The 288,358-nt window shown below is 43.7% G+C and overlaps 1 protein-coding gene across 5 annotated transcripts; it reads left to right on the top strand.

The window, feature by feature from the left end:
* The first annotated feature begins 51,490 nt into the window (after nt 1–51,490).
* Nucleotides 51,491–278,792, top strand: RIN2 (Ras and Rab interactor 2). Of its 5 annotated transcripts, none has more exons than XM_068232215.1 (12): nt 51,491–51,649; nt 123,707–123,790; nt 156,415–156,515; nt 194,029–194,215; nt 210,961–211,072; nt 217,955–218,027; nt 233,337–233,428; nt 244,115–245,212; nt 261,290–261,595; nt 265,961–266,092; nt 271,745–271,908; nt 273,195–278,792. In XM_068232215.1, the coding sequence occupies exons 1-12, from the start codon at nt 51,521–51,523 to the stop codon at nt 273,528–273,530; spliced, it is 2,814 nt and encodes a 937-aa protein (XP_068088316.1). In that variant the 5' UTR covers nt 51,491–51,520; the 3' UTR covers nt 273,531–278,792. The 5 variants fall into 5 exon arrangements, with proteins under 5 accessions (XP_068088316.1, XP_068088315.1, XP_068088317.1 ...); XM_068232214.1 differs by having other exon boundaries at nt 123,704–123,790; XM_068232216.1 differs by lacking the exon at nt 51,491–51,649 and adding an exon at nt 101,792–101,855 and having other exon boundaries at nt 123,704–123,790.
* Nucleotides 278,793–288,358: the final 9,566 nt, after the last annotated feature.

The raw sequence follows: 288,358 nt of genomic DNA, 5'->3' as shown, positions 1-288,358 counted from the left end.
TCTAGAAGAGTTAATAAAGACAGGAGATAAGCTTAGTGAATTGAGGCCAATGTCTAGCACAGCCATCAACTCACAACTTGCAGAAACGGGTAGAACCCAGATATCCTCATCTACTGTCTGAAGAAGTTGAATGTCATGTTTTTCTGTCAAAGCAAAGTGCCTTTGCGATTGGCGAAGCTATCCAAAAATCAGGAAAAAACGTGGGCAGTGGAAAAGTTACCGAAGACCTATCTTTGCTGGAGAGAACAACAAGGAGTTTCAGAATTAATGGTATGACCAGCACAGAGCACCTATTTCAACATCTCCAAATAAAGAGACCGAAGGATTTGAGGCAGCTTACGTTCACAGAAGACTTCAGTTAGTTGTCTGAGATGTTTGGAATGGAACACATACATGTAAAAGGGCGTCCGGTTAGTTGCTAGAACAATATCAGCAATAATGCCGATATAAGACAAAAAAAAGTTCAAGTGCAATACAAAAAGGAGCATCAGCAAAGTGATAGCGTGTGATATGCATGAGGCTGACGGGGGGGGGGGGGGGCAGGCTCCATTCACACATTAGCTGTACACGTTTGGTCTCCCATTCAATACTTATTCCATAAAATAGCGTGTCAGTTTTCAACAAGACTGTACACCTCAGAACTGTGCCCTATGCTTGTTTCTTAAAGGGAGTGTAAATCCCCCAAAAAGTTAGATACTTACCTATGACCAGGAAAGGCTCTGGATCCTCTAGAGCTTTCCCTGTTTTCTCTTGTACCCCAAGTTCTATCGTTGTCACCCCCGCAGTACACATGGGGACATGACTGCCTCCCGAGGGCTTGTATATACAGGTGTGTATTCGGCACGTATTCAACCAATTGGTCAAATACACACAACAAGGGTAATGGGCAGTCCTGGAAAGAGGGGAGCAAGAGCAGACAGGATAGGCTCTATAGGATCCAGAGCCTTTCCTGTCCCTAAGTAGGTATCTGACTTTTTTTCTACCTTTACACACACTTTAAATATCCATGAGTTTTGATGACTATGTAGAAGATGTTTGCCCTCCTCCAACAGTAAACTTACAAGTGTAAAATTTGTAGATAGACATAAAATGAATAGTCAGCCATGTGGTCACCCAGCCTTCTGTTGCTATGAGTTCTCTTTCATTTCCTCTTTCCTCTCCAGTTCATTGAGGGCGAAGTCTATGGCGCCAGCACATCTGTGCCTATAGGCTTCTGTGATGTAAATACGGGCCTGATTGTGGATTTCAGGGAATTTACACAGTTTTTTTATCACCTCTAGCATGTTATTTTACCATTGGGGAGAAACAGTAAGGGAGAGGATGGAAGATACGTGAACATAGAGAGAGCTTTATACAGCTGGTCCAAATTTCCTGACATTTAAATTGCTGGACACTAACATTATAGGATTTGGAGTAAGAGATCAATGAGGACTATACCTTTAAAATGTGCATGCCATGGGATAATATGGCCATGGGCACAGCGATGAGGAGGGTTTCCTGTCCCCGCTCCCCCTCCAGCTGTTTGCGCAAATATAATGGTTAAAATGCAGTGAGCGGGGAAGCAATTACCTTCCTTCCTTGCGTTCCAACGCTCGCTGTGTGACTTCCACCGCCGCCTCTATACTTCAGTGGGCGGCATTGCAGGCGCTCACGCGGAGGAAGGAAGGAAGGTAATTGCTTCCCCACTCGCTGCATTACAATTACATTTGCGCAAATAGCTGGAGGGGGAGCGGGGATGGAGGGACCCAGGTGAGGAGGGGACCCAGGTGAGGGGGGGACCGACCCCCCCCTCCCCCCCGTTGCACCCGCTGCCCGCCTTCCTGGCTGTTACCCCCTCCAGGCTACCTGGGGACACCTATGGGGGGGTGACGTAGAGGGGAGGAGCAGGCAGTAGGCATTACGGATCTCCCTCCATTTTTGTCTGCAAAGTAGCCAGTGTAGAGGGAGATCAGTTTTCCATTGCCTTTCATTAGCTGTCTGTGTATCTGCAGTCCGTGAAGTCAAGACAAATCCGGACTCTCCGTTCAGTTATTCAACACGGAGTCTGGCAGTCCGTTTTTTAAAATGAGTGACGAGAGCAGCTATTTCATAACATTGCTACCCGTGGCTTCGTTTTTGGTACAGGCTAAAAAACGGAGCCACGGATACGGTTTCTAAACAAGTGTGAACCGACTCTTACTCGCTGCATGCAGGCTTTGTATTAAAGTCTACAGTATGTCCAGTCTTCATTGCAGTTCGCACCCATAACGCATTATAACGTGTGCGTTATGCAATTGACCACTGTGAACCTAGCCTTATTGACATTATTGTAAGCGCATCATGTGACACTGTAGTTGTTGTGACGCTATGGCTTCCAATCATGAAAGTTTAAGTCTAGATTCACAGTGGTCAGTTGTATAATTCATTATTATTTATTTATTTATATAGCGCCAACATATTCCGCAGCGCTTTATAAAGCACAATAAGACGACAAAGGGAACATACGGTACAACCAAAAAAATGTACAGCAGAGTCTCAAGCAGCACAAATATTGCAACAAAGACAGTAAACATTAGGAAGATGACCCTGCCTTTGCGAGCTTACAATCTAACTCACACGTTATGAATGTGAACTACAATGAAGACTGGCCATAGACTTTAATACAAAGCCTGCATGCAGCGAGTTAGAAAAAGGTGAACAGGTACAATGCAGTACTGTGAACAGGCCCCTAGAATTATATGGGAAGTGAGTTAGCATGCAGAATTATTCTGCAAAGCAACTAAACAGGGGTGCTCGGATACCCCTTTTCAAAATCCAAATTGATCCGGATCCGGATACCCAGATATCCGGATCCGAATCTGAACTTTTTTGTATCTGAGTAAACTCAGATATCCGAACCCAATATCCGGCCGGTTTCGGATATCCGGATAGAAAACCGTAAGTGACTTGAAAATGTCTTAAAATGCTGCCAAAAGTCTCTTCAAGTGGCTAAAATCCCTTTCGGAGGTCTCTCTCTCTCTCTCTCTCTCTCTATCTGAACTAACTATCCGCCCGGATTTCGGATTTCAGATGGGAAATCAGAGTTTGCTCGTATAGTCTATTCGGATTTAAAAAAAATATCCGAACTGCTATTTAAAGTTTGGATAGTGGAAAAAGTTTGGATTATCTGGCTAGTTCGGATATCCGAAATCTTGCTGAACACCACTGCAACTAAACATTGTGAACGTAGCCTAAACACAGTTAATCAAATGCAGTTAATAGAACGTTTTGTAAAAACATTGAAGTTTTTCCCCCAAAAACCCTACCACATAAATTCATATCTCCTCAGCATCAACTAGCTGCCTTCTCAACCCCCCTCCTGCTACCATCAGTTGGTAATGAACCCATGCCTAGGCCTCCCTGCAGTGCTATTGTCTGAAGGGCTTTAGCCGCTGTGTCATGTGACTAAAAGGAGGATTTTTTCAGACTCAAGGGACTGCCTTTTTTATTCTGAGAAAAAAAAACTTTTTTTTGCATAATTCATTTGGAATAATTTTCTAGTAAATACATATTAACAATGACTGAATTGAAACTCAAACACCAGCTGATTATCTGTTTAGACAGCAGAATATCGGATGTACTGCACTAACCACAACTGTGAGTCCTGCTAAAGACTAATCAGCAAGTGGAAAATCCTTTTCTGCAGTTTCAGATTGCAAAATTAACCGCATATTGAATCCTGTAAGTCAGAGTCTGCTTACTAGAAAACGGATACACATCATACAGCTACTTAATGAATTCCAGTGAACCTGGATGGGTGGAACACAAACAAGAACTAACTCAATTAAAACTCCACCAATACTGATCCATGGCTTAGTGTCTCCTGCAATCAGTGCAGCCCAGATTCTGTCAGTGCTAAAGTACAGCAGAGTATGGTTCCCATTAGGGTCCAGAATAAGGCCCCGCTTACACTTAATCAGTTACTCTCAGTTATGACTGAAAGGACAACTGATTTTTAAAATTAATGCCCATGTTTTCCAATGGCACAGTTCACACTTGACGAGTTTTAACTGAAATCTTTTTCACAATGCACTGCTATGGAGAACAAAAAAAAAACGCATACCAACTGATTAAGTGTAAACAGGGCCTAAGTCTGCATGCCAACTCTGCCCATACTATTCTATGGGGCTGTTCACACAGTACTGCCTTGTAACGGATTGCATTATTCTAACTCACAGTATGCAGGCTTTGAATCAATGTCTATGGCCAGTCTCCACTGCAATTCACACACATATTGCATGCATCCATTGCGTAGTGGTAATCCTTAACAAACTGTTTCCTTACTCTGATTCCACCTCTCTGACATTGCAGCTGTCCTTGGTAGGTTTTGAGGCTTTATATCAATAGCGTGCTTGGGGCCCCATGTAAAACTCGCACGGGGGCCCCAAGCTCTTTAGTTATGCCACTGGTGTAGCCATAGCCTGTCCCCCAGTTTCTATCAGTGTCACAGTGTAGCCACAGCCTGTCCTCAGATTCTGTCAGTGTCAGACTGCAGCCGTAGCCTGTTTCCAGTTTCTATCAGTGTGACACTGTAGCCACAGCCTATCCTCAGATTCTGTCAGTATCACTGTGTAGCCACAGCCTGTTCCCAGTTTCTATCAGTGTCAGTGTGTAGCCATAGTCTGATCCCAGTCTCTATCAGTGTCAGTGTGTAGCCATAGTCTGTTCCCAGTTTGTGTCAGTGTGTAGCCATAGTCTGATCCCAGTTTCTATCAGTGTTGGTGTGTAGCCATAGTCTGATCCCAGTTTCTATCAGTGTCAGTGTGTAGCCATAGTCTGTTCCCAGTTTCTATCAGTGTTAGTGTGTAGCCATAGTCTGATCCCAGTTTCTATCAGTGTCAGTGTGTAGCCATAGTCTGTTCCCAGTTTCTATCAGTGTCAGTGTGTAGCCATAGTCTGATCCCAGTTTCTATCAGTGTTGGTGTGTAGCCATAGTCTGATCCCAGTTTCTATCAGTGTCAGTATGTAGCCATAGTCTGTTCCCAGTTTCTATCAGTGTCAGATTGCAGCCATAGCCTGGTCAAAGTCTTTGTCAAAGTTAGTAATAGACCTTCAAACATGGGTCAGTGCTACCAAACCAGCCCATTTTCTTCTGAAACAATTGGCAATCTAAGGCCATAACTGTAAGGATCCGCTCAGCTGGCTGCACAGGCAGACAGCTGTTTGACCATTCCTCTAGTCTGTGGGCTGCAGGTCTGTGGAAGAGAGACCTGTCTTTCCTTTGCAAGTTTCTGATCTGCTCTGCTGCTGAGGAATTTGCATACATTGGTTATGCAAATCATCTAGCTGTCTCATTTGTAGGCTGGCAGTATAAGAAGCTATGTTTCCCAGAGTCCTTTTGCTGGTCATTCCTTCAGGGTTTGTTGAAACACTCCTAGAGTGTCAGCCATGCTATTTCTTGTCAAAGTTATCTTAGAGTAATTCCTGGGACTGCACTAGGCAGCTTCCCTAGTGCAGTTAGGCTTATCTGTTTTGTCTGTATTGCCTCTCTGCTGCGATTGTCCTGTCGCCAACGGTGGGCGTCAGGAAATCCTTCTGTCTGTCTGGGGGTGTTAACCAGAACAGCGGTTGTTACTGGTAGCCCCTTCTGTTTATCTTGCTTGGATTGCACTAGCCTCTAGCGGTAGTGGCTGTGGATCCTTCTGATCTTTGTTCTTGGAGTGTAAGCTGGAGCAGCGGTTGCTCCCGGCTATCTCATCTGTCTGTCGTGCTTGGATCGCACTAGCCCCTAGCGGTAGCGGCTGTGGATCCTTCTGATCTTCTTTCTTGTTCCTGAGCTTGGATCGCACTCGCTCTGACGGAAAGAGCAGTGGATCTTTCCTCTCGTGTTCCTGTTTTCTGTTTGTCTGTCTTGCCTGATATGAACGCTTGCTGTAGGCTCGGTGAGGTAACCGCTAAGCAAGCGCTCGCGTTCTTTGTTTCGTGTTTGTCTGTCGGTGGTTAGTTAGGCATGCTTGTCTCTGTTGTGCTTAACACGCGGAGACCGCGCTGTAAACGCGTTCGCTGTTACGAATGAGTGCGGTGTTTGCATTTAGTTAGCGTTTGTTATTTTCCTTATCTTCTCATTGTATGATTTGCTGTGCCTTTGCTACTCTCGTGCCCTGTCTTGCTTAAGCCTTGTGTCACCTCTGGCAATCGCCTCTCTCGCGATCGCGTTCCTACTTTTGTTTCTGCTGATGTGTGTTCACTGTCGCAGGGTCGCGACTAGATTGGTGAACACACATTCATCCTGTACCTGTGCTCTTTCTCTTTAAGGGCTGTTCAGCCCCGCATTGTCTTGATCTGTACAATCCCCATCTGGTATCTGTGGCCGTGCAGCGGTTGTACTCGTTTGCACTCCACAGCGCCATTTGCCGGTGGGAATTGCCCTCTACTGGTGCTTGCACCAAAGCTGGGTTCCCCCCTTCATACGCTTGTGGAGGATTTCCGCCGTGTCTGCGCACGCCTTGTGCACTGATCACGGAGATTAGTCTGCAATTGTTACAATAACATATATGAATATGCAATTCACTTTTTCACATGAATTTTCTTCTAGGTGATTTTCACAACTAAAATAAAAAATTTTCCATTGTTTTGTGCTAAAAGGTTTTTTTAAATCGAAGATGAATAATTATCTCCTAGGAGAAAACTCTGAAAAAAAGTGAATAGCATATGGCCCCTAATGTCTGTAAGCTTGCTGTGGGGACCACCAGCTACATGTTGTTAGAAACTGTCTGTCTGCTATTGTGTATAAATGTGAATTCAGATTGGATGCACAAAATTGGCTGTAATTTGCACACTAGTTTTTTTTGTTATTTCACAAGGCTGTCATGAGAGGAAATTCAGTAAGCAGCAATTTTAATGCTCGAGTCAAAGACGCGTTCTGTTGGTAAAAAACACAGCATGAGAATGTATTAGTAAGAAATACCCCATGCTGAGTTTTTCCTGAATGTTCTCCAAATGTGTCCGAGCGTTACGTTCCCTTTATAGTACGCAGGAACCTGGGAGCAACAGAAGTGTTGGAATTCAAGCTGTCCAAGGCAGACTCAAAGGAGGCTTGAAACAGTCAATCTAGAATGGTTGCTTTTCCTCTGTACTTTGCACCATGCTGGCTTTGTGTTTGTAGATCTGGTTGGGTAATGGTAATTTGACAGATATAAGAAATAGCATGTTTGTATGTGTGCAAGTGTCTGCATGAAAAATTAACTGTGTGTCTGTGTATGAACAGTGCATGTGTCGGTGAGAGACTACCATACGTGTACCGCACATCACTGTATGTGTGTATAGTTTGTGTGTATGTGAAAACATTTTAAGCAAGTACACAATTCCTGTTGATCAGTAATTCACAGTATGTTGCTTGTTATTCCAGCACAGACGCCCCACTGTGGATATGCCATTGGAATATTATGCCTCACATCATATTGTCCATAACGCTGCAATGCAATGGACGTAGTGTGAAAGGATCCTGGAGCATGTTCACACTATGGGCTTGATTCACTAAACCGTGATAACTCAAATATCACACCTTATCAAAGATATCACACCTTATCAAAGACAGTTACCACACCTTATCAAAGAAGCATAGCGAGTGCTACGAACTTATGCCTGCTAATTGGCAATGGCACTCGTCCTGCCCTGAGCCCCCCTGCGGGTTTGTAGTGCTCACTATGCTACTCTGATAAGGCGTGTTAACTTTGATAAGGTGTGATATCTTTGATGAGGTGTGATATTTGAGTTATCACAGTTTAGTCAAACAAGCCCAATGTGTGTTGAGTAATGTGTGTGCTATAATAACTCAGGCACAGCTCACCATAACTCAGCAGTGAACGACAGATTGGCTTTCCACGGGTGGGTAAACAGTGAGAGCAATGCGATTGGGCCTGCTCGGGTATCAGGGGCTGTTAAAGAGAACCCGAGGTGGGTTTGAAGAATATTATCTGCATACAGAGGCTGGATCTGCCTATACAGCCCAGCCTCTGTTGCTATCCCAAACCCTCCTAAGGTCCCCCTGCACTCTGCAATCCCCCATAAATCACAGCCACGCTGCTGACAAACAGCTTGTCAGAGCTGGCAGTGTTTATCTCTATAGTGTCAGTCTGCTGCTCTCCCCGCCTCCTGCAGAACCCCAGTCCCCGCCTGCATCCCTTCCCTCCCTGCTGATTGGAGGGAAGGGATGGGGGCAGGGACCGGAGCTATGCAGGAGGCGGAGGAGCAGCTAAGACTGACACTACAGATGTAAACACAGCCTCACAGCATGGCTGTGATTTATGGGGGATTGCAGAGTGCAGGGGGACCTTAGGGGGGTTTGGGATAGCAACAGAGGCTGGGCTGTATAGGCAGATCCAGCCTCTGTATGCAGATAACATTCTTTAAACACACCTCGGGTTCTCTTTAAGGATCAGGTGTGAAGTATACACACTAGGTGAACAATCCAACATTTATCTAGTGTGTGTACACAGTTTTAGCATTGTGCTTTTAGCTGCATTTAGCTGCTGAGGAATAATAGGGTCAGCAAAGCATCACAATATCCAGTGGCGTAGCTAAGGAGCTGTGGGCCCCGATGCAAGTTTTACATGGGCCCCCCCCAAGCACTCTATACATAACAATGGATACGGCGCACCAAAACCTGCCAATGGCAACCACAGTGTCTGAGGTGCAAGAAAAGGATGGGGAACAGTGTGTTATTGATTACCACTATTCAATGTATCTATAGAAATGATTATTATGAGCACAGGACCAATAGAAAGCTAATACTGCAGTTGAGGGAGGGCCCTTCGGGGCCCCTCTGGCCCAAGGGCCCCGATGCGGTCGCTACCGCTGCATCCCCTATTGCTACGCCCCTGACAATATCTGTTACTGTTTATTCTTAAAGGAAGTAAATTCTGAGGAAAGAGTCCACTTATGCTGGATAGAGTACTGCTTAAATAGACTCTGAAGCGAGTCTAAATTCTCTTTTTTAAAGAGACTCTGTAACATCAAATAGATCCCCTGGGGGGTACTCACCTCGGGTGGGGGAAGCCTCGGGATCCTAATGAGACTTCCCACGCCGTCCTCTGTCCCACGGGGGTCTCGCTGCAGCCCTCCGAACAGCCAGCGACAGAGCCGACTGTCAGTTCAATATTTAACTTTGCAGGCTCCAGCGGGGGCGCTGTGGCTGCTTTCGGCTCGGAACTAGACGGAAATACCCGATCTCAGTCGGGTCCGCTCTACTGCGCAGGCGCCGGAGACTTGCGCCTGCGCAGTAGAGTGGACCCGACGGCGATCGGGTATTTCCGCCTACCTCGGAGCCGACAGCCGTCAGAGCGCCTGCGCTGGAGCCAGGAAGGTAAATATTTACGTTGCCGCTGTACGGAGGGCTGCAGCGAGACCCCCGAGGGACGGAGTACGGCGTGGGAAGCCTCATTACGATCCTGAGACTTCCCCCACCCGAGGTGAGTACCCCCCAGGGGACATTTTGATGTTACAGTTCCTCTTTAACTTGTATTCATTTAAGCACCATAAGCCCTGCTAAACCGCCGCTATCCCACGGCAAAATGAGGGGTTAATACCCCCCAAATCCCCTCTGCAAAATCCACGACTTTCTTGGTTGTGGATTTTGCTGCTCATGGAGGCAGAGCTTTGAGCTGCAGCTCTGCCTCCATGTGCATCAATCTGTCGGCGAATCCCAGCCTCTCCCCCGCCCCTCTCTGTGAAGGCAGATTGAGAGGGGCGGGGAGAGGCGTCGATCAGCGGGGATTGACGCACGAAGAGACAGAGCTACAGCCCTAAGCTCTGCCTCAAGCAGGGAGCGCTCCCCGGACACAGGAGAGGGGATTTGGGGGTGATAAACCCCTCGTTTTACCATGGGATAGCGGCGGTTTAGCAGGGCTTATGGTGCTTAAAATGAATACAAGTTAAAAAAGAGAATTTAGACCTGCTTCAGAGTCTCTTTAAGGGCTCTGCATCTGACACAGGTGACCTGGATTCAAATTTTGGCTCTTCCTGTTCAGTAAGCCAGCACCTATTATGTAAGGAGTCCTTGGGCTAGACTTATGCTGGGCATACACGAGTCGATCCAGCGGCTGATCAGCCGCCGGATCGACCCCCGCCGCGTGCCGCCGGATCGACCCCCGCCGATTGCCGCTCGTCCCCGCCAACGCTTCCTTATCACCGTTTGATTCCCTGCAATTGTCCGCCGGCGGAATCAAGCGGGCGGGGGTCGAGCGGCATGATCGGGCCAGCTGAATATTATCAGCTGGCCGGATCAGCTGGTCGATACACGGTACAGAAACGTACCGTGTATCCCCAGCATAACACTGCTACTGCATACTGAGCACATATTGAGCACATCCTAGTGACTATAGTTCAAGCGCTTTGAGTCTGCCAGGAGAAAAGCGCAATATAGATGTTATCTATCTTGTCTTATTTATATTGCAATGTCCCTAACAAACAGCTAATGCTAAAGTAATTGCATGTCTCACCAGCACCTGATCTCTTTTCTTACTACATCGTGTTCCAACGAATCTAAATGCTGCCTCAGCTTTCCTTTTATCTCACTTCCTTAATCTTAGCATGAAAAAGAATTTCTCATTTTCTGTCTTTTTAATCTGCTTCCCTGCCTGAAATCAAAATGATTGCTGAGAACTGAGAACATGCAAATAACTTGGAATAGGAACAATTCCTTTGCTTTCTGGTAAAATATCTGTATGATCCCTGCCTTGCACTGCTTGTCATCCTTAGCTTGATGCCAGGCAGGCAGTGTTAGGCACAATTCACACTGAAATTTCAATTGCGTTTTGCACTTTTCCAAAATTGCAATGGCCATACATTTAATCTATTCCTTTTGGTATCAGAAATTTTTGGGTGTATGTGTAAGCCAATGGCAACTTAAAAAAAAAAAAAAGAGCTTTTCCATGAAAGATCTTGAACAATTTTTAAAGGGGAACTGAAGTAAGAGATATACGGAGGCTGCCATATTTATTTCCTTTTAATCAATACCAGTTGCCTGGCAGCCCTGCTGGTCTATTTCTCTGCAGTAGTATCTGAATAACACCAGAAACAAACATGCAGCTAGTCTTGTCAGATCTGACTTTAAAGTCTGAATCACCTGATCTTCTGCATGCTTGTTCAGGGACTATGGCTAATAGTATTAGAGGCAGAGGATCAGCAGGGCTGCCAGGCAACTGGTATTGCTTAAAAGGAAATAAACATGGCAGCCTCCATATACCTCTCTCTTCAGTTCCCCTTTAAATCAGTTGTACTTGTACAGAAACACTGCTCAGAAATCATTACTGGGTGCATTTTTACAATAGAAACACAACAGTTATGAATACAATGCACCAGCAGCTTTCAAAGTAAATTAACTGAACTTTGGGAACGTATAATTTATAAATTAATAATAATATTTGTACACAAAAGCAAATGTGATAATTGTATGTGTTATAAAAAGTAGGAAAACACATTTTTATTGAATATTTTGTCAGAGTTTAAAGAGGAACTCCAGTGAAAATAATGTTGTAAAAAAGTGCTTCATTTTTACAATAATTATGTATAAATGATTTAGTCAGTGTTTGCCCATTGTAAAATCTTTTAAATCCCTTATTTACATTCTGACATTTATTACATGGTGACATTTTTACTGTTGGCAGGCGATGTAGCTGCTGCATGCTTTTTTGGCAGTTGGAAACAGCTGTAAACAGCTATTTCCCACAATGCAACAAGGTTCACAGACAGGAAACTGCAAGTAGTTCCACGGTCCTCAGAGTTTCTTGTGGGAGGGGTTTCACAACAATATCAGTCATACAGCGCCCCATGATGGTCTGTTTCTGAAAAGGAAAAGATTTCTCATGTAAAGGGGGTATCAGCCACTGATTGGGATAAAGTTCAATTCTTGGTCGGAGTTTGTCTTTAAAATCGGTTTAAAACGCTTATCGTAATCACTTTGCAGTTGCTAGCACTAAAATAAAATAGCTATAAAAATGCCAGGAATTGCTGCTGCAATCAGCGATCTGTAGTGGGTACCAGGCCTTTGAGTTTTATCAGCTCTAATTAGTTATCAGTGACTGTTAAGCTACATCCCAAGGGAGGCCAGGGAGGGTAAGCCTTTAATTATTAACCCTTATAGTGAGAAAAAAGGAACATATCCTAGTTCTTAATAGGCTACAGACTGTATATACACATGTTTGTCTCAGGGACTTTTAAAGTAGCTGGTTAGGAGTCCTTCTGCCAGGCTTTTCTTGCTGGTTGAGGTGTTCTTAGACAGCTGTGTTTGTGCCTCACCACACTGTAGTCTAAAGAACAATAAGGTAGATTTGCCACCACTAAAGGTACAGAAGTGGAGCAGTTGGTTAGACCGACTCATTAGACCTCTTGATCTGGGCATCTGGACAATTTTTGCACCAGTTTTACGCCAATGTTCTGCACTCTGGTTTTGATAAATCTGCCCCACTGATTCTGGAACCAGATGCAGCTCTGCACACGGAACCTGCTGATAACACCTCAGGTTGAGCTGTTCAGATCACGACATTATCTTTTCTTTTTGATCTGTTTTTATTGAGTTTTAACAGATAGAAAAGTTACAAACAAGCAAGCAAAAACCTTGCAAAAAAAGTCCAGTTTAGGAAAATGTAAATACCTGATCAGACAGTGGAATAGTGTGTAGCCTTAACAATGTAAAATATGAATAAACTAAGAGTTACACAGTTCAGATCTACATCGCAGTAACAACAAAGGGCGTGAAGAAGTCAAAGCACGGGGAAGAGGAGGAGACCTTGTTGAGATCTCTTGTGATTAGCTCTCATTTCTTCAGTCAATCTGAGGTTGTAGGTTGTGTAATAGAGAAGGGTTTCCCAATCAGACACTGGTCTGTGTGGGACATTTATCAAGAGTGTCTGAGACAAAATATTAGTAGGTTTTTAGAAATCCGTGCAGAACTGTCTCAGACAGCCTACGAAATCACTAAATAGTGCCGATTCCTTCTAAAACTGTTGTAAATTAGGAGGAGCTAGGAGGAGTCTCTCAGACAGTGCAGTGTGTGAGGGGAATTGCTGTTGCTGAGGTAACCAACACACCTGCTGTATTGATAGCAGAAGGCTCTGAGGAGGAATTCAGCAGGGGGGAGGAGCACCACACAAATCATGTCTAGCCTGCACTCTGCAATCATTTCTAGCCTGCAATTCTACATCTGTAGAACTGCTATCAAGCACTTCCTAATCTGCAGACAAAAAGGAAAAAAGCGGGAGCCCCAATAGTGTATTACAGTTATTTCAACCACTTTGCTTAAATGAAAAAATGTTACTCACAAGTGTGGGTTGCCGGGTCTAGGCAACCACTATTCTTGCTTGCGGGGAATTTAGGCCTGTCCCCACTCAGGCTAAGGGGGGAGAGTGGGAAAGGAATAAAGATGGGGAGGATAGGGATAAAAAACATATGGGCAAGTGTGGGCCATTGCAATCAAAAATTGAAAAAGGATTGGCTCAAAACAATTATAAAATTCAACACTTATTTGTTTAAAAGAGAGCTACTGTGAGTATACCACTTAACATTACAGTTGAATAACTGGATAGGGAATGATGCAGAGGATCATTTTTGGTTTTTAATATGGTTTCTCCAACTGTTCATTAAGACCGTTGGGCACCAGGGTCTTAAGTGTTTGGATCCAGAAAATTTCTCTATTTCTTAAAACATTAAATGCATTATGTGCCATGAGATTGATTGATTCCAGGCCCTTGAAGGACACTAATGTCGGATTGCTGTTGTGAACATGTAAGAAGTGCCTAGAGAGGCTATGAGTGAGGAGGCCCTTGTTTATATTGCGCTTATGCTGGCCGATTCTTTCATGTAGCGTCTGCATCGTGCGTCCGACCTATTGTTTTCCACAGGGGCAAGATGCTACATAAATCACAAACTTGGATTCACAACTTATGTGCCTTGTTATGGGATACTTTATGTTATTTGTATGTGACAGGACATGATCAGTTTCAGTCACGAAATTGCAGGCTAGACAGCGTTTTTTTGTGGCATGCATAAGAGCCTGCTGGTAGTTTCAGTTGGTTTTGTGGACTGGTGATTTTCAGTTTACTGGGAGGTAAGAGGTTTTTAAGATTTGGTGCCCCCCGAAAAGTAATCATGGGTTTTTTGGGGATGTTATCCTTAAGTTATGGGTCCTGCTTTAAGATGTCCCATCTATTGTTTAGAATGCTCCTAAAGTTCTTGTGTTGGACACTGAATTTTGAGATGAATCTTACAGTGGATTCAGAGTCTGTCTGCAGTCCTTCAGTGCTGTTCGGTTTGGCTATGGGGGCTCTGGCTCTAGATCCTGCGTCCTCTATTAGTGTTTTCGGGTATTCACGTTTCCTAAATTTGTTTGTCAGAATTTTAGACCGGTCATCATAGTCTTTAATATTCGTACAGTTTTTATATATCCATCTGAATTTATTGTAAGGTGTGTTGACTGTCCAGGGTTTGTGGTGGAAGCTTTTGAAGTGTATGTATCCATTAGCATCCACCGATTTGAAGTGTGTCTTTGTTTTTACATGTCCCTCTTCATGAAATAATACCAGGTCCAGAAACTCAATTGAGTTTCTGTCATGTTTAGACGTGAATGGTAGCCCTGCTTTATTTGCATTTAGATGTCCCATAAATTCAGGAATTAACTCTTGATCAACCCTCCATATAAAAATGAGATCGTCTATATAACGTTGATACATGACTATGTGTTTCTTATATGGGTTATTCTGGTAAATGTGCAGAGATTCTAGTAGGCCCGTTGCCAGGTTGGCATAACTGGGGGCAAAGCTACTGCCCATCGCTGTGCCCCCCACTTGTTGATAAAAGACATCTAGAAAAGAGAAGTAATTATGTGTTAATATAAATTCTATACATTCTGTTAGAACTTCTTTTGTCCAGCTGGCATGAGGTCATCAGTTTGTAAATAATGAGACACTGCTTGAATCCCAAATGTGCGCGTTATGTTGGTATATAACGCTGAGACGTCACAGGACAACCAAACAAAATCAGGGTCCCAATTTTTGTCTTTCAGTAGGCTGATTAGATGTTGTGAGTCTCGGGTGTAGGATTCCAGCTTGTGAACATGTTTTTGGAGGTGTTGATCTACATATTTGGATAATTGGCTGGTTACTGAATCTATTCCTGAAATTATCGGTCTCCCCGGTGGATTCTCTAGCGTCTTGTGGATTTTTGGGAGGTGGTAGAATGGGGTACTGGGGTTCTCAGTGATAATATAATGTTTTTCATGTTTAGTAATGAACACCTCTAAAAATGCATTATGTATAAATTGTTTGAGTTCTTTGTTGTATTCAACTGTAGGGTCGCTTGGTATAATCTGGTAATGTATTGGATTGCAGAGTAGGCGAATTGCCTCCTTGATATAATCACTTTTTCAGCAGGATTTTAGCAAAACACAATTACAAATCCTATAGTCAGGGCACAACTTAACAGATCACTCAGTCAAGCGAGTATCGGAGCACAACACAATCCTGAAATCCAAAACACTCCCAAACCACGGTCCGAACCCACAACACAATCCCCCAAGGTTCAAGAGGAGTACAAATTTTCTTTCTCTATTACTGGCCATTACTCTATTACTCAATTACTGGCTACAACCAGTAATTTAGACACCAAAGGCTCCCAATGTCAATAGTGACTAGAGTGACGACACCCGGCATTATTAGCAGTGATGTAGTTCTTCTACTATGTAGCGGAACTCGTTAGCCCGGGTGAATTTCTGCTATGGACAGCGGTAGTGCTATGGGACCAGGGGTAACAGCAGCCACAGACTACATACAGCAGGGGACACTTGGTTCTAAAATATTTTTATTAGGCCCCGGAGGTGGGGATTCAGCTAGGATTACAGCAGTGATTTTGACTGCTCTATTTGTAATGAAACAATGGTTAGTGGCGGTGTTAGTGTTATGCTCCAAGGGGAATGCTTCCAGGTTTATTTGTTACACCAGATCACATACAGGGAGACATGCAAAGGGAGTATAGGGTGGTCTAACAGCTGTTTTGCGGGGTAAACACCTGCTTCCTCAGAGCTTCTAATGGCTGTTAGACCACCCTATACTCTCTTTGCATGTCTCCCTGTATGTGATCTTGTGTAACAAATAAACCTGGAAGCATTCACCTTGGTGCACATCGCTTTTCCTCTATCTGCATTATTGGAATAGTTTCTACTGGAGCACACTGCGGCTTCCAGGACCAGGTCACAGCACCTACAGCCAACACTGAGTGCCAGCCTATCTGCATTCTTCTACTAGAGGCGTTACTTAGTGTTAGGTGGGAGGCTGGTTAGTGTTAGGCATAGATGGAGGGAAGGATAGTGTAAGAATAGGATAAGATATGCGATAGCAGAATATTGGCAAGGCGTTCCGAAGGGTAGGGACAGCATGACAGGAGGCTCTGACTACAAGGATTTGAGTTTAACTCTGGGGGTGGTCAAGTTATAAGATCCCGTTGATCTGAAGTATCTGGGCCTAGGTCATGTAGAGATTTGACTATTAACATGCCCATTTTTAAGAGGTTTCTCCATTTGATGGGACATGACTCTCTTCTCTTGTATCTTGCTATTGCAATTTACGTTTTTCAAAACAGCTATATGTATCATTCAATAAAATAATTTATACATTACTATTACCTGCTTTACTCACTCCATGTTGCTATACTTTTTTACAGCTATAAACACACAAAGCCAAGTTCTACATCCATTGAGTTTCATAATTGTGCTGACTGATAGTGATTGGGTCTGGATCACTTCTCTGTTTTGCAGAAATCATGCCGGCAGAAAGTAACCTAGACATACAAAGCTGCTGACATCTCACACATAAAAAAAGGAAGGAAGGGCAGTAACTATGGCACACTTATATGTTTGTACAATCCACACATCCCAGCTTGGCACTGTTTACCAGATGCTTCAATCTCCGTACATTTGTAATGTTTTGTAGGAGGTTTCCATGTCCTCTAACATTTCCTTCTGCTTATTATATTACTGTTTCTGATTACATACGATTATATGTAAAACCTATTTAAAGTCAAAAATGAAAAATCAGGGTCCACATCCAGTGCTTTAGAGTCAATTTAGTCAATATATAGCACTTTAGTTATTTAACTGGTTCTTTAATTTCCTGCCGACCGTGTCACGCAGAGGGCGTGGTTTGCAGGAGATTGCGCGCGCAGATGCGTGTGCATCCCGCTTGGATGGCGGAGTTCCGCTCCGCCTTCAGTCTCCCTACTCAACGGCTCTGCCATTCATAAATCCCGTGCATATAGTGCTACCGTTTCCGTACTAATAGTACGGAGCTGAAGTCACCACTGAAGTCACCAATTCTTGTGGCCAAATTGTGATATTACATCCCCTTTTTTTCAGTGAATCATCCCTAGTTACTTTTTTTTATTTTTATTAACCCCTGACCTCCCACACTCCCCTAAAGTTACCATTACTTTATTTATTTATTATTTTTAAAAATTACAAATAAAAAAAATACATAAAGAGTTACCTTAGGGACTGAACTTTTTTCATTACTTTATAAATTATGGGCTTGTAATTAGGGATAGACGCAAAACTGAAAAAAAAGGCACCTTTATTTCCAAATAAAATATTGGCGCCATACATTGTACTAGGGAAAAATTTTAAACATTGCAATAACTGATACAAATGGGCAAATAAAATGTGTGGGTTTTAATTACAGTAGCATGTTTTATTTTGAAACTATAATGGCCGAAAACTGAGAAATAATGATTTTTTTACTTATTATTCCCATTAAAACTGAGTTAGAATAAAATAATTCTTAGCAAAAAGTACCCCCAAAAGAAAACCTAATCAGTGGTGAAGAAAACAAGATATAGATTGTTTCGTTGTGATAAGTAGTAATAAAGTTATAGGTGAATGAATGGAAGGAGTGCTGACGGGTGAAAATTGCTCTGTTTTGTTTTTTTAAGAGGAAAAACCCTTCGAGGTGAAGAGGTTAAAAGATTTTACAACAGGCAAACACTAACTAAATCATTTATACATAATTATTGTAAAAATGTAGCACTTTTTTATTACATTATTTTCACTGGAATTCCTCTTTAAGTGAAAACCAGCATGAGCCTCATAGTTGCATGCACCTGCTAAACCAGCATGATCCCTAAAACTTGCAAGCACCTGTTGAAGTCACATCAAATATATCAATATTATGCCAGTAATCATGCATATCTTAGTTTAGTTTCAATTATTGGAACTGTAGTTCAACTATATAGTGGTGTGGAAGTTTTTGAACTCTTTAAAATGTTCTATATTTCTATATGAATACAATGAAAACAATAGGAGCACCTGGCGCTGAAAAACAAGGATTGCTAATGTAGCTAACGATCAGTGTGATCTGTTAAATCAGTCCAGGAATGCTGTCTGATACAAAGGCGTATAGCTGAATCAGTGTTCCGGGGAAAAAAAAATCCTGAAAAAATGTTATGTAAATCAGTACCTCTAGGGGGTATATGCAATACCTCCCTACATGTATGTGCTGTCCTCCGTGCTGTGGGATGAATGGTCCGGGGTCCGCAGTGGTGGTGGAGCTCTATGTGCTCAGGAGATCGCACAGAGACGCCAAAACCGTCTCCTTTGCTTCCGCCAGTAGTGACGTCGCCGCCTGTCATCCGCATGCATTCCAGGGCTCTGCTGGCTGTTTCCTGGTTACGGGGGGACAGAGGGGACAAACCACAATAGTGCAGACTGCGCCCAAGGTTGACAGAACCCACATAAAGTCACACTTATGGACAAATTCTTGAGTTTATTGCATATCTAAAAACATATCCCCGATCCGGATTTTGGCCATTTGCCTTCGTCAGGGGATTACATAATACATATTGCACAGGTATATATAGGGTATACAACTCCTCCCACTTCCCATGCAATTAGCAGCCAGCATTACAGGAAGCACGGAGGTAATGCTGGCTGCTAATTGCATGGGAAGTAGGAGGAGTTGTATCCCCTATATATACCTGTGCAATATGTATTATGTAATCCCCTGACAAATAAAACGGCCCCCCAATTTTTACAGTTAAAATATATATATATATATACAGTATATATATAGTTTTTGGATATACTCGCCGTATAGGACTACCCATCTTCCAACACACACCATCCTCCGTCCCTTGGGGGTCTCGCTGCAGCCCTCCGTACAGCGTTGACGTCATTATTTACCTTCCCGGCTCCAGCGCAGGCGCTCTGACGGCTGTAGGCTCCGAGGTAGGCGGAAATACCCGATCGCCGTCGGGTCCACTCTACTGCGCAGGCGCAAGTCTCCGGCGCCTGCGCAGTAGAGCGGACCCGACTGAGATCGGGTATTTCCGTCTACTTCGGAGCCGACAGCAGCTATAGCGCCCCCGCTGGAGCCTGCAAAGGTAAATATTGAAGTCACAGTCGGGTCTGTCGCCGGCTGTTCGGAGGACTGCAGCGAGACCCCCGTGGGACAGAGGACGGCGTGGGAAGCCTCATTAGGATCCCGAGGCTTCCCCCACCCGAGGTGAGTACACCCAGGGGCGTTTTTTAATGTTACAGAGTCTCTTTAATAACAGTATACAGGTGATTGACTGGTTGGATTGGTCAACTCTCCCTCTCCCTAAGCGGATTGGCCAGCTCAACCTGTCTCCAATCGGATTGTTCAGTTCTTCCTGTCTCCGTGTTTATCAGAGCGGTATGGAAGAATAGATTGTGCTGTGCCCATAAAACACACCTCTTTACCCTTCTGGACCACCCTTTTATCCTATTTACCTCCTTCTCCACCTCTCAGATCTTGCGGGCCAGATGGGTGGAAGAAGCGTGTTGTATGGGCACAGGGCGATAGCCTTCTTGCATACACTGGCCGTCCCAGACCTTGTAGCGAGCGATGAGGTCGCCCCGCCATATGCGGCGACTGACGAATCTCCAGCACCTGGTAATTAAACATCAGCATGTTGCGTACTTGCATCGGGTATCAGCATCGTGTATCACCCAGCATCAATGACACCCAACGTATAAGATGACCCCAACTTTTCAGAAGATTTTCAAGGGTTAAAAAGTAGTCTTATACGCAAGAATATACAGTTGGTAATTTGGTCATGCACATGATGCTGGGTGAAGTACAGCATTTATCACAACTATACATACGCACAGCTATACATTTTTTTGTGCATTTTGAAGTTTTTTTCATGCACTTCAGAACGATTTTTGTGCAATTGGCTGTTTTTACAGTGCGATTGTGTTTGTGTTTTTTCAATAATTTGTTTCGGGAAAAAAATCTGCATCCGGTGTGCATTTATCACTGTGCTCCCATTAAATTTAACACATGCCTAAACACTGAAAAATGCAGCAGACATTATGTTTGAATTTGGGGTAAAATCAGATTGCACTATGGAAATTATCCGAAAAACATGGAAACGTGTGTGTAGTGGAAAACTAGCCTTAGTATTGTCTGCTCTCATTGTGCTGCTGTTTCATACAGTATCACACCTACACATTTTAAAGTCATTTTCACAGTACAATAAATAAATTCTGCCTGCTATTAAATGCTGAAACTGTGACTCCATACTCCAGAGGACAGCCAGGAAAGGTTGTGTTGACATTTTTTTTCCTTGCCACAGTCATGTTCTGTTCTATAAACGTAAAATACCAGAATTTTGGCTCGTCCCATGTCCAAAAAATGGATTTTAGTGAACTCTGATAAGTTACAAAGATCATTAATCATTTTAATGATTTTCTTACATTTATACCAAGTTTCCTAAGATCCTGCATATGTGATTAGGTCCCAGAGCAGAATTGACTAATCCCAGAGGCTCTCTAGACATTTTGCACAACGTTTGTTTTCCTAACCGTCTGACCAATGCTTGAACTGTGTCCAACTTGTTTCATTTTTTTAAAGCAGACCTATTCTCTGTTGGGAAACAAATCTCTCCTATGTCAGCACTGTGTCAGAATCTGATGTCACATTACCCCTGCCCCTACTTAAAACTATAGAAACTCAATTAAAGATTTGGTATTCCCAAAACAGTGTAATCTATTTTGGGACAGTTAAAGGAGACGAACACAAGATCTACACGTCTGTTAAATAAAACTTTATTTGTTTCCGCAAATTTGGTTCCGCAACAAAATCAATCAATAATATATACAAGTAGCAGTAGAGCATTGTACCATGTTAGCCATCAGTAAAAGCAGGACGTTTTAATCAGCATGATACCATTTATTGGCTAACTTAAAGTGAACCAGAGATGAAAATAAATTAATGAGATAAATCATTGGATTTGTCCCTCTACTCCTAAAAATCACTCTTTTAGATATCTCAAGACTTTATTTTATATATAAACAGCTACAAAGCAGATTCCATGTTTCATAGTCTCTATTTATTTAAGTATTTATATAGCGCTGACATATTACGCAGCACTGTACAGAGTATATTGTCTTGTCACTAACTGTCCCTCTGAGGAGCTCACAATCTATTTCCTACCATAGTCATCTATGTGTGTATCATGTAGTATATGTATCATAGTCTAGGGCCAATTTAGTGGGAAGCCAATTAACTTATCTGTATGTTTTTAGAATGTGGGCGGAAACCTACACAGACACAGGGAGAACATACAAACTCCTTGCAGATGTTGACCTGGCTGGGATTCGAGTCGGGGACCCAGTGCTGCAAGGCGAGAGCGCTATCCACTACGCCACCGTTCTGTCTCTGCTCATTTGCAGTGTGTCAAGAGTCCCAGAGTGAAAACACATCAACTATTGAACTATTTATATTTTCCTCTCACAGTAAAAAACACAGGTATCTGCTTAGGAAAGTGTTTTTATAGCTGTAATTTGTTATCAGTGAGCCGACTGAGTCCTGACTGGAGAAAAACTGTCAGTTCCATAGCTAATTATAAATTCTTTCAGGCAGGGAGAAAAGAAAAGGAGCACACCATAAGTGTCTGTATGCTTGCTACTGTATATGCACATGTCTATCTCACCATATCACATGTCATCTCTGGTACACTTTAACCACTTCAGGACTCAGCCTTTACCCCCCCTTAAGGACCAGCGCTGATTTCGCTGATCTGTGCTGGGTGGGCTCTACAGCCCCCAGCACAGATCAAATACCAGGCAGAGCGACCAGATCGCCCCCCTTTTTTCCCCACTAGGGGGATGATGTGCTGGGGGGGTCTGATCGCTCCTGCCTGCGTGTGGCTGGAGGGGGGGGGGGCACCTCAAAGCCCCCTCCACCGCAGGATTCCCCCTTTCCCTCTCCTCCTTTCCTGCCCTTGAGATCGGAGGCTGCACAGGAACGGATCTGTCCTGTGCAGCCTCTAACAGGCTCCTGCCTGTCATGTGACAGCGATCCCCGGCCGCTGATTGGCTGGGGATCGCTGATCTAGTACAACGCTGCTACTGTTAGCAGTGTTGTAAAAATGTAAACAAAGCGGATTATTATTATCCGCTTGTGTTTACATTTAGCCTGCGAGCCGCGATCGGCAGCCCGCAGGCTATTCACGGAGCCCCCCGCCGTGAATTGACAGGAAGCAGCCGCTCGCGCGAGCGACTGTTTCCTGATGAATTAGCCTGCAGCCGGCGACGCAGATCTGCGTCGCTGGTCCTGCAGCTACCACTTTGCCGACGCGCGTTATGAGTGCGCGGTCGGCAAGTGGTTAAAGAGGAGCTGTCAGCCATACTATCTCAGAAAAAAATACATACAGTATATAAGTAGATAAATACTTGCTCTACTTACATGACATGTGTCTCAGCATGAGAATTATTGGCCAATCAAAGAGGAGCAGTGGTGTGGAAGGGGAAAACGGGAGGGAACAAGACTTCAGCCAATCAGGCTGCATTAGTTATATCTAAGGGGAAAGTAAAGAAGTAAAAAAGAAAACCCAGCATGCCCTGCAACTTCCTTTGTGTGGCAGATGTACCACATAAGAGCCAAGGAAACTGGGGAATGATCTTTTATGGAGAAGAAAAATAAGAGTGATTTTAAAATTTTGCATTGCCTTGTTAGCATCCTTATTACTAGTTTACAGGGCCAGGCAGTGGAACGGAGGGACGGACTATAGATTAAGGCTCTATGGGCTTCAGAGCTTTCTCTCTAGTTTCTAATTCCTTTTTTCAACTTGCTTCAGTATTATTTTAACTACCCAAAATTGATAGAAAGGTGACAGATCAGTTATACAGCGGGCAGCAGATACCCATCAACTCTGAACAAAAATGATCAGATCTACAGGAAAAATTGATATGTATAGGTTTATGACTTACATTGCCCTCCAATGCTATTAGAAGGCAGGCCCCTGAATTTTATAAGTTATACAATGGAAGTTTCAAGAGGCTTTTTACTAATAAAACGTAATATTCCTGCTTAGAGTATAGTATTTAATGTATAATAAAAGCAGTTTGTACATGCAGGCCTGGAATGCAGCCAACGGATCTGCTTTCAGTCTCGATACTCGCAGGCGGTTGAAGCAACCTCTTATTAAACAAAAGAAGCTGTTCCAGATTTTTTGTTAAGTGGTTGCCAAAACATGAAGAGAGCAGTGTGGTAATTCAACCATCTGCACAGCAATAGTTTTACATCTATAGTATCAACACTTCTGCAAAACTTTAAAAAGAACATTGAACAAGCCATGTCCCTAAGTGTCCCTCACAACTGAATATCCTCACATGAATCTTGAGTTCATTTCATAGTCAGCGGCTGCCTCTGACATAGGAAACCTGGGTTCAAATCCATGATCTTATTCAGTAAGGAGTTCTTGGACAAGACTCCCTAACATCGCTACTGCCTACTTAATGTGCGCTATTGGCAGCCTCGCAAACCGACAGGAGAAAAGTGCTAACAAATATTAGAATTATAGCTGCTTGCTGTTTGCAGAAGCTCTTTTACTCAGTTAAAGGGACATTAAAACTTCCTTATGATTTTTGGTGTGGAACCTGTATGCTATTAGTGCAAGTGTATATTATTATCACTTACTTCTGTCATTTACCTCAGGTTATTATTTGTAATTTGCAAGAATTATTGTGAACATAGCATTATTATTTGTAACATGGATATCCTTTTTTATATGTTTTTTGGATTACCCCAAGGATTTTTGGTTACCCCAATTTACAGTATGTATGAGTACTGCCCTATCTACCTTTATTGAGCTATAACATACAATGTAGTATACACACCAGTGCCATGCACTCTGTGCAGCCCGTGTTCTGTGCAGCTAGCCCTCAGGTGTGCAGCAGATGAAGGCTAGGATGTTACAGGTCCTATAATATTCATTGCTTCTCACTGGCACGCAAGCTAGAAAATGCTGTGCTGTAGGCCTCAGCTTTACGATTGTTTGATAGAAGAACTGTATTAATTTTATCCAACAAACCAAATAATAAAATAAGCTAACAGCTTTCAATTATCTGAACCCAGCAAACTGATAACTGATTGGTTGGTGTGAGTTAAGGCAGCTATGGACTTTTAAGTTAAAGTGAAACAAGCACCATTTTTAGCACCCAGGGAACATTAAAAATGCAAGCTAACAATGTGGCTCATTGCTATAAAATATTTCCTTTTACCCCTCTTTTTTTTGTAGCAATGAGCAAATAAAAGCTGTCATCAGTGGGGGGTTGGGGAGATTGGGAACACTGTACTTCAAACAGAGAGTCACCCTTGGTTACATTCACACCTTCCCCTGGATAAATAAGGACAGAGAGAAGGAGGGGGGGGGGGGGTGATTGCAGCTCCTACAGCTTATTGAAACCAGGACAAACTGCATGAAAATAAGCAGCTTTTAAAGCCACCGTTCGCATGGTTTACATAATATTTGTGCTATTTGCACAATGTCCATTTCATAGCTTGCATAAACGCCTGTAAATGAATGTGCGCTGTGTGTATGTATATTTTACTGGATTCGCATGAATCAGACAGAATATTCTGTCATCTATTATTCCTACTGCTTTGAGTGTTATATGGTTATATTAGACTGACCTGCCCAGGCCACATGAGCACCTCCCCTTTTCTTGTGGCAAAGGCAAACCCATTTCTGGGGATATCCATAAAGTTTAGAAATGTTGATATAGTGGTTATTTGCACATCTGTCCTGATTTTTCTACCAATACACCATTTGTACTTTGTAAATGTTTCCCTTTCCTTCCACCCTGATCATTTTTAAGGTAATTTCATTGTTGATTCTAAAAAAAATGTACACTAAGGATGGTCAGCAATGTCTGGAGTATTCTTGTAGTATTTTCATGCTGGTAAATTCTGTTGTGTCTCAGTCCCTGTTTACACAGCAGATATGGGCTATAATCTGAGTCCCCAGGGAGAAAAGCGCTATATAAATATTATTGTTTGTTATTCTTATAATTGTTATGTAATATCTTTTGCAGCGTAATCTCAGAAACAGAATCCATCAGTATGTTAGGAAATTACTGTTATTACAGATATTGTACAGACAAGGTAAATAGTACTTAATGTAGACACCATCTCTGTTCCTGTTTTCATCTACTCTATCTCCTTGTATTCCCCACCTCCCTCTATCTGCCACCCCTTTCTCTCTTTGTCTCTCTTTGCACCAACTTTCTCCCTTTTGACCAACTCTCTCACCAGGGATGCATTAAAGTGGAAGGAAACCCAGCATTTCTTCTTTGCTCTAAAACATTATTTACAGCATATTATATGCAACCAGCATATTTTTTTTACTAGACCAGCATTGGAAGGGTTACACACAGGGCTTGAAAGTTCACTGCAGAGAAATATGGACGCATCTGAAGTGTAGATAATGTAATCTTGTGTTTACTTAATTGTATCAAGTGAGGAATGTGACACATTCTCTGACTGTGCAGAAGCTCCTGGACACAGACAGAGACTCAAAACATTTCTGCCTTCAATACATAATGCATAAAACCAGTTATGAATAAAATGCAAAGCCAGCTCTCAAAGCAAAAAACTGTACTTTTGGGAACTTGTAATTTCCAAATAAATAATAATACTACGTATGCACAAATGCAAATATGATAACCGTATGGCATATAAAAAGTAGGAGAACATGTTTTTATTGAATATTATGTCCGGGTTTTACACTGCTTTAAGTTGTAATGAGGCCCTAGGCAAGGTGGTTGATTTAGCACCCCCTTGTGGTCATTTTTGGTAATCTGAAATAAAGAGAGGCCAGAGAAGGTGGCAGGTGGGCCCCTTGACTGCCACTAGGCCCTAGGCACCTGCCTAGGTTGCCTGGTGGATGATCCCGCTCACTATTTGCCAACCTTCACTTTCTCTCTGTTTGTCACCTCTCTCCCTGTTTGCCATCTCCCCCCCTCTCACTTTTTTATATTTCCTGCCTCTCTCTCTCTGTTTGCCACACTCCCTCACGCTTCTCTCTTTGTTGGCCCGTGGCCACCTCTCTCTATATGACACATCTCTCTCTGCTACCTCAGTCTATCATAATGCCAATTCCAATATACTTTGATTGAAGATTGTGTTGTTTGCATACAGCTCACAAACAATCCCAGAATTGTTAAGGCTCAAAGAGCATCTTCTGAATTCAAATGGTTTTTGAAAGTAAGGTTATTAGATTACACATCTCATAAGAGAAATATAAGCTCTGTTTGCAAGTGAGTCGATATGCCTGCTTGCTTACAAAAGTGCCTCCAATCACAGAGGCACCATTCTTCACTGAGTATAATTTGCACATTCTGGAGCAGATTAAACCAATGCAAGGAAAAATAGAGCAAAACTGGTACAAACTAGTGCAAATTTGGAGCAGTTGCTCAAAGCTACCAGTTTTTTAACTCGTTTTGACAGCTATTCTTGTCTTTAGCAAAGAAAACATTTTTCCAGTATAAAAATTAAAAAGGTGATAAAAAAACACCAGGTTTTTAGGGCCTCTCTCCACTCATCAGTTTTTCTGTGCGTCAGTTTTACTGCATGAGTTGTCTGACAGTTTTGCATTGCTGTCAGTTTTTCTGCATGTGAACTGGCCCATTGATTAACATTGGTTCTCAGTTTTCCTGTGCAGAAAATGCACAGAAAAACTGATGAGTGGAGTAGGCCCTCATTTATTTGCAAAGGAAAGTAGACATGACCAGGGGTGCCAAAAACATGATACTTTCCTTTTAAGCCTTCTTTCTGGTGCTGAGGGAATGTACTGTATCTTCCGTCACAGTATCATGATGTTTATTGGAGATAAGCAACTTCTTAAAATCTTCTGTAGCAGCCACCATACCACTTCTACATCCAGCTGCTTGGACTCACGCCGTCACATGACTGCTACCTCCAACAAAATACAGAGGTATCATTATCTCTTCTCAATTCACTAAGCATTACCGCATTCGGTAATGCAGAAAACAGCTGATTTTACCAATCACCTTACCAAATGCCAATTCACTACACCTATTACCACACTGAAAAGTAAAATTACCAACCAGTGAGGTAAATTACTGTCTTGTGCAGTAAATACCTCAAGAAATGTCAAGAAATTGCAATTCACAAAGATTAATGCATTCTGTAAATCAAGCAAAAGTGTTCGGTATTTACCTCCAGCTCTGACCAGCTGGTAACTCGCACTCTCCATGCAGTAACATTGAGAGATGTAGCAGGGAGACAATAGGGAGAGCCACACAGTCCTGCTTCTCACCCCATTTGGTCCAATACTCTGGAGGGCGGGACTTCAGAATGCAGAGCAGGTAAAGGAGACATTTTAAAAGGCTTTTCTGTATCCCTTTAGATGTGCATCTATATATATACTGATATACAGGAGAGCTCCCTCTGGTGACTGCAGCACATCTAAAGGGATGCCGGGAATGCATTGGACAGAAAAACCCAACTTATGCACCACAGTTGTGGGAAGACTCACAGCTTCATGTCTTACCTGCTCCACAGATGGTGAGACTTACTAAGCAGGGCTTAGTTAATTGAGGCATGTTTGTTCGGTAAATTGCAGGAAATCTTAGTGAATTTGGAAAAAAAGTGCAAAATACCGAATGCGGTATTTTACCAACCTAAATTATTTTACCAAACCTCCCTTAGTGATTTGAGGCCATAGTGTTCTTGGACTGTGCCAGAGGTGTGGACTCCAGGCACCAGTGATTAGACCGGGGGGAAAGGATTATGTATTTGTTTCCATTGGAGAGGTGATTCACAAAGTTTCCCTCTGTTTTCATGCACAGCAGCCAATTTGATCCAGTTTGACTTTATAGGGTTTATTTTGGTGCAAAGAGTCTATTTGGATAGATGCTCAGCTACAGTATCTCACGCAACATACGGAGCAGAGCGGAGTGACCTGTTAAACCGGGAGGATGGATGTTTATGAGTACAGTTTATGCTTTACACACAGAGCCCCGCTGTGTCCTTCACATCACCAGCTGTAAAGCAATCCCACCAGCTCATATAGGATTTTATTATCCAGATCTTTCACACATATTAGTTCCCCGCTGTCCTGTCTGGCTGAGAAAATGTTAAATACTGCATTGGGAATGTAACTGTGTTTTAGTGGTTTTACCTATTCGTTAAAAATGTGACCCCCGAGAGCAAGTTGCTGAAACCTGCGGTGATCTACCTCGGTAAGAATGTCATCATCAGCACAGACATAACATCTAGGCCATGTATGTCTTTAGTCATTTGTGTTTTCTCTGTCTGTATTCCCCTATATAATAACACAGACCTTCCGAGAAACACTCCACACTGACCTCTGCAGAAACATGGCCAAAAACATGGTCATCATCAATTTGTCAATTAGAAAACTCGAAATAGTTTCCTGAGAAGATCTTACACATTCAACAATCATTCATGACATTGCAGCCGGGGTGCTTTTCAAATTGTGGGCACCTTTGATTTTCCAGTATTTGGGGCAGGAACTCTGGAAAGGCCACCCAGGCCCGGGCCTTGGGCAGCTGCAGCCCAAGGGGGTACCTGGACATGGGATAGTTGCTACAATGAAAGAAAAGCCTGGAAATGGAGAGTGACATATGAAAAGGAAAGCTCATGTCCAAGAGGGCTGTTCATTAAAGAAAGGGGTTGCTGTACATGGAGGATACACATGGAAGAGGGGGCGGCACGTGAAATGGGAGGGGGCGTTGCTGCACTTGGAAGGGGAGCCCCAATATACTTGGCCTAGGGGCAAAAAAAAGTGTAAATCCTGTCTTGCCAGTATTACTACATAAGTATTAGCTAATGTGTAACCTACATAAATACATAAATGTGTGGACTCTGGAGGCACCCAAGGATAAAATATATATATATATTTTTATCCAAGGATAAAATAAATTTAATTCTAAAAAGGAGCATTAGCATGAACACTTACCTCCCGAGGAAGGACAACTAGTAAAGATAAGATATATTAACTGGGCACATGAAACAATGCATTTCGTGGGTTGAACCTACTTCATCAGGTATCAGTGCCTAAGCAGTTATACCAGTAACATGGAAGTGCCTCTGAGAGGTGTTGTTTTACATACCAAATAAATATCTCTACCAAAAACTGGCTGTCCTTCCTCAGGAGGAAAGTATTTATGCTCATGCTCCGTTTAGTGGTGTGATGAAGGAGTGACGGGAGGTGTGATGAAGGAGTGGCTGGAAGTATGATAAAGTTAGACCTTCATATCATACCTGATCACCCCTCCAGCCCACAGAATAGCATGAACTTGAATTACTGGGACGACTATTCCAGTGTATGATCTAGAATTGTGTGTTTTACTGCGTATTACCTGTATTGAAGGTGAACTGTAGTGAAAATAATATAATTGTAACAATCGGTGTAACACAGAGAGGGTCTGATTACCGGTGAACTGCAGAATCACCGAGAATACAGAATATACCCGATTATTGATGATCTGCAGTACCACCGATAATCAGATATATCTACTAACCTCTGGACACCTGAGATAACAAGTGAGTGTTAGGTGCAACAGTAATACTTTGAGTACTGCACAGAAGTATGTTCCTTCCGTTGGCCTAGACTCTCCTGGGGGAGGAGCTAGGCTGAGAGTAGGAAGGACAGTGTGTGAGTGATACCAGAGAGAGGGTGTCACTAACAGGTCTGGGAACTGCCTCTAACAGTAAGGTCAGTTCTCGAGGTCGGGCAAGCCAGGTCGTTAACACACAGACAGATAAGGTACAGATTCAGGAGACAGATACGGAATCCAATGAACAGGCAGGGATTGGCAACGGAGTATCAGAATAGCAAGGTACAGAATCAGGAGGAAAATACAGAGTCCAGGAACGAGCAGAGTTTGGCAACAGGATATCAGAAATAGCAAGGTACAGAATCAGTGTTCAGAGGAATAGTGAGGCAGGCAGAAGGTCATAACAAATAATACAGTTCAATATTCCTGACGCTAAGGTGTGAGTTCCTTGATCGTCAACACCTTTGGAAACTATGCTAGAACACAGATACAGACAAGGTCTGAGTGCTACCACGTAGTGATCGCAACGCCAGACACCAGAGAAATGACCAGCACCCAGTATATATACCACAGTGCTCTCCAGCGCCACCCCTAAGTGCTGGACCAATGGAGGATGGTAAAAATGTCAGCTGACCAGCTTGGTCAGCTGACTCTTCTCTGGCTGTCATATAAGCTCTGTCTATCAGCGCGCGCATCCTTCTGAACCTGTGTGGACTAGCAGTCCCAGCCACACCAGACATGTTTTGCAAAGTATCAGCTGATTCGGGCGCGGAGGCCGCAGCACCGCTCTCCAAGCAAGCGACGGACTCCCCGCGTCCAACCACCATGTCAGAGGCATCGCTATGCGTACAAACCGCCGCATCCAACGTGGACTCCACCACTCTGCCTATGCGGCATGCGGCGGTTTCTTCGCGTTGTGCCGCCATGTTGGACGCGGAAACAGCCGCCTCACCCTGAACACTTGCGGCGGCTTTTCCGCGTTTCTTCACAATAATTAATGGAATTGCTTATTTTTTTTTTTTTACAATTTTAATTCATAGATTATTTAGTCAGTGTTTGACTATTGTAAAATCTTTTCTCTCTTTGATTTACATTTTGAGATTTATCACTGGTAACAAAATCTTTAGACCTGTCAGGTGATCTGTGCGGAATGGTCATTACTGAGAGTGCTATGCACAGAGCGAGATATTGCTTGCTTGGCACTTGGAAAAAGACGTTATTTCCCACAATGCAACAAGGTTCACAGACAGCAAACTGTCAGGACCATGGTAATGACATCACACCGTGGGAGGGTTTTCACCACAATATCACCCATACAGACCTCCTAGTGATCTATTAGAGAAATGGTAGAGATTTCTATTGGGAAAGGGGGTATCAGATACAGATTGGGATGCAGTTCAGTCTTGGGTTAAAATTCCTCTTTAAGTTGTCTATCACCCCTATTATCGTTGTCTGTAACAATATTTACTGTCCAGCGCTGCGTAATATGTTGCCGCTCTATAAATCCAATAAATAATAATAATCACCAATTACCCACACAAGAGATCAGAGTTAAAGGAGTTATTTCGCGAAAAAAGTAGGCAGTTAAAAAACGTGACAGATGACAGGTTTTGGGCCAGTCCATCTTTTTAATAGTGGCCACTAATGATCCAATCTTTTTCATCCAATCTTACCATTTCTATTTAATATAAGGGACTGCTTTAATTATCCATTCAATATATTTACTCAATTTACCCTTATACTACATAGATTTGGTAAAATTGGATGAAAAAGATTGGATCGTTAGTGGCCACCTTAAAGAGAAACTCCAGCCAAGAATTGAACTTTATCCCAATCAGTAGCTGATACCCCCTTTTACATGAGAAATAGAATGATTTTCACAAACAGACCATCAGGGGGCGCTGTGTGACTAATTTTGTGCTGAAACCCCTCCCACAAGAGGCTCTGAATACCGCGGTACTCTGGGCAAACTGCCACAATGTAACAATGTTCACAGACAGGAAATGGCTGTTTAAAGCTGTCTGTAACAGCCAGAGCAGCTAGAAACAGCTACATAACTTGCCCACAGTAACAATGTCACCATGTAATACATGTCAGAATGTGAATCTGGGAGAGGAAAGATTTTACAATGAGCAAACACTGACTAAATCATTTATACATAATTATTGTAAAAATGAAGCATTTTTTTTATTAAATTATTTTCACTGGAGTTCCTCTTTAAGGGGGATTCTCAGGGCTTTCTTTGTTTTCAACAGCATTTCCTGAACAACAGTTGCAAAATTTAACTCACATAATAGTGTGCAAGTGATTCGGGAGGTTGGCTGGTATCTTGCTATTTTGGCAGTTAAACTGTTGTTCAGGAAATGCTGTTGAAAACAAAGAAAGCCCTGAGCATCCCCCTTAAAAAGATGGACTGGCCCGAAACCTGTCATCTGTCACATTTTTTAACTGCCTACTTTTTTCGCGAAAGCACCCCTTTAAGGGGCCCATACACTGGTCGATTTCAGCGATTGATCGATTAGATCAAATCGATCGGCCGCAAATCAATGCACGACCGATCGGCCGATTTGCAGCCAATTTCGATTTTGATCTATCTGACAGGATGAAAAATCTAGGTCGATCTGCTGCTGGCAGCAGATCGATGGCAGACAGAGTTGCATTGGATCTAATGGTGCAACAATGCATTTAGATTGATTTTCAATAGATTTCCAATAGATTTCATTCTGAAATCTATTGTAAATCTGTTACTAGTGTGTGGCACAAATCAGATAGATTCCTGTCAGATTCGACTTGACAGGCATCTGACAGAAATCTATCTGCTGGTCGAATCTGCTGCAAATCTATCAGTGTATGGCCACCTTTATACCGTAATGCAGAATTGAACATGCAGTCAGCGAGTATTCAGCCTTTGTGCACAGGCAGATGGTCGCTCCACCTAATGCTAACGATGCAGCAACTCCTTCATTCCTAGTGATGGATGGACAGAGTACTGTACAAGCTACTCGGTGGCTTCACAAGCAAGGGACTAATGCTGGGAATACACCATGAGTTCTTTTGGCAGATAGATGGCTCGATAGGTAATTTCCGACAGGTTCTATCTGATTTTGATTGTTTTTCTGATCGATCTTGTCATAAAAGTGAATGGAAATTAATCGGAAAATCGATTGGCCAGTAAATCTGCCCCCCAAAAAAATCTTCATCGTATATTCCCAGCATAAATGGTCACATGGCTTCTTATTACGGTACTTTAGAAGGCTGGGACAGTAATCATCTATAACCAAAGATGGCCCAAGGGGCTCCAATTTCTCTGGTAATGCTTATACATTGCAAAATACTGGAAATTACTCAACAGGAAAGTTACAGTTCTTAATACAAGCCACAGTCATCAACAATAAAGAGAAACATGTCTGTAGTCATAGACAAGGCAGCCTTTTTGAAGAGTTTGTGACAAAAATAGATGCAATACTTTTCCTGAGAAACTCAAGCATTACAACATGAAAAAAGAGTAAACATCTGAAGGTAATCCAATGTGTACCCCACCATTACAATAACAGGTACCTGGGGGTGCCAACCTAGTGTACCAGACAGATGCAGAGTGAGGTGGGCACACGGCTCAGCTAAGCAAAGGGACCTTAACTAAACTAGGCGCTTTGTTCATTCAATATCACCAGGCCCATAAATGAGAAGGAAAAGAACAAAGCTGAGGCCAAGGTACTGACCATGAGCCATTGTTTCTAATGAGAAAAAATGTAGTCCCTATACATACCTTTATTTCTTCACGCATGAAGGTGCAAGAATGGGATGGGGAACCGTTTGTTAATGATCACTAGTATTCAAAGCATCTATAGAAGCGATTATTACTAACACAGGACCCATAAAGAGCTAATACAGGGGTTAAGGGAGGGCCCCTCTATTGCTATGCCACTGTACGTGTGTATGAGACTTTAGAGTAAGGATATAAAACAGGTTTAATTAGACATTTATACTACAGCTTACTGCTGAAGAACATAGACCCCACTGTCTGTGTCGGATTCAGCTCCATTAGCATAGAAGCTAGGAATGCACTGTGCTTTTTTTTTAATGGTTAGATTTAGGACCACTGAATGATATAAACCGTTCAAGCAGAGGCATAGCTAGAGATTATGGTGCCCTATAGCAGAATTTAGTTGGGGCAATCAGACCTAGGTAGTCTTGAGAGATGCCACCTGCCCCTACCTTATGGGATGTAGGAGTTCATTAGGAAATGTTCATTCCTGAAGGGATATACGAGTTGATTAGGCAATGTTCATTCCTATGCAATGTACACTGTAAACAGTCTATAGGCACTGAAATAAAGTCAGAGGGTGGAAAACACTGGAAAAGTAATAGTTAATACATCATTTACCACTTGGGCCACCTATGCACCAGGGTCCCATAGCAGTTGCTATGGCTATCGCTACGCCCCTGCATTTAAGACAAAAAAAAAACCATTGAAACATAAGTACATGTCAATCAATGTTTATGAATGGAATATATATCAATCATGTTCACTCCTGATGAAATCAATGCTGGCTGGGGCACAGCGGTATGCAATGCCAATGTCGGTTCCCACAGCGTTGTACTGCATCAGGCCTGGCTGCTATTATGTGGTGTAAAGTGCAAAAATGATCAATATGTCCATTGGGGAGCTAGCGTTCATACTTAATGTTGGGCATGTGTTGTGTATTCTGTGTCCAAGCTAAGGCTGGATAGTGTACTGGTCAAGAGCTCTGCCTCTGACACAGGAGACCAGGGTTCAAATCTCAGCTCTTTCTGTTCAGTAAGCCAGCACCTATTCAGTAGGAGAACTTGGGCAAGACTCCCTAACAATCCAACTGCCTACTGAGCATGCCCTAGTGGCTGCAGCTCTGGCGCTTTGAGTCTGCCAGGAGAAAAGCGTGATATAAATGGTTTGTGTGTCTGTGTCCAGCTTTACTGTTGCTGTGAGAAATGCAGGTTTGCATTAGGTACCATGACTATACAGTAGCTACACAAAGACACTAGATTTTCCTTGATCAGATGATTGTTCATGATTGCATTGGGTATATTATTTAGTTTAGGTGTCCTATAATATTATTTAGTGATTCCTTGTACTGGATTACTAAGCGCTGACACAAAGGACCGCAATCGTTTGCCTCCGGCTCATCTGGCACTTGTCACCCCCATCCTCTCTCCAAGGAACTCTGCGCTCCCCCCACTTTCAGCCCCTCCATTATGTTCCTAATGGTGCCCATACACGATACAATAAAAATGTTCAATTGTCCCGTTTATTCGACCAAAATGATCAAATCAAATGAAAGTCAAAAAGAATCCTGTTTTTTCAATAAAAATCAGATTCGGACATGTTGGAAAATTCTTTATATTCAATGTAACAGAATAATCAAACGAAATGATCTAATCAAAAAAAATGTAGCATGTATAGGCAGCATAAGTGGCAAGGCCAAGTAGCTATATGCTAGGCCATAGGCATAGTCTTCCTGCTCCGGCTGCTCCAGCATAGTGTCACCTGACCCTGAGTGTACTTTATAAATAAACATCAGATTATAAGAATGAAAGCAGGATCCTCGGGGAGAGCACAGGATACTCGCAAGTGACATGATATTCAGTGAGTGAGAACAAGTGAGCAGCAGCTGCAGCAGCAGGGCCTGACAGGTGTGTGCACACGACACAACACACTGATTGTGCTGCTCTCACTGTCCACCATAAGCCCTGCTCAGCATGTGTGTCCTTCTCCACAGAGATCCCTGACAGGCTCTTCACACCACATGCCTGTGTAACGCAATACTGATAAGTGGCAACACTTCACTGCGATATTGTGTTACAGGGTGATGGAAAAATGACTAAACTGTCCTATTCAGTTCTGTAAATGAACTGTACTACTTTAGGGCTCATTTCCACTACATGCGGTGCAATCATCTCATCGCACCGCAGCTAAACCACCGTTAATGTCCATGGACGCAAATCACCTGACGCGATGCAACGCAATCCGACACAGGGGAAATTATGGATTGCATGCTGCAGATTTCCGCAGCACGCATCCGAGTCCCCTTTACCGCTAATAGGAAGTCGCATGATGTCGCATCCGGTTGTTCGGACACTAACCGCAAGTACCTGCGGGGGGATGCGAGGCGATGCGGCGATCGCCTCCCATCCACAACGCCAGTGGCCCTTACACTGTAGGGGAGAGTAGGCAAGGCCTACTATGGTGCTAATATACTGTAGATAAATATATTTGCTACTTTCTCATGGCAATTTTAGCAGTATGTATGCAACTGATGTAGCATTTATTGTTATTACTATTAATACAACACCGACATCTTCCGCAGTGCTTCCGAGTCACTTAACTGTCCCTCAGAGGGGCTCACAACAATCTAATATATATAATTATATGTCTATATACTGTATGTATTGTAGTCTAGGGCTAATTTAAGAAGAACTCCAGTGAAAATAATGTAATAAAAAAGTGCTTCATTTTTACAATAATTATGTATAAATGATTTAGTCAGTGTTTGCCCATTGTAAAATATTTCCTCTCCCTGATTTACAGAGAGACATTTATCACATGGCGACATCTTTACTGCTGGCAGGGGATGTCACAGGAAGGAGATGCTGCTAGCTTTTTTGGCAGTTGGAACCAGCTGTACACAGTAAAACAGCTGTTATTTCCCACAATGCAACGAGTTTCACGGACAGGAAACTACCAGGACCATGGTCCTCACATTTTCCTGTGGAAGGGGTTTCACCACAATATCAGCCATACAGAGCTCCCTGATTATCTGTTTGTGAAAAGGAATAGATTTATCATGTAAAAGAGGGTATTAGCTACTAATTGGGATGAAGTTCACTTCTTGGTCACGGTTTCTCTTTAAGGGGTAACCAGTTATATCAAGTGTGTTTTTGTGATATGGGAGGAAACCAGAGTGCCCAGAGGAAACCCATGCAGAGTTGGAGAGAACATACAAACTCCTTGCAGATAGTGCCCTGGCTGGTATTTGAATTTGGGACCGAGTGCTGCAAGGTGAGGTGCTAACCACTATGTCACTGTGCTGCCCAGGTTGCACACATAGGGCAACTCATGTTACCCAAGTAATGTGCACATTGCTGCTATAAAGCTCATTACACAAGTGGCTTACTATGCAATACACTAGCAACACATGTGTTACCTAGGTAACAGGAGTTGCGCTATGCGCACGACATGCGCTATCTCACTTGCGTAAACACTGTAAATTGCTGTGCATGGTAATTTTACCAGCATTTAGTGAATATATGACACACAGTGACACTAACAGCCATGACAGCTCAAGATGGGTTCTGAACCTATACCACTTTATCCATAGGTTAAAAGGGGCACGACAGCGAAAAACTGTAAAATTTAAAATATTTGCAAACATATACAAATAAGAAGTATATTTTTTCCCAGAGTAAAATGAACCATAAATTACTTTTCTCCTATGTTGCTGTCACTTACAGTAGGTAGTAGAAATCTGACAGAAGTGACAAGTTTTGGACTAGTCCATCTCTTTATAGGGGATTCTCAGGGATATATTTATTTTCAAAAGCACTTAGTGAATGGCAGTTGCTCTGTCCATCTGCCAAAAAACTGTATAGGGAGCAGGGAGGCTGGCCAGCATCATTGTTTAAATCCTTTTTAGGAAATATCTTTAGAAAGAATAAAAGCCTTGCTGAGAATCCCCTATGAAGAGATGGACTAATCCAAAACCTGTCGCTTCTGTCAGATTTCACCTACCTACTGTGAGTGACAGCATTATAGGAGAAAAGTAATTTATGGTTCATTTTACTCTGGAAAAAATGTACTTCCTATTTGTATATGTTTGCACATATTTTAAATTTTACAGTTTTTTGCTGTAGTGCCCCTTTAAGTGTTTTTCTTTCTAGTCTTTGGTGTTAATTTGACAGTTAGGTTCACAGGTAGGATTAGCCAAGCCCACTAAAAGTCTATTGAACGTAGTCTAGAGGCAGATGGAGTCTTAAGCACCTTCCCCACTTGAGGACATCAGGATGCGGAAAAGCTGGCACTGCGCACCGCATTTCTGTTTTGATGCAATTTCCAGCAATGCAATTGTGCCTCAATTCATCACAATGCATGGAAATTGTCATGTGTTTGCAGTAATTCGTCGCCAACCATGCATTGCGATTCCGCTGTGAATGGCCATGTATGGATGGGGACATTAAACAGTGCAGTCTATGCCCTTCTAATATCCTCACAGATCTTGTCACATCGCGTTGCTGAAAATTACAGCTGTAAAATGCAACTGTGGGTAAGAGGCCTAATATATAGCCGTCTGGACAAATGACTCCTAAGACGTGAGGCTTTTTGTTGATGTTGAAATGTTCACACATATATAATGTAATATTAGATGAGGGCAACTATTTAGCATTCTATGGAATCTGTTGAATATAGACACAAGCTGAAGTGATAAACACAAGATACACAAAGAAAGAATGTATAGTTCAAAACTCGGGCGTAACTACAAATCATGGGGAGCCCTCCAGCAAAACATAGAACGCCCCCCAATGGTCACACCTTTCACTTGCCAACCCTTGGTGACCCTCACAGCCTGGAGGCCCATCTTACAAGGGTCATAAACCAAGTGCGGGCATCATAATCTTCACACCTATAACAAGTATAGCCACAAAAACACCTGATCTGGAGGATGGACCTGTGTATTGGTGGGAGTGAAGATTAGTAGTTGGGAGCCCCTCACTGCTCTGACCCCCAAACCCCGTAGTTACAGAGGCTGCTCTCCTGTAGTTATGCCCTGGAAAGTTACATTAATAAAACATTTTAAAATGATGCATACAATTCACATAGTGCCGACAGTGTAGCTGTGGTGATTTGGGCTCATTCTCTGAACCATTACACCACCTTTCCCTGGGGTGATAATATAATGTATATACTGTATTTCCACTTGTACATGATATCTTTCTGTGCTAAGAATTCTTTTACACAGTTAGACAATCCTTTATCATCTGCAATCCACTTGGCAAGCAAATACCTCTTACTTTATACTGTAGAGTGCATTCCAGCTGTGTAATGTGGATTGCTCTTGTGCTCTTGTGACAGCACTTTACTGTCTTCTTATTCCCCAGTTCATGCTCCTGAAGTAATAACTGAGACATAGTGCTACACCCATGCTCCCAGGCAGATCAGCAGGCCCAAACGTTTTCTTAGGCTTACCTGCCACATGTGGGAGAAAAGGGAAACGGCTATAGAACCGATTCTCACTGCAAGCAGTGCAACACATCTCCCATCCCTCTGAATCTCTGAGTCCAAAATAATCAAGCAAAGAACCCACCCTGTGTGACACCTCCAGTTATGTGGAACTCCTAGCAAGAGCCAGTTTTCATTCCTCTGCAGATATCTGCAGCTGTGACAAAGAGAATACTAGAAAAAAAGCATTCAACTTTAAATATGCAATTTAACAGTTTAACATGTAAAGTCTACATACTTGTGAAAAAATAAATTTATTAATATAGACCTATATAGAAAACCTGAAAGAGGGCCAATTGAGGAGCAATGCAGGCTAGATAGAAGGCTGGTGCACACCATGAGCGCTTCTGAGTGCTTTTAGAAATGCCAACGCTTTGAAAAGCGCTTGGCTAATGTAATTGAATGGGATGGATCACATAGTGATGTGATTTTCTCCCAAACACAAACACAGGTCCTGCATCATTTTTGTTGATTTCTGAGGCGATTCAGCCTCAATGTTAAGTATAGGAAAGTGGAAAATCGCTCTGAAAAGCGCTAGATGAGAGCGATTTTCCAAGCATTTTTGTTACAGAAGCTGTTCAGTTCCAGCTCTACTGTAACAAAAAATAAAAAACGCTACACCAAACGCTCAGAAAATCGCTAGGCATTATTAGAAAATCGCTAGGCACATGCCTAGAACCGCCTAGCGAAATCACTTTGCAACTACGCTAGTGCTTTTTGGTGTGCACTGGCCCTGACTTGTTTTAAAAATAGCAACTGACCCTCCAGTTGGGACATATGGAGTAAGCAGCATCTAATCCTGATTCACAAAGCCAGTACTAAAAATGATAAGCCTATCTATATTATTATTATTGATTTATAAAGCGCCAACATATTCTGTGGCGCTGTACAAGTAATAAAACAAACAAGGGGTATGTAATGATGCAGACAATGATAAACATCAAATATGGACACTGGTACAAAATACAGATGTAACATAATAAATAAAATGTATAACACACTGTAAGCCAAAGACTGAATAACACATTCCAAGACTCAAAAAGGTGAGAGAGCCCAGCCCTTGTGGGCTTATAATCTAAAGGAATGGGGGGGGGGGGAGGGGGGGAAAAGGTGGGGGAGGATGAAGTATACATAAATGTAGTGTGTGTTTAGGATTATCTGTTAAAAAATACAGCTTGGTGAGAGGTCGAAGGGGGAAACCGCCTAAGTTAGTGCAAATGCTTGTCAGAAAAATTGTTTTGCTGCCATGGAGGGTCCTCTTCATCAGAAAGTGCAGACATTGCCTGTCTGTATGTCCTCACTTTCTGATGAAGTGGACCCCCTGCAACCCTGAAACAATTGTCAATTCTTGTATTGACGCATGCCATAAAGAATAAACACGACTGCAATTTATCTCTGGTGTTCCAACCAACCTTGGACTTTGCTGTCTTCAGCTTGAAGCTGGAGTTATGGAAGCACAGAGTGTGCAGCTGCTGGGAAGAACAGAAGAGACCCGATGCATCGCTGGAGCAGGTAAAGATTGCCGCCTGGAGGACTAACATTTATGTCCTGGAGATGTCAACTAGTAAAAACAAAAATATGCTCACCTGACATCAAAACTAAAGGTGCCCCCCCCCCCCCCCAGTGGCGTAGCTAAGGGGCTGTGGGCCCCGATGCAAGTTTTATAATGGGGCCCCCTTAGCACTCTATACATAACAATTGATACGGCGCACCAAAACCTGCCAATAGCAACTACAGCATTAGAGGTGAAAGAAGTGGATGGGGAGCAGCTTGTTAATGATTACCACTATTCAAAGAATCTATAGAAGTGATTATTATGAGCACAGGACCAATAGAGAGCTAATATTGTAGTTGAGGGAGGGCCCTTCGGGGCCCCTCTGGCCCAAGGGCCCCGATGCGGCTGCTACCTCTGCAACCCCTATTGCTACGCCCCTGCCCCCCCCCCCCCCCCCCATCCAGGTGTTAGGCCCCTTGAAACAACTTTTCCATCACTTTTGTGGCCAGAAACAGTCTTTGTAGGTTTTAAAATTCATTTGCATAACTTGCACTAACATTGCCTTTGGTGGATCTTTCTGCACAGCCATCACTCCGCACACAATGATGGACAGGTTGTATAATCCAGGGCACACCGTGCCTTGTATAGCCATTAGGCAACTCTGTGTTATATGGTTCGCTGTACCTCGTATGTCACTGTCTGTTATTTTTCTCCTACCTATTGTCAAGATGGCAGTGAAATACACAGTTAAGTACGGCTGTAAAACTTTATGAACAAACTAGAAACATAAGAAGCTTCATAAATGATTACACTAATAAAGAGTTTTCCTACCATAAAAATGATGGATATTGGTTATATTTCCATAACTCATTTCAGTAACATCCATATAGATAATAGAGTAAGGGCCCTTTTACACTTAATCAGTTGCTCTCAGTTAAAACGGACAGAAAACTGATTTTCAAAGTAATGCCCATGTTTTCCTATGGCCTCTTTCACACTGACCGTGTTTTAAATGAAATCTTTTTCACAATGCACTGCTATGGAAAACGTGTACCAACGCATACTAACGCGTACTAACGCACACCAACTGATTAAAGGGGTTCTTTCGCGAAAAAAGTAGGCAGTTAAAAAATGTGACAGATGACAGTTTTTGAGCCAGTCCATCTTTTTAAGGGGGCTTTCTTTGTTTTCAACAGCATTTCCTGAACAGCAGTTTAACTGCCAAAATAGCAAGATACCAGCCGGCCTCCCTAATCACTTGCACACTATTATGTCAGTTAGATTTTGCAACTGTTGTTCAGGAAATTCTGTTGAAAACAAAGAAAGCCCTGAGAATCCCCCTTAAAAAGATGGACTGGCCCAAAACCTGTCATCTGTCACATTTTTTAACTGCCTACTTTTTTCACGAAAAAACCCTTTAAGTGTAAATGGGCCCTTAGTGCCTCAACCTTCAAGCAAGAAGAAGTAGTGCCCCGCCCCCAGGGCCGGTCTAAGCAAGAAGAAGGGGCCAGTCCAAGCAAGAAGAAGTAGCGCACTACCCCCAGGGGCGGTCCTAGATTGCCGCCGAGCTGGATCGGGTAGCGGGCAGGAAGGGGGTATTGGGCACAGTGGCGGGAAGGGGGATCGGACCCCCCCTCCCTCACCTGAGTAACCCATCTGTGCTCCCCCTTTAGCTTAAGTTCAGCACCAGCCACCGCTATTAGTAAGAGGCAGCGGGCGGGGATGACTCACCTCTTCTGTGTTCCAGCGTGCGTTCCAATGTCGTCACTTCCTGCAATGCCGTCCACTTACAATACAGTGGGCGGCATTGAAGTGACCACAGTGGAACGCACACTGGAACGCGGAAGAGGTGAGTCATCCCCGCCCGCTGCCTCTTACTAATAGCGGCGGCGGCTGCTGCTGAGCTTAAGCTGGAGGGGGAGCGCACATGGGGGACCCAGGTGAGGGAGGGGGGGTCCTGCTGAGCTTAATCTGGAGGGGGAGCGCAGATGTGGGACCCATGTGAGGGATGGGGGGTCCGACCCCCCTCCCTGCCGATGTGCCGAAGAGGTGAGTCATCCCCGCCCGCTTCCTTTTACTAATAGCGGCGGCGGCTGCTGCTGAGCTTAAGTTGAAGGGGGAGCGCACATGGGGGACGCAGGTGAGGGAGGGGGGTCCTGCTGGGCTTAAGCTGGAGGGGGAGTGCATATGGTGGACCCAGGTGAGGGAGGGGGGGGGGGCGACCCACCTCCCTGCCACTGTGCCCAATACCCCCTTCCTGCCCACTACCCCCTTATGCAGTGTATGCTACGCCGCAGGTCGGCTTGTGTATTATATTATACAATTCTAAGTGCTTCTGACTACTTAAAGCGGACCTAAACTCAGAACTTCCTCTCTGCTCTAAAAGAAAAGCAACAGCATTTAAAGAAAAGCATGTCTTTATTACAGCTGATACAAATCCTACAATAAATCTGCAGTGTGTCTACTTCCTGCTTTCATGGAAGCAGACATATTAACAACATCCTGTGCTTTCAAATGAGCTTATCTGCCATGGCAGTCAGTTGACACAGGGGATAGATCGGATTACAACTTGTGATTAGTTACAGATGAGGGGGAATTAGTCAGGCTAAACTCTCTTAATACATACAGTGTGCATTTCTCTCGGTTTTCCTTCTGTCCTGTGCAAGAGTTCAGGTCCACTCTTACAGCATAGAGTTGTGGGTCTTTAGTGATTGTTCTGTATTGAGAAAGTTAGTCACTATATCCAGTGATTGTAGTAGTAGTGGTTCCAGAGCTGGGACAAGGTCCTCCAGCACCCAAAGCTGATCCAGTGATTGTAGTAGTAGTGGTTCCAGAGCTGGGACAAGGTCCTCCAGCACCCAAAGCTGATCCAGTGATTGTAGTAGTAGTGGTTCCAGAGCTGGGACAAGGTCCTCCAGCACCCAAAGCTGATCCAGTGATTGTAGTAGTAGTGGTTCCAGAGCTGGGACAAGGTCCTCCAGCACCCAAAGCTGATCCAGTGATTGTAGTAGTAGTGGTTCCAGAGCTGGGACAAGGTCCTCCAGCACCCAAAGCTGATCCAGTGATTGTAGTAGGAGTGGTTCCAGAGCTGGGACAAGGTCCTCCAGCATCCAAAGCTGATCCAGTGATTGTAGTAGGAGTGGTTCCAGAGCTGGGACAAGGTCCTCCAGCATCCAAAGCTGATCCAGTGATTGTAGTAGGAGTGGTTCCAGAGCTGGGACAAGGTCCTCCAGCATCCAAAGCTGATCCAGTGATTGTAGTAGGAGTGGTTCCAGAGCTGGGACAAGGTCCTCCAGCATCCAAAGCTGAGGCACCAAAGTGCGCCCCTACATCCCTCCCACCCCAGCCGTCACACACTGATTGCTATTAGACATAAGGTGGCCATACACTTATAGATTTGCAGCAGATTCAACCATCAGATTTCTGTCAGATGTCTGTCAAGTCGAATCTGACAGAAATCTGATGTGTGCCACACACTAGGAACAGATTTCCAATAGATTTCAGAATGAAATCTATTGGAAAGCGATCTAAATGCCTTATTTGGCCATTAGATCCAATGCAACGCTATGGGCTTTCAATCTGCTGCAAATCGATCGATTTGGGAATTTGATAGAATCGATTTCTGATCGATCGATCGATCGATCCATGGCTGAAATTGAACAGTGTATGGGCCCCTTTAGAGGCGTCCCAGCCCCTGAAACACCTTAAAAGAGGAACTTCAGCCTAAACAAACATACTGTCATTAGTTACATTAGTTATGTTAATTAAAATAGATAGATAATATAATCTTTTACCCACTCTGTTTTAAAAGAACAGGCAAATGTTCGATTTCATGAGAGCAGCCATCTTTTTGGTTGAAAGGAAGTGACAAGGAACATGAGACCCAGTTCCAACTGTCTTGTGTCCTGATCACCCCTCCCAGTTGCTAGGCAACGAGAATAACAACATAGGAAATCCCATCATGCTTTGCACAGCATCAGGGGAAAAATGCCTAGGCAGTTTTCTTTCATGGGGCGGATCTTAGCTTTTGTGCAGCTAAAAATGAGACTTAAAGAGGAACTGTCGCTAAAATCTTAAAATTTAAAACACATACAAATAAGAAGTACGCTTCTTCCTGAGTAAAATGAGCCATAAATTACTTCTCTCCTATGTTGCTGGCATTTACAGTAAGTAGTAGAAATCTGATATTACCGACAAGTTTTGGGCTAGTCCATCTCTCCAAAGGGGATTCTTAGCATGGCCTTTATTCTATATAAAGACACTCCCTGAAAAAGATTTATACAAAGATGCTGTCCAGCCTCCCTGCTCACCATACACTTTTTTGGCAGTTGGATGGAGCAACTGCCATTCACGAAGTGCATTTTGAAAATAAAGAAATCCCTGTGAACCCCCCATAAGGAGATGGGCTAGTCCAAAACCTGTCGGTTCTGTCAGATTTCTACTACTTACTGTAAGTGACAGCAACATAGGAGAAAAGTAATTTATGGCTCATTTTACTCTGGAAGAAACATACTTCTTATATGTATATGTTTACATATATTTAACATTTTAAGATTTTTGCAACAGAGGTCATTTAAGTAAGAAAAACAAAGTTCTGATACTGTGAAACTGTTAAAGAAACACCAAGCCTTTACAGTGCTGCTGAGTAGATTTTTAGTCTGGAGGTTACATTAATCTCTAGTTATCTGGCTTGCAGTCACTGCCATGTATCCCCTTTTCTTATTTCTCTATGCTTCAAACACAATAGGGGAATGATGGCTGAGTGAGTTGTGCGTCCCCACCTACACTGCACCCTGAGGCTGCAGCCTCTCCAGCCTATGCCTCGGCCCGGCCCTGAGTGGTGCTATTGCAGTCACTAGTGATGATCGCAATCAGCTTCTTACGATTACGCAAAATCTTGCGTACATTTTCGCAATTACGCCTTTATATAATTACAATTTGTAAATTCAATTGATTTCGTATAGTCATTTCTAATTTTGCATAAAATTTGGCGTAATTTTGTGCCAACTTTAGCAGTAAAGAGTAAAGCCCCCATACATGCTATTGACACCAAAATTGCTACATATATTAACCTCTTAAGGACCACGGGCTTACACCCCCCTAAAGACAAGGCCATTTTTCCCAAATTGGGTCACTGCAGCTTTAAGGCCTCGCTGCAGGGCCGCACAGCTCAGCACACAAGTGATTTCCCCCCCCCCCCTTTCTCCCCACCAACAGAACTTTCTGTTGGTGGGGTCAGATCGCTCCCCCAATGTTTGTTTATTTTTTTACAAATATTTTTCTCCTTTTAAATAAAAATGCTTATTTTTTTATTATTTTTGCACCCTCCCTCCTTCCGTCAGCCAATTACAGTGATCGGCTGTGATAGGCTTCAGCCTATCACAGCGGATCGCTCCTGTGTCCCCCAGGGGACAGCCGTGTCACATGGCTGTCCCCAGTACAGTGCTGCCTTAGATCACAGTGCCGTACTGTGATAATAGATGGCGATTTCGCCATGGCCGCTGGGAGACTGATGGCGGAGCGGAGCTCCATCATTCATGCGGAGATGCGGGCGCGATCTCCGCAGCCACCCACGGCAATCGGCGTGGAGTGGTCCTGGGGCTGCTGCACTGCTTACGCCAGTGGGTGTGGGACAGTCATTAGGAGGTGGTTAAGGAGAATGGTGGGTACCAGTTAAAAATCATTTTCCAAAAAGACCTTGTAGTTTTTGAGAAAATCGATTTTAAAATGCAAAGAAAAATGCTTTTAAACTGCAAGGTCTTTATGAAAAATTATTTTTTGACTTGCACCCACTATTCTCCCTCCTTGGCGTTCAATTTCCCCAGGATTTCTGTGCAAAAAGTGATCCATTTAGTTTTCATAACCTTTTTTTCCTGTAACTTGCCAAAAGGTGTCAAACAAGGGTCTAGTATACATTGCAGGAGAGTATTAACGTGTATTCATGTCAATACTGTTCAGAAGCGTGTTTTGCTTTGACGTGTATAACTGTCAATACCGCCAGGGAGGTTTTCTAACATATGTAGCAATTGGTAGCAAGGCTTTGCCATAAACCACTAACGTCCGCACAAAATTACGCAAAATTATGTGAAAATTACATGAAAAATCACCCAAAATTATGAAATATTACAATTGCATACTAAATTAATTATGATTTTTCCTGAAATTTTGCATTAAGATAACGATGCATAATTACATAGTTATTTTGGTTGAAAAAAGACATACGTCCATCGAGTTCAACCAGTACAAAGTACAACACCAGCCTGCTCCCTCACATATCCCTGTTGATCCAGAGGAAGGCGAAAAAACCCCTACAAGGCATGGTCCAATTAGCCCCAAAAGGGAAAAATTCCCTCCCGACTCCAGACGGCAATCAGACAAAATCCCCGGATCAACATCATTAGGCATTACCTAGTAATTGTAGCCATGGATGTCTTTCAACGCAAGGAAAGCATCTAAGCCCCCTTTAAATGCAGGTATAGAGTTTGCCATAACGACTTCCTGTGGCAATGCATTCCACATCTTAATCACTCTTACTGTAAAGAACCCTTTCCTAAATAAATGGCTAAAACGTTTTTCCTCCTTGCGCAGATCATGTCCTCTAGTTCTTTGAGAAGGCCTAGGGACAAAAAGCTCATCCGCCAAGCTATTATATTGCCCTCTGATGTATTTATACATGTTAATTAGATCTCCTCTAAGGCGTCTTTTCTCTAGACTGAATAAACCCAGTTTATCTAACCTTTCTTGGTAAGCGAGACCTTCCATCCCACGTATCAATTTTGTTGCTCGTCTCTGCACCTGCTCTAAAACTGCAATATCTTTTTTGTAATGTGGTGCCCAGAACTGAATTCCATATTCCAGATGTGGCCTTAATAGAGAGTTAAACAGGGGCAATATTATGCTAGCATCTCGAGTTTTTATTTCCCTTTTAATGCATCCCAAAATGTTGTTAACTTTAGCTGCAGCGTCCTTGGCATTGAGTACGATTATTTAACTTGTTGTCGATGAGTACTCCTAAGTCCTTCTCCAAGTTTGATGTCCCCAACTGTATCCCATTTATTTTGTATGGTGCTAAACCATTGGTATGACCAAAATGCATGACTTTACATTTTTCAACATTGAATTTCATCTCCCATTTATGTGCCCATATAGCCATCCTATCCAGATCCTGTTGCAATATGACACTATCTTCCTGAGAGTTGATGATTCTGCACAATTTTGTATCATCTGCAAAAATAGCAACATTGCTCACTACTGCATCTACTAGGTCATTAATAAATAAATTGAAGAGCACTGGACCCAGTACAGACCCCTGTGGGGGGTAATCGCGAATTATGATGTACAATTACACATAAACGTAATTTCTGCTCATCACTAGCAGTCACTTCTTTTACTACATCCAGCCCTGTCACTATGGTAATGCCCTACTGAATACACTCCTTTATTAGGTGATGTAAAATAATATTTTTTTTCTAGCCTGATCCACCTGTTTCCTAATAAAGACTTCTAGAATGTTAGGCTATGATCTTCTCATAGCTCAGTCCTGCCTACTTTCTTTCCGAACATCCCAATGACAGAAGAATCCTTCACAGTTGGTCAAGCTTGACGTTGGGTACACACATAGCAGAAACGCTAGCGTTGTGTAAAACGCCGCATTTTTGCCGCTAATGGAAGTCTATGGGCCGCAGAAAAAAACGCATATGCGTTTTATATATATTTTCAAACCTGCATTTTTAAAAACGCTGGTTTTGTTGCATTATATTCATAGACGCATCAAAAACACACATAATGAAAGTCAATGGGAATGCAATGATATGCGTTTTTCATGCGTTTTCCCCAAAAATATATTTTTTGCTGTCTTCCCGCTTACTGTTGTCTTCCTAGTGATTTGCATAAATGGAAATATTAAAATGCATGGAAAACGCATACAAAACGTATATGCGTTTTATATATGCGAACGGCAAACGCATTAAACCGCTCGCAAAATGCTTAAAAAAAGCATCGCCAATGCACCAAAAAAAAAAAATCATTAACATAAAACATGACATAAAACGCAGCCTTTCACGTTATGTAATGTGTGCACCCAGCCTGACTCATCGTTCTCTTGTGAAGTACAGGGGTGATCTACTACCCTGAATGACTCCCTCGCCATATATGTTCTTTCACTCCAGCCAGCAGAAATGTGTTTTTTTATGTATTTGGTCAGTACTGTAGTTGGTGGAACCAGCTTATGCTTTATTTACAGCCTTGAGTCTGTTGGAAGACTTCTTTACCAACTTTGCAGATCTTGACTGTGCAACACTTGTCTACTTTCCTTTACAGAACTGTTCAGGCTGAGCTATAGTGCATGATGGACTGCAATCTTCAAGTCATTCTACAGTTTTTCTACAGGGTTTAAGTTTGGGCTCTGACTAGATAATTTGCCTTTTTCTGTTTCAGTTGGGGCATGGTCAATTTTGCTTTGTGCAGTGGGTCATTGCCATGTTGTAAAGTGAATCTCCTACTATTGACAATTGGCATAGGGCATCAGGTTTTCATGAAGAATTTGACAATATTCTGCCCAAACAATTTTAGCTTCTTTCTATTAAGTGCCCCTGTCCCTGCTGCAAGGAAACAACCAACAACAGGATGCTACCACCACCATGTTTTATTGTAAGTATGTTCTTTGGATGATGTATTGTTTTGTGGGTGGTTCTTTTGGTTGCTGTATTGGTTTTTCATCATCAGCTATGCTGTTGGTGTTGAGGCCAAATAGTTTGATTTTGGTCTTCCAGGTCCCTTTCACTGTTCTGCTGTCAGCCTCATTAAAGCGGATGGGTCGCATGCTACTGTGCATGCATGGTTTCAGCTGCACGCCTCCTTGATTGCGATTACCTATCCTGGAGCATTCTGCGCATGCACAGTTAGTTATACTTGGGGATGAGGGACTTAACAGACTACAAGGAGAAGCCCCAGGTAAGTAAAAGGCAACTTTGTCTTTTGTCTAATACGGCCTTTATTTTATTGCTCATACAAGTCTAGTCATGTGCACACAATGACCTCCCTGCCATAAATTCCTGTAACTGCTATAAATGCTATAGGCCTGTTGGTAGCTTCTCTCTTCCATCCAGTTTGGAGGGAGGGCTTGATCCAGGATGGGTCCTAGTAATACCAAATATTTTCCTTTCTTACTTTACTGTGCTCCTGGGGATTGATAAGCCTTTCATTTTTTATTTTATTTTTTTGTATCCAATTCCTGACTTGTGCCTGACCTCAGCTTTTAACTGAAATCTTTTGACAGTGCCTTTACAAATCCATAAATGATGAATTACTTGGCCTATGCTACCTAAAATTGTAATTTGGGCATTTACTGAGTAAATCTGTTCTTTTGAGGGTACATGCTGCTTAAACTTTTGTCGGACCTTTTATGTGGAGACCATGCAGACTTCTGCCGAAATGTTGGTCAAATGTTTTTTTTTCCAAGCGTGCAGAAAAGCATTTGACATTTTCTGCCGCCTTCCGGCAGTTTTCACCCCGTGGGGGGCACAGATTTTGACCCAGCATTCCCTGAATGAAATATCTCTGAGAATGCTGCAGGCTGCGCTATCGTGATTTTGGCAAATTACAATCGTTCCTGTGGAACAGGCTTGCATTAGCCTAGTGCTTTTGCAAGCGCCAGCAATTCGTTTCAATGGGACCCAGAGCCTAAGGCTTGGTTCACACGGACAGTTTAGCGATGGTAAATGATGGCCGCGGTTGTCTGCCCGGGGTTTAGCCGATCTTACCGTAGAAACAACAGCCAACAGGTTGCTTCCACAATCGAATCCTACCACAGTCATTTGTCTATGTATATATCGTGTAGTGTATGTATAATTTGCAACTAAATGCTGGGCTGCTTTGGGTGGCTAGTTCAGTTGTGAAGCAGGTTGTTTTGGCGCATGGCGCTCAGCGCTGAAACTAGGCACCCCATAGCAGTAATATAATACTGCGCGGGGCACATAAGAGTAATAAGGGCGTCCAGCGGTTGCCGGACTCCGAATTACATCTCCCTCAGAGTTGCGACAACTCGGGGGGGGGGGGGGGGGGGTAGGTAGTATTTAACGCGTCGGGGAGTTTTGCGGCAGTGGGGAGAGCCATCATTCAGCTCGTCCTGCGCCCAACTCCCCGGCGCTGTGTACACACGTACGCTTCAGGTGTCCGTCTGTACTTTACCAGGCATTAGGCTGATGCAAATCGCACTAAAAAGCAACATGGAGTGCATTCATGTACCGTATTCGTGAGGTCAGGTTCAGGTACTGCTAGCGGTAACAATATACTGTGATTTACATTTATACATTGTACAGCGCCACGGAATATGTTGGCGCTTTATAAATAAATAATAGTAATAATAATACACAGGCATCCTTGCAATTGGGAAAACGCATGATCAGGACACTTGTGTGGAATCATAAAAATAGCTTTCAGTGCACCTAGTGGAAATTTGCTTTTATATTTGCCTGTGAAAATAGGCATTGCTATAATTTGGAATCTGTACATAACCTATTGAGGGGGGAATAAATAAATAGTAGAGTTATTGATACACTATTATATACAGTTTTGTACATCAGACCTAAAAGAGAGACAGCACAGAAAGAAGGAGACACAGAAGGATTTGGTACCAAACAGGAATGTCGCTCTAGAGACAGCTGGCAGCTATGCCAAATACAAAGTCAAGCTGTAACTGCAGAAATATTAATATCTCTATACAGAATATTAATAACTCTGCACAGATCAATGCAAGATCCTTCCACCACGTGACAGGAAAAGTAAAGCAGGGCAAAGTTTGCTTCATCCCAGCAAGTCTGCACTGCCTCCTCCTTGTCATTGTCTTGCCCGGGGTGAGAGCAGGCAGTGAGCGGCGGGGGGAGGGAGGACAGGCAATGCACATGCGCCTCTTGCTGTCTTATGAATGTCTCAGGGGGGAGAGGGGCTGTATATTGTGCTCTCGGCACACAGTGGGCACCGGACACGGGCACTGTACACAAAGGCACCGCTGGCTGCACTGAGGACGGTGGAGCAGGAGGCGCACTGGCAGCAGGTAGGACTGGGGGGATGCACCTTATGGAGCATGGCTGGGATTCCTGTCACCTTATATTACGTACCGTCTCTCCCATCTCATTCATTATACCCCTTCCTGACAAACAGGGATTGAGGACTGGAATGTCTTTTTTTCCTCTCATGCATTTTCCTCTCTGTTATTACTATTGCTTACTACACTGAGTTGTATGTGTGATCTGTCAGTAGTGCTGGGTTTGCTCAGTGTTTAGCCATGTGAGTTGAGCTTTTGTGAGAGTATTGATCCCTGTCTGCCTGTGGATGAGTCAGCGAAGCGCTGCAGGGGTCTGGGCACTTTCACACCACTCTGTGGCACTGATTACATAGTCTTAGCACACTGCTTATATAGCACACTGGCTTCTACAACAAGCAAAACAGTGAGTGTGCATAGATAGAGGACTAACAGTGAGGCATAGAGGACTAACAGTGAGGCACGGAGGACTGGCAGCTAGCCACACTGAGGACTAGCAGTTATGCACAGAAGAACAGCAGGCAGGCACTGAGGACTAGCAGCCAGGCACTGAGGACTAGCAGCCAAGCACTGAGGACTAGCAGTCAGGCACAGAAGAACAGCAACCAGGCACTGAGGACTAGTAGCCAGGCACTGTGGACTAGCAGTCAGGTACAGAGGACTAGCAGTCAGGCACTGAGGACTAGCAGCCAGGCACTGAGGACTAGCAGCCAGGCACTGAGGACTAGCAGCCAAGCACTGAGGACTAGCAGTCAGGCACAGAAGAACAGCAACCAGGCACTGAGGACTAGTAGCCAGGCACTGTGGACTAGCAGTCAGGTACAGAGGACTAGCAGTCAGGTACAGAGGACTAGCAGTCAGGCACAGAGGACTAGCAGTCAGGCACAGAGGACTAGCAGTCAGGTACAGAGGACTAGCAGTCAGGCACTGAGGACAAGCAGTCAGGCACTGAGGGCTAGCAGCCAGGCACTGAGGGCTAGCAGCCAGGCACTGAGGACTAGCAGCCAGGCACTGAGGACTAGCAGTCAGGTACAGAGGACTAGCAGCCAGGGATAGAAAACTAGCAGCCAGGCACTGAGGACTAGCAGTCAGGTACAGAGGACTAGCAGCCAGGCACTGAGGACTAGCAGTCAGGCACTGAGGACTAGCAGCCAGGCAATGAGGACTAGCAGCCAGGCACTGAGGACTAGCAGCCAGGCACTGAGGACTAGCAGCCAGGCACTGAGGACTAGCAGCCAGGCACTGAGGACTAGCAGCCAGGCACTGAGGACTAGCAGTCAGGCACTGAGGACAAGCAGTCAAGCACAGAAGAACAGCAGGCAGGCACTGAGGACAAGCAGTCAGGCACCGAAGAACAGCAGCCAGGCACTGAGGACTAGCAGCCAGGCACTGAGGACTAGCAGCCAGGCACAAAGGACTAGCAGCCAGGCACTGAGGACTAGCAGCCAGGGATAGAAGACTAGCAGTTATGCACAGACAATTAGCAGTCAGGCAATGAGGACTAGCAGCCAGAGACAGAAGAGTAGCAGTGAGGCACAGAGGACTAGCTGTCAGGCATCCATCATATCCTAACTGATATATCTGCACTCACAAATTTGATCTGCAGCCATGCACCGAGGACTAGTAGTCAGGCACTGAGGATGACTGGCAGCCAGGCACTTAGGACTAGCAGCCAGGCACAGAAGACAGGCAGTCAGACACTGAGGATATGCAGTCCTGCACTGAGGACTAGCAGCCAGACAGTGAGGACTAGCAGTAAGGCACTGATGACTAGCAGCCATACACTGAGGACTAGCAGTTAGTCACCGGGGACTAACAGACATGCATCATATCCTAACTGATATGCCTGCTCTCACAAATATGATGTTGGTTTGGCTGCTGCACTTATGATTATTGTTAGTATTATTGCTATTCTTTCTTGACACATTTTCCGCAACAGTAACCTGTTTACCAGAGGAGATGACAATCTAATATTCCTCCTACAGTCTTGTTGTGGTGCCCAATCTACAGCTATGGGGTGGTATGTGGCCTATTCTGCGACCTCTAGACTGTTAAACACACATGAAAATATCCAGTATCAACCTGTCACAGCATCATTTTTAGGAACATGCAACTCAATCTTATGTGCAGTTCTTCTGTACAGACAATGACCTGGCCCATAATTGAACCTAGAAGTGCTGCAAGATGAGACTGTTTAGCCATTTTCCAGATTGCTGTTTCCATGACTAAAAAATATGTTTATCAAGGCAGGTTGCACTGGCTCAAGTTGATCTACTACATACAGTATGTATACATGAGTTTTTCTTGGTTTTGCACAGCATGGGGTTCATCTCGAGTCACAACAACATTTTAGACAGAAACAGGTGCGAATATAAGAAGCACTTCTTCTTATTTTAGTTTGTGGCAAAGCTGAAAGATTATGGCAGCTTTTGATAGAGAACAGCCTGCTTGCATTGCAGTTCTTTCTTTACAATGGCACTTTTTAAAGGGAACCTTAACTGAACGGGGGGTAAAGAGTTTTACTTACCTGGGGCTATTACCAGCCCCCTGCAGCAGTCCTGTGCCCTCGGCGCCGCTCTGGAATCCTCTGGTCCCCCCGCTGTCACTTAGTTTCGTTTTTGACGACTCACCAGTCGCCGGCCGCCATGCGTATTATTGGACGCTTTCACCAATGCAATTAGCGGTATTGCGGACCGCAACGCGTACAAAAAATACGCGTTGCCGCATATCTACACGTGCGGAATGCGGCAACGCGTATTTTTGTACGCATTGCGGACCGCAATAGCGCTAATTGCATTGGTGAATGCGTCCAATAATACGCATGGCGGCCGGCGACTGGTGAGTCGTCAAAAACGAAACTAAGTGACAGCGGGGGGACCAGAGGATTCCAGAGCGGCGCCGAGGGCACAGGACTGCTGCAGGGGGCTGGTAATAGCCCCAGGTAAGTAAAACTCTTTACCCCCCGTTCAGTTAAGGTTCCCTTTAAGTCGCCAGATCCATAGAAGTTTGCTATTTTCCTGCGATTGTCACTTTGACGTTATTTAATGGTAGCTTAATGACACCATATTTAGAGAGTACCAGTAAGGCTGACAGCCAATGCATGGCTCTTCAAATAGCGTCTGACTCCTTCAAAAGTGGAGAAAGCCATAGGCTATAATGCGGAGCAGTTGTTTTCGGCGCAGCAGATTTGGGCGCAGCTTTTAAAACTCTGTTGGAAGCCGAATTACATCATTTCCCAATATCCACGGCGACCTGGAGGGGGAATAGTAATTAACCCCGGCGGGGAACTTGTGCAGGAGCAGGATAAGCCATATACCGGCTGTATCCTGCGCCCAAGTCTCCCGCGCCGATTACATACGTATGCCCTTTAATGGCAGATCACAGTTTTTTTTTTCTAAGAGCTCCCTATTTACCAGTGTAATGCAAATTACCACTTTAAGGCAAATGTTTGTTTGGATCCCACACACTAACCAAGCAGCTTGGGGTGACCCAAAAACACAAGGAGAGTATAGGGGGCTAAAAGAGACCAAAAAGTCATCCTACTAAAAAGCAATGCTTAGTTTGGTTTGCCTTCTTAAAGCAGAAGGAATTTACAATAATTCAGCTTTAAGTGAACATCTGTGGTTACCCACAATGCACCGCAGCTGAATATGCAAGTTATCTCTTTATGCCCTTTTGGATCCCACAGAATCTGTCCGGTCCCCTCTTGGTCACCTCATTCCATCGTTGCCCACCAGTGAAGTTACTTACCTTCGTGTTTCCTTGGCGAGGACCTGTGACCACAGTATTCCCTGGTATAGGCGCATCCATACTGTGCATGCATGAGCAAAGACTTGCGCATGTGCAGTATGGATCCACTCATCTTCAGAAGTATTCTGGGATGCAATTACTTCTGGAGACCGCCTGAGGAGGGCTGATGATGGACACAGAACTTCACCGAGGCATGGAACTACGGGATACGGGATGGAGAGAGGACTGGGAAGGGTCTAGACCAGGCATGGGCAAACTCGGCCCTCCAGCTGTTATGGAACTACAAGTCTCACAATGCATTTGCCTTTATGAGTCATGACTGTGGCTGTCAGACTCCTTCAATGCATTGTGGGACTTGTAGTTCCTTAACAGCTGGAGGGCCAAGTTTGCCCATGCCTGGTCTAGACTCTTCCCTTTTCTTAGGTAGGTATCAAACTAATGTTTTTTGCGCCACTTCACATTTAGTTCAAAACGTAGTACATGGTGGCAATGCAAGCCAGTGCATACTGCTGCTCTGTTTGATGGCAAGTAATTACAGCTGGTAATACTCTTATGCCATTCAAGTGAATGGATCCGAAGGTCATTACTATACAGTAATTACAATCAAAGCACTGATTGCCAGGGAACAAAAACTGATTGCCCTTTTATACATTTTTTGTCCTCCAGCTAAATATAATTTTGCCTTCCTCTATATTTAGCATAGCTGTTTTTAGTAAGAAGGCTGTTTGGTCTTTTGCGCTCCTTATACTTTCCTAGTGGTTCTGGGTCATCATGAGCTATATGGGTATTTTAAGTCCTCCAACTATTATTTCTCCTGTGGGAAATTCACAGGAAGTTCCTGCTGCATGGTGTTGCTTGTGTGACCTTCCCTTCCATCTCCATCGAGCAAAACATGGTGCTTGGCCACAAAACCAGCAGCGTGTGTGAACAGTGCTCATGCACAAAATCCCTAAGTATCATTCTTGCTGACGGTTATTGAAAGTGAATATGTAGGATGAGTGTGCCTCCTAATTTTAAAGCGGTATCGTCACCATAAAAATCAAATTTCAACAGCAACTGGTCTGAGTGTATTAAGTGATAAAGATGCTAATCCTGCATTCAAAACTTTCACAACTTTGTCTGCTGTTATGATTTGGAGTTATCACATACTTAAGGAGCACTGGCCCTTTAGTAGTCATGCCAAAGAATTGCATGCTGGGGGTTCTTTTTATCTATAATCTATTCCTCCTCTTCCCTTTATTTCCCTGCCAGCTGCTTATCTGAAACCTAATCCCCTACTCACTTGTGTTTACAAGCAAGGCTGAGGCGACTCAGCGATTGGAGGAGACAAGAAAAAAAGTAAAGGGCAGAAATGACATCACAAGTTAGCCTTAACTGTGGGCAAAAGACATGGCCCCCACCAGGAACAGAATTCTCGTCATTTACTATATAACATTCACTGAAATCAAAACGTGGACAGTATAATACATGTGTTATGTAAGTAGATCATGTATTTATCTACTTATATATGTGTTTTTTTCCCTGGCATAGTATGGCTGATCCTACTGCTTTAAAGTGTTTAGACTTGTCTACCGATAGAATATAAGATGTGACATTTACTATGTACTTTATAAAGTCAAAATAGCAGAGTACTATAGCTTGCTGTACTCTCATCATATAAAAATCTGTTATCCCAGCTCTTTGTTCCTCCCTATCCCTTTATATTGCAACCTGGATTCGCCATTAAAAGCAGAAAGCAAAAAGCTATCGGGTCTTGGAAAAGTTGCTAAAGTGACCAGTGCTGAGCAAAAGGTTATTTAGGGGTTAATGTGACTTTGTGGCTGGAATCCTGTGCGGTAATCCAAGGGCTCTTTGGAGTGTAATCCGGTTTCCGTGCAGCATGTATGATACAGGTGGAATTGTTATGATTCTTGGAGATGAAAGCTGTGATTTCATTCCACAGTTCCTGCCAAGTGCAGTTACACATCAGCAAAAGAGAGATCTGGCCTGATCTGCAAACGTCACACAGTGCTGGCGCTACCTGCAAAATAATGGCCTGTGATTCATTCTTCATCACCTATGATCATGTATAGATCAGTTCAGGAGAGGGAGCATTGAGTAAAGGAAGAGACTGGTCCGCACATCCTGTTTCTGGTGGCAGTTAGGTGTTACGTCAAACTATATGATGGCATTGCTGACACGATGCAATTATATTGTAATGGTACGTTCACATTGATGTGTTAGCAGTGCGTTGTGACAGAATATATTGCCATAATGCAATGCATGCAGTGTGGTACGGTATCACGTGCGCCTTGACAGCTGCAGTGAAGCATGCTTTATACAGGGAGTGCAGAATTATTAGGCAAATGAGTATTTTGACCACATCATCCTCTTTATGCATGTTGTCTTTCTCCAAGCTGTATAGGCTTGAAAGCCTACTACCAATTAAGCATATTAGGTGATATGCATCTCTGTAATGAGAAGGGGTGTGGTCTAATGACATCAACACCCTATATCAGGTGTGCATAATTATTAGGCAACTTCCTTTCATTTCGCAAAATGGGTCAAAAGAAGGACTTGACAGGCTCAGAAAAGTCAAAAATAGTGAGATATCTTGCAAAGGGATGCAGCACTCTTAAAATTGCAAAGCTTCTGAAGCGTGATCATCGAACAATCAAGCGTTTCATTCAAAATAGTCAACAGGGTCGCAAGAAGCGTGTTGAAAAACCAAGGCGCAAAATAACTGCCCATGAACTGAGAAAAGTCAAGCGTGCAGCTGCCAAGGTGCCACTTGCCACCAGTTTGTCCATATTTCAGAGCTGCAACATCACTGGAGTGCCCAAAAGCACAAGGTGTGCAATACTCAGAGACATGGCCAAGGTAAGAAAGGCTGAAAGGCGACCACCACTGAACAAGACACACAAGCTGAAACGTCAAGACTGGGCCAAGAAATATCTCAAGACTAATTTTTCTAAGGTTTTATGGACTGATGAAATGAGAGTGAATCTTGATGGGCCAGATGGATGGGCCCGTGGCTGGATTGGTAAAGGGCAGAGAGCAAGGTGGAGGTGGAGTACTGGTTGGGGCTGGTATCATCAAAGATGAGCTTGTGGGGCCTTTTCGGGTTGAGGATGGAGTCAAGCTCAACTCCCAGTCCTACTGCCAGTTTCTGGAAGACACCTTCTTCAAGCAGTGATACAGGAAGAAGTCTGCATCCTTCAAGAAAAACATGATTTTCATGCAGGACAATGCTCCATCACACGCGTCCAAGTACTCCACAGCGTGGCTGGCAAGAAAGTGTATAAAAGAAGAAAAACTAATGACATGGCCTCCTTGTTCACCTGATCTGAACCCCATTGAGAACCTGTGGTCCATCATAAAATGTGAGATTTACAAGGAGGGAAAACAGTACACCTCTCTGAACAGTGTCTGGGAGGCTGTGGTTGCTGCTGCACGCAATGTTGATGGTGAACAGATCAAAACACTGACAGAATCCATGGATGGCAGGCTTTTGAGTGTCCTTGCAAAGAAAGGTGGCTATATTGGTCACTGATTTGTTTTAGTTTTGTTTTTGAATGTCAGAAATGTATATTTGTGAATGTTGAGATGTTATATTGGTTTCACTGATAAAAATGAATAATTGAAATGGGTATATATTTGTTTTTTGTTAAGTTGTCTAATAATTATGCACAATAATAGTCACCTTACACACAGATATCCCCTTAAAATAGCTAAAACTAAAAACAAACTAAAAACTACTTTCAAAAATATTCAGCTTTGATATTAATGCGTTTTTTGGGTTCATTGAGAACATGGTTCTTGTTCAATAATAAAATTATTCCTCAAAAATACCACTTGCCTAATAATTCTGCACTCCCTGTATATACTTTACGCAACTCACATTTAATGAATGATGCGACGTATCCCCTGCGTTTCAATTCAAATTCCAATTTGCAGGACGTGCAACACAACTCTTCACTGTAAATGTAGCCTAATGTTTGGTTTTTAGAGGGATACAACCCAGCTACTCACTTCAGTGTAGGTAAAAGGGAAAGTATTTCCTGCTGACTAAGGGCCCGTTCAGACTGCAAAACGCGGACGGCCACGCATGCAGAACGCAACGCGTACGAACGCACGCCATCCGCGTTCGTATGCGTTGCGTGGCTGATCCCATCACTGAAAAGTGAATGGGACAGCCGCGCGTTTTTGTAAAATCTGCGTGCAGCATGCGTTCCCGGACCGCACAGGTCCGGAACGCATGCTGTGTGAACATCAGACATTGCACTCTATGCAATTTCTGATGTCGTGCGTGTCGGCCACCTGCACGCGTTTCCAAAACGCGGCTGGAAACGCGTGCAGTGTGAACGGGCCCTAAGTGTGAGCAGGCAGGATTAATTTGCTCAGGATCTATGATCTAGAGCAACAGCTATTTTCTTTTCTTTTTCTTAGCTTGCAACTACGGCAAAGTTCCAAAGTTCTGCCCCCCCCCCCCCCCCCCCCCCCACTTTTTATTATTTTATGCAGAATTCATGTATAATAAAACTTTTTAAATCACATATGATAAACAGTGTAAGAAGTGGGTCTTTGGTATGTTTTATTTTCCACAGTGACTATCTTAGGTACTAGTCTAGTTTAGGGGGCCCAGCAGGAAACCTCATAGGGAACAGTTCTCCAATCACAGCACCCTCTACAGCACAGAGCGTTGTGACTGGCTGAATAGTGTGGGCATAGTTTACTACAACCTATCTGAAACTTAGCAGTTCGAGAGGGTGTTGTCCACCCAATTAGATTAGCGGAATTTCCCTATGAGGTTTCCTGCTCGGTCTCCTAAAGTAGACTAAAACCCTATTTTATTGGCTGGCTGCTCAAAATGGGGGGAAAAAAAGATCAGCTAAACATGAACTATTTCAGCATGCAGATCTGTGGGATAACAGCCAGGAGAGTGTAATAATAAACCTAGCTATGTGTCCTGCTGTGATGACGCTTCCTCACCTCTCCTATGGAAATTGTCCTGCTTCCACCACCTCAGGCACATCTCTACTATTGCAGCTAGTTGTCTCTTGTTACTCCTGTATTTTCTCATTACAGCCAGTCTGCTTCTCTCCAGCTATTTCCTGCAGAGTATGTCAGCCAACAGCGTCATTCGTAGCTACTCCCAGGCTGCCAGTTGCTGCTGGTGTTAAAGCACTGCTAAAGTTTATAACAGAATCATATAGCTTGGCCCTTTCTGATTAGTTCAGAATCTGTAATTTCAATATGGAAAAAGCAAACCTGAAGTGAAAATAAACTGATGAGACACACATCTGTATCTATCGTCATAATCCGAAAATTGACTTTCCTGGAATCCTTGTAACCATGGCAACCGATCAGGTGGTAAATGGTTTGCACACTGCCATCTTGAGCCTGTTGGCTGAAGCAGAATCAGTAGGCGAGCGTGCAGGTGGTTGGCTGAAGTAGAATCAGTAGGCGAGCGTGCAGGTGGTTGGCTGAAGTAGAATCAGTAGGCTAGTGTGCAGGTGGTTGGCTGAAGCAAAATCAGTAGGCTAGTGTGCAGGTGGTTGGCTGAAGCAGAATCAGTAGGCTAGTGTGCAGGTGGTTGGCTGAAGCTGAATCAGTAGGCTAGTGTGCAGGTGGTTGGCTGAAGCAGAATCAGTGGGCTAGTGTGCAGGTGGTTGGTTGAAGCAGAATCAGTGGGCTGGTGTGCAGGTGGTTGGCTGAAGCAGAATTAGTAGGCTAGCGTGCAGGTGGTTGACTGAAGCAGAATCAGTAGGCTAGCGTGCAGGTAGTTGGCTGAAGTAGAATCAGTAGGCTAGTGTGCAGGTGGTTGGCTGAAGCAGAATTAGTAGGCTAGTGTGCAGGTGGTTGGCTGAAGCAGAATCAGTAGGCTAGTGTGCAGGTGGTTGGCTGAAGCAGAATCAGTAGGCTAGTGTGCAGGTGTTTGGCTGAAGCTGAATCAGTAGGCTAGTGTGCAGGTGGTTGGCTGAAGCAGAATCAGTGGGCTAGTGTGCAGGTGGTTGGTTGAAGCAGAATCAGTGGGCTAGTGTGCAGGTGGTTGGCTGAAGCAGAATCAGTGGGCTAGTGTGCAGGTGGTTGGTTGAAGCAGAATCAGTGGGCTGGTGTGCAGGTGGTTGGCTGAAGTAGAATCAGTAGGCTAGCGTGCAGGTGGTTAGCTAAAGCAGAATCAGTAGGCTAGTGGCGCTGGTGGTTGGCTGAAGCAGAATCAGTAGGCTAGTGTGCAGGTGGTTGGCTGAAGCAGAATCAGTAGGCTAGTGGTGCAGGTGGTTGGCTGAAGCTGAATCAGTAGGGTAGTGTGCAGGTGGTTAGCTGAAGCAGAATCAGTAGGCTAGTGTGCAGGTGGTTGGCTGAAGCAGAATCAGTGGGCTAGTGTGCAGGTGGTTGGCTGAAGCAGAATCAGTAGGCGAGCGTACAGGTGATTGGCTGAAGCAGAATCAGTGGGCTAGTGTGCAGGTGGTTGGCATAGCAGAATCAGTAGGCTATTGTGCAGGTGGTTGGCTGAAGCAGAATCAGTAGGCTAGTGAGCAGGTGGTTAGCTGAAGCAGAATCAGTAGGCGAGCGTGCAGGTGTTTGGCTGAAGCAGAATCAGTAGGCGAGCGTGCAGGTGGTTGGCTGAAGCAGAATCAGTAGGCTAGTGAGCAGGTGGTTAGCTGAAGCAGAATCAGTAGGCGAGCGTGCAGGAGGTTAGCTGAAGTAAAATCAGTAGGCTAGTGTGCAGGTGGTTGGCTGAAGTAGAATCAGTAGGCTAGTGTGCAGGTGCTTGGCTGAAGTAGAATCAGTAGGCTAGTGTGCAGGTGGTTGGCTGAAGCAGAATCAGTAGGCTAGTGTGCAGGTGGTTGGCTGAAGTAAAATCAGTAGGTTAGTGTGCAGGTGGTTGGCTAAAGTAAAATCAGTAGGGTAGTGAGCAGGTGGTTAGCTGAAGCTGAATTAGTAGGCTAGTGAGCAGGTGGTTAGCTGAAGCAGAATCAGTAGGCTAGTGAGCAGGTGGTTAGCTGAAGCTGAATTAGTAGGCTAGTGAGCAGGTGGTTAGCTGACGCAGCATAAGTAGGCTAGTGTGCAGGTGTTTGTCTGAAGCAAAATCAGTGGGCTAGTGTGCGGGTGGTTGGCTGAAGTAGAATCAGTAGGCTAGTGTGCAGGTGGTTAGCCGAAGCAGAATTAGTAGGCTAGTGTGCAGGTGGTTGGCTGAAGCAGAATCAGTAGGCGAGCATGCAGGTGGTTGGCTGAAGCAGAATCAGTAGGCGAGCGTGCAGGTGGTTGGCTGAAGCAGAATCAGTAGGCTAGTGAGCAGGTGGTTAGCTGAAGCAGAATCAGTAGGCGAGCGTGCAGGTGGTTTGCTGAAGCAGAATCAGTAGGCGAGCATGCAGGTGGTTGGCTGAAGCAGAATCAGTAGGCTAGTGAGCAGGTGGTTAGCTGAAGCAGAGTCAGTAGGCGAGTGTGCAGGTGGTTGGCTGAAGTAAAATCAGTAGGCTAGTGTGCAGGTGGTTGGCTGAAGCTGAATCAGTAGGCTAGTGTGCAGGTGGTTGGCGGAAGCTGAATCAGTGGGCTAGTGTGCAGTTGATTGGCTGAAGCAGAATTAGTAAGCTAGTGTGCAGGTGGTTGGCTGAAGCAGAATTAGTAGGCTAGTGTGCAGGTGGTTGGCTGAAGCAGAATCAGTAGGCGAGCGTGCAGGTGGTTGGCTGAAGCAGAATCAGTAGGCTAGTGAGCAGGTGGTTAGCTGAAGCAGAATCAGTAGGCGAGCGTGCAGGTGGTTGGCTGAAGCAGAATCAGTAGGCGAGCGTGCAGGTGGTTGGCTGAAGCAGAATCAGTAGGCTAGTGAGCAGGTGGTTAGCTGAAGCAGAATCAGTAGGCGAGCGTGCAGGAGGTTAGCTGAAGTAAAATCAGTAGGCTAGTGTGCAGGTGGTTGGCTGAAGTAGAATCAGTAGGCTAGTGTGCAGGTGCTTGGCTGAAGTAGAATCAGTAGGCTAGTGTGCAGGTGGTTGGCTGAAGCAGAATCAGTAGGCTAGTGTCCAGGTGGTTGGCTGAAGCAGAATCAGTAGGCTAGTGTGCAGGTGGTTGGCTGAAGCAGAATCAGTAGGCTAGTGTGCAGGTGGTTGGCTGAAGTAGAATCAGTTTTTTTATATTCATATTTTGCAGAACTTTTCATAATTTACAACTCGCAACGTTTTGTGCCCACTGCGTCAAGTATTTTAGCATTATTCATTTTGTACTACCTGGCTGTCTGGGTTTGCGAAATCCAGTGGCAATGCCAGATGCTGCTTATCTAGACTGAATAGAACTAGGAATAGTATTAAGTCCAAGGTCCTTATCACAAACATGAATTAAGGGGCCCATACACTGGTCGATTTCAGCCATCGATCAATCGATTTGCAGTCGATTTCAATCGATTTGATTTACCTGACTGGTTGGAAAATCTAGGTCAATCTGCTGCTGGCAGCAGATTGATAGCCCCTAGAGTTGCGTTGGATCTAATTGTCCAGTAATGGATTTAGATCGATTTCCAATAGATTTAATTCTAAAATCTGTTCTTAAGGTGGCCATACACTTATAGATTTGCAGCAAATTCGACCATCAGATAGATTTCTGTCAGATGCCTGTCAAGTCGAATCTGACAGGAATCTATTTGATGTGTACCACACACTAGGAACAGATTTCTAATACATTTCAGAATGAAATATATTGAAAATCGATCTAAATGCATTATTGCGCATTAGATCCAATGCAACTCTATGGGCCATTGATCTGCTGCAAGTCGATCGACTTGTAACCCACACACTACAAACGATATCCTATGCAATTCGCCTTCACATTCGATTTGACCAATGTTGTATCTCCATGCTCTGAATGCAAAAATCAATTCAGAGTCGATTGAATGACATGTGAACAGTAGCAGATTCCTGTGCGATCGACCGATATCTTGCATCCTACTCAATCGGCTAAGCTGGTCGTTCGACATGAAATCAGCCACTTTTCATCTTTTGGGAATTCTGGAACACTCGATTCCCTCTCAATTCCCTCAAATGATCAATTCGAATAGTCGATCGCACAGCCAAATCGTTGGATGTATGGCTACCTTTAAAGTCCAGTCACAGTGAATCAGTCGCTGTCAGTTATAACTGAACTGACAATTGATGTGCAGCCCAATGCCCATGTTTTCCAATGGGTCAGTGCACATTATATGTGTTTTAACTGAAAGCCTTTCACAATGCACTTCTATGGGAACAACTGATCAGTTAAAACGCATCCGTTTTGCAGCGTTCACTGTAAATGAGGCTGTAGACAGAGGGTAAGTGGAATGTGGCCTTAGTTAGCCTTTCCCTCTGAGCACAGAGCTGACCCTGCCCACCTCTCTGAGTTTCTGCTGTACAGTGTATACATTGCATACTTGGCTTTACTGTAGGTCTGCTTTGAGTTATTAGTAGCGGTGACAAGAGATGGCCCAAAGTTTACACTTCAGCTGCACTCTCATAGAATTTGTTTCAAAGTTAAATGAAATGTGAATAGTGTTTATTGTTGTGCTTTCATGCGACTGCATGCAAAGTACAGGAGCTCAGAGAAGTCATAATTATTTTTCACTGACCAACCCTGAGGGAGCTGAATGCTGACTGGTTGTATTGGATTAGCACGTTTTATATATTATCGCTGTTGTTTTTTACTCTTTTACTAAATAATTGCATCCTAGATGTTGCCAGGCTGGGGTCATAAAGCCAGCGCTGTGTACAGAGCATTCCATCATGTATTTGTGCACCTGACCAAGCACAGATAAAGCCAATGGAACAGTGATGTTTGTGTAATGGATCCCTCTCTGCTGTGGCTCTCCAGTTATACAGTTATACAGGATACAAGCTTGTATCTGCATAAACAGATGTACATTTTGTATCTGCTTTAGCAGCAGTATTACTTGTTAGCTCATGTCATACATATTATTACTCTGATACATATACTACATAGAAATACTCTCTGTATCTGTATATAGCAATGCATCTGTCTTATCAGAATTATGATCATTTACTCTCCCCAATAATGGATCAGATTGAGCCACCCTCAGTTACAAGTATAGCCTCACCCACTGCTCAAATAACAGCATAGCCAGTTCCCTCTTTCCCATAACACCATAATAAGTTTGGCTAGTTCTTTTAACGTATAACAAGTAAAGCCATCCCCCTCCACACAACAAGGAAAGTCATCCCCTCCCCATAACAAATAAAGGAATTCCCCTTCCTTATTACAAGTGCAGCCATTTCTCCCTTCCCCCCTTCCTCATAACCAATGCAGCCATTTCCATCTGCCCCATAACAAATGCAGCCATTCCCCTCCCCATAACAAATGCAGCCATTCCCCCTCCCCATAACAAATGCAGCCATTCCCCCTCCCCATAACAAATGCAGCCATTGCCCTCCCCATAACAAATGCAGCCATCCCCCTCCCCATAACAAATGCAGCCATTCCCCTCCCCGTTATGAATGTAACCATCTTCTTTCCCGCATTTCCTTTCCTATAAGTTACAGGTCGCAAGGGCAACCATTCCCCCTTTCTCATAACAAGTGGAGCCATTTCCTGCCCCATAACAAGTACTCATGCGTTTGCAGTGAAATGGACATTAATCTTAAACCCTGCCTCTGTCGACAAAACCACCATGGCAGTTTATCCTAAAAGCTCATTGAGAGGTCTGGAGCTCTATCCCCAACTAAGCTGGAGCCTGATAGGCAGCCTCCAAGCTGTGGGCGGGCCATGGCAACAGGTGGGGGTAACCACAGAGCTCCGGACAGTGGGTGGGGTTTAAGATTAATGTCTGTCTCATGGCAAACAGGTGAGTGTTAAAGAGGAACTCCAGTGAAAATAATGTAATAAAAAAGTGCTTCATTTTTATGTATAAATGATTTAGTCAGTGTTTGCCCATTGTAAAATCTTTTAAATCCCTGATTTACACTCTGACATTTATTAAATGGTGAAATTTTTACTGTTGGCAGGTGATGTAGCTGCTGCATGGTTTGTTGGCAGTTGGAAACAGCTGTAAACAGCTACAGTATTTCCCACAATGCAGCAAGGTTCCCAGACAGGAAACTGCCAGGAGTACATACTCAAGAGTTTGTTGTGGGAGGGGTTTCACCACAATATCAGTCATACAGCGCCCCCTGATGGTCTATTTGTGAAAAGGAATAGATTTCTCATGTAAAAGGGGTTATCAGCTAGTGATTGGGATAAAGTTCAATTCTTGGTCAGAGTTTCTCTTTAAGGTACTATGGGCTACAATGAGGATTACATTAACTATAATGTATATTTCACTGTAGGTACTTTTTAATTCTTATTTAATATATCTACCTGTTGGCCATTTCTAGGCCTGGGAATTTTTGCACGGATATCACAATGGAGAAACATCCTCTAATAGGAACACTTGTTACTCTTTGGCTATTTGTATGCATGGGGCAGCCATGATAGCAGTCTGTAATGTGGCTGAGGTTTTGCTGTATTTTTGTATCTGGGCAGACAGAAGACTTGAGTCTGGTATGCTTTGTGATTAATGGCATTTTCTGAGAAATGGAGGCTTGTGCCATATGCCAGTGCCTTGTGCCTACTGTTAGCAGGCATAGACTTGGTAGCCTTTGATTGACTATGGATTTAGCTATGTATTTTCAGTAAGGACATTAATGAAAACTATTGTTTGCCAAATGCTTTAGAGTAATTCTTCTTCAGATTCAGCCTGCAAGGTGTGCTTTTGTTACAGTGGATATGTATTTGCAGCCGGTTTCAGTCAGCAGTGAGGATTGCTAAGCTGAGATATGCTTCGCAAGTACACTAGAAGGAAGGAACAAAGGCTTCTTGCATGCATTTAAGAACATGGTCTCGAATTTGCATAGAAAGTGCCCGAAACATTTTCTTTTAATACAGTTTGCTGCACCAGTTCATAGATTCCCGTTCTCTTCACAGCAAACTACAACTGCCTGTTCACTCCCAGTCTGTTTGAAACCATTTACAAAGGTATGTACAGTAACAGTAAAAATCGCCTAAATCTAGATACTCATCTCAATGAAGGGAATACGGAGGCCTCCCTGATCTCCTTATATTCCTCCATTGCAGCGCTGGATCCCGCTGGTGTGCAGGCACCACTATTGCTTGCGCCTGTGCAGTAGCAATAAGATATGGCTTTGTGTTACTGGCAACTGTGCTGTATAGCTGCGCCTGTACTGAGACAGGAACGCAGCCACTGAGGTGAAGGGGCTTCCCACTACTTAGATGAGTATAGAGCCATTTCCACTAGCGGCGTTGCCGTGGAGCGGCCCAATGCTATCCCTATGGGAATCAGCTGCATGCTGCGGGAAACTGCAGCATGCTATCCATATCATTGTATCGCATCGCAAACAAAAATTGGCGTCAATAAAAACAGTTGTATTGACTAACATTAGCGGCAGTTTGGACGCGGTGTGATGCGATGATCGCACTGCACCGTGTGTAGGTTATTTTTCCTTCAAGTTTACTTTAAATAAAGGAGTTGATTATGTGAAGAAATAATCAGAAAATACAGTGGCCCTTATTCAGTTCCCTTTTATCTCCTAGGTGATATTACCACACCTTATCAATAATGCCTGTTCAGCTACCAGCAGGCAAGAAAGCAGAATGATTCGGATGCCTGATACATACGGTACGATTTGCCGTGCGATAGATGGATTTGATTGATAAAATCTGTCATGTCCGATATTGCTCCCAATCGTTTCCGTGCTCGATTTCTCATATCGGTGAATGGAAAAAGATAAGAAAAAACGAATGAAGATAAGAGAAACGAGCGCAGAATCGCGTGGAAAAAACGATCGGGTAGCAAAATCGCATGGAAAATCTTACCGTGTGTACCCAGCATGACAGTAGTTTTTCACCTACTTTTTCAGTTGCAGGTTGCTAAAAAGTTATTTTAGTTTCAAGGGTGTTTATTGAAAGAAAATCCAATTATGACAATCAAGGTTACAAGTTACGGTAAAGTACGGAAGATGGAAAAGGATCTCCTAGTAGAAATCCTAGGAGGAAAGTGAATTGCATATGGACCAGTTTGCCTAATTAAAATAAGTACAATGTTTCCTTAAATGATTAATAAAAAAAAATAGCTGTTACTTTCTAGGCAACTCTCATATAATGGAATTAAAATCACTATTGCAGGTACAAAACTTGTTCCAAAACTGACACCAAAAATTATCAGAGCAATCATTTCCTACTAAAAAGTTTACATTGTATGCTTCACTTCTATTGAGCTGTATTCATTGCTATACAGTTGAGCACAGGTGTCAAAATCAAGGCCCATGGGCTGAATGTGGCCCTCTTTGCCATTTTATGTGGCGCTCGAGAGCTTCAAATGTCCATCATTGTAAGCTGGAAAAGAAAGACAGCACAGTGTTTTCCCAGCCGGAGGAGCAGTTTCTGGTTGAAACTGTGTCACTTTTAGCTGGGGTGCAGCAGTAACCCAGGGCACCCCCCCCCCCTTCCCCATCTCCATGAAATTATCATGAGGGCCACTCCTGGGATGCAGATCGCCAACCTCCCTGGTGGCTGGTAAACCTCACACACACCAAGCCCCCCTCCCCCAACAAAATTTCCCCACATAGCAGAATAGCCCAGCAGAGCAGTGTAATATTTACCTGCTCCCGGGATGAGTTGTGCCACTTCCTGGCAGACGCACGCTTTGTACTTCCATACCTCCTTCTCTCTATCACGTGACATGCCTCAGGTGCCAGAGATGTGCAGCATAGAGCATGGGGCTGTCAGGAAGATCAGAGGAGACCCGAAGTAGCAATGGAGCAGGTAAATATTAAACTCCTCTACCCAGAAGAGAGAGGAGCGAGTCCTCCATGGTCACTATAGTTACGCCAGTTCGTTTGAGAATGTTCAATAAATTTTGAATCTTCATAAAAATCTGACCCTTAACTACATTTTAGATTTTGGCCCCTACGTGATTGAGTTTGACACCCCTGCAGTAGAGGGAGGGCAGCAATGGGACTGACTCAAATAGACAAGCAGCCCCAGACACAACAGCCCCAATGCAAATCTCTCATGATTTTTCTCACAGAAGGTGATTTCTCATGTTATCTACAGACAAGTTAAAAGTCCCGCCGCGTGGAAAATCAAGCGTTAGGCTTTGGCCGCGGATCCCCACTCCCCCTCCCTGCATTGCACAGCTGTGATGCGTGCATGCACAGCTGCAATGTGTGCGCTCGAAAGCACAAGCCTACCCCCCTGCACCCGTCCTCCTTGCTGTCTGAAGTCTGTCCGCATGCCACACACGTGGGCCAGGCACAATGCACGGACACAGGAGGACGCAGCGACAGGGCTATTATTAAATAGTATTATTTTTTCGGTCCTTGGTAAGCTTTTCTGCCCTTTCACAGCCAGTTTTTACAAACAGGCCTGTTAGTTTATACACCACTATGTTTGAGTTTTGCAATCCACTAGCATCAGGCACAGGCAAGACTACATTTTGATGTGGAATTGTAGTTTAATTACAGTGATAAGTGAAGGTAAAATTGCAGCTATAAATTAGCTCAGTGTTGGGTGTCATGCAGAACAAGAAATAAATAAGAAGTTAGAAATGAAGTGGAAGGAATGGAGAATTTCTTGTTTTTTTGGCTGTTTGCTGAGAGACCCCAAGGCTAAAACTAATGATAGCGTCTGGAAGCAAATGAATCCTTGTTTAGTTCCCTGACTTTACTCACTTCAAAGCTCTCTATTACTATTATTATATGGGCAGCACGGTGGTGTATTATTTAGCACTCTTACATTGCAGCTCTGGTGTCCCAGGTTTAGGACTAATTCACAGTGGGACGTTACGTTGTAATGCGACATTAAAGTCACAACACAGCATTACAACGCAATGCAAAGAAAGTGGTAACGCACATTAACGCCGCGTTACCATCGCATACAGTAGGTATAGTAAAGCATAGAGGCAATGAAAAGTATGCTTTTCCTGTACCTGTTAATGTGTGCGTTTAGAGGTAACGCACCGCAGCAGTGCGTTACCATAACGCTACACGTTGCAGTGCTAACTTCGCACTGTGAACGACCTATAGGATTATAGGATTAGCATTGCAGAGCGGTAAGCTGCGTTATAAGCGTTTATAACGCAGCTCAGCAACGTCCCACTGTGAATAAGCCCATACAGTGTGATGCGAAAGTTTGGGCAACCTTGTTAAATGACATGATTTTCCTGTATAAATCGGTGGTTGTTACGATAAAAAATGTCAGTTAAATATATCATATAGAAGGCACACACAGTGATATTTGAGAAGGGAAATTAAGTTTATTGGATATACAGAAAGTGCGCAATAATTGTTTAAATAAAATTAGGCGGGTGCATAAATTTGGGAACTGTTGTCATTTTATTAATTCCAAAACCTTTAGAACTAATTATTGGAACTCAAATTGGTTTGATAAGCTCAGTGACCCCTGACCTACATATACAGATGGATCCAATTATGAGAAAGAGTATTTAAGGGGATCAGTTATAAGTTTCCCTCTTTTAATTTTCTCTAAAGAGTGGCAACATGGGGGTCTCAAAACAACTCTCAAATGACCTGAAGACAAATTGTTCACCATCATGGTTTAGTGGAAGGATACAGAAAGCTGTCTCAGAGATTTCAGCTGTCTGTTTCCACAGTTAGAAACATATTGAGGAAATGGAAGACCACAGGCTCAGTTCAAGTTAAGGCTCGAAGTGGCAGACCAAGAAAAATCTCGGATAAACAGAAGCGACGAATGGTGAGAACAGTCAGAGCCAACCCACACTCCAGCACCAAAGACCTACAACATCATCTTGCTGCAGATGGAGTCACTGTGCATCGTTCAACCATTTGGCACACTTTACACAAGGAGATGCTGTATGCGAGAGTGATGCAGAGGAAACCTTTTCTCCACCCACAGCACAAACAGACCTGTGGACTGATGTAACTAAAATTGAGTTATTTGGGCCTAACAAGGGGCGTTATGCATGAAGGAAAAACAACATAGCATTCCAAGAAAAACACCTGCTACCTACAGTAAAATATGGTGGCGGTTCCATCATGCTGTGGGGCTGTGTGGCCAGTGCAGGGACTGGGAATCTTGTCAAAGTTGAGGGATGCATGGATCCCACTCAGTATCAGCAGATTCTGGAGACCAATGTCCAGGAATCAGTGGAAAAGCTGAAGCTGCGCCGGGGCTGGATCTTTCAACGAGGCAACGTCCCTAAACACTGCTCAAAATCCACTAAGGCATTTATGCAGAGGAACAAGTACAACATTCTGGAATGGCCATTTCACTTCTCAAATATCACTGTGTGTGTCTCCTATATGATATATTTAACTGACAGTTTTTATCATAACAACCAACGATTTATACAGGAAAATCATGATGATTTACAAGGTTGCCCAAACTTTCACTTCTCACTGTATTTAGTATTTTTTATACATTAGACATTATGCGTTTTTTATACATTAGACCAGTGATGGCTAACCTTGACACTCCAGCTGTGACAAAACTACAAATCCCACCATGCCTCTGCCTCCCCGAGTTATGCTTAGAGCTGTCAGAGTATTGCAATGCCTCATTAAACATAAAAATGTCAAATCTAAAAAAGGACTATAAAAACTGAAGGCCCTCTGCATCCATTTTCAAATACTTCATGGATGAAGCAATAATCAGAAAAGGCCACTCATTACAAATGGGCCCACGAAGGGTGAGAGTGTAGTGCAATAGAGACCTGCATAGCTTTGTACAGAGGTGCTGGTACTAGTGGTACCATTGCTGCAATCACTTATGATATTAGGTGGTGTAAAATGGTAGACCTGAGAAATGATTGGTATCATGAACCATCAATTTGGGTTTGCAAATTTGACTCTGAAAATCTAGTATATGTATGTACTGTAGTTTTACAAACTTTTCTATAGATACCCAGAAACAGATGAAAATGCCCAGATCTGGTGTCGATCCACTGTGTGATTGCTGTAGAAACGGATTGATCACACCTAATGATAATGTTTAGAACAATTTTACCAGTTACTATTGTTTCTTGTTGAGATATGTTACTCCAGCATGGCCACATTACACCTCACTCCATAGGCAGACACCCAAGAGCTTGGCAACGTCAGTCTGTGTTGCTCATAGAATGTGCTTGTGCCTGTATGATTGTAGCTTTTGAGAATTATGAAGAGCCTAGATCTTCTGTTAAGTTTATTGCACTTGACATGAACAAGCAAACCTTAGCAAACAGGACAACTTAACTGTCAGCAAGAATAATAGTTATGCCAATCCCATTAGAGATGAAAGGAGAGGAGGTGAGGAGAGCTGTCTTCTCAAAGTACTTTATGGTCGTTCTGAGCAGGACCTGTTCATACAGCACTGTCCGCCATGCAGGCAAGGGTGGGAGGTGAGGAACTGTAAAATAAAAATGCTTGTATATGGACACAATAACAAGAATTTGTAGAGCAGGGATGTCAAACTTAATCATGCAAGGGACCAAAATCTAAAACCTAGCTTAAGTCGCGGGCCAAATTGTTTATTAAGATTAACAATTATTGAAGAGTCTCAAACTAAGTGGCATAACTAGCGAACATGGAGGGCCAGCTCCTCCCCCTTCTGCAGAGTTGGTATAGTCTTCAATAGTGACTGCACCAGTGGAGTTTGGCGTGCAATGATGAACCCTGGAGTGCACAGAGTACCTTGTCAGATAAGATATCAGGCTCTGCACCGTCTAAAAGCAATTTTATTTAAAGCTCTTTAAAATCCATAACAAGCATCAGTAAGTGTGAGCCGGGTCACCATGACGCACGGTGTTTCAGAGATATAACCCCTTCCTCAGATAGTACTGGCACACACTTTTAGACGGTGCAGATCCTGATATCTTACCTTCTGCAGAGTTGTGCAGAAAAACTCCAAGATGATGATACTAGCCACATGAGGACGTTTAGCAACCCAGAGGGGGCCCTATGGTAATTTTGCTGAGAGGTCCCATGGATTGTTGCTGCACCTCTCCTCACACTGTCAATGTTTCAACCAGAAACTGCCAGCCTGCTCAACCAGCCTGCTCCTCTGAATGGGAGGGCAGTGTGCTGCTTACAATGATGTTCATTTGAAACTCTGGAGGGCTGTGGGCCTTGTGTTTGACACCAGTGTTGTAGAGCATTCTTACAATAACTGCAGTACACTCTGCTCTAGATACAATGGGAGGGGAAATCCCTGACATGATTTACCTGTGTCTCTGTTGGAAAGATTTCTGCTTCCTGTAGTCACTGTCACTAAGAGGGGAGGTACAGCGCCATGAAAATCTCTTCAGTAGAGAAACTTGTATGCAGCTTGGCATTGGGCCAATAGAAATTGACAGGAAGTGCATTTGGCTGGCCCAATTACAGGCTGCAAAGTATTATTATTATTTATTTATAAAGCACCAACATATACGGTGGCGCTGTACAATGTAAGAAAACAAACAAGGGATACATAATGATACAGACAATGATATACATCAAATATGAACACTGATACAAAATACAGAACTGCAGATTACAATAGCAAAATTAACATGATGACTAAAATGTATAAATGTCTGACAGAGTGCAAGCAATTAAATTAATAACATTCTATGACACAAAAGGGTGAGAGCCCTGCCATTTTGAGCTTACAATCTAAAGGAATGGGGTGGAAACAAGAGGTGGGGGAAGTATACAGTATATATATATATATAGGCAGTGCGTAATTAGGTTATTTAGTGGCTGCATGGCCTAAGCTAGAGAATATGCTTGTCGGAAAAGGTGGGTTTTGAGGGAGCTTTTAAAGATTTCAAAGGTGGGAGAGTGGCGGATGTGCTGTGAAAGAGCATTCCAGAGGAGGGGTGAGGCACGTGAGAAGTCTTGTATACGTGAATGTGAGGAGGTAATTGTAGAAGGGGATAAAAGAAGCTCGTGTGCAGATCTGAGATTGCGGTTGGGTTGGTATCTGGAGACTAGTGAGGAGATGTACAGGGGAGAGAGATAGTGGAGAGCTTTGTAGGTTAGGATTAAGAGTTTGAACTGAATCCTCTGGTTAATTGGTAGCCAGTGAAAAGCCTGACAGAGAGGAGCAGCAGAGGAAGAGCGAGAGGAGAGATGAATGAGTCTAGCAGCAGAGTTTAGTACAGAATTGAGCGGTAAGTCGGTTAGTTGGAAGTCCACCAAGCAATATATTGCAATAGTCCAATCGAGATATAATAAGAGTAAGTATTAACATTTTGGTTGTGTCCTGAGAGAGAAAAGGTCGGATACGTGAAATGTATTTGAGTTGGAGATGACAGGAGCTGGTTAGGGAGTTAATGTGAGGAATAAATGAGAGAGAAGAATCAAATATTAACCCTAAGCACCGTGCTTTGGGAACTGAAGTTATAGTTGTGTTGTTGACATTTATTGTAATATCAGGCAAAGAGGTGGACAGGGATGGCGGAAAGACTATTAGTTCACTTTTATTCATATTAAGTTTTAGGAAGCGAGAGGACATGAAAGAGGATATAGCGGACAGGCAGTCGGGAACCCGTGTGAGGAGGGAGTTAAGGTCTGAGGCCGAGAGGTACAGTTGTGTATCATCTGCATATAGGTGATATTGAAAGCCAAATGAGTTGATTACGTTACCAAGACCGTGCATGTAGATGGAAAAGAGAAGGGGACCGAGGACAGAGCCTTGAGGTACCCCTACAGACAGAGGATGTGAAGAGGAGGCCTGATCTGAATAAGTAACAGTGAAAGACCTTCCGGAGAGGTAGGAAGATATCCAGGAGAGAGCGAGGTCCTTTATTCCTATAGATGAAAGGATCTGTAGGAGTAGAGTGTGGTCGACAGTGTTGAATGCTGATGACAGATCTAGGAGGATGAGTATGGAATAATAGCCTTTGGATTTAGCTGTGAGGAGATCATTGGCCACTTTGGTGAGGGCTGTTTCTGTGGAGTGGTTTGCCCGCAAGCCAGACTGGAACAGATCAAGCAAGGAATTTGCAGATAAATACTGACTTAGTTCAGCATGAATGTGGTGTTCAAGTAATTTAGATGCAAATGGGAGAAGTGACACTGGGCGGTAGTTAGCAAGTTCGGTGAGGTCTAGAGAGTAGTGGTGTTACAACAGCCTTCATGAGTGAGGATGGAAAAATTACAGTGGAGAGGGATAGGTTAAACAGCGATGTTAGGGCAGGGATGAGGGATGTGGATAGCTGTGGAATGAGATGTGATGGGATAGGATCCAAAGAACAGGTAGTTAGATGGGATTTGGAGATAAGAGAGGAGAGAGAATGTTAGGAGAGTGGAGAGAAACTGGAAAGAGAGCAGTAAACAAGAGGAGTGGAGATGGAGTTTGATGTCTGCATGGAAAACACACTACGGATTTTGGCAATTTTATTTGTAAAGTATGTTGCAAATTCTTCAGCTGATAAGCATGAAGACGGAGGAGGAGGATGTGGACAGAGAAGGGAGTTGAAAGTGCTGAACAGGAGCTTTGGATTGTGTGAGTTGGAGGATATGGGGGGGGGGGGGGAAGTATGATTGTTTTGCAGAAGAGAGAGCGGTTTTAAACTTGTTCAATGCTGTTTTGTAAGAAATGAAATCCTCATTATTGGTTTTTCTCCAACGCCGTTCAGCTACCCTAGACTAGAGCACCCCTTTAGCTGTTTAGTAGCTTTGGTCAGCCAGGGTTGGCGACTGACACGGTGCGGGCGGACATTGGTGAGGGGTGCGATTGCATCCATGACTTGCGTGATTAAGCTGTGTTAGTGTGCAGCTGCTGAGTCAGGGTCAGTGAATGGTTGTGTGAGGAGAGGTGCCAGGGCATCAAAGACAGATTGCATGTCTATGTTGCGGTAGTTCCTGCGTATGTGTGAGCGTGCTTGAGGCAGGGTGGTAGGAAGAGATGGGGAGAGAGAGAAGTTTAGTAAGTTATGATCAGAGAGCGGGAGAGGAGTATTAGTGAAATCAGTGATAGAACAGAGACGAGTGAATATGAGGTCAAGTGTATTACCATTAGAGTGAGTCGGAGCAGTGGACCACTGAGACAGGCCGTAGGAGGAAGTAAGTGACAGACGTTTAGTGGCAACATGAATGTTAAAGTCACCTATAATGATGGTAGGGATTTCGGAGGACAGGAACTGGAGGAGCCAAGCAGAGAAGTGATCGAGGAAGAAAGAAGTATTAACAATATAGCTGCATGCAAGCTGGAATTATTAGCATGTCATTTACCAACTGTACACTTCAGTCACGGCTAAGAGGCAAAACATAACCATTAGCGTTGTTTCCATGAAGCAACCTTTCAGGCATTTTGCTGTGTTTATGTAGTGTGGACATATTGTTATGTGCGACTCTAGCGCCAGGTACATTCTGTTTTTTAACATATTTCTTCTGAACCGAGGAATGCAAAGAGTTAAAGCCAGCAGGTCAGAGATCTTAATTGTTCATCATTCTAGTGGAGTGGAGTAGTATATGCCTAGCTTTTATCTGCTTTTAAAGGACACCAGAAGTAAGAGGGATGTTGTGGCTGCATATTTATTTCCCTTTAAATAATACCAGTTGCCTGGCGGTCCTGCTAATCTTTCTGGTCTCAGCAGTGTCTGATTCAGGCATGAAAAAAGCATGCGTCCAGTTTATTCGGACTTCAGTCAGAGCACCTGGTCTGCATGCTTGTTCAGAGTCTATGGCTATACAAGGCAGAGTATCAGCAAGACAGCCAGGCAAACCTGGCATCAGGGGGAGGGAGGGGGCAGAACCAACTCCTATGAAGCCCCCTTACATATACGCTCCTGTGTGTTGTACTTTGTGATCCACATAGGGTGACATCATGCTGGACCAAATCTGGCAGTGGCACCCCTATAACAAGCTCAAATGTATGCATGTCATTTACATTGCGTGGCGCAGAGATGAAGGATGGGTCAGCGGCGATCACACACTTTGATCTCAAGGGAGTGACACTATGTCCCGAATTTTATCTGGCAACATCGCCACCTAGCAGCAGCCATTTTTACTGTGTTGGACTATGGCCAACATTGGAGCCATGCAATAAAATGCCAATGTCGGGCATAGTCCAACATAGGAGCGGAAAGGATTAATAGCTCTGGAGGAGGGACTGTGTTAGGCAGCAATGCTTGTAGTGTAGAAAGTGTATAGTAGGATGGGACAATATCAGCTCACTCAGGCAACCCTTTGGTAAAACACTCAGCATTCACTCTTCGGGGGCAGTTATCCCAAATGCTGACACACTGCAGTACATTTTCCAATTATTACATGTAAACAGAGAAGCTGATCATGGAAAGACGTTAAGCTGTTTGCCTTCCATGGATGCTTGAATTTATACTCTTTGTTTCTCACCTTTAGCTGTGATTTTCACTCTGTGAAGCTAAGCAGGCCTTAGGAGAGATTACTAACACCAGTTGCTTTTTTTTTTTTACACTTTTCATTTTTACACTTCCACTCTTTTCACCTCATCTACTTGAAAATAGAGCACTTCATTGTGTATTTATAGCATGATTTGCAAGCGTGCCTGAGCTCTATGCAAAGAGCTTTAAGATTTTTTTTCCAGCATCAAGTATATTTTACTTACCATTTAATGTAAATAATGACATCCTTTTAGTTCCTGAAAGCCACTTGAATGGGTGAATAAATGGCCATTATTGTAACACCCCACCCCCATTACAAAGCTGAAGTCCGGAGGTCTATTGACACCCCTACCTGTGTTACCGTGGCTTGTCCCCAGCTCGGTGGGGGCCTATCAGGCCATGGCAGCCAGGCTAAGTGTGGGCCATTGCCATGGCAGTTTTTTTCAATGGAAGGCAGGGCTTAATACAAATTGCCATTTACTGGCGAACAGGTGAATTTTCCTAATGAGGCTTCCCATGACATCCTCCGGTCCCCTGTTGCCGCTCACAGACCCTCCAAACCTTATAGATTAGGTAATCTGATTAGGGCCACGTGCCTCTTCAAGCATGAGCCGTACTGCACCTGCGTGTGTAGGGTTGTGCCTGGGCAGTAAGCCGGATCTTCTCGTGCATGAGCAACCAAATGCTACTGCACAGGTGCGGCCGTGCCCGAGCAGCTGCAACGTGGCCGCACTCAGAGCAGAAGAGGCCCGATCAGCTGGAGGGTCCATGAGCGGCAGCGTGGGACCAAAGGTTGTCATGGGAAGCCTCATTAGGATCCAGAGACTTCCCTCACTCTTCTTAAAGGGGTTCTTTCGCGAAAAAAGTAGGCAGTTAAAAAAATGTGACAGATGACAGGTTTTGGGCCAGTCCATCTTTTTAAGGGGGATTCTCAGGGCTTTCTTTGTTTTCAACAGCATTTCCTGAACAACAGTTGCAAAATCTAACTGACATAATAGTGTGCAAGTGATTAGTGAGGCTGGCTGGTATCTTGCTATTTTGGCAGTTAAACTGCTGTTCAGGAAATGCTGTTGAAAACAAAGAAAGCCCTGAGAATCCCCCTTAAAAAGATGGACTGGCCCAAAACCTGTCATCTGTCACATTTTTTAACTGCCTACTTTTTTCGCGAAAGAACCCCTTTAAGTAAGTATGTGTTTCTGAACCCAAGCTTCAGCTTGTGTTCTCCTTAGTTACCAATGACGTACTTCCTGTGCAGCAGGAAGTATGTGATTAAAGCGCTACTGCAACCAAAGAGATCAGCAGGACTGCCAGGCAACTAGTGTTGTTTAAATAAGGCAGTTTCCATATCAGTCTCACTTAAAGAGAACCTGTACAAAAAAAAAGTTCCCCTGGGGGGTACTCACCTCTGGAGGGGGAAGCCTCAGGGTCCCAATGAGGCTTCCCCCTCCCCTGTAGCTGCAGGCAGTCCAGCGCTGGCTCCCCCGAAGTGTCCCGGAATCCTCCCTCGACAAGCGCTGATAAGCACTGATAAGCGCTGATTTATTTACCTTTCCCGGCTCCAGCGGGGGCGCTGTTGCGGGTTTCCGCACGGAGATAATGAAAATAGCCGATCTCCGTTGGGCCCGCTCTACTACGCAGGCACAGGAGACTTGCACCTGCGCAGTAGAGCGGCCCGACAGCTATCGGCTATTTCCGCCTATCTCCGAGGCGAAGAGCCGATACTGCGCCTGCGCTGGAGCCGGGAAGGTAAATTTTTACATCCTCACTGTTCGGGGAGCTTATCTCCGCTGCCGTGGGACCGAGGAGGACGGGGGAAGCCTCAATAGGATTCAGAGGCTTTCCCCACCCCAGGTGAGTATCCCCCAGGGGAGGTTTTTCTTAATACAGATTTTCTTTCAGGTGTCCTTTAAGTACATACATAAGAGTACTGGCAGTGTATTGAAGCCAGGTCAGAAGTAGCTTGCTGTGATGCAATGTTAAGAGGCTTTCACTGTGGAATGCAGTAAGTTTGGATAATGCAAATGGCTGGAGCATTCCATTCGGTCTATTTTGAGCATTTTTTTATTGGCAGATTTCATGTGTTTGTCTGTGTTTACATGGGCTGATGAAGACCAGGGATATGTTGCACAATGCAATCATTATCTCCAGTAGCAATGTCAATCACTCTCTGTAATGACTACAATTTTTCGGATTAAGGAAGTTTTTGCTTCTGTACAAAATGTTTGTTTATGGAACACACTTCAGTGTAGATAGACGTAAGGACTGTCTGTACCAAAAATGAATGGGTCTCCAAATAGTTGTATTTGTTTATCTGGCTCTGGTTGGGAAATATCCCCTCACTTGTCATTCTGGGGACATCCAGGCATCTTCTGGGAGCTGAACTCCTGTATCTCCTCTCTGAAGTGCTTCCTCCATCTGGTGGTGGATCCACAACAAGCTTCTGCCCATTTCATCCAAATAGACATTTCCTGACTACTGCTTCACTTCAAAGGTTCAGAATATAAACGTGTTCCTGATCTTGTTAGAGTGTTTGAAGTGAACACATGATGGTGCCGGTGGGCAGGGCCTGGAGAAGGTCCTCAAGCACTCAAAACAAAGATGACAAGGTGTGCTCCCTCCCTTATATGTATATAGTATGTATCATTTGTCTGTAGGAGGTAGTGCTGTAAAGGTGCATACACAGCTTTAACTTGTGTCGCCCATCGGGGATCAGGACCTGATTCCCTTGGCCGCCACCACTGGGCCAGCCAGTACAGACATATGTCAGCTGTGTAGCTGACGATGCGTACTGTTGCTATGGGGGGGGAGGGGCGGAGGGACGGCAGGCGTGATGTCACACGGCGGGCAGGTGAGTTGATCCGCCGGGCGGATCGCTCGTGTGTTGGTGATTGGGGCTCCCGTACAAACAATGGCTGGAAAGTGTAATGGTTAAGGGCACCACCACTGACATTGGAGAAGTGTATTTAAATATCAGCTTTTCCTATTCAGTAGGCCAATGCCTGTTCGGTAAAGTGTTCCTGGGCAAGACTCAAATACAGGGAGAGAGTGCAAATCCTTACATACGTATGAGGCGTGTTGTACGAGGCTGACAGATGCATCATTAGCCTAAAGACTAATGATGTGCTGCTATGCCAGGGGTTGGAGCGGTGCAGGTGTGATGCGGGTGGAGTAAGTGAGGAGAACAATGCTCTCAGCCGTCAATCGGCTGAATTTATCTGCCAAATGGATCGCTGGCTGAGTGGCTGTGAGGGACTGTCTGAGTGGCTGAGAGGGGTCAGGCGCTGCTTTGGCCAAGTTCCATCTAGTGTGTGTAAGGGCCTAATATTTAAAGACAGACCTTATAAGTTCTTATCTAAATAGCTAATAGCTAAAACAAATAGTCACTAAAAGTAGTCTGGGATGCAGCTTCCAGACATAAACAAGTAATTGAATGACCTATACACCTGTCCTTCAGATCTATATTTACATCATATTGTATACCTTCTACTGTACTGCACTTACATACTGTAAATAGGACATAGACACATGACAATATAAGACACTAATAGAAGACAGTACAGCAGAAGACCTGCAAATATCATAGCAAAGACAATTACCTATATTACAAAGCCCAGGAGTTTTGATTGGAGTCAATTCATAATTCCATCCTCACAAATGGTATGCTAGTGGACAGTCTGTAGAGATGTAAGACGCAACTTGTTATGCCAGGGAGTGAGTGGGATGGAAGCCTCCTGGCATATTGTTATTATGATTGATTTATAAAGTACCAACATATTCAGTGGTGTGGAATATATGTATCATATGGTCAGGTGATGTGTCACATGATGCTGATGTTAGGAAGACTCCATCTGACATAGTCTCTGACAGCGGTGGTGTAGTCCTGCTGTGGGGTGGAACATCACAATTTAGGTTATTCGGGGCAGCAGGGGGTTCACCCAAGCATGCAGTCTAAATACAGAATAATCATTATATACACTGCACTTTATTGAGAGTTTTAAGTAAACATGGTGAATTTTGCCTGTCACAAATTCCCCTAGGTGTTATTATTAACAATAGTAATGTAAATCCTTTTCCTCACTGAATAAACCCCACTGTTACTTGAAGAGACCCTACCATAAATCTGAGCATCATAAACTAAGCAGGTTAGTTTTTTATGAAAACTGTGTGACAAAATGATTTTTCAGATGCGTACGGGGTATGGGCATGTAAAGGTGTCTAGAGGAAGCTTCTGTTTTCTGACCTTTCTAACCTGCCTTTTGGTACTTTAAAAGACAACTTAAAGAGACCCTGTAACAAAAGTTTCAGCCTTATTTATTCTATCCTATAAGTTCCTATACCTGTTCAAATGTGGTTTGTCTTACTGCAGCCTTTCCTAGTTGCACAGTGGCTGTATTATCTCTGTTATCTAATCTAATCTTCTTTCCTTTGCCGGCTTTGTCGGCTCAGGCAGGAATGTGCTGCTCTGCTGTGATAGGATAGAAGTTATGCACACCCTCTCCACGCCCCCTGCAGGCTCTGTATGAGTCACAGACTGAGCTTCTCTGAGCCTGTCACATGCTTGTTAGCAGCAGTGTTGCCAACTCATCCCTTTATTTACTGACACATATGAATTATACAGGTTTCGTGGCTAGGTAGATGCAGGTAAGGCACTGATTATGTGTAAGTAGCCCCAGAACCTGTATAACTTAGATGTGTCAGTAATTAAAGGGATGAGTTGGCAACACTGGTTAGCAGCCATGTTTTTTGTTTGTAAACACTGCCTAAAACTGGCAATTACAAGCCAGGATCTCAGCAGAGAGTGGCAGAAACAGCACAGAGGGGCCCAGGAGAACATAATGAATAGAATGGAATGATTTTTATTGTAAGAATTTTGGAGTACAGATTCTCTGTAAGTGAGAAGAATATGGAGGCTTCCATATTTATTTCCTTTTAAACAATACCAATTACCTGGCAGCCCTGCTGATCTATTTGGCTGCAGTAAATTCCAAATAACAATAGAAACAAGCATGCAGCTAATCTGTCAGACCTGACAATAATGTCAGAAACACCTGATCTGCTGCATGCTTTTTTAGGGTCTATGGCTAAAAGTATTAGAGGCAGAGGATCAGCAGGGTAGCCAGGCAACTGGGACTGCTTAAAAGGAAATAAATATGGCAGCATCCATACCCCTCTCCCTTCAGTTGTCCTTTAATATTATGAAAGGGAGAAAGCTCAGGAGTTTGTCTCTAAGTTCCACGTTGCTCTGTTACATTTGCTCCACAACGCAAGCGATTTCACATCAGGTGAATTAGAACTAGCGCTGCTGATATACATTGAAGCAAAACTTCCTGCTGCCATGCCGTGCATCGTAACGCATGCACGAAATTGGGATCATGCACTCGTTAGCTAGTGGGAAAGGGCCCTAAGCAAGACAAGCAGTTTAGCTGTAGCTAGCCTTTTGCGCTTTTCGGTTGCTTTCATTTCTTCTGTTCTACCATTGTTTTGAGTATCTTCTAAATAAGTAATTTGACATTTTTTCACCAAGGTCTCACATTCATGCTACAAATGACTTACATGAAGTACCTCCTCATGCTTTCCTTGCATCGAAGGGCATCCATGGCTATAATTATTAGGTAATTCCCAGGAAAGTTGATCCAGGGATTTATCTGACTGCCATCTTGAGTGGGGAAGGATTTTTTCCCTTTTAAAGCTAATTGGCCCAGGCCATGTAAGGTTTTCGCTTTCCCCTGGATCAACTGCTATGAGTGCAGGTTCAGGAAGCTTTTTTTTTTTTTTCTGGTTGGACTTGATGGACGGATGTCTTTTTTCAACCAAACTAACTATGTAACTATGTAACTTAGCAGAGACCAAGCCTCTTCCCTGTCTGGCTGATTGTACAGTATAGATAAGCATCTAACGTATGAGATTAATGCCTAGCTTTATATTGGCAACACTACAGCAAATCTTGGTTGGCACACAGTGCTGCTGTCCTTTTTCCATTAGTTGGCTCACAATGCTGTTTTACCAATTCCATTGGTTGGCTCATAGTGCTGATTTCCCCATCCTATTGATTGGCTTAGTGTAGTGGATTGCAGAGAGACAGGTAGTCATGCTGGCTGCATATAAAAATACATGCGACTATTCTGTATTGAGTGCAATGCAGGATCTTGCTTTTCTTATTTGCTGGGAATTCTGCTTTAGTAGCCTCTGGTGCTGTGACACCAGACAGCACAGTGTGAGAAGTCCTCCACACTGATTGAACATACATATATGCAGGAATACATTTGTTCTGAGCTCAGTGGGTGTATTTACATTGGCTTCCCATGAAAGAAAGGACCCATTTATCATGCAGTCATCTGTGTTTTCATGGAGAACATTTTATTCTGCTAGTCAGGGCAGTTCATTAAGTCCTCGCTAAATGTGGAAATATTTACAACTCTTATTCATTATAAATATTTATATTTCCAGCCATTACATTTAAGATGGATTTTGAATACCAGTTGAAGTACCCCGGGAACATCTGCCAAGATTGAGTTACATTTAAAGGAGAATTCGGTTCTCAATGTATCCCATCAGACATCATACAAATGTCATTTCAGGGAAAAACAATATGAGAAAAATAAAACATCTCTCTTATTTAAGTATTTATATAGCGCCGACATATTATGCAGCAGAGTATATTGTCTTGTCACTAACTTTCCCTCAGAGGGGCTCCCAATCTAGTCCCTACCATAGTCATGTGTCTATGTATATATTGTGTCTAGGGCCAATTTAGGGGAAGCCAATTAACTTATCTGTATATTTTTAGGATGTGAGAGGAAACCAGTGCAGACACGGGGAGGGCATACAAACTCCTTGCAGATGTTGACCTGGCTGGGATTCAAACCAGAGACCCAGCGCTGCAAGGCGAGAGTGCTAACCACTACGCCACCGTGCTGCCCAATACTTTGTCTCAAATACTAATACTTCATGTGAAATAAAACTAAAAGTAAGGGTTCTTATTTGGCCACTTCCTCTAAAGTTATTAGTGTTGGGGGTGTGGCATACCTCAGATTCAATCCCAAGTAACCCTGGGGCTCTAGTCATGACCAGGGAACTCTCTGCATCCCCTTTGTATTACGGTATCTCACTATTTTTTGCATAGGTTAGCTCCAGTGAGTTTTTCCCCACAACCTAAAAACATACTAATAACCTAACAACTGCCCCCCAAAGGTGCCCATTAAGGGTACAGTACTTACTTCAGATGCGATCATTCCGATTTTTATGAACAAATTGTAAAGAAAACCACGCAGTAAGTGGGTAAAATTGACTTGAATGGTTCCATGGTTAATTGGAGAGTTTTATCGACCAGATTGTGGAAATTTAAGATCATATCTGAAGAGAGAATGTTCCCCAATTGACCCGATCCTGGGGAAAAAAAGACAACTACCTTCCAATCATGTGCAATTGATGAACCGGCATTTGGGCTCTTGAAAAGCAGCATGGTAGCCGCTACACATGCTGGGTGGCCAGGTGGTCTGCATCTCCATGATTTCCAGCGCCAATAGTGATCCAAATAGCTCTGGACTTCACTAGCAGTACCTTATTCAGGCTAAGTATGCTGCAGTCTCCTATATTGTCAGTGCAATTGGCACACTTCTATGGGCTGACTCTTGTACACTTGCTGTTTCATCCTGGGACCTGCAGTCCCACCATCCTCACAGTTTAGCTTATAGTGATTTGCATCGTGGTATTTTAATACATTCTCTTTTTTTTTTGGCAAATGTTTGATACAATTTTTAGTGCCGCATCCAGGCAAATTTTTCACACTAATTTATGCTTTAGCAGCACTTTTCCAATGGCAGTATATGCACTTCTAATGATATCCTGTACATAAGGATGCACTTTATTTCACTCATTTCTGTACTAAGTAGGAAGACAGCCGGCACCATCCAGTTCAGTAATGCTCACATGGTAGGGCCCTTGTGTGCATATGGATCTTGATTATAGTGTTTGTCTATGGCTTATTGCTGCATACATATTATGCATTGTATTTTACAACATGTTTGTTTACATATGCTAATACGCTGTGCACGCCATGCACACGTATTTCATGACGCATTGAACTTTGAGCGCTCCCATTGGTCGACACCGCTGCCCCGCCTTACACCGTGTGACGCGTGGCGGCTTTACGAGCCGCCTGCGTCACCATCTGCCCGTCTGGACGCATAGTGTCCGCGTATCTGCGCGGACGCACAGGCGTCTATCCCACCTAGTCCCCTGTCAGGTCCGCCATGGGCGGATGGATGGGAGGAGATGGTGGTGATTGACGGGCGGAAGGGGCAGCGGCGGTTTACCAAGGTGGGTGTCGGGGGATGGGAGGGACCACTTTTGAATGTACCTATGAGGCAGCAGCCTCTAAGTTCCCCATCAGGTCCAGCAATTTACGGACCATTATGATTGGGTATTGTGATAGGTGCATGTGATTGGCTGCTGCATTACCATGCTTAGTATATAAATGTGAGCTTGAACTGTTTAAAGGGGAACTTCAGCCTAAACAAACATACTGTCATTAAGTTACATTAGTTATGTTAATTAGAATAGATAGGTAATATCATTTTTTACCCACCCTGTTTTAAAAGAACAGGCAAATGTTTGTGATTCATGGAGGCTGCCATCTTTGTCATGGGGGCAGCCATCTTTTTGGTTGAAAGGAGGTGACAAGGAGCAGGAGACACAGTTCCAACTGTCCTTTGTCCTGATAACCCCTCCCAGCTGCATGTGCTAGGCTTCAAATGTCAAATTCAAAATGTAAAAAAAAAAAAGTTTGCACCAAAACAGCAGAACCAGAGCAACAACATCAGAAATCCCATCATGCTTTGCACAGCATCAGGGGAAAAAAGCCCGGGCAGTTTTCTTCCGTGCAGCTAAAAATGAGGCTTGTATAAGAGAAACAAAGTTCTGATGCTGTGAAACTGTTAAAGAAACACCAGGCTTTTTTAGGGCTGCTGAGTCGATTTTTAGTCCGGAGGTTCACTTTAAGTGTGACATATCTTCAGCATGAGCTTGATAAAGAGGTGATTTACTCGAAACGTCGCTGTGACCTGCTGAGATGTTTTTATTCAAATAAAAGAGCATTACTGAACTGGATGGTGCCGGCTGTCTTCCTACTTCATACAGTGTGATCCGGAGTGCTGCTGGATCTTGGCCTGGCACGTCAAATTACTTGAATATTAAGAGGAAGTGCTACACATTACCTTCAACTCATTTCTGTACTATGAATTGATGTTGGTTGCACTAATAATTTAATGTGTATACGAAAACCTGGGTTTCTTAGCCAGGCGTGGCCCCTTCTGGTAACTGTTTGTCTATATTTATCATACCTCTTTTATCAGGATCGCTGTGTTTAATGCATTTCAATGGTCATTTATTTTATTGATGTAGTATGTTAATGATTCAGGCCGGTGATTGCATACATGATTATTAAGTGTTTTTAATGGTTTATAGTTAAACTCTTGTAACATTACTATTTTTGTTTCTTTGCATATTGTCAGGTAAGGTCCTAACAGCCTATACAGTACAGGGAGTGCAGAATTATTAGGCAAGTTGTATTTTTGAGGAATAATTTTATTATTGAACAACAACCATGTTCTCAATGAACCCAAAAAAACTCATTAATATCAAAGCTGAATATTTTTGAAAGAAGTTTTAGTACTATTACTGTGCATAATTATTAGGCAACTTAACAAAAAATAAATATATACCCATTTCAATTATTTATTTTTTTACCAGTGAAACCAATATAACATCTCAACATTCACAAATATACATTTCTGACATTCAAAAACAATAACAAATCAGTGACCAATATAGCCACCTTTCTTTGCAAGGACACTCAAAAGCCTGCCCTCCGTGGATTCTGTCAGTGTTTTGATCTGTTCACCATCAACATTGCGTGCAGCAGCAACCACAGCCTCCCAGACACTGTTCAGAGAGGTGTACTGTTTTCCCTCCTTGTAAATCTCACATTTTATGATGGACCACAGGTTCTCAATGGGGTTCAGATCAGGTGAACAAGGAGGCCATGTCATTAGTTTTTCTTCTTTTATACCCTTTCTTGCCAGCCACGATGTGGAGTACTTGGACATGTGTGATGGAGCATTGTCCTGCATGAAAATCATGTTTTTCTTGAAGGATGCAGACTTCTTCCTGTACCACTGCTTGAAGAAGGTGTCTTCCAGAAACTGGCAGTAGGACTGGGAGTTGAGCTTGGCTCCATCCTCAACCCGAAAAGGCCCCACAAGCTCATCTTTGATGATACCAGCCCAAACCAGTACTCCACCTCCACCTTGCTGGTGTCTGAGTTGGACTGGAGCTCTCTGCCCATTACCAATCCAGCCACGGGCCCATCCATCTGGCCCATCAAGACTCACTCTCATTTCATCAGTCCATAAAACCTTAGAAAAATCAGTCTTGAGATATTTCTTGGCCCAGTCTTGACGTTTCAGCTTGTGTGTCTTGTTCAGTGGTGGTCATCTTTCAGCTTTTCTTACCTTGGCCATGTCTCTGAGTATTGCACACCTTGTGCTTTTGGGCACTCCAGTGATGTTGCAGCTCTGAAATATGGCAAAACTGTTGGCAAGTGGCATCTTGGCAGCTGCACGCTTGACTTTTCTCAGTTCATGGGCAGTTATTTTTCGCCCTATTTTCCACACGCTTCTTGCGACCCTGTTGACTATTTTGAATGAAACGCTTGATTGTTCGATGATCACGCTTCAGAAGCTTTGCAATTTTAAGAGTGCTGCATCCCTTTGCAAGATATCTCACTATTTTTGACTTTTCTGAGCCTGTCAAGTCCTTCTTTTGACCCATTTTGCGAAAGGAAAGGAAGTTGCCTAATAATTATGCACACCTGATATAGGGTGTTGATGTCATTAGACCACACCCCTTCTCATTACAGAGATGCACATCACCTAATATGCTTAATTGGTAGTAGGCTTGCGAGCCTATACAGCTTGGAGTAAGACAACATGCATAAAGAGGATGATGTGGTCAAAATACTCATTTGCCTAATAATTCTGCACTCCCTGTATAATGTGTGGTTAGTGCAGATCAACCCCTCTCTTTTTGTAAAACTACCAATTATCTACAATCCCGCAAATCTGATCTACTGATCACATCTGAGGAAAATATTGACTGTAGCTTACCTTCCCTGCAGGACCTTCATGCTACCAGGTGCAAAAAGAGAGCAGCTGAGATTGCTTCTGACCGCTCTCACCCTGCTCACTCAGTCTTCCAACTTAAGTCTTCAGAGTGAGATACTGGACAGTTGCAACAAACAACTTCCAGGCACAGGAACAGCTTCTTGCCTTAGGCGGTAGAAGCTATGCTTAATGCAGAACCCGCTAGAGCTGCTAGGACTGGAAAGCATTACAGCATAGAACTGAAAATGAACACTCTCTCTGTTTGCCACCACTTTAACGTATATACTGCCCTTCACTTGCAATGATCTACACTGTGTGCCCCTGTATTGTTTTTGTCTGTGTCTGTTAACTACTTCCGTACCAGCAGTCTCTGGCCCCTTAAGGACCAGACTGCTGGTACCGTAAAACAGCACTTACCGACGATTTGCCGCTCTGATCCGCTGCTCTCGCCGGTCACGCTGCTCTTCCATCGTTGCAGGTCCCTCTCTCTGCTGTCTCTATGACAGCAGAGCTGTGTGTGCCGGTCAGGAGCTGCTTTCATTGGCTCCTGACCTTGTCTATCAATGTAAGCCAACAGGATTGGCTTACAGTGATGACGGGGTCAGGAGCCAATGAAATCGGCTCCTGATTGGCTCACAGAGCTCTGCTGTCATACTGACAGCAGGGAGTTTTGGCGGGGACAGAACGGCACGATCAGCTGGAGCGGTGGTACCGCATGGAAATGATTGTTGAAATCTATAGCCTGTCAGAGCCACGCAGTCACAAGCAGGATGTAGATTTCAACCCGGCTGGTCCGGAAGCGGTTAAGCAACTGCCAAGTCTAATTCCTTGTAAGTGGAAACTTATTTGGCCAAAGAAAAATAAAATTGATTCTGATTGTACTGATAATGGGCACCTATAGAGTAGCTATAGACTATGGTAGGGACCTGGGACTAAAGTATAGAAATTGTGCGATCCTCCGAGGAACAGTCACGTGACTTGCTGTTTGTCCTCTTTAAAAAGCATCTGAAAATGTTACTGCTGTACAATCCTAATCAACATCATAATTACATGTTTTGGAGGGTGCTTTTACAGTATATAGTGCATCCTAGAGTTCTCCTGTAAAGCATGGTAGGTGCAGACAGGTTTAAATTATCTCATTACTGGCAGCACTCTGTAGCTCAGAAACCAAGACAAGTTGTAAATCAGTTAAATATAGAAATCTTAATAGAACTATCATTAGAGACTATAGCAGTGGATTTTTGTAGACCAGAACGATGCTGTATTACCACAGAGTCTGCAGCTTCCAAGCCAAAGAATTTCTGGTACGCTGTTTTTTGTGTTGACTACTGGAATGAACTTTAGCAGTCAAAGGAGTAATGTAACCCATTGGGAACCAATCAAAATTCGCTTACAGTAATAAATTATACCAGTTCAATATGCAGCGTTCTCCCCGGGCTCTTTTAGCCGGGGTGTTCCACCTGGCTAGTTTTGGTGAGCACCTGGCTGTCATCGGCTCACCTCCTCCCATGCTGTAAGCAGAGTTGCGCACAGAAGCACCAGCCCTGCATTCTCTCATCTCACCCCACCCGGCTACTTTTTCATGCCACCCGGCTGGAAAAAATTTCTGGAGAGAGCACAGAATATGGATTCTGATTGGTTGTCATTGTGTGAGCACACTGCGCCTGCATTTTACTCCTTCTGTTGTTTTATTTTTCAGAAATCCACGATTTATACAAAGTCATCCCTGTCCCTTGTGTATGATTTTTCTCCCCTGAGGATATGCCATAACCTTGCCTAGAAAGTGTTCTAAGGAGGGTGCTGTCATTCTTTCAAGGACATTTTACTAAATCCTGGTATAATGCCTCACCTACCCATAATCCCTTGAATGGAAGCATATCATTAATCTTTGAAACTGAGATAGACCAAGAGTAGCCTGTAATTGCAACTTCCTCAACATAGTGCATTTGTTTTTTGAGGTCATTTAACAGTGACATGTTATTGCATAAATATATTCTGGTAAAACAGGTTCAGCGCAAGAAGCAAGAGATTAATCCTTTAGATTCTGGAGGAATATTCACAAGATTATTTAAAGCTGAACCCCAGATACGAGTTAAAGTGTAACCAGACCTTCAAAATGAAATTGCTAACCAGATAAAATCACAGCAAACTGTAAAATACATTTCTGTTACAAAACGTGTTGAGTATAATTTTGCCTGCTTAGAATGGAAGGTATTTGCAATAATTCAGTTTTAAGTGAGCAAATGTGGTTTCCCACGATGCATCACTCTTGAATATGCAAATCATCTCATTATGCCCTCTGAAAGCCAGGCACATATCCAGAACTGCGGGTGCATAGGGAGCCTATAGCTTATATATTTTACAAAGCCAATCCAATCCAACATGCATGACTTTATGGACCTCAACAACATGTCTTTGTGGTCTTCATCAGTGCATGGCAGGGACTGATATGGCTCTATGGGGTAGGGCTTGGACCAGTACAACAGAGTACCCAGAACTCTAGGAAAGTATGAGGCTCAAAGAGACCAAAAAGCCGTCTTACTAAAAAAGCAATTTCTAAATGTAATTTTGCTTTTTTTTTAAAACAGAAGGTAGTTACTTATGTGAGCAAGTGTGATTTCCCATGATGCATCACTCCTGAATATGGAAATCATCTGTTTTATAGTGAACTTGAAGTGAGCTTAAAAAAAGAAAGAAAGCAGTTAATGTTGATTTCATGACAAAATATTTCCCCCAATATACCCAATTAATCAATTACCGTATTGTGCTGATTATTTGATGAACCAGCAGAAAAGTCATTGAGATTGTGTGAACAATGTGGTAAAAATCGACTTTGTCTACCTGATCAGTTTCTGGCTGGGGAGGAATCAGTCATTTGCCCCACTGGGCTGTTATTCACCTGTGCATGGCTAGTTAAATATGGTAGGCGTTATTCTCTCTCTTTTTTGGAATCCTGTCATTGCAGTTACTGGGAGTGCTGGTGCTGTAGCATTCCAGGTGAGTATTTTGCAGTGTTTCATTTAGTTTCTGTTGTACATTTGGCCTTGGTTTGAGAAGCGAATGTAGGAGTAGTATTAAAGTGGACCTGAACTCTTGCACAGGACACAAGGAAAACATAGAGAAATGCACCCTGTATGTATTTAGAGAATTTAGCCTGCCTAATCACCTCTGTAATTTGATCTCTCAGCTGTGTCAGCTCAGGAATCTCATCTGCCGTGGCAGAGCAGAGAATTGGTAAACACAGGATGTTAAAATATGTCTGCTTTCATGAAAGCAGCAAGAAGACACGCTGCAAATTTATTGCAGGATTTGTATCAGCTGTAACAAAGAATTTTTTTTCTTTAAAGGTTATTATGCTGTTGCTTCTCTTTTAGAGCAGAGAGGAAGTTATGAGTTCAGGTCCGGTTTAAGGTTTTTCTGGTACTTATCGCACTGATAGGTGACGGCAGCTCCGGCTCCCAATGCTAACAGGGCTGAACTGTCTGTGCTGAGTTTTAATTTACGCCCGCTCTGGCATCTAGCCACGCCTCAGCCTCTGTGCTGACTAGTAGCCACAGCACTGCTTGGCAATGAGCCCTGGTGAGCCTGAGCCCTAATGGAGCTGTGCAGAGATTGGTTACTATAAATAGCTTACAGACAGAGATTTCTCATGCAATTGGCATGGTAATTAGCAGTTCCCTTTGTGTTAGGCACCGTCATGTTTTCATGAATGAGTACCACTAGTCTGGATTCCATGCTGATGATCAGCCTGGCATGCTAGGGGAATATTGGCTATAGTAGATGGCATCAGGAATAGATGGCCAGTTTGTATAGGTCAGCCTGCTTATCTGGCTTTGGCAACACACTGACTGGAGCTTGTGGTATAAAAACAATGCTTAAAATGTGATTTTACATACGGCACTGGGGATATGGACAATTTATTCTGGAATGTGGAGGCCTTCTTATAGACTTCCAGTGATAAACAATTCCAGAGCCATATGAGAGCAGCCCTGGGGAGGCCTGTGATTCCCGGCTGCATGGTATTTCAGGTATTTCAAAGCTCTACAATAATAAATATGTCCCCCACAAAGCCTATTTCCAGTGGTGTAGCAATAGGGGATGCAGAGGTTGCATCCTGCTTAAAAAGCCGCCTGCTGTTATAGTGGGCGTAGGGGCCGTTCACTGCGCATACTGCGGCTAAAAATAGTGGGCGCTTCTATTATAGCGGTGCCCTTCTAAACAGGATGTTTTCAAAGGGGAGGCGGGTTAAGGTTAAGTGCCCATCGGGGAATGGGAAGGCTCCCTAGTTGCCTACTGGGCGGATTAAGGATTAGGCATCGGGGGAAGGGGGCGGGGGGGGCTTAGGAACCATCAAGGGGCAGGTTACGTGTTAGCCCAACCAGGGGAGGGTTCTGTGTAAGAGTAGGGAGAAGTAAGGTCATAGTAAAATGTTGGTAAATATTACCAATATTTTACTATTTAAGTGAAGTAGTAGAATATCAGTAAATTTACCAAAATTCCCCTACCGCTATCCTGCGCCTTGTTCAAATGTATGCTGTGGATGTCCTTAGCAGGTTTTCTTGTGCCATAGGAATGGTTAGGTATAGAATGCTTGGGAGGTGGTCAATATAAAGCTCCTTAGCTACCCCACTGGCTATTTCCATTCTAGTTCAGTCCCTTCCACTTATGTGGATTCCTATTGATGATGTGCTTGTTAGGTTCCTTGTGAATGTGTGTTCATATGTAACATGCAGTCGTATGGAGGTATTAAAAGGAACTCCTCCTCACAAGACTGGATGTTAAAAGTGAATATGGATTAATTACACTTCACTTCATGTTTAGTAAATCACCCCCAAGATGTATCCAAGTAGTGGAAAGATGACAAAGTGTGAGAAAGCTGCATTACTGGCTATCGCATACATGAAAAAAAGGAGCCTGGAAAAAAGGGTGCAGGGATTGGCCTCTAGTAGAATATTGCTAAACTTAGCAATATTCTACTATTGGATTCTGTTAGTAAAATATTGGTAATCTTTACCCATATTTCACTATGAATAAACATAACCCTACGCTTACACAGAACCCACCACTACCAATGCCTAACCATAAATCCCCTGGTGTCACCTAACCCTTACCCCCCTCCCCCCCCCCCCCCCCAGTGGCCTTTACAAAATTTGTAATTTGCAGCAAAGAAGATACATTTTGGTGCCTGATAGCGCCTCCTATGCCTTTTTTTTTCCACTGATTCCCTTGCGCTCTGTCTGATGTCACATTAACTGGTCTAAAAACTCAAATATAAAGTGTGGTTTCCAGCGGCTACTGCTCTATGCACATTTGCAATGCCTCATTGTGTCATGTCTGTGGCTGTCCTGTCCATGAGGAGAGCTGCGGCATAAACCTGCTGTTCCACCTGTTACACACATCACCATTTGTCTGTATCTCAGCCACATGACAGCAGAAACAGATGGCGTACCTCAGCCAGGCACTCATGTGTAAGGTCACTGTGTTTTTCCTAAGTGATACCAGCAGAGGAGTGTATCCCTTCATGCTCTAGCACTGGGCAGTGACACACAGTTGCTAGCATGACTGCACAGCCTGACTAGTGAATGGTCTGTAGTGCTTAAAGCAGACAATACACTGGTCTATTTTAGCCATTTTTCGACGGCCGATTCAACCATTTTGATCGAATCGGCTAGAAATCGATGCAGCAGAAAGCATGTTCGATCAGCAGATCGTTCGATTTCCGGCCGATATCGATCAATTTGATCGATCGGTCTGGACGGGAAATCTGGGTCAATCGGCTGCTGGCATCCGATCGATGGCCCATAGGGTTGCATTGGATCTAATGGTGCAACACTACATTTCGATCGAATTTCAATTGATTTCATTCTGAAATCTATTGAAATTCGATTCCTACTGTGTGACACACATCAGATACATTCCTGTCAGATTCGAACTGATAGGCATCTGACAGAAATCTATCTGATGGTCGAATCTGCTGCAAATCTATAAGTGTATGGCCACCTTAAGATCGCAGTGAAGTAGTGTCATATATCATTGCATCGCATTGCCAGCACTTCTGTCTTCGGTTCTGGCACAAGGGTGGTTCCAAAGACTGATAACATATTTTGGTCCTGGTAGCTACACAGACATTTCCCCTAAGGCCCCATTCACACTAGATCTCGATTTCGAAAAAAAACGCTCAAGAGCTAGTACTTTTGAAAGCGCTAGTGCTTTAATACCCGATGGCCCGTTCTTAGTTGGGCGATTTGCATTAATCGCCGGCGATTAACGCAAATCGCAAAACGAAAATGCATAGCCTGCACAATTTTCACGCGATTTCCCGGCGATCGCGTTTCAGTGCTATAGAAGCGCTAAACGCGATCGTGAGAAAATCGCTGCAGTGTCCAGTGATTGCTCCACGTAAAATCGTGGAAAAATGCCTCCCGCACCGGTGTTTTGCGCTTTAAAGTGTGAATGGGGCCTAACTTTATTTTTTAGATACATGATGATATTTAAAATGTTTGGAGAATCTCTTACTGTGGAATGAGATATTTTTCACTCTTAGGCCTAGTTCACACTACAAATCACAAGCGCTAAGCACTTTTGTGAGCGATTTTTTTTTTTTAAGCGAATACTGGCGTTTTTTGTGATTTGTTTTTTTTCCCGCAAGCGATTTTGTATGCTTTTTTGTTTTCCGGTTTGCCAATTTGTGTGTGTAGACAAACATGTAATGCACTTTGTGGCCTGGAAACTGAATGTCTTTTAAAGCAATTTTGCTTGAAAAGCACTCACAGAATAGCTCTTCAAAGTGCTTTTAAAGTGATTTGCGATTTTTCCTATGCCTTGCATTGAAGAGCAATCACCTAAAAAATGGTGCAGGACGTTTGCGATTGGAAAGAAAGCTCATCGTTCATGTGAGAACACTCACATAGGATTTCATTATACAAGTGCTTTAGCGATTAAAAAAAAAATCAAAACGCTCATGGTGTGAACCAGGTACATACACAGATAATCATTGTCACCCGTAGCAATTAGGACTTGGTCCCTAGGGTGATAGTTCCTCGCATAAGTGGCCTCAGGCCTGGAACTCCCTAAAGCATGTTTTTGAGCGTTTAGGGAGTACTTTCAATCGCTAGCAATTTCCCTAAATGCTCTGCCAATGTAAATGGTTGGGACAGATTCCACTACAGCGATTGCGATTAAGCAAATCGCAATCACAGGACATGCAGCATTTTGGCAGTGTTTCCATTACAATGTATTGTATAGTAGCAGGGAAATTGCTCCCAAAATCGCTTGCAAAACGCTATCACAAATTGCTAGCGATTACGATAGCGTTTTGCATTTTCTAGTGGGTTACAGGCCTTAGAAAAATATACCACTGACTGTTAGCACCTTTGCTGCTTGACACAGAGGTTACATTATCAGAGCTGCAGACATGGGACATGTAACTTGTGCTGCTGATCACTGACTGCTAGCACCATTGCTGTGTGACATGGAGGTGACATTAACAGAGCTGCAGACACCACTGACTGCTAGCACCATTGCTGTGTGACATGGAGGTGACATTACCAGAGCTGCAGACACCACAGACTGCTAGCACCATTGCTGTGTGACATGGAGGTGACATTACCAGAGCTGCAGACACCACAGACTGCTAGCACCATTGCTGTGTGACATGGAGGTGACATTACCAGAGCTGCAGACATGGGACATGTAACTTGTGCTGCTGATCACTGACTGCTAGCACCATTGTTGTGTGACATGGAGGTGACAGAGCTGCAGACACCACTGACTGCTAGCACCATTGCTGTGTGACATGGAGGTGATATTAACAGAGCTGCAGACACCACTGACTGCTAGCACCATTGCTGTGTGACATGGAGGTGACATTACCAGAGCTGCTGACACAACTGACTACTAGCACCATTGCTGTGTGACATGGAGGTGACATTACCAGAGCTGCAAACACCACTAACTGCTAGCACCATTGCTGTGTGACATGGAGGTGATATTACCAGAGCTGCAGACACAGGAGATATAACTTGTGCTGGCTGTACCATTGACTCCTAGCACCAATTTAAATTTCACAGATAAAGAAAATGTAATATAAAGACAAATTACTTGTAATAACAAACAGCACAGTTTAAAATAACTTCAGAAGTTCTTTATCTCTATGTTTATAAGTGCTGAATGGAAGTAGATTTGATTTAACTGTTATAAATTAGCTTCTTGAGGAAGATAATAGGATTAAGATGACTCCAAAATCATACTCAGGCAGTACAGATGTGGAGCTGCTTCTGGTAGCTAAATACAGTGTGTGTGTGTTGTGTGTGTGTGTTTGTTTTTGTTTTTAAATGTTGTGTTGTGTGTATGTGTTGTGATGCATGTTGTGTTATCTGTGCCATAATAACATGGCTTGATCTTTTGCTAATCCCTGTATTTGGATATCTTGTTTGTACTGGTCATTTATCACATTTCTTCCATGATTCTGTGCTGTGTAGAGAAACATACCAATTGTTTTTAGCATAGATTTGTTTTGTCCTTTACAGGGAGGATTTTATTTAAAGTGTACGTGAAGTGGAAACAAAATCAAAGTGTCCCTGAGATGGGGGAACAAGTTCTGCTGTACTTACCTGGAGCTTCTTTCACCCCCCCCCCTCCCCCCAGTCTTACCGGTCCCTTGGTTTGCTCCTGGCCCGCTTCTTGAAGCCACTGTGCCTCTCCGGAAGATTGCCAACTGGACCAATCCCCGTCTACTGAGCGCCTCCTTGATTGTGCTCCCGTGGCCGGCAGCATACTGCGCATGTGCAGTTCGCAAAGATTTAAGCTGCACATGCGCAGGACACTTCCTTCATGGGAGCGTCGCTACACCACTGGTTCTAACTCTTCTTTTATAAAAAATGTTTTAAAAAAGTGTTTTATTCCTGTTTATGTTCCTGCTGAAGAGACTTCCCCTTCCTTCTTGTGCCTGAACATGTAATCCTAATAAGAGAAGGGACATTTTTGCGACAAGTACATATGGCAATAAAAACCTGACTTGGAAAGGTTCTAGACTTTCCCATTCTATTTAAAACAAAATCAATAACCCGCGGTTCCCATTAGATGAATGAGCTTTGATATTGGGTGTGTCTTTCCGTTGCTTATAATTACAGCTGTAATTTGTGATGACTTCAGAAATCTCCGAATTGCTTTGGTTACAGGCCTAGCAACAAGCACATATTTTGCATGATAAAGATACCTTCCTTTTTACACCATTGTTTAGGCTTTATGTGCTTAAACCAGCAGTTCTTATATCCAGCATCATATAAATAACAAAATGTAACAAAAACAGTGTAGTAATGTTTAAAATGTTACAATTGTAGGTAAAAGCTTGTGCCAGCATGATTTTTTAGATGCAGTAGGCTTGGGCAAGTAGAACTAATTATTGGAACTTAAATTGGCTTGGTAAGCTCAGTGACCCTTGACCTACATACACAGGTTAATCCAATTATGAGAAAGAGTATTTAAGAGGGTCAATTGTACGTTTCCCTCCTCTTTTAATTTTCTCTGAAGAGTAGCATCATGGGGGTCTCAAAACAACTGTCAAATGACCTGAAGACAAAGACCGTTCACAATCATGGTTTAGGAGAAGCATACAGAAAGCTGTCTCAGAGATTTCAGCTGTTTCCACAGTTAGGAACATATTAAGGAAATAGAAGACCATGGGCTCAGTTCAAGTTAAGGTTTGAAGTGGCAAACCAAGGAAAATCTCAGATAAACAGAAGTGACAAATGGTGAGAACAGTCAGAGTCAATCCACAGACCATCACCAAAGACCTACAACATCATCTTGCTGTAGATGGAGTCACTGTGCATCGTTCAACCATTCAGCACATTTTACACAAGGAGATGCTGTATTCAAGAGTGATGCAGAGGAAACCTTTTCTCTGCCCACAGCCGCTTGAGGCATGCTAAAGCACGTTTGGACAAGCCAGCTTCATTTTGGAATAAGGTGCTGTGGACTGATGAAACTAAAATTGAGTTATTTGGGCATAACAAGGGGCAAAAACAACACCGCACTCCAAGAAAAACACCTGCTACCTACAGTAAAATATGGTGGTGGTTCCATCATGCTGTGTGGCCAGTGCAGGGACTGGGAATCTTGTCAAAGTTAAGGGACACATGGATTCCACTCAGTATCAGAAGATTCTGGAGACTAATGTCCAGGAATCAGTGACAAAGCTGAAGCTGCGACAGGGCTGGATCTTTCAACAAGACAACAGCCCTAAACACTGCTCAAAATCCACTAAGGCATTCATGCAAAGGAACAAGTAAAACATTCTGGAATGGCCATCTCAGTTCCCAGACCTGAATATAATTGAAAATCTGTGGTGTGAGTTAAAGAGAACTGTCCATGTTCGGAAACCATCAAACCTGAATGAACTAGAGAGGTTTTGTAAAGAGGAATGGTCCAAAATACCTTCAACCAGAATCCAGACTCTCATTGGAACCTACAGTAAGCATTTAGAGGCTGTAATTTCTGCAAAAGGGCATCTACTAAATACTGATTTTATTTTTTTTTTGTCTTGACCCAATTTATGCACCTGCCTAATTTTGTTTAAACAATTATTGCACACTTTCTGTAAATCAAATAAGCTTTATTTCACTTCTCAAATATCACTATGTGTGTCTCCTATATGAGATATTTAACTGACATTTTTTATCTTAACAACCAACGATTTATACAGGAAAATCATGACAATTAACAAGGTTGCCCAAACTTTCGTATCCCACTGTATTTCTGGCATAAGTAGTATTTGAATCACACACTTTTAAACAAGCATGTGGCTAATCTAGTCAGACTTGAGTCAGAGCACCAGATTTGCATGCTTGTTCAGGGTCTATGGCTAAAAATGGTAGAGACACAGGATCAAGAAGACAGTTAGGTAACCTGCATTTTTGAAAAAGAAATCAATATGGCAGCATCACTCTTACCTCAGGTTCCCTTTAAGAATCAAAGCTCAGTTTTAGAATTTATTGTCCCATCAAAACACAACAAGACAAGACACCAAACATTTATATCATGCTTTTATTCTGGCGGACTCAAATCGCCAGAGCTGCAGCCACTAGGACACGCTCTATAGGCAGTAGCAGTGTAATGCTGGGAATACACAGCTCGATTCGGAGCCATTTAGATGGCTCGATAGATAATTTCCGACATGTCCGATCTACTACTAGATCGTTTCTGTGCTCAATTCCGCATTAGGGACAATGGAAAAAGATAAGAAAAACGAGCGGAAGAAAAGACAATCGCCTGCAGAATCAAGCGGGGAATCGAGCCATGTATAGCCAGCATTTGGGAGACTTGCCCAAGGTCTCCTACTGAATAGGTGCTGGCTTACTGAACAGGCAGAGCCGAGATTTGAACCCAGGTCTCCTGTGTCCCTTAACCAGTGCACTATCCAACCACCAGCATCACAACAAGTCGGGTGGACTACTGTCGGCATGGAGGTGTGTTATTTTGGGGCGTGAGCACCATAGCCTAGCAGCATGTACTGTTTAAGGTGATGGGAGGAGGTCACATAGTGTATAGTTGTGTAAAAGTTCAAATTGCACTTACCACAGAGGATCGCTGAACAGCATCATGGGATAGCTGTACACTCACTAGATTCTCAGCTGAATTTCCTCTAGCTTGTGTACGAGGCTTGAAGAGGCCTGGTTTCTGGTGAGGGGAATGACCTGTACATCACTGAGGAGGCTTTCAGCACTGCTGAATTGGTGCAACAAGTATTTTCTATTTCGGTTTTGCAAAAGGTGTGGCTTTCTTTCCAATCCTTGGCCAATTTTACCTCTTCCATGTAGCATGAGAGCTTCTCTACATGATCTGATCATAGTATTCAAAATCTGTTGGCTCTGATACTACATGGAAGTGATAAAAATGGCCAAATTAAATGGAATGAGTGTATGCACCTTTACTCCATCTAGCTAATTAAGATTCTGAAACTGGACCATAATGACAGTCATAATGGCAGCAAAAATATCATTTCAGAAGCGCACAGGGTGAGCAAGGGACAAGTAAGCAGCATCCCAGAGCTTGTAATCACCAGTAGAACAGGCTGAGCTGGATATGAGAAACCAGCCACAACAAAACCAGCATCCCACAGTCTGTGGTACCCAGACAGACGGGAAGAAGTGAAAGGGAAGCAACCGCATTCAGTAGTCACAATAAAACCAGCAGAGGGTAGTCTGCACAATACAGGGTTACTGGGAGAACAAGAAGACCAGACGAAGTAACCAGTGCCACATACAGTGACAGCTGACATCAATATCACTTGTTTTCTGTGACTTTGGGGCACCTGCTTAGAAAGTAATAGCTGCCATAAAATCCACAGGAGTGACTTGCTATGTATGACACACCCATTGTTGTGAATATAGGGAAGGGGAAGTTTTAATTGCATGACTACAGTAGAAACCCCTTATAGTAAACTCCAAGGGACCTGGCCAAATAGTTTACTATATCAGAAGTTTACTATATCCGGATTGGTCATCCTATATAATAATAGGCAACTGTCCCTGCGTACAGCAGGGACAGTTGTCTCTGTGTAGCTGGGTCCGTGCTTTTTGCTATAGCGCATGTGCGCAGCACGGACCCAGCCTCACACAGGCAGGAGGACAGGGACGGGGCTAGGCGGGCGTGTGAGCAGGCAGCCGGGTGTGCGCATGGCGGGTGCGCGCGCGTGTGTGGATGGTGCGCGCGTGACGGATGTGCGCGACAGGCGGGTGCGGAAACAGACTTGGCCCGTTTTTAAATGGGCTAAGGTCATTCCTATATAATAAAACCCCTGTGTCTCTGCGTCCTGTCCCCGTGTGTGTCTGTGTGTGTGTGTCCCTGCTTCCAGACTTGACAGTTTGCTGTCTGTGTACCTCATTGCATTGTGGGAAATAACAGCTTTTTCCAACTGCCAAGCAAGCAACATCTCCCTGTGTGCATATACTTCGGACAGTGGTGGGGGGACAGTGGTGGGGGAAAGGTGAGTGTTACCGCGTTATGCTTGTTACCGGGGTTTAGTGGCCGTGGCCTAGCGCCCGTTTTTTAAGGGGCAGGCCTTTTTACTAGTACTTTGTATATTCTAATAATAGTTTTCTATTAGCCAGAGGTTTACTATATTGAAATTCTAGTTTTGTTTTTTTTTGTTTCTTCTATGGTGAAGAAATAATTCTGGACATTATTCTGACATTTCTTATGTACCCTGTGCACATCGCTGCCAAGCTCCTTTTCCAAAAGAAGCATTCAGGGGGGCGTGTCCAGGGCTGTGGAGTCGGTCCAAAAATCCACCGACTCCGACTCCTCAGTTTAGGATTCCACCGACTCCGACTCCGACTCCTCGACTCCGACTCCTCTAATTTGCATATTACAATTTTGTTGATTAAAAGTATGTAACATCAAATTCGTCTCTTAACTGCCAACGCTTAGGAATTTTACAAGACAACTGAAGTGAGAAGGATATGTAGACTACTATATTTATTCCCTTTAGACTAAAACTAGTCCTTGGTAAGAGTACTTGTAAAAGGTACAAACCGGAACAAAGAACATCTATCAGGCCCTAGGCAATGTAAGTGTGGGTACATGTAAGAATGATGTGCAGGTACTCTGCAGGGGAATGAGGAGATTCTTCCTCTATTACACATTCTTCATGCACAATCTGAGCAAGGTTTATGGGTGACAGACAACACCTCTGTGTTCAATGTGCACAGCATTCTCAGTGGATTCCCTGCAGCTCTGTGGGGAGTGCATATGTAGAGTATAGTACTACTGTGTAACAAAGTAAACCTGAGACAGATGAAATTAAAGTTTTATACATACCTGGGGCTTCCTCCAGCCGCCTTCAGGATAATCAGTCCCTCGTTGTCCTCCTCCACCACCTGGATCTTCTGCTATGAGTCCAGGTACTTGAGCCAGTCGGGCGTAGTGCTCATGCACACACTCCGCCGCCAGGAGCATACTACACCTGTGCAGCACTATTGCGCAGGTGCAGAATGTTCCTGGCTGTGGGAGCGGCATGCGGCCGGACAGCACTGACTGGCTGAATTACCAGGACTCATAGCAGAAGATCTGGGTGGTGGAGGACAGCAAGGGACTGATTAGCCTGAAGGGGGCTGGAGGAAGCCCCAGGTATGTATAAAACTTTTCTTTTCATCCATCTCAGGTACCCTTTAATTTGTAGTCACCAAACCAAATTTTAACAACATATCAAATTATTTGATTTCATCAGCAAAGGGAGTGCATACATTTGCATAAATCAGCATCAGTGCAGAATTATTTCCATCTCATTGACCATCTCTATTAGTGACACAGCTACACATCAGGCTTTATTCTTACAGCATAGATGTTATTTAGTATATATAAGAGATTCCTGTGTACACATCATATATACAGTCACAATCAGATATGTATATCTGACCTTAAAAATACGGGGACTGCTTTATTGAAGCAGCACAAGTAACTAATTTTGATAGGCTTATTTCATTTTCGTGGACTAAGCACAGCTATTACTGTATATATACTGTATATATACATTATTTTAATGACTATTATCTGAGAAATAGAACATTTTATCATATTTTCTATTTTAATTACAGTTACAAATTCATTAGGAGTCGGAGTCGGTGCATTTTTTCCCGACTCCGACTCCAGGCACCCAAAATTGCCCGACTCCACGACTCCGACTCCACGACTCCGACTCCACAGCCCTGGGCATGTCTGCTGGCATAACCCCACCCCATGTGATGGTGATTCTTCCTCTGCATTATATGACATCTCCTGGGTCCAGACCAGCAGCTAGTGCAGTGACTTGAACAATCTGATGAACAAATCCACTCCAAACCCCCTTCCTGACACCTAATCTTAACTGCCCCCCCCCCCCCCCCCTCACAACAAAACCCTTCCTGACGCCTAACCGTAAAGAAAACCTGAACTGAAAATTAAAAGTCAAAATAAGCACAATAATACAAATAATACACAAGTCATACTTACCTTCCATGTAGTCTACTCCTCCGTGTCTTTCTCCTGTCCTGCGTCTTATTTGTTCACTGTGATCAAGGCAATTTTCCGTCCTCTATTTTGAAAATGGTCATTACCCATAACAGCTTTCTGGTCAGCACACAGTTAAACTAACATCACCCACTTGAGCCATAGGGAAACATGGACATTACCTGGTACATCAGTTTTCCTCTCAGCTATAACTGACAGCAACTGATATTTTACTGACAGCTACTGATACATTTCAGATCTGACAAAATATTGTCAGAACTGGAAGGGATCATTGTCAGAAGAAAATAGTGAGCTTCTGAGAGGAACTGATGGCAAGGTAACTATGCAATGTTCATTTGAAGTTACCTCATGTCTTTATTTTAAATATTTTTACTCAGTACAGGTTCTCTTTAACTTCCCCCCTCACCGCAAACCCCCTTCCTGACCCTAACCTTAACAGCCCCCCTCCCACAGCAAACCCTCTTCCTAACGCCTTACCTTAACTGCTCCCCTCACAGCAAACCCCCAGCACTGTAGAGAGTATATTGCCTTGTCACTTAATTGTCCCTCAGAGGGGCTCACAATTTTTTTTTCTTAAAAACAAAAAGGATTTTATTGAAGCAAACACATAATTAGACAAAGATCTCTGTACATAATATAAGATAAAGTTGAAATACAACATGAAATACAACAGAGAATAACAGGATATCGCAGATATCAAGCACTTCAACAGTTTCAAAAAGTGAGACCATAGGTTTTTAGATACGTCAAATGACCAGAGATGTAACATAATTTGCACCTGATACCAGAGTAAGATTAACTAGTACTATCATTAGATACAATAAAGGGTAGTCAATAGAGATTATCAATGTCGTTCAGCTAGATGCATCTTGATCATGAATGGCACTACTGTATCATGATAGTTACACAGGGCCGGTGCATCTTTTATCAGAACCCATTTGCAGTCGTACTGTAGAGGTACCGGTCCCACCACTTATTCCTTATGGAATTATAGCTGGGGCATTCCTGTGGGCATATATACAGTTTTTGTAGCATAGGCTTTTGTCCAGGGCTCACAATATAATCCCTACCATAGTCATATGTATGTATAATGTAATGTATGTATCGTAGTCTAGGGCCTATTTAGGGGGATCTGTATGTTTTTGGCAATGGCCACATTCCCAAACCTGCTGTAAGGTTGTGACCGGCACCCTTTCCACTGAAAATTGCTTTCGCTATGGCAGACGCTCTGCATTCACGATTTTCTCATTGTATACTGTGCGTTTTGACGTAATTATTGTGCATTTCAGACATCTACAGGGCCCTACGGTATTAATGATGTCCGAAGGGAAACAAAAATAAAACCTTTAAGCTTTGAATTGGTAGATAGCAAGAGAGTTGCATTGCTGTATGATTTTCTTGCAATCCTTCAGACTTGACCAAATCCCAAATCCAGAAAAAATAAAAAATACTGCATGCAGTGCATTTGCGTTTGGCCAAGAATCGAATAGCTCCAGTGGAAAAAGGGCTCTGTGATTATCCTATTTGCCCTTGTGATTCACAAGTCGTGTGTGATCCAAAAATCAGGTCGAAAAGTGCCCAGTTGAAAAGGAGCTTTAAACTGCACTTGTAGGGAGAAGTGCCCCAGAGGGGTACTCACCTCAATGGAGCGAAGCCTTTGCATGCGCAGTTGCACAGACACAAGTGCCTTTTTAGCTAAAACCTGACCAGTTCCGTGCCACTGTGCAGGTGCAGTGCAGATGCGTGCCTGCAAGCTTCGGTGGTCTCAGCTCTGGAACGGCCTGGCAGAGGAGGACAGGGCCTCCTTCTCCCGAGGTAAGTATTGTACTTTGATGTTTGCAAATTTTACAGGTTTACTTTAGAGAAAAGCTTAACTTGTATCGATACAACATATATCAATGCTACAAGTTACTTTGTTATCTAATGTTAACTGCTTTTTAGTCTATGCCATGGTTTTCCAGACAGGAAAAGCACAATCCCAGCCATGATAGTGAACACCATTTTGTGATGGGTACATTTTTTTTGCAAAGTCTGTGCAGTTCATCTACAGACGCACCCAGGTGCTCCTAGAAAGTCCAGGGAAAGTCAATGCATGTATGGCCTGATTACAGCAAACCCTGTGCCTTATTCGGTTAAAGTTATTCATCCTGTCTTCAGTACTCTTCGGGGCAGGCTTCAGAACTACTCAGAAGACGTGCACATCTATACTGCGCATGTGTCAGCCCAGACTCGTGTGGGCAGTACAATGTGCTCATTTTTAGAACTAATTGGGGACTCAAGTAGGCCTGAAGGCTGTCTGATAACTGCCGAAGAGCTATTTGACCTAGTAGGTTTAATTGCTTGGTGTGAGGAACGGGAAGGCTCTGTGGTATCCAGAACCTACCCTCTACTTACTTATGTATCAACCCTACCGTGAGTTTCCTCACCTAAAGCTCAGCATGACTGACAGCCAGGAAACTGGCATTGTGTATAAGGGAATGAAGATGGCAGTTTATGTAAGTTCATACTTCCCACATTGCGGTACAATTTAATGCTAGTGCATAACTAGGTTAGTGTGGGGCTCCTGCGGCGATCTGCGTCCACCCAGAATTCATGTTAGTCTATGGTGACGCAGGCTTCTTTAAAGAAGTTGCCATCGCTGCGCACATGCGGGGAAGCGTAGTTATACAATACGCTTCCATGCACTTACCGCAAGCGCTTGTCTCTTCCTGCTTGCCCATATGCCAGGCAGGGAACTCCGTGTACTAACACAGAGTTCCCTGGAGGCCTGTTTTTGGTGGTGCGATGCGGTGTGGTGGCTGTGCCGAGCCACATCGCTAATGCCAGTTTGCAGTGTGAAAACTGCTTTAAGCTCTAATTGCGTCTGATTAATGATGTGAACGTGGTCCATTGAAAAAAAAATCACCTCTAAATACTCCTGCTTCACATATTCAGTACTTCATCCTACTGCAAATGTTCTGCTCTTCTCCCCATTTTGACAAATAACAGCCATGTACAGTCATGCTTAACAATAGGGAGGCAAGCAGCCAGGTCTCCCTGTTACTGACTGTTACACATTCCAGTGCTGATTCTTTTGTGAGAGGAACACGCCCCAATGCGCATCACAGGGAATTGTGCTCTGTGACTAGAATTTGTGTCAAGTACTCCAATCATCATACATCAGGAGCTATGTAATTATGTGTGATGATATGCTGCTATTTCACATTCTACAAGAAATCAGGATTTTTTTTAAACTATACGTTTGGCATCAGCACGATTTTTTAGGTAATTTGCACTGACACATGAAATACAGCAATTAATGCAGGGCTAATCTCAAGCGGGATGACTTACAATTCAAGCTAGGGGGATTTAGATGCTATGAAAAGATAAAAATGTGTGAAAAAAGCTACTTGCCTAAAGGAAATGACTGTGTTACGTCAGCAGAACTTTGCCTTTGTAAAGTTTGGCAGTTGGAAAAAGACGTTATTTCCCACAATGGAATGAGGTTCACAGACACCAAACTGTCAGGACCATGGTCATGACATCACACTGTGCAAGCGGTTTCACTATAATATCAGCCATACAGACCCCCATGATGATTTTTTCGAGATAAGGCAAAGATTTCTCGTGGAAAGGGGGAATCGGGTTCTGACTTGGATGATGTTCATTCATTGTTTAAAATTTTTCTGTGAGTCACTCTCATTACTGGATACAGAACTGCTAGCAGGTTTTTTCTGAGATTAAGGGGTATATCCATGAAGCAGCTGTAAAGTTGCCAGTGCTTACGTAAGTAACATAGCGCGTGTTGTAGAAATAGCGCAACCCTCGTTATGTACACAGCGCACATTACTTTACTTGCATAAGCCTTCAATAAATTGCCATGTGATGCCTGCTCACAGCAACTTTAATGCTGGTTTGCAAATCTACCCCAAGTTAGCAATTGCTTGAAAGTGTTTATCTATTAGCTATTACACTCCAATATGCGTCATGCCAGGAAGCTGGGCCGTTTAGAAATAGTGAGGTGGTGTAGGCTGTCGGCCCAGGAGTGGATGCCGACAAAGGGACATAAGGCCACCATGGCAAAGAGCAGAGCCGCATTGGGCACAAGGGAGGCAGCTGCTTTTGCCCCGCTTAGGCCAAAGCATTCAAGCACCAAGTAGGTGCCTACAGTCCCAGCACATGAGGACAATAATCCCAGAAACAAGACTGCCCATTGTACAGTCTGGCTTTACTACCGTAAATACTTTACAGTAAATCTTTAAAGGGTTTAGATTTGTTTTAATCCACAAAATAAAATCCTGGTGGCTCAGGGTCACCATGTACAGATTGTTTTATTAAAAGATAATCTGTGAGGCAACAGAGTGTGTAGGCACTGTCTGTTAGAATCTGCTTATCATTGGTAAACAACAGGAGGTGTTAGATCACCTTCTAAAGGTTGCCCACGATTTTCAAAATGATTCCTTTTTGAATGATTTTGACCTGAAAGTGATCAAAAGTATCTATTGAATGGAAGATTTAGGGCAGTTGGAGGCGGGGCAGGGGCTACTGTCGATTGGTGGCCCATAAATTTGCACTGCATTGAACAGTGCTACACTTGATCAATTTTCAATAGATTTCTGCAGGGATCTATTAAAAATCTGTGTGCTGTTTGCAGTAGGAATCCATTCCTCTTTAACAGAGAAGAATTGATGATTTTGCCACATCGGGTATATTATAATAATAATAATAATAATCTGAACATTTGTATAGCACTTTTCTCCTGTCGGACTCAAAGCGCTCAAGAGCTGCAGCCACTGGGACGCGCTCAAGAGGCCACCCTGCAGTGTTAGGGAGTCTTGCCTTGAACTCTATGGGCACCTTAAATACAATTCAGCAAAAACAATCTTAGGCCTTGTTCACATTGCGTTGCGCTCGTGATATCGCCCGCGCTAAGTGATTACTTTTCCCCCAAAATGAATAAATACAATGTATTTATTCATTAAAGCGATGGGGAAATCGCTATACAACGCGCTTTTTCAAGCGTTTTGCGATTTCCTTATACCTTCCATTCAGGGCAAATCACCCTCAAAATGGTCCATGAAGTGCTTTTGTCAGCGGCAAGCAAACAAAACATCCCAATGAGAACGATCTAATTGGAAAGCATAGTGAAAGCGCGTTTAGGGCGATTTGTACCAATCGCCTGCGTTTAAAAATTCCAAAAACCGCCTCTAGTGTGAACGAGTCCTGATAGAGGAGTTTAAAAAGCTATTTTTATCAGAAATCTTCAGATTCCGAGGAAAGTGTAACATTCAAAAACGACCTGCACTTTTAAGTAAAGTATTTTGAAGTCCCCTATTAAAGTACACCTAAACTGAAATGAAAAAGGATGCCGCCATATTTATTTCCTTTTAAACAATACCAGTTGCCCGGCAATTCTGCTAATCTTTCATGCGTCAGTAGATTTTGAAGCACAGCAAAAAGAAGCATGCTGCTTATTCAGTCAGACTTCAGTCAGAGTCACCTGATCTGCGGGCCTGTTTAGTGTCTATGGCTAAAACTATTAGAGGCAGAGAATAAGCAGGAAAGCCAGGCAATCTGCATTGTTTAAAAGGAAATACATATAGCAGCTTCCATATCTATTTCACGTCAAGTGTGATGTAAGTTACGAAATGGCAATGCTATATATTCTGTGTCATTTAGGGCCCATTTACACTTAATCAGTTGGTATGCGTTAGTGTGCGTTAGTATGCATTAGTGCGCGTTGGTACACGTTTTTTCCATAGCAGTGCATTGGGAAGAAGATTTCAGTTAAAATGCGTTCAGTGTAAAAGGTGCCATAGGAAAACATGGGCATCACTTTGAAAATCAGTTTTCTTTCAGTTATAACTGAAGCAACTTATTAAGTGTAAAAGGGCCCTTTGGTGGCCATACATGGTGCAATAAAAACGTTCGATTATCCCGTTTATTCGATCGAATGAAAGTTGAAAATATTTTTTTTTTCAATCAAGAAATTCAAACGATTATCCCATTTTTCGAGAAAAATCAGATCGGACATGCTGGAAAAATCTTTATATTCGATTTAACGGAATAATCAAACTAAATGATCTAATCGAAAAAAAATGAAAAATTGTACCATGTATGGCCACCCTTAGCCTTTGGTAAGTGGAGCAGCTAGCAGGAGCTCTGCATCATGCGCTGGGATTGGCACTAGTCACAGAGGGCTCAGGCAGAGTAAGCTTGGCTTTCTTTCCTGATGTGTTTACAAACATTGCTAGTAGGTTTCATGCTTATGACGCTGCGGTCATCACAATCTCTTTGTTTGCTGGGGAATTCCTTGCTGTAGTCGCTGACTTTGTCACTTGGACTCGCCAGTAACGGGCAGCATTAAGTGATCACAGATGCACTTTGTAAATGTTTTACACGTATTTCTCATTGAAAAGCAGTAAAATGCTTGCTCTGTGCCAGGATTTGACAAAGTGAACGGCTAAAGTGCAGCTTTGTGTTGATGCAGCTGTAGCCACAAAAACAGCGCAGATCCTTACATCCGGAACCATTGCGGTTCTCTCTCCTCTTCCTTTCTGTATTATAGCATCTCATTAACTCCATACAGAGGGACCTCTAGCCTTTATAAGCAATGCTAATAACACATACCATGCTAACATCTATAGCCTTTCTCTTTATTTATGTATTACTATCCTTTGTTGATATAAACCACCAATCTGATATGCAGCATTGTAGAAGAATATTAATGGATGCAAATTGTACATTGTGGCAAACAAGTCCAAGCTATGATACAGGAAGAAAAGAGGTCCTGGTCCAACTGAACTTAGACCTGTTTTCCACAGGCAGCTGAACTGCTCGTTTGTCACACAGTTTAGCTTCCACGATGGATACTGGATACTGTGAAGTATAGTAAATACAGAAAACAGGTACCATATCCCTGCCAGGTCTCTCAGTAGCAAATATTTCCAGACTACCAGTTACAAGTACTGCTAAGTCCCCTCACAACAGGTATTGTGGTCTCTTTGCTTGCCCTCCCCAGCAGAGATATAGTGCAGGGAAGCCTTTTGGGACAGGTATAACCTAGTAGCAGCAGAGCATTGTACCGTGTTAGCCACTAGAAAAGCAAGTTTTGAATAAGGATGATTCCATTTATTGGCTAACTGAGCTGTAACCCAGGAGTGAACTTCATCCCAATCAGTAGCTGATACCCCTTCCCCATGACAAATCTTTACACTTTCTTGAGTAGATCACCAGGCGGGTCTGTATGGCTGATCTTGTGGTGAAACCCCTCCCACAGTGTGATGTCAGGACCTAGGTCCCAATAGTTTCCGGTCTGTGAGCCTTGTTGCATTGTGGAAAACAATGGCTTTTTCCAACTGCCAAGCAACCAGTATCTCCTTCTGTGCATAGGTAGACCTATAAAAATCATCCTTATAACCTATCAATTTTTTAGGGGGTGTGGTTATAAATAATGGCTGTTGGTGCTGTCTGTTTTTTTTTTGTCAGTCTGAGGTATGCTGGCTAGCCGAAAGCTTACTCTAGTGCTTGGTACACACAGTAAGATTTTCTGGCAGGTTCACTGCCAGATCGATTATATCCAAGATGTCCAATCTGATTTACAATCTATTGGAAATCAGATCGGACATGTTGGCAATAATCGATCTCATTGTGTGTACCAGGCATTATTCTTTAAAGTTAGCCAGTAAATGGTATCATCCTGTTTCAAAAACTTCTTGCGTATAATTACCTAACATTGTAGGCTGCCACTCCAGCTATACGCTTCCATCCATCTCCATCTGCAGCTCCCTTCATGTCTGTGTGAACCTCCTGTTGAGTCTCAGCAAGCATGAGAGACACACAGAATGGGGGCAATGGAAAGGGGACCGGTCACGTGTCACTTAGACCATTCCCACAATGCTTTCCTCTGCCGCTCTGCATGGGAGGAAGAGCAATCTGAGATGTTATAAACCATTTTGATTGAGAAGTTTGGGTGACCTGTGTATAGGTTGATTCGCTTCATATCTGGGCATAAAGTACTACTCAACTGTATATAGTATATATAGGTAAGCACTGATAACAGCTCAGTAGGTAGTTACTTAGTCAGTGCTCTACAATAGGTATGGAAGCTTTGTAGTTCTCAAGAATGATGGCTACAGGCAATGACTGGCGAGATCCAGCTCAGTGGCATTCTCACAGCCATGCACAATCTCACAGCCTTCTACATGAGAACATTTTGTAAGGTGTTTGTGGACTTGCACTTGAGTGTGCTTTAAATGTCTTAAAGTGAACCTGAGATGAAAGACATCACCGGTTCTATACTTACCTGGGGCTTTCTTAAGCCCCCTTGAGGCCACTCAGTCCCTCGCCATCTCCCCGGATGGCTCCTGTCCCTGCAACAGGGACGTATCAGTAGCCTTAGCAGCCATTGCAGCTGCTATGGGGCCCTGGAGCAGAGGGGATCCAATGGTAATTGATGTATTCACCTTTAACCTTCTTGTGTTCATTTACCCTCTGACTTTGCCTCAGTGCCCATGGACTACACGCAGTGTAAAGAATGTAAATTGCCTAATTAACTCATCTCCATATGGTAGGGGAAGGTGGTACTGCTCAAAAGTTCCTACCGCTGATTGCTCCATAAAATTTTTTTGCTGTAGGGCCCCATAATCTCTAGCTATGCCACTGTCCTGAAATACGGCCCGGTAGCCTGGCAGAGTCACAATTTATCATGCATATGTGCGCGCTCCCCCGTCACTCTCCAGTCACCCGGAGCGCTCGGCACCCATGTAGTATTACTGCAAAACAATCCCAGCCGCGGGAGTGCAACGGCCAAGCCACGCATGCACGACAAAGTGCGACTAGGCCAGGCTTTGGAGCTGTATTACGGTGGAAAGGAAACACCCAGGCAGATGGCGAGGGACTAATGGTGAAGGGCTTTAAGGGCCTCCATATACCTCCCGCTTCAGGCGTGTTTAAAGTTAACTGCAGATAGCACAACCATTTATAATGGAAGCAGAATATACTTTGCCTTAACATTTTTACATTCCATAACTGAGTAAGAGAAACTTGCAACATTCCAGACATCTGCCAGACATTGTTAGAGACAAGTGTTTTCCATACAGAACGCTGGAAATACAGATGTTTTGCCTTATCTGATCATCTGTCCTCATATAAAATGGAAGCATCTTGCCAAATAACGTCTATAAAATCAGCCGCCTGTGTTCAGGATATACACAGGAGGTGACAGAGCCTGGAGGTGCTGGTGTGTGTACAGTACAAGTTTCCCCATAAAATCCGTAGCCTGGATCACAAAATGCAAAAGAAATGAGTCATTTACTGACAACTTGCAATTATAATCTGAGAGCTGTAACGCCAGTCACTAATGTAGGTCAGTACAGCTATCAGTGTGGCCTGGCTTACATTCGATAGTCTAATGGCATGATGACATCAAATTGTTGTCCAAAGACAGCTGTACCTTATTCTTTGTTATTCCGTGTGACCCTATTTGCTCCTTCCAGCTTCTGAGTGAGTGGCCCAATTATAATTGCACCTGTGATCCACTTCATCGTGTCCACTTAAGATGGCCACTAACCAATTTTCGGATCGATTTCTTTAATCTGAACACATGGTCAGGAGATTTTTTACGAAGAATCGTTCCTAACTGATCGCTTGGCAAATTGTGTTGTTAGTGGCCACCTTTAGGGCTTGGGGAGAAATTCCGGGTGCATACAGACATTCCTATTATTAAGCGACAACATATTCCATGGCGCTGTACAAAGTAAGAAACAAACATGGGGTACAAAATTATACAAACAATCATATACACTAATATACAAAATACAGTGACAGAATTAATATGGATAAATGTGTAACAAAATCCAAAACACAAAAGTGGAGGGAGCCCTGCCCTTGTGAGCTCACACTCTAAAGGACATCCAACTGTAGCACCTCCATGAAGTAACAGGGCAACAGATTTTGAATACTATGAACAGATTGTGTAGGAAAGCTCTCATACTACATAGAAGAGGTAAAATTGGCCAAGAGGAGAGGAACGCATTGTAAAGTGTCTTCCTGTGTGCTATTACACTGACGTCACCTCCCTATCAGCTATTTGGCCTTGTTTTGAAAGGTGGACACAATTTCTATTACAGCTGTGTGACAAGATACAAACCAGTCCACTTTCTTGCTCGTCCACTTTTCCCCTGGTTACCTCACCTCCCTCAACTCGGACACAAGACACCGAAACAGGTCTGATTCTTTTAACGATTTTGTTTTTGTGGCCACAAGTCTGGAATAAATTGCAATTATAGAGACAGTGCCTGATCTGTATCTTGTCACACAGCTGTATATAGTGTTCCTTCATGTTTTTTCCCTACCGGCAGCACGTCTCTCTCTAACGGGCAGGATCGTATTTTGTTTTCTGTGTGTGGGGCAGCGTGCCCCCTCCCTCTCCCCCCCCCCCCCCCGATTGCTGAGTACCGAGCATGAACTCTTGTATGTACTACAATTTCTATTATTTTTGATTTGAAACATTATTTTGGCTTTAACAACCTGGAAAGAAAAAGCCTAACTAAATCCAAAATTGAACAAGGTAAATAGCAGTAAGGGTGAAAAAGTAGAAGCAAAATGGTGGACAAATGTATTTTTTTTTCTGAGTAAAATGTGCTTGTCAGCTGCAGTGCAACTTGCTTCCTGCCCTCTCTAGATGTAGCTGGTGGGTGGGTTAATCAAAAGTGACCATGTGACTTCCAAAGGATGAAGAACAACAGCAACCTGACTATATTTTGCAGCATTACAGTAGAAAATATATGGCTGAAGGTGGTGGAGTTGGTTTTATGCAATAATGACAAGGGAAAAATACCAGTGGAATAGATTAAAAAGGAAAATAAAGACTGAAACCGTCAGTATTTGCATTTGGTGGACTTTAGGAGCATGCTTACACACCGTTTCTTCAATGTGCCGCTCTTGACCATGCAGCATCTCACTGGGCCACTCCCACAGTGTTTGCCCGCCGTTCACTCTGCCAAAAGCGGTTATTGTGAATATTAGCAGGTGGTCATAATAACGTGACTTGACTGTGTATTTGCAAATTGTATAAAGTTACGAGGTGTTTAATGACTTTAGACACGTTGTTGAGTTTATATAAACTACAATGATCCTTTGTATGAAACAGTAAAAAGACTATACTTCTACCTCCACCTCTGTAAGTGTTACATTCGCTGACATGCTTCATCCTAGCAGCCCACTTAATATCCTAGGAAAGACACAAATGTGCTGCAGTTATGTTAAGCCTGGCTTGTCCTCTAACTGCAGAGAACTTGCTCTGTAAACAAGAGGGGTGCCTAATAACATTATAGAGTGAGCACATGGAATGTTAATGCATTCTGAGAGCATAATGCACAAGCTGGGAACACTTCTCTGTACTGCTCAGTTTGACTTGTTGCACTGAAGACAATAGGAATGATGATGCACAGTATCTTTTTACACCTCAATGTACTTCAACATAAAGGTCTTATGAATGTTACCTAAAGTGATAGAAATATGGGTGCTTTCAAAAGCTGGTATACTCTGTGTCATACACGCACTTTAACTAAATAGCCCAGTGTTATTGTGTAAAGATAGATTTTACAACTAGCCTTGTATACCTTTTAATTTAAAAATCGCTTTAAACGTGCCAGAAAATGCTCCGAAAACGCGGCAAAAATTGTTAGCAAAAGTGCCCAGCAATTGCAATTGTGTATTAGCTGTATGTAACAGTCTATGAAAGGTACATTAGAACCGGTCTTCACACACTTTAAAAAATGGAACGGAGAGTCCGGATTTGTCGGGACTTCACGGAGGGGTAGTGAAAGGCAACACAAAAACAGATCTCCCTCTTGACAGGCTATTTTGTACATAAAAACGGAGGGAGATCTGGATTGCCTACTCCCCTCCCCTCAATGCCCCCCATAGGTATCCCAGGTAACCTAGAGGGGGAAGCAGCCAGGAAGGGTGGCAGTGGGCACAGCGGCGGGGAGAGGGGCCGCCCCCCCCCCTCACCTGGGTCCCTCATCCCTGCTCCCCCTCCAGCCATTTGAGCTATATGTAAAGTAATGTAATGAGCAGCGAGCGGGGAAGCAATTACCTACTTCCTTCCTCCGCTCGCCGCGTGACTTCCTGCAATGCTATACTGAAGTATAGAGGGCGGCATTGTAGGAAGTCATGCGGCGAGCGGTGAAACGCAAGGAAGGTAATTGTTTCCCGGCTCGCTGCTCATTACATTACCTATAGGGGGGTTCGACCCTCCCTCCCTGCCACTGTGCCTGCTGCCCCCCTTCCTGGCTGCTGCCCCCTCCAGCTCGCCCCCCCACAGCCAGGGCTGGGGATACAATTTTTTAAACACGCAGACGCACTGGAAACGTATGCTGCAAAAGGGCAGCACAGATCCATTTGCGTTCTGGTTTTTGAAAACCGGAACTCGGACCACGGATTGCGTTCTGCAACCGTGCCTAGTGTGTACCGAGCATAACTGTTAGTAGAATTTTTCACAGTGGGTTAAAACCTACTTCACAGCATCTAGTGTTGTGAGCTATCTGCAGAGATGAGCTCCATTTATGATGTCTGACCTCTTGATAACATTAGCGTAAGAAGTACAGAGCAGGCCGCATTCAAATTCATCTGCAAATGTAGTTTGTCAGAGGATTAATATTCTGCTTGGATTTGGAATGCGCATTACATAACTGCATAGCTAAGAACATATGACTGATCTAAGCATGAGCTTGGCTGGCTTCCTTAATGAGTTCATATCTGAACCCGAATAACTTATGCTAAGCACTTTTCACTACATAAGCCTCCTATGTGAGGTGCGGCCCAGCTGAAGAATGGTCACATTTGCCAGGACTTTCACTGCTCGGATGGGACAGCTCCATGTGCAGCCTATTCTGTGACAAGTACAACACACTTTGAAATGGGAGCTTAGCAGGGTCAGTGGCTTTAGAGGGGGGGAATTCTTAACATTCTAAGCTAAACAAAACCACAGCCACGGTTTATATGTCGGGTGTGTTTTATGCAAACAGTCACGGGAGGTCGATATCTGATATTTTGTTTCTAGGCAGTATCCTGTGTTGACCTCTGGAGCGCCGCAGTTATAAGCACTAGGCAAGTGCATCTGAGCTAGACTTCATTGTACATTCAGATTTAGTCACTGAAGGAATCCTGGGCCTGAGTCAATAAACGTTTCTCCTGAGTTTTCTCACAGGAGCTGTTTTCTTATTAAGAAATAGTTTTCACCATCTATCTAATATGGAAGAAGTATTGCTTCCATTGATAATGTTATTGGCCCCTCCTAGCCCCACCCACAATATTTTTTATTTTTTGATTGGTCAGTAGTTGGTAAGCACTATTTTGGTTTTTCAGGACATGACAAGTAATGTAGACACCACCATAGACCGCAATGTTAATTGCGGCTACAGCACCACCTGCTGTATAATTTGTGCACTGGACATACAAGCCGGAATTTATGTTACTGGTGGGAGGGGTAGTGTTGGCTGTAGGGTTTATAGTATGGCTAGGTTTAGGAGTAGCTGGGGGGATCATTGGTGTTAGGAGGAGGTAGAATCCTTAGTAGAATATTGACAGTATTGGGGATATTCTACCAGCGGCTTCAGCGAGTGCCCACATTAACTGGGCAATCTTTTTATAAGTGTGCTTTCAGGATGCAGGTTCTGTGATCACCAATAAAACAAAAGGGTTACTAGGTAGACGTAAAGAGACTCTGAAGTCTCTTTTTTTACCTGTTTTTCTTATTTAGTCCTGTTCAGCATTAAATTCTAAGTGCATTTGCTGCATTCCCGTGGCAGAACGAGTTTTTAATAGCAGAGAAATAACCCAGCAAAGTTCCTGGGCTCTGCAGATCCTCCTTCTGGGTAGAGGCAGAGCTGTACGCAGTAGCTCTGCCTCTACTCCAGTCAATGTCCGCCGATCTCTGCCTCTTCCCGTCCCCTCTCAGTCTTATTTCACTGAGAGGGGAGAGGAGAGGTGGAGATCAGTGGAGATTGACTGGATAGTAGGCAGAGCTACAGCGCAAAGCTCTGCCTCTCCAGGGCAGCAGAATCTGCGACCTGCAAAGTCGTGGAACTTTGCAGGTCTATTTCTCTGCTATTAAACACTCGTTCTGCTGTGGGAATGCAGTAAATCCACTTAGAATTTAATGCTGAACAGGACTAAATAAAAATAACAGGTAAAAAAAGAGGCTTCAGAGTCTCTTTAAAGGAAACCAAGCATAATTTTCTCTGCACTTGCTCCTGGTTTCTAATCACTAGAGGAGATGCTATGTTTCTCCCTCATCTGTGACTTCTCTAAACTCTTTGAAGCACAGTGTCCTACCTCCTCACCCGCTTGCTGACGAAAGCTTTTGGTTGCTCTCTGCTAATGTGTGCAATAAAATAATTACATCACTCCTTATTTGCCTGAACTTTCTGAGGTCGGCCAGGCCCCACTGTCCACAGCAGTAGGGTAATAAAAGCCTCTACCAAACTTTTAAATGTAAAAAGAAGAGGTAAGATGGAAGTTTTTTTTTTATCAATAAGCCACATTGTTAGCATTCATTTGTAATGTGTTATTGAGATAACCTGGGTGCTAAAAATGGTGCTTGGTTCCCTTTAAGCTTCGTACACAATTGTAGTTACTGTTGCTCTGCAGGTATCGGAACTTGATCTTCTGGGCAACAGTTCGGAGCCAAGCCTGTACAGAGACGTCACTAGCCAGCAGGCTAGGATTACATCTGTTGCAATGAAGGGATGATGCACAGTGCATGACAGAGCAGCTTTTGGTGAGTGGGAAGGACAGTGCACTCGGGGAGCACTTAGGCATCAGATGGCACGAAAGATCTAGCATGCTGGATCTATAGGCGACATCGAGAGGCTCCTGTTCATACACTCGATTTTAATCTAGTATGTGTAGCTTTACCCCCCTGGACTTCTGGCTGTGAAAAGCCACTTGAGACTAAATAGAACTTGTTGCAAACTTGTATGTGGGCACACAGCAGGCTGATGGCTGCCTCAGACTCGTTAGCATTAGGGGCCAGGAAAAGGTATGCAAACTAGTAAGGAAAAACTTCTAAACTCAGTATATGTGAATCAGAAATCTGTCTGACTATACAATGAACATCTGCAAATGTGATTTTCTCATTATAAGTACGCACATTCTTTTGGGATAATTTGTAACATAAGTGAACTAAACCACTCCTGAACAGACTTCTCATCAGTAACGTAATTATAATCCCTGGTTCTGCGGTTCATGAGAACTTCCTCACCAATAGGAGCTCTTCTCAATACACAGCACAGCGTACATCCTACTTCCTTAATAGTTGCCCCACACCACTCCCTACTCTCTGTATCCCAATCCCATGATTGTGTGCATGGGCCGGTTCACATTGGGCGCTTGCCTGCCGCTTCCCGGCGATCACGTTCGGGTCAGCGATTTGGTAGCAAAATCTCGCGATTTCAGGGTGATTTGCGCTTGCGCAATTGCCCCAAAGACACTGCATGATTGAGCAAAGTCACAAGCGCAGCAGTGTGAATGTATCCATAGGGATGCATTAGTAGCAGTGCTTTGCTGATTGCCAGCGATCAGCAAAGAGCTGAAAAAGCGTCAAGTGTGAACCAGCCCTATGACAGCACTACTCACATATCTGTGATCTGCAGATCAGGCCTGATCAGTATGCTATCCCATTGTATCTGTGCTCCCCTCCTGCCTTCTGATCTCAGAATGGAAAGGCAAAAGTTATTCAATGACCTTATCTTCAGATCACCTCAAGTGTCATTACCACGTGGCTCGGCACATGTGACGTCCCATCAGTGCCACATGGTACTGGCGTTTGCGGTGGTGGTGAGTACTGGAGGAGGCCGTGAGTTGGACTAGAGGATAGGTGAGACTTTAAAACATAGCACACGGACATGGGGGGGGGGGGGGGGGGGGGGTCAATTTACACTTGGGTGACACTGGCCCAGGGTCCATCAATCAACGCTATATCACACGCTGTTACTGCCACTCACTGGATCGAGCTCTTGTGACTGAGATCTCTCCAGCATGTACAATCAATCCTTTCGATTTTGGTCTGAATCGGTTGGTTGATTGGGCCACAATATCAAGTGATGCATGGGCATCTTGATTGCTCAATCCATGAGCAGCAATAGGGGATTTGCAGGTAGAAGAGGGAAGTAGCAGCTCAGATCCACGTTACTGTTCATGTGAACGGTTAAGATAAGGCTGGGCTCCAGACTGGCAAGCAGTCCAATCAAATCGACTGTCGGGAAATCAAAAGTGGATTTTTCTGCAGACAGATCAGCAACAATTAATACAAAGTAACTGTTTCCCTGGCTGTTTTGCCATCAGGGACGACTGGTACTTTACATGTGGCGTTGTGTACATGTACAGCCGACTAATGGTGGGTACGCACCATGCAGTTTTCACTTCAGGTAGGAGTTTAGCGAAGATTTCAGATCTGAAGATATAGAAGTAAGCTAGCTACACACACGTATGCTATTGGTTTTCACATTCCAATGAGAATTCCAAATGGAAAATGATTCAAAATGAATTGAAAGGACATACACATTACCCGATTACATTAGAACGATTCCACAAAAGAATGCTGCAGCTTTGCTTGTGTGTACACAGGCTCAGTGTTTTACCCAGTGCTATTGTATTACTTGTACTTCAGACATACCAAGTATTCCATGGTGGAAGGAAAACAGCAGATACTGTACATTCCCAGAGATCCCTCACAGAGAATAAAGCCATAAATAAAAAGCACATGTAGCATATGCATTCAGCTTCTCATGCTGGAATTAAGTTCTGCTTTTTTTTATACCATCGAAAATTGTGAAAAATAGGCATTTTTATCGGCAACTCTGATGACACTCCTCGGAGCGTATTCACTGATGAGCAGTAACATTTATATATGCAGACAGCACACATGCATTTTACCGGGCGTTACCCATATGATGTCATACGTGCTACACAAATAATATCAGAACATGAGGGAAGACAGAGTACAGACAATTGTATCTTCCACTCAAAAGCTTGATCAGCTACACACCTTTATGTTGTCTCAGTGAAGCCCCCTTGCTTCCTGACAGTCTACAGGCAAGAAGTAGAAATATCTGAGGGACTGAAATTCACAGAGACAAAGTAAAGGTATGTACAGTAGCCTATCATACATTGGGGGAGCATACTCAAACCATTATTAAAAAGGACTCTCACTGCCCAGGTAAATTGAAATAGTGTATACAATAATTTATTAACAGTTGTGGCACATTTTTCTTTAAAGGTGGCCATAATCTCTGTGATATGAAAGTCAACATATTGAATACACTCTGTGTACATCATTTAGGGAGGCACTAACGCTACAAACATGTCCTATAGCCTTGTATACACACTAGAGCAGTGTTTCTCAAACCCTGTCCTTGTGACTCCCCAACGGTGCATATTTTGCAGGCAACCTCACCTATGCACAGGTGGGGTAATTAGTGTCTCAGCTACATGGAATTCACCTAGCTGAGACACTTATTACCCCACCTGTGCATAGGCGAGGCTGCCTGCAAAACATGCACCGTTGGGGAGTCATGAGGGCAGGTTTGAGAAACGCTGAACTAGAGGGTCGGGACTGTCTCTGCCAAGAGTTTAGTGTGTGTACAGCCTCCTCAATGAATGGCAGAGAGATTGGAATGGTGCATTGTCAGGTCTCTTCTTCCTGTCAGCTGTTCCTGGTTCCTGTTCACCAGCTGGGCTCTTGCTAGTGTTTGGTATGGGCAGTGGAGAGACAACCTCACACATGAAACAGGTTTTGTCTGCCAGGTAACGCCACACAGTGACAAACATTACATGCATGGTGTTACCAAATGCTATGTGACCACTGGTCAGCAATGTTTATCCCCCCGTAACGTTGAACATGACTGTATTGTTGTAAGCATGATAATATGATAGTGGTAAGAGTGGGTGGCATAGGGGATAGCCCTCTTGCTTTGGCGCTCTGGGTCATCGGTTTGAATCCCACCTGGAGCACTATCTGCATTGAGTTTGTATGGTCTCTCTGTGCATGGCTTTCCTCTGGATGTTCTGGTTTCTCCCCACATCTCAAAAACATAGCAATAGGTAAATTAGCCCTAAACTTTGCAGGACCTATGACTATGGTAGAGATTAGATGGTGAGCTTCTCTGAGGGACAGTTAGTGGTAAGCAGAAGACGTCAGAACTATATAAGTACTTTAAAGTGTACCAGAGACGAATGTAATTAAAAGATTTATACACAACTATGGCTTCCTCCAGTTCCATCCGCATGGATCGCTCCCACACCGCCGTCCTCAGTCTTCTCACTCTTCTGCACCGGGTCTAGTTAGTTCGGCACTCGCGGCTAGTCTGCGCCAGCACAGTGCGCTCCCTCCGTCTCCCTCTGGCGGAAAATAGTGCTGCTCCTGTGCAGTAATATTTTCCGCCAGAGAGGGCGCACTACGCTTGTGCCACACTGGCCGCGATTGCCGAACTAGTGGGACCCGGTGCAAAAGAGGGAGAAGACTGAGGGTGGGAGCGATTGGTGCGGATGGGGCTGGACGAAGCCCCTGGTATGTATAAATATTTTAATTACATTCGTATCTGGTTTTCTTTAGGTGCTATGAAGCATTTCCTCTTTACTCTAAAAGATTATTTACAGCATAAAATCCACTACCACAAAATAATGTATCAGAAAAGTATTCAAACAGTTAAGCACATCACTTTGTCCTTCAGTGGAAAGCTCCTTGCTTCAGTGGGCAGATTCTGACCACATCCGTAGATGACCAGGACATGTCATAATATCTTGGCATACTTCTTTCTACTTTCCTATAGAAAGTGGGGCAATTATTATTACTATTTAGTATTTATATAGCGCTGACATCTTCCACAGCTCTCTATGGAGTACCTAGTCTTGTCATTGACTGTCCCTCAGAGGGGCTCACAGTCCATAGTCATATAGACATTGTAGTCTAGGGCTCATTTTAGGGGCAAGCCAATTGACTTATCTGTTTGTTTTTGTGATGTGGGCGGAAACTGGGGTCTAGCAATAATGGCTGCTTTTGACAGTCAGATGTCTTTATTATTTCTTCCCATCAGATCTCACCTGTTAGTAGCACATTAATAAGTTGAATTGACTGGTGTGACCAGTCCTTTATGTAAACCTTTAGCAGGTGTGTTTGCAGGATCTTCTCTTTGTACATCCAATAAGATAGGAATCAGAGCGTCAGCAGTTTGTGATCTCACTATCATATATGATGCCTATAAACTTCACTGCAGCCTACCTCAAAGGCATATGAAGAATTTGATTTATATTCATGCAGTACTGATGGACCTGTGTATACGAGAGAGAGTTTTCCCATTATAGAGGCCTCTGAAGTCCATATGTTCAGAGTTAATAGTTAGCTGGAAGACTTTCTTCACAATCAGTAGCAGGAGCACCTGGCAGGTCTGCAGAGATGCTGGGGAATGGGCTTTGCCTGGTGTTATTCCATCTGTGATGAGAGGATTAACTCCTGTAGTGCTGCTGAAGCCTCTCTGCAGAGTCTGGGGTCCGCTCTGTGACAGTGAAGCTGACACACAGCTATTGATTCCTGGGAAAGAGTAGCCTTGAGGAAGTAAACAGGCCTCCCCCGCCAGTCACTGACCACTTACTGTTATGGAAGTGATGCTCAGCCCCCTCGCTGTGCCCTGCGAGCAGGCAGGCTGTGGGATAGAGGAAAGAAGTGGCCAGGGCACTGTTGACGGAAAAGATCTTGGCAGGGCTGGTGTTGTGACTGATTTTGTGGCTTGCAGAGGAATTTCCTACAGACTACACTAACCATTAACATGTCTTTCCCCTCAGAAGAGCTGGGAAAACAGTGAAGCCATCCAGAACAGGATCGCCCAGATGACAATGGAAGTATGCCGGCCGGGGGAGAGCTTCTTTAAGGTAAGGGGAAAAAAATCCTTCCTTTAGTTATTTGCGGTGAATGAGCAGCTGGAGTACAGAAGTCTCCTCACACAGACGATGCTGCCAGCTGCTGCGCTAACACAGGACGCTCTGACATCTCACCGGTGAGTCTTCCCAGGCTGCACCTCTGTTCCTACATTGCACCTTGTCGCCTCTCACATGTATTTACCTATTTTCTGGTATTCATTTAACTAGCTGTTTAACCAGAGGACACAGAGAATTAGTATGAGGTGAGCTGAAGCTCCACACAGGGCTGTGTGGAGTTTAGCATTTTAATGAGTAAAAGTCTAGTAGCAAACCAGAAGGTTTCTTGGGGCATATTAGGTAAGTTTCCAAATGTGGAAGCTGAATACACAAAGGAATTATAAAGTACAACAACAAAAACAGAAGACACTGTTTGGGTGTTATAAGAAGCATCCCAGTCTCCAAAACATTGCTCCTACCAGTCAGCATACACACACATAATCTCCCTCCACTCTGTCGTCTTTCCGTAATTTCATTGTCTTCCTCTCTGTCACTCTCCCCATCTCTTTTGTTTTCTTTTACATCATCCCTTTTCTCTTCTTCCACTACCCCTCCCTCATTCTTCTGTCTCTCTTTTTCTCTTTCTCACACTCTATACTTCATGAGGTGCGTACGCACCTTTGATTGATGTCACCCGAGCGACATTGCTGGGCCAGGCTGAACAGATGCGCTCTGTTGCTATGTGGGGAGGCGGAGGGACGATGTAGCGGCACGTACGTGACCTCACACGGAGGATCAGGGAGTGTTGTCCACAATGAAGTGGCCATAACTCGGCCAAGTTGATCCACCAGGCAGATCGTTTGTGGGGCAGCAGTCGGATGATTATTGGCTAAGGTAGTCGTTATTGGCTGCCTTAGATGACTTTGATCATGCATGTGTACATCCCTATAGTCTTCCCCTCTTTATCTCTGTCCATATGTTTTCCTTTCTTTTTGCTTATTTGCCCTCTCCTCTCTCGCATTCTGTCTTCTGTCTTTTCCTCTCTCTCACTATGCTTCACTTCACTGTATTCTGCTCTTCACCCAATCTCTTTCACTTTCTGTCCCCCTCTGCTCTTTTCTCTGGTATGTTTTCCCTTCTTTACTTACCTACCTTTCTTTCTCTCCCTCCTTCACTGCCTTCTGTTTCTCCCTCCTCCTCCTTCTTGCTCTCTCTTTTTCTCCTCTCCTTGTTTATTTCCCCTTTTTCCCTGGTGGTACGATAAGCACTACATTTGCCCCGTCCATTACTGTACAAACTATATTTGTATACCTCTTGCTATCTTTTTGCTCACTATTCCACCACCACTTTCCTATCTGCCACCCTTACTACTCCAGCTTCAGGACAGAACTGGAATGTGTTACTGAGCGGCACTGGAGGTGGTGGTAGCTTTTGTGCCTACTATGGGCTTCAGGAATGTGAATCTGGTTTGGCATCTTAGGGCCCGTTTCCACTAGAGCGAATCCGCATGCGTTGTCTGCATGCGGATTCGCATAACCAATACAAGTGGATGAGACTGTTTCCACTTGTCAGTTTTTTGGTGCGTTTTTCTGTGCAGGATTTTTCTGCACGGTAGGGCCTGCAGAATTCGCCTGCGTGTGGAATGCAGGCGATTCGCAGGCAATGTATTTAATAGGGGAAATCGCACATGCGTTTTTTGCCGCGATTTCGCGTGCGAATTCGCACTAAAACTAATGTACATTGAGCCAGGCAGTGACATGGTTAAAATCGCTGATAGCCTGCCTATGCGAAATCGCGGCAAAAATCGCATGCGGAATCGCATCCGCATGCGATTTTGTCAGCGGTGGAATCCCAGCGATTCGCACCGCACTAGTGGAAACGGGCCCTTAGGCAATGTATTCTTGGTTAATAGTTTTGAATCCTCTCTTCCTCTTCAGTCATGTTTTGTGTTTTTTCTTCTTATGCTTGTAATCTACATTCCTTACTATTTTATTAAATAGCACTGAGCGATCCTTTCCAGTCAATGCTCATGACATTCACTGAACCGCGTTGTAACCGCGTTGTGCCAGACATTGTACATGCTACTGCTCAAAGCAACAAAACAATAAAAGACTGGAAACAGAAATTTTATATGTGGATGCTTTTGCTTTTACTATGCTCCCCTCTCCCTGCATACGGGAAATAAAACATATTTGACCCCAAATCTTCATCTGGGATGGTCCTCAATACTCTCCAATGCTCCAGGATGCTCTCCTCCTCATTATGGGCTGGTGCACACCAAAACCCGCTAGCAGATCCGCAAAATGCTAGCAGATTTTTAAACGCTTTTTTTTATTTTTCTATGGCGTTTTGCTAGCGTTTTGCGGATTGCTGCTGCGGTTTTCAGTATAGTAGATTTCATATATTGTTACAGTAAAGCTGTTACTGAACAGCTTCTGTAACAAAAACGCCTGCAAAACCGCTCTGAAGTGCCGTTTTTCAGAGCGGTTTGCGTTTTTCCTATACTTAACATTGAGGCAGAAACGCACCCGCAATCCAAAAAATGCCTCACCCAGGCATTTTTCGTTTCTGCAAAACGCCCCCCGCTCTGGTGTGCACCACCCCATTGAGATACATTGACCAAGCAGATCCGCAGCCGCAAGCGGATCTGAAAACGCCCAAAAAGCCGCTCGGTGTGCACCAGCCCTAATTGCTGCCTATTTCTGGTGGGTCTATTAGTGGTTTAATTAGGTAAATTAGCTTTTTACACCTTTGTGAATGTCAGCTATGCAGGAGGCTGGAAGGACCCCATGATGGCTGTCTATTTACTGCCTGACCTCAGTGTGTTTTCCCACCATTGGTTGTATTTGTTACAAACAAAGCCTTTGTACCATGTCTGCTGACAGCTACTTTTTTTTTTATCTGTGGTAGTTTTATGAGTACCCATAAAACAGAAGGCATCCAGAGGAAATCCACACAATCAGGCACTTGGTCAGGTGTAAACAGAGCTGAAGTCATTTGCATCTCATTAACCCTTTCTAGAGGAAAACATACAATCTCAGGCTGGGAATCCAGTCCTAAACCCAAAACACTGAGACTTCCTTCCAATTGTGGGATAATGTTTAACTTTAAAAAATGGAGACTTTCAAAATAGTATGCACATGTCTAGCCTGTTGGAAAATGTCTGCAGGCAGCGAGCAATGGATCTGATCATACATAATCTCTATCGTGCCAAGCGATGCTTAGATCTGGCACATTGCTTCCAAATGTCAGGCAGTGTTTGGGTGACCCTAGGCTAATTTGTTCACATGACAAATAGCATGCCCACAAGTCTGCAGGCTGTACAAGCAGGCAGTGAGCAGACTGGTAAATATTTGGTCTACACACCCCCACAGTAAACCCATTGGAGAAAGAGAATGCAGAAACTCTGTGCATAAGCTACATAAGCTACAGTTATCAGCTCTACTTATACTGCAATACTGTAATATATGTCAGATGCCGCATTAAGCATTTATTTGTTTATTATTTTCTCCCCCCCCCCCCCCCCCAACAAAGGTAAACATTAACGTGACATCTTCCTCTGTTATATGAGCAGCTGGAAGCTGTGAATACACCGCCTGTCAGCTGCTCTTGTGCTCCAGCTGGGCACTTGTTAGCGCACTCGGTACCCACCCCGGACATGAAACCCCCTCAGCGTGACTGCAGCTGTGCTCAGCCGTAACATGTTGCGGTCCTCTGCCGCGTATTAACACCCCCGGGTGTCAAGCGCTGGCGCGCAGGGTGTTGCAAACGCCATTTGGCTGCATTTTAATTGCACCCCTATAGCAACAGACAGGAAGCTGAACTGCCCCACAAGCACGCAGTTCAGCCGCCCATCTGAAAGAAGCCTAAGGCCAGAAACCCACTAGGAGCGATTTCTAATCGCTAGTGATATATATATATATACTGTACCAGTCAAAAGTTGTGATACACCCTCTAATTCATTTTTTTCCTTTATGTATTATATTTTCTGTTGTACTTTAATATTTAAGAAATCAAAACTATGAGGGAACACATATGGAATTGTTTGATATTTCAGAATCTTCAAAGTAGCTGCTATTTGCTTTGATGGCAGCTTTATGCACTCTTGGCATTCAGCCAGTCAGCTTCATGAGGTAGTCACCTGGAATGGTGCTGAGCACTTGTTGGCTGCTCTGCCATCACTCTGTGGTCCAGCTCATCCCAAACCATCACAGTTAGGTTTAGGTCAGGTGATTGAGGAGGCCTGGTCATGTGATGCAGCCCTCCATCGCTCTTTTGCTTACCACCTTGTCAGTGTAAGGGGGTAACGTAAGCAGGTACATCACTGGTGTCAGGTGCTATTAATCATTTGAGTTAATGTTGTTTGGCTTTCTTAAAGTAATCCTGAAGTGGTTTTGAACATAAAAATTAGATACCTCAGTATTGGGAAGCTCCTGGGTAGTCCAGAACCTTCCTGTATCTTCTTACACCCCACTGTTCCATTGAAGGGTCCTCTTAAACATGTTTGACTGGAGCCTATTGAATAAGCTTCTTCTGGCCACGCATGCACAAAGTTAGGTCTTTGCATGTCCAGTGAAATGAAGCCACTCATGCATGACTTTTTTCTCTGTCCATGAACCTCTTTGTTCTACTGTGTTTGCTTGAACGGTGGGATGTAAGACAATACAACTGCCCAATGCAGCTGGCATGTCCCGCGCCTCCCTCCTACGATCCTCGGTTCCCCGCCGCCGGTCCGATCTCTGTTTTTAGCCTGCAGTCCTCTTCAGCAGTGATCTGCTAAGTGTTTTGCCGCATCCCCGCAGCATATTGAGCAATCTTGTCCCCATAAACGTGGTAATTAGTTTCCATGACCCACCAGGTCCCAGAATATGCTACCAGGAAGAGGCAGAGCTGTTTACCATAGCTCTGCCTCTTCTTTAGTTAATCCCCACCAATCTCTGCCTATCCCCACCTCTCTCCACCCCCTTTTAGTAATTATGCCACCCCTCATCCCCTCAACCGTAGCTCATACCATTCGCACACGAGCGGGAACGCACAGTAGGATGCACAGAAGAAATGGGCGTGACCCGGATGTTATTCAGGGGTCACGGACATCTTATTACAGGAAGTACAGGTTTTTCAAAGTGGTATAGCAGACAGATGGTGAGCAACAGATCGGCGGTTAGAGTATTATTTACACTGGCTTATCTAGCAGTTTTTAAAAATGTATTTTTTAAAACAATCCAAATTAGCTTCAGATTCTCTTTAAGGGTACCTGAAATTAAAGTTCGAAGAGAAGAATTTGATTACCACTTTAGGAATAATGGCAGCATTTGGCAATGTATAAATTGCCACCTTCTATAAACAGGCCCCTTAGAGACCTGCAGACATGTGGTGCCAGGCATTGGGCCGCAGATTGGCTCCTCTGCCATTGCGGGGGAATTTTTAATAGCTGTATACTTGGTGTGATTGTACTCGAGGGTCAACATTTTACTGCTTCTGAACTGGAACACTGGTTCATTCAGGCACCTGCTATTTTAGTTTAATTTTCCCAACAACTTTCCAAGTAAGCTTGGAAGCGTATAAGCTTTTCCCTCTGCTGCAAATTTGTATAAAGCAAAACCACATGTAGAGAGCTATCTGTTTTAAGCTTGGCTCTTCTCAGCCCGCTTTCTGGTGGAGAACGCCGCTATAAAGTAAATTACGGGTCGGGTAACACACTGCCAATTTTACTTTTTTTTTTTTTATAATTCTTTACAAAGCCTGCAATTTATTCCAGCACAAGGAAGGAAAATGCTTAAATTCCATCTCACTTGGTAAAATATGGGTGTGTCACTGGTTGGAATGATCATGTTTTCTGTTTGAAATGGTGTTTATTTAATATACAGTTGGAGGATCTGCTCTATAGAAACTTGTTCCGAAGATAGCTGAGAGAAGAAAAACAGAGAATTCATACATACAGTTAAAACCTCAGAGCCTTTTTTTTATCCATCAGGAAGTAAAAACTTGATGGGGCCAATATTAGGGAATATAACGGGGCGACTGCTTATATATCCCTGAGATCAGTGGTGAGGAACTTATGGCACGCATGCCACAGCAGACATACAGAGCCCTCTCTGCGGGAGCCCGCATCATCACCCCAGCCAGTGGGGAGGCTACCTATACTTGGGGGGCTAATCTGGCTACCTATACTGGCAGGCTACCTATACTGGGGTCACCTCCTGCCAGCTATACCGGGGGGGCTTCTTTAGGCTAACTACACTAGGGGGGGCTCATCTGCCTATTTAATACTAAAGGCCCCTCTGGTTACCCACACTGGGGGTAGGGGGATTGGCGCTACCCAGGGCTTCTTTATACTGAGGGGGAACTCTGCCTATATATACAGGGGGGCTACGTCTAGCTACCTATACATCAATATTCAGATTAAATTGCTGAGTTGGCACTTTGCAATAAATGAGTGGATTTGCGGGGTTAGTTTTGGCACCAGGGCCCATATGCAATTCACTTTTTCTCCTGAGTTTTCTCCTAGGTGATATTTTCACAACTTGTCATAAAATGCCTTTTAAGCCACCAGAAAGCAAGAAAATGCTCAGAATAAATTTGATAGTACTTTTTCACCAACATTTGGGTGCTTTTTCAATTGTAAAATGCTGAAAAGTTAGTTTAAAGAGAAGATGAAAATGATCTCCTAGGAAAAGTTAATTGCATATGGGCCTAGGTCTCTAAAACGTTTATTATTACTGACTAGCATTATAATATTTTTTGAGAGAATATTCCTTTCTTTCGGCACTGGCATGTCTTCTTTCAAGTTAATAATTCGGGTACTTTATTTAAACTGTATACGTGGCAGATCATGTTTTTGGTGTGAATGGGCTTTTGTTGGGCAGTAGGATTGACCATTAACCACTCCACCTCCAAGGGGTTCTCCCCTTAAAAAGCAGAGCAATTCTCAACTTTCAGCGCTCCTTCCATTCATTCATCTATAACTTTATTACTACTTATCACAACAAAACTATCTATATCTTGTTTATTTCTCCACCAATTACGCTTTCTTTGGGTGGTACTTTTTGCTAAGAATTATTTAATTCTAACTGCATTTTAATGGGAATAATAAGAAAAAAATGGCAAACAATCATTATTTCTCAGTTTTCGTTGATTATAGTTTTAAAATAGAATGTTCTACTGTGGATAAAACTCACACATTTTATTTGTCCCGGTTACTGCAACGTTTAAATATTTCCCTAGTACAATGTATGGCGCCAATATTTTAGTTTACGTCCATCACTAATTACAAGCCTATAATTTTAATAATTATAAAAATATACCCTCTTGACACACATATTAAAAAAAGTTCAGTCTCTAAGGTAACTATTTATGTAGTTTTTTTCATTGTCATTTTTTTTTCCAATGCATTCATTTATTTGGTTACTACGGGAGAGTGTGGGAGAGGAGTTAATTTTAAATGTAAGAGTGGGTCTTTTTATTAAAATAAATGTATGTAGGTGTAATTTTACTATTTGGCCACAAGATGTCCTCGTGCATGATTTCCTATAAGCGTGCTATAAGTAAACACTCTGTAACACATCTTTTTTTTAATTTATACCGAAGGGCAAAAGGATTGTACTCTCCCCCCCCCAAGTTCTGCTTTAAACCTTATTGTGTGCCATGAATACACAACACTAAGGCAAAAATCTTTCTTTTCACAGGCATGAATTACAGTTTCCAGTTTTGTTGTTGAAACTGGAAACTTTCTTTGAAAAGCAGTGCTTGGCACAGTATGTAACAATAAGGAAAAATACAAGCCTGTTTTTTGCATTTGCTGAGTGTCAACTTTTTAGCTTCTAATTTCCACTTTTGTATTTGGAATTCAGGCAACTATTTATATGAGAAATCTTGCCAGAGTCTTTCAGCAGCTTTCAGCATGAGCAAAGCAAAGATACAGAACACGGCGCTAAACTGGCTCTTTGGGTTTGGCAGATGTGACGCTGCAGACACTTGTAAATGCACTTACGGTAGTTGCTTTCACAACAAACAGCGCTTTAGATGTTTTTAGAAGACTTCCAAAACCATTTTTTATTTTTTTTGAAGTAGCTTTGAAAGTTTTCCCTTGATTGAAATAGATCTGCCAAAACCCCACTTCTTTGTTGTGTAGAGTGGAGGCAGAGAGTTCAGCAGATCATCTAAGGACGTGTGCGTACGGGAGAATGCTGATACCAGGCCCAGGGAGCACTGCTACTCGCAGTACCAATAAAATATTGCTACTCTTATCTCATGGCTGGATTACCTGCTTGCTACAGAAGGAAGATGGCCATAGGAAGGTTATGTAAAAATACCAAGTTTCAAGTCTTTAGTTCACCCATATACCAGTCCTCATATGCTTCTCTTATTTGTAGCTGCCATTTCAGAGAAATTCCATTGGAAAACCAGAACCAGAAATCCCATCAAGTAACAGGCAGCTGCAAGGGATACATATAAAATGTACATTTCCCAAAGAGTAAAATGCACTAAACATTACTTTTTTTTCTTCCTATGTTGCTGTCACTTACAGTAGACAGATCTGACAGATTTTGGACTAGTCCATCTGCTCATGGGAGATTCTCAGTATTACCTCTCGTCTGGAAGAAATGTACATGTGCAAGTATATATTTTAAATGTTTTCATTTTTTTTCAATAGTTGTCCTTTAACCAGTACTGGACCACCAGTAGTATTAAAACGTCCAATTGGTCCCTATAAATGGACCAATGGACATTTTAAAACGTCTAGTGTTGAAAACGCTCGTGCACAAGCACGAGCATGAGCAAACTAATGTGCACTTTAAAAGTGACAACCTGTGGCTTCCTTCAGCCCCTGGGAGCCTTTCTGGCCCTTGCCGCAGCTCGAGCGTCCCGGGATCCGCTCCGATGCCTGCGCAAGCATGTGGCCATGCTGCTTGCGATCGCGCTCGCTCACGTGGCCTGGATCGTTCTGCGCAGGCGCAGTACTCCTGCGTCTGCGCAATATGCTCCAGGCCACGTCAGTGCGATCACAAGCGTCACGGCCAAGCGCTCACACAGGCACAAAGGATACCGACCTGACAAGGTAGGCATCTGCAACGGAGGCAGAACTGCAGCGAGGGACAAATAGGTTGCCAGGGACTGGAGGAAGCCCCAGGTAAATAGATCTTTTTTTCACCTTTCACCTGTTCTTTAAGGGAGGGTACACACTTGTAGAACTGTTTTCCCCGTGATTCCCGGGTCTCCGTCGGCTTTTGCGTTCGCACTTTACGTGTACATTTTTTCAGTACCGTTTCCACATTTCTGATGTACATTATGCGAATGTGCACGTCGTGTGGAAAAACAAACAGTCGCAACACACATTTCCCGCACAAGGCTATTGACTTCAGTAGCCTGTAGAATTGTGTGTGTTTTACTGTCCATGGGAAAATGCGCACAAATGCGTCTAGTGTGCTCACTACCTAAAGGGAACTTTAACTTCCGCGCACTTTTAAATTGCAAAGCTTCCTGCCTTTTTTCCACACGACACACGTTCGCATACAATACAAGCCGCCGCAAACGCAGAAATGCGGAAACTTTTATGCAACATCCTTTGCATTGAACACAAACGAAAAAGCCTGCAAAGACTCGGCAATCGCAGGGTAAAACAGCTCTGCAAGTGTGTTCCCTGCCTTAAAATGTGGGTGTACGTGCACATGCGAATGCACGTGCGTGTGCATTGTAGAATCGTGCACGTTTTGCCGTCCGTGGCAAAACATGTACAAACGTTTACAAACGCATCTTGTATAATCCCTACCTAAAGGGAACCTTAAAGGGACACTTAAAGGGGAACTTCAGCCTAAACAAACATACTATCATCAAGTTACATTAGTTATATTAATTAGAATAGATAGGTAATATAATCTCTTACCCACCCTGTTTTAAAAGAACAGGCAAATGTTTGTGATGCATGGGGGCAGCCATCTTTGTCAGGGGGGCAGCCATCTTTTTGGTTGAAACGGAGGTGACAGGGAGCAGAAGACACAGTTCCAACTATCCTGTGTCCTGATTACCCCTCCCAGCTGCACACGCTAGGCTTCAAATGTCAAATTCAAAATGTTAAAAAAAAAAAATTGCACCAAAACAGCAGAACTAGAACAAAAACATCAGAAATCCCATCATGCTTTGCACAGCATCAGGGGAAAAAAGCCCGGGCAGTTTTCTTCAGTGCAGCTAAAAATAAGGCTTGTAAAAGTGAAACAAAGTTCTGATGCTGTAAGTAAAACTGTTAAAGAAACACCAAGCCTTTTCAGTGTTGCTGAGTCGATTTTTAGTCCGGAGGTTCACTTTAAGTAAAAAAAAAAAATGAGTTTTACTCACCTGGGGCTTCCAATAGCCCTCTGCAGCTGTCCGGTGCCCTCGCTGTCTCCCTCCGATCCTCCTGGCCCCGCCGGCAGCTACTTCCTGTTTCGGTGACAGGAGCTGACAGGCTGGGGACGCGAGTGATTCTTCGCGTTCCTGACCACAATAGCGCCATCTATGCTGCTATAGCATATATCATATACCATATAGCAGCATAGAGGGTGCTAATGTGTCTGGGAACGCGAAGAATCACTCGCGTCCCCAGCCTGTCAGCTCCTGTCACCGAAACAGGAAGTGGCTGCCGGCGGGGCCAGGATTATCGGAGGGAGACGGCGAGGGCACCGGAGAGCTGCAGGGGGCTATTGGAAGCCCTAGGTGAGTAAAACTCATTTTTTCTGTTTGACTTAAGTGTCCTTTTAACTACCGCATGTTTTTAAATTGCGCAGCTTTCTGCTTTTTTTCTGCATGACGCACACATTTGCATACAGTACATGACGCCGCAAACGCGTAAATGCGTAAACGTTCACAGAATATGTTTGTATTAAACATTAACGCAAAACCGTACGGAGACCCAGAAATCGCAGGGGCCAACGGCCCTACACGTGTGTTCCCTGCCTTGAAGAGCACGTGCGAGAGTGTGCATGTGCTAAAGCAGGTGTGTGTGCACTGTAGAATCGTGCGGATTTTTTGCGTCCGTGGCAAAATGCGCACAATCACGTCTAGTGTGTTCCCTGCCTAAAGGGAACCTTAACTAAACTTATAAAAAGAGTTTTACTTACCTGGGGCTTCTACCAGCCCCCTGTTGCCACCCTGTACCCGCGATGTCCTGGAATGATCCTCTGGTCCCCACAGTGGCTTAGTTTCGATTCCGGCGTCAGAGCCACACGCCGGCGCCTGCACGGCCCTGGCCAAGCGGGTCTTCGATCATGCTCCCGCTTTCGGAAGTGTCTTGCGCATGCGCAGTAGGAGAAGATATCGTACTGCGCATGCGCAGAACGCTCCCGGGGTGCCCCAAATCTAGTTTTCAGAATGGTAACATTAATGACATGTATCAATATTCTGTCACTCCAGGGCCTTTGATAAGAAAGAATGACATTGTTACATTTGGTGAAAAAAAAAGGTCCATTAGTGCTACTGGTTGTTTACAGTCTGCCATGTGCCCCAAAAATGATGTACCGTATATACTCGCAAGCAAGCCGACCCGCATATAAGCCGACCCCCCAACTTCTTCCTGAAAAACCAGGAAAAAATGATTGACCCTCATATAAGCCGGGGGTAGGAAATGCTGGCCGTGTGATCCCCCCCAGTGTGTCCCAGTATAGTTAGTATAGTGCCCAGTACGGGTAGGTAGTGCCCAGTATAGCTAGTGAAGTGCCCAGTATAGCTAGTATAGTGCTCAGTATAGCCGGTATAGTGCCCCAGTATAGCTAGTATAGTGCCCCAGTATAGCTAGTATAGTGCCCCAGTATAGCTAGTATAGTGCCCCAGTATAGCTAGTATAGTGCCCCAGTATAGCTAGTATAGTGCTCATTATAGCTAGTATAGTGCCCCAGTATAGCTAGTATATTGCCCAGTATAGCTAGTATAGTGCTCAGTATAGCTAGTATAGTGCCCTGTATAGCTATAATAGTGCCCCAGTATAGCTAGTATATTGCCCAGTATAGCTAGTATAGTGCTCAGTATAGCTAGTATAGTGCCCCAGTATAGCTAGTATATTGCCCAGTATAGCTAGTATAGTGCCCCCCCATAGCTAGTATAGTGCCCAGTATAGCTAGTATAGTGCCCCCCATAGCTAGTATAGTGCCCCATTATAGCTAGTTTAGTGCCCCCCATAGCTAGTATAGTGCCCAGTATAGCTAGTATAGTGTCCCCCCTATAGCTAGTATAGTGCCCCATTATAGCTAGTTTAGTGCCCCCATAGCTAGTATAGTGCCCCCCATAGTTAGTATAGTGCCCAGTATAGCTAGTATAGTGCCCCCCATAGCTAGTATAGTGCCCCATTATAGCTAGTTTAGTGCCCCCCATAGCTAGTATAGTGCCCAGTATAGCTAGTATAGTGCCCCCCATAGCTAGTATAGTGCCCCATTATAGCTAGTTTAGTGCCCCCATAGCTAGTATAGTGCCCCCCATGGCTAGTATAGTGCCCCCCATAGCTAGTATAGTGCCCCCCATAGCTAGTATAGTGCCCCCGCCTCAAGCAACCCCTGTCCCCCGCGGCCGCTGCTGCTATTAGCTTACCCTGCGGCTGCCGGTGTTCAGCACACAGGCAGCTAACTGGGGTTGAAAAGGTTAATGCTGCTGATGGGTATTATGGGGTTAATGTCTGCCCTGCATGACTTTGCACATGCTCAGTAGCATTTGTATGCTATTCTGTCGGGTATGCTAAAATGTTGGAACACCGGCTTCCAATAGTCCCCTCTCCGTCTCCCGGGCATGTAAATAGATCACAGCAGCTCACTCCACGGCAGCTGCTGTGTGATGACAGGAAGCTGTAGGGAGAGGGGCTTCCTGTAACGGCGATGTGTATCGCCGTTGCTATGGAAACCGCTCTGCCTACAGCTTACAATCCTGTCATCACACAGCAGCCGCCGTGGAGCGAGCTGCTGTGATCTATTTACATGCCCGGGAGACGGAGAGGGGACTATTGGAAGCCGGCAGCCGCAGGGTAAGCTAATAGCAGCGGCGGCCGCGGGGGGGGGGGGGGGGGGAGGGCACTACGACCACCGACCAACGTGACTCGCAAGCAAGCCGACCCCCCAACTTTTGGCCCACTTTTGGGGGGTCAAAAATTCGGCTTGCTTGCGAGTATATACGGTATATAAGTTATGATTTTACCCATGACAAGTGAGAGAATAGAATTTGGGGTGTTTGAAAGATGATGCCTATCTAATTAAATTATTTTTTTGTTCCAATGTGAAACAAACTAAAAAAAATACCATTTTCAAAGTTATGGTACAATTGCAGCAAAACTGCATAAGTACAAGTGTTAAAAGTATGTATATCTGACTAGGCCTGAGTCTCTAGTTTTCAGAATGGTGACATTTATGGCTTTTCTTGACTGTTCAGATGCTCCATGGACTTTGCTAAGAAAAAATGACTATTACCTTTGGTGCAAATAATGGCCTTGAAAAATCAATTGGTGCTGCTCATGGTTAACAGTGTACTGTGTGACCAAAAATCTATCTGATTGTGTACATAGGGTATAATTTTAACCGTGACAAGCAAGATAATAAAATTTGGGGTGTTTAAAGAGACACTGAAGCGAGAATAAATCTCGCTTCAGGGCTTATATTCAGCAGGGGCATGTGAGCCCCTGCTAAAACGCCGCTATCCCGTGACCAACTTGGTCGTAGATTTTGCTGCTCTTGAGGCAGGGCTAACGGCCTCAGCGCCGTCTATCAGCGGCGCATCGGCGCCTCTCCCCCGCCCCTCTCAGCGAAGGAAGACTGAGAGGGGCGGGGGAGAGGCGGAAATACGCGCTGACAGACGCGTGTGAGGCAGGGCTGCAGCGGTTATCCCTGCCTCAATGCGGAAGCGCTGCCCGGGACTCCACTAGGGGATTGGGGAGGTAAGGGACCCCCGTTTAGCCGCGGGATAGCCGCGTTTTAGCAGGGGCACACATGCCCCTGCTGAATATAAGCTCTGAAGCGAGATTTATTCTCGCTTCAGTGTCTCTTTAAGAGCTGAGGCCTAAGTCATTCAAATTTTATTTGTGCCAAACTAAAATGTAAAAAATATATATTTGGTGATTTGGCTTTGGTGATGTAAGCGGAAGTGAAGGCAGAGAGGCTTCCGCATCGTGCCCGGACCACCCAGCGGCTGTTAACACTGAGGATACCGCTGTTCATCGCTATCATCCGGCGGTAAGCAGCAGCCTTCCCACTCCCCACAAGACATTTAGAGAGCCGGGAAAGGCGTCAGAGGGGACCAGGCAGAGGAGGACTCGGGCGGGGGCGGTGTTTGGGGGCGGGAACACAGCTATACAGAGGGCCAGGACAGCCGCGGGATAACATAAACAGATTACGATCCTGCAAGCCGCTCCACAGACTGCAAACCCCCCACAGGTGCCTGAGACAGAAGGAGTAAGAAGAAGTATTACAAGGGGACGTATGAGCACACAGGGGGCAACTAAGAGCACACAGGGGGACATATGAGCACACAGTGACATAAGAGCACACAGGGGGACATATGAGCACACAGTGACATAAGAGCACACAGGGGGACATATGAGCACATAGGGGGCAACTAGGAGCACACAGGGGGACATATGAGCACACAGTGACATAAGAGCACACAGGGGGACATATGAGCACACAGGGGGCAACTAGGAGCACACAGGAGGCAACTAAGAGCACACGGGGGCACCTGAAAAGCACACAGGGGCACCTAAAAGCACACAGGGGGGCACTTAAGTGGACATGGAGAGCACTTTAGATGACACAGGGGAACATAAGAGTAAACGGGAGCATTTAAGTGGACACAAGGAGCACATATGAAGACACAGGGACAGAGGAGGACACAAGGGAGCCACTAATGGTACACTTAGGGGACACAGGAGGTACAAGGGGGGCATATTAATTGTGGAAGGGAGAAGATCCATAAGATGCCCCTGCACCATGGATGCGCCAGGTTTAGTATTTTTTTCCCCCGGTTTTTCCCCTCTAAACCTAGGTGCATCTTATGATCCGGAGCGTCTTATGGTCCGGAGCGTCTTATGGTCTGAAAAATACGGTATATGAAAATAACAATTTTATTGCTTATTGCTTCTCATTCAGTTTGCAGCAAAAAAAATTCAAATGTCATAGGCCTCAGATCTCAAACACCCCAAATTCTATTTTGCTTGTCACGATTAAATTGATACCCTATATACATAATCAGAAAGCTTTCTGGCCACGTAATACACTGTTAACCATAAGCAGCACCAATTAATTTTTCAAGACCATTTTTTGCACTAAAAGAAATAGTCATTTTTTCTTAGAAAAGCCCCTGGAGCGTCTGTACAGTCAAGAAAAGCCATAAATGTCACCATTCTGAAAACTGAGACCCAGGCCTACTCAAATATACATATTTTGTAACATTTGTACCTATGCAGTTTTGCTAAAATTGTAAAATCTCTGGAGATCGGCCTAAGCATTCAATAATAAAACTGGATGAATTTGCTGTGTTTATAACTGACTGAGAATAATGACCGGATGTAGATGTGAACTTGCCAGAAAGCAAGAGAAAATAATTAAGAGGAAAAGGATTTCACAATTCATATAACAACAATGAATGTGGTTTCTGTTTCCCAGAACATGAACGTCAACTGCTCAACTGACCATGAATAAAGTCAGTTGCACATGGTGCAAATACAATGGAAAATGGGTATCGGAAGACAAAGGTGGCTGAATCATGCTTGTGTTGGCACCAAGACCGATGTCTGGGGGTGGGCATCCGCCTAGGGCTACTATTGCCCATTTACCCTGTATTCAGTGGCATAGCAATAGGGGTTGCAGAGGTTGTGACCGCACTGGGGCCCCTAGGCCAGAGGGGCCCTCCCTCAACCACAGTATTCGTTCTTTATTGGTCCTGTGCTAGTGATAATCACTTCTATATATGCTTTGAATTGTAGTAATCATTAACAAATTGTTTCCTATCCCCTTCTTGCACCTCTGACACTGTGGTTGTCCTTGGCAGGTTGTGGTGTGCTGTATCTATTGTTATGTATAGAGTGCTTGGGGGGCCCAATGTAAAAGTTGCACTGAGGCTCATATCTCCTTAGCTACATCACTGCCTGTATTGGGTCGCTAGATCCCTATCTAGTATACAGCATTACTATCCCAGCAGCACTGACTGTTCTCACTAAACAATCTCTGCAGCATGTCTATGTGCAATGCTACCCTATTTTACATAATTGAATGGAGTCGTTTTTTTTCATCTGACAGTAGCATGGTGGCTATTATTTCTAGTTATACAAACAGCAACTACATGACCCTAATGCACAGATTTCTACTGCAGCTAGGTCTTATTTTCTGGGGAGGGCTTATATTTCAAGCATGCTTAAAGAGTAACTGTCAGGCTGCAAAAGCTAATTTAAACCTCTATTCTCCTGTGTTAAACAGTTTAGAAGGAAGCCAAAAAAGCTTTTAGATGTTTGCTGACAGCAAGGCTCCGTATTCCCAGGCTCCTAAGGAGGACGCAAGCCGAATAACAGATACTGCAAAGCATTCTGTGGCCCTCCCCTGGCTGCTAGTGAGGCTCAAGTTTCAACAGCATGTAACAGTCTAGCTCACAGCACTAATAAATCTCGGGCAGAGTACACTGCAGGAGTCCGCTATTGTTCCTAGCCACATGGCTAATTAATATTCACTGCACAGTAGTGTTATTCATTGCCAGCGTTTGTGAGAGTGGAATCATCAGGAAGCAGGCAGGACATGATGACACATTTGGCTTCATAGGAGACAGACAAACATGGAACCTGCCATGAGCTGTCAGGAGCATCATTCTCTGCAAATACTATATAAAAATTATGTGAAGTACAAACGTGGACAGTGAAATGCATATGTAATGTAAGTACAGCCAATCTTTAGCTACTGATATATGTGTTTTTTTTCTCTGATACCTTATACCTAACAGCTCCTCTTTAAAATATAACCTAGAGCTTATTTTAGGGGAAATATGGCATTAGTTTGTTTTCTCTTAATATTCAATCATACAAAACCATTGATCAGATTTCTTTGGTCAAAAAAAAAAAAACCTAAAAAATTGAATTCTCTATGGTCACCTTTACAGTTCTTGTCCCAAAGTTAGTAACTGGGAGGGGCCAGAACAGCATACAGCAAAAAAGGCACACTGTTTCCTTAACAAGTTCAAGGGGCCTAACTAAGAGGAAACAGATGACGGCTCCACAACTCTGCTCTGTTTACTTACCTACTTTAAAGAGGACCTAAACGCTTCCACAGGAGAGACAAAAAAACACAGAGAAACCCACCCTGTGTGTATTTAGAGATAACAGCCTGTCTAATTCCCCCTCATCTTCTAGTAATGAGCCACTGTAATTTGAGTTGTCATTTCTGTCTGATCTGTGCTGCGGGTGTGCAGTTCAAACAGGCTATATGTAAGCACAGGAGTTTAACCCTTTCTGTGCTCCCAGCAAACCACAATGTAACTACACTGTAGCATCTCTGAAAGAGCTCTTTAAGTTGTAACAAGGAAATGTTTATCTGTAAAGGTTATTATGCTGTTGCTTATCTTTTAGAGCAGAGAGGAAGTCCTGGGTTTAGGTCTGCTTTGACTGTTACAATGAGTAACTATGTTCCTCTCCAAGCTGCCGACTCGCCATTGGCTGGAATGAGTTATACGATGCTGAAAAAGTTATTTGACCTGGCTACCCTATGAGAGAGAGGTGTAATATCCTACACTCTCAGTGAAAGACGTCGCCATGACTGGGAGTCAAAGGTTGATGTAGGGTCACCCCCCGAGTGTGAGGGGCTTGTGTGTTGCTGCTAGTCACAAGCCCCTTTGCAACTCCACAGGCTCAAAATAGCGCTGCTACAGTTGGTAGAACCTCTGTTGAAAAGGGATGGAATAGAGCACTAGCGATATGTCCCACTACACCGGCTAGCTCAGTCGGTAGAGCATGAGGGACTGTATATATCAGGTTTGTGGGTTTGAGCCCCACGTTGGGCGATCAAAGCTTCTCCTATTCCACCAGGACTGCAAGACACAGGAACTCCTTCTTCCCCTCTGCTGTCAACCTCTTGAACTCCATCCATGCATTCCCACCACCAGTGGTGAACCCTTTGGGTTCACGGACTAGTTGCTGCTATTGAGAACCTCTCTGTGAGGCACTGTAACTGCAATAAAATTGTTATTATTATATACTTTGTACCAAAATAAAACACTTGTAAACAAAAAACAAAAACTGACAGAATTGAAAAGAGAATATAGTTACTTTAGGGCCTCAGTTTTTTAAATATGTATGCCATGAGGGTGTATTACTTTTTTTTTTTTGCTAATAAGGGCTTGTAATCATTGGTAGTGTGCAATGAGAAACGAAAACCACAACATTGAAAAAATACACCTTAAAGGAGTTATCAGGGGAAAAAAGAAACATTAGCTTTACTCACCTGGGGCTTTCTCTAGCCTCTTGCAGCCGACTGTCCAACGCTGTCACCTCCGCTCCCCGCCGCTGTTGCGCAAAACGCCGCTGTCAATCACGGGCACGTGGGCTGTGATTGACAGCAGCGCTTTGAGCAGCTGCAGTAAGGCCGACCCCGCGGTCGGCCTGAATACCGATCTACGAGACCGGGGCAGCGGCGGGGAGTGGAGCGGTCGGCGTGGGACAGTCGGCTGCAAGGGGCTGGAGAAAGCCCCAAGTGAGTAAAGCTAATTTTTCTTTTTTCCCCTGATAACGCCTTTAAATTCCAAATAATATATTGTCACCATACTTTGTACTAGGGACATAATTCAAACCTTGTGATAACCAGGACAAATAGGCAGATAAAACGTATGGGTTTTATGTATGTTAGCATTGGTTATTTTAAAACTATAGGGATGGAATGGGAGAAATTGTGTATTTTTTCATTTTTTTTCCTTGTTTTTCCCTTTAAAATGCATAGAAAGTAATTATTGACAACAAATATCACTCTCAAAAAGCCTAATTTGTGGTGAAAAAAACAAGGTATAGATCATTTTGTTGTGATAAGGGCCCTTTCACACCGGAGGGATTTTTCAGCGTTTTAACGCCACGGCCGAAGTTGGCATTTTGCTAGGTAAAAGAAAGTCCATAGACTTTCATTTTACCTTTCACATCTAACTCGGCGTTTTGGAGCGTTGCGTTTCAACGCTCCCAGGAGCTTTTTCAGGGCTGTTTACAGCCGAAGTTGGCTGTTGGCGTTTCAATGATAGTCAATGGAAAACGCCAACTTCAGCGTTTTCAAAGCGTTTTCAAAGCGTTTTACAGCTGACTTGTTCACTTATTTTTATAGAAGAAAAAAAAAGGACGTTTTCATATGAGTTGTAGAACGCTTTGAAAACGCTATGTATTGGCGTTAAGCAAAAGGCTGACTTTCAGCCTTTTCTACCGCAGCCTCTAGTGTAAAAGAGCCCTTAGTATTGAAAAAGTTATTGGCAAATGAAAGGGAAGAGTGCTAACAGGTGAAAATTGCTCTGGTCCATTAGGGTAAAAACTCTTGGGGGTGAAGTGGTTAAAGTGGCATGAGGCTGGATTCACAGTGGTCAGTTGCATAACGCATGTCTTATAATGAGTGTGCACTGCAATGAAGACTGGATATTAATGTTCTTGTTATTACTTTTATTATTTATACAGCGCTGACATCTTCCGGAAGTGCTGTACGGAGTATATTGTCTTTTTACTTAACTGTCCCTCAGAGGAACTCACAATCTAATCCCTACTATAATCATATGTCAATGTATGTATTGTGTAATGTATACACATATATATATGTTGTAATTGTGGGGCCAATTTACGGAGAAGCCAATTAACTTATCTGTATGTTTTTGGGATGTGGGAGGAAACCGGAGTTTCCGGAGGGCATATACTTTAATACAAATCCTGCATGCAGTGAGTTAGAATAACGCGATCCATTACAACACAGTATATACAGCATAGAATTGTATGGGCAGTGAATTGACATGCAGAGTTATTCTACAACACAACTGAGCATGTGAACAGGGCCTCAAACTCAAAATTCAATCTGCCCTAAAAGGGTAAACACAGCATAAGAAACTTGAGGAAAACAATTTACTAAATATATTTAATAAAGTCACCAGAAGGATTAAAAATTCAAACTTCGCTCAAAAGCTATTTGATAACGTTGCCGGTTGTTGGACAACATTTTCAGTTTAAATAAACGTATTCTTTGTAAAGCTTGATTTCACTGACTTTTGCTACTGGCTGGGTGTCCAGTTATTTAGCATAGACTGCTTTCCGTCATAAGGCCCACTTTCTACTTTTAACTGTACCTCACTCTATCTGAAGCTAAAAATAAACGTTCCACTTTACCTTACAATTACCAGATAGTAAGAAATACCAAAGCTTCAGCTCTGTCATCCCAGAAGATATGAGGAGACACAAGGTGGAGTAGTACTGGAAACACTCATTTCATCTAATATGCTTTTCATTTAGTAAGCGTAGGAAATACATCGTCCTTTGGGTTCATTAGCCGGTGCTCTTCAGGTTTTTTATTTGAAAAGAATCATTTTCATCTGAACGATCTCTCAGGCATGTTTATTATTTCACTTCTAACATATGTGAAATTCGAACCAGCTTTTCCTCACAGTATATGATGTGATACCTGAATTACCTGCCCCATTATTATGTCATCTCACAAACATTTCCTGTGGCTCCTGAGTTCAGAGACTTGCGTTACATAATCAGCAGACAGGAGACAGATGGTACAGAACTTATTGCTGTCATTCACAGGCATGTTTATATAGGAACATTAAGAATGTGACCTGACAGTTCTATTTAACTCTACAAATGCAGACATTATATGTCAGAATCAGAATCATTTATTTCGCCAAGCATGACTGGGTCATGCCCAGAATTGGGTTTTGAACATACATAGCTCAGCACACCATATATACAATATACATTACAATAGCAGTCTGTGGAGACTAAACACTAAAGAGGTAGTGACTCCGTAGAAGTACAGTGCAGCTACAATGCCTCACAGACAGGCTCTCAATAGCAGCAACTAGTCCGTGAACCCAAAGGGTTCCCCACTGGTGGTGGGAATGCATGGATGGAGTTCAAGAGGTTGACAGCAGAGGGGAAGAAGGAGTTCCTGTGTCTTGCAGTCCTGGTGGAATAGGAGAAGCTTTGATCGCCCAACGTGGGGCTCAAACCCACAAACCTGATATATACAGTCCCTCATGCTCTACCGACTGAGCTAGCCGGTGTAGTGGGACATATCGCTAGTGCTCTATTCCATCCCTTTTCAACAGAGGTTCTACCAACTGTAGCAGCGCTATTTTGAGCCTGTGGAGTTGCAAAGGGGCTTGTGACTAGCAGCAACACACAAGCCCCTCACACTCGGGGGGTGACCCTACATCAACCTTTGACTCCCAGTCATGGCGACGTCTTTCACTGAGAGTGTAGGATATTACACCTCTCTCTCATAGGGTAGCCAGGTCAAATGACCTTTCCAGCATCGTGTAACTCATTCCAGCCGATGGTGAGCCGGTAGCTTGGAGAGGAACATAGTTGCTCATTGTAACAGTCAAAGCAGACCTAAACCCAGGACTTCCTCTCTGCTCTAAAAGATAAGCAACAGCATAATAACCTTTACAGATAAACATTTCCTTGTTACAGCTTAAAGTGGACCCAAATTAAAAATACAAGATTTCAGAAATAAAATCTATTTTCTAAATTATAATAATAAATTGCAGCCTTTTTTCAGCTGCATGATGACCAATATAAAATATTTTACATTTCTTGGAGAAACCCCTCCCTTCCTTTCATAATGCCAGGACAGAATCCGGGCAATATGGTGGAATAGCAATGGAGGAATTGCTAATGGCTGCCCCCAGTATAACCCTAGTTATGGAAAGAGAAGGGTGAAAAGCAGGCACTGAAATGCTCATAGGCTTGAAGGAGTGTTTATTTATCTTTGTATGTGTCAGAGTGGTGCAACTAAATATTTTTAATTAAAAAAATGTTTGGTTTGGGTCCGCTTTAAAGAGCTCTTTCAGAGATGCTTCAGTGTAGTTACTTTGTGGTTTGCTGAGAGCACAGAAACTGTTAAACGCCTGTGCTTACATATAGCCTGTTTGAACAGCACACCCGCGGCACACGTCAGACAGAAATGACAACTCAAATTACAGTGGCTAATTATTAGCAGATGAGGGATAATTAGACAGGCTGTTATCTCTAAATACACACAGGGTGGGTTTCTCTGTGTTTTTCCTTCTTTCCTGTGCAAGAGTTTAGGTCTTCTTTAAAGTAGGTAAGTAAACAGAACAGAGTTGTGGAGCGAGCCATTAAGCCGTAATCTGTTGCTTCTTAGTTAGGTCCCTTGAACTTAAAGATAAACTCCAACCTAGAATTGAACTTTATCCCAATCAGTAGCTGATACCCCCTTTTACATAAGAAATATAATGATTTACACAAACAGACCATCAGGGGGCGCTGTATGACTGATTTTGTGCTGAAACCCCTCCCACAAGAAGCTCTGAGGACCGCGGTACCCTGGGCAAACTGCCACAATGTAACAATGTTCACAGACAGGAAATGGCTGTTTACAGCTGTCTCTAACAGCCAAAACAGCTAGGAGCAGCTACATAACCTGCCCACAGTAACAATGTCACCATGCAATACATGTCAGAATGTGAATCTGGGAGAGGAAAGATTTTACAATGAGCAAACACTGACTAAATCATTTATACATAATTATGGTAAAAAATGAAGCACTTTTTTTACTACATTATTTTCACTGGAGTTCCTCTTTAAGGAAACAGTGTTTTTTTGCTGTATGCTGTTCTGGCCCCTCCCAGTTACTGACTTTGGGACAAGAACTGTAAAGGTGGCCATGGACAATTCAATTTTTTAGTTTTTTTGTCCAAAGAAATCTGATCAATTGTTTTGCTTGATTGAATATTAAGAAAAAACAAACCACTACTGTGTTTCCCCTAAAACAAGACCTCCCCCCAAAATAAGCCCTTGCTTATATTTTAAGCATGCTTGAAATAAACGCCCTAGCTGCAGTGGAATCTGTTGAAACACACCCAACACATCTATATACAAAGCATCTATAGAAGTGATTATCTAGAGCACAGGACCAATAAAGAACTAATACTGCGGGATAGCAGTGCGGTCACAACCTCTGCAACCTCTATTGCTATGCCACTGAATACAGGGTAAGTGGGCAATAGTAGCCCTAGGCAGATGCCCAGATTGCCACCCCCAGACATCGTTCCTGGTGCCAATACAAGCGTGATTCAGCCACATGGCACCTTTGTCTTTCGATGCCCATTATCCTTTGTATTTGCACCATGTGCAACTGACTTTATTCATGGTCAGTTGAGCAGTTGACTTTCATGTTCTGGAAAACAGAATCCACATTCAGTGTTTTTATATGAATTGTGAAATCCTTTCCCTCTTAATTATTTTCTCTTGCTTTCTGGCAAGTTCACATCTACATCCGGTCATTATTCTCAGTCGGTTATAAACACAGCAAATTCATCCAGTTTTATTATTGAATGCCGTGGCCGATCTCCAGAGAGGATCTGAACAGTAGCAGGAAATAGTTGGGCGGATGTAAAGCATAACTCTGCCATGTCTCACACTGTTTTATGGGAGACGCCAACATAGCAACACATTGTTGTGCTGCTTCATTACACGCCATGAAGGTGGCAGAGCTAAGAAGGCAAGTGAAAGAGCTGTTCTGTGTATTTCTATGTAGCCTGCATGTTGCACTTGCCGGTCATCGGAATCACAGGGACATGTACAGTGCAGATTACACTGATAGCTTGTGTATTCAGTGTTGTACACACATGCAACTATTCCGCCCAACTATCATCCAAACTTGGTCTGTTGGAGGATAGTTGGGTGTGTATATGTGTGGCAAACGACTAGAAAAGTGACTGATAACAGGCGGATTTCTGATACAACGGGAGGGTCAAAACACACGACTGTTAAAGAGGAACTCCAGTGAAAATAGTCTAATAAAAAAAGTGCTTAATTTTTACAATAGTTATGTATAAATGATTTAGTCAGTGTTTGCTCATTGTAAAATCTTTCCTCTCCCCCGATTTACATTCTGAAATTTATTATGTGGTGACATTGTTACTGTGGGCAGGTTATGTAGCTGTTCCTAGCTGTTTTGGTCGTTGGAGACAGATGTAAACAGCTATTTCCTGTCTGTGAACCTTGTTACATTGTGGCAAACTGTCAAAAGTACCGCGGTACTCAGAGCTTCTTGTGGGAGGGGTTTCACCACAATATCAGTCATACAGCGCCCCCTGATGGTCTGTTTGTGAAAAGGAATAGATTTCTCATGTAGAAGGGGGTATCAGCTACTGATTGGGATAAAGTTCAATTCTTGGTTAGAGTTTCTCTTTAAGCTGATATCGTGCAGTTGGCTACGTGTGTATAAGTGGTTTGAAATACTTGTTTTGAATCCGGCCATATTTTGCAGTCCGTCGCTCCGCTTGCATACACAGTATGTAGATGTGTTGGACATTTAGTTGGTTTGGCTGTGTGGAAATACAGGTCGTGTCAACAGGTTGTCGTGCGGTTGGTCATGTCGCCGGGTTAGTCGTGCGCTTTTGTTGGCTGTGTGTAGGAGCCTTTAAAGCGGACCTGAACTCAGAACTTCCTCTCTGCTCAGTGTAATAACCTTTAAAGAAAAACATTTCTTTGTTACAGTCGATATAAATCCTGCAATAAATCTGCAGTGTGTGTACTTCCTGCTTTCATGAAAGTAGACATACAGTATTGTTAACATCCTGTGTTTACAAATTAGCTCCTCTGGCATGGCAGAGGAGATTCCTGAGCTGACACCGCTGAAAGATTAAATTATGGTGGTGATTAGCCACAGATGAGGGGGAATTAGACAGGCTAAACTCTCTAAATACATACAGGGTGAATTCCTCTCTGTTTTCCTTCTGTCCTGTGCAAGAGTTCAGGTCCACTTTGAAGGTAGAGGCATTGTGATCTATTCCTCCACAGGGCAAACTCAATTTCCCTAGATTTCAGGAAAATCTATTGAGTATCATGCAACTGACACCACTCTACGCTGTGACTGCTTGACACAGAGCAACACTATGTGGCCATCAACACTTCACCACTCTTGCTCCCCCCAACCCGCATGGAGATTTTCCAACATGTCCAAGAATTTCAGTCAATAAAATGCCCAAAATCTACTTAAAAGAAAATTGATTGGATATATTGGGGCAATAAATGACAATTAGATTCCACTGAATCAGCCAGATATTGACCATAACAATTGATGACCAGCCATAATCCACTGAAATAGTTGTTTTAACTGGTTGAATGACACTCATTATTATTATTATTTAGAAGATATATAGCACTGACATCTTCTGCAGCGCTTTACAGAGCACATATTCACGACACTAAAGGCTCGCTGAGCGGATCGTTCAGAAACAGCCTTATCAGTCTGCAGACAGACTGTACACACGCTGTACTGTCGGTGGAACGCCCGCCCAGCTGGATGGTCTGACGTCGGTCCCTGTAGTACAGCGTGTGTATGAGGCTTAACTCTCCATCAGACAAGCTCACAATCAAATCCCTACCATAGTCATGTTTCCATTGTAGTCTAAGGCCAATTTAGGGTTAAGCCAATTAATTTATCTGTATGTTTTTGGGATGTGGGAAGAAACCGGAGTGCCCATAGGAAACCCACTCAGACGCGGGGAGAACATGCAAACTCCATGCAGATAGTACCCAGCTGGAATTCAAACCAGGGACCCAGTGCTGCAAGATGAGAGTGCTAACCAGTATACCACTGTGCGGCCCACATTTATCTGAAGGCAGAAACAAGCAAATAATATGTGGAAGCTACCTCTGTGTTTTCCCCTATAAATACAGTCACGTATATAATGGGTTAAAACTAGCTACAAAGTAAAAACCTTCCATGTGTCTGAGGCGTCCACGTTCCCCAAGCTGTTATGCAAATTTGAAACATGCTTTTTTTATTTTATGGCCTTGTGGAGTAAAGTCCCACCTTGTGGAGTGTACATCTTAAAGCATACATGTCAAACTCCAGTTTGTGGGCCAAATCTGGCCCTCGGAGCCATCAGATTTGGACCTCAGGTGGTTTCCCCCCTTTGCATTATGTATGGCCCAGTCTAGGCCACCAGAGAAGCTATATTGCAGGGTAAGCCCTAGATCACAAGGGAAGCCACAAGGGGAGGAGAAAGCAATAGACACCAGGGAACTGTATGGGGGGGGGGGGGGGGGCACTGGAAAATGGGTTAACTTTACAGGGGAAGGAGGGAGCCACTAGACACCCGGAAACTGTATAGGGGAGAGAGAAAGAACCACTAAACACCAGGGCAGTGGCATAGCTAGAGATCATGTAGCTCCATAGCAAAACTTTCATGGGGCCCTCAGATGGAGGCACTCTTAAGCAATGCGGCCTGCCCATGCTCTATGGATATGAGTTAATTGGGCAATTTACATTATCATGCAATTAACAATGCCCATAGTTCATGGGCACTAAGACAAAGTCAGAGGGTGGAGAAACACAAGAAAGTTAATGGTGAATACATTAAGTACCCACCAGGCTCCCTATGCTCCAGGGCCCCATAGCAGTTTCTATGGCTATTGCTACGCCCCTGCACCAGGAACTGTATCGATAAGGGAGGGAGGACCACTAAACACCAGGAAACTGTATAGGGGATAGAGGGGGCTATAAACCAATTTTATAAGGGAGGGATGGGGTCACTAGACATTGAGTTTGGCTGCTACTTGGTCCTAGAGCTCAATTTTGGCCCACTTTGTATTTGAGTTTGCCATTCCTGCCTTAAAGGCAACCTCAAGTGAGAAGAATACAGAAACAATGCCAGTTGCCTGACTTCAGCTCAGCATATCAGCCAAGCAACTGGTATTGTTTATAAGGGAGTGAAGACACTGAAGCGAAAAAAAACATATGATATAATGAATTGGTTGTGTACTATGAATAATTACTAGAAGATTAGCAGCAAAGAAAATATTCTCATATTTTTATTTTCAGGTATATAGTGTTTTTTCTAACATTGCATCATTCTCTAATATGTGCAGATTACACAACACTCTGCAATCAAAATGATTCTTTCAGAGCAGTCTGTGAACTAATGACCTCTCCTCTGGCAGATAAAAAGAAAACTGTTCACTTACAGTTGAGATAATAAAAGTCAGATAACAGCCTTCTCCACGACTTTGAAAGTCGTAGAGATTAATGGCTTTTTTGCATAGAGATAACAACTGGAGTTTCTTAATTCTTCCTGTACTGGAAACAATTAGACTGATGTATCTGATCTTAATGTTTTATTTCTTAGCTGTGCTACACATACAAATCATAATATCATATTTTTTTTTCCGCTTCAGTGTCTCTTTAAAGGGAACCTAAACTGAGAAGGATATGGATTTTTCCATTTAAAATAATACCAGTTGCCTGATACTCCTGCTAATCCTGTGTCTCTAAACTTTTAGCCACAGCTCCTCAACAAGCATGCAGATCAGGCGCTCTGACTGAAGTCAGACTGGATTAGCTGCATGCTTGTTTCAGGTGTGTGATGCAAACACTATTGAGACCACATAGATCAGCAGGAGTGTCAGGCTGCTGGTATTGTTTAAAAGGAAACTTCCATATCCCTCTCAGTTTAGGTTACCTTTAAGCAAAATATTATATAAGCAGCATCCTGCTCACATGAATCTTGACCTGTATGTAGTGGGCAGTACACCCCTACTACCACCCCTGTGCCAGCCTGTCCATTTATGTTGGTAAGGGGAAAGCTGGGTGGGGAATGATGGCACCATGTGGGTGGAGAGTCAATGCCCAGCGTGCGGTTGTGTTCACTTTTATTACTTTTGCCTCACTACAGGGTACCTTTAATGCTGGATACACACTATGCGTTTCCGCGTGCGACGCGGCCGTCGATACGCGTCGATTCGATTATTTCCGACATGTCCGATTCAAGCTTCGATGTATCATTAGGTCGATTTGCCATACTTTACATGGCATTCGACCTAAAAATCATCGAAATTCGTTCGGAAATGTTCGGAAATAATCGAATCGACGCGTATCGACGGCCGCGTCGCACGCGGAAACGCATAGTGTGTATCCAGCATAAGTGGTAAGCTTACACATTCTAAACTCTAAATCACTGCTGATCTTGCTAGAGAGCACAGCTCTCATGTTTGTTATTTTTCTTGATATGTATTCATAAGGCCGTATTTCTTTCCATGCTGCACTTATCACCCTAAAGCACTTTATATTTAGCCCTGACGACGGCTCCATGTAAAGGAGTTGAAACATGTTGGTTTTGGTGGGGGGTTAGTTTATTTATGTAAGAAATCAATCTCAGCATACATTTATCATGGTGTAGGGTTATTCCCACAGTAATATCTAGAATTTTGAGACGAAATAAATTACTGGGGGCGCATTTAACCACCCATGTTATGTAATACAATCCAAGAATTAATTCTTTTTTAATATAATGAAGTAAAAGTTACGTTTTAAAATTCTGATGGGATCCTCAATTGTGTTTAATAAGCTTACACATATAAGAAACAATTTGGTCTCCTACAGACACTATAGTTGAAAAATAGCTGCACTGTGTGAAAATTACACTTTCCAGGCAGCAATTCCAATTATGTGTGGGCCTTCAACTCAGATATTCAATCTGCTATAACCACCACAACATGTAAAAAGTTAAACCAGGCCTCACTTGTCAGTATCAAAAATTGCTTTATTGTGAACGAATAATCAAAGAGTGTGTATCAAAACACTGTATTTAAAACCATTAAACCACCATAGGAGCCTCAAAAATAAGCTTACACATTCATCAGAAGTGACAGGTTTGCTTTGCTAAATACAAATGTGTGCACATGCAATGTGCACTCTGTTCTGAACAGTAAATCTGAGAAGGTGGCTGTCAAGTACTAGGGAGGGTCTGTCCTGTAACTCGGCACAAATATCACTCGTTAGGAAGCTCCTTGATGGTTATTGTAAAATGTTCAACTCTCCTTAAAGGGGGACTGTAACATCCAAAAATAAAATAGTTGCAACAAATATTTAGTGCCCCAAAAATATATGTAAATCTCTTTAATGCAGAGAACACACGATGCAACTTCTTGGCCGATCGACGGAATGGGACGATTATTTCCGACCTGTCTGATCTGTTTCTGATTGATAATTGGATTTTGCATAGTTATATTCGTAAAAAAGATTACCGGTACTTTATCGATTGGGAGCAGTTTGGACATGTACACACGATACAACTTCCTGTCATATTACCTGTTGATTGGACTGGAAATGTTGTTGTGTGTTCCCAGCATTACTTTCTAAAAGATCCCTATATGCCCCCAATTGTTTTTTCTTCTTACCTGGTCTGGTTGCATTTGCACAAGTGACACCCATGCTAACCTACAAATAAGAAAACACATAAGTAGATAAATACAAGTTCTACTTACATAACAGATCTATTGCACTGTCCACATTATGATTCCTGTGAATTTTATAAAGGAAAAGCAGAGAATCCTATTCTAGACAGTTTCTATCTTGGTTACCTTTGACCTCCTGATATCATTTCCTCCCTCACTCTTTTTTTCTTGCTAATTGTGTATTCGTTACTCGCCCTCCTCCCAGTCTTCAGAGACTCCCCCTAAGGTCTATACTAGGAAGTGCACTGTCTTATGTCATTAGAAGGAGGGGGGAACTAAAGGGAAGAGAAGGAATACATTATTGATTCAAAGACCCCCAGCATGCAACTGGTTGGCATTGGCAATTAAAGGGCCAATGCTCCTAAGGTATGTGATTACTCCAAACCATAACATCAGAAAATGTTTTGAAAGTTTTGAGTGCAGGATTAGCATCTTTATCACTAAATACACTCAGACCAGTTGCTGTTGAAATTTGATTTTTATGGTGACAATCCCGCTTTAACTGCAGAAACTGTACTTGCCAAGGGGATTCAGGGAAGTTATTTTTTTTTTTTAGCTACAGTGTCAAGCTTATCTTAGTATGCAATTAAACTTTTTCTGATAAAATATGGACACTATGACAAGAAGGTAATTTAATCTCCCTTATACATTGATGTAAGCCTGTTGTCTAGATGATGTTTCCTGTGGGAGGGACAGTAAGCTGTGACAGTAGGGAAGGAAAATTAACACTGAGTTGTGTTAGGAAAAAAAAGGGCAGAAGTGTCACTTTTGGCATCATAGAGAAACAGAAACTAGCAGAAATATTATTTTCTTTTCATATCACATTTCTCCTAAATCTGACAGTGAACACTAAAACAGCAGGATAGGTAAACTAAATAAGTAATTTCTTATAGGATTATTTTTTTTAGTTAATATAGCGTTTCATCCTACATTACAGAAACCTGTCACATCTGCTTAATTCAGTGTAGTATACTGAATAAAACTTGCATTTCAGTGATTCATGTCATACAGCATATCTGAATTATTCCCGCACACTAATTTGGCATACTTGCAGTCCATGGATTGTTCACTCTGAATCTATCTTTCTAGAGATCTCACTGCAAAATGTCCTTGTTCCACATGAAAGGAAATGGCCCTGGGAAGGGGACTGAGATAACAATGGGCAGCTCTGGAGACAGGAAGTACTCATCGCCATTCTCAGCATATGCACAATGCTATTTATAAACATGAGGTTAAATGATAAGTGGGGAAGATGTCACTGCGGCAGTAGCAGCAGACAATGCACTGCCATAGTGTAAATATAAAGGGGTTACGTGGGCTTCCAGCTATTTGGCCTGTCTAGGGCTAGCGGTGTGTTTACATCCTCTGTCACACCATCCGTTATGGCTAGCAGAAGATAAATGTCTCCAGGAGAGGCTGAGATTGGACTAAGCTTGCTCATAGTGAATGATGGTCAGCCTGGGGCAGAACTTTCTTCCTGGACTTCCTTTAGGAGTATGCGCCTGTCCTACTGAAGCACCAGCGGATGTTACTACTATAGTATTCATTGACAAGGTCAGAAGGTTAGAATTACACATTGTTATACATGGACCTAACTGTGGCCAAGTTCAGGAGAAGGCAAAGCGTACAACTAGAAAATACCCCATATTAGAGCAGCAGAGCAAACCAGTAGATACGCTTAAAGTAATACAACAGCACTTTGGTGAGAAGGCGAATGTGGATATTGCTGTTATAGCTTGGAGTTCACTGCATAGGCTTATATATCTGCTTCCCTGTGACCGCCGTTGCTGGTGAATTCAGGTGCAGACTCTGATACCGTTGTGTTGGTCACATGACTCACTGTCTTATAACTGTCATAACTGAACTGGAGTTCAACAGCTGCAGGGGAGGTCGCTGGGACAGGTATATATCCACATACAGCACACATTCAAATGCTGAACTCTGCAAGAATTGGGTTGCCACCGGACATATAAGAGGGAAGAAGAGTATTCATGAGGGCCTGACATTTAATGATGAACACATGAGAGCATGCAGATGTAAAGCACATCTAAACATGGTATTAAAAATATTTAATTAAGTTAGTACTGACTGATTCAGCACTGGCTCATATTTTTCACTGCTCCTTCCTGTATGATCCTGTAGGTAGTGTGCGTGTGTCTTCTCTCCCCCCAGGCTGTGTTTGTGTCCCCCACTTGGAGGTAGGGCAGTGTTGCTACTACAGTCCAGGGGATGTAGCTCCTATAGACTAACAATAGATGCAACCATTTTATGTGGTCCTAGCACCCAGCTGGGACACAGATACATGGGAGAGGAGGCGGCTGCTGCACACTCACTACCTAGAGAAACGTGGCAGTGAGCAATGAAGGACAGTGATGAACTAGTCAGCACTAGTCAAGTTGTATATATTTTTTCATTTCTGGTTTTGATGAGATTGTATTGGGGTGCAAACTGATTGGGGTACCATGAAGATTATACTAGTGGGAAAATGTAATGACTAGCATGTTAAAAGCACAAGTAATGGGCTGAAAATTTAAAGGGGGCAGAAGTGCACATGTACACATTCCTTTAGGTGTATGCGCCTGTCCTACTAAAGCACCAGCGGCTGTTACTACTATAGTATTCATTGACAAGGTCAGAAAGCCGGAATTACACATTGTTATACATGAACCTTACTGTGGCCAAGTTCAGGAGAAGGCAATGGAGTGTACTGTACTAATGCAGACATGGGCTGCATAGGGATGGGGGCACATGAAGGCATGCACAATGAATTGCATGAAGCTGAAATGAGGGTTGTGTAGGTGATGGGACTTTTAAAACATGAAAAGAAGAATGCAGCCACGTGTGATGACCACCACCTCCACCACCCCCTTGTGAATATTTCAGAACCTTGTAATATTTCTAGAGCGCATCATTAAATTCCTTGTACAGGTGAGAGTTCCTAGGGGTGAGTCATAGCTGATCAGTGGTTAGGATAGTCTATGGAAAACTCTCAGTTTCTAGTGGGGAGAGCTGCAGTGCCATTCAGTGTTTGTACTGCGTAATGTGAAATGTTTACTCTGCTGCATCCTCTGTGCCTCTGATTCATCCTGTCCTGTTTGATACGGGAAGCACTGGCTGTACAGAGCAAAGTCACTAAACCTGCCTGAACTTTGCTAACACGCCTCTTTATTAAGCCAACTTACTGACGTCACTGTGTTTTGTCCCTTCCCAGCTCATTGACAGCATTGCCACAGAGATCGGGGAACTGAAACAAGAGATGGTACAGACTGAATTCTGTGTCCAGGATGAAGAGGAGCCCAGCAAGTGCCTGAGGTGATTAGAGTGCATAATTCACTGCCAGATAACATTCTGACAACTTTTCAAACTTTTCATTTACCTTTTCTCCGCTGCCTGTGATGTTGAGTAATCAGTGTTTACACAGTGAGCAATTTTACTGCTGCCAATGGCATTTTTACAGGTAAATGATTGTTTAACAGCTGCTGCCACACTTGGGTTTATTAATGTTTGAAATGTGTATTTTAAGATAAAGCTATGGAAATGGAAGAATTAAAGCGCTTGAGGTTCTCTAACTGGAAGGGCATGTCAGAGTCTTGTAATTCTGTGACTGGGTAGTCGCAGTTTGACTCATCCTGATGGGACTGATATAATAAGATACATAAAAACTGTAGCAAAAGTGGATTTGTTACCAGGGCAACTAATCATACTTCATCTTTGATCTTGAAGTTAGCCCCATTGCCTTACATACTATGCTTAGCTGCATTTTATAAGAAGGGTTTTAATACTGGTGAATGGAGTTACCAGTAGACATTCATTGCAGCTGATTTATCAGTACAGATCATGAGCTAAAATGAAGCAGCCAATCAGGTCTCCACTACCAAATAAAACAAGGATTTTAATTGGTTGGGCTAGGGAACTTTTCACCTTTATTCCTCTTATGGGCAGCATGGTGCCATAGTGGATGGGACTATCGCCTTGCAGCGCTGGTTCCTTGCTTCGAATCGCAGCCAGATCACTATCTGCACAGAGTTTGTATGTTCTCCCAATGTCTGCGTGGGTGTCCTCCAGGCACTCCAGTTCCCTCCCACATCTCAAAAACATACAGATAAGTTAATTGGCTTCCCTCTAAATTGGCCCTAGACTATCTTGGATATATGACTATGGTAGTGATTAAATTGTGTGCCCCTCAGTTAGTGACATGACTATAGATTTTCTGTTAAGCATTGCAGAAGATGTCTGTGCTATATACCGTAAATAATAAATACCTGTCTTGATAACTCATCCCGAGTATCTTTTGCCTGAAAATAGTGATGTGTATGGAGGGCATAATCCTCTCTTCTCTCCTAACCTCCTGTCAGATTTTACAGTAAAGTCTTCAGTGCTGCAACAAGCGTCCAGCTGGCCTAGTCTCTTTTACACCTGTAAAGATTTGTCAGCTTCTATTTATTTATTCCCTCTAGATCTGAAGAAATGCCAAACAAACCTTCAGAAAAGCACCACCTTTCCATCGGGGAAGTAATCCAAAAAGTACATAATATGATCTATGAAAAAATACATGCAATCCGCAAGGATCATTTTACACATCTTTATAAACGTCTGGGAGAATTGGTTAGACTTCACAGACATTCAGGATCTCAAATATTTTATCTGTTACTTATAATTAGAAACTGAAAACTGTTGGCTTATCAGTCTCATGTAATGTAAAACAGTTATATTAATATGATCCCAAAATTGATTAAGATTGGCTCCTCTAACCCTTGATTTACATGCAGTGAATTACCAAGAGTGATGTTTTGTTATTACTCCTTATGTACATTAATTATTAAGCCTCTTGCAATGCAACCCCCTGCGTGAGGTACGACATTTCCTATATTATGCAAATGTACAGCATCTGTTGTAATGTTCTGCAAAAAATTTCAGGTGATATTACATCACCTAAATGAAACATTTTGAAATAAAGAAAAAAGAAAAGCACTTGATTTTTTTCCTTACAGGAATCTCTAATGGTAAGCCTGTAAGGAACGTGTATTGCATTGGTGGCACAGTTGTGTCTGCACAGTGGAAAGCTGTCAGTTTTATAGCACTCTCTCCCAATCCCGCTCTCACATACCCGCTGCATCACGCATTATCTTGTAGCTGTTTTCACAGAATCACAGCTGAATGTTATTGTGAGCTTCTTGTAAAATTATACTAATAGAAGTGTGCGGTGAGTGTGTGAAAAACAGTAATACTAATGTCTGAAGGCAGGGATATTGTAATGTATTGTTAGCATGGTGCTTCTATGTACCAGGGGGAAAAAGCTATATTAGATAGTGTGGTTATGGGCTACAACCTCTTCTGGATTTGTATTGCTGTCCTGTGTACCTGTGAGAGTTTCCATCACATCTACTCCAGGGTGGAAGTGGGGAGGTCTCCAAAAGAGACAACAATGGCAAAAGTAAGGCTGTTGCGTAGTATTTTTAGATTTGTGCCTGGAGAAGGGTCGTGACAGTATTATTATTATTGATTTATTATGCACTAACATATTCCATGGCTCTGTACAAAGTAATAAACAAACATGGAGTACATAAAAATACAGATAAGGTGTACACCAAATATAGACACTGGTACAAAATACTGTACAGAATTGGTAATAACAGTGACAAATGTGACTTGATGAATAAAATGTTTACCAAAATGCAAGACACAAAAGGATGAGAGGGCCCTGCCCTTACAAGCTTACAATCATCTAAAGGAATAGGAGGGAACAAGAGGTTGGGTAGTATACAATGTTCATACCTAGAGGCAGTGTGTTTTTAGGTTATCTACTAAGGAGTACAACTTTGCCTGAAGTCGAAGGGGAAATGGTCTAAGTTAGAGTGTGAGCTTGACAGGAAAAGTGAATTTTGAGGGAGCATTTAGAGATTTCAAAGGTTGAAGAGTGATAGATGTATTGTGTCAGGAGATTCCAGAGGAGGGGTGAAGCACGTAAGAAATCTTGGATAAGTGACTGTGAGTAGGTGATTCCAGAGGAGGACAAAAGTTTGTGTACCGATCTGATCTTGCAATTGGGTTGGTTGGTATCTGGAAACTAGTGAGGAGATGTACAGGGGAGAGAGATTGTGGAGAGCTTTGTAGGTTTGAACTGGATCCTCTTGTTAATTGGCACTCATTGAAGAGCTTGACAGAGAGCAGCAGAGGAAGAGGGAGATGAAAGATGAATGAGTCGAACAGTGAGTTCAGTATAGACCTTGGCAGTCTGTTAGTTGGTAGTTCACAAAGTAGTATATTACAATAATCCAAATGAGATATTATAAGAGCATGTACTAATATTTTAGTTGTGTCCTTAAAGAGAATCTGTATTGTTAAAATCGCACAAAAGTAAACATACCAGTGCGTTAGGGGACATCTCCTATTACCCTCTGACACAATTTCGCCGCTCCTCGCCGCATTAAAAGTGGTTAAAAACAGTTTTAAAAAGTTTGATTATAAACAAACAAAATGGCCACCAAAACAGGAAGTAGGTTGATGTACAGTATGTCCACACATAGAAAAGACATCCATACACAAGCAGGCTGTATACAGCCTTCCTTTTGAATCTCAAGAGATTATTTGTGTGTTTCTTTCCCCCTGTTCTCATGCACTGAAGTTTCAGGCTGCTCGTTTCTTCCTGCAAACAGCTTTGCCCTTGTCTGTAATTCTTCAGTATGTGAAAGCCCAGCCAGCTTAGAGGACAATTTATCCAGCTTGTAAAAGATAAGAGAGAAGAGAGTAGCTGCCCTAATCTAAATAATACACAGGCAGTGTGCATAGAGGGGCCTGGAAGGGGGAGTTCATAGCAGAACCACAACACTGAAGAACTTGGCAGCCTTCCAGACACAGGCCGACAAGTCTGACAGGGGAAAGATACATTGATTTATTACAGAGACAGTGATAGTATAAAGTGCTGCAGTAAGCCAGAACACATTCGAATAGCTTTTGGAACTTGTAGGATGATAAAAAACAGGATGCAATTTTTGTTACGGAGTCTCTTTAAGAAAAGGTAGAACACACCGCATATTTTCAATTTTTCAAAGAAAGTGGTAAGTCTACATCCTCTGTCTGCCCAGAGCCAGTGTTTAGCAGAGCCTTATAGTTTGCTCCCCCACGTTAGTCATGTGATCACTCTGAATGAATGCAGTTGTAAGAATATTATTTGTTGAAGGCAAATATTTGCTTTCCAGACTGCCTGTGTAGAGCCGGGAATTCATGTGAGCGCAGTGACTGTGAGGTTACCGACCAGAGCTGAGGTAACACATACAGATTCTTTATGCACTGTGAATTATAAGTTGTGTAGAGAGGGAAGAGCAAGGGCAGTCACTTCTGGTATGAAGTAAGGTATTCCGCTTTATTTGGACATTATTTACTATGGATCTCCCAAGTTTAAGATTATTGAAGAATGCTTTTGATTCAGCAAACCTAGACTAGATGTTTTTGTTTTTTAATTCTCCTGTCAGGTCACAAAATTTAGCAAATCTTAATAGTGTCTCATTGGACTATTGTGAGTATTACTGAAATATTAGTGAATCAGTGGACAGAGTATGTCTAACCCCACCATCTAACCCTAACCAATACCTTCTGTCCTCTTCACCAATGGCTAGTATATAGTCGAGGTTTGACTATTGGGTAGAATGCATTCTTTGGGCACTGGCTATTAAACAGCTGAATTCCAGCTATATGCTACATTGAATACATTTTATGGGGAACAGGGAGCACCATTATTTTGCCCAGTGGGATGAAGGAACCTAAATGCCTTTGCAGTCCATGTACTTTTAGGACTGTAAAATGCTGTTTTATCTTATTAAAACAGAAGGTAATTACAAGATATCACGTCCATGTATTTAAAGTGTACTAGAGACAGTAATATAGAAAGATTTGATACTTACCCGGGGCTTCCTCCAGCCCCATAAGCGCGTCTGAGTCCCTCACCATCCTCTTGCGTGCCTCTGTTCAGCGGCAATCAGCCCCGGTAACTGGCTCAGTCGCGTCAATCGAGGTCGTCTGCGCCTGCGCGGACCTCCCGTTTTTGCCATCTCTGGTTTCCTTTAAAGGACAAGTAAAGTGAGAGGGAAATAGGGTGCCATATTTTTTTCCTTTTAAATAATACAGGTTGCCTGGCTGTCCTGATGATCCTCTGCTTCTAATCCTTTTAGTCATAGACCCAACAAGCATGTAGCAAATCAGTTGCTCTGACTGGATTAGCTGCATGCTTGTTTCAGGTGTGCAATTCAGACACTACTGCAGCGAAAGAGATCAGCTGGACTGCCAGGCAACTGGTAGCCTCCATATCCCTCTGGGTTACAAGCCAGCAGTTCTGGCATGCACGCTTGACTTGACCTCGGTTGGCAAAAACAATGTGCATGGCCCTTGCTGATCTACAGAAGTGGTGCATTATGGTCTTGATTTTTGGACATAGCAAAGTGATATACTCCAAATACCCACATTCTGGTCTTCAGTGAATGCTGGAGAGTTCAAATCTGTTGTGCCCTGCGACATTCAAAGAGTGAGGAATCTTTATTAGATTCTTGGGCCGTACAAGTGATTCAGTAGTTATGATGAAGTCACATTGTCATTATGCGTTTATATAGAGCTGATACATTTTCCGCTGCACCTTACAGTATACATTGAACAAATGACATCACTAACGTCTCCTCAGTGGGGCTAACAAGTTATGTCCTTATCCCAGACTAAGGTCAGTGTCACAGGGAGCTAGAATACCTTAGTAAGTTTCTTAGGACGTCGGAGGACAATAGTGTACCTGGAGGAAACTTACATAGAAAATTTAACGCGGATAGTGTCCTGGCTGGATTTTGGACCTGTGACGCCAAGGTTGCTGGGTAAGAAGGCCGACCACTTAGCCAAATGTTATACTTCTGAGTATTTATGTTGTGAAAACTGTGACAAATAACACCCCGAAGTGAGATTGACGAAATCTCAAATTAGGCAGAGAGAGAGTCAGGAGGAGCTATGCTCAGGCCATATGAAATGTTTCATTTTTCTGAGGAAATAGTAGTTTCAGGTTATCCCCAAGAATAGGAACATCATCCTGTTAGTATGTAAATTGTGGTTACACAACTGCTGACTGTGTGAGATTCATTCTGAACGTAGAGCATTGAATTGACGTGAGCCAGTCACCACAAGGATAAACATTAGCTCCCTATCAAGTCATTTCTGCTATCAGTTCTCTGTATTTTACTAATAACCTGCAGAATGCGCTCACCCTATGGTGATCCTCACTGTGGTCAAGTCGTTGTCAGGCCGTTGAAATCACATTTATTTTATGTGGAAGAGGGATAGTTATACTGTTTCTCTGCACATTGTGCAATTATTATACTTTTTTTCTGTCGCTCTTGAATATTACCTTATGTGTTTGTACTGCATTACTGTGGTTGATCGTTTTCAAAAGAGAATGTGATGATAGGTTACCCATCTACACATAAGAGGCATAGATAGTATGGAGAAAGCTTGCCCTGTAGATTAATGCAGATCTTTTTCTTTGTTTATTCCCCTTAAAGTGAACCTGAAATGAAAATGAATTTATGAGATACATTCTATGTGTAGTACAGATGATAAATAGAAGATTAGCAACATGGAAATTAGTCTCATATTTTATTTTCAGTTTAATGGCTTAATTTTTAAGATTGCCTCAGACTGTACAGTTGCTGTTTAGAATCCACAGTCTTTCTCAAGGCAGGGAAGTGATGACCCTTTGAACTTTCTGCACTTACTGGTTATATCCCAGCTGGGGAAAAAAAACTACTTACCCGGGGCTTCCTCCAGCCCATAGCAGCCGCTGTGTCCCTCGCCGCAGCTCCACCAGCGGCTAAGAGCGGAGCTGTGGCAAGGGGCATAGCGGCTGCTAGGGACTGGAGGAAGCCCTGGGTAAGTAGGTGTCATTTTTTTCCAGCTCCGGTATTACCTTTAAGCCTAATTAGAGTCCCTGTTTCACTGTTCTTCTGTTTAAGCTCCTATTTTTAACTCTTGTTGTACTGGAAAACAGATAGGGGCTTCATAGAATTTCTTATTAGGGCTAGTATTATATATACCTGTGTTTATCTCATCATGCCACGTGTCACTTTAGGTACGCTTTAAAGACAGCCTGAAGCCTCCAAAAATACCTGTTTTTACTTGACAGTCCTCTTCAGAATTAAAGAGGAACTCCAGTGAATATAATGTAATAAAAAAGTGCTTCATTTCTACAATAATTATGTATAAATGATTTAGTCAGTGTTTGCCCATTGTAAAATCTTTTAAATCCCTGATTTACATTTTGACATTTATTACATGGTGACATTTTTACTGTTGGCAGGTGATGTAGCTGCTGCATGCTTTTTTGGCAGTTGGAAACAGCTGTAAACAGCTTTTTCCCACAATGCAACAAGGTTCACAGACAGGAAACTGCCAGGAGTACGTACTCAAGAGTTTCTTGTGGGAGGGGTTTCACCACAATATCAGTCATACAGCGCCCCCTGATGGTCTGTTTGTGAAAAGGAATAGATTTCTCATGTAAAAGGTAGTATCCGCTACTGATTGGGATAAAGTTCAATTCAAGTTTCTCTTTAATGCCCATCCCTGTGGCTGAAAGCTCAATCAATACCCCCGAAATCCTCAGGGCAAATTTCAGGGCTCCTTCCTGGAAAAGGCAGAGCTTTGCGCAGTAGCTCTGCTTCTACTAGCGTCAATCTGTGCGGATATCCGCCTCTCCCCGCCCCTCTCGGTCTTCTTTCACTGAGAGGGGTGGGGAGAGGCGGAGATCCGCAGAGATTGACGCGAATGAAGGCAAAGATACTGCGCAAAGCTCTGCCTCCCCCTGGGCAGCAAAATCCACAACCTGGAAAGTCGTGGAAATTTGTCCCGGAATTTCGGGGGTATTAATTGAGCGTTCAGCCGCGGGATGCGGTGTTTCAGCTATGGCATTAATGCTAAAGAGGAAAAAACAGGTGTTTTTGGAGGCTTCTTTAACCCTCCTGGCGGTATAAAAAAATCTGCCAGGAGGGAGCGCAGCAGTTTTTTTTTATTTATTTTTTTCCTATATCATGTAGCGAGCCCAGGGCTCGCTACATGATAGCCGCTGCTCAGCGGCATCCCCCCGCCCTCTTCAATCGCCTTCGGCGATCTCCGATCAGGAAATCCCGTTCAAAGAACGGGATTTCCTGGAGGGCTTCCCCCGTCGCCATGGCGACGGGGCGGGATGACGTCACCGACGTCGGGATGTCATTGGGAGTCCCGGGCCACCCCTCGGCGCTGCCTGGCACTGATTGGCCAGGCAGCGCACGGGGTCTGGGGGGGGGGGGGGCGTGCGGCGCGACTGATAGCGGCGATCGTGAGCGGGGCGGCGGCGATCAGTGTGCTGGCGCAGCTAGCAAAGTGCTAGCTGCGTCCAGCAAAAAAAAAAATTAAATAAATCGGCCCTGCAGCGCCTGAGCGGCACCCTCCGGCGGCTTACCCCGAACTACGTTCGGGGTTACCGCCAAGGAGGTTAAAGCAATGCTAGTTGTCTGGTTATAATTACTGATGGTTTGACTTCAGTGATGTGTGAGTAACGCCTGAAACAAGCGTCTGGCCAGAGGAGTCTCCTTAACTGCATGCTTGTTTAGTTTCTCCAACTTAGAAAACGTTAGAGGCCAATGATCTGCTCAGCAGCCTGGCACAGTTTAAAATGGAATAAACATGGCAGCCTCTGTATTCCTTTCACTTTAATTTTCCTTTGAATCGGACTCCAGACAACACCTTGTCTTACATTTGTATGGAATGGGGAAGGGATAGTGCTTGTGTCAAGTTGTCATGTAGGGGATTTCCTCTCTGTCCCAGTGAGCTGAACTTCCTGTGTACATTCTCTGAAGTACATGAATCTTTCCCTGGGAGGTTATAGCTGGGGCTGGTGACTGGGTCACTTCATAGTGGCTCTGCTTTATGAATGTAAGAATAATGCAGTTCAGACAGAGGAAGTGGGATGCCCAGCAGAGCTCTGAGTGCTAGCAGGAAAGTAGATGGAGAAGATTCTGTGACACATGGATACAGGAAATACAAATGACAGATGATTTCCCTCTACGGGGACAAGGCACAATAGCTAAATTCATACTGATGGCTTGGAAAACGGCATACAATGGTTTTCAAGGCATTTGCAGCCTGGCTGTTAATGGTTGTGAGGTGACTCTCATAACCTCGCACTCCACAGCTCACAGTGACAAATATCATAGAAGTCTGTTCACAGGGCAGCTGTATCCAACTTGACACTGGAGGCTGAAAAGTTCTTTCTTGCTTCTCTTTTCCTCTCCCTCTCTTGGCCTAATATTGGACTCTGTGCATTCCGCAATAATCCATATAGCCTAGGAAGGTAAAACATCAGCCCCGGGTTGCAGCCGGACCATCGGAGTGGAAATTACACTGTCCGGCACAAGTAGGAACCAAGCCTGAGTCTTCAAGACTACTTACTGCTCTGGAGCTGACCAAGATAGGTTTCAGTCCTGGCCCTATCCCTATCCTGGGGAACCCAGAACTTTTCTTTATTCCATACCATTGCCCAGCCAATTGGCATAAGCCTTTGGGCCACAGTTCAAATTTATATGTACAGTGTCTTCCATAATGGTAGTTAAATTGATGTTTATATTTTTTGTATGTTTGTTATGAATTTGTAATTATTGATATGTTGTGTTCATGTTTGTAAACAAACAGAAATCTCAATAACAATTTTGAAAAACAAAATGAACAGGTAGCTGGAAGCTATTGAAAAAGAAATGAGCTTCTATGAACATGTATTTTTGTTTATTTTCTATTTTTTAAAGTACGTTTCTTACAAAATTATGCAGATCATTTAAAATGAAGCTGTGTTGAATTTATATCAAAACTGCCGGAACTTGGCTTTAAGTCCACAGCTGGCTTCAGTGTTGATGCATTAATTGCTTTAGATGACTGAGTTGTGTTGGAATTATTGGGGGTGGGGACCATACTATGTAAATTCTCTCCCATCCTCACCTTTTATGGTGTGCTGCCATCACATGACATGTGGAAGTTCCCGGAGATGCAGTTATGTGTATGATACATCATCATAATCCAGCCTCAGGCAGCAGAGGCAGTAAAAGCAGGATTCCCTGTCACGCTGACATGTCTGTCCAGAATGTCAGATGGAGGCCACTAACGGGAAGCTTTGTAGGCTGGTTTGAACTTGGACATTGGAATTACCAGGAAAAGTCTTGGCGATTATTCACGTCTATATCTGTGTATCAAGCAGTCAAAAGAGCCTGCTATTCAAAGATCATTTGCATTTAATCCGAGCAAACATTCAGCACATATACTATCAGGGAAAGTCCTCTATAGTCTTGTGGCCAGCCTAATTCCCTGCAGGTAACTCTAACTAAGTAAATACTGGTTGGACGGTTTGCGTGATACTCCAAGGATACAAGTCCTTCATTGTGACATTGTGTGACATTACAATGGAAATGTTTGAGAATACCTCAACCCTACATGCAAAAAGCAAAGGAGGAAAAAAAATAACAAACAATGTGTGTCATCTACCTCAGCATTTGTGTGTTGTGAGCTATGTTCTGTATTCTTTTAGGAAAGAGTAACTGCAGTGTGGCATTAGGCAGAAAACATGCTGTCAAACTAAATCAAGGTACCTTTTTATAGAACAAAATAGGCTGTTCTAGTACCTGTTTTAATTGCCTTCTCTGTTCCTTGCGGGGTGTGGACTGCAGATGAAAGATGTGGCAAGGTCTGTGGTGTTGAATTATGGCCAACCTTATGAAAATCCTGTCTTTTATTTATAAGCATCGCTTCCTTGTGTGAATGGTAAAAATGACAGCTCCCTCTACCACCCCCCCCCAATGTCAGCTCCCACTGTCACACCCATTGTGATACCACCCGCAGGCAGGGGTCACACTTGCTTAAAATTGGGTACTTTTTTTTTTAAATGCACGTAGTGCTTCCCAATGCACAATGGCAGTGCAGTGGGAGCAATGTGTGTTTTCCCACCAAAAAAAAAGGGGTTGGCGCTGCTGCTTTTATTTGCACATAGCCTGCAATTCGCTATTACCGACAGTTAGCTGCTCTCAGCTGATTGGCAGCCAGGAATGCAGATTTGTCCACAAAAAAGCGCTGCTGTTCTTCTGTGGGCTCAATTGTGACCCCTGCCTTACACTAATACCCCTGCTACATCAGCAGTCATAACTCCCTCTGGCTCGTTTCCACTATGCCCGAATTCGGGGTTGAATCGGCAGCGTTTCCCCGCAGTCGATTTAGGTGAGGAAACGCTGCCTATATCTCTAATGGGCTACCATCCGAATTGCATTGAGGTGTGATTCTGGACCGCATGCTACAGATTCCTGCAGTACACACTCTAATCCCTATAGCTGTGCCTTAGTGATTTGGGCTTTATCGTCGCAGCATGACAGGAGCCCGAATCAGAAACGGCCGCGGCTCCTAGTGGAACTCCGCCCTAACACTTCTTGTCACAACTTTCTCTGCCACATCTGTAGTCACAGTCCTCTACCACACTTCCAGTCACACCTTGCTCTGTCCCACCTATAGTGATACTACCCTCACCCTCATCCCCCTGCTGCATCAGCAATCATGAATCCCTCTGCAACCCCTCTAGTCACAGCTTCTTCTGCCCCATCTATAGTTATGCCCCCCTCACACGCATACCCCTGCGCACCAGCAGTTACAGGTCCCACTGCTACACCTCTAGTCACAGCCCTCTGCTACACCTCTAGTCACAGCCCTCTGCTACACCTCTAGTCACAGCTTGCTCTGTGGCACCTCTAGTCACAGTTCTCTCTGCCTACCTCCAGTCACTCACAGCTTCCTCTGTTTCACCTCTGGTAACAGCTCCCCTGCCACCCTAACAGTCACAGCTCCCTCTGTGGCACTTCTAGTCACTGCTCCCTCTGTCACACTTCCAGTCACAGTTCCAGGGGGGCGGTTCTAGACTTTTTGCTGCCTAAGGCACACTTGTGAGGATGCTGCCCCAATTTGGAATGATCGCACAGCACCCAACAATTTACTCTGCTTCATTTCTTACATGGCATGCTGCAGCTCAACACAATAGTACGCTGGCTGGCTGTGAGTCTGTGACAAACTGCTCACCTTCAGCCACGTCATTCCTCCTCAGTCAGGACAGCATTGCCACCTCCTCCCTTTTGCTGTGCAAGTCAAATGAAACACTGCTACTCTTCTGCCTCCCACCTCCTCGCTCACTGTCAGACTCCTCATACAGCACAACAAGCTGCTTTTTCACCTCACTCTCCTCTTACTCTGACTGCATGCTGTTAGTGTAAACACAGTACAAACATGCTGCCGCTGTGATCTCTGCGCCTGATGCAAATGTTTCACCTTGTGTTATGAGAGAACCGGCTCTGCACAGCTCCCTCTGTGGCTAGTCATGGCTCCCTCTGCCACACTTTCAGTCATGGCTTCCTCTATGGCACTTCTAGTCACTGCACCCTCTGTCACACTCCCAGTCGCAGTTCCCTTTGTCATACCTATAGTGATGCCACCCTCACACCCATACCCCTGGCGCAACAGCTGTCACAACTCCCTCTGCTACACCTCTGGTTACAGCTCCCTCTGCCATGCCATGGCCATGACAGTTTCCTGTCTGAGAACCTTGTTGCATTGTGGGATATAACCGCTGTTTTCAACTGCCAAGCAAGCAGTATCTGTGGGTGTGGGTGTGTATGTATACACACACACACACACATATATTCCAAACGTTTAGCCTATCACTTTTTAGTGGGTGTGTTTAGAGATAATAGCAGTTGGTGCTGTTTTTTTTTCTTGTCTGCTAGTAGTAAAAGTTGATGACCTGCAGGCTCACAGTGGTTCAAACAACATGAACGAATTACACGGGGAATATCAATCATTTCTTGATTTATATTCTGTTTTTCAACTTCTTAATTTGCAATGCCATGATTTATTTTTCCTCTTTTTCTATTATCTTTTGGTAAAGTTCCTCGTTAAAATCACACCCCATCACACCAGCAGTCATGTCCCTGCCAGATAGCCAGTCATGTCCCTGCCAGATAGCCAGTCATGTCCCTGCCGCACCACCAGTCACAGCCCTCTCCTGCATCTGCATTCACGCCTGACTCTGTACCGCTAGTCACACATACCAGGCGGAATTCATGTCCAGAAGACAGTTTTCAGCTTTTCATATGATGTGGATGCTTTCTTTGATCACTATGTTTTCTTTATATTCGCACTCTAAATATAAACATTGCAGTAATCTAGAGGTTTGACAAAGCTTTGCAGAACATAATTACTGTACTTTTTTTCTACTCTATACATCAAAACCAGGGAGAGGGATAGCTGAAAAAGAAAGTTTTGATTCCAGAAGAGGGATTAGAGCGGGAAGCTGGAATATGAATCAAGTATACCTTTCGGAGAGAGCCTGGAATTTGCCTGTCTCATGTACTCATTTTTAATTAAACCAACTTGATTTATTGACATGAATAATACATTATTTTACCAAATCTCATGATTGCACATGATTGCAGCTTCATAAAGCTAAACTCAAAGTAAGCATAATAAGCACTTGGACCCAGATGTATTTTAATGTCAGAATCATTTAGTGACTTTGAAGACAGTTATTTTAAGTAACTGAAACTGTTTTATGTTACTATTTTAGAATAAAGGGGAGGGCCAGCTATGGGAGCCAATTAGGTTACACTGCATGGTGCATACTGATCGCATTCTGAATTCACACAACGGGAGAATAAGCTCGCCACCTTCATTGTCCAGTCAGTAAGCTGCATGTACAGTATGTATGTGTGATGCCGATCATAGGACTGCCTGTGTATGTGTGTGTGGGCAATCATAGGGCTGCCTGTGTATATGTGTGTGGCCAATCATAGGACTGCCTGTGTATGTGTGTGTGGCCAATAGGACTGCCTGTGTATGTGTGTGTGGCCAATCATAGGACTGCCTGTGTATGTGTGTGTGGCCAATCATAGGACTGCCTGTGTATGTGTGTGTGGCCAATCATAGGACTGCCTGTGTATGTGTGTGTGGCCAATCATAGGACTGCCTGTGTATGTGTGTGTGGGCAATCATAGGACTGCCTGTGTATGTGTGTGTGGGCAATCATAGGACTGCCTGTGTATATGTGTGTGGCCAATCATAGGACTGCCTGTGTATGTGTGTGTGGCCAATCATAGGACTGCCTGTGTATGTGTGTGGCCAATCATAGGACTGCCTGTGTATGTGTGTGGCCAATCATAGGACTGCCTGTGTATGTGTGTGTGGCCAATCATAGGACTGCCTGTGTATGTGTGTGTGGCCAATCATAGGACTGCCTGTGTATGTGTGTGTGTGGCCAATCATAGGACTGCCTGTGTATGTGTGTGTGGCCAATCATAGGACTGCCTGTGTATGTGTGTGTGGCCAATCATAGGACTGCCTGTGTATGTGTGTGTGGCCAATCATAGGACTGCCTGTGTATATGTGTGTGGCCAATCATAGGACTGCCTGTGTATGTGTGTGTGGCCAATCATAGGACTGCCTGTGTATGTGTGTGTGGCCAATCATAGGACTGCCTGTGTATGTGTGTGTGGCCAATCATAGGACTGCCTGTGTATGTGTGTGGCCAATCATAGGACTGCCTGTGTATGTGTGTGTGGCCAATCATAGGACTGCCTGTGTATGTGTGTGTGGCCAATCATAGGACTGCCTGTGTATGTGTGTGTGGCCAATCATAGGACTGCCTGTGTATGTGTGTGTGGCCAATCATAGGACTGCCTGTGTATGTGTGTGTGGCCAATCATAGGACTGCCTGTGTATGTGTGTGTGGCCAATCATAGGACTGCCTGTGTATGTGTGTGTGGCCAATCATAGGACTGCCTGTGTATGTGTGTGTGGCCAATCATAGGACTGCCTGTGTATATGTGTGTGTGGCCAATCATAGGACTGCCTGTGTATGTGTGTGTGGCCAATCATAGGACTGCCTGTGTATGTGTGTGTGGCCAATCATAGGACTGCCTGTGTATGTGTGTGTGGCCAATCATAGGACTGCCTGTGTATGTGTGTGTGGCCAATCATAGGACTGCCTGTGTATATGTGTGTGGCCAATCATAGGACTGCCTGTGTATGTGTGTGTGGCCAATCATAGGACTGCCTGTGTATGTGTGTGTGGGCAATCATAGGACTGCCTGTGTATATGTGTGTGGCCAATCATAGGACTGCCTGTGTATGTGTGTGGCCAATCATAGGACTGCCTGTGTATGTGTGTGTGGGCAATCATAGGACTGCCTGTGTATATGTGTGTGGGCAATCATAGGACTGCCTGTGTATGTGTGTGGCCAATCATAGGACTGCCTGTGTATGTATGTGTGGCCAATCATAGGACTGCCTGTGTATGTGTGTGTGGCCAATCATAGGACTGCCTGTGTATGTGTGTGTGGCCAATCATAGGACTGCCTGTGTATGTGTGTGTGGCCAATCATAGGACTGCCTGTGTATATGTATGTGGCCAATCATAGGACTGCCTGTGTATGTGTGTGTGGCCAATCATAGGACTGCCTGTGTATGTGTGTGTGGGCAATCATAGGACTGCCTGTGTATGTGTGTGTGGCCAATCATAGGACTGCCTGTGTATGTGTGTGTGGCCAATCATAGGACTGCCTGTGTATGTGTGTGTGGCCAATCATAGGACTGCCTGTGTATGTGTGTGTGGCCAATCATAGGACTGCCTGTGTATGTGTGTGTGGCCAATCATAGGACTGCCTGTGTATGTGTGTGTGGCCAATCATAGGACTGCCTGTGTATGTGTGTGTGGCCAATCATAGGACTGCCTGTGTATGTGTGTGTGGCCAATCATAGGACTGCCTGTGTATGTGTGTGTGGCCAATCATAGGACTGCCTGTGTATGTGTGTGTGGCCAATCATAGGACTGCCTGTGTATGTGTGTGTGGGCAATCATAGGACTGCCTGTGTATGTGTGTGTGGGCAATCATAGGACTGCCTGTGTATGTGTGTGGCCAATCATAGGACTGCCTGTGTATGTGTGTGTGGCCAATCATAGGACTGCCTGTGTATGTGTGTGGCCAATCATAGGACTGCCTGTGTATGTGTGTGTGGCCAATCATAGGACTGCCTGTGTATGTGTGTGTGGCCAATCATAGGACTGCCTGTGTATGTGTGTGTGGCCAATCATAGGACTGCCTGTGTATGTGTGTGTGGCCAATCATAGGACTGCCTGTGTATGTGTGTGTGGCCAATCATAGGACTGCCTGTGTATGTGTGTGTGGCCAATCATAGGACTGCCTGTGTATGTGTGTGTGGCCAATCATAGGACTGCCTGTGTATGTGTGTGTGGCCAATCATAGGACTGCCTGTGTATGTGTGTGTGGCCAATTATAGGACTGCCTGTGTATGTGTGTGGCCAATCATAGGACTGCGTGGACAGGGAAACCTATGGTGTGGGGAGACATCTCACACATGTATGTAGCTCTTTGATAAGAGTTGTGTTTTATGTATGTTAACAAGCATGGTTTATCCTCTGCTCAGCTGAGGCTTGTTAATCATTATCAAGTTGCTACTAAACTATTAGGAACTGTATCTATCATAGGGGACATTCATCTCCTTATGAATAGCTACTGACTGTCCATACACAAAAGTGATGTAATGTTCTAGCAGCAGGTACTCGGCACTTGAGACTCATATCTCAGGGAGCACTTATTAGTTTACGGTTTAGCACACAGGTGTCAAACTCCAGGCCCGCAGGTCAAATGCGGCCCACCTTGCCATTTTATGTGATCCCTCAATAGCTTCAAATGTGCATCATTGTAAGCAGTAAAAGCATCCTATCCAGGCAATGACTTTGTTTTTTGGTTGGAACAATGTCTGTTTGATCCTGGATACAGCAACAACCCACCAGACTCCCCTGCAAAATTAGCATGGGGCCCCTTCCTTGGATCCAACGATTTTTTGTTGATTAAAAGCATAAAGGGGCTCTTTGAAAAGTATTTATATGCAATTCTAGGGTACTCCTATTATAATGTATATGTCAGTGGGTTCTTGAGATGTTATCCACAATAGAGGTACTTGACAAACACTGCCTTTAAAGTGGACATGCACTCTTAAGCCCAATCTACACGATGCGATTCTTTGTGCGATTCGATTATGATTCTATTTACGATCTGATTAAATATGACATGTCCGATCAGAATTCGATTCGGTTCAATTCATTTTGCCATTGTTTTGCAATGGCAAATCGAACTGAATTGAATCGAATCCCGGTCTGACATATCAGATTTAATCGGATCGTAAATAGAATCGTAATTGAATCACACAAAGAATCGCATCGTGTAGATTGGGCAGGACAGAAGTAAAACAGAGAAACCCACCCTGCATATATTTAGAGAGTTTAGCCTGTCTAATTCTCATTAATATGTGAGTAATGACAACTGTAATTTGACCTCTCAGCTTTGTCAGCAAAGGAACATTGGCAGCCTCGGCGGAGCAGCTAATTTGTAAACACAGGATGTTAACCCTGTGTCTGCTTCCATGAAAGCAGGAAGTAGACAGACTTAAAATTTATTGCAAGATTTCTATCAGCTGTGACAAATAAATGTATTTTCTTTAAAGGTTATGCTGTTGCTTATCTTTTAGAGCAGAGTGGACGTTTTGAGTTTAGATTCGCTTTAACTGTAGCAAGAGAGATATGGAGGCTGCCATATTTATTTCCTTTTAAGCAATACCAGTTGCCTGGCAGCCCTGCTGATCCTCTTCCTCTAATACTTTTAAACACAGACCCTGAACAAGCATGCAGCAGATCAGCTGTTTCTGACATTATTGTCAGATCTGACAATATTAGCTGCATGCTTGTTTCTGCCGTTATTCAGACACTACTGCAGCCAAATAGACCAGCAGGGCTGCCAGGCAACTGGTATTGTTTAACAGGAATTAAATAATCAGAATGAAATCTGTCTGAAATCGATCTAAATGTATTATTGCACCATTAGATCCAATGCAACTTTATGTGCCATCGATCTGCTGCCAGCAGCAGATCAACCTAGATTTTCCATCCTATGAGATAGATCAAATACATCAAAATCGATCGAAATTGGCTGCAAATCGATCGAATGGGGAATTTGATAGAATCGATTTCTGATCGATCATAGAATCGATCAATTGATGAAGTGTATGGGCCCCATAAGTCCTGTGTGTAACCCTTTGAATGCTGTTCTAGTAAAACAAAAAATGCTGGTTGTATATAATATGCTGTAAATATTCTATTAGAGCATTGAAGGAATGCTGGGTTTCATTCCGCTTTAGGTGTATGCAAGAGATGGATGAGTCGATAACACCTGTAAGTTGCAGGGTGCTTGTTTTCTGCATGAAGTTGTCTGCATGAAGTTTGTACATTCTCCACAATTATTGTTAGTTTCTTCTAGGAGATCATTGTTTTTCTGCGTATAGCCCTTATGGAGGCCTGTGCTTGCCATGTATCCCCGGTATAGGTATCGCTAGCACCTCTTGACACATGTATTAGAAGTTCCTTAAAGAGGCACTGTAGTGACATATAGTAGAATGCAGTAAAGTATTTAGGGTAATTTTCCTAGTTTCAGCATCACAAACATTTCCTATATCCATATATTAGTGTATATTGATATGTAGCCCTGCCCTCCCAGTGATGCTTAGCCTAGGCTGTTTAACTATGAGGAATGCTCCTCCCAGAGCATTCTGGGAGACCAGGTATTATTTTCACTGGCTACGGAACTTTCAGTAAACATACATCCTGCAAAGATCACCTGACAGCACTAAAGATGTCGCCACCTATGATACATTTCAGAATGTAAATCAGGGAGAGGAAAGATTTTACAATAATCGAACACTGACTAAATAATGTATAAGTGAAAACTAAAATATAAGCAGTTTTATTAATTACATTGTTTTTACTACAGTTCCTCTTAAATCATCAATCCCAAGTACCCCTGAACCATCAGAAGTACCCCTGTGATTACATGTACCGCATGTTGAGGAGCTAGACTGATGGTGCTCCAGTCTCCTCCAAGAACCCAAACACATGAGGATAAAGTTATGTGTAGGGACTGACCGTAGGGACTTAGCTGTGCGTCAGAATAAGAATACTCTGGAGAGTGGCTGGATAGTGTATTAAGGGCTTTGCATCTGACACAGGAGACCAGGGTTCAAATCTCAGCTCTTCCTGTTCAGTAAGCCAGCACCTTAGAGACCTTGGGCCAGTCTCCCTAACACTGCTACTGCCTATAGAGTGCGTCCTAGTGGCTGCAGCTCTGGCGCTTTAATGAGAAAAGTGCAATATAGATGTTATTTGTCTTGTATAGTGTACGTTTGCACTACATGAGACTGACAGTACATGTAACCTGTAGCAATAAATCAATTCATTTACCATTCATCTAACTTCAGACAGATAAAGCCTGATCAGCACATGGGGGATGTGGGCAGCTTTAACAATAACAATAATATTTTTATAGCGCTTTTCTCCCTGGGGACTCAAAGTACATAGTGAGATCCAGTGCAGGATCTCTTTAAAGAGAGTCTGAAGCGAGAATAAATCTCGCTTCAGACCTCAGAGTTAGCAGGGGCATGTGTGTCCCTGCTAAAACGCCGCTATCCCACGGCTTAACGGGGGTCCCTGATCCCCCAAATCCCCTCCGTAATGCGGGGGAGCGCTTCCTGGTTGGGGCAGGGCTAACCGCCGCAGCCCTGCCTCACGCGCGTCTGTCAGCGCGTATCTCCGCCTCTCCCCCGCCCCTCTCAGTCTTCCTTCACTGAGAGGGGCGGGGGAGAGGCGGCGATGCGCCGCTGATAGACGCGTCTGGAGGCAGGGCTGCAGCCGTTAGCCCTGCCTCCAGGAGCGACCAAGTCTGCGACCAAGTGTCGCAGTGGGGGGTTTGGGGGTCAAGGGACCCCCGTTTAGCGGCGCTATTGCAGCGGTTTAGCAGGGGCACACGTGCCCCTGCTAACTATGAGCTCTGAAGCGAGATTTATTCTCGCTTCAGAGTCTCTTTAAAGAGAACCCGAGGTGGGAATTACTTTTACTATTGGGGCACAGAGGCTGGTTGTGCGCACTAAGACCAGCCTCTGTTGCCCCATCGTGTGCCTCCATGTCCCCCCTGCTCGCCGCTATACCCCCCGCATTGCTGGCTGTGTCGCCAGCTCAATGTTTACCTTGCGCTGTCAGTCAGCGCCGCTCCCCCGCCTCCTCCGCATCGGCGCCACCCGCCGCGTCACTTCCCTCCTATCAGCGGGAGGGAAGGGACACGGGCGGGTGCGCCGATGCGGAGGAGGCAGGGGAGCAGCGCTGACTGACAGCGCAAGGTAAACATTGAGCTGGCGACACGCTGCGTGTCGCCAGCAATGCGGGGGGGTATAGCGGCGAGCAGGGGGGACATGGAGGCACACGATGGGGCAACAGAGGCTGGTCTTAGTGCGCACAACCAGCCTCTGTGCCCCAATAGTAAAAGTAATTCCCACCTCGGGTTCTCTTTAAAGTAAACTTTTCATTAAAAAAAGTAAACTTGTAATTACATTAAAAAAAGTAAACTTGTAATTAAAAAAACGGCAAAAGTTAGATACTTACCTCAGTAGAGGGAAGCCTCTGGACTACCAATCCAGTACTGGGACCCTCTGGAAGTTTGAGGACGCGCTCCTGTTTCTGAACAAGCGTGGCCGCACTATGCAGAAAGTCTTGTGCCTGCACAGTAGCTTGTAGTTACTCTGCCTCGACGGAGGAAGCTGAGCCCGGTCGGCTCTGTGTTACGGCGGCCAGCTCAGTGCAGCCACGCTCGTTCACAGACGGGAGCGCGGGCGCGCACACTCTTCGGCAAGCCCTTGTCAACAGGTTCGGGCTCCCAGCGCTAGATTGATGGAGGCGAGAGGAGTGGGATAAGCCTCTGTATGATCCAGAGCCTTCCCTCTACTGAGCTAAGCACTTGTTTAGGACAGGGCTGTGGAGTCGGTACAAAAATCTTCCAACTCCGACTCCAACTCCTCAGTTTCTGAAACCACGACTCCGAATCCAACTCCGACTCTGGGTACCCAAAATTGCTCAGTCCCTCCTTAGTCTAATACTTAACAGGGCTGTGGATTTTGTACAAAAATCATGCGACTCCTGACTCCAACTCCTCAGTTTCTGAAACCACGACTCCAACTCTGACTCCGGGTGCCCAAAATTGCCCCGACTCCAACTCCGACTCCACAGCCCTGGTTTAGGAGACATTTTTTCCCTTCAGGTACACTTTTAACAATATAGTTATCCACGTAGCTGATAGGAGTAAATAGGAGACAATAATCCGAATCTCCAGACAGGCCACAAAACGTGTACAGCAAATACTTGTGGTTGCAAGGTGGCTTTATGCATTGTTGGCATGGTGCCTTTCATCACTTCTATTTTTGTGCTGTATGAAGGTTCTAGGGGAATTTTTCTGCTTCCTACTAGAACTTTGTAAGAAGTGGAACTTCTCTTTATACCTGTCCGAAAGAATTCTATGGAATAGTCCCTTCAGGAAGTAACCTCACAAGTCTACAGATAGTGAAAGTAAAATCCATGCATGTTTTCTATTTCCATATACAAAAATGTTCATGTTAACTCGGCACATTTAATGCCATGTCTGTTTGTAGAACGGACCTATATCCATCCATATAATAGGATAGTAGACAGATAATTTCTCAAAGTCATCTGTGTGGAAACCAAATATGGGAGGTGCCACAGATTTCAAAGGCTTGTTCACAGCTGTGACTCTGGACGCATTGCACAATGCAGCTTGCTATGTGCTGCTGTCTACTTAATCTGCTTTACTACTTTTTCACACCAACTTCACTCTGGCCCAGTGTGTCATTCTTCACTGCCAGGCCTCTCCTCCCACACATACTGTACTTGCAATGATTATATTTTTTTTCATATAGGGCTGACATGTTTTTCAGTGTTTTAGAGAGTCCAGTTATGTCACACAATATCCCTTGAAAACCTGTGTGAGTATGAGGAGGACATGCAAGCTACATGCATCTAGTGTTTGAGCTGAGATCAGAACATGGGACTGCACTACTGCAAGGCTATTGTGCTAACCAATATCCCGCTCTCCGCCACCCCCTCTTTCCTCCCCCACCAGCGTCTGTCTGCTCCCGCCTCCCTGCTGTCTTGTTACTGCTGCCCCCCACTACTACTCCTACCTTCCCACCTGTAGCTCACTTATAGGACCACCTTCCTTTGTGACTGCTTTGTTACGCTGCCCTCCACCCCTTCCTCTTTCTGGCAGCATCTCTCTGCTCTATTCCGGCTACCCCTACCTAGCCAACTACATCTCCCTGATGCCCTGTCCCTCTTCCTTCATCGTTCTGCTGTTCTTAGTGTTCTTTATGCTTATTGAATCTAAAGGGTCTAGGTGCGATCTGCCTGTAGGTTCGGAATGTAAAGAGCAATGTTGTTTAGAAACCATTCAGATTTTACTCACTGGCATTCGCTAAATGAAGGGTTACCGTAAGTTCAATTTGTTGATCAGAGCAGAGGTGGTGGTATAATATGATTTCAAAGATATACTTATGTGCTGAGAGTTAGTAGCTGTTCATACTGTAGTTCTATGGAGACAAATAACTCCATTACAAACACCTTTGTGTCAGTTCAGTATGTGACTAACAAGAGGAAGTATGTGTTTGTTGACATGCTCTCTGGGTCATGCTTGCATAGGATTCACGCTGTAAATATGCCCGAAAATCACATGATGCAGTTTGCATATGCTTACTGATGTGTTTACAGGCACTTCTTAAGGGCCTCCAAGCACAAATTCTCTCAAGACTTCTTCAGCTGCAAGCGGACATGGTGAAAGTTTATTGCCTTTTTTTAGTCTTCCTGTACAATGAATAATGTCAGAAACAACTGTACAATGCCACTGTACTCTATTTTGAGTCTAGATTTTTTTCTGAGGAGGGGCAATAGAATGTATGAGTAGCTGCATTTTGTTCTCACACACAATCCATTTCTTTTTGATGAACAGTGGTTTCAACAGGTGTCTTGGAATGGCTATGGGGACTTGCGTGGGTCGCATGTACATATTCAACCCTGATCCTTTCTTTCTGGGAGGAAATCTGTATCCACAGTAACATCAACCCATATAAAGGAATTCCCGTCAGGTCTTGGTGTTTTAGTTCGGGAGTGTCGAGGACTTTTGGGTTCCTAGAATATAATAGCAACCCCTTCAATATGCAGCCTACAGCAGGAATCAGCAAGGAGAAAGAAACCTTTCTAGATTTGGAGGAGTCTATCATCTTTGGTCAGTCTCTCACTAGGCAAGGTTACAAGAAACCCTCTGCCCCAATTCCGTCCTTAGAAAGGACAGTTTACAAACCCCTGGGTCATGGATTCTATTCCCGTCAGGCAGTTTTACGCCTGAGGCACAATAACAGTTGAAGATGCTGTGTTTGCAAGCCAGGTGGAGAAGTTGTAACTACAGCTGTCACACAAAGGCTACACTAATGGCTCTGGACAGAGCCAAGAAACAAGCATTTTGTTCAACAGGCCCAGAAAAGGCAAAATGAAGGAAGAACAGAGTTCTAGGTAGGTTTTCCCTTTGATAATACCCCCATAGCTAGCCAAATCAGAAACTCTATCTGTAAGGGCTCATTCACACTATGGGCTTTTTTCCCCATCATGGTCGCGCTAGCGTTTTGCACGTGTTATAATGCGCGTAGCGTTTTTGGCATACAAACACGAATTTGCGTGTAAAACCGGGAGTGATTTCATGCGCAAATTTGCGTTTGCACGCCAATAACGTTACACGCGTTATTGCACGTGCAAAACGCAAGCGCGACCGTGATAATAGTTATCACAGTTTAGTGAATCAAGCCCAATGTAAGTTGGCGAGTTTTGACTGACTGCACATAATGTGTATTTTACTTGGTAACACGAAAGTCCACTTTTATTGTATCATTCACAGGAAATGCATGAAAATGCACAACAACTCACAAACCCATTCATGAGTTTTTATTCATGCATTTTAATGCATTTCAACTCACTAATTAGTGTGAATTAGCTCTAAGAACTAGCATATATGGACAGGAAACTGCCTTGCCCCCTAGAGTTACTTTACGTAGAGCAACCACTTTTGGAGGCACCCTTGTGGACAGTGAGTTGAGGCTATGACCCCAGACCTGGTCGCAACCATCAATGCAGTAACTGTAGTTTCTGCCACAACTCTAGAGAGGCAAAAACTTCCTAATAAGGGGAGTCACAGCAAGGGTGAAGCATCTGATTACATGTCGTAGTAAATATGTTGTTTTCTGTATGATGTGTCCCTGAAAGCGGATACACTCCTGAGGTCATGGTCTAAACGGGAGGAATAAGGGGTTGTTCACACTATGGACTTGATTCACTAAACCGTGATAACTCGAATATCACATTTTATCAATGATATCACACCTATTCTAAGTTAACGCGCCTTATCAGAGTAGCATAGCGAGCGCTGTGAAGCAGCTCGGGCTCAGGGCAGGACGAGTGCCATTGCCTATTAGCAGGCATAAGTTCGTAGTGTTCGCTATGCTACTCTGATAAGGCGTGTGATCTTTGGTAAGGTGTAATATTTGAGTTAACACGGTTTAGTGAATATGAGCGCTTTGAGTGTATTCACATGAGCGATGAGCTTTCTTTACAATCACAAACGTGGGTCCTGCACCATTATCTAAGCATTTGTGCTTCAATGGAGGGTATAGGAAAATCACAATGTGATTTAAAAGCGCTTGGGAAAGCAATTTTGTGATTGCTTTTCATTCTAAATTACATTAAAGGAATACTGTAGGGGGTCTGGGGGAAAATGAGCTGAACTTACCCGGAGCTTCTAATGGTCCCCCGCAGACATCCTGTGCCCGCGCACCCGCTCACCGATGCTTTGGCCCCACCTCCGGTTCACTTCTGGAATTTCTGACTTTAAAGTCTGAAAACCACTGCGCCTGCGTTGCCGTGTCCTCGATCCCGCTGATGTCACCAGGAGCGTACTGCGCAGGCACAGACCATACTGGGCTTGTGCTATACACTCCTGGTGACAGCAGCAGGAGCGAGGACACGGCAACGCAGGCGCAGTGGTTTTCAGACTTTAAAGTCTGAAATTCCAGAAGTGAACCGGAGGCGGGGCCAGAGCATTGGTGAGTGGCTGCGCGGGCACAGGATGTCTGCGGGGGACCATTACAAGCCCCGGGTAAGTTCAAGTCATTTTCCCCCCGACCCCCCTACAGTATTCCTTTAAAGATATTCAGTTCCAGATCAGAGTTCACTTCCTGATTGTCTGCAAACAGAAAAGCTCAAATCGCAAAACAAAAGCGCTTACAAAAAATGCGAATCGCTCAAAAAATGCGAGTAAAATCGCTTAAAAAAAACGCTCAGCGCTTGCGCTTGCAATTTATAATGTGAACTAAGCCTTACCTCTCCTGTTTTCTCAAGCAATGAGCGTATATAGCCTGTAGATGTAATAACTAGTGGTATTTACATACACAGTGTTCTTGCATTGGTACATCCGTGTTATATTATCCTCTTCAAGGCGGACACTTCTTCCAGTTCCTTTCTTTGTCTGACCTCTTCCTCTTTATTGTCTTTCTTGTTCTTTTTTCTCACTGGTACCCATAAGAGGCTGCACCTCTGTGCAGTGCACACCTGTTGTATTAGTAGGGTGCAGCATGATCCTTATATTAACTCGTTATCATGAGCACACATACCTGTCTTAAAGAGGAACTCCAGTGAAAATAATGTAATGAAAAAAGTGCTTCATTTTTACAATAATTATGTATAAATGATTTAGTCAGTGTTTGCCCATTGTAAAATCTTTTAAATCCCTGATAACATTTTGACATTTATTACATGGTGACATGTTTACTGTTGGCAGGTGATGTACCTGCTGCATGCTTTTTTGGCAGTTGGAAACAGCTGTAAACAGCTATTTCCCACAATGCAGCAAGGTTCAGGCAGGGAACACACTACATGCGTTTTTGCGCGTTTTGCCGCGAACGGCAAAACGCGCACGATTTTAGAGGCTATTGAAAATAATAGCCTAGCTCGGGAAACGCTGCGCCGCATGCGTTTGTGCGCGTTTGCGTTCGCGTTTTTTTCCGCGTTTTGTAGCCGCACAGTTTTCTGCTTTTTTCCGCACATTGCATGACTACATGCCATGCAAACGCAGAAACGCAGAAACGCACGCGGAAAAACGCACGCGTTAGACGCGACCGCAAAACCCGACGGAAACCTGGGAAACGCAGGGGAAAACGGCCCTGCAAGTGTGTTCCCTGCCTCACAGACAGGAAACTGCCAAGAGTACGTACTTTTCTTGTTTCTTGTGGGAGGGGTTTCACCACAATATCAGTCATACAGCGCCCCTGATGGTCTGTTTGTGAAAAGGAATAGATTTCTCATGTAAAAAGGGGTATCAGCTACTGATTGGGATAAAGTTCAATTCTTGGTCGGAGTTTCTCTTTAAACGACCACTCCAGTGTAAAAAGTAAGCAGTTAAAATCTGACAATACCGACAGGTCTCTTTGTTTTCAAGAGCATTTCCTGAACAGCACGCAGTTTAACTGCCAAAATAGAAAGATACCAGCCAGCCTAAAGCTGGGAACACACAATACGTTTTCCCGTCAGATAGATGCGTTCGATTGATAAATTCCGTCATGTCCGATATTCCTCTCAATCATTTTTGCCACTTGATTTCTCATAGAAGTGAATGGAAAAAAATAAGAAAAATGAGCGGAAGATAAGAGAATCAAGTGGAGAATCGAGCAGAAAAAATGAATGAGCTGAGAATCGAATGGGAAAAACATATTGTGTGTTCCCAGCATAACTAGTCACTTGCACACTAGTTTGTCAGTTAGACTTAAAGAGAATCTGCACTCTAAAATTCTTACAAAAAAAATCATACCATTCTATTCATTATGTTCTCCTGGACCCCTCTGTGCTGTTTCTGCTTCTTCCTGCTGCAATCCTGGCTTGTAATTGCCATTTTTATGCAGTGTTTACAAACAAAAGACATAGCAAGTGATAGGCTGAGAGTAGCTCAGTGTGTGAGTCATACAGTGTGCAGGGGGCCTGGAGAGGGTGTGTATAGCTTCTAGCCAATCACAAGCAGCACAGCACATTCCACACATTCCAGCCTCAGCCCGACAGAGCCGACAGAGGAGGGAAGATTAGATCATATAACAGAGATAATACAGCCACTGTGCAAATAGGAACGGCTGCAGTTAGACAGAGCACATTAGAACAGGTATAGGAACTTATAGGATAGAAGAAATAATAATGAAAATTTTGTTACAGAGTCTCTTTAACAACTACTGTTAAAGAAATGCTTTTGAAAACAAAGAAAACCCTGAGAATCCTCCATCAGGAGATGGACTAGTCCAAAACCTGCCGGTTCTGACAGCTTTTAACTGCTTACTTTTTTCAATGGAGTGGTCCTTTAAGTGCCAACTATCTTGTGTTCATGTCGCATGTACATCATTTTGAAGCCGGGCTGAAGAGTTTACATCACACAGGTGTCTCTCACGCTCTCTACCTTTATACACACTTGTGTGTTATGAGATTTTAACTTTGTGCCTGCATGACCATATGTTTATTGATCATGGCTGGTGAACGTAAGCTACGCACACTTCGGATCATTATTGAGTGCCAGTTCATCCTCTGGAATGCCTATACTTGTAAGTGGGAACAGGGATGCCTTTTTGCCATAATGGGGACTACTAAAATGATTATAGCAAACATACACTCCCATGTACCACTGCCTGTTTTTCTAGTTTACTCTGTGCTCAGAAGGGCAAGGAAAGGATCAGAAATAGTGTAATTAGAATCTTTTTAATTTGCAGGGCCAACCTGGGTGAGTAGAGTTTCACTTTCACATGGCGAGCAGAGCTGTGTGACACGGTCAGCCTGCCCTGCCCTGTTCCACCTGTACAGCTCCAGAGAACAATGGGAAGCAGAGGAGGACAATGAGGGGCGGACTCTCTGACACAGGCTTGTTTTTTGTCAGGGATGTTTCCCATAATGACAGTGAATGAAATGCAGTGCAAACATTGGAAGTAACTTTATTATTCTGTATCTGGTTTCCAGCATTGTATTGTAACGTTTCAGTCATTTCTAATGAGACTTATCAAGATGAAAATAATCTCTGATTTCTTCCTCTCCAAAGAAATGATCACTAAAAGGCAAAAGTCGACAGATTTGTATGTTCTAAAGAGAAATCAGAGTAATCAAGATGATCTCTTCTCTAAGGCCTCGTTCACATCTGCTGCGCTGAAAAACGCGTGAAAGCGCGTGGTAAAAAACACATGCGCTTGTGCGCGCTTCTGTGCGTTGCGCTGCGCTTCTTTAAAGCACGTTTTGCTTGTTGTATCAGCAGCAGTTGTCAATAAAACTTTGTTTTTGTATGTAAATGTATTTTTTTCTCCAATTAGCGGTAAAAAACGCATGCGCTTCTATGCGCTTGTACGCGCTTCTATGCGCTAAAAAAGCGCACCCATTCACTTGCATTGATGTGCGCTTTCCAGCTCAACGCACAGAAATGCATGCAACCCTACGTTTCTGTAACGCTGCTCAGCGCAGCGCATAGATGTGAACCAGCTACATTTAGTTACATGTGAAAATAAATACCTTGCTGATCGCACAGGGCAGTGCGCTGTAAAAAGCGCACAGAAACGGCCCTGATGTGAGCGAGGCCTAATGTCTTGTCAGTTGATGGAACTTTAGCCACTACTGTGCCACAGACACTATGCTTGGGTATAGCTGAACAGCATGTAATGTTTGGTAGAGAGGGAAATGGGGACAATCAGAGCCGCACAAGCAGACCACACAAAAGAAGATAATGTACTCATTCCGTGCTTGTCATGGTGCAGGTGTCCACATTCTAGATTCTTGGCCGAGGCAGCATCGAACAACTGTCTCAGTCAAGGATTATCTAGCATGAGTACTTCCTGGGTCGTGGCTTGGCTTCCAATTGGAGGAAGCTAGCAGAGGTGGGGGGCGGCAGGGGGGAGCCTGTAATGCAGGCGGCAATGTGGAGGAGGCTGATTGACAAGCCTCAGGTAAACAGAATGGCAGATTGTCACTAGCCTGGTGCTATATATCAGGAGGGGGGGGGGGGACAGCAGAGCGCAGGGGGCACTAGCAGCGGCGATAAAAGGACACAGAGGTATGTCATTGTGCACATGACATGCCTCTGGGTGCTATTAAGATTTAAATATTCCGCCTTGGGTTCTCTTTGAAGGGAACTTAAAGCGAGGAAAATTATTTAAAATAAACACATAATGTAGCTGCAAATGAATATTACATACTAACCTCACCATCAGTTCCTCTCAGAGGCTCACCATTTTTTCTTACATTGATCCCTTCCAGTTCTGATAATATTTTGTCAGAACTGAAGAACTGAAATATACCAGTTGCTGTCAGTTATGAATCAGCAGCTGTCAGTTACAACTGAATGTGCAAGGTAATGTCCATGTTTCCCTATGGCTCAAGTGGTTGATATTACAGTTTAACAGTGTGCTGACCAGGAAGCTGTTATGGGGTAATGGCCATTTTTAAAATGGAGGACGGAGAAATCCATTGATCACAGCGGACAGATGGGACGCAGGAGAGGAGAAAGAGATTGAGTAGAAGACTATTTATTGTATTTACAAAGCGCCAACATATTACGCAGCGCTGAAAGACTACACAGGAGGCAACCTGTGTATGGTTATTTTGACTTTTTATTTTCAGTTCAGGTTCTTCTTAAGTATAGAATCATATATATCAAGTGACATAAAATCAAACTTCAAATAAATATATAAATATAAAAAGAAATAGAATGATTTCTATAGCCTTATAAAAATCTGTATACTGTCCCCCTCCTCTCCCCCCCCCCCCCCCCCCCATTAAAAACAGTATTTGCTGGAAGTCCTCTCTAAGTTAAAATGACAGTCTCCAGGGTAACTGGAAAGAGTTAACACAATATATGGAATACATTTGAGGAAGACATGGCTGGTCTTTACTGAATACAGAGGGACGTGGTCCATCCTACTGGCTCATAAATGAAAGCAGAGCTCCCAGCTCTAATGTGTTTACCAGAAACTCACTGATCTAATTTTTCCCCCAGAAGTTGTGTCGCCGGGGCTGCATATTTGTAGTTGTCGGCAGCAGTGAGAAGTCACACAGGATGTGCGAGGCTGTAGGATGCAGGAAATATTATAAACACACATTGAATGGGAATTGTGGGTATTATAGCGTAGGGCGAGCAGTGAGCGATGGTATATGTGTGCACCATGTGTCCATCCTCTGAGCCTCGATCCTAAGCTTCTGTGGGCTACAGGATACTAGAGAACATAAGTTATCCAGCAAACCTGAATGTATTTGTTGAAAATGGTATATTAGAGAAGAAACATAATGACATACAGTAGAATGTAATAAATTATGCACCGTACCCATTTGACCTTAATTATCCTGAGTCAGAAACACTTTTTATATATTATTTTTATTATTCATTTACTGTATATAGCACCAGCATCTTCTGTGGCGCTGTACAACAGAATACAAGGTATAGCTCTACAATATAAACAAGACAACAATTAACAATAGAAGACAATGGTGGATTAAAGCTGATGCTGTGAACAAACCAACTATACATTTTACATGGTGGAGGGGAGAGATTTATGCACACTTAAAGTGTATCTGTAGGGCATAAAATAAAAAATCAGTTCTTTATTTTTATCTGGTAAACAAGTAATAAGGATGCTAACTAGGCAATCTAAAGGTTAAAATCACTATTACTTTTCTTGTTCATAAATAATCATTCCCCAGTTTAGCTTTTTTGGTACACACAAAATTTGGTACACAAAAAGGAAGTTGCAGGGCATGCTGGGTTGTCATTTTTTGCTTCTCTATTTCCCCTCAGACTTAACCAATGCAGCCTGATTGGCGGAAGCCTCTTTTCTTCCTGTTTTCCCCTCTCCCACACCTCTGTTCCTCTCTGATTGGCCAATATTTCTCATGCTGAGACAATGCACTTTCTATAGTGAAAGGCGGACAATGTATACACAATCAGGCAGAGGAGAGTAAGGGAGGAAATTACATCAGGATTGGCTTCAAAATAGCCACACTTAAAATGGGAAATGCTAAGAAGGATTCTCTCTCTTTTTTTTTTTTTACTGAAGAAAAATCGCTAAAATCAAAATGTGGACAGTGCAATACATATGTTATGTAAGTAGAGCAAGTATTTATCTACTTATATATGTGTTGTTGTTTTTTTTCTGAGATTGTATGCCTGACAGCTCCTCTTTAAAGAGAGTCTGAAGCGAGAATAGATCTCGCTTCAGACCTCATATATAGCAGGGGCACGTGTGCTATCCCGCAGCTTAACGAGGGTCCCTGTCCCCCCAAATCCCCTCCGTGCGGCGGGGTAGCGCTTCCGCATTGGGGCAGGGCTAACCGCCGCAACCCTGCCTCATGCGCGTCTATCAGACGCGTATCTCCGCCTCTCCCCCGCCCCTCTCAGTCTTCCTTCACTGAGAGGGGCGGGGGAGAGGCGGCGATGCGCTGTGAGGCAGGGCTGCTGCCGTTAGCCCTGCCTCCAGCAGCAGCAAAATCTACGACCAAGTTGGCCGTAGATTTTGCAGGGGGTGGGTTGGGGGGTCAGGGACCCTCGTTTAGCCGCGGGATGGCGGCGTTTTAGCAGGGGCACACATGCCCCTGCTATATATGAGACAAGAAGCGAGATTTAGTCTCGCTTCAGTGTCTCTTTAAAGCACAGCATTGAGAGACAAAGAAGAAAGAGAGGGGGAAAAGAGGCTTATGCTAGGAATACACCAGGCCACAAGGGGGGGGGGGGGGGGACAGAAGGATGACACAAGGTGGGGGGGATAGGGAGGCCACAAGGGGGGACAGAAGGATGACACAAGAGAGGATATAAAGAGGACACAAGGGGGACAAGGAGGATTCCACAAGAGGGGACATAAGGAGGCCACAAGGGGGGACAGAAAGATGACACGAGAGGATATAAGGAGGACACAAGGGGTACGGGAGGATGCCACGAGGGGGGGGGGGGACAAGAGGTGGACACAAGGGGTACAGGAGGAGGCCACAAAGGGGAACAGGAGGAAGACACAATAATTGGAGGAGAACATGCAGAAGATGCCCCTGGTTCATAGACGCTCCAGGTTTAGTATTTTTTTCCCCTGGTTTTTGTCCTCGAAACGTAGGCGTGTCTGATAGTCCGGAGCAGCTTATATTCTGAAAAATACGGTAGGTTTTTGTTTTTTTTAATTAGCTTGCAAATTTCCTTTAGAGCAGAAGGTATTTGAGATTATTCAGGTTGGAGTGAGTATATGAGAAGTCTCACAGTGCATCACTGCTGAGTATGCAAATCATCCATTCCAGAATCCCTGAAATGCAATGATGTGTCAGCTTGCTAATTGTACAGAGCCACACTATTCCAACATGCATACAGACTGTTTCAGACTGGCTTGTCCTCATCAGTGCATGACATGGATTAATGTGGCTCTATGTGGTAGGACTTGAAACACCTAGAACTTTTTAAAATCCCAAGCACTTAGAAAAAAAGCTTTTGCAGTGTGAAATAGCCCTAAAACTTGTAGGATATTTAAGATCTCTAGATGAGGTTAACCATAGAAAAAGGACTGCCGAGACTTCATGTTTCATGTATGTTGCAGCAAAATGCCTGGACAGCTGCCCCAAAGCAATTTAATGTGGTTAACGCCTTAATACTGTTTTTTCACATTATTCTAAGGAAGCCTTGTGATTTTAAAATAGTAAAATGAGATCACATTCTCATTTCCCCAAATGCTAAATTAGGAAATCGCTACCCTGCCTAACTTATGGGATAGTTAAGAAAGAAATGTACTGAAATTTCCCAAAGTTCAAATAAGTTAAAACACACGGAACATTTATGTTTTTTATTTGTGTAAATTTTGATAAAAATTCTAGGTTGGACTTAGCAACATGGACACGAAGGATCTGCCTTACTAATCCATCTTCTCATGCTGGGTACACACTATGAGATTTTCTGGCCGATTTACTGTCAGATCGATTGATTTCCAAGCATTTTCCGAGCGATTTCTTATTGAAGTGCACAGAAATCGATCAGAAAGCATATCGGACATGCTGGAAATAATCGATCTGACAATCGGCCAGAAAATCTCATAGTGTGTACCCAGCATAATGCTGGGATTACACGATACTTTTTTTGTAAAAATCGTTCATGTCCAATGTTCCGCTCGATTTCTTATAGAAGTCAGTGGAAAAAAGATAAGAAAAACAAGTGGAAGATAAGAGAATCAAGCAGAAAATCGAATGGCTAATAGATCGTGCGCCGAATCGAACGCAAACAAAGTATCGTGTAATCCCAGCATTAGTGACATGGCAATAGCATTCCCCAGGCAGTGTGATCCTGTGTGACACGGTGTCACTGTGATATGTAGAGGAACAAGGACTACTGCAGCCCTCTGCAAATCAGGAGAAGCAATTTGTTGTATTTAAAGAGAACCTGTACTGAGTAAAAATATTTAAAATAAACACATGAAGTAACTTCAAATGAACATTGCATAGTTACCTTGCCATCAGTTCCTCTCAGAAGCTCACCATTTTCTTCTGACAATAATCCCTTCCAGTTCTGACAATATTTTGTCAGATCTGAAATATATCAGTTGCTGTCAGTTATAGCTGAGAGGAAAACTGATGTACCAGGTAATGTCCATGTTTCCCTATGGCTCAAGTGGGCGATGTTACAGTTTAACTGTGTGCTGACCAGAAAGCTGTTATGGGTAATGGCAATTTTCAAAATGGAGGACGGAAAATTCCCTTGATCTCAGTGAACAAATAGGACGCGGGACAGGAGAAAGACACTGAGGAGTAGACTACATGGGAGGTAAGTATGACTTGTGTATGCTTATTTTGACTTTTAATTTCCAGTTCAGGTTTTCTTTAAATAAAAAGCTACGCATGTGTGTGTCTGCACATTTCCCTATTCAGCACTAAGTATCACAGTGCTTATTGCCAAACACAAGAGGAATGAATGCTCACTCCCAGACAATGCTCATCCATTTATATACAGTAGGTCTGCAGACTGCTAGTCAGCCAATAAAAGGTGCAATTAACTCACACCCAGTCTGCAATAGCAAGTCAAGCAGTAGCTGCGCATTTCAGCCATAGACAGTAGAGAAGGTTCGGTTGCACATAGTTGTAGACTACATGACCAACAGAGGGTACCTCATGCAGGCATTCCTCTCACACCCCTTCCCTAACTAATCTGCATGCTAGGAGCTGCAAAAAGGTTGAAAAACACTCAAACACTGGTGCCCACGACAGGTGGGGGCCCCAGGCTTTGCCACCACCTGGGACCCCCAAACTTGCATGCAACACCAAAGGGGAGCTCATGCGCACTAAGGAGCTGCCACCACTAGGGAATTCACCCACACTACCCCTTCAAGCCAATTGCCAAACACGAGGAATAAATGTTCACTCCCAGACAGTGCACTGCCATTTATATAGGTCTGCAGACTGCCAGTCAGCCAATAACAGATGCAAACAGCTCACACCTATGTCTGCAATACCAAATCCAGCAGGAGCTGTGCAATTCAGCAATAGACAGGAGAGAGGGTTCGGTCGCACATAGTGGTAGACTACGTGACCAGCAGGGGGTATATCGTGCAGGTAGCTTCTGATCTATTTGACTGCAGTAGTGTCTGACTAACACCAGGAACAAGCATGCAGCTAATTTTGTCAGATCTGACAATAATGTCAGAAACACCTGATCTGCTGCATGCTTGTCCAGGGCCTATGGCTAAATGTATTAGAGGCAGAGGATCAGCAGGATAGCCAGGTAACTGGTATTGTGTAAAAGGAAATAAATATGGCAGCCTCCATATACCTCTTGCTTCAGTTGTCCTTTAATGTTTCAGGGTCACTATAAGCTATCTGGGTACTCGGACCATCCCTAGTGATGCATATAGAGTGCAAGGAAACCCTTTTTTGTAAGTGTAGCTTCTTATTCATTGGGCAATATGTTTAAGTCCTATTGCATAATAACAGGATGCATGTGTCTTTGTCTATTATAAGGTACATCTTGTGGCTTGGTTTCCTCTTTTCTCTGTTGAATCCATGACCCGTATCTGTCCAGCAGAGGGAGGAATACTACAGCATAACAAGGCTGAGAACAATACTGCTTGTGGCAGCGGGAAAACATGCTGCTTGTCTGTAGTGGGAGACGCGATGATCGGCCAGCTGGCACTAGCTTTAACCAAATGTGCATTTCGTGCAGCAGTCCCAATAACAGCCGTGTTTATGAGAGTGTTTGTGTTACGGAGCAGCGGATCAGGGGACTGGCAGCCAGGCAGTGTTGCTACATAACTCGCTGCTAGTGTGGAATGTGCACTTGCTCAACCAATAATAGGCCAATAAAGTATTCCTATTGAATGGCTCAGTAAAGCGTTTCTTCAATCATAGAAATACGATATCACGGCATTTCAAGGGGCTTTTGCTTATTAAAAACTGTTCTTACTATTTCCTGACACACAAGTTCCTGAATGAATACTTTTCCTCCTCCTGCAGCCTTTACACTTCTAGAGAGTTTTATCGCTGGTCTCCCGAGGCCCAGGGCAGCTGGTGGTATATTGGCACTCTCGCCTTGTAGCGGTACGGTCCCACATTCCAATCTGGGCCAGGACATGGAGTTTGTATGTCCGCCCTGTGTTTGGAAGGGATTCCTTCAGGCACTCCAGTTTTCTCCCACATTACAAAAACATGCAGCTGCATTAAATGACAACTGTGGTGAGAAGAATATGGAGGCTGGCATATTTATTTCCTTTTAAACAATACCAGTTGCCCGGCAGCAGTAGTGTCTGACTAACACCAGGAACAAGCATGCAGCTAATCTTGTCAGATCTGACAATCATGTCAGAAACCCCTGATCTGCTGCCTGCTTGTTCAGGGTCAATGGCTGAAAGTATATTAGAGGCAGAGGAGCAGGATAGCCAGGCAACTGGTACTGTTTAAAAGGAAATAAATATGGCAGCCTCCATATCTCTTTCCCTTCAGTTGTCCTTTAATTGGATTCTCTTGCAATTAGTCTGTGGACTATTATAGGCACATTAGACAATAGTAGGAATTAGCTTTACATTATACCATACACATACATACCATACACTACTAGTCAATGGCTACCAGATCAACCATCAGATAGATCCCTCTCTGATCAAATCTGATCTGAGAGGGATCTATTACCTGGCCACACACTGCAGACAGATGGAAATCGCCCTAGCGCTACTTCCTCTGGCTGACAGACCATCTCATGTAAAGTGTCCCCCACCAGGCCCTGAGTGTGGCAGCAGCTATCCTCTTTGCCTTGCACCTCCTGTAATGTCTTCTCTGCATGATGTCAGTACATGAATCGGGGTCACTGGGGACAGGCAGTGCGGCGGATAGGTGAGCTGCTTCCACACCCACCATGGGCGCGGGGGAACACTTTACATGAGGGGGACCGGATGTGGGGTCCATCGATCATCGAAATATCGAACGCCATTACCACCGCGCAACCTTTTTGAACAAGATTGTTTCCAGCATGCCAGATCAATTGTTTTGATCAATCCAGCTGGAAATCCATTGAAGCAATTGATTGGGCGGCCATGTTGGGCTATTGATCTCTGCCAGATTCGATCATTATGACCGAATCGGCCCGATATCGATGCTGCAAATCGAATGATATACGGGCACCCTTAGTGACTAGAGATGATCACTGAGATGCAAATACTTCTGATTTGCCTGTAAATTTTAATCAAATGTTCTTCCTGTTGATTTTGATTGGTCTAGTTCCAGTATGTTTTTGGGATGTGGTAGGAAGCTGAAATGCTCAGAGTAATACATACATGGGGAGGACATACAAACTCCAAGACTTGGGAGTGTGAGGTCACTGCAAGGCGAAGCAGCTAGCCCCAAAACATGCATTTCACTTCCTCTGAGGCCCCTTTCAAACTTGCATCACAAGTGTGTGTTGTGTTACCATGTTTTACAGCAGGGTAACACAATGCAAGGCAAAGGGGCCTAGCACACTTACCGCGTCGCGCTGGAAGCTTCCAAATTGCTACCGAGCCACCGCAAAGTCAACAGCATGTTATTGCCGGACTTCCGCGGTGGCGGAAGTAATGTAAGTCAACGGGTGACAAATACCTTTTAAAAAGGTTGGTTGCGGGGTTGCGCAGAATGACGGGGATCCCTGGAAATCCCAGTGACATACTTCCTGTCCAGGAGGGAGTACTTCACTGGGCAATGCACCTGCACTATTTATTTATTGTATTTATAAAGCGCCAACATATTACGCAGCACTATGCAGGGGACCCTGTCGGCGCAGTCTGCTGCAGGGTCATATGTTAGTCATTATAATTAAAACAATGTAATTTAAAATTAGATGTAAAACCGGCCTCAAGTTCCATTCCACAATTTGTAGTACTGGGTGTATTAGCAGAATTACCTGATGGAATGCTATTCCGGGGGGAAGCGGTTGTCCTACACAAACCCCTGCTGGGGGTCCAGCATGAATAAACCCTTCATTAGCGTACAGTTCACGCTCCATCCCTCATGTAGGTTATAATGACAACATTTGCTGCCATGATGTTAAAGCAGCAGCTGATTTGAACCCCCAGGCAATTCAGAAAACACCAGTTTTATCATCGAAACAATCTTCCCTTCTGTTTCTACTGCAGGGTGAAACTGTCTATGCAATAATCTCTGTTTGTGTTAGATTCTTTATGTATACAAAGATGTTCAGCAGAACCGTCATTTCTAGAAGTCCTGGGGAATTTCATATGACGAGCTTTTTTTCCACAGCATTGAAAAAGAAATGGAGAAGAATGTTCTGGTGGAGAAAAAAGCCTTCCTCCGAGACTCGGGATATGAGAGTGAGGCCTACAAGCCCAGCATCCTGGATAAACTGCTCCACACTCACCCTGTCTGGCTGCAGCTGGCTCTTGGTGATGACAGCGTGAAGGACATCCTACAGGACCAGCCACCAGCAGTATGTATCCAGCATATTACTTTCTGCTGTACAGTATACCACATGCTAACACATAACACAGCATTCTTCAATGGTAAACTGAGGATCTTGATGCTAACGGGCAGCTAGCTTAACTTCCCTAAGGTATGATGATTTCCGGATTTTAGGTTATAAAAGCGGGGCAATTTTTTCACAAGCTTTTAGACCCTGAAAATCATACCGCTAGATAGATCAACGGCAACCCTGCACATTACTCACCTCCCCTGGATTCAGCTCGGGGTTAATGCTCTGAGCTGAGGATTTCTAGCCCGAGCCTGACTCGGGGCTACCGCTAACAAGGTTAAAGGGACACTGTAGTGAGAGTGATATGGAAGCGGCCATATTTATTTCCTTTTAAAGAATACCAATTGTCTGGCAGGCCTGCTGATCCTTTTGGCAGGACTAGTGGCTGAAACAAACATGTCACTAAGATGGGCAGACTTTTTTACACCATCTGATGGTCATATTTGTTCTAGGTCAGGGAATAAAGGTATTCGAGACACAAGAGCAGCAGGACCAGTCAGGTAACTACTGTACTGGTTACAGGGAAGGTTCAGGGACTAACTAAAAAAAATAAAAATCCATTTCCACTTACCTGGGGCTTCCTCCAACCCGTGGCAGGCAGGAGGTGCCCTCGGCGCCGCTCCGCAGGCTCCCGGTGGCCGACCTGGCCAGGCCGGCGGCCAGGTCGGGCTTCTTCTGCGCTCCATGGTGCGTTTCACGCCGGCGCGCTGACGTCATCGGACGTCCTCCGGGCTGTACTGCGCAGGCTCAGTAGTTCTGAGCCTGCGCAGTACAGCCCGGAGGACGTCCGATGACGTCAGCGCGCCGGCGTGAAACGCACCATGGAGCGCAGAAGAAGCCCGACCTGGCCGCCGGCCTGGCCAGGTCGGGTCGGCCACCGGAGACCACCGGGAGCCTGTGGAGCGGCGCCGAGGGCACCTCCTGCCTGCCACGGGTTGGAGGAAGCCCCAGGTAAGTGGAAATGGATTTTTATTTTTTTTAGTTAGTCCCTGAACCTTCCCTTTAAGGGCTCTGCCTCAGACCCAGGAGACCAGGGTTCATACCTTGGCTCTTCCTATTCGGTAAGGCAGAGGTACCCACACTTTTTCAGCTAGGGAGCTACCGGTACTTAAAAAATTGCAAATCAAAATAATTACCAGGTAAAATCTACCTACAGATGCAGGCCACAGCTGCAGCACATGCAAGGCGGCAGTCTATTACCACAAGCCACCAGTCACTTAGATGTACAGTATATCATTGAGTCCTCCTTAGTATGCCAAATAGAACAGTGCTTGACCAAATAGATGCAATATATCATGCGTACAATATCATGCTTACTGTCTGTAAAAAGTGTAATCAGCAGGAACAGCGGCACATATTGCTTCTATATGTGTAGCTCCACACCTTGCAACGTCAAAATCCTCTACACTGCTGTGCAAAACTGCAGGACAACCAGGGGCGTAACTAGGAATCACTGGGCCCTCTGCAAAACTGTGGATGCCCCCCTCCCCTCGCTTTGTGCACAAGTAAACTGAGAACCAATGTTATTCAGTTGGCTAGTGCACACTTGAAGGTGTTTCCCCATGCAGATCAAAACTGACAGCAGTGGCTAGGTCACAGCCGCTACCACCCCTGCAATGCGCGCACATACGCATCTTTGCTCATTACCGACCACTGTCTGAAGTACAGTGGCAGTTGGAAAAAGCTGTTATTTCCCACAATGCAATGAAAACCGCTGTGAACCACAGACAGCAAACTCTCAGATCCGGCCCTGTGTCCTAACTGCCCTGGCTGTGCACATGCTCAGTACAAAAAAGCCAGGGACACAAAACCATTCAGTTGATGACGCAGGGACACTTGCATTTTATTGACTCTAGGTCTGTGCTTCCTCGCCGCCGCCGCCTGTTACTGCGCATGCGTGCACCCGCCGCACACCCGCCACGCACGCATCTGTCTCACACCTGCCGCGCATGCACCTGCAGCACACCTGGCCGCCCGCTCACACGCCTGCCAGGCTCCCTGGCCCCGTCCTCCTGTCTCTGTGAGGCTGGGTCCGCACATGCGCAGCAGCAAAAAGCACGGACCCAGCTACACAGGGACAGCGTGACGCAGGGACATCGACTTGTGATGGAGCAGAACTGGCTCTGCAGACTTCTCCAACATCACTACAGTACACAGAACTTGGGGAGGGGTAGAGAGGTTGGGGCAGTGAGCTGTACACAAGACCCTGCTGCACACTGAATAGGGACAGTCTACAAAACTTTGTATGATTCCTTATCGGGTGGCTGAGCAGATGTAGTTATTAGAACAATTGTGCAGAGAGCAGAAAGCTTTTTCTCTCCGTGCCCTTAGTTGTCAGTCTCTCAGGACAGGGAAAATAAATTTCTCCTCCCACAGGGTCCCCCTTTGGTTGCATCCCTTGCAGGGGCTTTTGCTACACCCCTGAGGACAACATATTGCACTAAGCTCATCCATGTCAAAGGGACAAAGTATGATGCGTACATCACTCGGCTGGGAGGTGTGATATAGGATCTACCCAGAACTGCTTAGTGATCTACCAGTAGGTCACAATCTACTCAATTGGCACGCGTGCAGTAAGGAGTCATTGGGCTAGAGTCTAGACAGATCTGATTCCGTTTCTTGCTCAATAAACTTTACAGAAGTTCCTGGAAGGGAGTTACCATACAGCACATTCCAAGCCAATCTTCTGCACACCAATAATTAAGCAGATATAGTTGTCTCTGCATTGAAAGAATACATCTATCACCACTCCTGTAATAAAACAGGGATTTTTTGTGTTTGATAATTACTCAGTAACTAAGTACAGATTTATCCCACATGTAGCCGCTGCTGCGTAAGGACATGGAACTATATTCCACTACCTCTATCATAAAAAAGGGCGTAGAAGGAATTTAAAATGGCTAAAAATAGTGTTTGCAAATGATCCGACCTTCAAATGATCCTGTTTTCCCTGGGTGCATCCATCCTCTGCTCTGCCTCATTACACGGCAATGATAGCTGCAGTGAATGGCATGCACAATGACAAGTGATGGCAGAGGAAAGCATTCAAGCGAAAGCCTCATACTTGACCAGATGACCCCTGTGTGGTCCTTACCCATAGAAAAGCATCACCATTGATGCCAACGCTCCACACAGCTGTACACTAAGCCCCTGGAATTCCTAGCATTGTGGGAAAAGTCTTTGCCTTTCTATGGTCAGTTACTGGCTGGGAAGGATGACTTGGCACTTGCTGCCACTTGCTACGATGTTTGACATTCAGCAGCGGAGCATTATGTCCCCATCCCTTCATTCCATAGATGTACAAAAAGCTTCTAGGGTGTCATCTGTGAAGTATAAGGTACTTAAAGCTTCCTTCCGGACGCACTTTCCAAGAGGCGTGTAGGCATTCATTCTCACACAGCTTGTTTCTGTCAATGTACAAGAAGCACCTTGACAAGCTGGAACTGAATATACTGTAGTACTGGATAATGAATAAAATGTTTTTGTTTTTTACAGTGTTACTTTAGACATTATTTAGTCACTGTCTTCCCGCTGTAAATTCTTTTCTCGCATGATTTAAAGTGTACCTGAGACATGTAAAGCCTTTATATTTACCTGGGGCTTTCTCCAGCCCCATGCAGCCATACCCTGCATGTACAGGTCCTTCTCAAAAAATTAGCATATTGTGATAAAGTTGATTATTTTCTGTAATATACTGATAAACATTAGACATTCATATATTTTAGAATCATTACACACAACTGAAGTAGTTCAAGCCTTTTATTGTTTTAATATTGATGATTTTGGCATACAGCTCATGAAAACCCCAAATTCCTATCTCAAAAAATTAGCACATCATGAAAAGGTTCTCTAAACGAGCTATTAACCTAATCATCTGACTCAACTAATTAAGTCTAAACACCTGCAAAAGATTCCTGAGGCTTTTAAAAACTCCCAGCCTGGTTCATTACTCAAAACCGCAATCATGGGTAAGACAGGCTGATTGCCTCCATGCCACGCCGTATTGAAGCAGTCATTTCTGCAAAAGGATTCCCGACCAAGTATTGAGTGCATAACTGAACATCATTATTTGAAGGTTGACTTTTTTTTTTTAAAAACACTTCTTTTATTGGTTGGATGAAATATGCTATTTTTTTGAGATAGGAATTTGGGGTTTTCATGAGCTCTATGCCAAAATCATCACTATTCAAACAATAAAAGGCTTGAACTACTTCAGTTGTGTGTAATGAATCTAAAATATATGAAAGTCTGTTTATCAGTACATTACAGAAAATAATGAACTTTATCACAATATGCAAATTTTTTTTAGAACGACCTGTGTTTTCAATGAGCACATGTACTGAGGAGTTTTTATGTTTACCTCAAAGTAGAAGGAATGTGATGTTTACATTTGTTTTGTTTGCTGTTCTATGGTATTGAGTGTGCTGACTTAAATATCAGCCACAAGGGGGCGACCTGCAATTTAATATTTTCACAGTCTGCCTTTGACAACTTTTTTTCAGCAAAGCTTGGTGTACAGAGGCGCCAGAGTAGAATAAAAACGTTTAAAAAACGTCTAAAAGAGGGGGATGTTCAGGTGGACTTACCTCCCTCAAAAATATAAAACTCAAGTGAGTCACAATATATCAATACAATTTTTTTTTTTAATTTAACTCCACTTAGTGCAACACGTTTCGCAGGTGTGGTCCCACTTCATCAGGCAAACAGGAGTATAACTCAATGGGGCTAAATTCAGAAGTGAGCGTTCACTCCCGCCCCCTCCTGGCTCTGCTTTCCTGCTACAAAGATACATAGCAGGAAAGCAGAGCCACAATGGGGCAGACTTGGGCTTGAAAAGACTTCACTGTAGACTGACTTAGCTATAACTTTTCGGGGCAAAGCTAGACTGCTCAGTCGGGGATTCTTATCAGGGCTGATAACAGGCGATTTAGCAGAGAAGAATGAAACAAAGAGCAGGGTAGGTGAACTGCCTGTTAAGTAAGCCAGCACCTATTTAGTAGGAGACCCTGGGCAAGTCTCCCTAACACTGCTGCTGCCTACAGAGCACGTCCTAGTGGCTGCATCTCTGGCGCTTTGAGTCCGCCAGGAGAAAAGTGCAATATAAATGTTCTGTGTCTGACTAAAGAGGTGAGTTTTATGTTAGCATTTGAAAATGTAGAAAGATGGCAAGCTTTGTGAAGAGAAAACAGAGGCTCAAAAAAAGTCCTGAATGTTGTCGTGGGTGAAGCCTGAATGTTGTCGTGGGTGAAGGTAAATAGTGCAAACTAGAGGAGTTAATTTCCAGATTACCTTTAAGTGGTATTTGGGTATCAGTTTAAAGCGGATCGGAGATGAAAAACTAACTATAACAAGTAAATTGTCTATATATCTTATCTAAAGTTTAGATAGTTTACACAGCAAATCTAGCTGCAAACCGCTTCAACAGTTTACGACTATTTATTCCTGTGATACAATGAGAGCAGCCATGTTCTGTTTGTCACATTACACACAGGCAAGCTGATCTGTATCTCCAGCCTTCAACCTGTGAAAACGTCACTCTCCTCTCCTCCTCCCTCCTCCCCTCTGCCTCTGAAATCTCTGGCTAGTAACCTCCTCCTCCTGCCCAGACTGAGCTCCCATAAGCCCTTGCTACATAATTCTGAGAGTGCCAAGGCACTCTGGAGAAGCTGAGGGCGAGGCTTGTTTAGCTCATAGGGCATTAGAGTATTAAAAAAACAAAAAAAAAGTATTTGGCTTGAGGAATGCCCTATAAACTATATGAAGGTAACACAATTATGCAATGAGTAAAAGTTTATCTCAGATCCACTTTAAAGGGAACTCAAACTAAGAAGTATGTGGGTTGTTCCTTTTAAAATAATACCAGTTGCCCGAGTCTCCAGCAGATCCTGTGTCTCTAAATCTTTTAGCCACAGCCTCTCAACAAGCATGCAGATCAGGTGCTCTGACTGAAGTCAGACTGGATTATCTGCATGCTTGTTTCAGGTGTGTGATTCAGCCACTTTTGCAGCCAAAGAGATCAACAGGACTGCCAAGCAACTGGTATTGTTTAAAAGGAAACATCCATATCCCTCTCAGTTATGGTTCCCTTTAACAAAGTGTGAAGGAACTGGATGGTGGACTGATTGGCATGCAAGGTGCATCATGCAGCTGGCAGGGTGAGAGGAAAGAACAATGCTCTCTGCCAGCACTTGGCCACTGTACACACTCTAGAATCTCAGCACAGGTGGTCTTTATCTGCTGCCTCAGCCCGGCTTCATCTAACATGTGTACACAGCTTTAGCAACAATATGACACTGAGCCAGAAGGAGGCTTGCAAGGCTTGTTTTGAACCCCTGGTCACTGTTGACACAAAAACATAGTATATGGGTTCCCTATGTGTCACCTGCCTTGACTATCATAGCTGTGGTATCCTTTATGACAGAGTACCTCTCTCCTCCTGTGTCAGGCTTTTCTGACACCACCCCCCCATCTTTATGTAATGTGCAGGGCTATGTTATAATCAAGCCCTTTTCATATAAAGGACAAAACAACACTGCCTGTGTGTAAATGTTGATAGATAAAGATCTGCATATTCTCAGAAATTCTGCATTCTTGTGAAAACATTACTGAAGAAATTCTGTCGATAGGGTGGAGATTTCCTGAAGAGAGGAAATGATTGGACTTCTTCCAGCCCAACTGAAAGAGGTGGCCCAGCCAAGCTCAACACAATTCCAGCTTGCACAATCTTGTAGCTGGAGAGGGTCGATGAGAGTTCACATAGGAGTAGTTCTATAAGGACAGGCAATTCATTTATCATAAAGGCTTTGGCAGCATTGTCACCACAATCTAGGGGGAGTGGCTTCTCCTCTCTCTAGAAACGTTTTTGCTATTAAAAATAGTATGAGCAGCTGATAGTCATGTTCCAATAGCTGCAGCTGTTTAGGGTCAGGAACTCAGTGCAGAGCCATCCAGTGGGAGCTGTAACTTTACATAATGCACTATTGTGCTGTGCTTACATATTTATTTGCACAACAGGTGCGCACACAAGACTATGCTGTGAAGCACTGTGTGACTTGCATGTGTTATCGTTCAACTGTGCTAACATGGGGCCTTGGAGTTTACAGTGCTCTAAATAAACAAGTTGTTTTTGATCGAATGTCGATCGGGGAATATTGATCACTGAAATACAGATAGGAAGCACTCTATGGTGCATTAATTGATTTACTGTATTCTGTGTTAAAAGAATCACACTTACAAGAAAGTGGAAGTGTACAGCGTGTCGCACATCACTGCTCCTGGGATCCCCCCTCACATAGTCCAATGCGCCAGAATCACTCTTTCTCCACTGTGGCTAGCAGCGTGGAAGTCCGATGAATTGGGACTAGAGTAGTGGCTGTGGGCGGGAGCTGCAGTCAGCACATCAGCATCAGCAGTGTCATTACGCATTTCGGCGTCAATCTGGTCAGATACTTTTTGGAATATTGATCACTGCCAGGTAATGTTAGTGTTCAGATTCGAAACACCCAAATGCTGCCGAGCACCACAGTTCAGTACCATTTCAGTACCGGACAAGCAGATAGGGTCAGGGGGAGTTCACTTACTTGCGCTTCACAGCAGAAGTGCAAGTAAGTGAACTCCCCCAACCCTGTTCCCTAGTCCGGGACTGAAATGGTGCTGAAGTGTGGTGTCTGGCAGTATTTGGGTGTTCCAAATTGGATATGCATTCTCTGACCATGTGACCGGGTGGTCACATGGTCAGAGAATGCATATCCAATTTGGAACACCCAAATACTGCCAGATGCATATTCGATTTTCCCAGCAGATCCAATCGCTGTCCTTGAATCTGCCAGAGATTGATGCCGCAAAGTGGCCGGCCAGTTGTAATATTGATCGTTTTCCAGCCCAAATACATTGACATTATAGACTGGACAGGATGGAAAGATGGCGCTCAAAAGGAGGTGGTCAGGTGCACAGCAGTAGCATTGTTCAATTTCAGGACGACTGATGGACTCCCCTAGCTACAGTTGTTTCAAGGGGTCTAACACCTGGAGGGTGGCATAGCGGAGTGGGATAGACGCCAAAAGTCCTGGGGAAAATTACGGATTTGATGCACAGCAGGGTTTTAAAATCACATTGCATTGCTAAATTGGAGGCATAAAGTGGTTTAAAACATCCTGCGTGTGTATACATCAATCAGGTAGTGTAATTAGTGTACTGCTTCACATTGACAGACTAAACTCACTGTGTAACGCACCGCAAACAGCTGTTTGTGTAGTGATGGCCATGCTGCACTGGTGCGTACCATGGCGAGAGTGCAGGCAATGGAGATTTTCAAGCCCATATGGTCGGGCTGAGGTTGCTCAATGACAGAACATCAGTGACTGAGTGTCCAGCTGTTCGAATTTGGTCTGTCCACAATGAAGCAAAGATCTTATTATCTTGTGTGTGCCCCCCGACACACTCATATAGCCGGTCATTGCTTCATTGTGATACACAAGCCCCTTCACCGTGGCAAGGTAACGATCATTAAGGGGAATTGACACATGTACATGCCTTTTGTTTTGTTGTTGCAGCCGCAGTGCAGCCAGAAATATTGGGCAGGCACGTAGACACACCAGAAAAATTATTAAAGCGGTCGCTGCTAGCAGCAGCCTTAAAAATTCAGGAATCCGCCTGGAGTCCTGGTGGACCCTGTTGGTGTTGGCGGAGAAGGCAGTCAAGTGGCCTGCAGGCAGAGATGCTGTGTGCGGACCGACTTAGTCTTGGGGCAGGCAGTCACACGGCACGTATGCAAACTTTTGCGGAAGTTCGATGTTCGCGAACCTAAAATCGGAGGTTCAAGCCATCTCTGCAGCAGTGTCACTCGGCTGTCCCCTCTGAAGGCACAGGAGCACTGTCGTTGGCTAGCAGGGGGAGGGAGGGCGACCTTAGTATAAAATAAAGAAAAAATAGTAAAATGTATTTAAGAAAAAAAACATAAATAAATAAACAACCCTGCAGTAATCAGAGCCCACCAACAGAAAGCTCTGTTGGTGGGCAGAAAAGGGTGGGGCAATCACTTGTACGGTGAGTTGTATGGCCCTGCAGCGAGCCCTTAAAGCTGCAGTGGCCTAATTTGTAAAAAAATAGCCGGTCACTAGGAAGGTGTAAACCTATGGTCCTGAAGAGGTTAAAGAAGTGTATCAAGAGCTGCAGGCCCCAACACACATCTGTAGAAATGTCTTGTAAAACAATCCAGACCCTCAACCAGTTCTTCCCAGTGCTATATTCTCTAATCTGCATAAACTGTACATTTCCACTACAGAGTACATTATATCCTGGCTATAGAGATGAGTTGCTCCTCTTGACATGGATGAGATAGTGGTGCTGTATGCAGTGAGTCACAGGAGAGTACTTACTCTCTTATCTTACATGGCAGGAGCTGACTGATGTCTCTCCAGCCTTCCTTCCTGTGACTGGACAGGAAAGGTGACTGACACTGGACATAGTACACATTGCCACAGAACATGGATCTAATGTATCATTACTTTTCCATTGTGGAGCTACTAAATGCCTAAGAACTGAGTGTTACTTTGCTCTACAAATATAAAGGCTGAAACTACGCATACACTAGATTCCTGTGAATGGAGAATGATCATTCATGGAATATCGTTTTTGGAAATCTATGTACAGGTGTCTAGCAATGCCACTGGCAATGTGATCCAACACCAAGCACTTCTATTAACGTCCCCACAATAACATACCTCCCAACATTTTGAGATAAGAAAGAGGGACACTTAGGCCACACCCCTGCCAATCATGCCCCCAACACACCCCTAGTCACACATACCATCAAGATTTCATAGGAAAAATATTTTGTTTTATAATTCAAACCACACTAGTCCTTTCTATCCGGGTTCATTTTCCTTCATATTAACATTTGGAAGTAAGAAATATATACATTTTAAGAATATAAATAACATTTAGAATATATTAAAGACATTTTTTCAGTAGAAAAATACAGGACTGTGGAGTCGAGGAGTCGGAACAAGTTTGGGTACCTGGAGTCAGAGTCGGTGGTTTAAAAAAACTGAGGAGTCAGTGTCGGATTATTTTTTGAACCATAGCCTTTGTAATAATTAGACTAAGGAGTCGGAGTCGAGGAGTCAGAGCAACTTTGGGTACCTGAGTCAGAGTCGGTGGTTTCATAAACTGAGAAGTCGGAGTCAGACGATTTTTGTACCAACTCCACAGCCCTGGAAAAATACATATATTTACGTATTTACAGGCAGCACGGTGGCGTATTGGTTAGCGCTCTCGCCTTGCAGCGTTGGGTCCTTGGTTCAAATCCCAACCAGGAAAACATCTGCAAGGGGTTTTTATGTTCTCCCCGTGCTTGTGTGGGCTTCCTCCAGGCACTCTAGTTTTCCCCACATCTTAAAAACATACAGATAAGTTAATTGGCTTTCCACTAAATTGACCCAAGACTATGATACATGCACTACACAATATAGACATATGACTGTGGTAGAACTAGATTGTGAGCCCCTCTGAGGGACAGTTAGTGAGTAGACAATATACTCTGTACAGCGCTGCAGAATATGTAGGCGCTATATACATACTTATATAAATTAAATAAATAAATATTTCTGTACATGAGTTATAAAAGAGGGACAAATAAGGAAGAGAGGGACTGTCCCTCCAAAAAGAGGTACAGTTGGGAGCTATGTAATAAGGCTGTTCTTGCTTGACCTCCCCCTCTCCTCTCCACAGAAAGAATCAGGATGCCTGAGATTATCATAAGCAATCTTTCCAGGCCACAAGTATAATGTTAAAAATTAATTCTTGTGCGTTTTCACTCCTCAGAGCTTACTGCGTAAGGCTGGGGCATTGGTGTAGCAGATGCTCAGACAACCAATCAGAATTGTTTTCTCTCTCTACAGATGTAGCCAAATTGGTTCCTCTAGAAGCTTCTCCTTTTGTGACAGGTTTCTTTGCACCTATTTTTATCTATTTCTTACCTTATACCTATAATATGCTTTTCAGCACCTAAACTGAGAAAATACACTCCAAATAAGTTGTACCTACTGTAGGCGATGGAAATATATTATATTACTAATGTGAAGAACTTCTGAGTAAATTTCAGTAACATTTTGGGGAGAAAACTCGTGCTAAGCTATGATTGGCTTATGTGAAGCCAGCATCTCTCAGACCCCTTTGTCCCTGCGTTTGTAATGGCAGATTTCAGTCTCTACTTTCTTTGGAAGTTGCTTGCATTTGTTGAATGCAGCCTGTATGCCATACATCAGATGCGGCACAGGAGACATTTGTACATTTATCCGGCACCAACAGGGATTGGCTGATGCCGAATAAGTGTAGTTTCTGGTTACCTGAGAGTCAATGTCAAAAATAAGTCTAGCTAAAAAACTGTACTACATAGTCCCAAACAGTCCCATTTTCGTCGGGACTGACCCAATTTGGGAGGGCTATCCCGCTATGACCCCCCAGTGTCACAGCTGGCTGGGGGGTCAGATGCAGGGGTGGACTGACTGTTTGCGCAGGAAGGGAGGCAGCCAGTGAAAAGGAGCTGGTGGCAAAGTGGCGGAGAAGGGGGGAAGTCTCCCCCCCTTCCCTCACCTTGGGGCTCCCTTTCCTGGCTCTACCTTCTTGATTAATGTGGCTCATCTGATGGCGCAGCGGCTGACAGCGGGCGGGGAGGACTTACCGCTGTTACGCAGCCGCCGGAGAGAGCTGTGATCTGTGTGCCGCAAGTCTGGTCTACTCAAGACCAGACTAGCGGCGCACAGATCACAGCTCCCTCTGCCGGCTGGAAAGCGGTAAGTCCTCCCCACCCGCTATCAGCCGCTGCGCAAACGGAGGAGACACATTGATCCGGAAGGGAGAGCCAGAAAAGGGAGCCCCAAGGTGAGGGAAGGGGAGGGAGACTTCCCCCCTTCTCCGCCACTTTGCCACCAGCTCCCTTTCACTGGCTGCCTCCTTTCCTGGTGGCACCTATACACCTGGCTACATATACTGGGGACATCTATACACCTGGCTACATATACTGGGGGCACCTATACACCTGGCTGCATATACTGGGAACACCTATCCACCTGGCTATACTGGGGAGACCTATCCACCTGGCTACATATACTAGGGACACCTATCCACCTGGCTACATATACTGGGGACACCTATACACCTGGTTATACTGGGGAGACCTATACACCTGGCTGCATATACTGGGGACACCTATACACCTGGCTACATGTACTGGGGACACCTATAGACCTGGCTATACAGGGGGCACCTATACACCTGGCTACATATACTGGGCACACATATACACCTGGCTGCATATACTGGGGAGACCTATACACCTGGCTGCATATACTGGGGACACATATACACCTGGCTATACTGGGGAGACCTATACACCTGGCTACATATACTGGGGACACCTATACACCTGGCTACATATACTGGGGACACCTATACACCTGGCTATACTGGGGAGACCTATACATATGGCTGCAAATACTGGGGAGACCTATACACCTGGCTACATACAGTATACTGGGGACACCTATACACCTGGCTATACTGGGGAGACCTATACACCTGGCTACATATACTGGTGACACCTATACACCTGGCTACATATACTGGGGACACCTATACACCTGGCTATACTGGGGAGACCTATACATATGGCTGCAAATACTGGGGAGACCTATACACCTGGCTACATATACTGGGGACACCTATACACCTGGCTACATATACTGGGGACACCTATACACCTGGCTATACTGGGGAGACCTATACACCTGGCTGCAAATACTGGGGAGATACTTTAAATTGATATATTACTACTTTTAAAATGTTAATATGAAGGAAAATGAACCAGGATAGAAAGGACCAGTGTAGTTTGAATTATAAAACCACATATTTTTCTTAGGAAATCTTTATGGTATGCGTGACTAGGGGTGTGAGGGGGCGTGATCAGGTGTGTGCCAGGGGCATGGCTTAAAGGGAAGGTCCAAGCAAAATAAAAAAAATGAGCTTCACTTACCTGGGGCTTCTACCAGCCCCATGCAGCCATCATGTGCCCTCGTAGTCACTCACTGCTGCTCCAGTCCTCCGCTGGCAGCTTGCCGACCTCGGAGGTCGGCGGGCCGCATTGCGTACATTTTTACGCATTGCCGCTAGTGCAGGAACATTAACACATAAATTTGTACGCATTACCGGTTCAATGCGTAAAAATGTACGCATTGAACCAGTAACGCGTAAAAATGTATGTGTTAATGTTCCTGCACTAGCGGGAATGCGTAAAAATGTATGCAATGCGGCCCGCCGACCTCCGAGGTCGGCAAGCTGGCAGCGGGGGACTGGAGCAGCAGTGAGTGATTACGAGGGCACAGGATGGCTGCATGGGGCTGGTAGAAGCCCCAGGGAAGTGAAACTCATTTTTTTATTTTGCTTGGACCTTCCCTTTAAGTGTCCCTCTTTCTCATCTCAAAATGTTGGGAGGTATGGTACTATACCCCCAGGGCCGGATTTACCATAAGGCATTGATGATGAAAAAGCAGCTCACTCCCCTCCCCTAGTGCCTCCCTCCTTCCTTCCCTATGGAGAGTCCTGAGCAGAGCGTTATGAGAGGTTATCCACCCACCTCTCCACATTCCACTGACGAGATCGCCACTCAGTGGGGGACACCACTAGCTATTTAATCCTGAGGGTGCCCCTGACTACCTAATGCTAAGGGGCACCTGTAGCTACCTATAACGGGCAAGGGAAGTAAGGGAGAAGTGACAGCTGGGACAGCCAGCACACTTGCGGTGCAGTTTGGTGGGGGTTTGTAGGTTCATGGAGGGCGAAGCCTAAGGTGCCAGGACATCTGTGCCTGGAGGCTCCTGTGATGTAAATCCAGGCCTGTATACTGCACACTGTATACTTCACATAAACTCTGCCATAATGTTGAAATACAGTGATTAAAGGCAAATTAAACAAAAAGACAGACCTACTTAATGTAACAGAGGTTTATTACTGTATAAAGAAGTGTAAAAATAGATGTATGCATCCTGCAAGGACAGAATTTTCTTCTTTATTGGTTACTGAGTAATATGTTGGCGCTTTATAAATACAATAAGTAATAATAATAATAATTCTGGTTAACTAGAGTTCTTGATAACAGGGATTTTACTGTACCTAGGTGACACACAAAGCACACCATGGGCAACTACAAATACATTTTTTAAGTGCTAACTCTGGGTGACTGTGCATGTAGCTGCAATTCCATAGTTGCTATGTCATTTACCTGTCAGCAGGCTTTGCTTTGGTCTATTATGAACTAGGCAAACGTTTCAGACTTTTCCAACTTATAATAGACAATGATTAATTTGTACATCCAGTCCATCTCTTCCAGATCACTTATGTGTTCTACTTATCTCCAGTTCTTGTAAATACATCACTCCTGTTAGCAAGAAAAATACTGAGTTTAAGTCCGATGAATGATCTGCCACTGTTTTCAATACTGGTTTGTATAATTTATGACAAGAGTACAAACCAATTTTGATTTAAACTTATTGGGGCTGCATGGAATCGCTAAGCAGCAAATACTTATCTTGTAGCACTCAGACCTGAGTTCAAAATCCACCAGGGACGTCAAGCGGATCAGTTTTTATTGGGCAAAGAAATTTTATCAGTGACCTTCCTTCCCTCAGTGCACAGTGAATGGGATGCATCCGTAGATTCAGAAAAATCGTTCCCTTCCCAAACTTGCGTTCTGTTTGGCGGAATGGATCAAACTGATCTGTTCCAATAGAGGAGTGTGAATGGATCCTATTGATAAACATAGGATCCGTTCCATTATGGTTCGCTTAGCGGGCCATTTTTATTGCCAGTGTGAACGGTTTCTTAATCTGACTAAACTTTATATGTTTGTATGGCTTTCATCTCATTTTATACATTACCTGTCCGTGGCCTCCACTTGTCATCTCCTGGCTCTGGGCGCACTCCGCTCTCCATACATACACGCGCCTCATGTGGTTGCCTAGTAAGGGCGTGCGTGTCTAACATCAGATGTCATGCACGTGCCCACGTTACTAGGCAACCACGTGGCACGCATGTATGGAGGACCCCGGAAGCAGCAGAGGCCACAGACAGGTAACAGATCACTTGTACTAAGCACCGGGGGGATATTTATAATTAGGGGACAACGTTGGGGCGGCGAGGTGGTCGGATGCTGCATCACAAGGCCAATTCCAGGTTGATTTTAGCATGAAATTGATCAGGAATCGGACTGCGGTGTATGGGCAGCTGACATATCTCTCTCTGATCAGATTAGATTAGAGAGAGATTTGTCTCCTGGTCGAATCTGCTCATCATCGCCTGATGTATGGCTACCTTTAGTTTTCACTAACAGTCAAGAATACATACTGGTAGATTAACTTCCATCTATGAAGCAGTGTGGGATAAATCTATTTTTCTTTTTATATGAATATTTATATTCATTATATGAGACTCGCAGACAATTTTCTGGCCACACTCTACAGCAGGGGTCTCAAACTGGCGGCCCGGGGGCCATTTGCGGCCCTCGATACAATATTTTGTGGCCCTCGCTGGCAAAAGCTTCCTTATAGTTCGCTTCAGTGCTCCCAAGTAATCCGCTGCATCCCCGCCGTTAAACGAGGGCTGCAGAGCCCCCAAATCGCCCGAGGGGCAATCCGCCGGCATTTCCTAGAAGAGGCAGAGCTTTCAGCTTCAGCTCTGCCCCTCCTGACGTCAATCGCCTCATGGATCGCTGCCTCTCCCTGCAGCTCTCTGTGAAGGAAGAGTGAGAGGGGCGGGCAGAGGTGGCGATGCGCCGCGATTGTGAAATTCCTTATGCCGCCCAGCCTCATCCTGACTTTGCCTCCTGCGGCCCCCAGGTAAATTGAGTTTGAGACTCCTGCTCTACAGGATTTCCACCTGACGTTTCAAAACGATCATTCCCTCTCAGATCAGAATCTGATCAGAGATTGAAGAGGGATTGTTTATTATCACATAGAGCTTAGCGATTTTCAAAAGATTTCAGCAGGAAATCTACTGAATATAGATCGAACTGCAGTGCTACGCTGTAGGCTTTTGATCTTGTGCCGCTCCTTCCCCGACTCCAAACAAAGGAGGTTTTCTTACCCAAAGCAAGTGCTTTCGGCACACTGTACCGCTATAGTGCGCCCACTGCACTTGGGTAGTTTGGAGTTCTGGTGCTGTCATTCAGCTCTCCCTGCGCCAAACTCACCGGCGATGTATACATACGTACGCCTTCCTTCTTGTCCAGTTGATGATTTTGATTAATCTACAGTGAAAATCCATCAAAATTATGATCGATCTGACATGTTGTGGCACAGATTTCTGGCAGAATTTATGAGTGTGCTGCAAATTTAACTAAAACATTAAAACGTGTGGTGCTACCTTAAGGCTATTGAGAGGTTTTGGGATGTGAGAGAAAACCAGAAGAATGGAGAACATGCAAACTATATGCAAATACTGACATTTCTGGGAATCAGACCTGGAATTGTAATGATACCAAGTGAGATTGTCAACCACTTCCATAGTACCCTGCAGAGGTATGGGTAACATTGGCCTTGTAGAAGTCTGGGTAACAATGGATACAATAGAGACAAGCACGTTAGAAGTGTGCGTTGTCCTGATGCTGTTTGCTGCCTTCACTCATCTTCATTATGTTTTTATCCCAACAGACATTTTTGGTAAGAAAGTCTCAGAAGCTTCAGAAGAAAGTCCTGTCCCTTCGTGTGCCAGAAGAGTTTGGCTCTTGTTTCCAGGAATTTGTGATAAGAGAAAGCTCCTACAGTAAGTCATTGATTCTTTCTTGTGCTTGAAACAAAGGATGGGTTACGGGAGGGCAGGAGGAATCCTTCATAGCACAGGATATTCACAGTAGCTGCATACAGACAGTTTCTCCTGCCTCAGTCCTTTCACTTGTTCTTTGATGGTCTCAAGTTTGCTTTGTCCAGCAAAACTGATCTGTCCATTGTGTGTTGGTCATGGGATGTCTCGTATTTGCATCGGGAGACTTTGTCAGCATTGTGTGAGCTCTGTTTGGGACACGTGTTCATTAATGTGATTAAACTAAGACCTGACAATCAAAAGCAAAATAATCTAATTACAGAGTTCCCAGGGCCTGCACTTCACCCCTCCATTGTGCTTTATGAGCGTCCAAGGGAACAAGTTACATCAGATTCATTCAAAAGATCTTTTATCCGTATTACTGCCACCTGCAGGACCTGTAGATGGAGCTACAATGACTGATATACAAACAATCCACATTATCTTTAGATATCATAATAGTTTATTTTATTCTTATGTGCGCTAATTTTTAAAGGCAAGTAATAGTACCCAGCCGCACTCCCCTAGTCGTATTTAAGGTACAACGATCCAGCCACCAGAGAACCAGGTGGAAATCAACAATTTGTATGGTAGAAGGATCAGCACACTCAATAGTATGTTGCAAAACTTCAAGCTCTTTTAATACAAAAAGTTTCCATATACTTTGTGTTTAACAAGGACCCGCAACCCGCAGTAGATAGGCGCCAAAGACACCCATAATCCATCTAATGCCTGCTGGCCAACTTGTATAAAGAGTCCAAGATCCACACTTCCCAGGAAAAATGTGTCTCAAAGCATGGCTGGCGACAGACACTAGCCTAATACGGTTTCGGGCATCAGCCTGTCTTCAAGCCGATAAATGTGCACTCCTACTGCGGGTTGCTGGTCCTTGTTGAACACGAAGTATATTTATGGAAACTTTTTGTATTAAAGGAGCTTGAAGTTTTGCAACATACTACTGAGTTTGCTGATCTTTCTGCCATACAAAATATTTAAAGGAAGACCTGTGACCTGATGAGATAGACATGTGTATGTACAGTGCCAAGCACACAAATAAATACGTCTCATTGCTTTTCTTTTTCTCTGTGTGAAAGAGTTCATATTCAGCTATGCAGTTTTTCTCCAGTTAGGACCTTCTCAGACTAAAGGGAACAAACAGTCTCTGGAGCTCAACTGTGTAATGTGAAAGCCAGGGAGTCGACCAGTCCCCACCCGGATCCTTAGGGGTGTTGGAATCCACAGCAGCAAGTTTCAGAAATGACTGGGTCTCCACCTGGATGAATGCAGTAATAGCTTAAATTTTTATTGCACCATAGTGACAGAAAAAACACGACGTTTCGGCACACAGGCCTTTATCAAGTGTTAAAAAAACCAAGTGGATACTCACAATTATATATTGCATTACCTAATTAAAATTCACGCCCAGAAAGGGCGGGCACATACTTAAAGAACAAATGGCCAAAAATATTTAAAGAGCCGGCATAATAAATGGAAACCTCTATAAAAAACATTTTAAATTAAACTCATCATTCAGTCCATTGGGTGCTAAAGTACTTAGCTTATTAATCCATCTATGCTCGCATCTAAGCAAGGATGTCTGTCCGTCCATTCCCTCTGTACTAGCGACTTTTTCAAGTACACACCATCGCAATTCTCCAACCATGTGATCACAATCATAAAAATGTTTTCCTATAGGAGAATCAAATTTCCTGTTAGGATCATCATGGTACTTTCTATACAAGCGGATATTACTGCGATGCTCATTAATTCTTACTCTGACCTCACGAGAAGTTTGACCAACATAGCCCATCCCACAGGGGCACTTTAGAAAATAAACCACATTCGATGTGACACATGAAAAATTGCCCTTAATGTTAATTTTGTAGCCCCTAGTGGGATGTCTAATGTGGTCACCCTTCATAATGCTGGAACAATTTTGGCAACTCAAACAAGCAAAGGTACCCATCTTTTGCGGCAGGAAAGTGCTTTGGTGCATAGTGCCTTTCTTAATATCTGCTCTCACAAGCCTATCGCATAAACTTCTACCCTTCCGGTAAACAAAAGATGGGGGAGAAGAAAACACCCTAGATAGTAAAGGGTCCGCCTCAATCAGCGACCAGTTATTCAGAATGGTTTTTTTCACCAGATTTGCATGATTATCATACGTGGAGATAAACTGTACTTTCCTAAAATCTTGTGTCTTAATATTTTTCTTTCTCAGAACCTTCCTGTCCATCTGTGCCACAGACTGTGCTACATCCTCAACTTCATTCTTAACATAACCACGTTCGGTGAAATCTTTAACCAATCTCTTTGCTTGCTTACCATACGCCGCATCATTGGAAGTAATTCGTCTTGCTCGAATGAATTGACTCTTAGGGAGTCCCCGTATCAAGGAGCGTGGATGGCAGCTTGTTGCCAATAAGGCGTTATTACGATCAGTATTTTTTCTAAATAAATCAGTATGAAATATTTTACCATCAAACTGCACATCCACATCCAAGAAATGCAAATTGGTGGGGTGAAACTCCAAAGTAAACTTAATCGAGTCATGACAACCATTAATCTCTGTAACAAACATTTTTAAACTTTCCTCACTCCCTTTCCAGCAAAAAAACAGATCATCAATATAACGACAGTAACCAATTCCATATTTACAAAAAAGTTCATTGGCAACAATATATTTCATTTCAAAATCTGTCATAAAAATATTTGCAAGGGTTGGCGCATAAGGGGCCCCCATCGGTACTCCTTTTATCTGTAAAAAGAAGTCACTCTGAACTCTAAAATAATTTGACTGTAGACATAATGACAAAAGTTGTTTCACGAATGACATATTCACTACCGGATCATTATATTGCACTAATGCCTCAGAGATGGAGTCTAAAGCCTCAATATGAGGTATATTCGTGTACAAACTGACAATGTCCAAACTGACCAGGTAATTAACCCCGTCAGTTTCCATAGCATCCAGGCTTTGCAAAAAAGCAGTGGTGTCCTGTAAACAGCAGGGATTATTTTTCACAATAGGCTGCAAAAAATAATCCCTGCTGTTTACAGGACACCACTGCTCTTTAAATATTTTTGGCCATTTGTTCTTTAAGTATGTGCCCGCCCTTTCTGGGCGTGAATTTTAATTAGGTAATGCAATATATAATTGTGAGTATCCACTTGGTTTTATAACACTTGATAAAGGCCTGTGTGCCGAAACGTCGTGTTTTTTCTGTCACTATGGTGCAATAAAAATTTAAGCTATTACTGCATTCATCCAGGTGGAGACCCAGTCATTTCTGAAACTTCCTTCTCAGACTAAACACTCACCTAAAGGATTATTAGGAACACCATACTAATACGGTGTTTGACCCCCTTTTGCCTTCAGAACTGCCTTAATTCTACGTGGCATTGATTCAACAAGGTGCTGAAAGCATTCTTTAGAAATGTTGGCCCATATTGATAGGACAGCATCTTGCAGTTGATGGAGATTTGTGGGATGCACATCTAGGGCACGAAGCTCCCGTTCCATCACATCCCATCCATCAGATGCTCTATTGGGTTGAGATCTGGTGACTGTGGGGGCCATTTTAGTACATTGAACTCATTGTCATATTCAAGAAACCAATTTGAAATGATTCGAGCTTTGTGACATGGTGCATTATTCTGCTGGAAGTAGCCATCAGAGGATGGGTACATGGTGGTCATAAAGGGATGGACATGGTCAGAACAATGCTCAGGTAGCCCGTGGCATTTAAACAATGCCCAATTGGCACTAAGGGGCCTAAAGTGTGCCAAGAAAACATCCCCCACACCATTACACCACCAGCAGCCTGCACAGTGGTAATAAGGCATGATGGATCCATGTTCTCATTCTGTTTACGACAAATTCTGACTCTATCGAGACTCTTCAGACCAGGAAACATTTTTCCAGTCTTTAACTGTCCAATTTTGGTGAGCCCGTGCAAATTGTAGCCTCTTTTTCCCATTTGTAGTGGAGATGAGTGGTACCCAGTGGGGTCTTCTGCTGTTGTAGCCCATCTAACTCAAGGCTTCACAAATGCTTTGCTGCATGCCTCGGTTGTAATGAGTGGTTATTTCAGTCAAAGTTGCTCTTCTATCAGCTTGAGTCAGTCGACCCATTCTCCTCTGACCTCTAGCATCAACAAGGCATTATTTCCCACAAGACTACTGCATACTGGATGCTTTCCCTTTTCACACCATTCTTTGTAAACCCTAGAAATGGTTGTGCGTGAAAATCCCAGTAACTGAGCAGATTGTGAAATACTCAGTCCGGCGCGTCTGGGACAAACAACCATGCCACGCTCAGAATTGCTTATATCACCTTTCTTTCCCATTCTGACATTCAGTCTGGCGTTCAGGAGATTGTATTGACCAGGACCACACCCCTAAATGCATTGAAGCAACTGCCATGTGATTAGTTGATTAGATCATAATTTCCATTAATGAGAAATCTAACAGGTGTTCCTAATAATCCTCTAGGTGAGTGTAGATTCCCTCACTGATAAGTGCATTACAGCCATAAAATACTTCCTTAGCAGAGAACTGGGCTTCTGAGAGCAGGGGATAGATAAAAAGGTCAGTACTTCATATATTTTAGCACTCAGAGATAAGGGACAGACAGTTTCATTGAACTGAGACAAAACAATAATCTACTTTATTAAGTTTTTAAGTATAACATAAAACTAAGTATAGCATAAAACTAAGGTCATTTTAAGGAGTAGAATGATAAATACAATTGTTTATCTCATCAGTTTATTTTCACTTAAGCTTCACTTTAATTTGAGCATAACAATATATGATATAGCCTGCAGGCTAGCGATCCTTTCTGTTGCTAAGGAGATGGGCAGACCAGATCGCTCAGTTGATGAATGGTGACTTCCATAGACACGCTAGATTCGCAGTAGAGTGACTAATTAGCACTCATTATCTGAAAGTGTATCTTTAAAACTCTCAGGTAAGGATGACAAAACAGCATTGTAGGTTAATGATAAACTTCGTTGAAGCTCCCCTTCCCTATTTTAGGGATGCTTCCAATTTGACCTAGCTTCTTTTACCCCTCTCATTTTTCCCCCTGTTCTCAAAAGAGCATCACTTCTCCTTGAGGTGCAGCTAGACCTCACAGTGATGTCCTGCAGAGTTAACCCTCCTGTGTTGGACTATATGCTTACACTGGAGTTCCTTGGACTGCATACAGAGTAGCTTGTCTTGTGCTTGGACCTATAGGATGAATACGTTTCTGTCTCAGGATGTTGCTGAGTCTAGAGATTTTGTTCTGTAAAAGTGAGGAAGCATTTTCTGGACAACATAAATGTGTAGAGTTGAAGCCACCTTAATTTTTTCCTCATACATGCTATTTATGACCTGCATGAGCAAGAACTTTCACACAAATGTTTTTCCACAGAATTTCTTGTGTTGACAAAATGTTTTGGGTTGTGGATCAACATTTGATCGTGTGATTGATTTGTACCTCTTTGACTGGTCAAAACTGTGTCTTACATCTAATTCCCATGTAAACTAAAACAGGATGTGGATGTGTCACGTGATCGTCTAAAGGTGATACATGATACATCTATCGACTTGGCGGCCCATCAACATCCGATTTGTTAATTATTTTGAATTGGATGAGAGTCGGTGCCGCCAAGTGCATGCCTGATCGCCGATGCGACCAATTTCGAGCCGAGCCTGTTGATCCGACATGCTGCAAGATTTTGGGTCAATTGTGTGCGTGGATAACAGTGAGCGATATCGGGATGAGGGATGAACGTGACAAAACCCCCAACACTGTCCCCCCTAATGTTCACTGTCCCTCTTCCCCAGTGCCCAGTGCAGTATACATTACTTTTCCGTGTCTGCCACTTGTTGGCTGCAAGTTCTGGTCTCCATCCATATACACGTCCCACATGGTTGCCGAAGTAAAGTGGACTCATGTGGCGTAACGGGGGGCGCGTGTATTGATGAAGGACAGAGCGTGTCCATGGACAGGTAGTATATAGTGCATTGGGTATCGGGGGGTGGGGGCGCACATTGAACATTAGCAAGACAAGGTGGCGGATGTGGGGTCACAAGGCCGATTCTGGATGGATTTCACCAAGAAATTGATTGGAAATCAGCCTGCGGTGTATGGGCAGCTGACAGATCGCTCCCTAATCAGATCATCGCTAGATATATGGCTACCTTTACTGTGGCTAGCCAAACTAAAAATCTAAAGTCCTAAAAATCTATTTTTATTTTCAATTATTACTATTAATTGCCTTGTAGAAGAATTTATTCTCTGTTGACTTCTACAGACCAAACATAGCAACTTTAGCCTTTAGATGAAACTACTTTACGAGGAAAACATCTCTTTAACCTGACTGGGGGTTTGATGGGAGCTCAGGTTGGCAGGGGTAATGTATAACATATGTCTTGTAGTAAATCACCCCTGTGTGTTGTGGGCCAAATCATACTAATCCTAAACCCGTCAGGCAAAAATACAACAAATAGTAGGATTCTAGGAAAAGCCCTAAATGAGCAGATCAGATCATGTGAGGCGTTTTGTTTTGTTTACCCAGCATTGTGCAATCCAGATCTGTTTTGACCCATTTTTTGCGAATGAGAGCATGTTCCTGGAATGAGGAAAAGGAGACAGCATCCATTCTCTGTATATTTAGCTGAATTGCTGTCTTGGCTTAGAAATACTCCCGGCACAGTTGTTTTCAATTAGAAGAACACTGCTTTGTTTGATAGTTGCAAAACATTACTGCTTACTCTTAGCAGAAAAATACCACAATGAAATTTAACCTCACTGCTTCTGTGGTCTTACATGGCATCCGTTATCTTCTGTCTCACCAGCTTTTTCCTTGGAGGGATCTGGAATCAGCTTTGCAGATCTATTCAGACTGGTTGCGTTCTACTGCATCAGCAGGTAAGAAGTGTGATACAGTGGTGACGATGGAATAACTCAGTCCACAGTTTTTGCCAATGAAAACAAAGACTTTGTCAATGTGTTGAAATGGCTCTGATACCATTACGATACAATCAACCAGACAGACCACTGAAAAAAGCAATTGTTCAGTCATAGGTGGAGTCTTGTGTCCTGAGACATCCATTGGCTTCTTATATCTCACTAGTAGACCTAAGCCCGTATAAAAACGGGCTCTAGGTCTGTGTTCCTGGGCGCGCCCACCACCCGCCGCGCACGTGTCCGCCCACCACCGGGTGCGTGTGCGCTCGCTCACCCGGCGCCGCACGCTCACCCACCAACGCACGCGACCGCCGCACACTCACCCGCCGCACATCCGGCCGCCTGCTCACACGTCGCCCGCTCGACTCCCTGGCCCCGTCCCCGGCCTCCTGTCTCTGGGTCCGTGCTGCGCACATGCGCAGTGGCCAAAAGCACAGACAACGCTACACAGAGACAGGAGGCATAGACACAGGGGTTTTATTATAGAGGATGGAGATTCCACAGGCTAGATCACCCTATTGTAGGCCCTCGCTCTGCTCCCTTGCATCTAATGGCTGTTACACACTATGCAATTTCTCCTCAGATCAACGGATCGAATCAATAATTTCCAACAGGTCCGATCTGATATCCAATAATTTTTCCAACCACTTCTGTACAAAATTGATCAGAAAAAAACGATCAGAAATCATTTCGAACCTGTCTGAAATAATCAATTTGAAACTATCTGACTGGAAATTGCATGGTTTATACCAAGCATAAGACATCCAAGTGCTCTGGCATCTTAGAGACTTTGGGCCATATGCAATTCACTTTTTCACCTGAGTTTTCATCTTCAATTTAACCACTTTGTCCTCCTTGACGTATAAAAACGTCAAGGAGGACAGGCGCGCTCCCGCGGCCGATCGCGCGCGTGCACGCGCACTCCCGGCCGCGGAGACGGTAGCCACGGAATCAATTTATCGGGCTATGGAGCCCGATCATTGATTCCTCTCCCCCGCTGAAAAAGCGACAGCTTCTCTCGGAAGCTTCGCTCTTTCTGAAGCTGTGTCTCTCTAAGCGTACATTGTACGCTTAGAGTGACGTCATGTAAAAAAAATCGAGATTGCCATCTTGTGGCCAAAAAGTAAAACTACAAGAAAATCCTCAAAAACATTACAATACACCAATATTTCCCCAAATTAAACACTTTTATATCCCACCCTCCCAAAAATGCCCACATAAAATGTTTAATAAAAAAAAACAAAAAAAAACATTACTATAAAAAAAAAAAAACATAAATATTTACCTAAGGGTCTAAACTTTTTAAATATCTATGTAAAGATGAAATATTTCTCTCTATTTTTTTTTTATAAGCTTGTAAATAGTGATGGATGCAAAACGGAAAAAATGCTCTTTTATTTCCAAATAAAATATTGTCGCGATACATTGTGATAGGGACATAATTTAAATGGTGAAATAACCGTGACAAATGGGCAATAACAATACGTGGGTTTTAATTATGGAGGCATGTATTATTTTAAAACTATAATGGCCGAAAACTGACAAATAATGAATTTTTTCATTTTTTTTCTTATTCTTCCTGTTAAAATGCATTTACAGTAAAGTGGCTCTTAGCAAAATGTACCCCCCAAAGAAAGCCGAATTGGTGGCGGAAAAAACAAGATATAGATCAGTTCATTGTGATAAGTAGTGATAAAGTTATAGGCTAATGAATGGGAGGTGAACATTGCTCGGATGCATAAGCTGAAAACGACTGAGATGTTAAGTGGTTAATATAACTTTCCAGCACTTTTCATGTAAAAAAGTACAAAAAAGTAGGTTAAAAAGTACTATCAAAATTATTTTGAGTATTTTCTTGCTTGCTGGTGGTTTACGACATTTTATTGACAAGTTTAAAAATATCACCTAGGAGAAAACTCAGGTGAAAAAGTGGATTGCATATGCCCCTTTGTCAAATTTTTTTTATCATTTTTCTCCAATTTGTTATATTTACTTGCAGAGGTTTGTTGGAGGGAAAGTGGCAATGACTTACCCCTTGAAGACGTTTTACTTAAGTTGGTCATAAATGTTATACATGAGTGTTTACAGATGATTTGATCACTTTAATTTAATCTGTTGCTTCCAAGAGCTATAATTGACCACATGTTTAGACAGGTTATCACTTGGTGACTGGGCATGCTGTAAGAACTACATGATGTGGGAGTGGTGGCTGCACTGTGCTGTACTGCACCAAACAGTAACATTTTGAGGGTTTGTATGATTCTATCTGCTGAAGAATAATCAAGATCTGGACATTGTGATAGCGAATCAGTCACTGACTGGTCACTTTTCCATCAAGGAGGGATTTATTGCTTGCTATATTCATTGTGTTATGGATCCATGTATGGCTAACTTTATAGTAGAGCCACCCAGCCTTGTGAGCCGAGACAGGGGTATGATCTTATTAATTCGGTTACCATTGAGACACAGGGATGTTGTTAGTACTGATTGGTTACACTGATCTATCCTCCTGGCTAGGTTACAAAAAAGAGGCAGAGGTTTTCGGACCTGGACATGGACTTACAGTATACATTTCTCTTTACATGCTTGCTTAACGTGAGATTTCTGTGCACCTGGGGCTGATGTCTTGTGAGAGGTCATATAGAAGCTGACATTCTGTTCCTTTCGGCTGAGGCTGCCCCCCACCAGCACAACCACACACACACATACATACTTTGTATTCCCATTCCTGCATAATTCTGCTAGTTGGGTTAACTCTGAAAGACCTAGAAAGTTGGTGCAAAGTAAGAAAGGGTCTTTTATCAAAAGCAATCACATTATTTATAAATGGATCCCAAAAGAAGGGAAATATTGGTGACAGTGTGTGGCAGCTTGTCAGATGGCCTCAGTAACTGACTCAGCCATGCCTCCGGTTCCTGTAATTTAGTTTGACAGGTGTGTGCATGATGTTGTATTTCAAGACTGGTATTTATCCTCTCACAATGATTACTGTTTTCATGTATGCACCAGGCAAAGGGCGCAAGCCTTTACAACCTAACAGCCGAGAGCCTTTAAATAAATCCAATTCAGGTTTGCTAAATCACAAAGGTTCACCACCCATCTTCAGGTCCTCGTGTGTAGTAGAACTCATGGGGATCCGTTTTATCATGTGGTGGATTTGAAAGGCTCTGAATGGCTAGTCACCATCATGTGTTTCTTCTGTTTCCTGTGCAGGAAGTGGTCACAGGAAATCAGTGCCTTAAAAATCTTTCAACTGATCAAACTGATCACATGCTTCTCCAAGAGTTTTGCTACCCACCAGCAACTCTATTCTCCAACAACAGTAAATCAGGGCTTGTAAGCCATTTACTAGCCCCATAGGTGACACGTCCACTTTATCACAGACAACATAGGAAACAGGAAGAAATCATAAACAGATGTTTAGCAGACATAAAAGGTAGTAAAATATAAACACATTCTTCTGGGGAACATTGTGTAAAAGCAGGGACCGTCCCCATTAGCATCACTCTCACCATGTGCTGTGTACTTATGGAAGGAACACAAGCTAATGGAGCATTAGGAAGAGGGGTCTCGTCCAAAATGTATTACTGGGTTAAGTGTTATAAGGTTTTCCCATTATAGTCTGTGTTAATTTTCCATTAAATGTCCTTTTTATAGGTCTTTGCGATGCCGGTAGTATTATTATATACTGACACCTTTTCCACAGTGATTTACAGAGAAAGTTGAACAACTCATATCACTAAAGGTGAACATACACTTATAGATTTGCAGCAGATTCGACCATCAGATAGATTTCTGTCAAGTGGAATCTGACAGGAACCTATCTGATGTGTGCCACACACTAGGAATAGATTTCAAATAGATTTCAGAATGAAATCTATTGGAAACCTACAGTATCTAAATGCATTATTGCTTCATTAGATCCAACGCAACTCTATAGGCCATGGATCTGCTACTAGCAGCAGATCGACCTATATCTTCCATCCAGTCAGATAGATAAAATCCATCAAAATCGTCCACAAATCGATAGATTTGAAAGAATCGATTTCTGATCGATCGATGGCTGAAATCGACCAGTCTATGATGGGCCCCTTTAGGCTCGGGCCACACTGGGGGTGGTATTGCAAATTGCCAGGTGGAGAGGACTGTGCACGATCTGCTCTGGTGCTCCTTTGATGTCCTCGTGGAGTCAGAAGGGAATGCGTTTCCACCATAGGTTTCTATAGGAAATGCATCTGTTTATCCAGAAAAATCGCGCAGGTTTGCGTTTTCCGGCCATATCGTATGCAATGGATCCATTACAAGGTGCTCGTGTAAATGGATCCTATTGATTAACCACTTCCGGACCTTGGTAATTGAAATCTACACCCCGTTTGGGAGCTGCTATCTCTGCCAGGGCATCGATATCAATCATCTGCCCCGCTCGCTCTCCCCGTTCCCGCTACTGTTTGTGCCGCTGTACCTGCTCGCTCTGCTGTCACGCTGACAGCACAGCTTCTGTATGTTGAGCCAATGACAGCAATCACTGCACCTAAAAGGGCACAGATAGCTCTGGTCTTAAAACGGTCACAGCATTCCGGTCCAGAAGAGATTAACATAGGATTCATTATACCAGTTTCTGTTATCTGTAGTAATGGACAAAAAAACAAACAAACAAAAAAAAAAAAAACAGTTTTTGCCTTAATGTCTCCAGCAATCTAATGTCCCTACCACACCTTATTCCCAGTTTTGTGGTAGAATCCAGCTAATCTATCCACATGTTTTAAAACAGGCCAGCACATTTTATGAATCAAAGAGGTTGGTTCAGAAATCTCAGGAATCATCTCACCTTACTTACGTTTTACCTCCAGTATAAGGAGATGATAATTAATGAGATAACAGACAAGGGTCCAATTTCAATTAATATTTCTCCTGCGTTTTATTCCATTTATAATTCTCCTGCGTTTTCTCACAGGAGATTTTTTTTCTTGTTATCCTACAAAATAACTTTTCAACATTCAGCATCTAACACCTGGAAAAATAGGTAAAAAGTAGTATAAATCTTATTTCTTACTTGCTGGGGGTTTCAAAAGTTTTTTATTTATAAGGTGGGAAACCTCAGGAGAAAAGTTAATTGAATAAAGGCCAAAAAAAGCTAAGCCATGGGTTAAGTCATGAGGGGCACCCTCTTAAACTGAAGCTTTGTACACATGCCAGGTGGTTCTTGGCCGAGGTGGCCGGTCAGGATCACCTCTGAGAAGAATCTTATCATTTATACAGCACTCCCAGTGGACAATCAGCCTGGCAGATCTTCTTGGCTGACCAAGCTGAAGACGTTGTTCTACCCACCCTGCCTGCTCCATGAAAACGCCACCCACTAATCAGGGCAGCCATCAGGGGGGGACAACTGACACTGCAGTGAGGGGCCCAGGGATTCTGGGGGCCCCGGGCCCCCCAAAAGCGATGGAAGGGCCGCATCTGCTGGCTGTGAGCCTGTGGCTCACTAAGCAGCACAAAGCGTTTCAGCACTGAGAGAAGAGTGACATCAGTGCTTGAACGTGGGGAGCAGATGAGCGAGCCCGCTAAGCACCACCTATACTTGGCTTGTTAACTGGGGACTATCTGTATTTTGCTAGTATTTGGCTCCACTTACAACATGCCATGGTCACGCCCACTTTTTGCAGCATCACACTGTGCATGCCGCTTTCTTCAGTGTCGGAGCCATGTGTGTGGTTGCTAGTGGGCGGGTACAGCAACCAGTGGGTGGGCCCAGAGAGGGGGGCCCAGCCCTGATGATGTGTGAGGGGCCCCAAAATTTCTGATGGCAGCCCTGCTACTAATTAACTGGAAAAAGAATTGCTTAAGGATACAGAAAGTAACGGTAGTATAATATAAGTAAATTTACAGATATTCTACTGCTTACGTAATTGATATAATGAAATATCTGTATTATTTGCCGATATTTTACTATGACCTAACCTCTCCCTACTCTCACACAGAACCTTCCCCTGGTGGGTAACTAATAATCCCCCCCCCTCCCAGTGGGCAACTAATACCCCCCCCCCCCCCCCACTATGGTGCCTAACCCCGCAGTGGGCAGCTCACCTTAATCCTCCCTATGGCCGCTCTCACCACACCTACACACTCTAAACCCCCACAACAAAAATGGGCGCCCACTAAATATCGGCACCCTTGAGTATCGAAGGTTGGGAGTGTGAGGGTGCCCCACGGAAAAGGATGAAAAAATTAGGCTACAGCTCCATTCAATTTCAATTTACATTTCCCCGTAATGTGTTTTATTCATGGCGGCTAAAGGGCTTGTAATTCCTTTTAGTGAGAGGTTTGTTTTTAATTGCAGTACTCTATGCATTATCAGTGTAATCTGAACATTACAATGTCCTGCATTTAAATGCTGTGTTTAAAGGCTGTTGTTGCTTTTATTATGATGAGAAAAATCTGCGGTTTCAGCTGCAGAGGGGGAGCATTATGATAGCTGTGTGTATGTTTAAGGAACTCTTGTAAAGGAATCTGATGTTACTGGGTCAGTGAGGATAATGTTAGTCTGGGCCGCAGACCAAGGAAAGATGTAATAATATCGGCTCCTATGAAAGGAGGCGACGCGGGGTCATCTGCACCCGATGCTCCTGAGTGCTCTGCGGACAGAGCTGGCTAATGACAGCTTTGTGCCACCGCTGGCTGCAGCGTGATCTTATTTTCCACTTCCCAAGGGACTTTTCCCTAACCCGGATTTAAGAAGAAAACAGAAGTTAAGTCATGATTTGTAGAAGGCCTAGGAACAATGAATCGCACTTCATACTCCATGAACTTGTAAAAAAAACATCCTGTCACCTCGCAGGAAACTGTTGTTAATATGCCAGTCTGAATTTGGAAAATGTTTTACTTCTTTAGACTACATTGGTTAATTATTATTATTGATTTATAGAGCGCTAACATATCCCGTGGCCCTGTACAAAGTAAGAAACCAACATGGGGTACATAATAATACAGATAATGGTGTACACCAATATACAAGACACATAATTGGTGACAAAATACAAAAACAAATGCCCGGAAGAAGCTGCTTGATGCGGCGAATCGCGACGGCTTCTGGCACACACGTCCTCTTGTCCCTCTCCACCCGGTAAGCTTCTCATACCACGCACGCTGCTGGCTTCTCATTCACCACACCTTTTGGGTTTTCACAGCCCGGGCCATCGGCTCTATCAGCACGCACTTTTCAGCTGGTCCAGCCACAGACCCTTGTCATTCTGCCATTTTTTGATATCTCGTTCACCCTGCTTTACTCTGCAGGGTGTCTTGGTGTACACAGTTGATTTTCTTTCCTTGGCTGCCATCATTCACCCTCTACTACACTTTATTCCTACTTGCCGGTTGTGGTTTAGCACGATTCATATGCATATTATATGCTTTTACTCTTTCTACAGTGGGATTTGAGGAAAGTATTTTGTATTACAACTGCATTTCATTATTGTATTGTGCCATGATGTATCATTTTATGGTTTTAAATATTGTTATGGATCAATAAAGGCTATTTTGTTCTTTTCCGTACATATTGTGGTGCGGTTTTTTGCAGGGCCATATCTTTTTCTTCATTTTGAGCATAGGTTAGTCATTTGGCCTTTCTGCACACAATGGCTATCATTCATAAAGCATTCCCGCATGCGGAAATGCATAATACCGCTGACTTTACCGAGCACTGAGCAAGTTGTGTATTCATAAAGCCTCTTTCCGTATGCGGAGCTGACATTCCCGTGCAGAGTGACAACGTACCACCTTGTGCGGTGTTGATACGCATGTATCCAGAAAAAGTATCAAAATGTTCATTCATAAACATTTCCGCATAGCGGTATGCGGACGGGGATTACCGATCCCCTGGATGTAGCAGGAAACTTGCAGAGTCCTTGTAAGTGAATGGGACGGACCTCCCACACAGCAACAGAGAGAACACCGCATGGAGGGAATCGGGCAGCTTTTCTGTTTCCGCATGCCTACCGCCCGCCTACCGACACCATTCTCCAGAAAACCTCCGCACTGCTACCGCACCAGGCACAATGTTTATGAATGACCATCCAGAAGGCTAAACTACCGACGGCGGTATTCTCCCGCACGGGTTCTCCTTACCGCCAGCAAGTTTATGAATGATAGCCATTGTGGTCTTATTTATCATTACCCTTTGTTAGCCTAGTATTATTGTTCAGGTATGATGGTGCTTGTCCAATTTTTGCGTTTAAAATACAAAAACAATACAAAATACAGAATATAAGATAAAGAATTGGTAATGACAGTGATAAAAGTAACAGGATGAATAAAATGTATAATGATTTCCAAGACACAAAAGGGGGAGAGAGCCCTGCCCTTGCGAGCTTATCAACATTTGCTATAATTTTCAGCCTTAAAGAGAACCTGTACTCAGTAAAAATATTTAAACTAAACACATGAGGTAACTTCAAATGAACATTGCATAGTTACCTTGCCATCAGTTCCTCTCAGAAGCTCACCATTTTCTTCTGACAATAATCCCATCCAGTTCTGACAATATTTTGTCAGATCTGAAATATATCAGTTGCTGTCAGTAAAATATCAGTTGCTGTCAGTTATAGCTGAGAGGATAACTGATGTACCAGGTAATGTTCATGTTTCCCTATGGCTCAAGTGGGCGATGTTACAGTTTAACTGTGTGCTGACCAGAAAGCTGTTATGGGGTAATGGCTATTTTCAAAATGGAGGACGGAAAATTCCCTTGATCATAGTGAACAAATAGGACGCGGGACAGGAGAAAGACACTGAGGAGTAGACTACATGGAAGGTAAGTATGACTTGTGTATGCTTATTTTGACTTTTATTTTCAGTACAGGTTTTCTTTAAGTAAAGCAGTGCAAAGAGCAGTGCAGGGTACAGGAACCCAGAGAAGCCTATTTACATGTGTTTACTTCCCCAGTCTGAAATAGAATACCCATAATTCATCACTTCATAACAGCAGAGGACCATTACATTTTTCCTTTGCGCCTGTGTGTTGCATAATTCTAGGACAACAGAAGTGAGAAGAATGTGTAGGTTGCCATATTTACTTTTAACAATACTAGTAGCCTGGTAGTCCCACTGATCTATTTGGCTGCATTAGTGTCTGAATAACACCAGAAACAAGCATGTAGCTAATCTTGTCAGATCTGACAATAATATCAGAAACACCTGATCTGCACATTTGTTCCGGGTCTATGGCTAAAAGTATTGGAGGCAGAGGATCAGCAGGACAGCCTGGTAACTTGTACAAGGAAATCTATATGGCAGCCTCCATATCCCTCTCAGTTCAGTTGTCCTTTAAAGCAAAGTTAATGTGCAGAAATTCACTTCATGTTTGATACTTTCCTTAGCAGAGGAAAAGCTCTGGGTACCATAAAGCCTTCCCGTTCCTCTGCTCCGGCCAGAGTTCTAGCACTGTCCTCCGGTGTAGCTATTTGGCATGCTGAGTAGTTCTTAGATAGAAAAAGCACATGCCTACTAGGCAAACACGGATCAGAGTTGTGCATGCAATTTGCTTATCCTTGGAACTACTACTATTAGTTGCCGGTCAAATAGCTACACCTGAGGACAGTGCAAATATTCTTAGCAGATTGGACTTTAGAATGAATATACAGTATATAGCAACGTGCCCTGCAGGCTGTCTCTTATTTAGCTGGGAGCCACCAGACCCAGGGAGACCACCACTCCCAGTGGCGGCTCCAGGAAATTTTTTTAGGGGGTGCTATGCAGGTGCTGAACCAATTTCCGGGGTAGTTGATGACCTGCGGCGCGCTTCGTGCGCCAAAGCAAAACATGGGTGTGGCTACAACCTGCGGCAAAAAATTGGGCGTGGTCATGACCGGATGAGGGCGGGGCTAACTGTAATTTAAAGTGAACCCGGGGTGAGCGTGATATGGAGGCTGCCATATTTATTTCCTTTTAAACAATTCTAGTTGCCTGGCAGCCCTGCTGATCTATTTGGCTGCAGTAGTGAACTGAATTACACCAGAAACAAGCATGCAGCTAATCTTGTCAGTTCTGACAATATTGTCAGAAACCCCTGACCTGCTGCATGCTTGTTCAGCGTCTATGGTTGAAAGAATAAGAGGCAGAGGACCAGCACGGCAGCCAGGCAACTGGTATTGCTTAAAAGGAGATAAATATGGCAGCCTCAATATTATTCTCACCTCGAGTTCCCTTTAAAAGTGGAACGCAAAGACAGAGGGCCCAAGTTTTGGTGACCCTTTCCCGAGAAAATTTACATAATTGTGCAGGTTTTCTCAAGAAAATACACGTAATGTGAGCAGATTTGAACAAAAAACACGTTCAATAATTTGGCAGATCTGACCCCAATATGCACAATCGTTAGCAGATCTGACCCCAATATTCACAATCGTTAGCAGATCTTACCCCAATATGCACAATCGTTAGCAGATCTGACCCCAATATGCACAATCGTTAGCAGATCTGACCCCAATATGCAAAATCGTTAGCAGATCTGACCCCAATATGCAAAATCATTAGCAGATCTGACCCCAATATGCACAATCGTTAGCAGATCTGACCCCAATATGCACAATCGTTAGCAGATCTGACCCCAATATGCACAATCGTTAGCAGATCTGACCCCAATATGCACAATCTTTAGCAGATCTGACCCCAATATGCACAATCGTTAGCAGATATGACCCCAATATGCACAATCGTTAGCAGATATGACCCCAATATGCACAATCGTTAGCAGATATGACCCCACTATGCGCAATCCTCAGCAGATCTGACCACAATATGCACAATCCTCAGCAGTTCTGACCACAATCAGCAGCAGCACCTGTTGAAAAAGAAAAACCCATTTACTCACCTACAGTCAGAAGACCTCCTGTCCCGACCTCCTCCTGTCCCGACCTCCTTGTGGCGCGCAGCTCCCACGATCCTCTTCCTTCCTGATGTCACGTGACTTCCTGCCTGCATGTTGAGAGCAGGGCTACAGGAAAATGGCCGCCCGAAGCCCTGCACTGCAGACTCGAAGTCTGCAGAGCAGGTCTTTCGGAAGCCATCTTACCGTAATACAATACAATACAATACAATAACATTTCTATAGCGCTTTTCTCCCATAGGACTCAAAGCGCTTAGGCTCTCTCAGATTCAGTAATTAGTAGGATGAAGTATTCACACAACAAAAGTTATATTTCTGCAAATGCCAAACTGAACAGGTGGGTTTTCAGTCTGGATTTAAACACGTCCAGGGATGGAGCTGTCCTGATCTGTTGAGGTAAGGAGTTCCAAAACGTAGGGGCAGCATGACAGAAGGCTCTGGGACCAAAAGTTTCCAGGTGTACTCTGGGTATGACTAGATTATTAGAACCTGTTGATCTGAGAATGCGGGGATTGCTACGCAGCTGTAACATATCTTTCATGTATCCAGGGCCTAGATTATTCAGGGATTTAAATGTCAGTAGGCCGATCTTGAATAGGACCCTCCATTCTATAGGTAGCCAGTGAAGGGAGTGCAGGACTGGCATTATGTGGCAGTGACGGGGTTGGTTGGTTAGCAGTCTGGCAGCAGTATTCTGTATCAGCTGTAGTCGGTACAAGACCTTTTTTGGAAGGCCAGTGTAGAGAGCATTGCAGTAGTCCAGTCGGGATGTGATGAAGGCGTGGACTAAGGTTGGCAGATCTTCTGGGGGTATGAGGTGCTTGATTTTTGCAATGTTCTTCAGGTGAAAATAGGATGATTTCACCACAGCAGAGATTTGAGTTCTGAAGTTTAAATCCCAATCAATTAGAACTCCCAGGCTACGCACATGATCAGAGCTGCGCAGATCCGTGCCTCCTATTCCCAGTGGTGAAGACTGCAAGTTAAGTTGTTTTGTTATCATGCTCTGCCCTCCTATCAGAAGGACTTCAGTTTTGTCTGCATTTAGTTTCAGCCAGTTGTCATTCATCCATTGCTGTAGTTCACGTAAGCAGGCGTTTATAGTTAGAGTTGGGTCTGTCACACCAGGCTTGAAGGAAAGATATAGTTGAGTGTCGTCTGCATAGCAGTGGTATGTCAGGCCATGTTTTTGGATTAGTTTTCCCAGCGGTAACATGTAAATCGTGAAAAGCAGGGGAGAGAGGATTGAGCCCTGGGGCACCCCATACCTAAGTGATACAGGGGTGGACAGGAAGGGCCCCATAGACACTTTGTGGGTTCTGCCACTCAAGAAGGATTGGAACCACTGAAGAACTATGCCATCAATGCCGCAGTATTCCTGTAGCCTGTTTATCAAGATGTCATGGTCAACTGTATCAAAGGCTGCAGAAAGGTCTAGCAGTATGAGGATGGAGCACTCTCCTCTGTCTCTTGCCATGAGCAGGTGGTTGCATATTTGGATGAGGGCCGTTTCAGTGCTGTGGTGTTTCCTGAAGCCAGACTGGAATGGGTCATAACTGTTGTTTTGTAGGATTTTGGCTTCTAGCTGGAGGTAAACAGCTTTTTCAATTAGCTTGCCCAGAAAGGGAAGGTTAGAGACAGGTCTGTAGCTGGTCATTGCATCTGGGTCCAGGGAGGGTTTTTTGAGGAGAGGCCTGATGATTGCTTCCTTCAGTAAAGCAGGAAATATCCCTGCTTCGGGCTGCCGCTGTGAACTGACTCGGCGTCTCTTAGACGCCTGAAGTCAGTTCACGCCAGGGGTTGCTTTGGGGGTGCTTGGACAATTCTAGGGGAGCACCCCAAAGCACCCCCCTGGTGCCGCCCCTGACCACTCCCCAAACAATCCAACACGATACAGAAAGGACCAGTGGTCAACCATGTAGTGCTTGTAGCAGATTAATATATTAATGCAATGTCAGAATACACAGACAAACATTGGCACAACTTTCAGGCCAACAGGCCCTTCCTTAAATCTTGAGGAAGGATGTGTTGGCCGACACGTTGTCGTGGTGTTTGTCTGTGTTCTCTGCCATTGAATGCCCTGGTCCTCTCTGCATCGCTTATAATTAAACATTACCTTGCATGTTGCACAAAATGTGCGGTGCATCAGAATGGATGGCACTGCACATAAGTATGAAAGGACCCTTAAGCAGGGATTCTGGGATATGTAGTCTGACATCTGTTCTGCAGGAAGTGGCTGTTGACCAGGTCCTTTTAGGCTCCTTTTACACTTGGCCACTTTCTTTGTGTTGCGTTACCCTTTCTCAACGCAGAGTAACACAACAGCAATGAGAATCTAAGGGTCCAAGTACACAAACCACGTCACGTTGCGCCTGAAGTGTCCAAAACGCCGCTGACCTGCCGCAAAGTAAACAGCGCATTACCGTTGGACTTCTGTAGCGACCCAACACATGTAGGTCAAAGGCTGATGCAGAAACTTTAAATACGTTGGCGGTGCGCATGCGGGTAATGACATAAATACTTCCTGTCCAGCAGGGAATACATCACTAGGTGAGTGACACAAATACAATGGGAAGCCGGGAATCCCAGTGACGTACTTCCTGTCCAGCAGGAAATACGTCGCTGGGTGAGGGGCGGAGAAGGGCTTGCGGGAGGCATGGCGCTATGCATATGACACTGTCACTGCACTCTGCCACAGGGACAGGGTCATATGAATCTATTTTTGGTGGAGGGGGCGGAGCATCGCACTCCAGCCAGGTGTAAAACAGGCCTCATCCGTTAATCAAGCGGTTTCTACACAGATAACAATAAGCTCTGCTGAAAAATGGCTACACAGCACTGTGAAACTATCTGAACCTGGAGACCAGCCTATATCTTGTAACTGGAGACATTTATTTTATATTGTTCAGTTGGTGCTTTCTTATTAATATAGAATGTGATTTTTACCCAGCAACAGCATACCCTGACTGGCAGAGCACTCCGCTCACACTGAGCTCACGTGCTGTTCATTCATATAGACTTCTGGAGAGTTTCCAGGCGCTTCTATACAGCGGGGTTTTTGGCTCGCATTTCCTAGGTATCCTCAAATAAACTTTCCTTTCAAACTGTGAACTCATCCCACTAAAGGGGACAAAGCTTTTTAAAGTGGGTTGCATGTGATCCTGTCCCAACTCTTAAGACCAGCTGCTTCTTCAGACTAGAAATATTTCCTGTAACAATAGGAGTGTAAAGAATAACTCTAGCTGGAAAGGTTGACTTCTTATTAATTGGGTGTGGTGGGAGCATGGGGGTGGTGCAGGGGTGAGCAGTACACAAGTCATGGCAACACTCCTTTGCAATGAGCAGTGCTGGGCTAGCAATGGCAGCAGTGCAATCCATATTTTGCAGATTCCTGCTAGAGATATCAATTGTTTTCTCAATCTTCTATAAGATGCAATCTTTCTTGTCCCCAGTTCCACATTGTTACCCCAATTGATGCCCCTACCAACCCCAATCAACTCAATGCTGTTCTCCCCAACATAAAAGGACACTACAATCATGGAAAAGTGTAAAATATGTGTGTACATATGCATATAAGGCATGTACTGTATATAATATGCACTATCAATTTATTTTCTCCTGTTCCTATGACTTACAGTAAGTAGTGTAAATCTGCACGTGGAGATGGATTATTTCAAAACTTGGCAGATCAGTCAGACTTTTACTACCTTCTGTAAGCAAACAGCCACATGGGGGAAATAGAACATATAGTACATTGTAATCTGGGAGAAATGTTCTTATAAATATGTGTACATACAGTATGTATTTTACATTTTACAATTTTTTCGCTCTAGCGCTGTTGCAGTGCCGTGTCCTCCCAAAAACCATTGACGAACCCTTTGTCAACCGCTCCTGCTCAGTAGCATGGACTTGATCGGGATTGTCTTATTTGGCTGTGGGTCCGTGCTACTGGGCAGGCTCAGTACAGCCGCGCTTATTCACGTACAGCGTGCGGCCGTGAAGTTCCAGGGGGTCCCGGTGTCTGGAGAAAGACATGAGAAGCTTATGGAGGATCTCCTCCCAAGATGAATATCTAACTCTACGTTTTAGAATTTCTCTTTTAAGCCCAACTACTGGAAGAGAATAGCTTTCATAATGTGGAAGGCGCTACAACTTCCTCTGAATTTTTACAACAGCCTTTGTCTCCCATTTTTTCCCCTCACTTTATGTTCTTGAGATCCCCATAAATCCTCCAAGATGTAATACATTGGACCGATGTGGTTACTCCTGGCCAAGGAAGTAATATCACCTCTTTCTGATAAATGTTCTACAGTACTTTATATATATATATATCACTGCTGTATTTAGTTTTGCTTTCATGATGCTTTAGTGAGGTATGTGGTTTTTACTTTCAGGGATGTTCTTCCATTCACCTTGAAGCTGCCCCATGCTATTGCAACAGCAAAGTCAGAGGCTGAGCTGGAAGAGATTTCTCAGCTGGGAATTGGTGAGTGGATCACAGAGCTTTTAAATGTGCTTCTTTTCAAAGTGTTTTGTTGAGGCTTGTAGCTGTGTGCCTTTCAACATTGGACACTCAGGCAGGTGGGTCACACATTCACTGTACACATGTTATAGCTTACCTCATTTATTTTTATTGAGTCCTTCAAGGCAAACAGATGAAAGATGTAAAATCTAACATGTTGGTGGCATCTGAGAGCCAGAATGGAAAATTTTCTACAGAGATAAAAGCCATACCTGGAAAAATATTACATAACAGTAAAGACTCCTTTGATAGGTACATGTAATAGAACTGCATTAGATTGTATGTGGAGTTGGAGCTCCATGTATGGTACTTCAGCCCATCTGTTTTCTAACTTGAGGGCCCTTTCACACTGGCACGGCGCGGCAAATTGACGCACTGCTACCACAGCCTAATGAAAGTCTATGGGAAAGTTGATACTTCCCACGTTGCCAGAAGTGCCCGATGTACCGCTAGCGCATACCTATGTTACCGCGCGGCTCCTGCAGCAATCTGGGTCGGCCCGGAAATCATGTCAGTCTATTGCAACGCGGGGTTCTTTAAACACATTGGCATTGCAACTTCGCGGTGTACATGCACAGAAATGTATTTTTACAATACGTTTCCGTGCATTTCCGCATAACTTAAACAGGAAGTGACCGCAAGCGCGTGTCTCTTCCTGTTTGGACAGATGCCAGACAGGGAACACCGTGTACTAACATGGTTTTCCCTGAAGGCCTGTTTTTGGCGGCGGGCGCACCACATCGTTAATACCAATATCCAGTGTGAAACCAGCCTCAAACATCGGTTTAAGACAACGGCTTCTTCTAATAGAGTCTAAATACAGCCAGTCAGTAGTAGGTAGTAGTCTACGTTTCTTTCAGGGTCCTTTCATACTGGTGTGATGTGATTTGGAACAATCGCACTGCACTGCAGATTAAAAATTGCACTGTGCCACTCTGACTAGCTGCTGGGGTGAGGGGGCGAGTACCGTGATGCGACTCACCACAGTAAGGGAAAATGACCTACAAGTAACATCACATTTCACTGGGGAAACAGCAAAGAAACTGGCACCAAATGCAGCATGGACGGGACTTCAGTACCAGCCAAGGACATAGGGTGCATGCTCTTATGTAGTTCAGTCAGCAAAGGAGGAGAGGAAAGCAACGGACGGCTCCCTTAAATGCCCTTTATTGCGGTATGTCAGTGATGTCAGCATCTTTACTGATGGCAAGGAGAATAATTATGGGATGTTATTTTCCCTCATCTGTGTAGTAAGCAGGAATGTCAGTTGATCTCCCAGCAGGCCCTGGGCAGTAGGCTGCATGACATCAAGCCTAGGCTAAACATCACTGGGAGGGCGGGGTTACATACCAATATACCACAATATATGGCTATAAGAAGCGTTTCTAATGCTTAAACCAGGATAATTAATGTAAAAGAGGTTGCCCTGAATAATTTTTGATGTTCTGCTATAAGTTGTTACAGGTGCTCTTTTAATGTCAGGAGTTTCCCATCATCATCAGTGACATATCAGACAACAAGATGAGTAGCTGAAAGGCTAGTGAATTGACTGCAGGATGTGTGCAGTAAACTAGGTTAAGGCAGCTTGGTAGATATCATTGTGAAGGTGGCCACACACGATACAATAAAATGATCCGATTTTACAGCAATTCGATAAAAACGATCGGATCTCCCGAAAAAATCGAAAGCTTTTTTTCAATTCGACTGAAAAATCCGATCGGATTTCCCGTTTTTTTTTCGATTTTTATCTATCCGGAATGCCAGATATTTTTCTTCAATTTCTCTAAAGATTGTATGGTGTGTGTTAGATTGTCAATTTATTAATATACACACCCAAGCAATTTTTTTCTGAGTTTCCAATCATTTTTATCATAATTGGGGAAAAATTTAACACGTGTGTGGTACATTGGTCATATTTTTTGAAATGTTACAATCAGTCAGAAAAATTGATTGCAATTCTTACATTGAACAGATATTTAAAAAATTGTATGGTGTGTGGCCACCTTTATCCTGATGGAGAGGCGCCAGTATTGGTTTACTGTGCTGCACCCTCTAGTGGCTGGAAGAAAGAGTTGTAGCATCTATTGTTATAACTTGCCTCTGCTGCACAGAGGAAGTCAGGCTCACACTCTAGATGTCTCTGCCACCTACACCAAAGTGTCTGGAGGTTGTGCATTCCAGCTAGTGGCCCTGAGTAGCATAGGTTATAATTGCATTTATCATTTAAAGCAAAATGTAATTTTACTATCTTTAGAAACTAACAGCAAACAGACTTCCTGTCAGCCTACTTGGACCATTTAGCATAAACAGTTTTGCTTGACTTTCATACTATGCCTGATCTGTCTTGGGCCTTCCGACAAATAGGGCAGACATATGTTAGACGTCTTAGCAGAGTTTCCTGTTACTCATTGTTATAGCCTTGAAAAGCACAGAGTATGTCATTTTTCTTAGCACGCACTCTGCACAAGTCCAAGTTTTGCAATCATGGCTCGTGCAGCTGTGTGTTTACAGGCACTCCGAGGAGGAAAAAAAACTGAGCAGCTGATGATCTGGGCAGCATTTCACTGAGTGGGAGAAAAAAAGAGGATCTTTCATCTCTTTGCCTTGCATGCTCTTTCTGCAGAACCCGCCTTTTTTTGCTGTTCAAGAAGACATACATTCATTGTACATCAGTGAGCACAGAGCATTTTTGTTTTAGCCATGCTTTATATTCTGTGCATAATGCATTTAAATGTCTTCATAAAGTGACAAATGTGTGTTTGTTATCTATCACACTCTTCTGAAGATCTGATTGAACAATTAAGTTTTGCCCCCTTTTGAACTGATCTTTGTCCTGTAGGCTCCCTTTTTGTGCAGTGGTTATTTCGTTGCATCCACCTTCCTTTCATTCTTGTATCTCCTCCAACCTCAACCTATACCCTGGCCTACTGTATCTAATGTCTCATAATCTCATCTCCTCCAGCCTTTGCTATCTCCCTTACCTACTGCATCTAGTGTCATATATTCTCATCTCCTCCAGCCTCTGCTATCTCCCTTACCTACTGCATCCTCTGCTGTCTCCCTTACCTACTGCATGATCTAGTGTCATATATTCTCATCTCCTCCAGCCTCTGCTATCTCCCGTACCTACTGTATCTAGTGTCTCATATTCCCATCTCCTCCAGCCTCTGCTATCTCCCTTACCTACTGCATTTGATGTCTCATATTCTCATCTCCTCCAGCCTCTGCTATCTCCCGTACCTACTGTATCTAGTGTCTCATATTCCCATCTCCTCCAGCCTCTGCTATCTCCCTTACCTACTGCATTTGGTGTCTCATATTCTCATCTCCTTCAGCCTCTGCTATCTCCCTTACCTACTGCATCCTCTGCTATCTCCCTTACCTACTGCATCTAGTGTCACATATTCTAATCTCCTCCAGCCTCTGCTATCTCCCTTACCTACTGCATCCTCTGCTATCTCCCTTACCTACTGCCACCTCTGCTATCTCCCTTACCTACTGCATCTAGTGTCACATATTCTCATCTCCTCCAGCCTCTACTATCTCCCTTACCTACTGCATCCTCTGCTGTCTCCCTTACCTACTGCATGATCTAGTGTCACATATTCTCATCTTCTCCAGCCTCTGCTATCTCCCTTACCTACTGCATTTGGTGTCTCATATTCTCAACTCCTCCAGCCTCTGCTATCTCCCTTACCTACTGCATCCTCTGCTATCTCCCTTACCTACTGCATCTAGTGTCACATATTCTAATCTCCTCCAGCCTCTGCTATCTCCCTTACCTACTGCATCCTCTGCTATCTCCCTTACCTACTGCCACCTCTACTATCTCCCTTACCTACTGCATCTAGTGTCACATATTCTCATCTCCTCCAGCCTCTGCTATCTCCCTTACCTACTGCATCCTCTGCTATCTCCCTTACCTACTGCATCCTCTGCTATCTCCCTTACCTACTGCATCTAGTGTCACATATTCTCATCTCCTCCAGCCTCTGCTATCTCCCTTACCTACTGCATCTAGTGTCTCATATTCTCATCTCTTCCAGCCTCTGCTATCTCCCTTACCTACTGCATCTAGTGTCACATATTCTCATCTCCTCAAGCCTCTGCTATCTCCCTTACCTACTGCATCTAGTGTCACATATTCTCATCTCCTCCAGCCTCTGCTATCTCCCGTACCTACTGTATCTAGTGTCTCATATTCCCATCTCCTCCAGCCTCTGCTATCTCCCTTACCTACTGCATTTGGTGTCTCATATTCTCATCTCCTTCAGCCTCTGCTATCTCCCTTACCTACTGCATCCTCTGCTATCTCCCTTACCTACTGCATCTAGTGTCACATATTCTAATCTCCTCCAGCCTCTGCTATCTCCCTTACCTACTGCATCCTCTGCTATCTCCCTTACCTACTGCCACCTCTGCTATCTCCCTTACCTACTGCATCTAGTGTCACATATTCTCATCTCCTCCAGCCTCTACTATCTCCCTTACCTACTGCATCCTCTGCTGTCTCCCTTACCTACTGCATGATCTAGTGTCACATATTCTCATCTTCTCCAGCCTCTGCAATCTCCCTTACCTACTGCATTTGGTGTCTCATATTCTCAACTCCTCCAGCCTCTGCTATCTCCCTTACCTACTGCATCCTCTGCTATCTCCCTTACCTACTGCATCTAGTGTCACATATTCTAATCTCCTCCAGCCTCTGCTATCTCCCTTACCTACTGCATCCTCTGCTATCTCCCTTACCTACTGCCACCTCTACTATCTCCCTTACCTACTGCATCTAGTGTCACATATTCTCATCTCCTCCAGCCTCTGCTATCTCCCTTACCTACTGCATCCTCTGCTATCTCCCTTACCTACTGCATCCTCTGCTATCTCCCTTACCTACTGCATCTAGTGTCACATATTCTCATCTCCTCCAGCCTCTGCTATCTCCCTTACCTACTGCATCTAGTGTATCATATTCTCATCTCCTCCAGCCTCTGCTATCTCCCTTACCTACTGCATCTAGTGTCACATATTCTCATCTCCTCAAGCCTCTGCTATCTCCCTTACCTACTGCATCTAGTGTCACATATTCTCATCTCCTCCATCCTCTGCTATCTCCCTTACCTACTGCATCCTCTGCTATCTCCCTTACCTACTGCATCTAGTGTCACATATTCTCATTTCCTCCAGCCTCTGCTATCTCCCTTTCCTACTGCATTTAGTGTCTCATATTCTCATCTCCTCCAGCCTCTGCTATTTCCCTTACCTACTGCATCCTCTGCTATCTCCCTTACCTACTGCATCTAATGTCTCATATTCTCATCTCCTCCAGCATCTGCTATCTCCCTTACCTACTGCATCTAGTGTCACATATTCCCATCTCCTCCAGCCTTTGCTATCTCCCTTACCTACTGCATCCTCTGCTGTCTCCCTTACCTACTGCATGATCTAGTGTCATATATTCTCATCTCCTCCAGCCTCTGCTATCTCCCGTACCTACTGTATCTAGTGTCTCATATTCCCATCTCCTCCAGCCTCTGCTATCTCCCTTAACTACTGCATTTGATGTCTCATATTCTCATCTCCTCCAGCCTCTGCTATCTCCCGTACCTACTGTATCTAGTGTCTCATATTCCCATCTCCTCCAGCCTCTGCTATCTCCCTTACCTACTGCATCTAGTGTCACATATTCTCATCTCCTCCAGCCTCTATCTCCCTTACCTACTGTATCTAATGTCTCATATTCTCATCTCCTCCAGCCTTTGCTATCTCCCTTACCTACTGCATCTAGGGTCATAGATTCTCATCTCCTCCAGCCTCTGCTATCTCCCTTACTTACTGTATCTAGTGTCATATATTCCACTCTCCTCCATCCTCTGCTATCTCCCTTACTTACTGCTTCCTCTACTATCTCCCTTACTTACTGCATCTAGTGTCACATATTCTCATCTCATCCAGCCTCTGCTATCTCCCTTACCTACTGTATCTAATGTCTTATATTCTCATCTCCTCCAGCCTCTGCTATCTCCCTTACCTACTGCATCTAGTGTCACATATTCTCATCTCCTCCATCCTCTGCTATCTCCCTTACCTACTGCATCCTCTATCTCCCTTACCTACTGCATCTAGTGTCACATATTCTCATCTCATCCAGCCTCTGCTATCTCCCATACCTACTGCATCTAGTGTCATATATTCCAATCTCCTCCAGCCTCTGCTATCTCCCTTACCTACTGTATCTAGTGTCATATATTCTCATCTCCTCTATCCTCTGTTATCTCCCTTACCTACTGCATCTAGTGTCACATATTCACATCTCCTCCAGCCTCTGCTATCTCCCATACCTACTGCATCTAGTATCATATATTCCACTCTCCTCCAACCTCTGCTGTGAGGGGTAATTACTACTGTGAGGGGTAATTTTTTGCTCAATGATGTTGTATGGGAGATGCAGATCGAACATCACCATCTGTTCGCCGGTGGGCGAACTGCCGTTGATCACTGGGAACTGTCCGCTAGCGAACAGTTCGGTCGGTACATTGCTACTAGGAGGTGGTCAAATATGTATATTCTAATTGCAAACTGAAATTTAATAGTAAAGGTGATCTTACTCGGAGGAATTGCTTCAGGCGTATACCCTGAAGAATTTATTAGCACATTAGGAAACCTGTTTTGTGAGTCTTGATAACGTAAAGGGAACCTTAACTGAACGGGGGGTAAAGAGTTTCACTTACCTGGGGCTATTACCAGCCCCCTGCAGCAGTCCTGTGCCCTCGGAGCCGCTCTGGAATCCTCCGGTCCACCGCTGTCACTTAGTTTCGTTTTCGACGACTCACCAGTCGGCCGGCCGCGATGCGTATTATTGGACGCATTCCCTACTGCAATTAGCGCTGTTGCAGACTGCATATCTACTTGTGCGGAATGAGGCAACGCGTATTTTTGTATGCGTTGCGGTCCACAACAGCGCTAATTGCAGTAGGAAATGCGTCCAATAATACGCACGGCGGCCGGCCGACTGGTGAGTCGTCAAAAATGAAACTAAGTGACAGCGGGGGACCGGAGGATTCCAGAGTGGCTCCGAGGGCACAGGACTGCTGCAGGGGGCTGGTAATAGCCCCAGGTAAGTGAAACTCTTTACCCCCCGTTCAGTTAAGGTTCCGTTTAAGTTCATCAAGACCTTACTGGCAAAAGCAATATGGCTAGAGTACCTCTGGGATCTTATCATTACAATGACTTTGGTTGGGACTGTGGCCATGGAAGAGAAGGATCCTGTGGGAATGGTCTTTTCCCACACATGCTAAAGGGAAGGGTAAACATGTTGCCTGTTTTTGGGAGTACCCTCCTCTTTGTTCATTTATTGCTCCCACGTTGACCCCAAACACTACACTATATTGGGCTCTTGGTGTCCCCTGTGTTGTTTCCTGGTAGGTTTTTGGAATCTTTCAGATGCAGTACTTGCTCGCAAAGCCTAGTGAGATATGCTACTCATTCTGCTCATTGGAAAGGCACAGATTTAATATGCTCCGGACAGACTAATGTGAACAGATCCTATTGCTTTGCATAGGATCCGTTCGCATCCGATCTGTTCCACTAAATGAAACATGATTTAGTGCAGTGTGAACCTGGACTTACACCCTATTGTGTATTTTTTTTCCCTCTGACAATGTCTGGCTAGGTAGCGGGGTACATCTACATGGAGAAAACAGAACCAAAAACCTTTTTGCTAGTGTGTTAAAAGTAGAAACTGTCAAGTGTTTTTTCCTTTCCCAGTGACACCATGGGCTTACATTAGAGATTAGACGAACACAAGCCCAGGGTGTCACCAGGACAGGAAGTGACCGAAGTTCCCTTCATTGAGCATATAGACCAGAGGTTAAAGAGGTTAAAAACCTTCCCCACTTTACAACTAAAACAAAATGTTTTGACTTTAGTTCTGCTTAATTTGTTTAGCATCAATATTATAATTATTTTAATTGTTCCTACTTTTGTTGTTTAATCTATGGTATGTGTGATCTCAATGTTTTAGTCATGCAATTTTAGCAGCATAGATAGTGTTGGCGCCCTGGCAGGAGAGTACTGTCCATACAGAATCTGCTGTGTTGCATTTATTTTTGTTGTCTACTTATTTGGGGCCAGTTCACACGGTCTATTATATGTTGTTTACACCCATCTGCAGCGCTCATAATTTAAAGGGACTCCGAGCACCTCTCATGGGCATGCCTTTAACATGCCTTTAAGACTCTGACCAGTACTGCAAAGTACTTAAAGATGCATACCTTTCTGTAGCTTGTGCTCTCCTCTTTCATTTGATGCCTCGTTCTACACCAAATAGTTTTCATTCGATTTCAGTTTATAAATCACGGCTGCCATCTTGGCTATGTTATAACTTCTGGGTCACCCCTGTCTTCTCTGTTAGAGAAATGCATCACTGAATGAAGCAGGAAGAGGAAGTGACACGCATGGCCATTGCAAAAGGCTCCTCCAGAGGGGTCATAGCACGACTTTGTTATAAGTCGTCTGTCTTAAAGGCATGCCCATGAGAGGTGCTCGGAGTCCCTTTAAGCCAGTACCTTAGTTTCCCACCGTTTGCACAAATGCCACATGTTCAACCTTTTTTCCCCATCGTTTGAGCTGATCCTGGAAGCAACAGGTTGCTTCCAAGATCACATATCGCCATGCCTCTGTGTTCCGCTGTGGGGCTAAAAAAATGCAGATGGCCGCTGAAAACCTGTCTAATTCTTTTCTGCACGTTGCAGAAATGCATTTGGCTGGGACGCCGTGGGACGCCCCTGTGAACTGGCCCTTAAATCTATTCAGCAATAATATTTCCTTTCCACATTTAGTTTTCTAGTTTACTATGGTGCTAAGAAAGCGGTGTATTCAGTTATTTAATTCTGTTATCGACATACAATACAGGATCTTCTCAAAAAATTAGCATATTGTGATTAAGTTCATTATTTTCTGTAATATACTGATAAACATTAGACTTTCATATATTTTAGATTCAAATACACTCAACTGAAGTAGTTCAAGCCTTTTATTGTTTTAATATTGATGATTTTGGCATACAGCTCATAAAAACCCAAAATTACTATCTCAAAAAATTAGCATATTTCATCCGACCAATAAAAGAAAAGTGTTTTTAAAACAAAAAAAAAAGTTACCTTCAAATAATTATGTTCAGTTATGCACTCAATACTTGGTCGGGAATCCTTTTGCAGAAATGACTTCTTCAATGCGGCGTGGCATGGAGGCAATCAGCCTGTGGCACTGCTCAGGTGTTATGGAGGCCCAGGATGCTTCGATAGCGGCCTTAAGCTCATCCAGAGTGTTGGGTCTTGCGTCTCTCAACTATCTCTTCACAATATCCCACAGATTCTCTATGGGGTCCAGGTCAGGAGAGTTGGCAGGCCAATTGAGCACAGTAATACCATGGTCAGTAAACCATTTACCAGTGGTGTTAGCACTGTGAGCAGGTGCCGGGTCGTGCTGAAAAATGAAATCTTCATCTCCATAAAGCTTTTCAGCAGATGGAAGCATGAAGTGCTCCAAAATCTCCTGATAGCTAGCTGCATTGACCCTTCCCTTGATAAAACACAGTGGACCAACACCAGCAGCTAACATGGCACCCCAGACCATCACTGACTGTGGGTACTTGACACTGGACTTCAGGCATTTTGACATTTCCCTCTCCCCAGTCTTCCTCCAGACTCTGGCACCCTGAGTTCCGAATGACATGTAAAAGTTGCTTTCATCCGAAAAAAAGTACTTTGGACCACTGAGCAACAGTCCAGTGCTGCTTCTCTATAGCCCAGGTCAGGCGCTTCTGCCGCTGTTTCTGGTTCAAAAGTGGGTTCATGCTTCCATCTGCTGAAAAGCTTTATGGAGATGAAGATTTCATTTTTCAGCACGACCTGGCACCTGCTCACAGTGCCAAAACCACTGGTAAATGCTTTACTGACCATGGTATTACTGTGCTCAATTGGCCTGCCAACTCTCCTGACCTGAACCCCATAGAGAATCTGTGGGATATTGTGAAGAGACAGTTGAGAGACGCAAGACCCAACACTCTGGATGAGATTAAGGCCGCTATCGAAGCATCCTGGGCCTCCATAACACCTGAGCTGTGCCACAGGCTGATTGCCTCCATGCCACGCCGCATTGAAGCAGTCATTTCTGCAAAAGGATTCCTGACCAAGTATTGAGTGCATAACTGAACATAATTATTTGAAGGTTGACTTTTTTTGTTTTAAAAACACTTTTCTTTTATTGGTCGGATGAAATATGCTAATTTTTTGAGATAGGAATTTTGGGTTTTCATGAGCTGTATGCCAAAATCATCAATATTAAAACAATAAAAGGCTTGAACTACTTCAGTTGTGTGTATTTTAATCTAAAATATATGAAAGTCTAACCTTTATCAGTACATTACAGAAAATAATGAACTTTATCACAATATGCTAATTTTTTGAGAAGATCCTGTATTTAACTGGTTTATTTGGCAGCAAGTGTTTCTTAATTTTAGTCTGCTGTCTAAGTCACTCTTTATTCAAGTTGTATAGTTATTTATTACACTTAACATTTTGTGTTAGGAACATGTTTGAATAAGTGATTTTTATATGAAAGCACTGATGATTCTTGTTGTTGCTTTTCTAGACTTTTGGAAGTCTCATGTAAACATACAACCAAAATATGCTCCATCCCTTCCCAAGCCTCTCCCCCAAGGCTACGTCAAGAGGGAGTCACATCATCTACCTCTTATAAACGGAGTGCATTCACTCCGAACAAGAACGCCCTCAGAATTGGAATGTAGCCAGACCAACGGAGCTCTGTGTTTCATTAACCCTCTGTTCTTGAAAGTGCACAGCCAGGACTCTGGGGGAAGTTTGAAGAGAGAGACTACAAGAGCCCGAGAAGCTAATGGCATAGAGAAGACTAGATCACCACCTCCTAGGCCCCCTCCCCCATCCATTAACAGTCATCGCACAAGCCTTCAGCTGTCCAGATCTGTGCAGTCAATGCCAAGCATGCCAGAAACACTTATTAATAGCAGGAGCAGCAATCTAGACTCCCCTTCTAAAATTGCTACTCCCATCCCTCCACCGCGCTTGAAGAAGCAGGCCACCATTAACAGGTGGCAAAGCAGCGACCAGAGCCCATCGCTCAGCAGCTCCTGCAGGTCTTCCTTTGACTCCCAGCCTGAGGAATCACCTCCACAGAAGACCATGCAGAACCTTACTCTGAGCCAGAACTGTAACTCGCCTGGTAAAGGCACACTGCGGGTTCAGCGCTTGAGTGACATGAGCATCTCAACATCATCGTCAGACTCTTTCGAGTATGACCGTATGATCCCTCCGTATTACGAAGGTGACAGCTTGGAGGATTTTGAAGAAGAAAGCGACCAGGAGAGCATGGCACCCCCTGTGAAGTCTCGGAAAAAACGTGGATCTTTGGGTTTTTCCAAGATTATGAAAACTCACCTGCGCAAAGTGAGTGGGGTGTTCAATTCTTTGGTGACCCCAGAGAAGAAGATGATAAAGAAGATCACAGCCATGTCTCAGGACAAGTGTACTTACTTCGGTTGCCTAGTCCAGGATTATATCAGTTTTCTGCAGGAGAATAAGGACTGCCACGTCTCCAGCACAGACATGCTGCACACCATCCGACAGTTCATGACACAAGTCAAAAATTACTTATCACAGAGCTCCGAACTGGACCCACCAATCGAATCGCTCATACCAGAAGACCAGATAGGTAAGAAACGATTGCTCTCCTAAATCACAGCAGGTACCGGTTACAGAGCAGCATGAAAATCACTGCAGAGGAGATCTGACCTCTGGAAGTAATTTCATGCTCTTTAATCAGATGTCCTATTTCTTAATCCATTTCAAAACTGTTACACTGTCTGAATTATTAACACGAGATAGCTTGGACAATGTTTATTTACACTTCACTAAGTTTGCAGCTCAGCTAACACATTCTGTGTCCTATATTTGTCTTTCATACGATGTCAGTGTGGCGCCAGTCTACACCAGCTGTTTTGCATTTCTCCTTTAAAGCACCACTCCAACGAAAAACGTAAGTAGTTAAAATTTGACAGAACCGACAGGTTTTGGACTAGTCCATCTCCTCATGGGTGATTCTCAGGGTTTTCTTTGTTTGCAAAAGCATTTCCTGAACAGCAGTTTCACTGCCTAAATAATAATAATATACCAGCCAGCCTCCCTACTCACTTGCACACTATTTTTGCAGTTAGACTTTGCAACAGCCATTTAGAAAATCCTTTTGAAAACAAAGAAAACCCAGAGAATGCCCCCTGAGGAGATGGACTAGTCCAAAACCTGTCAGTTCTTTTAGATTTTAACTGCTTACTTTTTTTGCTGAAGATGGTGCAGCAGAAGCTATATAAACACACAACAGAAAGGGATTGAGTTATGACACAATAACAAAGCAGCGCCTAGTGTATATTATTGCGTAATATCTAGCCTGGGAGCGAGACCTCTGATGTTATTGCCATAGAAAGTCTATGGTGATGTTGTAATAGTTTTTGGAGCAGGCAGCATGTGTGATATTTCATTGTGATACAGTGCAGTGAAAACAAATCTCACCTGTATCATAGTTGCCACTATGAGAACTATTCAGTATACTGGATTAGCACTTTTAGGGTTATGGATCATTGATTTGTAACCATGTACAAGGATTGGCATGGATGATGTTACCAGTAGTAGTACTGAATATTGTGAGCCTTTTCTTATGTGATCACTGATAACTTGTACAGCTCCAGCCTTAAAGCGGACCTGAATTCAGAACTTCAGAAAGATAAGCAACAGCATTATAACCTTTAAAGAAAAATATCTCTTTTGTTAGAGCTGGTACAAATCCTGCAATAAATCTGCAGTGGGTCTTCTTCCTGCTTTCGTGGAAGCAGACATAGGGTTAACATTCTGTGTTTAAAAATTAGCTGCTCTGCTGAGAACTGCTGGGATTCCTATGCTGACACAGCTGAGAGATCAAATTACACTTGGAATTGGTCACAAATAATGGGGAATTAGACAGGCTAAACTCTCTAAATACATACAGGGTGTGCAGTTCTCTGTCCTGTGCAAGAGTTCAGGTCCACTCTGTATACTTGCTACACCATGGTCATTGGAGACGAACAATAAACATTGAGTGGGATGAGAATCATTTAAAAAAAAGGTGTCCTGACAATGGTAAAAGACAGCGATTATCGTCCATGTAGATCGCTCCATCCTGGCGGATCGATTTGGATGGCAATCCGTGTTAGTTGTTCATGCCGAACGATAACAAATGATTGACCCATACAAACAACTTATGTGTGGTGAATTTCGCACTTCCACATCCTCATTTTCACAGTTCCGGTAACAATCAGACCATCGTTATTCCAATGTGCACCAGCATAGTTTGCTAACCCTCAGGGATCACTCGTTTTCTGACGCTCACAGTCTAGTGTGTTTACAGAACTTTATTCAGATAATCCTCATTAACAATCTCTGACTTGAAAGTTCAGTGCACTTTATATCTTAATGGCGACAGTATCCAAATGTTATAATAGAGTAATAATGCTATTTTGCAGAGTTTATTAATATTAATTTTATTAAGATCATTCTGTGGTGTACTTTCGTATGTATTTTCCACATTGGACAATCTGCTTTGCAATTAAGCACAACTCAGAGAAATAATTTACCTACAGTCTTGTGTAAAGTGGAAAAAGGTTGGGTCCTCTTTTAGGTTTTTTCAGTTCTCTCTGTGTCCCCTTACCTCCTGTCTCTGGAACATCATCAGCTTGAGTATGACAGCAAAACGTAACTGGGGTTCTACAATAAAAAACCCAGTTAGGTTTTGCTGCTTTTACTTGCTGTCTGTGTCCCTGGAGAAGATATTCTTAAGATTAGGGATGGCAATGCTTAGGAGAGGCATGTGATCACTTTGCTCAGCTGATCGATTTCTAAGGCTCTAATTTGCTGGTCATGATCATGTGCTAAACCAGGAAGTCATCACAGCAAATCAGAACCTTACAAATCTATCAGCTGATCATATTGATCACATGCTTCTCCATGAGTTCTCCTAGACATTGCCATCCCTACTCAGGACAAAGAGAGCAGAAACTACAATGGTTTTCTAAAATACTTGTAATGTATAGCTGACCTGAAAGGACTTTTTCCCCAAATGAACCTGGAATTTCACAATAAAAGTAAGTTTGTTCCTTTAGCAGTTCAGAGGTTAACTCTCCCCAGCCTCAGTACCCTCCGCTGCCCTGTGGAATTCCTGCTTCCTTCATCCACCCTTTTTTCCTTGCTTGTTTTGCCAGAACTGTGCCCTGCCAAGCTTTCTGCAGCTTTCAGCCCAGGTTTTCATATGGAAATGAAATCTCAGAATAAAGTGTTCCCTGACTTGGCACAAGAAAATGCTAATTAAAATAGTTTTCTGCTAGTCTTCACTCGTCTGCATAAATGGATTTTATTAACTTCTTAGCAGGAGTTGTAACTCCTTGTTGACAATCCGGTGTCTTAAAAAAAATGCATGTATTAATTATGAAGCAGCTTTCAGCAAAGAGTCTCATCTCTTGATATCTAGCAGGTATGATTGCCAACATACTCCTAGTTCTAAGGGTAAACTCTGCACACACACACACAAAAAAGAAAGAATAAGTGGCGGAAAGTGGAGATCTTGCGCCTTTGCTCCCCTTACTTTTTTTTACATGTTTTCCAGGTCATTAGCAGCTAATAGTCATAGTGTAGGACCATGGGAAATGTAGTTCTTTGTCCAGCAGGCAGATCATTCAGGAGGCTTTAACTGACCGTCCCTATGGTACTGCAGCTTGGAGAGCACAGTGGGGCTACAATGGTGACGTTGATATCACAAGAGGTTCAGTGTATAAGACTGGAGTACCTCTTTAAGGATTGCACAGACAACATACTTTTGTCGCCTGAAACAATCACAGCTTGACTAGGATAAGTAAAGGACATGTCTTGAACCCCCTAAAGATTGTGTGTGTGTGGCAGGGGTTTTTTGTGTGTGTGTGTGTGGGGGGGGGGGGGGGGGGGTCTCTTGCTGAATGGTAATGTAGCAATAGCAGTAGTCCATAAAAAGTCCAGCCTGAATTGAATTTAAACAGGGTTCATGAGGTGAGCATAAGTATGGAACCCTTCATAGACATCATCTGATGTGATCATGAATGCATGCCCGCCTCTTCCTCCTGTGCAATGTTCTGATCAGGCACTTGCCCTGACCCTGCATACAGCTAATAACCTTTCTGTATGCAGGGATGACAGGACCGGTGCCTGATCAGCACTGAACCACTGTGTCCCCGCTTGCTGTCTGCCTCTTCCTCCTGTGCAATATTCTGATCAGGCACCTGCCCTGTCACCCCTGCATACACCTAATAACCTTTCTGTATGCTGGGATGACAGGACCGGTGCCTGATCAACACTGAACCACTGTGTCCCCACTTGCTGTCTGCCTCTTCCTCCTGTGCAATGTACTGATCAGGCACCTGCCCTGTCACCCCTGAATACAGCTAATAACCTTTCTGTATGCAGGGATGACAGGACCGGTGCCTGATCAGCACTGAACCACTGTGTCCCCGCTTGCTGTCTGCCTCTTCCTCCTGTGCAATATTCTGATCAGGCACCTGCCCTGTCACCCCTGCGCACAGCTAATAACCTTTCTGTATGCAGGGATGACAGGACCGGTGCCTGATCAGCACTGAACCACTGTGTCCCCGCTTGCTGTCTGCCTCTTCCTCCTGAGCAATGTACTTATCAGGCACCTTCCCTGTCATCCCTGCGCACAGCTAACTGCCGCTAGGACTTATTTTCGGGGTAGGGCTTATATCTCGAGCATGTTCAAAATTCCAGCTAGGGTTTATTTTCAGGGTAGAGCTTATTTTCAGGGAAACACGGTACATTAAACAAGAAGATAAATGTATCACGTACACTGTTGTTTATTAATGTACTTTCCACCATCAGTGCCAGCGTTTATTTCTCTATTGGCCCTGTACCTACTCCCACCCATCTGCATGCTCAGCCGCAGAGGCCTATTCACAGTAGTCAGCGTGGAGTTTGTTTACCTCTTTCCTCCAGATGATGCTGCATTGTAGGCGGTAGGTGGATTCTCCATACATGTCAGGGTACCTGAGGTTGCATGGATCGGCAGAAGCAGTACGGAAGGTTTTGGGGTTCATTGGGAGAGATTATGAGATCCTATTTATGTACACTTTGTAATATTAAGTGACCTGCAATACTATAAAAACATTTATAATCCTACTGTGAGGTACCAGCCCCAGGTTGCGCAATCTCCATAGCAATATGTGGCAGTGTTCTGGGAAAGTGTTAATACACTGATGCTATCAGACACTGGCCTGCTATGACTCACATGAGTTGTCAGGTACTGTATGCCAGTGAAAGTCCTCCATCCACAGGCATGAATAAGGGCTCAGCTATGTATCCTGCTGTCTGTTATTTACCTTCTGATATTATGGGAAGTGATTCCTTTGTGAACTAGCCGCCTTTGGACATGGCACTTCTGTGCTCTAACAATAGTGCCATAAATATCATTGCTACAATTTCTTTTATTGATAAGGGAAGTGGATGTAAATACTTCTCTGTTTGGCAGATGGCGACTGATTCTATTGTTCCGTTTCACAATTAGGTTGAGTGTTTTAAGCTGCGTACCCACCTGGCGATTTTCCCGGCGCGGACCGACACGGTGGATCGGATCTTTGAGATCTTATATGAAACCACGCAAAGTACCGTAATCGCGGAAGTCTCGCTCGCGCCGCCATGTACTGTACGTCACGTGACCTCGTGGTTTAACCCACCTTCGTTGTCAAGGGGACGTTGCGGGAGCCGTCGGGCGTTGAGTACGAAGCTTAATACATTTGCCCTTTGTAAGGCTAACCTGTGAGGAGAATAGATGTGTAGGGAATTTGCCACTTCTGACTTGTTTTTACAGGTTCAAGCTCTGGGGCTGTCACCCAAATCCTGGTATTTCTCAGCGACTCACTGACCTGAAACAATTACAAACTGGACTTTAAGCTTTCCAGATGTGACTGGATGCATTCTTGCACCTGGTTAGTGACACCCTAAGTTATAAAACTCAGGTTCTGGTGACATCCCCTTGTTTCTATCTACATAGGGCTATTTTACAGTGAACTCCATTTTTGTCACCCAGTGCACCCATTTAGAACAGACCTGAACTCAGAACTTCCTCTCTGCTCTAAAAAATATGCAACAGCATAATAACCTTTAAAGAAAAACATTTCTTTGTTACAGCTGATACATATCCTGCAATAAATCTGCAGTGTTTCTACGTCCTGCTTTCATGGAAGCAGACATATTGTAAGCATCCTGTGCTTTCAAATGAGCTTATCTGCCATGGCAGTCAGCTGACAAAGGGGAGAGATCAAATTATAACTTGTGATTAGACACAGATGAAGGGGAATTAGACAGGTCTCTCTAAATACATAAAGGGTGCATTTCTCTATGTCTTCCTGCTGTCCTGTGCAAGAGTTCAGGTCCACTTTAATGTCCCCAGACCTTTACACCCTTACACAATTCCTCTAAGTGGGTGGTCGGGGGAGGGATTCTACCCTTTTGTCTTTCTCCATATCTCTTGTCATTCCCCGTTTTTTGTCTGCTATTTAACATAGATCTATACTATACCAACTCTGAATGGTTATCTAGACTTCTCATTACTTTTGCCCTCAGCTACGAGTTTCAGCTTTTTGGATAAGACAGGAAATCTGTAACACAATCTATACCAGATTTTGCATCACTAAACTATGATCTCCTTTGTTTACCTTTCTTCCTTGTTTTCTTTATCCTGTAAAATCAGGCGGAAGACATGGCTAGATGAACCTGCCGGGCATGCTACGCCATTGCTCAATACCACAGACAGAAACCTATGACTAATTCCTGAAACTCCCTGTGGTTTGGCATGAAAAGAGTTTAATGTAAGCTATTGATTGAGTCAGCATTGCCGAGCAGACACATTTCATCAGGAGGTAAACAGAGTGACAATATGGATGTGCTATTTATAGAGCTGTGCTTCCTTCAGCCATCTCTGTAAATAGAATATCTTACCTGTGGCACAACACAAACATTACCTTGTGGTGGGCGTAGTATTTTTTCCAGCCATTTTGTTCTAGTTGCATCAAAGTATATATAATGGTTCTCTGTAAAAACTGAAGGGTATAGTTGTTAGGGCAGCCAATAAGCACCCGTGTATAATGTGGTGTTATAACGTTACATAATCTGGTACTGGAGACTTTGGAAATACCCTTCTGAGGTTTTTCCCCTCCATGTGGATATTAAGGCGTCATTAGGGTAGGTTCACTAAACTTCAATAAGCAGAATAACATGGGTAAAGTTTTACCACAAGATTAGTAGAGCGTAAAGCTAAATTGCCACTTAAGCCAGAGCTACAATGGCCAGAGAGAGCGAACAGTGTGTCCAGTTGGTGCCTGCAGCAGATGCGTTTCAACCATAGGCTATATAGGAAACAGGACTGTGGAGTTGGTACGAAAATAATCAGTCTCCTCAGTTTATTGAAACCACCGACTCTGACTCCAGGAACCCAAAATTACTCTGACTCCACAGCCCTGATAAGAAATGTGAAAAATCGCAGACAGCTGGAGAGTGTGGTCCGCTTACTGCTGCAGACTGACAGGTTTGAACATATCCTAATTTATAAAATCCATAGGTTTAAGCAGGCACACTGTCTGGCGGGTTGGGTGCTTGATATGGCGGCGTAGCCAATGCCACTAAGCAAGTAGATACAGAGGATATCAGCACACCACGTTTCGATGGCAGCAAGCTTTTAATTGTACACCAACATAAATCCGACAATTGTATCGGGGGCCTTGCAGAGTCACCGTGCTATCAATCCATCGACTGTTATTTCTGAACTGGTGAGAGGTCTATAGGTCCTCTTTCCTATTTCATAATGAACAGACTTGATTAATCATTCAGTAAGATCAGTAGGTATACGTTTATTCCCTTGACCTGCCAACCGATGCCACCTGTTGCTGGGCTGCACTTGCATGTGTCAGCTGTGTAGCTGAGGACACACTGTGTTGCTATGCGGGTGGGGGGACAACGACAGAGGGGCGACAAGAGGCGGCACGAAAATGAGATCGGCGGGGGATTGGTGTCACTGGTGCTGAGTAGCTCCCCCCGGGGATCAATTGGGGGTCTCCGGCTGCCATACACACGCCTGATTGTCGGCAGAGGCAATCCTTATCGGCCACCTCAGCTGACTTAAAGAGGCTTACCTGGGCTTCCTCCCGCCCCATAAACACATCTTAAGTCCCACGCTGTCCTCCTGCCGTTCAGCCGCGATGAGCTCCGTTACCAGGCTCAATGACGTCAGTCCGGGTCTACTGCGCATGCGCAGTAGACCCTGACTGGCATCGACTGAGGCTGTTAACGGAGATCACTGCGGCTGAACGGCAGACCGCGGGAGGATGGCGTGGGACTAAGACGTGTTTATGGAGCGGGAGGAGGTATCAGAACTGTACTTTCTTTTGTCTCTGAGTCTCTTTTAGTCAGGTGTGTGTATGAAGCTTTAGATTGACCACGTGTGCAGTAAATACAGTTTGGGAAGCTTATGCTCTTAATGGCAACTATGTATCCGAACTGTATGACTTGTTTAAGTTCAGCCTCTTGGCGTAGATAAACAGCTGTCAGGGAAATGTATATACCTTACTTTCCATCATCACTGATTGCCACTGATTGCAGACAGTAATATGGTAAAAGCATAAACAACATACTTTATTCCGTTGGCACATTACACTAATCAGGCTTTTAAAAGCTTCTATTTAGAGCTCTTTAGAATTGTTGGCAGATCAAGGAATACATTATGGAAGTGTTTATTATACATGATATTTATATGGGTAGGAGAAATGTATGCAGTGAGCTCATACATGCAGGATTTGCATTGCTGTATATTTATTATTCACCTCCTGCTCAATATATTCTGATGTCACTGTATAATAATATACTGCATTTTATTGTTATGTGATTATGCAAGGCAGCTAATCACACCTACAAGTGGAATGGTTCAGTGCTGGAGATCTGGCATATAATCCACTCCTACTACACCAAATAGTTTCCATCATTGCATTCATTTGCATTATAGAGATCTGTACAACCTTCATGAATGTCTATGCATGACATTGTATGTACAGTGCTAGTTATGTGTACTGCACTGTATTAGAGGTTTTATATTGTGGGCTGAAGGAACCCACTTTATTGACTTTTGAAATCAGTGCTGAATATTGATACGTGTTAATCTGCTGTAAATGAATGTCCAGTTTATTCATCTTTGTGTTATTCATTTTTTGTTTACATTCCTTTGTCAGATACATTTAGTAAACAACTGGTATTGTTTAACTACCTGCGGACCGACGCAGTTTAAATCTACGGCGGGCGGGTGGCGCTGCGGTTCTGACCGGACGTAAACTCTACGTCCCATTCACCGCGCGCCCTTGCCCATCCTCGCCCGCTCTGTCCCCGCCGCAATGTGCTGCCCTGCCGCCTCTATGACGGCAGAGCACTGTAAGTCGGGCAGGAGCTGTTTTCATTGGCTCCTGGCCCTGTCATTCCTGTAAGCCGTTCCCATTGGCTTACATTGAGTGAATGAAAGTGGCTCCTGACGGTCGCACAGCGCTCTGCCGTCATAGCGATGGCAGAGAGAGCTGCCTGCGGCGGGGACAGAGCGGCGTGACCGGCGGGAGCGACAGATTATTGCGGCGATTTGCGGCCCCCTTAAGGGGGCAGAGGGTGTTGGTACTGAAGTGGTTAAAAGGAAATAGATATGGCTGCTTCCATATTCTTCTCACTTCAGTTGTCCTTTAAGCTTGCCATACACAGGTCAGTTATGGTCATATGACTAGCTGATCGATCCCTATCTGATTACAATTGGATCGGTATCAGATATTGATCAGTTCTTACACCAGCCAAGCCCTGTTGTCCCAGCTACAGCCAGAGGTGGTCTCTTCCCCTCGCCATTGACAATAACCAGGCGAGAAAGTGACCTATTCTCTCTCTCTGTGTGCTGCTGGTGCAAATAATCACTTCTGGGTATTCTGTTGTCAGTATCCATATTATCTCTGTAGTAGAGTGCTAGCAGTGACATCTATAGACTGCACACAGACTGTGCTTTCCTTGTTGGCAGGTCTAAAGCCTGCAGAACTTTCTCCCACTCTAAGTGTTGCACAGCTAATTTATATTTTGAGGCTGATGCCAGAATGATGTTACAGAATGTTCCATTGTTTTACATGTAGTGAAGTGAATGCTTGGCACTGTGTGGGAGTCCATAAATAGCAAGCCTTATAGGTGTGACTGTGTCACATTCCAGATTTCAGTAAAACTTTCCCTCAAAATACCAACACTTAGAAGACACTAATAGAGCTGCAAAATTATTTTGGTAAAGAACATGGGACAGACCTCTAAGTGATTCTGAGCTGCATTGTAAAAGCAATATATAATTCCCCAGCACACAGCTGACACCCCTGTCAGACATCCTCCTCACTCCATTACCCCAGCATGCTCAGACCTTCACATACTTCACATACAACCTGCCACTTCCTGGTGGTGAGAAGACTCATGATAACCAAGCTACCAGTCACTGGGCCTCAGTGTTGTGACAAGTGGACTGAGGGGTCAAGTGCAGATTTTGACACCTCAAGGCATCCACTGTGGGCTGCAACAGGTGGTTTGCAACCAAATTCTCTAAGGGCCCTTTCACACTAGAGGGCTTTTTCGGCGTTTTAACGCCACGGCCGAAGTTGGAGTTTTCCAAGGTAAAATGAAAGTGCATAGACTTTCATTTTACCTTTCACATCTAATGCCGCGTTTTGGAGCGTTGCGTTTCAACGCTCCCAGGAGCTTTTTTTAGGTCTGACCGTGGCGTTTCTCTTTACAATTGATAGTAATGTGTTGGCGTTAAAACGCCTTTAAAACGCCTTTAAAACGCCTGCAGCCAAAACGCAGCGTTTTAGCCTTTTACCCACTGCCTGTAGTGTGAAACAGCCCTAAAAGCTGGGAGAGTCAGCAGCTGTACTGCAGGGTCAGTCAGGTTGTGCATTTCACTTTAAAAAAATGTAACCATAGTTTACAACCTTTTAGAGAAACAATCTTGTCTTCTACAAAATGTCCAGTACTGCTTTTTGTTACATATTTTTGTTGTTAAATGTTAGTGTTGTACCAGCTGTTTCTAAATATTTTAAAACACTTTAAAAGCACATTGAAAACAACCAGAAACATACTTTTTATCCTGAGTTTTCTCCAAGGAGATAATTTTCATCTTCTGTTTAAAATAATTTTTATTTCCGCTTTGCAATTGAAAAAGTACCAAATAAGTAGGCGCAAAAGTACTGTCAAGATTATTCGGAGTATTTTCTTGCTTTCTGGAGACTTAAATGGCCTTTTATTGACACATTATAAAAATATCAGTTGTCCAAAAATAATTTGTCCACGTTTCACCATGTTCAACACATTACTTACACTTACAAACATTCAACATACAATCTCCTGGAATTTCCACTTGGCTTCATAGGGAAGGCTACACGTGTGTGTGTGTGTGTGTGTGTGTGTGTGTGTGTGTGTGTGTGTGTGTGTGTGTGTGTGTGTGTGTGTGTGTGTGTGTGTGTGTGTGTGTGTGTGTGTGTGTGTGTGTGTGTGTGTGTGTGTGTGTGTGTGTGTGTGTGTGTGTGTGTGTGTGTGTGTGTGTGTGTGTGTGTGTGTGTGTGTGTGTGTGTGGTGCGTGTGTGTGTGAGTGTGTGTGTGTGTGTGTGTGTTTATAAATACTCCTGCCTTTTTGTCCCCCTCCCTAGTGTACCTTCTGCCGTCTCCACTTGCTTACTGCCCCTGAGCTGGTCTTTCATGTAAAGCCAAGCTCTGCACTTACCAGCTCTTCAGGTGCTCAGAAAGAGTGTTGGTTTACACATTTCTAAAATGCCTCTGTAGTAATGTTTAAACACATTGCAATAGTTGCTTTAGGAATTTCTGAAGAGGCATTTTAGAATTGTTTTCTCTAGAACAGCTCTACATAGGGACTTGCTGTCTTGTTTCCTTGGTCAGGTGGTGCAGGAGTGTTTTATCCACAACCTTCGCTGATCAGGAGTCCACTGAGCTTTTAGATATCTCCTTACCATGAGGAGCACATAGCCAGCTGCTTGCATATCCTACTGCTCTAGGTAGGGAATCAGAGCAGTGCTACAGATTGGATTATTCCTGCTGTTACAATTTTTAAATAGAATCAGAGACGAAGCGCCCTCATGTATTTTACCATATATATCAATGGGAACATGACAGTAAACACCTACTCTGCTCTTTGTTTCATTGTTCACCGCTCAGTCTGTGTGTTATCAGCTCTGATAAGAATCCCTGACTGAGCATTCAGTCTAGCTTTGCCCTGAATCATTATAGCTGAGTCAGTCTTCTGTGATGTCTTTTCAAGCCCAAGTCTGCCCCCTTGTGGCTCTACATTCCTGCTATGTATCCTCCTAGCAGGAAATCAGAGCCAGAAGGGGGCAGGCTTGGGCTTGAAAAGACATAACAGAACACTGACTCAGCTATAATAATTCGGTGCAAAGCTAGACTGAATGCTCAGTCGGGGATTCTTATCAGAGCTGATAACACACAGACTGAGCGGTGAAGAATGAAACATAGAGCAGAGTAGGTGTTTATTGTCATGTTCCCATTGATATATATGGTAAAATACATAAGGGTGCTTCGTCTCTGGTTCTCTTTAAGGATTGGTAAATTAGTGATAATTCTGTTTACTGTTGGTAGCATAGAGCATCTTCTAGGTCAGTAAGGGTAAATATTATGCATTGTGGTACTCGCCCTCTAATTGTTACCTATGGAAGTGGGGGGGGGGGGGAGGGGCATGGCTGTTACAGACAGTAGCCCTGCTGGTGTAGGCAATGTGAGGAAGCCCAAGTTGTGGAGCCATTTGTGTGCTTTCCCAAGGTTTTTTTTTTTTTTTTAATCCAGCTCTTTTTCCCAGCCCAATGGAATATGGTAAATAGTGAAGGAAAAACTCATTCACAATCCCTTAGTTTCTAAACCCTAAACAGCTATCATGCAACTTTTTGGAGAAGGAACCCCTCAGTTTCCATATACGTCTTTGTCACATTGTGGAATGGTGATTTTGAGTAATAAAATATTTAGAGATGATTTTTTTGGGTGTCGGATTTATTCTGTTTTTCTTATGCAGATGGGAAGGAAAGCGGAGGTAGAAAAACCGAGTAACTGTCTGCACACTTTAATGAAAACAGGCTATTGAATTTCAGCCTGGTCACATAGAAAGCTGTGTTGACCTATTTCTGTAACTAGAGGTTTAACATTTAAGGAAGTGTGCTTAAAAAACTGCAAGCTTGCTATAAGAGCATGTACACATCTGGAAATCTCCTCTAAAGCAGATTTATGGACCACTAAGTGCCAGAGGCCCCAGTGGTGAGAATTATCCACTTTTTTTTCAACCTCTGAAGATATGAAAATAAGGGCTGGTTCAATGCAGTCTGGGGCAGTTTGTGAGTCTAGTGAGCAGTTCTGGGCTCGTTTGACAAATTGCCCTAGGTGTACCTGTGATTGACATTCATTTTGTAGGCCTCTTTTGTATTTTATGTATTTTTTTTTGTTTAAATATATAACTTGATTCCTCATACCCAACAGTTGGATTCTTCACATTAGTAGGTCCAGTCCTGCTACATTTCTAAAGATCTCAGCACTTCAAGTTGTTGTCTCGGGAAATAACATGTGGCTTCAAGCAAATGTGTCAAAAATGAGGTTATTAAGCTGAATGTATGTACAGGTATAATGGCTGACACCTGCAAGTTGCCTATTTTCTGATATGTGGTCTGTAGATTTTCTAAATGACATTTTCAGTGTCTCACGTTGGAACAGGAACCCTGTGGCATTTGGTTCTTTAATGTAGGAAAGTATGATTACTTAGAGCACAGGTGTCAGACTCAAGCCCATGAGGGCCATATCCATGCCAGTGTTTAGGATGGACTGAGGAATTGAGAAATGTGTTCTGCTTGATGTCCCACACCTTTCCTGATTCTGTCCCATCAATTAATTTGAGCTGTGGCAAAAATGTGTGAGGAAACGGGGTGTTTAAGGACTGGAGTTCAACATCCCTGGCTTAGAAAAAAAGATATCTTAATGTTAAATATGATTAAATATTACCTAGATTTCCGTGGGGGGGAGAGAATATGTTTTGTAGGGTTTTTTTTTACATCTTGTTTTGTCAGCGTAGACATTGTGTCCTTGTTGTAGAGCAGGGGTCAGGAACCTTTTTGGCGGAGAGAGCCATAAACGCCACATATTTTAAAATGTAATTCCGAGTCATACAATATGTTTCAACTGGGACAGTGCACATGCGCAGCAGAGGGCTCACGTCCCTGTTGCTATGGTGATGTGTACACAGTTGATTCTTCGGGCAGCGGAAGTCGCAGACACGTCTTCAGCTTCTCTTGGGTTTCAGCAACATCAGCAATTTCCCCAAGAGCCAGACAGGAGAAATACCAACTAACAGCTTGTACAATTAGTTAGCTGACTTGGGGGTTGATTCACTTTGTAGGACGAGATCCCCACACTTTGGCACAATAGGCTGCTTTTCAAGTGACAGACAGTCTATTGGGCCAATCAAAGTGCGGGGATCTCGTCCTACAAAGTCACTGGACCTGACAGGGTCCAGGGTGGGACAATTGGAGCGGCCGTTAGTTTTGGGGGGAGCGCGAGTAAGTTAGTAGTGCATGCTACAGCAGTAGCGTGCCTACTTTGAAAATTTTACTTGCGCTGTCACACTAAGCTGCGCTGCTTGAGCAGTGTAGCTTAGTGAATCAACCCCTAACTGTGAGCCAGATGTAGCCATCCAAAGAGCCACATCTGGCTCCCGAGCCATAGGTTCCCTACTCTTGGTGTAGAGGGTAATGATATTGTAGGTTTATTGTTTTGGCATTGCTCTGTTCTTTGGGTTTTTTTTATTTGCTTCGCAAAAGCTGTTTGAATTCTGAGGAAGTATATAAAATTACTTCAGAGGAATGGCTGTCAAGCTCTTATTATTTAAGTTATTTACTGTAAGTTTAGTCATGTACTTTTTACTTGCAAGGGAATAATTAAATATTTTCTTGATAAGATGAGAAAATATCTTGTGTTAGAAAACTCAGGAAAAGAAAGTTAAGTGAATTAGGGCCGCCAGTCTCTAATTCTTGTGTATTTTTCACACATAACGGTAATTATCAGAAGAATGATTGACAAAGGCAGCTATACAATAACATGATACATGGGGTTTATTTTTGTAACTTTGATGGTTTTGCTAAATGAGCATCCAGTTCAATAATTGGTGGCATCACGCAGTTTGCCGACATCAGACTGAAGAAGCTTTGTTATGTAGGCTGACACACTTTAACAAGTCGCTATTTCTGCATAAATGGTTAGGTCACACATTGCTAGAAAGCATTACTAATATTTGGAATTTCCTGTCAGCTCTACGTTTAACGATCATTTTCACTTGTAGATATTTGATTTGTGCAATGAGAATAGTTAATTTGTTTGCTTCTCACAGCTAGTTGGATTGCAGTAAGGTGTGTATTTTCCTTGTAACATTTGTGGAATTTCAGAGGGATTTAGAGGTGTATTCTTATTGTGATGTTTTTGACAGTGGCCAAGTGCATAGTGGCCAAGTGTGCTAGCACTCTCAGATTTCACCACTTGGATCCTGGACTACTTTCTCACACACCAGGGCCCTGGTTCAGTTTTCTCCTACCGGTAGTAGGATATATTTTCACACTATCCAGCAGTGGCTGGATACTGTAATGGTTAAGGGCTCTGCCTCTGATGTAGGAGTCCTGGGTTCAAATCCTGGCTCTTCCTACTCAGTAAGCCAGCACCTATTCAGTAAGGAGTTTATTGGCCAAGACTCCCTAACACTGCTACTGCCTACTGAGTGCGCTCTTGTGGCTGCCTCGCAAGCGCTTTGAGTCCGACAGGAGAAAGGAGCTATACAAAAAAAGGAATTATTATTACTATAACTTTTTAAGCCGCCAGTAAAACAACAGAATGCTCAAAATAGGTTTTATATTACTTTGTTGCTTACGTTTTGGTACTTTCCAAACTAAAAAGTTAAGCTGGCCATATATTGGTTGATGTGGCAAACAAATAGACCCCCCTCAGATCATAATCTGGTAAGAGAGGGATCTATCTGATCAAATCCCTCTACACAATGAACAGATATTTTCAATAAACTTTAGAATGAAAATCTGTGCCCACTGCCTGCTGTGTCTCCCCATCTGTTCCCCCCATTTCCCTCAGCCGTGCAGAGTGTAGGCAGCAGAGCTTACACTCACCTGTATGTTTCTTCTCTCCACCCCCAGGCACTTCTCCCTGACTCATCTCTCCGGGGGCGCCGCTGTCCTGTGACTAAGCGCTAAAGGCCAAACACAAACGCCACTATGTCATGTACCTTATGTGACCATTAGTGGACTCTTGTGTTTAGTCTCTCTGTAATAGTCACATGGTCAGATCCAGTGTTGTTCAAAAAGAAACAAAACATCCTAATTAATGTGATAAGTTTTAGATATAGGGTACCTCTATTATAGTAACTAGAAAGCAAAACTATGCTTTGGGGTTTTTTTTAGAGCTGGTTGTAAACTGAAATGAAAAGATTGTTGTAACAAATGGTTTATATATTAAATTACATGCAGTGCATGTTAATTATTTAAGGAAGGTGTAATGTTGTGACTTATTCCTAGTGATCTTGTACATCACAGTAATTCTCTTGCTTTTCCTGTCTTAGATACAGTCCTGGAGAAAGCAATGCACAAGTGTATCTTAAAGCCACTGAAAGGTTACATAGAGAACATGCTTAAGAATTTCCGCACTACGGACGGTTCTTGGAGACAGCTGAAGGAGAACCTGTTGTTAGTGAGAAAAAGGACCCCGCAGGAGCTGGGCGTTCTCACCCCAATGCCGGAAGCTGTGGATGTGGAAAAGATCAAGGTCAAGTTCTATACCATGCAGAAGATGTACTCTCCAGAGAAGAAAGTGATGCTACTACTGAGAATCTGCAAACTCATTTATACTTGTATGGAGAACAACTCAGGTACAGAGTTTCTATAGAAATGGAGTACTGCTAGTAAACCTGTGACATCTGAAATTAAAAAAACAAAACAAAACAGGGAGGAGGAAGCCTCTGAACCCTAAAGAGGCTTCCGTTGTCCTCTCCCACTGCCCTGTTCCAGTGCTGGGACCCCAAAAGAGTGGCCTCCCTGCGCACATGCACCATCCCGCTCGAGGTCTGACGGGAATAGAAAATCCCGATTGGGTCAGGGACGTAACTAGAAATCACTGGGCATCCCTGTGAAAATCTGGAAGCTCCCCCCCCCCCCCCAAGCCCGCTAGGGCCGTTTTTGGGGGCAGGAGGGGTCGCAGCATGAGAGGAGAGCATTGGCCCCCACATCGGTGGGGAGGGGAGCCACTCTCCCCCCCCACCTCACTTTGGGCTCTCCCCTAAGCACGCTCCCATCCTTCATTAAATAGGTGGCAGCGGCGGATGGAACACAGGCATACCTCTGTGTTCCACCGCTGAGGTTCGATCTCTAAGTGCTACATGCTAATTCCTGTTTATTAGAAAGTATCGTGTAGCACTTAGAGGTCGGACCTCAGTGGTAGAACACAGAGGTATTTCTGTGTTCCTGCCGGCACTGCTGCCACCAATTTAATGCTGGAGGGGGAGCGCTGAGGGGAGAGTCCGAGGTAGGGGAGGGGGGGAGTGCCCCCCTCCCCGACAATGTGGGGGCCAATGCTCTCCCATCATGCTGTGACCCATCCTGCCCTCTAAAATGGCCCTGAGTGGGCCCCAGGCCGCCCCGCGGGTTCAGGGGCTGCAGCCCCTATTGCTACGCCACTGGATCAGGTCTGTGCTACTTCAATGATGCAGACAGTTCGCAAATTGCGCAGCAACGAGGACCCAATTTGACCCAGGGAAGTACCCCTAGGGGCACTTTTTTCGCTACAGGTACACTGTAACAAACATATAAAATAATCTTTAGTGCAAGAAATAGCATTAAGCAATATGTATCCATCCTTTGAGATGGGTGGAACTGGAGAAAAGTAACAATTGCAGGTCTATAAGAATCAGATTAATGCACTTTAAGAATTTCAGAAGTTTTACCAAGGTCTAGAGTGTGTACATTTGTCCCCAATGTCATTGAGGTGGTCAGCAGTGATATTTCAATAATGACCAACCTCTATAGTTCTTATGTGAATAATAATTTACGATCCTGCAGAGGAGCACATCCCACCCATCCTCACCCCTTCCCTCTCCATATAACATAACAGGAGGCTCAGCTGGGAGCCCAGCAGCACGTTTGTAAAACAGTGTCTACAGAACTCTCACCCAAAGACTAAAACTAAAAGGCCTTTTAAATAATTTTGAGAACATTTTTTAAACAAGGTTGCATTTTACTCTGCTCCAAAATTAGCGAAGAAGGTAATTTAGGCACTGGCGTCACTGTGGCAAAATGGCCACCTCATAAACCGCAATATTAATTATGGCTATGCCAGCACACAGGCAGTAATTTGGCAGATAACTATCTGAATTAGGCAGCCGGCACCGATAAACTTAGGTGTGAAACAGGTGCGTTTATTGGCAGGAAATGGTGACAACGGGGTAAGTTAGGGCTAGGCATTGTTAGAAGGAGGGCTCTCTTGTGTGAGAGTAGGTTAGGGTTAAGTGTAAATATAGGCAAATTGTACCCCCGGGGGAACGCTTACGGTTAGACATTAGTAGAGGGAGGACTTATGTGAGAACAAGTTTAAGTTAAGTGTTAATAAAACATCAGTAAATATTTGCAATATTTTACTATTGGAATGAAATAATGGAAAATTGGTAATTTTGCCGATACTCCACTAGTGGCTTTCTAGTGGCACTTTTTTAATGAATGCCTAAATTAGTAAAAATGTAGGTACTACAATGTAATAAGTAATTTGTGATGTAATTTCTCTGCACTTACAAATCCTACATCCTCAGCTCAGTGCAACTATAATGTAAGCTTTTGAGAGAAATGTACTGTATATAAAGCAAATGTATCAAGCAAACAAGTGTAAAGGTACACACGTCCAACACTGTGCATGACCAACGCCACAACATGATCAACGCCACAACATGACCGACACCATGACAAACTCTTTACACAACTTGTATTTTTCATGCACCAGCCAACTGAATGACTAACCCGCTAACATACCGTGTGTGCAAGCGAAAGTATGGGCTGCATGACATGGCTGCATTCAAAACAAGTACGTTGTTCAAACAACACTGTACACACATGGCCAACTGCACAATATCAGCGTGTGAGTTGATCTGCCAGACGGATAGTGCAAACTGCCTGTTAACAGTCGCTCATCTAGTCATTTGCCACGCGTACACATGACTGTTTGTCAGCAAAAAGACCAAACTCAGATGACAATCAGGTGGTTTGGTTGACCGTATGTACGGGCCTTAAGAAGAGTTCTGGGGAGGTAGTATGCAGTACAGTCCTCAAGATAGATTTAGGAATCAGGCTGTTCAGTTACAGTGTATTTCTAGCATACTGTGTCTGCCTTGCTGCATTCCATGCTGTGCAACAGAATAGATAAATACTCCTCACTTACCAGTGTGGCCTCAATTCACTAAGACGTTTAGACTAGTCTACTGATGGTTTTCAGTCTACTGATGGTTTGGTGTAAATCGGTTGCATCAAGAGGGAATTCACTAATAATTACCGAATGTTTTAGACCTTTTCTTAGACTTAGGTCGGTAAAGCAGGGGAAATGATCAAAAGATGCAATTCACAAACTAGTAGCTATGACTGACATCCTTATCCTCTGATGAGCTCTCCTTTAGATACAATTAAACTCCTTCATAATTAATTCAAAATGTTCCATCCTCATGTCTAAAATACCTCACAGGAGTACTTTACTGACTGAAATCAGCTAGTCTAATCTCTGTCAGAGAAAGTGGGAGTGGTTACTCCTTGTTTGCCTTTGTGAATTGCATCTTTTGATCACTTACCCTACTTTACCGACCTAATTACCGAATGTTTTAGACCGGGTCTGAAAACAGGTCTAAAACATTACACCAAACCATCAGTAGACTAAAAACCATCAGTAGACTAGTCTAAACTGCTTAGTGAATTGAGGCCATATGTATGTGTCAGCTTTTCCCCCAGGCCTGGAACTGGTGTTTTGTGTCACGCCATGGTGACATAATGCCACGCTAACACAATAACGTGAAGTCACTCTTATAGGCCATTACAAAGAGCTGGAAAGGAGACCCAATGAGATCTGTGTATCAGTATTGCCTACCCCTTGCCTCATTGCAGTGCATCCAGCATACGGGCGTAGCACAGGGGTTAAATGATCTCTGGTTTGTGATATTTTTCTGGGACAGTCTTCTGCTGTGTACCATCTGGAGATCAGCTCAATAACATTTAAATGTGGGTGGAAATGGAATGTGCTCCAAATATCTTGTGCTCGATGCCAAAATAGGATACATACTTAGAGGGCAAAATGGTACATGCTTAGAGGTGTGGAAGTTAAGGATTGAAAGTGTGCTCCGACATGAGCTGCTGGGTCTGTAGCTGTTTAGTTTAGTACAGACAGATGGTCAGACATGCCATTTACATTGAGAATGCACAAAGCACTTACCTGAACGCACAGATACCTCAAGCCTTATGCTGGGCATACACTGCATTTTATTTCTTATCAATCGAGCCGCTGATGGCTCGATTGATAATTTCCGACGTGTCCGATCACGCGGATTCCGAGCTCGGTTCCCACGGCAGACAATGGAACAGAAACGAAGAGAAAATAAGAAGTGCCCGCGGGGACGAGCGGGAATCGATCCGGGCACACGCGGGGACAAGCGGGGACGCACCGGAATCGAGCCAGAGGCTCAATCCGGCGCAGAATTGCATCCGTGTATGCCCAGCATTAGTGTTTACTGTATGGGGAGAGCCCCTGCTGTAGTGCTCCTTACAGCTGCTGATAAAAAGTAATTGGACACTTTGATCTGGCTAAACAAACACAGAACACGGATCAGTGGATTTTTCTTCAGCAAGAATATGTGGAATAAAAACTTTACATTGTGTGCTGTGCAAGAGAAAAGTCTGCATGGCAGCCAGGCCATGTGACACCTGATTGTGGGCATCACATGGTCACTCCTGACTTACCCGCTCAAAAGCTGAACCCAGAGAGTGGAAGAAACCTGCAGCAGTGGCACATTTTGCCAAGGAAACCGGTGTTCTGTCCAGTTTTTTATTTCTATACATTGTTTCTACTCATTTACCCTGATTGCTTTTAGAATTAGCACTGTTCAGTTTTTGGTTTAGTTAGGTCTACATTAGATTACATAGTGAGGTGTTCTCTGCTTGTGCTGCGATATGCATATTTTTGCTCATGTTTTATCCCCCTTGTTTGTCCTTAGGGAGAATGTATGGAGCAGATGACTTTTTGCCAGTACTGACCTATGTCATTGCTCAATGTGACATGCTGGAGATAGACACTGAAATTGAGTACATGATGGAGCTGTTAGACCCGGCTCTGCTGCATGGAGAAGGTAAGATTCACATCTTATTAAGCATATGCACTGTAGACTGTGATGTGTAGACAAGTATCCCTGTTGTAACAGCTAGTTAATCTGATATCGGAGCAGGATGCAGATCTAACCTTTACCTCATAGTTGTTGCATTTGCAGGACTCTTTGTAAGAACCTCATATATGCTGTAAATCCTAACTGGGAACCACATGTATCCGCACTTCTGTTTCCTTAGTGTATTGATGTGGTATTGAGTGATTAAACTCATATGGACTCCAACTCCTGAATAAGAAAACTGTAGGTTACAGCAGTTATGTATAAATTGCAGCAACAGAAGTGACTCACTCTATTATAGTTGGGGAATGTTGATTTAAATGACAATATGAACAATACAAAGGTCTAATGGTGTAAATACGCACAGTGATAAAGCTGGTGCATACAGCACTGCATCATCTACTGATGTTCCAACCAAAGAATGGCCCCACCCATTCTATTGCATTTGAATCTGTCAATCAAATATTTAAAGAGACTATAAAGTCTAATGCTCGGTACACACAATGCAATTTTCTGACAGATTTACTGTCGGTTCTGATTTGCGATCTCATTTCTGATCGATTTTCCAATAGAAGTGAACAGTCATAGAACACACTTTGGCTTTAATTCACTAAGCATACTGCATTCAGTAATGCAGAAAACAGCGGATTTTTCTGAACACCAATTCACTAAGACTGAAAAGTAAAATTACCAACTAGTGAGGTAAGTTACTGACTTGTGCCATAAATACTTCAAGAAATGTTACTGTAATTCACAAAGATTCGAGCATTTGGTAAAACACGTAACAGTGTTTGGTATTTAACCTCCTTAGCGCTATACCCGACACTGTGTCGGGCGTACCGCTCGCTGGCCTCAGGAGTCCCCCATGCTTAATTCATTTGATCAAATGGCTGCAAAACCCGCACAGCTCTGGTCTCTCTATGGGGAGGATCTGGTTTGTGCATGATGTCATGTGCGATCCTCCCCATAGTGAAGTCCGGAGCTGTGCGGGGAGGCTGCGCCGATCGCTGTAGCCAGGCTGGGTAATGTATAAACGGGAGGATCGGGGGGTGCCAGACACCTGTACTAGCTATCCTAGTGCTAGCTAAAGGTTTTGCAGCCATTTGATCAAATTAATTAAGCATGGGGACACAAACTAACAAAACCTCCTGAGCGGTCAGGAGGTTAAGACCAGCTCTGATCTATCGGTAACTAGCAAACAGAATGTTATAACACTGACAGACTGAAGCAGAGAGCCAATAGGAAGAACTTTTTCACATATTCCCTTTGCATAAAAAGTTATAATGACCTGCTGACTCTTTTCTGTTCAACTCTCCTGCCGAGTCCCGTATGCACCGACTTCTGGTGCATAGCTCCACCCCATTTCATACGAGTGCCATGCCACTCTCTGTATGGGAGATAGAGCGTGCCATGGAAGCGCCTCAACAGTCGCATGCAAGGGAGACCAGGTGTTGTTTTTGCTCGCTTCAGAAAAGACAACAAACAAACAAACATGCCACACCTTGCCAGCAGCATAGATGGTGACTGTGATACATTTAGGAATGTAAATCAGAGAGAGGAAAGATTTCATAATGAGTAAACATTGATTAAATAATATGTACATGAATATAGTGAAATACAAGCAATTCATTCATTAAGTTAAATTGAGTAAAGTAAGGATTGAAGGTCAATAATTTAAGGTTTGAAGGTAATAATTTAAACATATAAAGTGGGTTGCAAAAGTATTCGGCCCCTTTGAAGTTTTCCACATTTTGTCACATTACTGCCACAAACATGCATCAATTTTATTGGAATTCCACGTGAAAGACCAATACAAAGTGGTGCACACGTGAGAAGTGGAACGAAAATCATACATCATTCCAAACATTTTTTACAAATAAATAACAGCAAAGTGGGGTGTGCGTAATTATTCGGCCCCCTGAGTCAATACTTTGTAGAACCACCTTTTGCTGCAATTACAGCTGCCAGTCTTTTAGGGTATGTCTCTACCAGCTTTGCACATTTAGAGACTGAAATCCTTGCCCATACTTCTTTGCAAAACAGCTTCATCTCAGTCAGATTAGAATGGACAGTGTTTGTGAGCAGCAGTTTTCAGATCTTGCCACAGATTCTTTATTGGATTTAGATCTGGACGTTGACTGGGCCATTCTAACACATAGATATGTTTTGTTTTAAACCATTCCATTGTTGCCCTGGCTTTATGTTTAGGGTCATTGTCCTGCTGGAAGGTGAACCTCCGCCCCAGTCTCAAGTCTTTTGCAGTCTCCAAGAGGTTTTCTTCCAAGTTTGCCCTGTATTTGGCTCCATCCATCTTCCCATCAACTCTGACCAGCTTCCCTGTCCCTGCTGAAGAGATGCACCCCCGAGCATGATGCTGCCACCACCATATTTGACAGTGGGGATGGTGTGTTCAGAGTGATGTGCAGTGTTAGTTTTCTGCCACACATAGCGTTTTGCATTTTAGCCAAAAAGTTCCATTTTGGTCTCATCTGACCAGAGCACCTTCTTCCACATGGTTGCTGTGTCCCCCACATGGCTTGTGGCAAACTGCAAACGGGACTTCTTATGCTTTATGTTAACAATGCCTTTCTTCTTGCCACTCTTCTATAAAGGCCAACTTTGTACAGTGCATGACTAATAGTTGTCCTATGGACAGAGTCTCCCACCTGAGCTGTAGATCTCTGCAGCTCGTCCAGAGTCACCATGGGCCTCTTGACTGCATTTTTGATCAGCGCTCTCCTTGTTCGGCCTGTGAGTTTAGGTGGATGGCCTTGTCTTGGTAGGTTTACAATTGTGCCATACTACTTCCATTTCTGAATGATCGCTTGAACAGTGCTCCGTGGGATGTTCAAGGCTTTGGAAATCTTTTTGTAGCCTAAGCCTGCTTTAAATTTCTCAATAACTTGATCCCTGACCTGTCTTGTGTGTTCTTTGGACTTCATGGTGTTGTTGCTCCCAATATTCTCTTAGACAACCTCTGAGGCCCTCACAGAGCAGCTGTATTTGTACTGACATTAGATTACACACAGGTGCACTCTATTTAGTCATTAGCACTCATCAGGCAATGTCTATGGGCAACTGACTGCACTCAGATCAAAGGGGGCCGAATAATTATCCACACACCATTTTGCAGTTATTGATTTGTAAAAAATGTTTGGAATCGTGTATGATTTTCGTTCCACTTCTCACGTGTACACCACTTTGTGTTGATCTTTTATGTGGAATTCCATTAAAATTGATTCATGTTTGTGGCAGTAATATGACAAAATGTGGAAAACTTCAAGGGGGCCGAATACTTTTGCAACCCACTGTATATACAGTATAATTGTGAATATTATTTTTATTTTATGGTCAGTCCAATAAAACTTCTTGGAGTTCTGCTTTAAAATATTGGATAAATATCTGCCCAGTTGTGGGTTAATAAGACAGATTGTTCCAAGGGGTACTGTCTGTAATTGTAACTTAAAAGCTACAGCAAGCCATACGTCACATTAGAATGGAACATGTTGGAAGTTCTCTGTTTTTCTAAGCTATTGCACTACATACCCATAATAGTGACGGTAATAATAAAACTGTTCCGCAGCTGCCCTCCTGTGTTTTCTTAGCACCATGAAACATTATTTTCCATTGCAGAATGTTATTGTGGACAAGTTTAGCTAACTAGTTCCATCCTGCTGAGTGACTGCTATGTGTGAGATAGACGGGACCTCCTTCTCCTCCCTTCCTGAACCTGCAAATAGAAACGTGCTGGGGATGCAGTCATTGTACAGGCCCTGCTAACTACAGATAACTGAGGGTAAAGAAGACACACATGGTATATATTTATACACATACAGGCAAAGCTTTCTGGGCATGAAATAATAACATGCAGACCTGCCAGACTAAGTTAGCTCCATATTAGTTACATACATCTGTTTAAATGTACAGTAGAGTCTCGGTTATCGGTAGCTCAAGTAACCGGCAGTCTCAACCAACTGGCAGTACTCACAGTGGTAAAGGGCAACTTCTTAGGCTTTTCGTGGGCTCTGCTGTGCTTAAAGGCTGCGTTACATGGCTTCCCCCAAGGTTAATATACTTTAAAGTACTGTAATTTAGCATTGAATACAGAGTTCATGGTATGTATAAAGCGTTGGGTATAGTACCGTATTAGTTAGGCCTAATTTTAACAATGAGTTGTTGCTGGATAACCAAGACTCTGCTGTACAAATAAAGCAGCCCATACACTCAGCCAATTTTCTGGCCGACCGATCGATCCCAATCGATCGATCGATCGATTGCAAATCGGTTGGCCAATCGACCGATCGACGGCCGATTTCGATCGATTTCGATGGATTTCCATCGAACTTGCAGGGTGGAAAATTTAGGTCGATCTGATGAGATTGCTTATCAGTTTGCATTGGCCTTAATGGAAATCTGATGGCAAAAAAATGCCATCAGATCGAATTTCAATAGATTTCAAACTGAAATCTATTGGAATTCTATCCTGGTAAAAAATGTTCTAAAAACGCATCAGATAGATCATCAGATGCATTTCTTATCTATCTGTTGCCAATCTGACGAGTGTATGGGCACCTTTAGAGATGGGATAGTTGAAATGGGCCCTGAGCAGAGCGTGTGGGTATGCATTTAAGCATACCCATGAATACATGGTAATACACTCTCACTTACTGGCCCGTTTTGTAAAGCTTACTTCCCCCGGTCTGGCCAGTGTAAATTGCATTGGGGCCGGCAAGTCTCAGCAACAACATGCTCTGACCCCGGAAGCGGAAGTTGGGTCATTGGTCTGCGCATGCTCCGGCTTACGTCACCCTCCTCTCAGCCTAAATGTGCACGCGCAGCACGTCATTGTGCACGAGAGAAGCTTCCGGGGTCACAGCGCGACTTTGCAGAGAGTCACCGGCCCCAATGCAGTTTACACCAGCTGGACTGGGGGGAAGAAAGTTTTACAACACGGGTGGTAAGTGAGAGGGTATTACCAAGTATTCGTGGGTATGCTTAAATGCATACCCACACAGTCTGCTTAGGATCCCTTTAAAATTAAACCCTAAGATGAATTAAGATGAAATGGGGCTGTAGACAAGGTAGTGGGTTTGGTGATCTTTTATGGCTCTTTTGGAAATCTGAGATGGAAGAGGGGTTAGAGAAAGTTGCAGTTGGGCCCCCTGACACTCTCTAGGCATCTGCTATTCTATTTATACAAACTAACCTTAGAAGGATTAAAGCAATGGACTAAAAAAGGAGGTGCCCACAAAAGATAACTTTTTTAAAACATTGAGAAGAGTATGAGTATATACGTGATAGGAAGTTACACAGGCTAAGGCTATGCTACACTAAACTCGGCCATTGGGTACCATCTCAGCTGAGAATCCAACATGGGTACAGGTGTCCACCCAGCAGGACTCCCCCATAGCCAACAAACAATGCAGCAACTACTGCTGGAATAATTGCCCTGATAGTGACTATACTGCAGGGCTAGAAGCTGGGTTTCTGCTCTGTCTGGTATATTTAGTAGGCTCTCAATAAAACTTTCCCGATGGTGCAGGGTAACGGTTCTGCCAAACAAGAGCAGTTAAAGCGTTTTTGGGTTTTAATACATTTGATGTGTTTGTTTTCCACCAGGAGGCTATTACTTGACAAGTGCCTATGGAGCGCTTTCATTGATAAAGAACTTCCAAGAAGAGCAAGCTGCCCGTTTACTGAATTCAGAGACCAGAGACACGCTAAAGCAATGGCACAAGCGGAGGACTGCAAACAGGACCATTCCATCTATCGATGACTTTCAGGTAGGACCTTTCACATTACTAGGGTGATATCTAGTCCATCATAGGAGTGTAGCAAGTGAAGAAACAAATCTGTAGTTTTACATTTGCTGAAAATGATCCATATTTTAGTAGTTTAGGACCTGGAGGAGGAAACACCCAGAATAATAAAATAAAAAAAATATTAAATATTAAAAAAAAATGAAACTGATCCAATTAACTGCGCATGGACAACTTGTTGTTCTTTATGACACTAGTTTATGCGTCATACGAGGGAGTTATGGCAATCAGTGGCCACCCATTATACCTCCAGTTGCATACTTGTAACATCTCCCCCACTGCAGTTATATCTATGCTGCGTATGCTGCCTGGAGTAAGGTGGTGGAGTATCAGTGGTCATTGACGGAATAGTCCTTATTGAATTTAGTACAACTTCTACTCAAGAATAGGAATGGTAATGCTTAGAACTCATGGAGAAGCATGTGATCAGTTTGATCAGCTGATAGATTTGGAAGGATCTGATTTGCTGGTCATGATCATGTGTTAAATCAGGAGGTCATCACAGCAAATTAGAACCTAATAAATCTATCGGCTGATCAAACTGATCACATGCTTCTCCATGAGTTCTTCTAAGCATTGCCATCCCTACTCAGGATGTTCAGATGAATTTAATTTGTAGCTGTTAGATATAAACAGTAGGCAAAGGCATTGAATTACAACTCAGCATTATGCAGTAACACGGTTTTAACTTTTGTAAAATCTTGCCGCTCCTAAGACAGTGCCTATTAACTATATAGCTTATAAAATAATGGGTAAGTTTGCACATAACGCATGAACAGTCATAAAAGATTGTATCTGTTATCTGTTTAACCTGTTAACAACCACAAATGAGTTATCTCACTTTAAGATAATGCACTACTTTTGACTTCAGCCAGCAGAATGCGTTCTGTTGTAAATTCTTGGCTTGCTTTGATCTCTCTTCTCCAAGCAGAAAAGATAGAAACTGAAAGCGAAAATCCTCTTTTATTGTCTCACACTGTCCCCTAGTGACAAGGGGCCATAAATACACATTACAGCAGTACTAATTAGAAGCTAGGAAATCTAACTATGAAGAGATAAAAATAAATGTCGTAAAATTAAATTGGCCTAGAGCACTTGCAAGCCTCTAAATAAATTAGCTGCTTAAGGGTTACATCCAAGTGTTACAGCATGATGCTACTTTTGGAATCTCCTGATTTATTATAGATATTATTACCAGCTCATATTTTATACTCAGGCATAACTTCTGTATTTTATTTTTCTAATTGCAGAACTACTTGAGGGTCGCTCTGCAGGAAGTAGACAGCGGGTGTACAGGCAAGACGCTAATAGTTAAGCCTTACACCACAACAGAAGAGGTGTGTCAGATGTGTTCCCAGCGGTTTAATGTTAAGGACTCTGAGAATTATGGCCTGTTCCTCTTCATCGACGACACATGGCAGCAGCTCAGCGAAGATACTTACCCACAGAAAATTAAGGCGGAGATTCATAGTCGACCAAACCTCCAAGTATTTCATTTTGTATACAAGCGCATCAATAACAGTCCTCAGGGACTCATCAGTTATGATGATGACAATTATGAGAACGATGACGATGCAGATTACTAAAAACTGACACACCATCTTCCAGAATGGCTGTTTTTGCACTCAAAATGGTGGTCTGCCAGGGTTAGTAGACTGCAGCAGTGTAAGATTCCTGTACTGGGTATACACTGTGCTCTCAAAGTCAGGACATGGCAAAGTTAAGGTACTTTGTACAATTAAGTCTAAAAAATACCTGCCTGAGCACATCAGTGGGCTTCCCGTGACTCCCAAGAAAACTGCCCTGAGCTGTACATTGACGAAAGAAGAGACAATCCCTGAAATGACGGCATTTAGTAACGTGGGACTGGCATTACTTCATGGTATTCCATTCTCAAGGAAGGCCATTAGAAAGGACATCATAACATCGTCCCCAAATTTATTTTTGTTTCTAAACAAATTATGTGTTGGTCGATAGCTGCTGATCTGCAGCGGTTGTCAGCCCTTTTTCCATAAAACACGCGTGGAAAGTCCTGTTATACTTGTAAATATCCTAAGGTACAGATACGTACCTTGGCTGACCTTTTGTAACACATTTTAAACATGAAGTTCATTTTTATGATGTATGTATTTGTTTAGTTTTTGTATAATTGACTTTTTTTTAAGCAGCTATTTCAGCGTGACCCGTACTGTACCCTAAATTTTAGATTTAGGTTTGAGTTGATGGATTCTGAAACCAACCTATTACGTTGATATGGGTTCTAAAATGTCTTCCTCTAAAATGAATTGGTCAGTGATGTTTTATTATGTGCTTGGCACCGCCCATAGTCTCTAAAGCAAGGTTGAATGCCTTAGCTTATGGACTTGTGGTGGGGGTGTGGCATGTAAGTATTTTTTGAATGGAGAAGGTGTTGCCGTACTGTTTAAGAAACCACAAGTGTATCAGTTTACTTCCAGTCAGCCATTGGAAGTGCAGGGATTAAACAAAACCACAGCACTGTTCATAACTCAGCACAGAAAATCTCTTAGCATTCAAAATTCCTATTACATGCCAGCATTTATTTCCCATGAGAACCTTAAAGCAGACCTTTTGGAATTCAGTGGCACCATCAGTGTGTGCTAAACAGTTCTGTGCATCTAAGGAAATGCTGTGAGGACAGGCAAAACTTCATCACCATTCTCTGGTGTCTGTGGTTTTAGAGCAGATTTCATGAAATCTTCTTTAGGAGCGGATATGTCATACTTGAGGAGATACTGCTGAATCCCTCATGAAGAGCTTCTTCTGCAGCTTTAGGTGAGAGGTCTTCCCACAAGAGACTCCTGCTTAGACGCCACCACCTTCCATACACTATAAATTAATGATTGATCAGGTAAATGATTGGTGTCTCCCTGATATTTATTGGGATTATCACCTTGCACCACGGAATGTTCGATTAGACTTTAACACATACCTGAATATCAGAACTGTCTCTCTCAGTTGAATTTGGATGATATGATGATTAACACAAGACTGAGAGGGCTTTAGTTTTTCACAGATCTTTGTTCCTTTCCATGTATTTATTAATTCAAATATCTCATAAAAGCATCTCATAGAGTATGGTAGCATTTACTTGGGGACCTGGCTCAATGATCGTACTGTCACTTACACTTTGATGGTCAGTTATTACATATGTAGTCTGAGGTACACATTTTGTCATAATCTATATCGGAGGTCATTCATTATGCCATTTTCACATGTGTACATGCTTGCCATGCAATATTTTCAGCTTTATATTTAACATGACGAATTCTCCTGCTAGTGGAAGTCCAGATACCAGGCAGTAAAGAGATGTACAGAGGAATAAATGGGGCCTAGTATATCAAAACAGGCGCTAACAGTCAAAATGAAGCTGTTGCCTAATGCAGCCAATCAGAAGCTTTGTTAGATTTACCAGCTGTCTCCTAATTGGATGCTTTGGGCAACTGTTACATTTTTGCCGTTTTGTTTTTTCTCTGTGTTGATCAGTTACCCCCCAATCACAGTATGATCCTACCAAGGGCTGTTATACACTGCGAATCGCAAAACATTGCAAAACATAATCGCAAGCAGTTGGAATTTTACCATGCGATTTTCACTGGATGCTAAGAACACAAGGAGGAAACGTAGAAAAAAATGCAGCATGCAGGTCTTAAGTGATCAGGCGAAATCACATTGCAATTGCATCACCCTATAAAAGGTTTCCTGTGGTTTTCGTTATTTTGCTGAGGTCCTTGCATTTTGCGATTTGCATGTGATTGGAAAACGCAGTAAAATGGTGTATAGTATAAAACAGATCTAAAACTGAAATACAGTTGCCCCCATTCCCCACCAGCATTTCCATAGGGTCAAAAAGTGTGCGTTCTATAAGATTATTTATGTTTAGCTGATTACATTACGTATATATCTAAAGAATTTTCTATACTAGATTAAACTTAGACTAGCAGTGCTGGTACCATCTGGTAGTGTGTATATGGAAAACATATTTAAGGAACTGTAATACACTCCATAAGGTAAATTGTAGGAGTTGCTTTGGACTGTACTGTAATCATGTATCTTTATATAAACGGCCTGAGTGACTGCAGATATGCTTCAAATATAGCATTAGGGATGAAATGTACCATAAAGAGTCACCAGGAAGAACATCTGAAATCAGTATTAGATTTTAGACATTAGTTCCATACTGGAAATGGTTTCTATAAAACACACTACCACCTTAAAGGGAGATGAGAGTGATATGGAGGCTGCCATATTTACTGTATTTCCTTGTAAACAATGCCAGTTTCTTGGCAGCCATGTTGATCTTCTTACATACGTAGTGTCAGTGTCAAAACCCTAGAACAAGCATATGGCTAATCCAGTAAAACTTGTGTCAGAGTACCTGATCTGCACATGCTTGTTCGGGGTCTATGGCTAAAGGTATTGCAGACACAGGATCAAGAGGACTGCCAGGCAACTGGTATTGTTTAAAAGGAAATAAATATGGCTGCTTCCATATCACTCTCACCTCTGGTTCCTTTTAAGTATGCCAAAATATTATCAGTATATCTATATGATTTCTGGAGAGTTACCATTATCATGTTTGACAACACTGACTGATGCAGGGCATCACAGTAATCTATATATATAATATTATTTAAGAGTCAGAAAAGAGTAAGGAGAAAAAAACACGCTAGTTGTTCATTGTAGATCGAGAACCGAGAATTCTGTAGCAGTTTCAGGCAAACTGCATGGGTTTCTTATTATGTTTTATCACTAGGTCATCAAATGTGCATGATGTGAGTTATCATTTAATATATAAAGACTCTCTTGCTGGCTCTAGAGTATCTCATCTGTGTATTGTAGTGGACTCTGTATTTTTAGTTTATATCATGCAAATTTGTCGTAGGCATTTTCTGCTTTATGAGATTGATTCTCATCTTTGTAATGTTTTAGCAGATTAACTTTCTATGTGTTTTAGTATCATTGTTGACAACAGGGGTCTGTTACATGTTATAACTGCATTCGGCAGGAAAGACAGGGAAGTAAATGAGGGCTTATATGTAAGTGAAAGACGGTGATGGGACAATGAATTGTTTATTTTAAACAGTTTACAGTGTGGCAGAGTTGATACAAATATTATAAGAAATTAATTTAGTGCAGGTACTGTACAGAACTGAAAAGCTAATTAGACTTTATGGCCACATCCTGTTTATACTGGGACAGGGCAGATTTAAGCTTCTCTTTTACAAAAAAAGGGAGATATTAAAGTCTCCTTCACTGTGGCATTTACATAGCACATCAGACAAAAAAATATGAATTTTTCCTGTACTGTGTATAGTGCTAGCATCCCCAGCAAAAGGTAGTTCCTATGTAGGTAAAAAGACAAACAAACCAACAAACCAGAAACTAGCTAAGGGAAAGCTGTAACACTGAAAAATACTTGCTTTTGGAATGCAGATAGTGTCAAGTGGGAATTTATTAAAGTAGCTAGGCGATCCCACTGACCTCCCATATAAGCCCCATGCTTGGGGGTTTGTGGTGTTGGGGTCAGCTTATACCTGCTCTGCCAGTAGCCAACAGTTGGGATACTGTTGAAAAGTTTAACTCGCCCATGTGAGATTTAAGTGCCATTATTATCACTCTGCACACATCCACATTTCAGTTCTACGGAGTCCTTTGCTTTGTAGAGCATTTCACACTCCTTTGTGTCATAGAATATAGAATATTTCATGATATCCAACCCATGACATCAGAGATTTAAAAAAAATGTGCCTTGTGCATTGATGGGTTATATTGTTAGGAAGGTATTTCAATGATATGCACACATTTCACTTGCAGCTATCATCCAATACATGTGGCTGCTAAGAGAACACAGAACAACTTAACCCATTTGTAGCTTCATAGGAATTATCTTGTTTCAGATAAGTGCACTGCTTTTGATCTGAATTGGCAGAACTCCTTGTGCTGTAAATTCTTGGAATGCTTTGATGTCTCTCTGCTAGCAGAGGATATAGAAACTAAATGCAGAAGTCCTCTGTTATTGTCTAACCCTGTCCCCTAGTAATAAGTGGGCATAAATACACATTACAGCAGTAATAATTAGTAGCAAGGAAATGTAACAAATAAGAAAAAAATATGCTAAAAGAAATTGGCCTACAGCATTTGCAAGCTTTAAATAAATGAATGGCTAAAGGGTTAAACAGTTGGGGTCAACTATCTGCAGTTCCATTCCCCACAATCTTCTGAAGGCTGGGAATAAAAACACTGTCTACCAGTAAATAGCAGTAGCAATAACTGTCAGTGGAGTATTACATGGGTTGGTTGAAGGTAACTTCACCTGACCTGTGCATGCCCCTAACAAAGGTTCTGTTATACCAGCACTGAAAAGGATTCTGGGTGGTATGGCGTGAGGTCAGACCAGCTCTTGGGTGGTGAGAGTAGCAACAGTTGCGAAGGGTTATAGTAAGTGATGTCAACAGATTTACTTGTAATATAGGTTTGTAACAGTACTGTACAAGTCTGCTGGTCCGGACAGCTAACACAATGTATTGGAAGATGTTTTGAAAGAAATCTTGAGATGGGTTTGCTGGACCATACCCTGAAAATATGTTAGATTATGCAAGAAACATATATGATTTCATAAAACACTAATTATTTATAGTATGTTCATGTTATGTAGATTGCCTTAAAGATAAACAGAACATTTGTGTATCAAAAATGCCAAGTTTGGATTCTGTATTGGTTAGAGGAGACTTGCCAGTCTGGTGAGTTTGATGTCAGATTAGTCTCCTCTGTTTCTTGTGACATGTATGTATTTTGCACAAAATAAATGACTATGTGGTTTTGGTTAACACTTTCGTTCTCATTTCTTACCAGCTTATGCAAAAACAAATACTTGTGTAGGAAGTATTCTTAAAGAGAAACTCTGACGTATCATAAAATGTAGTCAATTATTCAGGATACCCAAAATTTACAATAAATATCCTGGTTTCAGCAGCAGAAACACTTCCTATATCTATATATTGCTGTATATAATCCGAGTGATGTCACAGCCTAGGCTGTTTAATATGCAGAATTCCTCTCCCAGTGCATTCTGGGAAATGAAGTGTTATTTCATAATGTTGCACACACCTGTCCCACTTATGCCATCTTGACACACTGGTACCCCCTCCCCTTCGCGTTCTATTTGCAATATGGTCCATACTTGGCTGCGACCCCTAGGGTCGGGACCTGCAACTGGAAGATCTTTTTGCGCATACGCACATCCCTGCAAATACCTACTTTACATGCACAGTATTATCGGCCTTGACGCTGTGGCCACACCCCCGTGCTGCCCTGAGCACAGCGTGCATGTTCACAGCACTGCATGTGAGGCCACGCATCCTGTGAAAGGGGAGATCTTCTGGTTCACAGGTCCCTTTCCAAGGGGTCGGGCCTAGTACGGGCCATATTGCAGCCAAATGGAGGTGGGGGGGGGGGGGGAATTGAGGACACAATCGGCGTCTGGGTGGCATGAGGGGGACAGACATGTGCAACATTTATAAACATTTTCTCTCCTCAGGCCCGATTAACATTAGCGTTACAAAACAGTCCATTCCCGGATCGGAACGGATGGGAACACATCCAATGTTAACCTATGGATCCATTCACATTTGTCCGTTTGAACGGATCCATTCGGCACCATCCTCCAACGGGCGGATCAATAAACTGTTATCCTTTTTATGTCTATTGTGAGCAACTGGTGACTTTTTATTTAAAATTTGTACAGAATTTATCTGATCAAAATAAAGTATTCATAGGCTTAACTAGAAATCACTGGGCCTCCCTGTGAAAATTTGGACCTCCTCCCCAGGTATAGGTGCAGAAGCAGGTGGTTTTGGCGCATGGAGCTCACCGCTGGGTGCCCCCAGTACAAATAGCCAGGTATAGATGCCCCAGTATAGCCAAGTATAGGTGCGCTCAGTATAGCGAGGTATAGGTGTCCTCAATATAGCCGCCCCAGTATAGCCAGGTATAGGTGCTCACAGTATAGCTAGGTTTTGGTTCCCCAGTATTTCCAGGTATAGGTGCCCACAGTATAGCCAGGCATGGGTACCCCCAGTATAGCCAGGCATGGGTACCCCCAGTATAGCCAGGTAAAGGTGCCTCCAGTAACAAAAACCATTACCCTATAATGCATACAACCTCATGCAAACCAGGTGGGTATAAGCACTGGTCAAACACATAAACCAAGAAAAAAAACACACTACCAGTATATGCTGTTCAACCACCTGCTATTTATTGAAGTGAAAATCTAATTCCTCCTTTAAATTTTAGATTTTGGAAAAGGAGAGAGTTTGCAAGGCAAAAATGACTCAATTAGGCCCCGTTCACACTTGCGTTTTGGCATGCAAACGGACCGGATCCGGATCGTATCAGGACCTGATCCAGATTGGAACCGGTCCGTTTGCATCAGGACTGTATCAGGCTGCCATCCGGATCGTAAAAAAATAACAAAATACCTTTTAAGTTGTTGGGGTCAGCAGAAGGTGCACCTGGTGCACCTGTACAATCAGGTCCGCCGCTGTAGGCCTCACCTCCACCTCCCGACATACTGCCAAACAGCTCCAGCACGTGTGTCACTGCTGCTCCACTCCAGATATGCTGGGCCCATGTGTCCCCATCCGAAATGGCCGCTATGATACGCATAGGAAGTGGGGTAGAACGTCCGGTGTTTGTCTCCAGTGTGTTCTGTGCTTTCCGTTCCCCATAGGTTTCTATATCCGGATGGTGCAGTCAGGATCCGGTCCGGGTGCGTGGGCCGGATGATCCAGACCCAAAAAATAGTGCATGTTGGAAAAGCCTCCGGAGTCCGGATCCGATCCGGCTCCGCTCTGTACGGAACGTACGCATGTGAACGTCCGCATAGCCTTTGCATTGCTATGCGGAACGTACGTTCCGTTTGTACAGTATACGGTCCGGATCCAATCAGGCGGATCCGGACAGGGAACGCTAATGTGAACCGGGCCTTAATGAACAGTAAATGTTGCATACAACTATTTGTAATAGTAAATGCCACTGCACCAATGGTAAAGCCAGGATGTGCTGTGATCACCTCTGGAGTCACAAGTAAATTGCAGAAGATTCCATACGATCCACACCATTCAAATATCTTTATTACAGCTCGGTTAAAACATCATACAAAGGTATAAAAATCCATCTGTGGGTCTGTGCAAAGTGATTACGCACAGGCGTTTCGGGCCGTAACAGGTCCTTTTTCAAATCATGACCAGCCCACATACAACTATATGCACCCAGGTTATCCCAAAAGGAAACAGTGGCCAAAAATTGTTCCAACTGCAGACTCCCAAGGTGACCGCACACAATCCAAATTCAATAAATATTACATGATAAATATTACTTTACCAATATTGCACAAAGGACAAGTGGGCAAGGTTGTGTATATTAAATAACCATAAGGTGGTGTTTATAGCCCCCCTAGAACTCCAAGCTCCTAAATTGCCCCATATGCAAGTGGTAATAGTGGTCAACCAGCCACTTAAAAAAAGGTGCCTCCAGTATAGCCAGGTATAGGTGCCCTCGGTATAGGTAGGTGCCCCAGTATAGTGTGGTATAGTGTCCCCAGTATAGCCAGGTATAGGTGCCCTCAGTATAGCTAGGTACAGGTGCCCACATTATAACCAGGCACAAGGTGCCCCAGTATAGCCAGGCATGGGTGCTCCCGGTATAGCCAGGCATGGGTTCCCCCAGTATAACAAGGCATGGGTGCCTCCATGATAGCCAGGCATGGGTGCCCCCGGGTCACAGCTCATGTGGGGAAAGCATTGACCACCCACCCACCTCGGGCTCTCCCCTCATCGCTCCCCCCTCCAGCATTAATCGGCAGCAGCGGGCAGGAACACGGAACGCAGACATACCCCTTCCATACGTTTCACTCGCCAGAGGTGTGGTCTATAGAAGCACCTCACGCTACTTCCTGCTAAACAGGAAGTAGCGTCAGACGTTAGCAGAGAACTTCCGTGGCGTGGAACGCAGAAGTAAATCCACGTTCCGTGTTCCAGCCCGATGCTGCCAATTAATGCTGGAGAGGGGAACGCTAAGGGGAGAGCCCGAGGTGAGGTAGGTGGAAGTAGGCCCCCTTCCTAGCCGCTGTGGGTGGCCAATGCTCATTCCTCATGAGCTGCCACCCTTCCTGCCCCCCAAAACGGCCCTGGGCACCGCCCCCCCACCCCCCCCCACCCCCACGGCTGCATCCCTTACAGTCCCTATTGTTATGCCACTGAAAGTATTGTTCATAATAACTGTACCATTATTGAGCGCCTTTAGGGAATGTCTGGTTTAGTGTACATTACTTCATTGATTGCTTCATTGGGCCATATGCAATTCACTTTTTCACCTGAGTTTTCTCCTAGGAAAAAAATTATTCATCTTTTTTTAAAATAACTTTCCAGCACTTTTTAACTAAAAAAGTACCAAAAAGTAATAAATAGGATTATCAAAATAATTTTAAATATTTTCTTGCTTTTTGGTGGCTTAAAGGGCATTTTATTTACATGTTTGAAAATATCACCTAGTAGAAAACTCAGGAGAAAAAGTGAATTGCATATGGGCCCTTGTGTTCTTCCTACTTGGTGTTTGCTGCCATCTAGTGACTTACTTCACTAAGCAAAAAAAATCATAATACCTATTTAAAGAGACACTGAAGCAAAAAAAAAAAATATGATATAGTGAATTGGTTGTGTACTATGAATAATTACTAGAAGATTAGCAGCAAAGAAAATATTCTCATACTTTTATTTTCAGGTATATAGTGTTTTTTCTAGCATTGCATCATTCTATAATATGTGCAGATTACACAACACTCAGCATTCAAAATGAGTCTTTCAGAGCAGTCTGTGAAGTAATGACCTCTCCTCTAGCAGAGAAAAAGTAAATAGTCCAGGAACAGTTGAGATAATAAAAGTCAGATAACAGCTCTCTCCACGACTAACTTAGTCGGAGAGCTTAATGGCTTGTTTGCATAGAGATAACAACTGGAGTTTCTCAACTCTTGCTGTACTGGAAACAATTACACTGATGTATCTGATCTTAATGTTTTATTTCTTAGCTGTGCTACACATACAAATCATAATATCATTTTTTTTTCGCTTCAGTGTCTCTTTAAAGAGGAACTTCAGCCTAAACAAACATACTGTCATTAAGTTACATTTTATTATGTTAATTAACCTTCCTGGCGGTAAGCCCGAGCTGAGCTCGGGCTATGCCGCGCAGGAAGATATCTCAGCCCCTGGTGGGGCGATTCGCCCCATTTAAAGTGCTGTGCGCGCAGCTAGAACTTTGCTAGCCGGGCGCACAGCTTGATCGCCGCCGCTCTGCGGCGATCGCCCGCACGCAGCGGCAGAAGAGGGCCCCCCCCCGCCAGAGCCCTGCGCTGCCCGGACCAATGAGTTCCGGGCAGCGCTATGGGCTGGATCTGAGGCTCCTGACGTCAGGACGTCGGCTGACGTCCATGACGTCATTCCGATCGTCGTCATGGCTACAGGAGAAGCCAAACAGGGGGGCGCGTTATATATGCGTTCCCCTGTTTGCTATAGATGCCGGCGACGATCGCACTAGAGGGACACATGCGCCCTCTAGTGGTGTTTCATGTAGCTACCACTCTGGTAGCTTTACATGAAACACAAAAAAATAAAAAAAAAACAGATTTCTGCCAATTTGGCACAAAAAAAATCAACCGCCAGGAAGGTTAAAGTAGATAGGTAATATTGGCCTTGATTCACTAACCGGCACTAAGCCGGTTAGTGTGCCTTATCACTTAGTGGGCACAAACTACAGCGCTAACCTTATCTGAGGTTAGTTTGCCATATCTGAGGTTAGTGTGCCTTATCTGAGGTTAGTGTGCCTTATCTGAACTTAGTGCCCCTTAAGTAGCTTTGTGCACACTAAAAGATGCACAAAGCTACATCACGCACTGCACCTCGCAGAGCGTAATGCGTCGATCTTTGCATGCGGTGCGACGATAACGCACCCGGTATACTGTATTTGATGCGACCATAAGGTTGCATAGGATGCGGCGATAACGGTAAGTTCAGATAAGGCACACTAACTCAGATAAGGCACACTAACCTCAGTTAGTGTGCCTTATCTGAGGTTAGTGTGCCTTATCTGAGTTAGTGTGCCTTATCTGAGTTAGTGTGCCTTATCTGAGGTTAGTGTGCCTTATCTGAACTTAGTGCCCCTTAAGTAGCTTTGTGCACACTAAAAGATGCACAAAGCTACATCGCGCACTGCACAACATCGCACCTGCTATACTGTACATGATGCGACCTAAACGGCACATCAGTGCACCGTTATCATCACGCCCTATGCGACCTTATGGTCGCATCTTCCACAATATAGCGGGTGCGACGTTATCGTCGCACCGCGCGCAAAGATCGACGCATTATGTTGTGCGTGTTGCAGTGCGCGATGTAGCTTTGTGCATCTTTTAGTGTGCACAAAGCTACATAAAGGGCACTAAGTTCAGATAAGGCACACTATCCTCAGATAAGGCACACTAACCTCAGATAAGGTTAGCGCTGTAGTTTGTGCCCACTAAGTGATAAGGCACACTAACCGGCTTAGTGTCGGTTAGTGAATCAAGGCCCTTGTTTTAAAAGAACAGGCAAATGTTTGTGATTTCATGGGGGCAGCCATCTTTTTTGGTTTAAAGAAGGTGACAGGGAGCATAAGACACAGTTCCAACTGTACTGATCACCCCTCCCAGCTGGACACGATTGGCTTTCAAATCTCAAATTCAAAAGTAAAAGAAAAAAAAGCTGGTGATGATTATTATAAAGTAAATTTGCCTAATTTTCACAATAATGGTGCCCATACATGGCAAAATTCATTTTTTTTTATTAGATAATTTAGTTTGATTATTGTGTTAGACTGAAAAAAATGGCATAGTTTTTTTCGACCTACCATACTCGAACATTCGATTTGTCAGATAATCCGGAAAAAATTATCAAATATAATATGTCAGACTGGATTTTTATTGAAAAAAACTTTATAATCATTCGTTTTTCTTGATAAAAAAAAAAAAGATTATTTTCAGCCTTCGTTCGATTTGATCATTTTGGTCGAATAAATGGGAAAATAGAACATTTTTATTGTACCATGTATGGGCAACATTAGGCTGCATACACATTTAGTAGTTTTTAAGCCAAGCAAGATTGTATGTGTGTACAAGGCTCAAAGTTCTTGAAAATTGAAAAGTTTTGTGTGCAAATAAAATTTTGATTTTCTCAATGTGTAGGATCAAAGTGGGAAGGAAAACCCACTTTTTAAATTTCTTAACACCCATTTTGGCACTGCCAGAACCTTCCACTCAATGCCGGATGACACAACCTGAGCCAATTATCTCAAAACGATACTTTCTAGAGGCGGCAAACTAATAACGGTCCCATAAAAATTAAGGATCTGTAAAAAAAAAAAAAAAGTGTCTGCTCTCTGTACCATTGTTTGAATGACTGCAAGTGCCCACCACACAGATAAGGAATTATACAAACTTTGGAATTTGTACACTGCCCCTGCTTCCCAGGGTTTGTAAAAAAAAAAAATCTGTCTCCGTCTACAGCAATGTTCTAATGACTTCATGTACAAAGTTACAAGCAAACAGGTCACAAGTTGAAAAAAAAATGTTAACTACCCTATTCAGCCAGCCCTCTGAAGCAGGGCCGGATTTGTACTCTTTACCGCCCTAGGCCTCTGTCACCAACCGCCCCCCTTCAGTAGGTAGCGAGATGACCCCTCCCCCTTCCCTCTAGTATAGGTAGCTTGATGATCCACCCCAGTATAGGTAGCCAGATGACATCTCCCCCTTTCCCCTCCAGTATAGGTAGCCAGATGACCCCTCCCCTTCCCTCTAGTATATGTAGCCAGATGACTCCTCCCCCTTTCCCTCAAGTATAGGTAGCCAGATGACTCCCTTAATCCCTCCTTTTCCCACCCCCCTTCAGTATAGGTAGCCAGCTCACCTTCACACTGCAGCAGCTATCAGTGTCACTCATTTCTCTTCTTGTCTCCTGTGCAGAAGCTTTCTCTTCCTTTCCATCTTCAATGCTGCCCAAGTCTATAGCTGCCGGCCACAATGCAAACGTGCACAGAGAGCAAGGTGGCTACTAGCAGCAGAGTACCTGCACTCGCCTGATCTCCCTGCATTGCAGCATTTGCAAGCTTGCAAATTCTGCACCAGTTTAGCCTGCTGCTTTGGTGCCCTTCCTCCTGTGGTGCCCTAGGCCATGGCCTAGGTGGCCTAGGCCTAAATCCGGCCCTGCTCTGAAGACACTCCTTAGATTCACACACAAACTAGTGACCTTATGATTATAGACACTGGAGAGGGAAAGAGCAATCAGTATTACATGTCTGAAGATCAGAGTGATCGGATCTGCCTGAAATCGACAGGAAATATTGACAAACGTATAAGCACATTCATAGATATAACCACCAGGAACTATCAGAAATTGTTCATTCTGTGTATGGAAGTGTCACATAATAAAATCTTAAAAACAAGTACAGGGCATGGGGATGTAGATCAGTACAGATCAGATATACTAGGGTTTAATGGCTCAGCTCAGTTCAAAGAAAAATAATTGTTCTAAATCTAGTTGAACTTCTTGCTTTCTCATGCTAATTGATTCTGTTAGAAGCTTTGGTTACTAAACTGCTGTGTATGTGTAAACATCCTGGGATATCCTTTGGTTTTAAAACAGGGATCTGCCTAAAGTTTGCATAAGTTGAAACTATCACCGTTTCTGACTTTCTGTAACTTTGAGGTCCTTTCCCCCATCCCCACACACACTGAGCAGCAGTGGCGTAGCTAAGGAGCTGTGGGCCCCGATGCAAGTTTTACAATGGGGCCCCCAAGCACTCTATACATAACAATTAATACGGTGCACCAAAACCTGCCAATGGCAACCACAGTGCCAGAGGTGCAAGAAGGGGATGGGGAACAGCTTGTTTATGATTACCACTATTCAGTGGGCCTGATTCACAAAGCGGTGATAACTCAGTTATCACGCCTAAAAGACTTTAGGCGTGATAACCTTTGCACTAGCAAAATTATCACCGCTTTGTGCTCTAACTCGCGCGTACGTGCGCGCACAAAGTCCCATAGGGCTTAATGGGCGCTTCGCGCGAAGCGCGGTGCACTAGTGCGCTACGCGCGCAAAACTTTGCGTGCGGGAGTTCGCGTGATTTCCTTCAGATCACGCCTAAACTAAGTTTAGGCGTGATAAAGGGCTTTTCACAGGCGTGCAAAGTGTTTGCACCGCTTTGTGAATCAGGCCTAGTGTATCTATAGAAGTGATTATTATGAGCACAGGACCAATAGAGAGCTAATACTGTAGTTGAGGGAGGGTCCTTCAGGGCCCCTCTGGCCCAAGGGCCCCGATGCGGTCGCTACCTCTGCAACCCCTATTGCTACGCTCCTGCTGAGCAGGAAGGATGAGGAACAGACACACATGCCCACTGAACACCAATGATGACTACATGCAGTGACTGCACTTTGGTTGTGGGGATGATATGCAGCATGTTGGGGTATGTTCAGGGCCGGATTTCAGGCAAGCCCACATAGGCCATGGCCTAGGGCGCCAGAAATTCAGCACTTTTTGGGGCGGCTGAGGGGCAAAATCATGTGTGCAGGCAGGCAGAGAGTGTTAACAATGATGGCCGTTCATCCCCATGCATTCATGCCCATTTGCTGTTCACCCGGCCTCCCGTTGCAGCCTGCAATCTCTCTCCCCTTCTCTGCTCGCATCTCCCCCTCCCTCCTCAAACACTTCGCTGCAGAGTTCGTTCCGTCTGCGGCCGTCCTGCATTGAATATTTGCATAGGCATTAGGCACTGGCTAGCAGAGAGCAGCCAGGGGCAGGCTGGACTCGTGATGTGAAGTTTAATGAATCCGAGTCAGTCCAACTACGGATTCATTCACAGCTGCTCTCCTATGGTGTTGCTAGTAGCAGAGCACAGCAGCCAATTGCTGCGCTCAGATGCTGAGAGGCGCCCAATTGCGCGGCTCGGAGGGAGTGGCTTGGTCAACACTATGATTTTCATTGGCTGGCAGTGGCTAAGCCACCTCTAGCCTATTATAGTCATAGTGCTGGCCAAGCCTCTCCCCCCGAGCCATTCTATTGGTCGCCCGGGTGTCTCAGCATCTGAGCGCAGCGATTGGCTGCTGTGCTCTGCGTGACATGTAGTGGCGAAGGGGACGAAAAATCCCGGTGGTGGGGGCTGGCGGCAGCATGCACACTGCACAGTCAGGTAGCCCGTCTCAGACAGGCAGCAGAGCAGAGATGTAAAAGGTCTCCTTTCCTCCTACATTATTGTCACTTTTCTGCCCATTACAGTCTCCCACTGTTGCTTGCTTTCTCCCATC

Source organism: Hyperolius riggenbachi, chromosome 4, assembly GCF_040937935.1.
Source record: "Hyperolius riggenbachi isolate aHypRig1 chromosome 4, aHypRig1.pri, whole genome shotgun sequence".
Classification (NCBI taxonomy): Eukaryota; Metazoa; Chordata; class Amphibia; order Anura; family Hyperoliidae; genus Hyperolius; species Hyperolius riggenbachi.
Note: the sequence above shows the minus strand (reverse complement) of the source record. Positions and strands in the feature narration are given on the sequence as shown.

Excerpts from the sequence above, each read along its gene's own strand:
- RIN2 (XM_068232214.1), top strand. The coding sequence starts at position 51,521 with ATGTCTCAGGGGGGAGAGGGGCTGTATATTGTGCTCTCGGCACACAGT. Across the intron at positions 233,429-244,114 it reads GATTTCTCAGCTGGGAATTG|ACTTTTGGAAGTCTCATGTA; the intron begins GTGAGTGGATCA and ends TTGCTTTTCTAG. Across the intron at positions 266,093-271,744 it reads GGCTCTGCTGCATGGAGAAG|GAGGCTATTACTTGACAAGT; the intron begins GTAAGATTCACA and ends GTTTTCCACCAG.